The sequence below is a fragment of the Pelophylax lessonae genome (assembly GCF_965119305.1).
Source record: "Pelophylax lessonae genome assembly, chromosome: 2".
NCBI classification, from domain to species: Eukaryota; Metazoa; Chordata; class Amphibia; order Anura; family Ranidae; genus Pelophylax; species Pelophylax lessonae.
In genome coordinates, this window is record NC_138769.1 from 436,932,637 (window position 1) to 437,149,643 (window position 217,007).

General features: G+C 44.5%; 1 protein-coding gene across 3 annotated transcripts; it reads left to right on the forward strand.

Annotated features, from left to right (window-relative positions):
- The first annotated feature begins 57,546 nt into the window (after positions 1–57,546).
- On the forward strand, positions 57,547–175,429 carry TAB3 (TGF-beta activated kinase 1 (MAP3K7) binding protein 3). Of its 3 annotated transcripts, XM_082246735.1 has the most exons (8): positions 57,548–57,863; positions 99,441–99,630; positions 119,574–120,972; positions 136,006–136,166; positions 153,415–153,505; positions 161,903–161,983; positions 167,803–167,907; positions 174,428–175,429. In XM_082246735.1, exons 2-8 carry the CDS (start codon positions 99,529–99,531, stop codon positions 174,565–174,567), a joined length of 2,079 nt encoding a protein of 692 aa, XP_082102861.1. In that variant the 5' UTR covers positions 57,548–57,863; positions 99,441–99,528; the 3' UTR covers positions 174,568–175,429. The 3 variants fall into 3 exon arrangements, with proteins under 3 accessions (XP_082102860.1, XP_082102861.1, XP_082102859.1); XM_082246734.1 differs by lacking the exon at positions 174,428–175,429 and having other exon boundaries at positions 57,547–57,863; positions 99,441–99,561; positions 161,903–161,987; positions 167,803–167,863; XM_082246733.1 differs by lacking the exon at positions 174,428–175,429 and having other exon boundaries at positions 161,903–161,987; positions 167,803–167,860.
- The last annotated feature ends 41,578 nt before the right edge of the window (positions 175,430–217,007 follow it).

The following is a 217,007-nucleotide window of genomic DNA, read 5'->3' on the forward strand; positions in this document are numbered from 1 at the left end:
AATTTGCAATTTACTCTTTCTATAATTTAACACTCGCTAAGTGGTCTTTATGATCACTTGTAGCCAATGCTACGTCCAGTATTTGGGAAGGACTACAAGGCACCTTCGGGATCATTTTTATCAACATTTTTATAGCATGGAGAAGAACCAATTAACTAATGTAGCACAGCACATGCCATGTTAGGTACAAGTCAGCGATGCAGGTTCAGGTGATAGACTAGATACATGTGCCTAAAAGGGGTGGTGATGCTTTCCAGTTGCTATGCAGGAGGGAGGTGTTCTGGATATTCCAACTCCAGACCCAGATTCCCAACGGGCTCATGGTGGCGAGCATTAATGAGTGGAGATCATTGAACTGTGTGAACCTCAGCTGGAGCAGTGTTCCTCTTCTGCTATTGATACAGCCTGATCTCACCAAGCATCCAAATCACACACTCCTAGGGAGAAGGTTCCCTATCTCTTTGCTTCTCTGAGTTCTCACCAAACTGTGGTCAGCTATGGCAGGGATTCGATCATCTAGCAGCTCTCTCTTTCCCACACATCTCTTGATTCCAAGACCATCCCCTCTTGTGTAGCATTGCACAGAACATTCTGGCAGCAGCAGTCACTGATAATCCCTCTTCTCCTGGGAGCACAGCATTAGATAACTCCAGCAAACTCTGGCCACACATCATTGTTCCCCCTTTACTGTTACTGCTCACTGATACAAATTACAGAGGCAGCAGCAAGGAATCTTACTCATTGCTTTGGGGGACAGGCACGTACATAGTATAGAAAAGTGTGCTTTGTTTATATTTCATGTCTGAGGTTCACGGACACTTTAATATGTGCTTTGGGCCGTCATTCAAAATGAATGGCAACAAATATATACTATGGGCATTGTGTTAATGTGGGTTTTAATGCACATTCCCTGTGAACTAACTGCAGGTAAGGGAAAAACCTCCAAGTGGGACCTTCTATATGATACAAGCCTGTTTATCAGAGGAAACTGCATTCTGTTGCATCCAAAAAATGTATAATAATGTTGGAAATATGAACTTAAATGCATTCAAAACAAGGACAAAACGTTTTAGAAGAAAAAATGCATAAGAAACAAAAACAAAATGCATCTAAAAAGCTCTGCAACTGATGCTTTAAAAACACCCTTAAACACATTACAACACAAATAAATCTTATTGAATGTGCTGTTTCATTTATACAAAAAACCTGGAGAAAATGCAAAGAAGGATAAATATATTATTGAAGAGATAAAGAATCTCAGGCACATGGAAAGACCTAACTTATCATTGAGAAGAGGCAATTAGGGGGAAATATGAGCACATTATATAAATAAATAAATGATTCATGTTGGAAATTCGGTGTAAGGATAAGGAATATGCATTATGGGTTTACATAGCAAATGCGATCACTAAACCTATCTAGTATATTGCACACTGATATACAATGCATATAGTGCAGTGGACATCCCAATAATGCTGATTTTGTGCCTTTGGTTCTAATAGGATGCACTGAGGAATGCACATGTCAACCTTGGAAAAAAAAAACTGTGACTAGCTTGCTAAGCACTAAAATGTGTATTTTTTATTTTATTTCAGGAAATTATATAGCGCTGTCAATTTACGCAGTGCTTTGTATGTGCCAAGCAAAGCCGTGAAACTATACACCATGCAGGCAGCAAGAATTTATCATTGGATTGTCCATTCTAAGCTACAAACCCTATCCATGATCACATCTGCGCATGCACTCTGCAAATCCCCCAGCAAAGCATTAGTATTTTTTATTTTTATTGGTTTTTTTTTTACAGTCACTTTTAAAGATATAATGTTCTTCATGTGATTGTGTTAATATATAAGATTCCCAAGTAGAATCAGCAGTAGAGAAAGCTAAACGGAGAAAATCGCATTCTTCTTTAGCTGTTCTAAGTTTACTTTTTGTAAGGATGCTGGCGGGTACACTTCATAGCAAACCACACGCTGCCACCCCTGCCCTTTTTTAAGGTGGTCCAGCTCAGATCACTCCCACTTTGCGCATGGCCCTGCCTCTAATTATGTAGGAAATGCCAACTCGTAGTCACAATCCCCTCAATTGGTATACTTTTTAGAGTTACTGCACATGCTAATTAACTCAAATAAGGGGGATGCTGTGATTTTGGGATGCAGCATTGTCCGGTCAGAGCATAAGGATGCAGGGCTAAAGTTAAACAAAAAGCCAGCCACTCGATGCTTCTTCCCTATTAAACTTTACTCAAGCACAAAAGCAATAACAGATTCCATATGTGCTAGCGAGCACATATGGAATCTGTTATTGCTGTTGTGCTTCAATAAAGCCTAATAAGGAAGAACCATCGTGTGTCCGGCTTTTTGTTTGACTTTAAACCTGCAGCTGACGTTTGCAGCACTGACACTCTGCTCACACATGGGAGATAAGGCAGTAGAGCTTGGGTGGTTGTTTCTTATAGGTGCAGGACTGTTATAGGAAATCTGGGACAGTTGGAAACTATGGTATCTACAAGACGTGAGAAAAAAATGTTAGTCATCTTTATACTACTGATGTGTTGGTATCCAACCATAAGCCAATCAAAAGGCTACCCATAAGGGCCTCATTTGATCTGCAGATTCATTTTGAGGTAGTGACTAAATCAGAGGGTTAGTATAACAGCCAGTCAGGTAGTATTTTAAGATAGAAGTCAGCAATGGGAGCCTCATATTTTCTCATGACTGGTCTACATCAATGGTGTTTCAGAACACACAAAGGCAGCACTTTAGTTTGGAAAGCAAGAGCTACATAGGAATGTACTTACCCTGGTTGCACCCATTCATGGTGGTGACGAACCCGAAGAGTAGTAACATGATGTTGATGTTGACCTGGTATGATTATAGGATTCTGTTCTTTGCTGCATAAGTCAGATTTCTCTGTACGGCCACCAATTATCAGCAGCTGATTGGCATCAGCTACAGAGTTTATATCGGGGGTCAGTAACCTATAGATCGGGGGTGTCACACTGCAGCCCTCCAGATGTTATAGAACTATAAGTCCCATCATGCCTCTGGGAGTCATGCTTGTAACTGGCAGCCGTGCAATGCCTCATGGGACTTGTAGTTTGGAAACAGCTGGAGGGCCACAGTTTGACACCTGTGCTGTAGATCATACATATGATCTGATTCTGGTGTGGAAAAAAAGGGTCCCTGACAAGCTTGCTGATGCATTTCTTACCTAATGGTTTAGACCAGAAGAATAATATCTTAACAGCAACCCATTTTCTTTTGGGTCTGGTGCTGGGTTCAAATTTTAATTGTGCCATGGCCTGGAAGATAGGACAGAAAAAACAGGCCCAATAAAAATAACACATCAGCCCCAAGGCCCCAGCTAAGCATCCCAGCACTTGCACCCCTGGAAAACAGCTAAGGGTAACATGCAGCAAAACAAGAATCTTACCGCTGAGGGACTGATGCAAATTTCCACAGATTCAGCTGTGTCTTTTCTGTCCTCGGATAAAAGAACTGCCTTGGAGAGAAGGCAGCCCTGTATACATTCCTTGATTTAGGAGTTTACTGCCTAATTATTCACTATTGGGTACATTCCAGGCACTGGAAGGCTAACTACTTCCATATTTGATCCTAGAATCCTTCTTGACAACAGAAATTATGCTAGATCTCACCTTGCATCGCTTCTAGGTCCAGTATCCTACATGCTGTATGTGGACCGGCTGTCATTAAGGAGAGGGATACCTAAGAACCTTCTGAGAACCATAGGGAAAACAATTAAAAATAGGGAGCTACACAAATGTTTATGCAGGTGATACAGGAAACCATTCCACCCAGCTAGAGCTGCAGGGGATGGGATAATCAAGTGGTTTGTATATTTCCTGCAGATGGTCAAGACCAATCTCTCGTGACGTCCAAGAGGATGACTTGGGAAAGGTAAGTATATACTGGAAATGGAGGAAAGTGAAATAGGGGGGATGGTTGAGGGAGGCAAACTGTTTGCGAAAATATGTCCTTGAAAATGACATATTGTAAACTATACATAGATTACTGCTTTAGCATCCAAAGTAAGGTGTGGATTATGAACTTTATTCAGGATTTTTTTCATCAGATCTTGCTATCTTTTTACAAAAATACTAGGAAAAATATTCACGCTTGAACAACTGACAAATATTAAAAAGCTGCTAGCACATATGTTGGTCACAAATATAAATCGATAGAAAACCTAAGATGCAGCGCTTATCATAAAGGAAATATAATATACATTGAGTCCATTAACCTGAGAGTATCAGAAAGACACAATACAAAGTTCAAAATAAAATAGCTGAATAACACATATGGAGTCCTTCAGCTTTAGAGAAGATAATAGCTAGATAGGAAACTTAAATCCAGACTACAAACTTAGAATGTCACTGTAATGGCTTCCCCTGCATGCACCAAATTATTAAATAACATATTTAGTTTAACATATAGGAAGGACCTAAACTTTCTTCTTTCTCATAGTAATAATAATACATTTTTTTACCCCATCTGTACTAGATGAACACTGAATAAAGGTTAGAGGCTGCTCTACTTATAACAAGTGGAACGTAGAGAAAGCCCGTGGGACGCATGTTGGAACGTACACGGAGAGCAGGTACCGGCGCCGTTTTTTTTGAACTAGTAGCATACAGCATCTGCCCTCGCTGATGTCCATTTTCTCGAGCAATGATAACTACAACATTGTTAGTGTATTGGCTTTATGTACACATCCAATTAAAGGAACGCATTACACTTTTCTTGGATCCCTCTCTTTCTCTCTATGAGCCATAGCTCTGATAAGGACTCCTAGGAATTGCACCTGGTTGACTTACCAGTTACAGCCTGCTAGACCCACATAAGTCTAAGGAGTCCACGTAATCTGGTAAGTGTGCTTGCTGCTGGGGAGTGGAGTATTGTACACTGCATGGAATATTCAACATTTCATCACTTTGAATTTAAGGAATATTAAGGAATCTTGACTGGCTACATTCTTGTCACTTTATTAGGGCTCTTTCACACGGTCCGCCTCCGTAGGCAGATCCGTGCTGCTCAGCGGGGATCGATCCGCGATCCCCGCTGAGCCGGCAGATGACAGCTCCGATCTATGGGGGATCGGATGAGAGCGGACCGCCTGTCCGCTCTCATCTGATCGGATCTAATCCGATCCCTGAACGGATGGAAAAATAGGGTTTCCATCCGTCGGGATTTCACGGACAGGATCGGATACGGATGGCAGCGGGTGTCAGCGGAGGTGTCTCCGCTGACATCTGCTGCCCCATAGAGCTGCATGGAGGATCCGATCAGATCCGCCTAAAAAACTGACAGGCGGATCTGATCGGATCGCCGGTGAAAGAGCCCTTAATTTATTTTTGAGCACGCAAGCACTTTTGTTCTTTCTTTAACCAATTGAGGACTTTTCACTGGTTACTTGCTTGCTTTATTATGTTTGGACTATTAATTGCACATTGGATGTTTAAGATTTTTTATTTATGAAATCAATGCAAGGTGGATTTACCATATTTATTCGCGCACTTAGCACTTTATTTTTTGGCACATTTGGTGGATTTGTAAGCATTTTAATAAGGTTTGATTATTTAATTTGGGTTTGCGCTGTGGGTTTAAATTTAACATAATAAAAGAGAGCAACCCCAAAAATTCATACATTAAAGCGTAACTCCACTTTTGTTGAGAAAAAAAAACACGCCCCTCTAAGTGATCTCAGTACATTGCAGGAATTTTAACAAACTTTGTTGCAGATTTCTACCTTTTGTTATTCTGAATAAATCATTGTTTCTCTTACGTCCTCCGACAGTCGCCGCCCACTCATACAGTCTTCACCAATGGGTATTGACTTCATCTCCACAGGAGTAACTAGGCATAAGACTTGTTAAAAAACAAAGCATTTACATAGACACACCCATGGGGCTGTCCCACTGGTCCAATACCCCCCTGCAATCAGCCATCCCAACTCAATTTGTCTTCTGCCTAGTTAAGGAGTAGATAGGCTTCCCGGTGCTGGGGCTACAGTCTCAGCCTTCTTCTTCTATTTTATGATTTTATTTACTGCAAATGTGTTTTTTTCTTTGCATTACTAGCTGTTTATTTTGTCAGCGTTAGTTAGTCGGATCTTCGGATGAAGACGGCGTTTGCGGAGCTGGGAGTCGGACTGGTCGTCCTGGTTCTCCAGGACAGAGGGCCAGATGGAATCCCAGCCCGCCATTGAGCGTTTAGCAGGCTATGTGTTCACCCTGGCCTCGCAAACGACCCATCCCTGTCCTCAGGGGTGCAGCCTGTGAGGTGGCTACCTCGCTCGGACGTCTCCTCCATGGTTCTCCGTGTACTGTTAGCGTCCTGCGTTTTTGGCTGACGGCACCCCTGCCACCTGAGGGTGGGCGGTTTCCCGTGCAATGTGAGGCACCCCACGCCATCGAGTACAGGTAAGTACATTCTGTGTGGGGCCTCTGTCTGGGGCTGGCAGTCCTGTGTGTCTGTGTTATCCCCTCATGTCTGTGCATTTTTTGGGCTCCCTATCCCGGTCCCTGCGGGGGTTTTCTCTCACAGCTAGTGCGCTGTGTGGGTCTGGGGGTCCCTCTCCTGTGTCACTTTAGGATGCTTGTGGAGATACAGACACCTGTGGCGACCGCTGCGGGGTTAAACACCGCCGGTCCGCCATTTTAGGTGTGGGCAGCATGTCTGGCTTCACTGTGGGCGCTTATACAGCATGTATGTGGTGTGTTTTTTGGTGCCTTGCGGCGCCATCTTGTGTGTGGCAGAACATTCGTTCCGAGCACATGTCGGCGGCCATTTTACCGAAGCCTCCCATTATTTTCTATTGGCAACCATTTTTCCTTAGCCTGAAGCCTCAGTTCAGTCTCTTGCGGTGACATCACTTCCTCCTTTCTCTCAGGAGAGCTCGGCTGCGGTGGTAACACTTGTGGGCGTCTGTCTGCTGTCTTTTTTCCTTGCGCAATCCTTCTGGCTATCAGTTATCCTGCTTGGGGGTCTGTGTTTCACAGTCAGTGTAGCGGTGTGCTGCGGGGGTCCGCGGCACGATTAAAGGGCAGTACCTCAAAAAAAAAAAAAACTTTTTTTCTTTTAACATGGAATCTCAGGACAGCAAATTTCCTCCAGCCTTGGTGGGTGACTCAGGTTCCTCTGAGTCCTCTACCCTGACTACTTTGTCTGCTGCTGTGGCGACTTTGGTGTCAAAAGTGGATATTCTGATGACTGAACGAGCTGGTAAAAAAAAGGCCTAGGCTTTCCTTTTCTTCTGATTCTGAATCTGACATGGTTGCCGTGGGTGGCGTGCCCCTTGATTCCCCCCCTGGGACGCCCGAGGAACGCGCAGCTATGGATGCGTTGATTCTTGCCATTAAAGAAACACTACATTTAGAGGATGAGCCCAATCCTCCGGGCATTGTGTCCTCCTTTGGTACACACAGGACCCGCAAGGCAGCGCAGGTGTTCCCTTGCCCCGCTGAGTTCCATGCTACAGTGAATAAGCAATGGCGCAGTTTAAAACGCACCTTTGTGGTGCCCAAGAGGTTTCAACTTCTTTACCCTTTTGTGTCTCCTACGGATTCGCGCTGGTGTGTGGCTCCTCAAGTGGATGACACTGTGGCCAGGTTGAACAAGGCTACTCTGGTACCCACCGAAGATCATCCGGTGTTTAGGGATCCTACGGATAGGAGGTTGGAGTCACTTGCCCGCCATGCTTACATGGTGGCCGGTTCCATACTAAAACCTATTTTCGCCTCTGTTATGGCAGCTCAGGATGTGGCGGATTGGACGAAGATGCTTAGACGCACTCTCGTGGCTGATTCTGCTCCCCCGGCTACATTGGAGATGGTGGACCAGATTTATCAGGGGGTCATGTATTTGTGCGATGCGGCCATGAATGAGGCCCCATTAGCTGCGCGCCTGTCTGGTGTCGCGGTGCTTAACCATCGCCTGATATGGTTGAAAAGTTGGTCGGCTGACCAGACTTAGAGGAAAACGGTGGCTGACATCCCCTATGCGGGGTCTCGCCTTTTTGGTGAATCCCTGGATGAATTTGTAAAAGGGGTCACTGGGGGCAAGGGCACTCTGTTGCCCCAGAACCCTAAGGGTATGTTTTTCCGCGGTTAGCGGGGCCCTTCCTTTAAACCAAATCAGGGGTCCTTTCGTGCCTTCAAGACACAGAACAAGGGGAAACCTTTCAAGGGCCAAAGTGGCCAGAGAAAGCCCTGGTCACTCAGGACCTGTATGCGGTCCCTGGGATTGATGGTGTCGGCCTTTGAGGCGATACCATTTGCACAGTTTCACACGCGGTCTCTCCAGGCAGAGATCCTGGCCAGATGGGACAGGCTGCCTCAGTCCTTGGACCTGAGAGTGTCTCTGAGTCGCCAAACCAGATTGGATCTGTTGTGGTGGCTCCAGTCCCCGGCGGTGGCAGAGGGGAAATCCTTCCGGCCGTTGCTGTGGACAGTCATTACCACAGATGCCAGCCTTTAAGGCTGGGGTGGCGTCCTGGGCAACCTGTCTGCCCAGGGCACTTGGTAGGTGGAGGAATCTTCCCTCCCCATAAACATACTGGAATTGAGAGCGATCAGGCTGTGCCTGCTCCAATAGTCGGATCGTCTTCAGGGTCGTCCTGTGCGGGTGCAGACGGACAATGCCACTGCGGTGGCTTACATCAATCACCAAGGGGGCACCAGGAGTGCCCGGGCGGCCCAGGAAGTGACTGAAATTCTGACTTGGGCCGAGACTCACGTCCCGGCAATTTCGGCAGTTCATATTCCGGGTGTGGAGAATTGGCAGGCCGATTATCTGAGCCGCCAGACCCTGGACCAGGGGGAATGGTCCCTGCACCCGGAGGTGTTTCGAATGCTGTGTGCGAAATGGGGATCCCCAGATGTGGACCTGTTCACGTCACGACTACACAACAAGGTGGAAAGGTTCGTGGCAAGAACGCGCGATCCTCGGGCAGACGCCTCGGATGCACTAGTAGTGCCTTGGCATCAGTATCATCTGATATAAGCCTTTCCTCCGATTCAGCTGTTGTCCAGGTTCCTTCGCAGGTTGGCCTCGGAACCGAACTTCGTGATTCTGGTGGCACCGGACTGGCCACGCCGGTCCTGGTACGCGGACATCGTTCACCTAGCAGTCGGACCTCCTTGGCGGCTGCCAATGCGAGAAGATCTACTGTCTCAGGGACCGATCTTCCATCCTGCTTTACAGTTGCTGGCTTTAACGGCATGGCTGTTGAAAGCCAGGTCCTGAAGGACAGGGGTCTCTCTTCAGGGGTCATTCCTACCTTGATCAAGGCTAGAAAAGCCTCGTCTGGTAAAATTTATTACCGTACATGGAAAGCTTATTTTGCCTGGTGTGAGTCCAGGGGTTTCTCTCCTCGTTTATACTCGGTGGCGAGAGTGTTGGCTTTCCTTCAGTCTGGTGTGGACCAGCGCCTTGCATTGGCCAGGATTAAGGGCCAGGTATCTGTACTGGCTGTTCTTTTCCAGCGCCCTGTGGCGTCTAATTCCTTGATTCGCACCTTCATTCAAGGTGTGCGTCATTTGGCCCCTCCTCAGAGAGAGCCTTTACCTCCATGGGACTTGAACTTGGTTCTGTCCGTGTTACAACGTTCCCCATTTGAGAATATCAGGGAAATCTCATTAACTCTGCTGTCTAAAAAGGTTGCCTTTCTTGTGGCGATCACTTCTGCTCGCAGAGTGTCGGAGTTGGCGGCTTTGTCTTGCCGCTCCCCTTATCTGGTGGTTCATAGGGATAAGGTGGTCTTGCGACCAAACCCGTCCTTTCTCCCTAAGGTGGTTTCTGAATTTCACCCTGAGGACATTGTTTTGCCTTCGCTCTGTACGAAGCCTAAACATCCTAAGGAGGTTGCTTTGCATTCCTTGGATGTTGTCAGGGCGATCAGGGTTTACCTGTCGTCGACTGAATCCTTTTGAAAATCGGATTCTCTTTTCGTCCTTCCTGAGGGACCTCGGAAGGGTATGGCTGCGTCTGCGGCGACCATTTCAAAATGGATCAGACAGATAATTGTACAGGCCTATTCGATTAAGGAACAGGTACCGACCTTCCCTGTCAAGGCGCACTCTACCAGAGCCGTGAGTGCGTCCTGGGCCTTCTGGCATCAGGCTTCGGTGGCCCAGGTGTGCAAGGCTGCGACTTGGTCGTCAGTGCACACCTTTTCGAAATTCTACATTCTCTGTGCGGCAGTACCGTAAAGGGACCCTGGTTTTCATGCAGGTCCTTGGCTGTTGGGGTTGTTTGTCCCCTTGGTTATTTGCTTTCCTGGGTTGTTGCTCCTGTTGAGCTTTTTTTTTTGTTACCCAGAGGATCACCTTTCGGTTCTCGTAAGGTTCCTTTCTCTGTTGTGGGTACTGCGTTGCCTTTCTGACGGTTGCATTTCCCACCCCTCATGTCTACACTGCTTTGGGACATCCCCATTGGTGAAGACTGTATGAGTGGGCAGCGACTGTCAGAGGACGTAAGAGAAAACTGAATTTTTGTAAAATCTTACCGTAAAATTCCTTTCTCTGAGTCCTCCGACAGTCGCCGCCCCCGCCACTCTTTTTGGGGTTCTTATACACTTAACTGCTTGCTACCAAACTGAGTTGGGATGGCTGATTGCAGGGGGGTATTGGACCAGTGGGACAGCCCCCATGGGTGTCTCTATGTAAATGCTTTGTTTTTTAACAAGTCTTATGCCTAGTTACTCCTGTGGAGATGAAGTCAATACCCATTGGTGAAGACTGTATGAGTGGGCGGCGACTGTCGGAGGACTCAGAGAAAGGAATTTTACGGTAAGATTTTACAAAAATTCAGTTTTGTTCCTCTGTGCTGAGTGGGTCAAATAGGAGGGGTTTCATAATTATCTATCAGCTGTGGCATAAAATAATCAGAACATCACATAGTCCATAATATGTCATATTCTTATTAATATGGTGAGTGAAAAAGTCCAGTCAACTGCAGCATCCCTGGTAATGGTGTCCCACAACGAATATTCCAATGATTTGTGTAAGTTGTCATGCACCTTCACCACACCGGCATGCCCCCCAAGAAGTGCCCACGTACCTCAATGAGGGGAATAAAATGCCAAACAGGATATACACAGTAGCAGGATTTCACATTCCAGAGCAGCTCAGGAACTCCACAGAACTGGTAGGCTGGATCACTCCCACAGTTATCATATGACATGCAAATGAAATAATGCGCTCATAGCGTAATTCCATAAACACGCTGACATTTATTGTATGACAACTTACACAAATCATTTGAATATTCGTTGTGGGACACCATTACCAGGGATGCTGCAGTTGGCTGGACTTTTTCACTCATCATATTAATAAGAATATGACATATTATGGACTATGTGATGTTCTGATTATTTTATAGCGGTTAGTGTATACATGTGAATATTATTAGATGCACACACCTTTTATCATTCTTTTATTTATAACAGCAGCTGAGGTCCGATTGGTTCTTAGATTGATGGTTGGTTTTACATCTATTTTAATCGGATACCAATTTTATCGGCTATTTATTGTATGCTATTTATTATATATTGCACTGAGAACCTTAGCGCCGAGTGGGTGAGATAAACAGGCATCCCATTGTGGCGTGTATGCCAGTTTCCTTACTCTTTTTTTAGTATCATCTGTGGCAGCTGCAGGGCTCTAATAAGGAAAGCTGCTGGGCCTGCATTCCTTTAGACGTGTTCCTATTGGGGGTATCTGACAAAAAATTACATTTTTCTTGAAGGGGATGCCAGAAACCTGACTTGTATCTTATGCAGACTTCTGGGAAAATCAGTGAGCCAATCACACAAGCAGGAAATTATGTTTCTGGGGTGTGGTCAGTATACATTCTGTGTACAGAAGAGCTCCAGGTAGCCATATTGCATTGCATTTTCAGAAAATTACAACAGCAGATTTAAAAGGAAATATCCTTTTTAATAACATTCAATTACAATATGATTTGTGTGGCAATTGTATATGCTATATTTCTTTTTCTTTATTTGCTGATTTTTTTCCCCACAAAAGTGGAGTTACCCTTTAAGCACACACAAAAACTTGCAAATTATGTAAATTCCCAAAACTTACGGACTATATAGAGCAGAGATGGAAAACTTCTAAGTTCTATGGAAAAAAACTATTTAGACAACACTACCATCAGAAAACCATGCATGTAGTCTTCCTTTATTTGAGAACAGATATGGAATTCAGCAACATTTTAGAAATAACTAGCTTAAAAAGGTTTCAGAAGCATAACAAATTCAACTTCCCAACTAAAAACAGATGGTTAGATACAATAGCAATTAAACAAAAAGCATTTTTTTATAATTAGTTCTTAAGAACATTTATATTTTTAAGTGCACTTTATTTCTAAATTCTAAGGATGTTTAATATCAATTTGGTAGCACAGTTTTTTTTTTTCAGCCTAAATTAAACACAATATATATCAGTGAAATTACATATTACTTTTCTATGGTAAAAAAGGATATCAAAATGACTGTGAGCACTTCATTACAACACATTGTTTACCAACACAATAAACCAGCACATTTTCTGCTTCCCCTGCATCATCTGCACATTTGCTATTTTGGAAAGGGGAGGGGGAGAATAGGCTGTACTTCATTCAAACTCACACGAAACAAAAGGTGTGACTTTACGACTTCTGCCACATTACAAAGAAACAAGAAAACGTGGTTAGACTTACCGGTAACTCTAATTCCAGTAGTATTCCAGGACAGCCCTTGAGAGGTGTAGCTCCTCCCACCAGGACAGGAAACACAGATCTTTTAATAGGGAGTCCCTCAGGAACGTGGCCTGTCAACCCAAGAACCGAAAGAGCTGAAAAATATAAACACAATAAACACAAAAAAAAAAACAATAGACAACAATAAACATGGGAAGAGAACATGCTGTCCTGAAAGACTACTGGAAATAGAGTTACGGATAAGTCTATTTCTGGTTTTCCCCCAGTCATTTTTCAGGACAGCCCTTGGATGAACAAGTACTCTCCAGATTAGGGTGGGACCACGGCCTGGAGGACTTTCCTCCAGAATAACTGTTCCTGGCTCACCGAGAGGTCCAACTGGTAATGATGTACAAAGGGGGAAAAACTGCCAACATGGCGGCTCTGGATATCTGCTCCGGGGTGGCATCAGCTTTTTCTGCCCCTGCTGCTGAAAGCGCCCTGGTAGAGTGAGCATTTACACTGTTCAGAGGATCCATTCAAGGGGGCAGATAGTCTTTGTTAAAAGCTAACCTATCCCACCAGGCTATCGGCCTTTTGAGGCCTGCATGTCCTTCTGTTTTCCGTAAATGATGCAAACAGTGCTTCTGAAAACCTAAGACATTTAATGGCTTTGAGATAGGCCGAAAGACATCTTTTAATGCCCAGTAGATGAAATTGTTCCTCTTTACTGCTGGCTGATGGCAGAAGGTGGGTAAAATAATGTCTTAGCTTCTATGAAAAGCCCAGGCTACCTTGCGAATGAACCATGGGTCCATTCTTAAAATTACCCTATCATCTAAGATCTGTGAACAGGGTTTCTACCCTGAATCTCACTGATTCCTTGAGCAGAAGTAACTGCTACCAGCAATACAATTTTAAGTGTGATTAGTTTAAAGGAGGCCCCCGAAATTGTCTCACATGGTGTTTTAAGAAATGCTCTCAACACTTTGGAAAGGTCCCTCGATGGAACTCTGCATCTAGGAGTCGGCCTACATCTTGAGTGTCTTGATGCAGGCGTCTTGTAAAGATCTTTCCAAAAAGACACTGAGGGCTGCAATCTGTACTTCGATTGTACTGAGGGCTAAACCTTTGTCTATCCTGTCTTGCAGAAACTCCAGAATAGTGGGTGAATCCATAAGGGTCCTTTGGGATTCTATGAGACATGCATTGAACCTCTTACACACTTTACCATGAATTGCCCTAATAACTGGTTTCCGACTCTGAAGTAAGGTGTGAATAACCTTGTCAGATAGACTTTTCTCCTGTAAATGTCTTTTTCATATGTGAGGCCGCTAATTTTAAAGTGCCTATGTCTGGATATAAGAGGGGCCCCTGGGAGAGAAGTCCTGCCTGAGAGGTAGCATCATTGGGGGCTGGTCGGTCAAAGTGAATGTTAAAAACCATGGCTCTTTGGCCAATAAGGTGCCGCAAATAAAAGTTCTGTGTTCTTCAGCATAAACTTGGACAGGACTCTTGGCTTCAAGTGAAGGGGAGGAAATGCATTACAAAGGCTAAAAATCCAGAGGTTTTGTAAGGCATCGACTGCTAAGAGAAAAACCTTGGGGTCTTTGCATTCTTCCTGCTCGCCAATAAGTCGACTTTTGGAATTCCCCAGAAGGAAACTACCTCTTCGAGAACTTCCGGATGTAGAAACCACTCCTGTTGCTGTCAAAAATCTGCCAAATTGTTCTGCTTTTCTTTGAGGTGGATGGCACAGAAAAAAACTGAGATTTTGTTCTGCCCAGGAGGAAAATATTCTGGGCAACCTGCATCAATAGGGGGCTTCTGGCTCCCTCCTGCCTGTTGAGGTATGCCATTGTGGTTATATTGTCCAAACAGACTTGGAGGTGATGTCCTTTGATCTGGTCCTGGAGCACTGATATTTCTCTGCCCACTGCCATAAGTTCCTTCCAGCTGGAGGAAGTCTTTCTTTATTTCTGGAACGATGTGCCCTGAGACCATGGACCCTCCAGATGGTCTCCACAGCCCTATCCGCTGGCATCTGTCGTTAGGATGCGGGATATCGGAAGTACCCAGTGAATCCCCCCCTCAGGTTTTCTCGATTCCTCCACCATCACTCCAAATGAGTACTCTCATCAAAGGGAAATCTCCTTTTTAAATTATTTGAAATCAAGATCTTCTTGCCAGGCTCAGACCATTATTTTCAAGTATCAGTCATGACCTGATGCACCAGGAAAAACATTCAGTTTTTTCTTTTCTAAACCTCGACACATCATATCATGCCACAAGAGCTGCAAATCTTTTTCCTGTGTTTCAAGGGTATCGTAAATAGCCCCCAGCAAATACTCAACTTCCTGTAGAGACAATTTACATTTTGAGCTTCTGGCAGCTTTGACCTGGCTCTCCTCCTTATCCGATTTTAAGGAATCCAGGTCCACAGAATTTGGACTTCTCTCTCTACTACCTATAGCCTCAGAAGGAGCAGAGGCTGTTGGGGCAGGAGATAAGGGCACACACTCTGAATGTCTGTTGGTTGTGGATGATGTTTTGACATCTGAAATGAGCCTTAAAGGTGGATGCTACCTCATCTTGGTGACTCCTCCTCAGTGTCCTGGGAGGTTGCCTTCATTGCACCCCCCTATTCTCCAGCTTCTGATGCTCCTCAGCCTGTGATGAACGCTTGTTGGAAGGATATGACCTACATGGCCCTCCTCTTCCTTCCTGTGCCTGTGAGACTAGATCTGCGAGTCTCGGCATGCATGCATGTCACTTCTACCTGAAACGTGATGCCTGGCATCTCCTGGCCTAGTGGCATCCGGCCAGATCACTGTGGAACACAGTAAAAGCCGCCTCCACTGCGATCAGAGCAGAGTTATTCTGCCGCTAACCCATTACTAGGCACTGGAAGGAGGAGGGAGCAGGTCTGCACTGTGGACTGTATCTGTGGCCCAAAGAAGAATTGCAGATGACAGACAGACTGTGTGTCCCCTGGCCCAGCAACTGACCCTGCAGAAAGCGAACACCATCCTGGCAGTCCATATCTTCCTAAAGTTGGCCCTTGAGAGATGGAGCCCTCCCTTCTTAAGAGAAGGTCAACACGCTTCCTCCAGACAGAAGAAACACAAATGACTGGTCATGTTCCTGAGGGACTGCCTTTTAAAAGATTTGTGGTAATGTGTTTCCTGTCCTGGTGGGAGGATCTCCATCTCTTAAGGGCTGTCTTGGAAGAAGACAGGGGAAAAATGGGATTTTTTACATACAATAAAATCCATTTCTCTGATGTTCATTGACGGACCCAGCTCCTGATATTCATAGCCATTTGGGTTATACTGCCACCTACAGAAGTAGGGCACTAGGCAGAAAAGAATTCTCGCTACAACCAAGGGCAGTCCCAGGGGGTATACTCCCTCAGTCTGCTATAGGTAATTTTATTACAAGCAGTGTCAGGAGATTTAGAACAACCGAGGGGTGGGCGCTGTGTCTGTCAATTAACATCAGAGAAATGGATTTTACGGTAAGTCAAAAATCCCATTTTCTTTTTCGTTCATTGGCAGACACAGCTCCTGATATTCATAACCATTGGGACGTCCCAAAGCAGTGTTAAACATGAGGGGTGGGAACAACAAAAAAATTCCCAAGGCTAATCATTAGCCAACCAGGCAACAGGAGCTAAACCAAACAACTGGAGCCCACCTAAAAAAAACAACAGCCCCACAAAAAGGATCAGGTCCTCCTAAACCGCAGCCTGCAAAACCTTGCGGCCAAAAGAAGCATTCGCAGATGCTAACACAACCACTTTATAAAACTTTTTAAAGTGTGCACCAACGACCAGGTGGCTGCCTTGCTAACCTGCACCACTGATGTTTGAGGGACTGCCTTAGAAAGCCCAGGAGGCACTAAGCACCCTAGTAGAGTGTGCCTTGACAGGGAAAGGAGGAACTTGACCCCTGAAGGAACAGGTCTTGTACTGCCCCAAACAGGCCCTGAAAGCGGTCTGCGGACAGGCGCAAGTTAGAAGAAAAAAAACCTTGTCGGGGGACAAGAGCGAAACTCGATCATGTAGCAGGACCGAATTACTTTGTGGACCCACTTGTCTTGCACGCGTGAATTCCACAGGTTCGGAAACCAGCGAAAACATCCCCCCACCCCTGATACGGGTTTGGGCACACCTTCATGCAGAAGGAGCCTTATCCCCGGGTCTGGAGAAGTCTGATCTTGGCTTGCCAGACCAGGTTCGTTTGGATCCTCCTAAAGAGGTCCTGAAAGGCTTTGAGCCCTTGTCAGTCGACCCTGAGGGACGAAAAAACTTCTTATGAGCCGAGAAGGAAGGCCCATGTCTATGATGAGGTTCCTTGCCCCTAGTAGCCTGCAGAAGAAAAGTACTCTTCACCCCTGGGAGACCTTTAATGATGTCATCCAGGGTAGCTCCAAACAGGCGATCTCTTTGAAAAGGAAGATCAGTCAAGGCCTTTTTTGAAGTCTGATCTGCAGACCAGCACTTGAGCCAAAAAACACACCTAAGGACTATTGCCAAAACAGAGAGGCGAGCCATTAGGAGAGCCGCATCCAAAGAGGCATCACAGATAGACTGAAGCCCCTGGACCAACTGGTATGCCAGCTGGACAAAGGTAGGGGGGAGCTGTTCCCCTTCCAGGTAACAGTGTAAGAGCTTAACCCACTCGGTCAGAGTTTGCGACACTAGGGCAAGAGTGAATATCGGCCTCATTGCCAAAACAGCCAGAGTGTACAGCCGGGGACTCTTCAACCAATCATGGTTGCCTTGCTTAATCTGGAAACCAGTGGGGCCACTACCTGTGGCACAGTCCACTTCTTAAGAAGGGACTTCTGATAGGGGTAATGCCTAGTAAAACGCTTAGGGACCCCACGGGGACTCTTTTGCAACATTTCTGTCAAAATAGGCAGGGGAAGGAAACACCTTTGCCGCTTTGGATGGCTTGTGAGTGCCAAAGGGCACCTGCTCCTTCGTTGCAGCTTCAGCTGCGTCCTCCATCGTCAGGGTCTCACGCACAGGTTCAATCAGTGCATCCACCAACGGCTTTTCGTGCTCGGTCGTAGACGTGGAGGAATCATCCTCACTATCAGAGCATTCCAAGCGCGTGGTTGCAGACCCAGCAGGCTGACCCACGTCCGCAGCGGCCAAATCAGATTCAGGATCTGATGAGACAGATGAAGCAGGGGAAGGCAGGGGGCACTTTTTGTTAGCCTGCCGCTCACAAGCCATCTTCACCCGGGACACAAGGGACTCCAGGACCGCCGTCAGTGCATGGGTTGATGGTTGATGGCAGCCTCAGAGAAGGGACTAGGTGGGGAAATGTGCTCCAAAGACTCAATGAGTCACCAGGGGGACCCCACAAAAAGTGTAAAACACTGCTAAGGGACAACCTCCACCGCGCTGGCAGCACCACCCAGTCACAAGACACAAAGAACCAGGCGATTCTCAGCAGAGAGGGAGAGGACCCCCACGAGACTCACCACCCACAGAAACAGGCACCTACAGTCACCAGGAGAATCTGCCATACACATACGGCGATCAGGAAGTAAAACTATCCAGGAGTCAGCACCAAGGGATGAGGAGGGGCTCCCACCGGTGAAATCGCCGCCCACAGGGCTCCACTGTTATGGCCACTGCTATTTTCAATGCCAAACCACCGCAAAATGGCCACCAGACTACACAAACATGGCCACCGTGTATAGAGACACACAGGCTACAACAAAATGGAAGCCAGAAGGGAGACCAGGCCTTAAGGACAGATCGGAGCAGGACAGGGGGCCCTGGCAGGAGTCCCCACCAGGTTCAAAACCCCCCCTCTTCCGCACAATCGATCGGCTGGATGCCGGTGGCACACCCCCCATCGCCAGTTAGCGCCCTTCCCAGGAAAGTGGCCAGACCACCTAAATAGCCCCAGCGTGGAGGGGGGCAGGATGAGGGACTTGGCAAGGGGGGATGCCTGCGGGAAGGAGGGGAACCTGGGGCACTGACCCATATCCACCCATGTCCATGAGGGGCCCATGTCCACCCCAAAATTTTGCAGGGGGAGAGGGGGGACAGCTACTCACCATACCAGGAATCAGGCGGGCACTGCTCCAGACAGAACCCCTCTCCATCAAAATGAGGGGGCTGTCGGCCAGGAGGAATTCTGCGACTCGGGCCAAGACCCAGTCGTATGCGACTTCGCAAGGCGTATAACTCACAAGCCAGCCCCTGTCCAGTGGGGCTATGTCGTGGCCGACCTATCCCGGAGCTGAGGTCTGTGCACGCTCGCTGGCTAGACTGGGGTGACCACTGGATCTAGATTATCCAGCCTGTTGCCCAGTCTGGCAGTTGATTGTAGCTCTCTCAGGAAAAAATCCAGGAGAAAAAAAATGTTGCCTTGACCAAAGATCCCAGCAAGGAAATAGGTCCTTACTCCAAACTAGGCAGAAAAAACTGAGTGGCTATAGCAGAGAGGGGAAGTATACCCCCTTGAACTGCCCATGGGTGTAGCCAGAATTCTTTTCTGCCTAGTGTTCTACTCCTGAAGGGGGCAGTATAACCCAATGGTTATAAATATTAGGAGCAGTGTCCGTCAATGAACGAAAGAGAAAATGGGATTTTTGACTTACCGTAAAATCCATTTCTCTGAATAACAACAAAACATTTTTCAGAATTTAGGGTTTTTAAGGTGCCATTAGGAACAAAATATCAAACAATTTTTAAAAATTATTCAAATTTTTATTAGACAAATAATATTTTTTTTGTTTAAAAAGACAGTTGTCAATTACATATGACAGTATCCCAAACATTCCTTGACATGTTTCGCTACGCAAATATAGCTTCTTCAGGAGTTTAGTCTGGATAATGTTCACAAAAACTATTGAAATATATAATACATCATTAATCATCACATACATTTTGCTAAATATTTGTTTGTAGAAAATATCTACAATATATTATACAAAATAAACAAACATATGTGCTTACAGTTACTGGGTCCATAGGAGGAACATACAGTGGTGATCGAAAGTTTGGGCACCCCAGGTAAAAATTTGTATTAATGTGCATAAAGAAGCTAAGTCAAGATGGAAAAATCTCCAAAAGGCATCAACTTACAGATTAGACATTCTTATGTCAACAAAAGTTAGATTTTATTTCCATCATTGACACTTTCAAAATTACATAAAACAAAAAAATGGCGTCTGCAAAAGTTTGGGCACCCTGCAGAATTTATAGCATGCACAGCCCCCTTTGCAAGGCTGAGACCTGCCAGTGTCATGGATTGTTCTCAATCATCATCTGGGAAGACCAGGTGATGTCAATCTCAAAGGTTTTAAATGCCCAGACTCATCTGACCTTGCCCTAACAATCAGCACCATGGGATCTTCTAAGCAGTTGTCTGGAAAACTGAAACTGAAAATAGTTGACGCTCAGAAAGCTGGAGAAGGCTATAAGAACATAGCAAAGCGTTTTCAGATGTCAATATCCTCTGTTCGGAATGTAATTAAGAAATGGCAGTCATCAGGAACAGTGGAAGTTAAAGCAAGATCTGGAAGCCCAAGAAAAATATCAGACAGAACAGCTCGCAGGATTGTGAGAAAAACAATTCAAAACCCAAGTTTGACTGCATGATCCCTCCAGAAAGATCTGGCAGACACTGGAGTTGTGGTACACTATTCCACTATAAAGAGATAGTTGTACAAATATGGTCTTCATGGAAGAGTCATCAGAAGAAAACCTCTTCAACGTCCTCACCACAAAAATCAGCGTTTGAACTTTGCAAATTAACATATAGACAAGCCTAATGCATTTTGGAAACAAGTTCTGTGGACCGATGAGGTTAACATTGAACTTTTTGGCCGAAATGAGCAAAGGTACGTTTGGAGAAGAAGGGGCACAGAATTTAATGAAAAGAACCTCTGTCCAACTGTTAAGCATGGGGGTGGATCAATCATGCTTTGAGGTTGTATTGCAGCCAGTGGCACAGGGAACATCTCATGAGTAGAAGGAAAACTGGATTCAATAAAATTTCAGCAAATTTTGGATGGTAACTTGATGCCATCTGTCAAAAAGCTGAAGTTAAAGAGAGGATGGCTTCTACAAATGGATAATGATCCTAAACACACCTCGAAATCCACGGGGGATTACATCAAGATGCATAAACTGAAGGTTTTGCCATGGCCTTCACAATCTCCTGACCTCAACATAATTGAAAATCTATGGATAGACATTAAAAGAGCAGTGCGTGACAGACAGCCCAGAAATCTCAAAGAACTGGAAGACTTTTGTAAGGAAGAATGGGCAAAGATACCTCAAACAAGAATTGAAAGACTCTTGGCTGGCTACAAAAAGTGTTTACAAGCTGTGATACTTGCCAAAGGGGGCAGTACAAGATATTAACTCTGCAGGGTGCCCAAACTTTTGCAGGTGCCATTTTTTTGTTTTGTGTTATTTTGAAAGTGTAAATGATGGAAATAAAATCTAACTTTTGTTGACATATTATAAGAATGTCTAATCTGTAATTTGATGCCTTTTGGAGATTTTTCCATCTTTACTTGGCTTCTTTATGCACATTAATACAAATTTTTACCTGGGATGCCCAAACTTTTGATCACCACTGTAGCACCCCATTTAGGTAGTATACATCCCGGAACCTTCAAAAAGTTCTTTCAATAAAAATGTGAACCAGATGAAGGACGCTTAGGATTTTATCTAATAAATGCTTTTAAAATGGATATCAGTGTACCATAAGGAGCAGTGGAACTCAAGATTAAAGCACCTATAGGGAAGATATAAAAAATTATAAAAATAACCATTGGAATTTTTTGTTCATTCATAAATAATTGTATGCCGTTATCTCAATTTATTCAGTGCAAATCAAGGTAATTACCTATGGTCACCTATATATTGCAAAGCCAAAACAACAAGACTCAAAAGAAACACCATAGACATATTGCTAAGCGTTTTCCCTCTTGAAAAATAGCAGAGCATAGGAACTCTCAGCACACCTAGAAGAGGAAAGGGCCATGTAAACTAGGAAATTCTTTCCCCATATTGCATTGGCAAAAATTACCCTAAATTCAAAAAAGTTTCAAAGTTACCTAAGCTGTCCTTACTTCCTTCATTGGTCCCCCAGGGGTGCTGCAGGGCTGAAGAGCCCTGCAGTCTGAGCTCCTTTTATCTGCCCCTCCCCTCCGACATCCATTAGGAAGCTCACGGAGGCGTGAACACCATTTTCTAGCCACTGCGCATGCGCAGGATGGCGCCGAGCAATGACGTCACACAAACGCCGTGATTCACCCAGCGCCATCTTTAACTCTCCCACCGTCACCTGTGGCAGACCGAGGCCGCCAGCAGATGACAGGAGGGGATCTGCATAGATTTTAGGCGCCAAGTGACCATAAATGGGGCAGTCCCTACTCCATCCAGATGGCCAGGCATCTCACCACCTAAGATGGAGCATAACCTGCCCCCCGTGCATCCGTACAGTCACCAGTCTATTCCACAGCATACATCATTAATTAACCACTATCATGCCATCTAGTGGTCAAAAAATAAATCCAACAGCATTGCTCCTAGAACGGGACCCATTTAGATTGAAATAGCACACAGTTCAATTAGAATACATAATACCTTATGCCACAATACAAACAGTTGCAGCAATATTACACCCTTGTGCAAAATTGAACCATTTGATAAACCAAGAAAACCTCCAATACTGGAGGACTGTATAGCGGGTTGAAGGATCCAGGTATTTGAATACAGAAAAAAACAAAAACAAAAAACAAAAAAAGGAAAAAAAGAATAAACAACCACAACAATATAATAATAAGATTAAAATGGCAAACTTCTTCTTTCAGAAAGAGTTTAAAGCTCATGGACTCATTTAACCCAGGAAATCTAGTGGCTGAGAGGGTATAAATCTATTTAGATTCCCGTTTGCAATACCACCTGGTCTATATCTCCTCCCCTCTCATGTATAGGGACATGAGCTAGAGCAAAAAATTTCATTTTAGAAGAATCAAAATTGTGATAAAGTCCAATGTGTCTACTAATAGGAGTTTCCATTCTTTTCTTAGAAATCAGAGACACATGGTCTCTTATTCTTTTTGTTTTGCCAATATAAATAACCTGACACTCACAAACCCTATAAAAGACTACCCCAATTGTTTGGCAATTATCTTGAAAGTTGGGCCTATATGTCTGTCCATTGGGCAAAACTACCTCCTGGGCATTCATGACCAAGTGGAAAAAATTGCGTCTGCCACATGGTTTCGTACCTTTAATTATTGGATTGGAAATCCCAATTTTGTTTTGAAAGTGGCTCTTAACTAAATGATCCTTTAGAGAGGAAGAATGTCTAAAGGTAATCTAGGGCTGATCACTTGCATACTTAAAGACAATGTTGTCAGCCACCAACAAGTGCATATTTATTCTTTATGTGATGTACATGGTTGTGATTGCCTGAATATCTATATTGAGCCTAACCTTATTTTCCGAAACCGGTTTGGATCTAGTAGAGTGTATCAACCTAACTCTATCCTGATTATTTGCCCTATGGTACGCCTTTTTGAGGCATGACCGGCTGTAGCCCCTAGCTAGTAGTCTAGTTTGTAAGGCTTTAGCTTCAAATACAAAGTCAGACTGGTTGCTACAATTCCGTTTTAGTCTTAAATACTGACTATAAGGTTGTAACGCTCCTGCGTTTTATGGATGATGTGGATTTTCAGCTGCAGAAATATTCCACTTCAGTAGTCATGTAGAGAAACGCTGAGACACCATTCCCAACTCTCAATGACTCATCATGTGTGGAGGATCTCAATTCAGCAAGTAAATACACACACTCAATAAGATGTTTCCTAGAGTGGCTTATGTATATAGTAACACAGTGATGATAGGCTGAAGAGACAGGTTGGGTAGAGATGGTAGATGACAGACACTTGAAAGGAAATGTTCTTGAAAGTAAGATAGTAGCAGATGAGATGCAGATAGGTTTAGCAATCATGTATGGTAGCAGATGACAGAGTAGCAGGTGGACATACAAGAGAGATCAACCCAGTGCAAGAACAGGTGGTAGTAGGCTCAAGAGCTAGCAATCTTAGATAATGCAGATGTAGTAATAGTCCTTAGTATGCAGAGCTAGATAGTGTAAGCTTTAGTATGAAAGTTATAGAGGTTTCCCCTACGGGGTACTTATCACTAATAGCAATGTAGCAGAGGAGAGGTTCGGCAAGAGCGGATGATCCGGTAGCGGGATACAGGGATCAGCGCAGCGTGGTTCCGACAGCGAGGTAAGCTTGCAAGCATGAGAGCTTCAAGACAGGTTAACATCAAGGCACAAAGCAGTTTGAACGAACACATGTGAGTGAGAGCCGGCGATCTAAATAGCCATCAGTCCGGCGCTCAGTGATGACAGCATCAGTCTTAAAGGTGTATGCGCACCTTACCAAAAGAGAATGGTGGGGCGCATACACTTATGAAAGAGTAATTAGGGTACCCAAAGGTACCAGAACATTACAGTACCCCCCCTTTAAGGCCGGCTCCTGAAGGCCTCTGGAGCTGGTTTGTCTGGGTACTTCGCATGAAAATTGCGGATTAATCTAGAGGCATGTATGTCAGAGGTGTTTAGCCAGGTGTCGTCTTGGGGCCCATAGTTCTTCCATCGAACCAAGTACTGAAGTCTTCCTCTGTGGATACGAGAATCCAGAATCTCTTTTATCTCATATTCTTCTCCACCTTCAACTTGTACAGGAGGAGGAGGTGGGATAGTAGGCCTTATTCCTTGGTCAGGAACATGGGGCTTCAGTAGCGACACATGGAAAATGGGATGTATTTTGAGGTCTATTGGCAATGTAAGCTGTACTGCAGCTTTTCCAATAAGTTTCTTGATTGGGAAAGGTCCCAAGAACAGAGGTCCAAGCTTTTTGCTAGGGATTTTCAGTCTTAAATTTTTTGTTGAGAGCCAAACGAGGTCCCCGATAGCGTACTGAGGAGAAGGTCTTCTGCGAAGATCATAGTATTTCTTTTGTTGACTATGAGCGTGTGCAATGGTAGTATTAAGCAAACCCAGAGAGTCCTTTATTTGGGTAAGATAGTCTGAAGCTACTGGGTTATTTGAAGGAAGGATGCGTGGTGGAAGAATAGAGGGATGAAACCCATAGTTAAAGTAGAACGGACTCTGCTTGGTCGTACTGTGGGTTGCGTTGTTGTAGGCAAATTCTGCCAGAGGGAGAAGATCCACCCAATCATCCTGTTGGTAAGAAGTGTAACAACGTAAATATTGCTTGATGCATTGGTTGACTCTTTCAGTCTGTCCGTTGGTCTGCGGATGGTAAGGAGAAGTGAGCTTCCGCTCGATCCGTAGTATGTGACATAGTTCTTGCCAGAACTTGGAAATAAATTGTGATCCACGGTCAGACAGAAGAGTTTTTGGGATACCATGTAACTTAAAGACATGTTTCATCAGGAGTTCTGCCGTTTGTTTGGACGAAGGTAGTCTGCGAATAGCAATGAAATGTGCCATTTTTGTCAGATGGTCCACTGACACTAAGATGGTATTAAATCCTTTGGAAGGAGGCAATTCCACTATAAAGTCCAAGGACACAACTTCCCATGGAGTTTGGGGTATTGGTAGACTGCATAGTAGACCGGATGGTCTCGTAGTGTCAATTTTGGACCTGGTACAGACATTGCATGAAGAGACGAATTTTTGTATAGATGTTTTCATGTCAGGCCACCAGAATTGCCTGGCAATCAGATTAATAGTCTTTGTCATACCCATATGTCCTGCCATTGGCACATCATGCGATTATTCCAAGATCTTGGTGCGTATGGTAGGTGGTATGTAAAGTTTGTCGTTGTAGTAGAGGAAGCCTTCTGCATCAGTATTTAGTTGTGGTGGGGGTGAATCCAAACTTATACCATGCAAAACCTCTTCCTTCAAGGAACGGACAACTCCAATAATGCGTTTGTGAGGTATTATAGGAACGGAAGGGATTTCAAAGTAGTTTTCTTCAGTTAGTCGTGATAGTGCATCCGCCTTTTTGTTCTTATCTGCAGGTGTGCAATCCTGAATGCAGGATATCTTACTCATGTCCATCTCGATTCCTGTTTTGGATATGATGTAGCCTAGAAACAGTACCTCTTCTTTATGAAACAAGCATTTTTTCAGTTTCACATAAAGGTTGTGTGCAAGCAATCTCGATAATACTAGTCTTACATGTCTTATGTGTTCAGACAGGGATCGTGAATATATAAGTATATCGTCCAGATATACCACAACACAGACATCTAGTAAGTCTCTGAAAATATCGTTTATAAATCGTTGAAAAACTGCAGGGGCGTTGCACAGCCCGAATGGCATTACAAGATATTCGAACAATCCGTATCTGGTTCTGAATGCAGTCTTCCACTCGTGTCCATCACGGATTCGAATGAGATTGTATGCTCCTTTCAGGTCCAATTTTGAAAAATAGGTAGCTCCACGCACCTGCTCAATGAGCTCAGGGATAAGCGGTAGAGGATAGCGATCTTTTATTGTAATAGCATTCAATTTCCTATAGTCGATGATAGGCCTGAGACTTGAGTCCTTATTGCGGACAAAAAAGAGTCCTGCTGCTGTGAAAGAAGTGGAAGGTCTAATAAAACCTTTTTCCAAATTCTCATCCAAATAGTCTTTGAGATGGGAAAGTTCATCCTGTGAAAGAGGATAAACATGACCGAACGGCAATTTGCTATTTGGGAGTAGATCAATGCTACAATCATAGTCTCGATGGGGAGGTAGTGCTTGAGCATTTTTCTCAAGAAAAACCTCAGAGAGATCCTGATAACATAGTGGTGCAATCTCATCTGTCACCACAGACAGGATCTTCCCGAAAGACGGGAGGTTACACGTACCCTCGCAATAGCAAGAGAGGAAGGTCAGGGTCCGTTCCTTCCAATCTATGGTTGGTTGATGTGTGTGCAACCAGGGAAGTCCCAAAACAATGGGAAAGTGGGGTGAAGATATTAGATCGAAGGTAGTGGTCTGCATATGAGACCCGTTAGTAGTGACTAGGAGTGCCTGTGTCTGATCAGTGATCGGACCAGAGGGTAAAGGAACACTGTTAATAAGACTCACTGAGACAGGTTTAAGTTTAGAAATAATAGGAACTTTATTTAAAGCAGCAAAACGTATGTCAATATAATTTCCACAAGATCCTGTGTCAATCATGGCCTTCGTAGTAATCCTGTTCTGGTCCCACTGTAATGTCAAGCAAACAGAAAGGTAAGGGTTAGTGATTGAAGTTGTCAATCCCCCTAGGAGGACATGTGAACACTCACCCTTCTTTTTGTAGACTAGGGGACAGACGTTTATCTTGTGATCCGGGGATGCACAGTACAAGCAGAGATTACCAGATCGTCTTCTGGCTCTTTCCATAGTTGATAGAGGTGGGCGTATGGTTCCTATCTCCATAGGAACGGGGTCAACAGCCGAAATCCGAGAAGAACTGGATAATGGCATTCCCATTTTCTCAGCCTTTCTTTCTCGTAGTCTTCTATCTATGGTGATACTGAGTTGTATCAATGCATCCAGGGTTTTTGGCAGATCCGCTCGGGCGAGCTCGTCTTTAACGGCCTCTGATAGGCCAAGCCTAAATTGGGTTTTCAGAGATGCATCATTCCATTCTGAATCAAGGGTCCATCTCTTGAATTCTGCGACAAAGTCTTCTACAGGTCTCCTACCCTGTTTCAAGGATCTTAATTGAAGATCGGCAGTACTCTGCCTATTGGGATCATCATATAGGCTAGTGAGTTCTGCTAGGAACAAGGCATAGGAGTTGAAAAGCTGATCGCTTTTCTCAAAAAGAGAGTCTGCCCAGGCCCGAGGATCGCCTGTTAGGTAAGAAATAATAGTACAAACCTTAATGTGATCAGTAAGGTAGGTACGGGGTTTTAGCAAGAAAAGTAACTCACATGCGTTTTTAAATTCGCGAAATTTTTTGCGATCGCCTGTAAATACCAAAGGAGGATTTATTTTGGGTTCAGGGGACTGAGCAGTGGTAAGTTGTGTCAGTCTAATTACCTGCTGCGACAGAGCCTGATTGTCTTCTTTTAATTCAGCAAATGCGTGTATTAACGCAGTTACTTGCTGTTTTAATTGTGTCATCGGAGTGGTTATTTCTGCTGAATCCATTTGTGGTTCGTTCAATCTGTAACGCTCCTGCGTTTTATGTATGATGTGGATTTTCAGCTGCAGAAATATTCCACTTCAGTAGTCATGTAGAGAAACGCTGAGACACCATTCCCAACTCTCAATGACTCATCATGTCTGGAGGATCTCAATTCAGCAAGTAAATACACACACTCAATAAGATGTTTCCTAGAGTGGCTTATGTATATAGTAACACAGTGATGATAGGCTGAAGAGACAGGTTGGGTAGAGATGGTAGATGACAGACACTTGAAAGGAAATGTTCTTGAAAGTAAGATAGTAGCAGATGAGATGCAGATAGGTTTAGCAATCATGTATGGTAGCAGATGACAGAGTAGCAGGTGGACATACAAGAGAGATCAACCCAGTGCAAGAACAGGTGGTAGTAGGCTCAAGAGCTAGCAATCTTAGATAATGCAGATGTAGTAATAGTCCTTAGTATGCAGAGCTAGATAGTGTAAGCTTTAGTATGAAAGTTATAGAGGTTTCCCCTACGGGGTACTTATCACTAATAGCAATGTAGCAGAGGAGAGGTTCGGCAAGAGCGGATGATCCGGTAGCGGGATACAGGGATCAGCGCAGCGTGGTTCCGACAGCGAGGTAAGCTTGCAAGCATGAGAGCTTCAAGACAGGTTAGCATCAAGGCACAAAGCAGTTTGAACGAACACATGTGAGTGAGAGCCGGCGATCTAAATAGCCATCAGTCCGGCGCTCAGTGATGACAGCATCAGTCTTAAAGGTGTATGCGCACCTTACCAAAAGAGAATGGTGGGGCGCATACACTTATGAAAGAGTAATTAGGGTACCCAAAGGTACCAGAACATTACAGTACCCCCCCTTTAAGGCCGGCTCCTGAAGGCCTCTGGAGCTGGTTTGTCTGGGTACTTCGCATGAAAATTGCGGATTAATCTAGAGGCATGTATGTCAGAGGTGTTTAGCCAGGTGTCGTCTTGGGGCCCATAGTTCTTCCATCGAACCAAGTACTGAAGTCTTCCTCTGTGGATACCAGAACATTACAAAGGTATGCTTCGGATTAGTGGAGAAGGATGCGAACTACTCGCATGGAGAATGGTGTTGCCCACAGAGGGCCTTCTGTATAGTGAGGAGCCCAAACTACGATCTGGGTTCAAAAAGAACCCGTCCAGACAATAAACACGTTGTTTATGAATCGTCGCCAGATCAATATTTTGCTTGTAAAGTCAAGTAGATCGTCATTTGAAAATAAATCACGCTCCCACCCCCCCCCTCAGGTACAGGTTTGCATACGAGGGGGCACATTTGGTCCCCATAGCAACCCCCTGCACCTGAAGGTAGTGGGAGCGGCCAAACATAAAAGCAATGTTTGACAAAACAAATTCTAACAATTCAAGGACAAAACCATTACAGTATATTGACTGGCGGCCAAACCGCGCTCAGATAGGAAGCCCTCCACAATCCGGATCCCCAAGGAATGGGGGATGAAGTTGTATAGGGCCTCCACATCGATGGCAGCCAGCCAATCCCCCTCTGGAATACAAATTCCATCAAGGGCCCGTAACAAATCCAAAGTATCTTGAATATAAGAGCTAAGTGATCTAACATGGGGACGAAGATAGTCATCAATTAATTGACTTGCGGGTTTCGTTAAACATCCATTTCCTGAAACTATTGGTCGTCCATATTTTTATGTATTTTAGGGAGTGCATATATAGTAGGTGTTTTTGGAGTTTTAACAGTCAAAAATTTGACAGTTGTTTGATCAATTATACCATTGTTAAAAGCTTTAACAACCAGTTTCTTATATTTAATAACCGTCCAGTCAATATAATCACTGGAAATGCTCCTATACCATTGTTTGTTATTAACCACTTTCCGACCGGCCGTTGTAAAAATACGGCGGCAAAGTGGTTGTATAGTTCTGAGACGCCGTTCCTGAACGGCGTCTCAGAATCACGCTCCCGCGCGCCCCCTGGGGCGCGCACACGGGAGTGTCCGTGCTCGCCGGGTCCCGGGTCATGGTAAAGGGCCAATGAGAGCGGTCCTTTACCACGTGATCACTCCATCCAATGACGGAGCGATCACGTCACAACAAACCGGCGCATGTCCGGTTCATTTCTCTCCTCTCCTCGGACGCTGTACACAGCAATCGGTACAGAGTGCGAGGAGAGGAGAGAAACTGCAGCTGCACGCCTCCTCTGCCTCAACTGTGCCCCATCAGTGCCCTATCAGTGCCTCAGCCGTGCCCCATCCATGCATCATCCGTGCCTCATCCATGCATTATCCGTGCCTCATCCGTGTCACATCCGTGCCCACCCATGCCACCTCAGTGCTCATCAATGCCACATCCATGCCCACCCATGCCACCTCAGTGCTCATCCGTGCCACATCCGTGCTCATCCATGCCTCATCCGTGCTCATCCATGCCTCATCCGTGCTCATCCATGCGACATCTGTGCCTGCCCATGCTGTCTCAGTGCTCATCCATGCCACATCCATGCTCATCCATCCCACATCTGTGCCCGCTCATGCCACCTCAGTGCTCATCCATGCCACATCCGTGCTCATCCATGCCACATCCATGCCCCATCTGTGCTCATCCATGCCACATCTGTGCTCATCCATGCCACATCCATGCCACCTCAGTGCTCATCCGTGCCACGTCAGTGGTCATCCGTGCCACTTCAATGCCACGTCAGTGCTCATCCATGCCATGTCAGTGCTCATCCATGCCACATCAGTGCACATCCGTGCCACATCAAAACCACGTCAGTGCTCATCTGTGCCACATCCATGCCACGTCAGTGCTCATCCATGCCACATCCATGCCACTTCAGTGCTCATCCGTGTCACGTCAGTGCTCATCCATGCCATGTCAGTGCTCATCCATGCCACTGTAATGGGAAGTCAGGAAATGACGGTGCTCCCTGCATGTTGGGCCTCTGTATGTGGTCAGGCTGTGGAAAAGTGTCACATATGTGGTATCGTCATACTCAGGAGGAGTGGCAGAATGTATTTTGGGGTGTCATTTTTGCTATGTACATGCTATGTGTTAGAAATGTCGAATAAATTGACAACTTTGTGTAAAAAAAAAAATGCGTTTCGGTTTTCTTTCCACATTTTCCAAAAACTTGTGGAAAAAAATGATGTGTTCAAAAGACTCATTATGCCTCCTAGATCATGTGTTGGGGTGTTTTCTTTCCAAAATGGGGTCATTTTGTGGGTAATTCCATTGTCCTGGTTCTCCAGGACTTTCAAAAGTTTGATAGGTCGTCAGAAAATGATATGAGCAATTTTTGCTTCTAGAACACCTGACGGTGCTTCTTGGATTTTGGGCCTCTGTATGTGGTCAGGCTGTGGAAAAGTGTCACACATGTGGTATCGCCATACTCAGGAGGAGTAGCAGAATGTATTTTGGGGTGTAGTTGCAAGTATGCCTGTACAGTGTGTAAGAAATAACTTCGTAATATGACCATTTTGTGAAAAATAATTAAAAAAAAAAAATCTTCATTTTGCAAAGAATTGTGGGAAAAAATTACAATTTCAAAAAACTCACCATGCCTCTTACTAAATACCTTGGAATGTCTACTTTCCAGAAAGGGGTAATTTGGGGGGTATTTGTACTGTCCTGAATTGTTAGGGTCTCAAGAAATGAGATAGGCCGTCAGTACTTTAGGTGTGATCAATTTTCAATGATTGGCACCTTAGCTTGTAGACTCTGTAACCTTCACAAAGACCAAAAAATGTATACTTATTTGGGTTATTTTTACTAAAGATATGTAGCAGTATAAATTTTAGTCAAAATTTATGAAGAAAAATGACTAAATTTGCAAAATTTAAAACCAAAACGAAAAAAAATGCATTTTTTTTACAAAATTTTCGGTCTTTTTTCATTTATAGCGCAAAAAATAAAAAACCCAATTATGATTAAATACCACCAAAAGAAAGCTCTGTTTGTGTAAAAAAAAGGATGAAAATTTCATATGGGGACAGTGCTGCATAACTGAGTAATTGTCATTCAAAATGTGAGAGCACTGAAAGCTGAAAATTGGTCTGGTTAGGAAGGGGGTTTAAGTGCCCAGTGGGTAAGTGGTTAAAGAGGAAGTAAACCCTCCTCTGCAACTTTTACCTATAGGTAAGCCTATGATAAGGCTTACCTATAGGTACTGTAAATATCTCCTAAACATGTACCGTTTAGGAGATATTTACCTTAAATGCAGCCAGTGACATCACTGGCGCATATGCTCTGAAGGAACGGCCGCTGGTGCCGATCCTTCAGAGACCCGTGCCGTGACCCCGGAAGACGGGCGACTGAACATGTCGCCCGTCATACAGGTAAGCGGGCGGCATGGGGGGCTCGTTCTAAGGTAAGTATTTCATAATGAGCTAGTATGCGATGCATACTAGCTCATTATGTGTTTCTCTTTCAGGTTGGAAAAAAAATGTTTTAATGAGTTCACAACCTCTTTAAGGATCTCCATAACCATAGTTTTGTATTGTACTTTGTCCATTACCACTAAATTTCCATCAGATTGTTTTATAATGATCTCATCATTGTTCCTTAAAGAAGATAAAGCATTTTCAGAGCAGGAGTCAAATTTGATACAGGACTTGAATACCATTTAGTATTTTCGATCTCTTTGGTAACTTGTTGAGTGAAAGACCAGATATTAGGTTAGCTTGAAGAATAGGAAAAGCTCTAGATTTGGGTCTGTATAAATGTGGGGTAGGAAATGCTGTAGCACCAAGGGTCTCATCAAAAGGGAAAGATTGAAAAGGGTCTTCATTAGGGGACACCAACATTTCAGATGGTTCTCCATCATCCCATAAGTCCATCAAGTCCTTAAGAGTCCCTAAGTCATTTAAATTAAAATCACTCCAAGGTTCAGGACTTAAGAACTGTCAACTCATAGGCTGATTATCTTTATGGTATAAAACCTTATACATTAATCGCCTAGCAAATAAATGCACATACTGTAGTTTATAAGCTCAAAACTGTCGACACCTTGAGTCGGACAGAAGGTCAGCCCCAAACAAAGTAGTTGGAGCTGATCCTCTGATAGCTGAAAAGAGAACAAATTAATTATTTGGAAGTTGGTGTGCTCACATTTTTTTGATGACTGGTCTCGCCATTGGTGATCTTTTTGGAGTCCACCGTGTGGGGTAAACGAAAAATTGTGAAGTGAAAAAGAAGAACTAGTTGATAGGGTAGGCAAGTTTGTAACCTCATCTCCCCATGTGATTGAAGTGCCTGATTTAGGTAAATTAAACCTAGGTGAGTGTGATGAATGCCGCCTAGAATCTACATGTCCTGTGCGCTTGGGTGCTTTTGCGTTTGAAGGGATAACGTTTATCCCCCTCATATTGATCAGAGGTACCTTGTACAAATGACACTGAAGATATTGATGAGCCATCAGAATCCACAGGATCATTGGTGGCTATATTCCGTGTATTCCCCTTAACCTGCTTACGTTTTCCTATTAGTTTCATGTGTCCATTTGTAGGCCACATTTGAATCATAAGCTATTTTATAACGATAGCATTTTTTATCTTTGGTTGTTAGAATGGACATAACATAGGTTTCTACATATTTGTTGAGGGACTCTTCTCTACTAGAGAAGGTGGGATCTAGCATCGATTGCCGATTCTCTGAATACATTCTCTCAATGTCTAAATCAATAGCATCCAGATCTTTCTGATATTGAAAGCAAAGTAATTCCATCATCTTGATGGAGCAAGATTGCAAATTATCTTCCCATTCATTGGGAAGGTCCACCTCAACTTTTTTCAGGTTGGGGAAAATTTGTACCCTCAGCCCCCATGGGACAATCTTATCCGCCATATATTTTAGAAAATAATTTTTGTTCAAAAATATCCTAGACTTTCTTTCCAATAATCTTTTTAAACCCTGGAAAAAAAACAATCAATTGTAACCCCACCAAATGAGGCACCCTGGGACTTAATCTCCTGAAGAAGCTATGTTTTCATAGCGAAACATGTCGAGGAATGTTTGGGAAACTGTCATATGTAATTGACAACTGTCTTTTTAAACAAAGATTTTAATATTTATCTAAAAAAATTTGAATAATTTTTAAAAATTGTTTTGATATTTTGTTCCTAATGGCACCTTAAAAACCCTAAATTCTGAAAAATGTTTTGTTAATCTTTCCAGGGTGTGGTGTAATTGATGCTTGGTACACTCATCTATATACTTTCCATTTCTCTGATGTTAATTGACGGACATAGCTCCTGATCTTCTTAACCATTGGGTTATACTGCCCCCTACAGGAGTAGGACACTAGGCAGAAAAAAAGTCTGGCTACGCCCATGGGCAGTCCCAGGGGGTATACTCCCTCTCTCTGCTATAGGTACTCGGTTTTGTTTCAGGCAGTGTCAGAAGAATTACAACTCCACAGAGGGGTGGGTGCTGTGTCCGTCAATGAACATCAGAGAAATGCATTTTACGGTAAGTCAAAAATCCCATTTTCTCTTTCGTTTAATGACAGAAACAGCTCCTGATCTTCTTAACCATTGGGACGTCCCAAAGCAGTCTTAAAGATGAGGGGTGGGAACAGCGAAAAAAATTAATCCCAAGGCTAAACTATAGCCAACCAGGTAAACAGGAGCTCAACCAAAACAACTGGAGCCTACCTGAAAAAAACAGTACATCCTTAAAGAGGATCAGGTCCTCTAAACAGCAGCCTGCAAAACCATGTGGCCAAGAGAAGCATCCGCAGGTGCCAACACAGCCATAGAACTTTGTGAAAGTGTGCACCGACCGCCAGGTGGCCACCTTGCAAACCTGCGTCACTGACACCTGATGACCAAAAGCCCAGGAGGCACTGAGCGCCCGAGTAGAGTGCACCTTGACAGGGAAAGGAGGAATCTGACCCTTGATGGAATAGGCCTGAATCACCGTCTGTCTGATCCATCTGCAAATGGTCGCAGAGGAAGCAGACAACCCTTTCAGAGGCCCATCCACGAGCACAAATAGTGAGTCTGACTTAGTAAAAAACTCTGTAGCTGCCAGGTACACCCTAATTGCCTGGACCACATCCAAGGCATGCAAAGCAATTTCCTTTGGATGTTTTGGCCTGGGGCACAGGGAAGGCAACACAATGTCTTCATTCAAATGAAAATTAGAAACAACCTTTGGAAGGAATAACAGACAGGGGCGAAGAACCACCTTATCTCTGTGAAGCACCAAGTAAGGTGAATGAAAGGATAATGCAGCCAGTTCAGACACCCTGCATGCAGAAGTGATAGCCAAGAAGGCCACCCTCTGACACAGCGAAAGCAGGGGAATCTCCCGAAGATTCTTAAAAGGAGGCTTCTGGAGGACTGAGAGCAACAAATTGAGATCGCAAGGTGGCAACGGAGACCGCACTGGAGGAACTAAGTGCCAAACTCCCTGAAGAAAAGTATGCACCAGGGAGTGTGTGGCCAAGGGCCATTGAAAAAAAGATCATCAAGGCCAACACCTGGCCCTTGATAGTACTCAAGACCAGTTTCTGCTCAACCCCCCCTGTTGAAGAAATGTGAAGAACCGAGCCACCGAAAAGGAGCGAGGATGAACCCCAAGAGACTCACACCACTCAATGTACGTCTTCCACGTACGATGTTAGCTCTTCCTAAAAGTAGATTTCCTAGCTTTAACAGCGTTGGAATCACTGACTCAGACAAACCTCTATCCTTCAGCACCTGGCGTTCAACAGCCAAGCCGTCAAAGCCAGCAACTGTAAAGCAGGATGGAAGATTGGCCCTTGGGACAGCAGATCCTCCCTGAGAGGAAGCGTCTAAGGAACGTTGGCGACCAGTCACAACAGATCGGCGTGGCAAGGGCAGTCTGTGGCCACCAAGATGACCGGAATCACTTCTGCCTTGATCCTGCGTAGAAGTCTTGGCAGAAGCTTGAGAGGAGGGAAAGCGTAAATCAGACGATACTGACCCCAGGGGGCCACCAACGTGTCTGTGGCGTCCACCAGAGGACCCTGTGACTGTTCCACAAACCTCTGCACCTTTCTGTTGAGCCAAGATGCCAACAGATCCACCTCGGGGATGCCACACCGGAGACACAGCTGATGAAACACCTCCAGGTGAAGGGACCACTCACCTTGGTCCAGCGCTTGCCGAGAGAGGTAATCCTCCTGCCAGTTTTCAACCCCCCGGAATGTGCACAGAGGAGAGGGCCAGAATGAACCATTGTTCCCACCTTAGAATGCAGGCTACCTCCAGTGCCGCCAGGACACTTCTTTTGCCCCCCTGGTGATTGACATAATACACGGCCATTGCATTGTCTGATTGAATGCGCACTTGACATCCCTGAAATTGATCCGTCCAATGTTCTAAGCACATGGCTCGGAGTTCCAGGACCTTGTTCTATAGTCTGGGCTCTTCCAGTGTCCAGACCCCCTTAGCAGAATTTTTGCCGAGGACACCTCTCCAGTCGGACAGGCTGGAATTCGTGGTGACCTCAATCAAATACAAGGGGAGGAAGGATTTGCCCAGTTGAAGCGCTGGAGAATGAAGCCACTATATCAGGGACTCTTTCATTCCCTGGCTCAGCTGGGATCTGATTGTCCAGAGACTTCAGAGTCTTGTCCCATTTGCCCAGAATCTCCCTTTGCAGGGACCTCGTATGGAACTCTGTAAACGGAACTGCCTCGAAGGTAGACACCATCAGGCCCAGCACCCGCATGCAACTTCAGAGAAATGACCATCTGCTGGACAGCAGGAGATGAATTGCAGCCTGCAGTTTCTGGGGTTTGTCCAGAGGAATGAGCACTCTGGCTAAGGCCGAGTACAAAGTCAGACCCAGATAGTCCAGCTTTAAGAATGGAACCAGAGCAGACTTCTAAAAATTCAGAATCCAGCCGAACTTCCTCAGAATCCGTATGGTGATCTCCATGGTTTCCACCAGAGCAGTAGGAGACTCTGCTTGCAGAAGGAGGTCATCCAAGTAGTCCAGTACCGAGATCCCCCCACTGACATAACAATGCTAGCACTGGGGCCAACACTTTCGTGAAGACCCAAGGAGCGGAGGCGAGACCAAAGGGAAACGCCACAAACTGATAATGCTCCTCTCCCACGGCAAAGCGGAGGAAGCGCTGGTGACTAACACATATTTGAATGTAAAGATAAGCGTCCTTGATGTCAATAGAAGCCAGAAAATCCCCTTGACGCAGGGATGCCACCACCGCGCAACTGGACTCCATTTTAAACTTCTGCGCCCGCACAAGGCGGTTCAGCTCCTTGAGGTCCAGAATTGGATGCACTTTGCCTTCCTTCTTGGTCACTTTAAACAGGTTTGAGTAAAACCCCTGAAAACGTTCCGATGTTGGAACCTCTTGAAGTAACAGGTCTTGCATCGCCCCAAAAAGACCCTGTAAGTGGTCCAGGGACAGGCGCAAGTTGGAAGGAAGGAACCTTTTCGGAGTGTAAGAACGAAACTCAATCTTGTAGCCGGACCAAATGAATTAGTGGACCCACTTGTCTTGTACCAGGGAAGTCCATGGGTCCCAAAACCAGCGAAGACGTCCCCCCACCCTAGATACGGGTGAGGGCGCACCCTCATGCTGAAGGAGCTTTGTCCTCGGGTCTGGAAAATCCCGCTCTCGACTTGCCAGACTGAGTTTGCTTGGATCCACCAGAGGAGGCCCTGAAAGGTTTTGATCCCTTTTCAGTCGCCCCTTCTTATCAGCCGAGAAAGATGGCCCACATCTATGACGAGGGTCCTTGCCCTTACTAGCCTGCGGAAGAAAGGTACTCTTCCCCCCCTGTGAGACCCCTAATGATGTCATCCAGGGTAGCTCCAAACAGGCGGTCTCTTTGAAAAGGCAGATCAGTCAAGGCCCCTTTTTAGAAGTCTGGTCCGCAGACCAGCATTTGAGCCAAAAAAATACGCCAAAGGACCATTGCCGAAACAGAGAACCTAGCAACTAGGGGAGCCAAAGAGGCATTACAGATAAACTGCAGCCCCTCCAGGTCACGGGGTAAAAGCTTAGCCCACTCGGTCAGAGTTTGTGACACCAGGGCAATGGTGAATACCAGCCTCAGTGCCGAACCAGCCACAGTCTACATATTGCGGGCCACAGCCTGCGCCTTCCTGTCAGCCGGGTCACTAAAGCCCGGAGACTCTGCAACCAGAATCATGGTTGCTTTGTTCAATCTGGAAACTGGAGGGTCCATCACCGTTGGAACAGTCCACTTTTTAAGAAGGGAAGAAGGGACTCCTCATAGGGGTACCACAAAGCAAATTGCTTAGGGACCACAAGGGGACGTTTTGGTAGTTCCCACTCTTTAGCAACAATTTTGTCAAAATAAGAGGGGAAATGAAGCACCTTTGCCGCACTGGATGGCTTGTAAATGCCAAAAGGAACTGCCGCCAGCTTTGCAGCTGCATCCTCTATCTTTAATGTCTCACGCACACAGATACAATTAGTGCGTTCACCAGCGCCTTTTCGTGCGTAGCTACAGGAGTGGAGGAATCATCCTCACTATCTGAGAACTCAGGGCGTGTGGTCGCAGACCTAGCAGAGTGACCCACGTCCGCTTTTTGCTAGACAGTCGCCCAAAAACCACCTCCACCCGGGACACAGGACCGCTGTCAGTGCATCAATGGATGATTGGGCCCCGCAGCCTCTGAGAGGGGATCAGGTGGGGAAATGTGCTCCAAAGACTCCATGAGTCAATAGGGGGACCCCACAAAAAAAGGTGTAAAAACACTGCTAAGGGGCACCCCCAACTCTCCGGGAGCACCACCTGTTCGCCAGTAACAGAGCATCAATCGATCCTCAGCAGAGAGGAACAGGACCCCACCAGACGCACCACCCGGCAGAAACAGGCACCTGCAGCCACCAGGATAATCTGAACTCCATGTGCAGCAATCAGGAAATGAAATGATCCAGGAGTCAGCACCAGGGGATGAGGAGGGACTCCCACCACTGAAATAGCCGCCCAGAGGGATCCACTGTCATGGTCGCTGCTATTTTCAATCGCAAACCACTGCAAAATGGCCGCTGGACTACACCAACATGGCCACCGTGCATTAAGCACACAGGCTACAACAAAATGGCGACCCCTAGGTCTCAGAAAATGGCACAGGCAGGAAGGGGGGCCATGGCAGGAACCCCCACCAGGTACAGCCCCCCCCACAGACGATCAACATTGGCGCCCCCCGCCAGCACAGCACCCTGCCCCCACCCCAGGAGGTAGACCAGACCACGCCACAGTCCTAGCATAAGTGAAGAAGTGGGGACGAGACGGCCCACAGGGACCACCAGATCGATGAGGAAAGTGCTTAAAGGGAAGGAGGGGAACCCGGGGGTCTGACTGTCCCATGGAAGGGCCAATGTCCACCCCAAAACCCTCCAGGGGGAGGGGGGGACAGTTACTTACGATACCAGAAACCAGGCAGTCATCGCTAAAGACAGAACCTCCTCTCCATTGAAATGGGGGGGGGCTGTCGGCCAGGAAGAACGCTCCTGAAGCATTTAACCAGCCCACAGGCCAGCCCCTGCCTGGTGGGGCTATGTCGCGACCGACCGATCGCGGAGCTGAGGTCTCCACGCGTTCGCTGGCTAGACTGGGATGACCACTGGATCTAGATTATCCAGTCAGTCACCCAGTCCGGTAGTTGATTGTTGATCTCACTGGAAAAAAAGCAGGAGAAAAAAATCTATCTAAAAAGAAAAAATTGCCAGGACCAGAGGTCCCAGCAAGGAACTTGATCCTTACTCCTGACTAGGCAGAAGAAAAATCTAAGTACCTAGCAGAGGGAGTATACCCCCTGGGACTGCCCATAGGCATAGCCAGACTTTTTTTCTGCCTAGTGTCCTACTCCTGTAGGGAGCAGTATAATCCAATGGTTAAGAAGATTAGGAGCTACGTATGTCCATCAATAAACGAAAGAGAAAAGGCTTTCACACAATATAAGCTATACCTTTCATACACATTCAGAGAATTAGTATAAAAAAAAAATTCTCCACTATCAAGCAAAAAAGGGTCAAATTGTCACACCATCACCGATCAGGGCCTAGACGGACTTGGTGAGAAGAGATTATTAAGGTGAAAAGCTTCCATTCTGCATGCCTTATTTCCCTCCTGTTTTCCAAAGCTTGATTTTGGTTTGGCCAGGAGGTGATGACGAATGCCCTCTTCTCCCATGATCCTTTTTGGATTCATCTGGAGAAGAGAGCACATCTAACTGTAAGTACTGCACCAAACACAGTCACACACAGCTAGATAGGCACATTTACCCCCCGATTGCCCCCCCCCCGATTAACCCCTACAGCCCCTGACACAACATACACTATATACAGCATATAGCATTTACCTATATACCTGTATAAGTGTGATTTGTGGTCAGGTGTAGCGCTTGCGACCCCCCCCTTTTCCACTTGAATTACCCGCCACCCCCCCTAATAAAGATTTAACCCTCTGATCCCCCCTGACCCCCCCCTGATCACCGCCAGTTAACCCCTACACCCTCTGTCACATCAGCACTAATACAAACGTAATATACAGTGTTTTTGTATTTTTGTATTAGTGTGATTGTGATCAGAATTAGCGCAGGCGACTAAGTTTCTGTCCCAAGAAGGTTTAGGGTCCCCGCCACCCGCCCAATAAAGATTTAACCCCCTGACCCCCCCCCCCCTGATCACCCCTACACCCCCTGCCATAACACACACCGTATACAGTATATAGCATTTTGCTATATACCCGTATAAGTGTGATTTGTGGTCAGGTGTAGCGCTTGCGACCCCCCCTTTTCCACTTGAATTACCCGCCACCCCCCTAATAAAGATTTAACCCTCTGATCCCCCCTGATCACCGCCAGTTAACCCCTACACCCTCTGTCACATCAGCACTAATACAAACGTAATATACAGTGTTTTTGTATTAGTGTGATTGTGATCAGAATTAGCGCAGGCGACTAAGTTTCTGTCCCAAGGAGGTTTAGGGTCCCCACCCACCCAATAAAGATTTAACCCCCTGACCCCCCCCTGATCACCCCTACACCCCCTGCCACAACACACACTGTATACAGTATATAGCATTTTCTATATTCCCGTATAAGTGTGACTTTTGACCAGGTTTAGCGCTTGCCACCGTTCCTTTTATCCTTAGGATACCCGCCAGCCCCTTCCAATAAAGATTTAACCCCCTGATCCCCCCCCCTGATCACATCCAGTTAACCCCTTCCCCCCTGTCACATTGCACACTAATACACACAATATAGCGTTTTTACTGTATTTTGTATTAGTGTGATTGTGACTTGAGGTTGCGCTAGCGAGTTCGTTTCTTTCCCAAAGGAGGTTTAGGGTCCCCGCCACCCCCCCCCCCCCCAGATCCCCGGCGCATAGTTAGAAATACCTCTTGATTACCACACACACACACGCACGCACATACACTTCCATTACTAGTATAGTGTTTGAACAGATCAATATCTGATCTGATCAGAACTATACTAGCGCCCCCATAGTTTAGGGTTCCCAAAACGCGGTGTTTGCACGATCAGCACCAATTCCGGCCAGCACCTGCGTTTAACCCTTTCACCCAGGTAAGTGTAGTAATCAATATATTACTGTCACTTACAAAAAAACACAACACACAAAACCTCTGTGTTAGCAGAGTCAGGTCTGATCCCTGCTAGCATTAGCAGTTTTTTTGGTAGCGCTTGAAATAGTCCTTGACAACCAGGTGCTTTTATTACCTGTGAGTCAACACCACTGTACAGGTAAATTTAGTTACCAAAATGTCTAAACGTTTGTACAGTGGTGAAGAGGCTTATAGTATGCTGGCCGTGTCATCTGATAGCGATGGGGAAGCTACAGTGACCGAATTACTGTCAGTATACGAACCAGATGACAGCAGCGGCTCCCTGACAGATAAGAGGGCTCCGACGACAGATGGGTCCCTGTTAGACCCAGGCGTACCCGACCCCATTCTGGAGTTGTTGAGATGCAGGAATCGCAGGGTGCTCATATGGAGCAGAGTGTGGTTACTAGTGCCGCTCATTTTTCTGGCGACCTGGCAAGCGCCAGCGGCCTAGTACACCCTGGACCTAGTACAACCAGCACTGCAGTATCACCTGGTGACATGGCGAGTCCCCTAATTGCAGTTGAAGCTGGTACGGTGGCTAGCACAAGTAGTGGCCCGCGTATTCGTAGACAGGCCCGTAGAGCCCATAGTGCCCTCCCTGATGCGCTGGCATATCCCAAACCCACTGATTCTACAGCGCCAGTACTTCCCCCATTCACCGCCCAACCTGGAATCCACGTGGAGACAGCTGGTTTTACGCCCCTGAACTTTTATGAGCTGTTCTTCACGGAAGATCTTTACAGATCTATTGTGGATCAATCAAATTTATATGCACAACAGTTCATCGCCGCCAACCCAAATTCGCCCCTTGCCAGACAATTCGGCTGGAAGCCTATAACGGTTTCCGAATTTAAAATCTTTCTGGGCCTTTCCCTCCACATGGGCATAACTAAACAGAATGAATTGCGGCTATATTGGTCCACTAGCCCAGTTCACCATATGCGCATGTACTCTGCCTCCATGTCCAGGGGGAGATACGAGCAAATTTTGCGATTTATGCATTTCAGCGACAATGAAATCTGTCGTCCTCGGGGAGACCCTGAATACGATCGGCTCCACAAAATTCGGCCCCTCATAGACCACTTCAATCAGCGGTTTGCAGCCTTGTTTACCCCCGAACAAGTTGTCTGCGTTGACGAGTCCCTGATTAAATTTACTGGCCGCCTTGCTATGAAACAGTACCTCCTCAGCAAGCGTGCCAAGTACGGGGTCAAGCTGTATAAATTGTGTGACAGGGCCACAGGTTATACAGTTAGTTTCCGGGTCTATGAGGGAAAATATAGCTGCGTGGAGCCCCTGAACTGCCCAGACTACATAGGGAGCAGCGGTAAGATTGTTTGGGACTTGGTGTCACCCTTATCCGGAAAGGGGTACCATTTGTACGTGGACAACTTTTATACAAGCGTGCCACTATTTAGTCACCTTCTCGATTTACAAATTGGCGCATGTGGCACCGTGCGACCTAATCGCCGGGGCTTCCCCCAACGGCTTGTAAATTCCCGTCTTAGTCGGGGGGCGAGACCCTGCTTGAAAACGGAAAAATTGCTTGCGGTGAAGTGGAAGGATACACGGGATGTTTATGTTCTGTCCTCCCTTCACGCAGACACGACGATCCAAATCACTACGGCAACTGGCGTTGTGGAGAAACCCCTCTGTGTCCACGAATATAACCTTAACATGGGAGGGGTGGACCTTAACGACCAGCTTTTGGCGCCGTATTTAGTTGCCCGTAAAGCCAGACGCTGGTGCAAAAAAGTGTCTGTTTACCTTTACCAATTGGCTATGCTGAACGCCTTTGTCCTATACAGGGCGTCAGGACGAACTGGATCTTTCCAGGAATTCCAGGAAGAGATCATTCTTGCCTACCTGTACCCAGGAGGCATGCCTGCCCAACTTCCCCTTCCAGATGCAGTGACCCGGCTGCAAGAGAGGCATTTTTCTTATGTCCTCCCGAGTACCCCTACCCAAAGATACCCCCAAAAAAGATGTCAAGTCTGTAGCAGGCGCGGATGTAGGCGTGACACCCGTTATTATTGTCCCAAATGTCCTGACCAACCTGGTCTCTGCATCGGGGAATGTTTTGAGCGCTACCATACACTAGTGGAGTATTATAAAATATTCCATGGACTCACCATGCCTCTCAGCAAATAGATTGGAGAGTCTACTTTGCAAAATGGGGTCATTTGGGGGGGGGGGGGGGTTTGTGCCATCTTGGCTTTTTATGGACTTCAAAAGTGTGATAGGTAGTAAGGAGTGAGATCAACAATTTACGCCCTTAGAAAGCCAAAAGGTGCGCATTGGTTTTCCGGGTCCTGTACGCGGCTAGACTGGCAAAAAGTCTCACACATGGGGTATCATTGTACTCAGGAGAAGCAGCAGAATGTATTTTGGGGTGTCATTTCACATATACCCATGGCATCTGTGAGCAATATATAATTTACTGACAACTTTTGTAAAAAATATATATATATATATATATATATTTCCCGGAACTTGTGGCAAAATATAAAATATTCCATGGATTCACCATGCCTCTCAGCAAATAGCTTGGGGTGTCTACTTTCCAAAATGGGGTCATTTGGGGGGGTTTTGTGCTATCTAGGAATTTTAGGGCCTCCGAAACTGTGACAGGTAGTGCAGAGGTGACATGAACAATTTACGCCATTAGAAAACCTGAGAGTGTTGATTGGTTTTGCGGTCCTGTACACAGCTAGGCTCCCAAAAAGTCTCACACATGGGGTATCCCCATACTCAGGAGAAGCGGCAGAATGTATTTTGGGGTGTCATTCCACATATACCCATGTCATGTGTGAGAAATTTATCTTTTAGTGACAACGTTGTGTAAAAAAAAAAAAATAAAAAAAAATTGTAATTTTGCCAAAACTTGTGGCAAAATATAAAATATTCCATGGACTCACCATGCCTCTCAGCAAACAGCTTGGGGTGTCTACTTTCCAAAATGGGGTCATTTGGGGGGGTTTTGTGGTATCTTGACATTTCAGGGCCTCCTAAACCGTTATAGGTAGTGAGAAAATGCAATGAAAAATGTACGCCCTTTGAAATTCTGATGGTGGTGATTTGTTTTCGGGGTCCCGTACACAGCTAGGCTCCCAAAAAGTCCCACGTATGTGGTATCCCTGTACTCAGGAGAAGCAGCAGAATATATTTTGGGGTGTAATTACACATATACCCATGGCATGTGTGAGCAATATATCATTTCAATGACAACTTTGTGTAAAACAAAAAAAAAAAATTTTTTTTAATCATTTTTCAAACACCTGTGACAAAAAAATGAAATATTCAATGAGCTCAACATGCCTGTCAGGACATTTCTTAGGATGTCTACTTTCCAAAAAGTGGTAGTTTGGGGGGGGGGGGGTTGTTCTGCCCCGCCATTTTAGCACTTCATGAAATGAGATAGGCAGTCAGAAATTAAAGCTGCGTAAATTTCACTATTTACACCATAGTTTGTAGACGCTATAACTTTTGCGCAAACCAATAAAAATACACTCATTGATTTTTTTTTGTCAAAGACATGTAGCTAAATATATTTTGGCCAAAAAAAATGACATAAATTGAGTATATTGGATATTTTTTAAAAGACAAATCAGTTATCAGTTAAAGTTACGAAGTGCCAAGTTGAAAAAAGGGGTCTGGTCTTTAAGCTGCAAAATCCTCCGGTGGTAAAGTGGTTACATGTGAACTTGCCCCCTTCAACATAAATCACAACCCCCTCATTCTGTAGCCAGCCACACTACTCAGTAACACACAGCATAAGTATGTTACAGCCATATAAATGCAAAGCATGTTTCAAATTTATCACATCTGGGATGTCTACTAGAGTCTTGTTTTGGTCAGGTTTAAGTCAGTAATTACTAAGAATTGTAGGCCTATAATACATAACGCCAAATTTCCATGCAAAAAATTGTACCGCTTTTGGTACAGACTTCCTGACATAATCATACCGCCAGGGAGGTTAATTCAGTCTCATCAGTGCCCATAAGTGCAAACTCATCAGTGCCACCTATCCGTGCAGCCTCAGCAGTGCCCATAAGTGAAGCAGGGATCGTTAGAAAACCTGGCCGGATGACACAGAGCAGGGATTTCCCACTGTGACAGATCTTGTAGGTGAAACGCTGGTCCCCATAAAGTCCCGCCTCCTGTACTGGCATTGGACCGTGCAAAGGTTACAGAAACCAGGACTTTTTCAGCAACCTCGCTCTGTGTCATCCCGCAGGTTCTTCTAATGATCCCCGTTCAGCAGTGACAGATGACTAATGGGTGGGCAACAGCGAGTGCTAGCAAGAAGCAGACCACCTCCAATGAGCAGTACAGACCGGAGGTCTGTGAGCCCCCTCTGCCCACTACAGCAAACAGGGATGGAAGTACAAGTCCCTGCTTACTGTAGATAGAACTACAAATGGGCTGTCCGGGGGGGGGGGGGGCGTGGCTGATTTCCGGTATGTGAGCAGCTTTTTCAGAGCTCCGTTCTGCCTGACCGAATCCTCCTCTGATCCTGCCGACCCCGCCGCTGCTCTCCTCATTCCCTTGCAACCTCCCGGCAGCAGTGGAGATGGTGAAGATAGGTCACGCTGGCGCGGCCACGCCATGCTTTAAAACTTCCGACACAGGGGAACAAGATGGCGCCGACTTGCCTCGTGGTGTGAGGACTGTAAGACTCCCTTCCTCTGGGGATACACGAGCCACATCATTGCTGGGTGAGTCCCTGGCTGTTCCACCACCAGAACTGGCTAAGTTACTATTATACTTACCTACAGAGGATAATGCACCAGTATCCCCCAACATTACAGCACCTACAGAAGCCCCATCAGAACCATCATTATCACAGATCATGGAAGCCATTCAGCATTGTTAGGCCCCTTTGACTACACAAATCGATTCGGTCCTGATGGACTTATCATTTTTGAAACAAGATGTTCACAATCTCAGGCATAGAGTCAATAATGCTGAACAGCGCATAAGTGATTTGGAAGATGACACACGTCCATTACACGCCTCCAAGACGGCCATGCATAAAAGTCATGATGCTACTATTGATAAAATAACTGATTTGGAGGACCGTCTGAGACGTAATAACTTTTGTTTTCTGGGGTTTCCAGAGGGCTCAAAGGGTAAAAATCCTGAATCATTTATGGAACGTTGGCTAACAACTACATTTGGGGCATCCATATTCTCTCCATTGTTCGCCATAGAGAGGCCTCATAGAGTACCATTACGACCTCTACCATCAGGTGCACCCCCTCGTCCTATACTTATTAAGTTATTACATTTCCGGGATAAGGAAGTAATCCTGAGAGCTGCCAGAGAAAAGAACTGTGTCTCCTTTAATGGTAACAATATCACCATATTTCCTGATTTTTCTGCGGCTACACAGAAGCAAAGGGCAACTTTCTTATCCATCGAGAGGAGATTACGTGGCCTACAATAACCCTATAGTATGCTATATCCTGCACAACTACGTGTGATAAATCAGGGAAAGGCTAATTTCTTTACACATCCGAAAGATGCAGGTCACTTAGTGGACACCTTGGGAGCGCAAGAAAAAGCTTGTAACAACCGCTGCTCTCCACCTCGCTGAACATGTCTTTCTGTCGTGAAGTTTCGTGAGTATGGTGTTACAGGAAGAACATCTCATTCACGGTTGTCTTGATACGCAGTTGCGGACGGGTACAGGAACAGTTATTACTACCCCTTTATTGTTGGGACCTACCATTTGGGTTCCAAACAATCCAAAATCTACAGTGGGTACATTTAAACATTTGGCATGAGGTACATTACACTTTTGAATAGATCTGGGTGATATCCTATGCACATTTGTACCCGAGGGAGATTGACTGCTTCTTGGTGCATCTTTTCTATAAGAGCAGATATGCTTATTTTGAGGTTGGCACGTTAATCCCTGGAATACCCACAGCCACCGATGGGACTGTTAGGCCATAGTTTTTCAGTCTTCGGACTCCAGTTTTCTCCACCTCCCACCCATTCTTTGTTGAGTTTTTCTTCACAGACAGTGTGGGGGGAGACTACGCCACGTCCCCTCTACTTTTTCTTCGTTTTGGGAACAAATCTTCCAAGGGTTTGGGCTGGGGGCCGGGAGGGTTAGGGTATTTTTTTTTGGGGGGGTTTTTTATTGTTGTTTTTCTCTATCAGGTACTATTTTTATCAGTGTCCATTTGTCAGATTTATTGCTATGCTACCTTTATTGGTAACTGAGATACAGGTAATGGTTAACGTTATGTACACTTTGTCTAGGTTACAGCTTCTCTTGCAGTGGTTGGTTGATATCCAGATTTGGTGTAATCCTTTAAAGTAAATGTATACTGTTTATCCATGTCTACAATCTGCTTGATTTTGTGGAATGTCAGGGGGCTCAATTCCAAGGTGAAACTCTCCCTGGTATTCGACGATCTGACCCAACATAATCCACATGTGATTCTTTTCTAGGAAACACTTCTCCAAGGCTCTAGAGTTATGGCACTAAAACGTGCCAGAGTAGCTTATGCTATCCATTCCACCTACTCCATGTATGCTCGTGGTACCTCTGTGTTGATATCTAAATCTGCCCCGATAACTTTAAAACATATTAAAACTGATCCTGGAGGTTGCTTTTTTATACTTGTCCTTGAAATTCTAGGTAGGCAGACAACCTTACCCAGAGGTTTTTGGCTTGAGGCTATACTAAATCGTGCCTTAGAAAGACCTTCAATAAGGTCAAGAACCTAGAGAGAAAGAATCTCATTTTCAGACCCCATAACCAGAAAGGAGAGGACAAGGTGAGAATGATCACTCGCTATTAGAAGGAGCACAAAAAAAATACACAAGGTTCTTGAAAAATATTGGGGTACCCTCACAGGTGATCAAGTTGTATCCAAATTTATTATGGAGAGGTCGACGGTTGTCTTTAGGAGAGCAGGCTCAATTGGGGAGATGCTTGTTCACAGTGAATTTAAGGGGGATTCCAGTGGTGATCCCTGCAAAACTTGGGGCACCTACCCCTGTGGAGCATGCTCCCTATGCCCCTTTGTCCAGAAGAGAGTAAAATTCACCCTCCCCAATGGGAAAGACTTTAAATTAAGACACTTTGCCAACTGTAGAACCAGGGGAGTGGTTTACTTGGTGGAATATGAATGCGGTTCCTTCTACGTGGGGAAGACCAAGCAGGAGTTCCAAGCTCGTGCCAACAAACATCTGACCAGCATGAGGATTCGCAACCTCTATCTGCTCTTGGGCAGACATGTTGCCTGGGACCACCACTACCACATGCCTCAGGTCAATGGACCGCATTCACATTCCACCAAGAGGGGGTGATTGGAACAAGCTATTGCTCCAGAGGGAGGCTCGCTGGATCTGAACTCTCAATGCGACTGTTCGGCCAGGCCTCAATGAGATGGAAAGCTTCAGGCCATTCCTACAGGGTTTCAGTTCTGGCAAAACGGGCTGATCCCCTCCTCTGCATTTCCCTCTCCTTGGTCCCCCTTTTTCTTCTTCTTTTTTTTTTTTTATGTATTTGTTTGTCTGTCTCAAAAGTCAAAGTCAAATCTACTTTATTGTCAATTCTTCCACATGTACAATACATACATACAGAGAATCGAAATTACGTTACTCTTAGACCCCCGGTGCATACAGATAACACTAACAATATAGCCTAAAAATCTAAAAACACAAAAAATAAATAAAAATAAAAGTTAAATCTGTCTGTCACTTGACCCCCCGTGACCCTTTCAGTATGATCGTTTACAGGGTTTGGTTATTTACGAATCACGATACATTGTTTATCAATTCCCTTTACTATATAAAAGTTCCAAAAAAATTTTGGGCTACCCGCTCTCTATTGGGACTGGATATCCCAGATACATTAGACATTTATTTTCTGTCTCTATATCATGTACATTTATTCAATCCTTTTTCTTGATGATCACAGCCTCATTTATTGTAATGGATCTCCCACAACAAACATACACGGTTTAAGTGCCAACACTGTTTTCCCTTTCCATAGCACTATTATCATCACATATTATGCATATCATATATATTATTTATTATTGTTTAAATTATTCATTTTTTCTTTCTGCCAATGTTTTCAGGGATTGCATTTTTCCACACCCCGGTCCGGCACAGGCAAGCCTACCCACTGATTGTGGGAGGCAGCATTTTGTGATGATCTATGCCATGGGAACAGGGGGTCTCCCTGTCCCTGTGGCATTGGTTGTCCAATCTGTGTCGGCGGCTATTGGTCCCCGTGGTTTCCCCATCTACGGCCGTCATTGTGGAAGGATCTGCGTCATTGTGGCGCCAATTTCACTGACTTCCGGTCAGGTCTTCCCAGGTGGCCGCATATCGATAAAGACTGCCGGTCGTCATCATCATCATAGGGGGAGGTGCTCGTGCGGCATATATGGGGACGCCGAGGTCGGCTATCGGCACCATTTTCTCTCGTTCCTCACGGGAAGAGGAAGCAATTTCCTCCTCTTCCGTGGGGCCTGTCATTATACCGCTAACTATTGCGGTTATCATTAGATTCCCTTTGAGAACCTTTGTAGGAGCTGCACTTCAGGTTGGGATACCTCTGCATATCCACCACACTGTAAGTACATATATTTGGAGTTTTGAATGACTCCCTTTGTTTCCCCCCTACAATTTATCACTCTAAATGTAGTTTTCTTTTTGGAAACTGATACATATATATATATATATACACTTTTTTGTCTTCCTTATAAGGGTACCAGTTGTCATTGGGTGAAAAGCCTTCCACCTTGCGGTCCTACTGGGATGTGGTGTTATTTTCCTGGGGGGCTGAGTCCCTCCTCTATCCCTCAACTTGGCAGAAATATATATATTTTTTGAAAAAAAAAATTTTTTTTTGAATATGCGATCATACTTTGGTCCTGATCTATGGACATCTCCATTGTATGGTTAGTGGCAACTTAAATGTGTGTTTGTGTTCCTTTTTGGGGGGACCCACAGATGAGGCTGTATATGATGAAAATAAATGTTGTATTTCTTATTACAGAAATGGGACAACAATATTTCTCTGAAGAAGAATTGAACTACAAACCCAATTCCAAAAAAGTTGGAACACTGTACAAATTGTGCGTAAAAAAGGAATGGACTAATTTACTAATCTCATAAACTTATATTTTAGTCACAATATAATATAGATAACATATCAAATGTTGAAAGTGAGACATTTTGAAATGTCATGCCAAATATTGGCACATTTTGGATTTCATGAGAGCTACACATTCCAAAAAAGTTGGGACGGGTAGCAATAAGAGGCCGGAAAAGTTAAATGCACATATATGGAACAGCTGGAGGACCAATTTGCAACTTATTAGGTCAATTGGCAACATGATTGGGTATAAAAAGAGCCTCTCAGAGTGGCAGTGTCTCTCAGAAGTCAAGATGGGCAGAGGATCACCAATTCCCCAATGCTACGGCGAAAAATAGTGGAGCAATATCAGAAAGGACTTTCTCAGAGAAAAATTGCAAAGAGTTTGAAGTTATCATCATCTACAGTGCATAATATCATCCAAAGATTCAGAGAATCTGGAACAATCTCTGTGCGTAAGGGTCAAGGCCAGAAAACCATATTGGATGGCAGTGATCTTTGGGCCCTTAGACGGCACTGCATCACATACATGAATGCTACTGTAATGGAAATCACAACATGGGCTCAGGAATACTTCCAGAAAACATTTTCGGTGAACACGGTCCACCGTGCCATTCACCGTTGCCTGCTAAAATGCTATAGGCCAAAAAAGAAGCCATAAATAAATATGATCCAGAAGCGTAGGCGTTTTTTTCTGGGCCAAGGCTCATTTAAAATGGACTGTGGCAAAGTGGAAAACTGTTCTGTGGTGAGACGAATCAAAATTTGAAGTTCTTTTTGGAAAACTGGGACGCCATGTCATCCGGACTAAAGAGGACAAGGACAACCCAAGTTGTTATCAGCGCTCAGTTCAGAAGCCTGCATCTCTGATGGTATGGGGTTGCATGAGTGCGTGTGGCATGGACAGCTTACACATCTGGAAAAGCACCATCAATGCGGAAAGGTATATCCAAATTCTAGAACAACATATGCTTCCATCCAGACGTTGTCTCTTTCAGGGAAGACCTTGCATTTTCCAACATGACAATGCCAGACCACATACTGCATCAATTACAACATCATGGCTGCGTAGAAGAAGGATCCGGGTACTGAAATGGCCAGCCTGCAGTCCAGATCTTTCACCCATAGAAAACATTTGGCGCATCATAAAGAGGAAGATGCGACAAAGACGACCTAAGACAGTTGAGCAACTAGAAGCCTGTATTAGACAAGAATGGGACAACATTCCTATTCCTAAACTTGAACAACTTGTCTCCTCAGTCCCCAGACGTTTGCAGACTGTTATAAAAAGAAGAGAGGATGCCACACAGTGGTAAACATGGCCTTGTCCCAACTTTTTTGAGATGTGTTGATGCCATGAAATTTAAAATCAACTTATTTTTCCCTTAAAATTTTACATTTTCTCAGTTTAAACATTTGATATGTCATCTATGTTGTATTCTGAATAAAATATTGAAATTTGAAACTTCCACATCATTACATTCTGTTTTTATTCACAATTTGTACAGTGTCCCAGCTTTTTTGGAATCGGGTTTGTACAAGTTCACTTAAATATTCGAAACATGTTGGACACTCCCTCCTCATGGAGGTGTATTGGGTCCCCTTCAACCTTTTGGTTCAAGCATCTGTTATGCCTTGTGTTTACATTTCAAAATCGGTGTTGTAGCACCGTGTTTTTTGTCCTTTTTGTATTTTTGTGTAATTCAGGTAACCTTTTATGAATAATCTCAATAAATGTTTAATCTTTTACATTTTTTTTGTAATAATTGCTCTTAAAATCCCAAATTGAGAGGAGAAAACCTTTTGTATTTGTAACTGAAATTCTAGGTAAACCTTACACCTTGATCAACCTTTATGTCCCACCGCCATTTACAAACATTTTCTTTGATCGATTTATAAAAATAGTATTGGAACTTGCGAAGGCCCTTTGATAATGGCCGGGGATTTCAACACAGTTCTTAACAATTCCCTTGATAGGTTTGGAGGGTCTACCTCCCCTTCTAATCCCTTAAGATCATATTTAGACAAGTTTGACTTGGTAAATGCCTGGAGATGGAAACATGCGGTGGAGCGGGAATGTTGGTGCTATTCTGACACTTATGGTACATTTTCATGTATTGACTTGTGTTTGCTATCTTGGGAGATGCTTAATATGGTTTCCACTGTTAGATACCTCCATAGGGCGTTATCTGACCACTCCACTTTGTTAGTGGACTTCGCCCTGGGAGTGTCTAATTCATTTAGGACCTTGAGACTAAGCTCCTTATGGTTAGCCAACTCGGCAGTGTCAGATCAGAGATTGGCTGATATGAATTCTTATTGGGCAATTAATAAGGACACTGCCTCCGTACAGTTGACTTGGAACTACATATTGCAGAGGCTCAGAACAAGAACTACATATTGCAGAGGCTCATCATTCTACCAACCCTTCTCCTGATACTTTTGCTACCTGGTGACATAAAGCAAGAACACTAGATTTATTACTTCTAGAACGTACCCAAAAAAAACTGCTTTATCAAAACCAAAGTATCTTTGAATTTGGAGAGAAGAACAGTCGTCTTCTGGCATATCTAGCTAGGCCTGATTTTCAATCTTGTACAATTCCTAGAATTAAAAATTCTGGAGGGATAGCGGTAGAACAAACTATAGATATTATGGAGGCTTTTGTCCATTTTTTTTTCTACCCTATATACTACTAGAGCCCACTATACTATAGTAGAATTAGACAACTTCTTGTTTGATATCCAACTGCCTAAATTGTCGAGTGACCAAGCTTCGCTATTAGATGCTCCTCTAATGTTTGAAGAAATTTGGGAAGCCATACAATCTTTTGCACATAATAAAACAACTGGTCTGGACGGGGTTCCCCATAGAGTGATATACACACTATAGCGAAATCCAAATTCTGCATTTACTTCGAGCTTATATTTATGCACTGGAAATTAGTCAGTTGCCGCCCTCTATGTCGGAGGCGTGGATTGTACTTATTCCAAAACCCCATATGGACCACCTGTACTGTGAATCGTTTCAGCCCACCTCCCTCATTAATTCAATTGTCAAGATCCTAGCTAAAGTTCTGACCCGCATACTGAATGTTATCATCCCTACCATTGTTAGCTCGGATCAAACTGGTTTTATCCCTGGCCGCTCCACCTCCATCAATTTACGTAGGCTTTTTACTTATATGCAGGCACTTCACGATAATATCCGATCCAGGGCTGTTCTGGCTCTGGATACACATAAAGCCTTAGATTCCGTTAAATGGCCATATCTGCAAGAAGTAATGGCAAAGTTTTGCTTTGGCAATATCTTCCTAAATTGGATTCATCTATTATATAACAAACCTAGGGCCAGGATCAGGATAAATAATTATGTTCCTGAATCTTTTCCCATATCAAGGGGTACCAGGCAGAGATGTCCTCTGTCACCGCTACTATTTGCATTGGCGATAGAACCTCTGGCTGAGTTGATAAGATCAAGCTCCTCTGTTACAGACTACTGACTAGGGACATGGAGGAAAAGGTATCCCTTTATGGGGATGATATGCCTATATATATTGCTGACCCTCAATAGTTTACTGACTATCATCCAGGATTTCGGTCACTACTCAGAATTCCGAGTAAATTTGAAAAAATCAATCCTTTTCCAAATAGATCAGGAGGCCTCGATTTCTCTCCCACCATTATGCCGTTACAGGTTGTTACACCTTTCCGATATTTGGGGGTAGTGGTCCAGCAACCTATATCTTAAAAACTATTTAGATCCGCTAGTTAACTGACTTGAAATACTTCAAAAACATGGTCCACTCTGCCTACACTACTGGGCAGGATAAATATCTTTAAAATATTTTTTTTGCCATGCTTCTTATATGTAATGAGTAACTCTCCAGTATATATCCCTAAACGTAGATTTCTGGAAGTTGATTCTATCCTTGCTTCTTTCATTTGGGGAGGTAAAGCTGTCAGAATCACTTAAGATACATAACAACTACCTATTACGGAGGGGGGTCTGGCACTCCCTAACCTGCAAACTTATTACATAGCTTCACAATTGGCTCACGCCCATTGGTGTTTTTATCCAGAAGCGAACAATGCTGCCACAGCCTTAGAAGCTGCTATTCTTACCTCTTACAAGTCCCTCCAGAACCTGATCCATCGCCAATCTACGAGGGGTAGGGATGGCATGAAGATCTTAACAATGATGCTGCAGATCTTAAAATGATCCAAATTGCTCCCGACAAGGGGGGATGCGGTGTTTTCCCCTAATGCTTCTTTATGGAACAATCCATGTCTACAAGAATTTTATAAAAGGACAGACGGAGCATTCTGGTTCAAGAAAGGTGTCACAATTATTTCCCATGTTTATTGAACAGGCTTTTCGCTCGTTAGCAGAATTTCATAGATATTCCGGTTTCCCTTCCACAGCTTACTTTAGGTATCTACAACTGCGGCACACCGCTGCGGCACACCGCTGAGGCACAATTTGGTCTTCGTGACATCCCTATCCAACCGACTCCCTTGGAGAAACTGTTGATTGACCTCTCTCATTTCAAGCTAATATCTACCTATTTTAATCTGTTGCATTCCTTCACTGATAGGCTAACCTGCACAAAACTTAAGTGGTGCTCGGATAGCTCAGATTTAACAGAGGATGTCTGGCAGGAAATTCTCCCGACACAAATCCAGAAAGTCATTTCAGATAGAGATTAGGTTATACAGACTAAATTTTTATATAGATTACATTACACACCAGGCCTTCTTTTTCAGCTGCATAGATTGTCAACTCCGGTGTGCTCAAAGGGCTCACTGGAGGAGGCCACGTTTTTACATATGATATGGGAGTGTCAACCCATAAGAGCGTTATGGTCGGGGATCACCACCTTTGTTAGCTCCGTGGTCCAGATAACCATTATTTGTAACTCTTTACGTTGTCTCTTTGGCTTTATTGGTGATGAATCTCTTCCCAAAAACACACAGCTACTTATACACTTGGTATTGTTCTATGCTAAGAAATCCATTATCATACACTGGAAGTCCACGGCTCCCCCTACTGTAGCCTTTTGGCCTACTCTTGTCAATCAGGCCATCCCATTATATAAATTAACATATGAGGCTAGAGGATGCCCCCGTAGGTTCCACAAAGATTGGAATATATTGGTGAGCTTGAAAAACACCATACTGACTAGCAATTAAGTTAATAATCAAGTTTGTGGATTTTTCATAACTCTCCTATCTTAATCTGGTGCAGGAAGGTTGGATATAATAGTGCTCCTAAACATCTTGTATTGAATTGTTTGATTTCTGCCTGTGATCAAATGTTGGATATACTTCTTTTTTATATTCAATTATTTTCTTGTATATTATAAATTGATGCTTTATATATTGACTAATGTGATGTTTGAGCATTGTTGGCTCTTCATTTTTCTTTGTTTGTCGTTCAGACCATTTTGTACATTATTTTTTTATGTGCAATAAAGTTACCTTTAAAAAAACAAATAGGCTGTCCAAAGACCGGTGGCTGGGGGTGCAGATGGAAAAAAAAATCACCAGGCTATTACAGAGGAACTACTGAGCTAATAAGAAGATGGATGGCATAGTCTGTGAAGGTAGATCAGCAATATGGACATGGAAAAAAGTTTTTGCCAGTTCTCCTTTGCTGTGAGATCCAAACATGTGGAAAAATTGCACCATGTTTGGTGTGCCATTTAGGTGCTGGTCACACCTAAAGGCAGAGCTTTTTTTTCAGCAGGAACGCTGGGGAACTCTGTTCTGGCACCTCAAGTACTGAATGTATGCAAAGGGTGCTGGGGTGTGCTGAAGGGTCTACTGATGCTGGCTGCTGGGGGGGGGGTCTATTGTAGCTGGAGGGGATCCATTTTTGCACAGGGGGGATCTACCATTGCTTTGGAAGTCTATTGTTATTGGTGGAGGATCTATTATTGGTGGGGTGGGTCTTATGTTGCTGGGGTGTCATTTGTCCTGAGAGAGTTCTATTTGAGGGAGGGGTCTGTTGATGCTGGGTGTGGGGAGATTTGTTCTTGTTGGGGGATCTATAGTTACTGGGGGGGGTCCATTGTTGCTGTGGGTGCATTTTTTTTGGGGGGGGGGGGGGTATTATTGATGTAGGGTCTATTATTGTTGCTGGCTGCAGGGGATCTATTTTACTGCTTTTCTTGTTCTCATTAACAGATTACTTGCCACAATAAAAGTTATACTTGGTTCTGTATTCTCCATAAAGGGCAGTACTGGGAGATGGCAAGGTGGAACCAAGGAACATTCCTCGGAGGTGGGTAGGGGCGGAGAAAAGGGTTGACTCAGAAAGGGAGAGTTCCTGCACCTATTCTTTGAGAAAAAAAGCCCTGCCTAAAGGCATTGGAATCACGGGTAGATGTGCAGCAAAACACTGAGTGCCATTATTATCCAATGGCACCCCAAACACGGTGTGATTTTGCTGTGATTGTCATGCGACAAAACGCACAAAAATCGTAGCCAAACGCACCTGGCTCAGTGCCAGAATTTGGTAAATGAGCTTTTATGGAGTTTTTCTGAAGTGGAAGAAAGCCCATTAAAAATGAATAGCGCTGCTCGAAAAACACGCAACACAGCAGGGTCTCTCAAGTGCGAATGCGGTCTTAGAATTAATGGCACCCCAACGCAAGTCGCATTTTTCGCTCCGAGTCGAGCCAAGCTGATGGGTCTTCTCCTCAGGTTCAGGTTATAAGTACACTCCAGTCTTCTGTGGCACTATACACCTGCAAAGTACGCCATAACTATTGAGGAGCACCCTCCTTGTCTGATAGACTTTAGACCCGTAATATCTTTCACGGGATATACACGAACTATATTAACGTCCCCATCACATGCCGCCTACGCTACACAATGTGTTCTCAGCGCCCCTCTCGTCACTTCTCGCGATAACCAGTCAGAGCCGTTCACCGTCCTGCCCTTTCCAGCTCTGGCTTGGCGACGTCACGCGACCACGGGACCGGATGTAGGAAGTGAGTGTGGGCTCTGTGCTGGAGAGGCTCAGTACATCATCATCATCCCAGCGATTTGTGACATCTCCAGCACCCGCTGTGCGGCGTACCGGCCTGGTGACGTCACACGGCGTTCAGCGGGCCCGGGATCCGCCTGTGTGCTGGCCTGACATGGAGCACTGACAGTCTGCTGCTATACGGTGTCACCAAGCCGGGCTTCCTGACACTGGGGCACCGACATGGGAAAGCAGTGAGCACAGCAGCCGAGCTTCTTCCCCGTACAGGTAGGGTGTGGGGGAAGGGGGAATATAACCCAGAGACAGGGACCAAACAGGGCACAGTGTGAATGCTACATCATTACATAGGAATCTTTTATTTCAACTTTACCTTTTTCTTCAATATTTTTATGTGGGTTAAAAAATAAGTCCTAATATATGAATATGCATACAGTTTTAGAAAAACAATTTAAACTTCTGGAATGTTACCCCCTACTGAAATAGCAAGGGCCATCTGTTATGTGTGTGTGTGTGTGTGTGTGTGTGTATATATATATATATATATATATATATATATATATATATATTTTTTTTTTTTCATGTGCATCTTGGTGACGCTGGTTCCTTATGACCTCTTTGCAGCCACTTCCTGCCCATGCACTACAGTAGTGGTAGCACTGCAGGTGTTGTGGACGTCCCATGAGGCTTTGACAGCCACAGGTATGCCGGGATTTGTAGTTTCACTCTAGTGTGCTGATGTTGCCTCCCCCCTGCACTAGAAGAACAGCTGATCATCATTACTAGGGACGGTCTGGCGGCACGGCAGTAGAACTGTTTGTGGTCCCCATTGGTAGAGTGTGTGACAGGGTGACATCCCAGGAAAACAGGTGGTAGACAGGGACAGCACATTGTCACTCTATGGCATGGGTCTCAAAGTGGTGGCCCTCCAGCTGTTGCAGAACTACAGTTCTCCATGAGGCATTGCAAGGCTGACAGTTATAAGCATTAGGCAGAGGCATGATGGGGCTTGTAGCTGGAGGGCCGTCAGTTTAAGAGCCGGTTCACACTGAGGCGACACGACTCCTTACTACTTCGGGGGCGACTTGTGCATTACATTGCACCACGACTTCGGAGCGACTTGCAGGAACTTCCCATAATGGAAGTCTATGCAAGTCGCTCCGAGGTCGCCCCGAAATAGTACAGGACCCTTTTTCTAAGTTGGAGCGACTTGTGTCGCTCCTATTAGAACGGGTCCTGTAGCGGTCAATGGACCGCGACCGAGCGCGACTTGTCAGGCTGACAAGTCGCGCTAATGTGAACCGGCTGTGAGACCCCCTTCTCTATGGCCTCTTGCACACGGTACTGATGTTTGAGCTTCTGCTTTCTTTGGCCGTAATTTTAGGACCTTGTTTGACCTGAATTTGCGCGCTGTGCCTGTATGTGCATTTGCACACACAATATCTTTCTAGGGAAAATCCATTCATATTTCTGCTCATGTGTGCGTATTTGTGCACACCGGCACAAAATACTGTCTGAGAACGCAGATTTTCCTATTTTTTTTTTTTTTAAAGTGAGGAATAATGGGCATTTGTTTACGCCCCTCTGTTTACAGGCACATTGTCAAAAATGGGCTATGTTTTAACTCCGTTAAAAAAAAAAAAAAACGCACTAAGATTTTTCCAGCTGCAGTGTGCAAGAGGCCTAGAACAGGGAGGTGCCGGTGTAAGAACCTTTATGGCATGAACACTAATGGGCCATACACACTATACGATTTTCTGAAGACTTTTTCCTTTAGGCTCCATTCACACCTGGGCGTTTTCAGCTCCAAAAACGCTCAAAAGAAACACTTCCAAAACGCCCAACAAGTAAAACCCCATTCATTTAAATGGCTCCTGTTCACATCTGAGCGTTTTGCAAAACGCCTATAGCTGAAAAAAGTACATGAGCTTCTTTTTGGGCTGATTACCAGCGTTTTTGATAGATGTCAATGAAAAACGCCTGAAAAAATCGCGGTAAAATCGCGGTTAAAATCGCGGTAAAAAACGCTACGCTCAAGTGTGAATGCAGCCTTAGATTTACCAAAACCAGATAATATGAGGTCAATCCTAAACACTTTCAATTTGTATGCAATCTGGCAGGCCCTTGCACTACATAGAAAAGGTAAATCTGAAGGAAAAAGTTTTCAGAAAATCTCATAGTGTGTATGGCCCTTTAGTGTTCTCTTTTAACCACTTAAGGACCACAAGGTTGTATCCCCATAATGACCAGGCCATTTTTTGCGATATGGCACTGCGTTATTTTAACTGATAATTGCGCGGTCATGCGACGCTGTACCCAAATAAAATTGATGTCCTTTTTTTCTCCCACAAATAGAGCTTTCTTTTGGTGGTATTTGATCACCTCTGCAATTTTAATATTTTGTGCTATAAACAAAAAAGAGCGACAATTCTGAAAAGAACAATATTTTTTTTTTTTTTTTTTTTTTTTAAACCAAATGTTTTCATCACTTTAGGCCAGTATGTATTCTGCTACATATTTTTGGTAAAAAAATCCCAATAAGCATATTTTGATTGGTTTGCACAAAAGTTATCATGTCTACAAACTAGGGGAAAGATTTATGTCATATTTATTTTTTTTTACTATTAATGGCGGCGATCAGCGATTTTTTTTTTTTTTTTTTTTTTTTTTGCGTAACTGTGACATTGTGGCGATCAGATTGGACACCTAACTGATATTTTTGACAGTTTTGGGGGAGACCAGTGACATTACTACCAGGGGCGATCAAAGGGTTAAGTGTGTCCCTAAGGAGTGCTTTCTAACTGTGTGGGGGATGGGTTTGCTGGACGAATGCAGAGACCTGTGTTCCTAAATAGGAGTAACACAGGGTTCCTGTGTTCATTACTGACAGAACAGCGGTCTGCCATGTTTACATCAGCAGACCGCCGTTCTGTCTCTACGGGGAGCGATCGCGGGTGCTAAAAAAGTCAGGAGCCAGTTTTTTTTTTTTTAACTTGCAAAGATCACTGTCCTGTGTACAGAGCCCTGTGTGTTTCGTAACACAGGACCCTGTGCTGTGATTGGCTACAGCCAATTAGCAGGTCTCGGCCAAAAATCTTTGGCTGGGACCTGCTGACAAATTTGCGCTTTAGCCAATGTCAGCGCGAAACAGCAGGGAGCGCCCACATGTGTTCCCCTAACTTGGAACAGGCTGGATAATGTACATGTAGCTGCCTGCTCATGCCACCCACCCGCAGGAAATGTATTGTGGGCGAGCAGGCAGCAGTTAGTATGATTATAGAAGGGAAGTTGTGCTGCATTTTGAAAATTTCATTTTTGAGGTTGGGAACACACCTTGTATAAGCAAGCCTTCCCCCCCTTAGAGACCGACCGTTTAGTGTCCTAAATCAATACTTGAACTCCATTCTCCTCCTCCCCTAGAGAGCTGCTTCCAGAGACACACTGCTGCTGCCTGCTCTGACCCAGGATTCAGCAAGTAAATGACAGCCTGACCCTTCCATTCCACAACCTCCTCCTCTAGCCTGGGAGGGACCAGCTACAGGCCAGGCTGCCAGAAAGGACATATACACACAGGGGAGTCCTCAGGAACTACAATAACATAGAGGGGGATGGAGAGGAGCTCTGACCGCTGCCTGGAACAGACGTCTCTCCTCACCCTGACAACATTGAGGAGCCTGCGGGAGGAGGGGGTCATTAAGTGAAGGGATCAATGAATGGAGCTGACACTAAGCTACACTGGGCACACCTCTTCTTGGGATGGCGCCTCTTGCACAGCGCCATGTAATCAGCCCGGCAAGACAAACGCCGCCACCAATGGCAATTACTGAGGTCAGCCACAGACAGGGCTCCGAGCCGCTGTGGCCACCTGGACCAGCAACAGCCTTCCAAGCCATAAGCAAGAGATGCGGGTAGCCCAGCCACTTAACTCCCTACATGATTGACAGCCGCTGAGGCCAATCACAGGCAAGAAGTCCGCAGCCTATCCAACTAGCACTCAAAATACATAAGCGGGCCTTGCCTGTGAGAGAGAGAGAGAGGGGAAAAAAAAGACCACAAGGAGACGGCCAATAGGGTAGAAGGAGGAGGGACTTGAATGGAGATTCCTGGTGATTAGCGTGCGTCGCAGCCAATCGTTTGTCGACTCCTGCGTTATAGCAATCTATGCTCACGCCTGATATGCTAGTGCCAACAGTGAATGGGCTGACTAAAGTCCAGGCACCAGGATGCAATTTCTAGTCGCAATTTTGACCTGGCGTCTGGGATTTGTCGAGCCCTGGCATACTGTGTCTGTGACAGCATGGCTTAGAAGTAGAAGAGTCAGGTTGCTCAACTGGCCTTCCTCCAGTCCGGACCTTCCACCAACTGAAAACATTTGGTGCATCCTGAAATAAATAATGCAACAAAGAAGACCCAGAACTGTTGAGCGGTTAGAATCCTATATCGGATGACAATGGGACAGTATTCCTCTCCCAAAACTCCAGTAGCTGGTTCTCCTCCATTCCCAGATGTTTACATGTTAACCATTTGCCTACCAGGTACTTTCACCCCCTTCCTGCCCAGGCCAATTTTCAGCTTTCAGGCTCCGTTCACATGTCAGCGTTTGGATCGCGGGCAGAACCACCGCGGTTCCGCCCGCGATCCGGAGATTTATTGCAAATCGCGGGACGCCTAGCGTTGCCCGTTGATTTGCAATAGCCCCCCAAACGCCGAGCGATGTTGCCACGATTTCCGCCTGCCGAATCGTGACAAAACCGCGGGACGCAATACGCTCCAAAGAAGCTCTTGTACTTCTTTGGAGCATATTGCGTCCCGCGATTTTGTTTGCGCGATGTTGCAGCGATTCGGGAAGCGGAAATCGCGGCAACATCGTTCGGCATTTGGGGGGCTATTGCAAATCAACGGGCAACGCTAGGCGTCCCGCGATTTGCAATAATCTCCGGATCGCGGGCGGAACCGCGGCGGTTCTGCCCGGGATCCAAATGCTGACATGTGAATGCAGCCTCAGCGCTGTCGCACTCTGAATGAGAATTGCGTGGGCACCCATATGAAATGTTTATTTTTTTTTATTTATTTATTTTTTAAACCAAGCTTTTTTAGTGATATTTAGTCCCCGTTCACACTGGGGCGACCTGTCAGGCGACCTGGTCGCCTGACAGGTCGCCGTAGGTCGCTCGCCATAGAGAAGCTATGGACCCGTTCTAATAGGAGCGACACAAGTCGCTCCGACTTAGAAAAAGGGTCCGGAGCTTCTTTGGGGCGACCCGGAGCGACCTGCATAGACTTCAATGTTATGAAGTCCGTGCCGGCCGCTCCGAGGTCGCTGTGCGAGCTGCGTGCCGCGACCTATGAGGTCGCCCCGGCAAGTCGGATCGCCCCAGTGTGAACGGGGCCTTAATCACCACAGTTTTTTTTTTTAAGCAAAAAACAAAAAGGCCAAACATTTTGTTATAAAGTTTTGTAAAAGTAAGTGAGTGGGGGCTTCCCTATTCCGTGGTAAGCTGAGGCTCATCACGCCTGAAGGAGGAGATCATGCTCCGCAACGTGTCACCGTACGTCCACAGCCCAGCATCAAGGAAGTGCCCCCGGATGGATGAGCCACAGCTTACCACGGAACAGGAAAAAGCCTCCAGTCAGCACCCATGCGACCCCCCCCCCACTCCTAGGACAAAGCTGTGACTGTACTGAGAGGGACCCCCATGATACTAAAGCAAAGGACCACCCTTTGAAATGGTTTACTGCTACACTTCGAATGGCGCTCGTGGTTTACTCACTGTACTTGTAATCAGGATTATCGATGTGGATTGCCGCTTACTGGCTCTTCTCTCAGCGCAAGGAAAGGACTGCTGATAACCAGAAAATCCTATTTACGTTGTGATTGGACACAGCTGATCACATGGTAAAGAGCTGCTGTGATTGGCTCTTTACTCCGATCTGTTATCAGCTGTGCCCTAAGGACAAAGCGATTACAGTGCGCCCCTGATCTGCACCGGGGAGGCAGGGTTCTGGTAGATTGTCAATACACAACCCTCCCGGAAATGTGCAACCGCGCTGAACCCATCATTCAGGTAAGGAGATGCTACACCGTGGTAAAGACATAATGCTGCCATCAATTTCAAAACGACCTTATTTTGTTTCTTAAAAGGTATATTTTCTGAGCTTAAAGTGGTTGTAAACCCCATGTTCAGCAATTATAAAAGACATGCATCATTTGATAGTTTGTGCAATAAACATGAAAAGCGCATACCGTGTACCCCATTGTTTTCTTGTCGCATTCCTTTGAAAAATCTGGATCTGAGGGTGTGTCTACGGCCCACGGCTAAGGAGGTAGAGTTGTGATGTCACTGAACTCCCCTCCCCTGCTTTACACGTCAAATGAAGTATATTCACAGCGGTTACCTTCCCAGACTCGGCTCAGGAGAAGGTCTTATCGGGACAGCTGTCAAGAGTCCATGAATGTGTCTGGAACTTTGGGAATGTTGGCAACTATGATGGTCATGGTCCAGAGGAGCTAAGCGGGCAGAAAGTGACATTATAGACACTTCCAGCCCTGAACTCTCAGGCTAAGGCCTTGGGGGCCATGCTCCCTTCACTCATGCTTGTACATGAGTCTCCTCTGCATGCCTATCAATCAAAGGAGAGGGGGCGACACTTTATTGGTCTAAGAGATTTGCAAATATTTGCATTCTGTTTTTATGTAGGTTTTCTCCCAACTTTTTTGGAATCAGGGTTGTATATTAAAATTATTTTTACCTTTTTTGAATGAGGTTTAAGTTTTTGGTTTTACATTTACTTTAATCACTTGACCCCCTGGAAGGTTTTACCCCCTTCATGACCAAAGCTTTTTTTTGCTATTCAGCACTGTGCTACTTTAACTAATTGCGCAATCATGCAACACTGTATGCAAAAAAAAAAAAAATGTATATAATTTTTTTTTCTCACAAATAGAGCTTTCTTTTGGTGGTATTTGTTTGACACTGGATTTTTTATTTATTTTTTTGCTAAATGAAAGACTGAATATTTTGAAAGGAAAAAAAAAACTGTTTTAGGCTCCCCCGCCCCCCCCCCCAAAAAAAATTAGAGGGCCCCCCCCACATATATGCGCGTACAAACGTAAATGCATGCGGCAGAGCACCTACGACTCAAAACGTCGATCAGGGTTTTTTCTTTTTTCAATTTTTATACACTGTTATTGCTTATACAATGATCACTGTATAAGCAATAATTGTAGCGGTCATTAATAGGTCAACTATTCTTGAACAGCTTGCTTATTGTTGTGATCTGTGATTGCTTAGGCTAATCACATGGTACAGGTAGCCAGGTACCATGTGATTGCTTTGGGCCAATTACAGATCACATCAGTAAGCAAACTATTTATGAATGGAAAGCCATTCATGACAGGTTGTTTACATTGTTATCATGTGATCACTATGACCAATCATAGCGATCACGTTACCCGGTTACCAAATATCCATAACCAGTAATCCACTGTGCCGATGCCACCCCGCCACAGTAAATGTACTTTGGCGGGACCGCAAATAATTGGAAACCATATGACAATATGTACATATTTCCAATTTAGAGTGGAAGCATATCTTTTCCAATGTCGGCTGTATTATCATTTATTATTATTATTCAGGAGTTATATTCCCCCAACAGTTTGTGCAGAGCTTTAAAAAAATATAGGGAGATAGTACAGTTTGCACTAGAAGTCAATACAAGAGCTCTGCTCATGTAAGCTTACAATCTAGAGGGTGGCTGTGGGGTTTATCCATCACACAGCAAGCTGGCATTTGAACATGATTAGTGATACTAAATTGGCTGGCATATTGATGTTCTACATCTGAACATGCTTGGATGTATTGATGGGATTAAAACACAGATGTGATCCTGCAGTATAAGGCCCCTTTCACACATAGGGTCCGTTCAGTTCATCAGTTCAGTCACGTCAAAATGTATCAATTTTTCATCTGTTTTTCATCCATTTTTCATCAGTTGTCATCCGTTTTTCATCAGTTGTTATCTGTTTTTCATCCGTTTTTCGTCAGTTATCCGTTTTTCATCCGTTTTTCGTCAGTTATATGTTTTTCATCGGTTGTAATCCGTTTTTCATCCGTTGTCATCCGTTTTTCATCCGATCCGTTTTTTTTGATGGATGAAAAATAGGGCATTCATACGTTCAAAAAAACGGACATTGACGGAAGCGGATGAAAATGGATGTTAACTGATGATCATCCATTGTCATCCGTTTTTACATAGAGATACATTGATGTCCGTTTTTCATCCGTCAATGGATGGATGAAAAACGGACAAACGGACAGCATGTGTGAAAGGGGCCTAAGGCTCCCCATCCAGTAAACTAATTATTAGAATTGAGCTCAGGCACATTCAGATCCTAGTCTGAACTCACCTGAATGAGCCTTCAAGGAGACTGAGGCACTCTGCCGTGCAGCGTCATTTAAACATACCCATTGTTTGTGTGAATGTGGGGTGGGGAATGCAGTTGATTTGCCCAGTACAGGTGACTGCTTCCTAGGGGGCTTGCTCACATAGGTTCTGTTCAGGATCTGTAAAGGTGAACTTACCCTTTTATTTCAGGGACTTATATAGCGCTGTCAACTACGCAGCGCTTTACATATACATTACACATTTACATCAGTCCCTGTCCTCAAGGAGCGTACAATCTAAGGTCCCTAACTCACATTCATACATACATATTAGGGCCAATTTTATATAGGATCCAATTAACCTACCAGCATGTCTTTTGGAGTGTAGGAGGAAACCGGAGTACCCAGAGGAAACCCACGCAGGCACAGGGAGAACATGCAAACTCCAGGCAGGTAGTGTAGTGGTTGGGATTCGAACCAGCGACCCTCTTGCTGATAGGTGAATGTGCTAACCACTACACCACTGTGCCTTCCCAAACCCACAACAGTAAAATCAGTGTGTATACGTAGTAAAGCATGCTTGTTATATTCACTGTGGAGCTCAATCCTGCGCATTGTATAAAAAGGCTGTTTAAACTTGTCTTCTCTGATCCTCCCCTTCTTTTACTGTTTTCAATTTGTCTCCTGATAGTACAGAGCCCCAGGAAACACTCTACTCATGCTCAGTTTTGTGTGTATTGCTAAAGAGGTGTGCGTGTGTGTATATTGTTTTTTTTTTTCTTTGTTTTAGGAGGGTGCATGTGATCAGCACAGGGCTAATTAGCACTGTCCAGACAGAGGGTCAGGGGTCATGCAGCCTCATAGGACAGTCAGAGGAGAATGAAAACTCCTCCTACCAGTTTTAACAAGGGCTTGATCGAAGTCACAAGACTGCTATATACTGATAATGAGAAAAGGTATTTAGCCGTTTATATTTACTAAAATAGTTACATTTCTGTGTACTGTGGGAGACCAGATATAGTAAATGCAGGGCCCTGGGTTTAGTAACACTAATCATGCCTCATTTCCACTGAGTGGTACGGCTCAGTTCAGTACCGTACGGTTCGGAACGGTACACGTTGCGTTTCCACTGCCAATAGTACCCTTTCATGATAGGCGTGGTGTAGCAGAAAAGCTGTGATAGACGATTCTCTGTCAACCAATCAAAGTTCTGCAGAGTGTAGCTCCACCCTGTTGGTACGGTACTAATGTGCTTGGTTCCCCAACGAAAGGGTACCAAAAAAAGTGGTACGGTTTGGAATTAGGGTACCATTCATAATGGAAACGGCATAAATAGCGTACCGTACCGAACCGTACCAGAAAGCTTAGTGGAAACAAGCCATAATGGCCTATTTTCACTGATCTGTTGTGTTAATACATGGAAAAATAAACAAAATACAACTACAACTTTGCAACTGTTACCACAATGCATGATGGTACTGTGGTGCCATTCCTTGCAAGTGCACCATAATATTCTTTGTGACCGGTGCAAACAGTTTTTGCTTTCTGGTACATTGTGTTTGGGGAAAAAAAAAAATTGTATATTTTAAAATGGATGGGCTGCCTTAATGCAGCATGACCTAATGCTCGATAATGTCTTGCATTAATGTAGCGCATAGTCTTACTGGGTCCTTACTGTCCATAAAAAGCTTGAGAAAAGAAAACAAGCAAAAGTGAATTGCCCAAAATGACTGAATCGTGTTTTTTAGCTTTTTATACTTTAGGAAAGAGGTCTCCAAACTTTGTAAACAAAGGGCTGGTATACTGTCCTTTTAGAGCTGGTTCACATTAGCGCGACTTGTCAGGCGACTTGTCAGCCTGACAAGTCGCGGTCCATTGACCGCTACAGGACCCATTCTAATAGGAGCGACACAAGTCGCTACGACTTAGAAAAAGGGTCCTGTACTTTTTCGGGGCGACCTCGGAGCGACTTGCATAGACTTCCATTATGTGAAGTCCCTGCAAGTCGCTCCGAAGTCGAGGTGCATGGTAATGCACAAGTCGCCCCCGAAGTAGTAAGGAGTCGTGTCGCGCTAATGTGAACCGGCTCTTAGACTTCAGGGGGCCTGGACTGTGGCAAGTTGGAGTAGAAAATCTCTCAAATTTGGCGGTCCATGAGTAAAAAAAAATGACCTTACAATTACATTGCAGCTGTAGGTAATGGGAGGAATAATGCCCCATCATTGGTATCAGACAAATAATGCCCCATTGTTCTATTAAATTATAAACTCTTATGAGCAGGGCCTGCTTAACCCTTTTGTATTGTAGTGTTACTGTAGGGTCTCCTTTTAGATTGAAAAGTGCTGTGCAAACTGTTGGCGCTGTATAAATCTTTCATTATATTAATGATAATTGTTGGTGTCAGTGGGAGGAAGGGTGCCCAAGTGTTGATGTCAGCAGAATGAATGGTACCCCGAGGGCTAGATAAAGGCAAGAAAAGGGTCGCATCCAGTCCACGGGCCACCGTTTGGAGACCACTGCACTAGGAAAATGGAACCAAGATCTAATTGGTTAGTGAGAGCAACAACCTTTTAATGGGGTCATGTCTGTAAGCTGTATAAGATATAAATTCTCACATTCACATGAATTTTGAGTACATCTATCTCTCTGGCCATTTAAATGTGTGTATGTACTGTATGTACATTGATCAATAGGGTAACATGCACATAGTAAATTTCAATTGATCTGTGTTCTAAAAAACTCTAGAGCATTTTTTTCTCAATCTTTTTTTCAGTCAAGGCCTCTTTAAAATTCTGCACAATCTCGAGACACTCCATTGTAAAATGTAGAAAACGAAACTAATACTTTTACCACCTGCCGAGTGCCGACCCCCTCACAGTAAATATACTGCAAGCAGGCCTCAGGTACAGGTTCGGCAATGTGCCGAACCGGTACGGTTCCATGCAGTGGAAAAGCGCCATATGTTGCTAGGTTTCTTTCTGGTGACCCGTGCTGTGATTGGACAAAGCAGGAGTTTTGCAGCAGATTTCAGCCAATGATATCCAGTCACAGCAGAGTTCTGTGTTTACAAACACACAGAACAGCAATCTGGCAGTTTCTTCTCCCCGAAAAGCAGGGAGTAAAAACAACCAGATCAATAAAAGTAAAAGCAGTACTTGTTAGGCACACAGTTAACACCTTGATTTCCCCTTGATGTTAACCTCTTCCCAGCCAGTGTCATTAGCACAGTGTATAGTATTATGACTGATCACTGTATTAGTGTCACTAGCAACATCCGTGTCAGTCAATTATGGCACTTTTCCACTGCAAGTACCGGCTCGGCTCTACTCGGCCCTGCTTTGCCCTGCTTGGCCCTGTTTGGTTTTCCACTGCATGGTACCGCATTGTACGGTGTTGGAACAGTTCGGTACGGTTTGGTATGGTTTGCTTTTCCACTAAAGTAGTACTAAAGTAAGTGGGTGGGATAAAAACGATTCTCTGACCAATCAGTGGCTAGTAGTGACTGCATGCAAAGGATTGTGGGGTATGGTACCTCTTGGAACCACAATCGAGGTGGTACTGTTTTAGAGAGCCGTACCGTTCAGTTCCATGTAGTGGAAAAGCACCGCTGTACCGTACCGTTCCTACACCATACCATGCGGTACCAGCAGTGGAAAAGCACAAAAGCGAGCTGAACCGTTCGGTTCCATGCAGTGGAAAAGCCAGTATGTTAGTGCCTATCTATGCTGTGCAGATTTCCAACTTCCTTCTTATCAACTGATTTAAAGTGGTTGTAAATTCAGGTTTGCAGTATGCATTAAGATAAAAAATCCTTCGGTGTGCAGCAACCCCGCTGTGCCATTGGCTCCTGCTGCTGTCAATCAAAGTCAGTGAGCCAATTAGGAGAGAAAGGGGGCAAGGACAAGCTGCGGCTCTGTGTCTGAATGAACACTCGGAGCTGCGGCTCGGCTTGGGTACCCCCATAACACATAGCAGGCTTCTTGCTGTGGGGGCAATTGATAGGAGGGAGGGGCCAGGAACACCAAAAAGGACCTGAGAAGAAGAGGATCCGGGCTGCTCTGTGCAAAACCACTGCACAGAGCAGGTAGTATAACATGTTTATTTTTAACAAAAAAAAAAAAAAACACAAGACTTTAGTATCACTTTTAGTCAGGGGTCTTCAAACTATGGCCCTCCAGTTGTTCAGGAACTACAATTCCCATCATGCCTAGTCATGTCTGTGAATGTCAGAGTTTTACAATGCCTCATGGGATGTGTAGTTCCGCAACAGCTGGAGGGCCGAAGTTTGAGGATCCCTGCTTTAAGTCATTGATTGTCAGGACGCCCACGCCTGAAAGGTTTTAATGGAGCACAATGAAAACCTGTGGCTTTGTGTAACCTTAAGGCCCCTTTCACATAGGCAGACTGTTCAGATCCGCCTGTCAGTTTTTTTGGTGGATCTGAACGGTCACCCCATGCATCTCTATGGGGCCACGGATGTCAGCGGAGACATGTCCGCTGACATCCGATCCGTCAAATCTGGATGGATGGAAACCCTATTTCCCATCCGTCCAGTGGATCAGATGGGATTGGATGAGAACGGCAGACGGTCCGTTCCCATTCGATTCCCCCATAGAGATGCATGGGGACCTGACAGCTGTGTCTCCGCACACAGCGCGGAGAACAGCTGTCATCCTCCTGCTCAGCGGCGGATCGATCCCCAACTGAGAAAAACGGATTCCGTCCGACGGACTCCATGTGTGAAAGGTGCCTTGAGCAGGCTTCATCCACTTTCTGACTTGTACACTATTGTTGGACAATTTCTAGGCATTTGACAAAGGCATTCCTGAAGAAACCTAAAGGCACCCTGGTTCAATAAGGCTGCTCTAGTGAATTGAAAATTTAAAAATTTTCAGTGGTAAAAATACACGTCACCAAATGCATCATGTTTTTATGAATTGACCCTGATATCTGCTTTGTCCAAAGCTTTTTGCATGGTTTATTATGCTTTACTTAGTAAATGTGTGTGATGTCCTCTCTAGAAGAAAAAATTACAGTCAGGTGAAATGAAAGAATTAATGTCTTTCATTTCATTTTCATTCGGCAGTACATGTCTTGAAATGTGAAATGCCGGTGTGATGATGTTCTCCAGGCTCTGCAAATATTAGAGAATTGATAGCACATGTTGAATTCATGGTCTGTCTGAAGTTTTCTAGGAGTGTGTTTTGAGAATGATAGTTGTCACTTTCCAGTATGGATATTAAATTTCTGATATCCTTACTGTTATCCTTACAGTATGTCGGGTTTGTCTTCTGCTATAATTTAGTACTTTCATGCTTTATTGAATCCACCTAAATTTGCTAGAAATCCTATAGCACACATCATTTTTTTTTTTTTTTTTTTTAAATTGTTTAACGATTTGCAGGTATGTGTAAGTGCAGAAACCACTACCTAGTCTAAGTATTCCTGCCACTTCTAAATATACAAATAAATACTACTTTTTCCCTGAAAATGTCAGTTTATGACACCTTTTATTCTCATTGACTAAGCCTGTAATGGGCACCTACCCATAAGCAAGGGGTCATCACAGAGGTGACAGCCTCTGATGAATTGCTGTTATTTTAAGGATATGTAAATGTGTGCCTTCTTGGTATTTTGGGTACTCCGGTGCCTGCTGCATTTGCCAAATGGTATGTAGAGAGCGAGGTGAATCCAGGAAGGGCTATTGTTATTTGCTGTTCTTGCATGATTTATTCTAGACATTTAAATGCTGGGGTCAGTTTCACACAACTGTGCAAATGTAGATTTATTAGTCTGACTCATTTCTAATTATATTGCTCCTCTCCAAACATTTGGGAGACTTAAAAATTGTCATGTTACCCTTTGCTGTTTGCCATATTAGCATAAAACTGATAACATTTACACATGATTTTGTGTTTTCACTTATGATCTAGATATATATATGCATACACATCAAGTGTGTGTGTGTGTGTGTGTGTGTGTGTATATATGTGTGTGTGTGTATACACAACTGCAAGAATAAGTATGTGAATGATATGGATTTCTGCACAAATTGGTCATAAAATGTGATCTGATCATCATCTAAGTCACAACAATAGACAATCACAGTCTGCTTAACACACAAATAATGAAATGCTGCCATGTTTTTATTGAACACACCATGTAAATATTCACAGTGCAGGTGGAAAGTATGTGAACCCTTGGATTTAATAACTGGTTGAACCTCCTTTTGGCAGCAATAACTTCAACCAAACGTTTCCTGTAGTTGCAGATCAGACGTGCACAACGGTCAGGAGTAATTCTGGACCATTCGTCTTTACAGAACTGTTTCAGTTCAGCAATATTCTTGGGATGTCTGGTGTGAATCGCTTTCTTGAGGTCATGCCACAGCATCTCAATCGGGTTGAGGTCAGGACTCTGACTGGGCCACTTCAGAAGGTGTATTTTCTTCTGTTTAAGCCATTCTGTTGTTGACTGACTTCTATGCTTTGGGTCATTGTCCTGTTGCAACACCCATCTTATGTTGAGCTTCAGCTAGTAGACAGATGGCCTTAAGTTCTCCTGCAAAATGTCTTGATAAACTTGGGAATTCATTTTTCCTTCGATGATTGCAATCCGTCTAGGCCCTGACGCAGCAAAGCAGCCCCAAACCATGATGCCCCCACCACCATACTTTACAGTTGGGATGAGGTTTTTATGTTGGTGTGCTGTGCCTCTTTTTGTTGTGTGTTTTTTTCCAAACAACTCAAATTTGGTTTCATCTGTCCACAGAATATTTTGCCAGCACTGCTGTGGAACATCCAGGTTCTCTTGTGCAAACTGTAAACGTACAGCAATGTTTTCTTTGGACAGCAGTGGCTTCCTCTGTGGTATGCTCCCATGAAATCCATTCTTGTTTAGTGTTTTTCGTATTGTAGATTCGCTAACAGGGATGTTAGCATTTGCCAGTGACTTTTGTAAGTCTTTAGCTGACACTCTAGGATTCTTCTTCACCTCATTGAGCAGTCTGCGCTGTGCTCTTGCAGTCATCTTTACAGGACGGCCACTCCTAGGGAGAGTAGCAGCAGTGCTGAACTTTCTCCATTTATAGACAATTTGTCTTGCCATGGACTGATGAACAGCAAGGATTTTGGGGATACTTTTATAACCCTTTCCAGCTTTTTTGCAAGTCAACAATTCTTAATCGTAGGTCTTCTGAGAGATCTTTTGTGCGAGGCATCATTCACATCAGGCAATGCTTCTTGTGAAAAGCAAACCCACAACTGGTGTGTGCTTTTTATAGAGCAGGGCAGCTGTAACCAACACCTCCAATCTCATCTCATGATTGGACTCCAGTTTGCTGACATCTCACTCCAATTAGCTCTTGGAGATGTCATTAGTCTAGGGGTTCACATACTTTTTCCACCTGCACTGTGAATGTTTACATGGTGTGTTCAATAAAAACATGGGAACATTTCATTCTTTGTGTGTTATTAGTTTAAGCAGACTGTGATTGTCTATTGTTGTGACTTAAAATTTGATCCGATCATCATCTATGACCAATTTGTGCAGAAATCCATATCATTCCAAAGGGTTCACATACTTTTTCTTGCAGCTGTGTGTGTGTATGTGTATATATATATATATATATATATATATATATATATATATATATATGTATATATATATGTATATATATGTGTGTGTGTATATATATATATATATATATATATATATATATATATATATATATATATATAATTGTATTAAAACATTGATCCTGCTGCTGTGAACATTTTGTATTTGCTTTTGAGAATAGCAGAAATAAAATTGGATTGTGTTCAGCAGCAAAAGAAAAAAAAAAAAAACTTTCATTTTTTTTTTAAATTGTTTTGTGCAGGTATGTTGTTATGCATTTGACATGCACTGCTATTCCTAGCGATGGGTCATTTAAAGCGTAACTCCACATTTGTTGAGAAAAAACATTCCCCTCTGGGTGATCTCTATAAATTACAAGGATTATAACAAACTTTGTTGTAGATTTCTACCTTTTGTTATTTTGAAGAAATCATTGTTCCTCTGTGCTGAGCGAGTAAAATGGGAGTGATTTCATAATTATCGATCAACTGTGGCAGCTGCAGGACTCTAATGAGGAAAGCTGCTGGGCCTGCATCCCTTTAGACATGTTCCCATTGGGAATATCTTGCCAACAATGACATTTTTGTTGCAGGAGATGCCAGAAATATGACTTTTATCTTAGGCAGACTTCTGGGAAAATTAGTGAGCCAATCACACAAGCAGGAAATGTTTCTGGGGTGTGGTCAGTACACATTCTGTGTACAGAACAGCTCCAGGTAGCCATGATGCATTGCATTTTCAGAAAATTACAACAGCTGCGGATTATAGTTCAAAGTTAATTTTTCATAACATTCAATTATAATATGATTTGTGTCGCAATTGTGTATGCAATATTGTTTTTTTTTTTTTTCTCAAAAGTGGAGTTACCTTTTTAAAGTGCCAAACCCTTTGGTCAAAAGATCCTCTGACAAACTCTAAAGACTCGCTTGTGGCCCCATGGAGTCAGTATCCTCTGATTTACGCCTTCCCTCCTCTCAAGCTTCTGCCAAGACTTGTACGCAGTATCGAAGCGGAAGGGATTCTGTTCATCTTAGTGGCTCTGGACTGGCCTCAGTGGGCTTGGTACGCCAATCTGGTGCAACTGGTTCCTTGGAAGCTTCCTCTCGAGGAGGATCTGCTGTCCCAAGGACCGATCTTCCATCCTGCTTTGATGGCTTGGCTGTTGTATGCCAGGTGCTGAAGGATAGGGGTTTATCTGAATCATTGATTCCTAGTACCCTGTTGAAAGCTAGGAAATCTGCTTCTAGGAAGATGTAGATTGCGTAGTGTGAGTCTCTTGGGGTTCATCCTTTCTCCTTCTCGGTGGCTTGGATCTTAACCTTCCTTCAACGGGGGATTGAACAGAAATTGTCGGCTTTGATGGTCTTATTCCAACGCGACCTTTGGCCGCACACTCCCTTGTGTGTACCTTTCTTCAGGGTGTCCGACATGTGGTCCCTCCAGTGCAGGCTCAGTTGCTGCCTTGGGATCTCAATTTGGTGCATTCAGCTCTACAGAATCCTCCTTTTGAAATTATTTGGGAGATTCCCCTGCTTACGCTGTCCCAGAAGGTGGCCTTTTTTGGTGGCTATCACCTTTGCACACAGGGTATCGAAACTGGCGGCGTTATCCTGTCATTCACCTTACCTGATGATTCACAGGGATAAGGATGTTCTTCGCCCCTGTCTGTCGTTCCTTCCAAAGGTTGTGTCTGATTTTCATTTGAATTAAGACATTGTGTTGCCTTCCCTGTGTCCCAGGCCTAAACATCCGAAGAAAATTGCCTTGCATGCCTTGGATGTGGTCTGGGCAATTAGGATGTAGCTGGCAGCTACAGAGTCTTTTAGGAAGTCAGGCTCTCTTTGTGCTTACGGATGGACCTTGAACAGGGTTGTCGCTTCCTCTGCGACCATTTGAAGATGGATCAGACTGACAGTGATTCAGGCGTTATCCATTAGGGGTCAGGTTTCTCCTTTCCCTGTCAAGGCCCACTCTACTAGGACGCTTAGTGCCTCTTGGGCTTTCTGTCATCAGGCATCAGTGACTCACGTTTGCAAGGCGGCCACCTGCTCGTCGGTGCACACTTTTACAAAGTGGATGTGTTGGCATCTGCGGATGTTTCTTTTGGCCGCAAGGTTTTGCAGGCTGCGGTTTAGAGGACCTAAACATCTTTGAGGGTGTGTGTTTTTTTTTTTTTTTTTTTTTTTCTTCCAGGTTGGCTCCAGTTGTTTGAGCTCCTGTTGCCTGGTTGGCTAATTTTAGCCTTGGGGGATTTTTCGGTTCCCACCCCTCCATGTTTAACACTGCTTTGGGACGTCCCAATGGTTATGAATACCACGAGCTGTGTCCGTCAATGGAACAAAAGCGAAAAATTGGATTTTTGACTTTACCATAAAATCCATTTCTCTGATGTTCATTTATGGACACAGCACCCACCCCTCTGGAGTTAATATTTTCCTGACACTGCTTATAACAAAACTGAGTGGCTGTAGCAGAGAGAGGGAGTATACCTCCTAGGATTGCCCATGTGTGTAGTCAGAATTTATTTTCTGCCTAGTGTCCTACTCCTGTAGGGGGGCAGTAACACCCATTGGTTATGAATACCAGGAGCTGTATCCATCAATGAACATCAGAGAAATGGATTTTACAGTAAGTCAAAAATGCAATTTTTTTTTTTTATTTATTATTTTACTTTCTGGTATAAAACCTTCCAAAAAAAAAAAATTAAACAATTTTTGTTCATCAATTTAGGCCAATCTGTATTCTACTACATATTTTTGGTGAAAAAAAAAATCCCAATAAGTGTATATTGATTGGTATCGCGTCTACAAACTAGGGGATAGATTTGTCCTTTTTTTTTTTTTTTATTTTTTTTTTTATTTACTAGTAATGGCGGCGATCAGTGATTTTTAATGGGACTGCAACATTGAAGAGACTGCGGACAGATCAGACACTTAACTGACACTTTTGACACTTTTGGGGGGACCAGTGACATTACTACAATAATCAGTGCTAAAAATATGCACTGTTACTGTACTGACACTGGCAGGGAAGGGGTTAACACCAGGGGCGATCAGTGTTAAATGTGTGCCTAGGGGATATTTTCTAACTGTGCGGGGGCTGTAATCACTGGATGAAGACAGAGACCTGTGTTCCTAAATAGGAGAAACACAGGATCCCTGTGTTCATCACTGACAGAACAGCTCTCTGCCGTGTTAACATAGGCAGACCATACATCGCGTCCGCCAGACTCACTGATTGGCTCCCCCTCCAGCCAATCGGTGCGCGTGCGTGCACCCCAATATCTGCTATACGAAGCGACGTGCAGTTACGTTGTTTCGTGTAACAGAGCCGACCTGCTGCAGTGTAACTACGGCGGCTGGTCGGCAAGTGGTTAAAGTAGCGCAGTGCTGAATAGAAAAAAATGGCCTGGTCATAAAGGGAGTAAAACCTTCCAGAGGTCAAGTAGTTAAAAAAAAAATGCAAATTGGATGAGAAAAGAAAAATGCAAGTAGGATGAGACTGATCTTTTCAAATTTAGTTTCGCAATCATGTTAAGACAACTGCTGTTGTACTTAGATAATGCTGCATCTAGCTCTGTACATCCACCCTATTCATTTATGACATGTTTGCATCATCCCACTGAAAGCTGCAGATAGGCAAGACTCAAACATGCAGAACTTGTTCTTGGAAATCTAACATTATTTTACATTTTTACATTTTAAATTAAAAACAATTTTTAGCTGACAGATTTTAACCTGAAAAAAAGTTTAAAAAAAGGTAAGAATACATTGGTGGGGGGCGTTGGAGTTTACCTTTTTAAAGAGTTCCTCCTGGGGAAAAACAAAGTCAGCAACTACAAATATTGTCTGCTTACTTTTAATATATAGATACTTACCTGTCCATGGAGCCTGCAATGTTGGCACCCCAGCAGATTTTTTGGTTGGCTGTCGAGGGGTGCCGCCGCCGCCATTTATGATAAGGGAAACTGGTAGTGAAGCCTGTCGGCTTCACAGCCGGGACCCTGCTGCGCATGAGTTCTAATTGGGAGGAAGGAAGAGGAGGACCGAACTTCTGAGAGATGTCAGACCTCTCCCGGAAGTTGGGAAGGGTACAAGTCTAAAACAGGTACCCATCCCCCCCCAAAAGGTGTCAAATGTGTCCAAATCAGATGGGGGGGGGGGGTGAAGTAGATCAGCAGAGGTTCCACTTTTGGGTGGAACCCCGCTTTAATGTTTATTGTTCAGTTTCGACTGTAGTGCAGTGTTAATTTCGTCGACTAAAACGTTTTCGTCGACTAACATAATTCAGATGACTAAAATACGACTAAAACTAAAATGGCATTTTAGTCAAAAGACTATTAACTAGTACTAAATGGAAATTTGCTGCCAAAATTAACACTGGTGCATGCTCAAAGCTTAGAACCATAAATAACATATTAGATTTTTCACTCCAGGACCAGCAGTAGTATATAATGAGTTTGGGAATTGTAGAGAAATGCTTAAATAATGCATTACAAATTACAATTGAACTACACCCATTTGATTATAGATGACTAAAATGAGTTTTAGTCGACTAAAATGTAGGGCATTTAGTCGACTAAAATATACTGGAGTTTTAGTCGACTAAATACGACTAAAACACTTGCAGAAGACTAAAATGGGACTAAAACTAAAATGCCATTTTAGTCCTAAGACTAAGACTAAAAACTAAATTGAAATTTGCTGCCAAAATTAACACTGCTGTAGTGTACTTATCAACTCTATATCATGTGATCCTGCTATATAGGATCGCGTGTCTCTCTATGATCATTTCAAAAGCCCAACCCCCCCACAGTTAGAATCACTCCCCTAAAAGTGTCAAACATGTCAGTCAGGGGTCCGATCTGTCCGGCACAATGTCGCAGTCCTGCAAAAAATTGCAGATTGCCACCATTACTACTAAAAAAAAAAAAATTACAGAAATCTTTCCCGTAGTTAGTAGATGCAATAACTTTTGCGCAAACCAATCAAAATATGCTTATTGTGATTTTTTTTTTTTTTTTTACCAAAAATATGTAGCAGAAAACAAATTGGCCTAAAATGTTAAAGTTTTGATTTTTACATTTTTTTTTTTTTTGGGAATGTCATATAAAAGAATGTGAAAAATATTGTTATCAAATGCCACCAAAAGAAAGCTCCATTTGTGGGGAAAAAAAGGACGCCAATTTTTTTTGGGTACAGCATCGCCCAAAAAGCATGTCCGTTAAAGTAACGCAGTGCCGAATTGCAAAATAGCGCCTGGTCATTAAGAAGGAATATCTTCCAGTCCAGAAGTGGTTAAGTAAATATCTCCTAAACATGCACTGTTTAGGAGATATTTACTTGTGAAGCCGCCCGTGACTCCACCAGCGCATGTTCTCTAAAGTAACAACATACCCTCGCTGTTCCTTTGGAGCCCTGTGCCGTGAACAGTGGCTCCCAAGCGCATGGGTGGGAGTGAGGTCATCGTGGCTCGTCCAATCAAAGGACCTGCTAACCTGGAAGAAAGCCTGGGTGAAGATGGAAGCCCTGTCAACGGTGACAGCATGCTGCTGGAGGGCTTCGTTTTAAGATAGGTTTCACATAATGTACAAGTTTACGATGCATACTAGCTCATTATAACTTTTGCCTTTCAGATTTTTATTTTTTTCATCTTAAAGTCAGTGGTTAGATGGTAGGAATGTTTCTTCTCTAGGCAGACTTTGTCATGGTTCATGCCAGCCGGGTCACACCCTCTCAGTGGTTATGCTGCAGGCTATGGAAAGACGTGATACTTTGTGGCCCAGTTGTTTGTTTTGCAGCCCAGCAGCCTGTGTCCTTGCTACCAATGGTGCTGTGCAACCTAGTTACCTGTCTCCTAACAACCAATGACGAATTGCAATGCGATCACCTCTTGCAGAAGTGCCTGGTGCCCAAGGCGAACACTGTTAATCATAGCTAGTGCTCAGGGCACGGTCAGACAACAGTAGAGGGTAAGGGATCCACTGTCCGACCATGCAATTTCAGCAGGGAGGCAAGATAGAAGAATGGGACAAAGTGCATGCACTTTATTGCCTGGGAGACTGGGGCAGCAAAGAAAATGTGTAGTGAGACTTCATTAAGAAATCCCTTTCAGCCCATTCTAGTCTGCTAAGGTCCTCTTCAGATCATTCTGAAATATCAAAGAACAGGTACAGCAGAGCAGGTCAAACCAAAATCTGAATTGATTAAAAAATATTATCCCAAGAACTCTTTATTTTTTTCTATCAATGACCTTCATTGTTTAATCCATGTGTTCAGTAAAGATATTGCAAAGTAAAATGTCACTAGGATATAAAGTGAGGGGGGGTGGGGGGATCTCCCTCAACAGGCAGACAATGACAGTGAATTTATTTTGTTTGTTTCTAGGTCTGCTGTAGGATTTCCATTAGGGATTTTCCCTAGTTTCTAGCTACAGTGATAATGTCAGCAGGACAGGAAGTGAAGGGAAATCTCCCTAATGGGACATAGAGCATTCTGCATCCAAAACTGAAAAGAAAATTGGCTAGAGCTGCATTCTAAATATAACGTTTTCATAGCTGTGTTTTATTGCCACAAGTGAGGGAGACTGCAGAAAATACATTGCAGTCTGTGGAGAGAAGGGGTTAAAAAGAGGATGGCAGTGCTAAATTCTAAAATTAGATTATATACAGTAGGTGTGGTTTTTTAGCTTTTTTGATACATTTTAGAAATGATTAACAGAATGTTTAAAAATAATTTTCAGAAATTTTAATTTGTTGTTCATGACAGGGCTTTTACATATTGGTACTCCCTTTTTTGTTCTTAGCCTATGTTGGCATTTTTTGGGGTTCTGCATGCCAAGTTTGTGCAGGCGCAGCAGCTCCTTTATTTGAATAGGCGGCTGTACCTTTTGTTTCTTGTGGGTCCCTGAAACTTTTTAAAAGGGAGGCAGCACAAAGCATCATGCTTTTCCACGTGTGGGAATCCGCATCACATTTTATAGTCTGTGGAATGAATGGCACCCCTGATCAATTTCTTAAAAGCAGCACGTTTGTTGTCCAGCTGCATGCTGCGGGTGTGGTGACGTGTGCGATTTACATACACTCCAGTAGGGCTGAACGATATTCGATGTAACATCGAATATCGTGCTGTGGGCGATAGTCACATCGCCGGATCATGCGATATTGGGGACTTACAGTGAAGGTAGAAGAATACAGCCCGACATCCGTCCCACATGTTAACTCCGGCGCCCTGCAGCTCTCCTGACTGAGCGGTGAGCAGCGGCACAGGGAACCAATCACGCGTGCCTGCACACCTGATTGGTTCGCTGTGCCGCTACTCACGACGTGATTGGTTCGCTGTGCTGTGGGGCGGAAGTGTATTGTGGGGGACTGGGAGTGTGCTTCCGGTGCGAAGAAGCTGCCTGGTGGAGAGGACTACAACTCCCAGCGTTAACCCCACTTCCTGCGTTTTGTCTGCCCCCAGCCAGAGAGATTCCCTCTCCCTCCGGGAGAACCGACTTCACATCCCGATCATGAGGGACAAGCAGATGAGGCGGAGGGAGCGCACGTGGGCCGAGGCTGCCAAGAAGGTACCAAATACGTAGGGGAGGCGACTGTACCATGTACACCAGGAAGAGGCGGGTATAAATATCGCAATATATATTGTTGGGGAAAAGAGATCGCAATGTGACTTTTTTTTTTTTCCCCCCCAATATCGTGCAGCCCTACACTCCAGCACCTGATGTGAACTTAGCCTTAAATTTGATCTGAAAATCTGTGTTGAGTTTGTTATTAGTTATTACAAAAGAATAGCGCACACATGCAAAAGAAATGACTATCAAATATGGGAATCCATAAATAAAAATGGGGATTTAGTCCCACCATATGGCCATATCGTGCTCAAGCCCACTACTGCGTCAAAGTACCCCATTATCAGTGGGTCCTACACTATCCATAAAAAAGGGGTGAATCCAGCCTCTCTTACCCTTGGAGACAACACTCCTTGCTGGGAAAGATGTGCTAATGCACTACAGGGGACTCCTCCTTTTATCTACTTGATAGTGGACACCAATAGAGTACAGGTGTGTGGGGGATGGGATGCTCAACCTCAGAAGTCTGGTCAGACTGAATACATAATAAACAAGCAAAAAATTTGGGGAAGCAAACCCTGAACATGTATATCTAAAGCCAGTGCAGCTATGGACCAAGCAACATGTATATTAAAAAAGAATAGCGCACACATGCAAAATGGTGTACTTTGACGCAGTGGTGGGCTTGAGCACGATATGGCCATATGGTGGAACTAAATCCCCATTTTTATTTATGGATGGTCTTCATATTTGATAGTCATTTCTTTTGCATGGTTGCGCTATTCTTTTTTAATATACATGTTGCTTGGTCCATAGCTGCACCAGCTTTAGATATACATGTTCAGGGTTTGCTCCCCCAATTTTTTGCTTGTTTATTATTGGTTATTGCTTTGATATTTGACAGTATAACTAAGCCTCGGTTTCCACTAGTGCGGCTACGAAGTCGTGCTACTTCTAGCACGACTTTGTAGCAAAAGTAAACCGCGGCTTCAGTTAGACTTGTCCCTCATATATAGAGGGAAGTCGCGCTCAAAAGTAGTACATGATTTACTTTTGAGATCGCGGCAACTGAAGCCGCGGCAGTGGAAACGGGCCCCATTGAAAACAATGTGTTTTGACTTGACATGTGTCAAGTCGCACCGCAAGTCGCACTAGTGGAAACCGAGCCCAATAAATCTACACCGTAGCTTTGCATACGTGCTAAAGATTATAGTCCTGAACCTGCACTATAGCATGTGCCTTTTTCAGGCTGTTGGACAAATCTAGTGTAAGGGAATACTTCCTGGTTGTACTTGTTTGTAAAACAATGGTGGGAAGGGTGTGTTATTAAGATAACTACAGGCTTTAGAACTAATGTGCAGCTTTTTGTTCCCATGTGCTTTATCTTTCTTGTAGAAAGAAGGATTTCAATATTTAATATGGTTATTTGTGAATGCTTTCATTGTCATAAAATTTTCATGTTTCTTGGGGTAACATAGGAAATTATGAATGTAAAAGATTTGCAATATGTAGAAATGGTTAGAAGCTTGTACACTATTACTGTACATTGCTTTCAGTAAGAAATATTAGAACATTAAACTGTTAAACGTACTTGTCAGTTTGGATCACCCAGCAATACTGTCATGGCAACTAAGCAACTTTAGACTTTATTGTACTACAGTTGCTATTTTTGCACTGTCCTAAAATTGTCTATATAATTAGAAACTCGTTTAACCACTTCTGGACTGGAAGAATTTGCCTCCTTAATGACCAGGCCATTTTTTTTTGTGGTTTGGCACTGCGTTACTTTAACAGGCAATTGCGCGGTCGTGCGGCGCTGTATCTAAATAAAATTGATGTCGGTCTTTTTTTTTCCCCCCACAAATACAGCTTCCTTTTGGTGCTATTTGATCATCTGTACGATTTTTTTTTTTTTTTTTTTTTTTTTTGCACTATAAACAAAAAAAAGCAATATTTTTTGCTTTCTGCTATGTAACATTCCCAAAAAAAAGTTTTAAATCAATTTTTTTCATCTTTTTAGGCTAATTTGTATTCTGCTACATATTTTTGGTAAAATAATATCCCAATAAGTGTATATTGATTGGTTTGCGCAAAAGTTATCGCATCTACAAACTAGGGGAAAGATTTGTCATTTTCATTTTATTTCTTTTTTACTAGTAATGGTGGCTATCTGCAATTTTTAGTGGGACTGCGATATTGCACCGGACAGAACGGACCCCTAACTGACATTTTTGAAACTTTTGGGGGGACCAGTGACATTACTACAGTAATCAGTGCTAAAAATATGCACTGTTACTATAATAATGACACTGGCAGGGAAGGGGGTTAACCCAGGGGGATCAAAGGGTTAAGTGTGAGACTAGGTCAGTGTTTTCTACCTGCATGGGGAGAGACTTGTGAAATGAACACAAAGACCTGTGATCCTATATAGGCGGATCACAGGCGCTCTGCATTCATTTTCTGAGAGAACGGCCTGCTGTGTTTACAAAAGCTGACTGTTATTCTCTCTCAGCAGGAAGCGATCACGGGTGCCTGGCGGCGATCACGGCCGCTGGCCCCGCGGATCAGCATCCCTGCTGCCTAGTGTGGGCACGTGGGCGCCCTTGCACCCTGGGGCACTCCCACCAACCGCTGTACAGGTACGACAATTCACGCAGTCGAGCCAGCCTGCTGCAGTATATATGCGGCAGGCGGTCAGCAAGTGGTTAAAGAAAAAAAGTTACAAAACACTACTAGAGTGGCTGAAATTGACATACACAGTTGTCTTCAAATAAGCATGTGTCCAGAGGCATTGCATCAGAAGGAAGAGCTGAAGAAGGTGCTTGGCTTCCATTACAAACAATACTAAGCCCACCCCTCCGTTCTTCATTCATATTATTTATTCTGGTAGTTTCAAGTATACAATTTCTGGACAATGCCATAAACCGTTTTGGACAATGCTATGGCTGTGGCTAACATCAGCTATCAAAGTTAGCAGAGATCGCTCAAAGAGCAGGTAGATTGACTCTTGCTCGAGCAGAACATCATGCTCCAGCTTTGTCCATTGTGCATTTCTCACATTTCTGCACTCCTCTTTAGCCGGATCTGTGCCTTTCCCTTTCTGAGGTTTCTTTTTTTGCTTCCACCACAAGGCAGGGCATTCTTGTTACCCGCAACGTATTGAATTGGCCCAGGAAGCTGGGCTGTTCCGACATGTACAAACTCCTGGCAGACTCTCCGTTAGCCCTGGATCATCTGAACTTTTTTTTTTACAGGGACTGGTCTTTCACCCTCCTTCTCATTCCTTGGCTTTACCAGCTGGACTGTTGAGGACCGGATCCTAGGAGATTTTTACTTATCGGATTTGGTCATCTGAATGACGGTTGTAGAGTACTTAAAGGGTGGTCCCACCTCTTCCAGTAGTCATAAAGCCCAGTGTTTTGTCACATCCGACATTGGAACCAGATGTAAAAAAAAAAAAAAAGTTAACTACCGTATTTGCCGGCGTATAAGACGACCCCCAACTTTTCCAGTTAAAATATAGAGTATGCATAAAACAGTGCAAGTGGATTAAACTTTTACAAATTCACTCTAAAGCTGAAAGGAAGTATAAAACAATAAATCCATGGGAGCTGCCATGCTCTACAACCCCCCTCCTTGCATCCCAGTCCCATCCACAGTACCCCTCCTTGTTTCCCAATCCCCTCCACAGTCACCCTCCTTGTATCCCAGTCTCTTCTACAGTTGTCCCCCCCTTACTTGCACATTACTCCCTTTCACAGTGCCCTTTACAGCCCCCCCCCTTACCTTACACAGCAGATAGAGGATGCAGCATGTCCGAGCATAAGGCAGGAAGTGTCCAACTTTCCATTTAACAGGCAGATTGGTTGCTAGGACCGCCCCTAGCAACAACAAATCACAGGCTTTGTAACTTAGACAGCGGCAGAGGTAGGGGCGGGGGAGCCTGGATGGGAGTTCTGTTAGCTTAGGCAGTCTGTGTGGCAGCATAGCTGAAGTGCTCTCACTCCCCCACCGCATATTCTCCAGTTCGGCTCCAGCATCCGCCGTATAAGACGATACCCGGCGTATAAGACGACCCCGACTTTTGAGAAGATTTTCCTGGGTTAAAAAGTCATCTTATACGCCGGAAAATACGGTATTTGAAATGCTTCCTTGATGTGTTTTCCCTTTTCTTTACTCTTTTACTGCTATGTGCCCTTTGCTGTACTTGATATAAAAATATGACTGCTTCAGGAGAGTGGATTGCTTTGAACAGCCCCCTCTCTCTTTGCAAATCATTGCTGTCTCCTCTTCTGGGAGTGTAAAATGACTCTGTGCTGTGCTCCCCCCCCCCCCCCCCCCTTCCTTGACATACCTCCATAAGGCCCCTTACAGGGCAGGCTCTGTTGGAGTCCCCCTGCTCAGTGGGGAATCTGTCTGCCTATCCCCGCTGATGTGATCAACCAGAGAGATGGGGAACGGATCCCAATCTGTCTGCTTTTAGTGCATAGGACCAGATGTCGGTAGGTGTCAGCAGACATATATGTTTGACACCCGCTGCTCCATAGATGAGACTGGAGGGTCCAAAAGAACTGACAGGCGAACCCAGTCGGTCTGCCTGTTTGAATAGGCCCGAACTTTTTTTGTTGTAGTCAGGGAGGAGTTTTAGTTGAGTGACAATTTAGGGTCCTGATCAGGGATGAGCTTGGGCGTGTTCGAGTTTGTACGTGCCCAATCCCACCAGGAAGCCGACACTGCACTCCATTAATCACAGGCAGTGAAACCTTTCCTGATCCGCAGCTGCATAGACCGGGAAATGTCTCACTGCCTGTGTTTAGTGGAGTGCAGTGTCGGCTTCCTTGCGGGATCGGGCACGTACGAACTCGAACACGCCCAAGCTCATCTCTAGTCCTAATGTCATAAAGACCAGAGCAGGGTCCAAAACTCCTGCCTGTGAAGACATAAAGGGGCAGTCCACTCTTCAATCGTGGTGGAGCACTGCCTGCTGTGGGAAGAGGAGGATCAGGTAAGTAAAACTTTTTCTCCTCTCCCCTTAGACAAAACAAGAAGATAACCCTTGCAGTGTGGGCACAGCATGGAATAATTTATCTCCCCAGAGTTTGGCTTTAAACACACTTTTTTATAATCTTATGTTAAGATTTTTGTTGGAATCGTTTGACAACAGGGTCTCTTTAAATATATACAAATTACTTCAGTTTAAAAGTATAGAAACTTGATTAAAAAAAGAACCTAAACCAAACCATTATATTTTCAATTTAAAATATACTACTATATCTAGTAATATCAAATATGGTCTGTTATGGCTATTGCTGAATATTCTTTATCACTTTTCTTCTCCCTTCATTTCTTTATTTAAAGTGGTGCCAATCGCTATTTGTAGATAAAGGAATGTGTTACTTGAGATTTCTTAGTCCTAGAGAGGACACATTCCATCACACTGTAAAAAGCCTTGTGACATAGAAGATGCTCATAGAGGAAATACTGAGCTTAAAAGTACACAGTGATGTCAATATAGTAACAAACTGGCATATTTTTCTTGAATGGTTTAACAATTGCTTTTGTTGTTTCTTTTTTATGTGTGCATAGAGATGGAGAACTGCCAAATATGCGGACCTTGTATTTTAGTGCAAATGCTCCTTTAATAATTTTAGTGTGATGCATAAATGAAAACAGGAAAGTGGCAGGTGTATTATTTTGTTACCTTAAAGAGGAAGTAAACCCTCCTCTGACACTTTTACCTCTAGGTAAGCCTATGATAAGGCTTACCTATAGGTACTGTAAATATCTCCTAAACATGTACCATTTAGGAGATCTTTACCTTACATGCAGCCAGTGACGTCACTGGCGCTGCGCTCTGAAGGAACTCTGGTGCCATTTCTTCAAAGCCCCGTGCCGTGACTGTCGGCTCCCGCGCGCGCGGGAGTGACGTCACCGCGGCTCCAGACAATTAGATGGCCGGATGCCGCGATCCCGGAAGACGGGCAACTGGACATGTCGCCCGTCATACAGGTGAGCGGGCGGCACGGCGGGGGCTCGTTCTAAGGTAAGTATTTCATAATGAGCTAGTATGCGATGCATACTAGCTCATTATGTGTTTCTCTTACAGGTTTAAAAAAAAAAAGTTGTATGAGTTTACAACCTCTTTAATTTGATGATCACTGTTGATGAAGGGACATTTTTAATTGGTAATCTGAACACGGAGTATTAAGTGTTTAAATTGTTTTCATGTTTTTTGCTCATTTAGGCATACTTGCCCTTAAAATGCATACAAAAAGTATGTTTACTTAGGCCGACTATAGACCGAGCAAATTTCTTTGATGCAACTGCAAAAGAAATTGTCTCGATTTCCCCCATCAACACTGACTGCATTGATAAGGAAATCGAGAGAATTTCTTTTGTGGTTGGAGTAAAGATTCCTTCCAGCGGAGCCATTGTAAAGCCATCCCTGCCCCCGGCAGGTGAACACTGTGATTATTGCTGGCGGCTATAACAGCCGCTTGCAATAATTGCATGTAAATTCTGACAGGCTGGTTGTACCCAAGTTGATCGATTGATCAACTTGGGTACGTTCAACCTGTCCATACATGGTTTGAGTCTCAGCCGGTTCCTGCGGAACTGGCCAGGATTCAAGCAGCCTATGGCCAGCTTTAGGCACCTTACTCCCTTTTGTTAAGGTGATTGTAGCCGTTTTATTGCACTTGCAACAAAAACAATTGAGTACTGTCTAAGTTAATTTTTTGGACATGCTTTCAGGGTGTACCCCCCCTCCTTCAAGGTCCAAGGGGTTTGTCCTGTAATTTTGGAGGTTAGTGCACATAAAAAGTTTCATAGACCGTACTCAATTGTTTTTGTCGCCCTTGTTGGCAATCTGTTGATCCATCAACTCCGGTTATTGATGCAGGCGGCTCCTTGCTCGCTTATAGGACACTTGTACATATAAGGACTTAGAAGTGGCTTACGGTCACCTGTCAGATTCAAACCGGCATTTTTAAAATTTAATTTTAATATTCGTTCATTATGGGACAAGGGATGAGTATTCGGGTACATTGGACTATGCTTCTGCCTTTATGGAGATTGAAAAAACAAGCAAGACACGGTGTTGCTCAAGGACAAAAACCTCCGTTCAAAGTTCAGCCTCAGAGAGGAAATTCAGGTGCATGCCCTGGTTGCAACAGAAGCATATGGAAGAAATGGACTGGAGGGCAGCACTCCAAAAAACTAGTCATTTATTGAAGAAAACAAAAATGCAGAAATACATGAAGGATGATCATACCACAGTGGAGATGACACTGGCAGCTAACGCGTTTCGCACCCAAGCTGGTGCTTAGTCATAGCTCATGCGGTGGTATGATCATCCTTCATGTATTTCTGCATTTTGTTTTCTTCAATAAAGGACTACTTTTTTTGGAGTGCTGCCATCCAGTCCATTTCTTCTTTATTGAGATTGAACAAAGGCAAAATAATGCTATGAGGACAGCCCATTGTAACCCCTCCAACTCCCAGCATGCTTTTTTTTGTTTTGCTAGTGTTCTAGAAGAATTATGTCTTCTATCCAGAGATAAGAAAACACATTTTCTTAGTTTTTACCACAACAGTAGAACTATAGGCAAAACATATTTTTCTTTTTGGCTACAGTAATGGGGGGATATAACCCCTGTAGGGTTTATTTTTGCTGTCTTTGTCCTATTGGGGAGATTTACTCTTCCTGTCCCATTGCCATAACAGGAAGCAAGAGAAAATCCCTGCAAATTAAGGGAATCTCTTGGGGACCCCTAGGTCACCAGAACTGGTGTCCCCTTTGGAAGAACCCAACATTTGGGATTTTCTAGTACTTTCACTTTCAATAACAGTAAACCAAACAAATAAGAAGGGGGAATCTCCCCAACGTAGACAGAACGCAATAAAAACTGACATGTGCCCTCTATCCAAACTAGAAAAAAAAAAGTTTTGCCTTTTAGTTGTACTTTAAGAAACGATAAGCCGTAAAAAATACAATTTTTATACGGGTTTAAGTACACTTTGTATTTAAAGGGAAAAAATGCATAGCTTGTTTGCTCATTGAAAGTGCATGTAAATTTGTTCTGTGCAGTTGGGGCAAAATTAGATATTTTAAAGCTGTATTCTCTGCCAATCATGATAAAAATGCAGCAAACGGGCTCATGGATTTGACAAAGGAGCCAGGAGCTTTGAAACGCCTTATCTGATTAGAGAGCGACCCCCCCCCCCGCCCCGCCCCCAGTTCTTCCCCTTCCTCTAACACGGTTCACCACCACGTTCTCTCCCCTGCCTTGCTGCATTGTCTCCATCTTGTAAGTGGCCATGTTCTTGGTTGGCTCCAGCTTTACTACACACCATACTGATGTGTGCCTTTCTTGCAGGACACCAGCAGCTAATCCTAGTGAGCCTTCCGGCTGGTATTTAAACATTGATCCTGTTTCACTGAAACACTTTCACTGAATAACACTGAAGATACAACCCTCAAAATTTCCAATAGTCTGCTCACATTTGGCGAGGAAAAAGACGGAGAGCGAGTGTGGGGCTGCCTTGGGGGGGGGGGGGGGGGCGGTCGAGCGCCGCCTGCAGGGTTAAATGGGTGCTGTTCTCCCAGAGATTGGCCAGGGGAAGAGAGTGCAGGAAATGGAGAGCCAGCCAGGTCATCACACAGAGCGGGGATTGCCCACTGTGACAGCTTTGATTTGAATCGCTGGGTGTTCCAGGTGCTCGCAGTCACACAAAGTCCTGCCTCCTGGATCAGCTGCTATTATAGACAGAGCACTGGTCCAATGCTGGGGACGTGTGACTTCTATCATAGTAATCAATCCAAGAGACGTGACTTTGTGTGATTGTGAGTGCCAGGAACGTTGGGCAATTCACAGCGGGCGATTCCCGCTCTGTGTGGTGATCCGGCAGGCTCTCCTCTAACTGCCCTCTCGCTTCCCCTTCACTGGTGAGGCTGCTCTGATTTGGGCACTGGTTAAGCTGAGCTGATGGGCCCTGGTGAGCCCTGATAAAGTTGAGATATATATATATATATATATATATATATATATATATATATATATATATATATATATATATATATATATATATATATATATATATATATATATATATATATATATTTTTTTTTTTTTTTTTTACTTAGTGATTGTAAAGTCTCGTTTTTAAGAAAAGAAAACAAACATGTTATACTTACCTCCTCTGTGCAGATGGTTTTGCACAGGGCAGCCTTGATCCTCCTCTTCTCAGGTCCCTCTTTGCTGCTCTTGGCCCCTCCCTTCATTTAAGTGCCCCCAAAGCAAGCAGCTTGCTATGGGTGCATCCGAGCCGAGCTACAGCTCCTTGTGTCCATTCAGACACAGAGCTGCCGTTGGGCCCCACCCCCTCTCTCTCCTTATGGGCTGACTGACTTTGACAGCCACAGGAGCCAATGGCGCCACTGCTGTGTCTCAGCCAATCAGGAGGAAGATTCCCGAACGACCCGGGGACTTGTGGACATCGCTAGACAGAGATTGGGTTCAGGTAAGTAATATGGGGTGCTGAAAAGGCTGCTACACCCAGAAGGCTTTTATCTTAATGCATAGAATGCATTAAGATAAACCTTCTGCCTTTACAACTACTTTAATTCTGCATAAAACATTTAACGGTCTCATTTCATGAGATCATTTATGAGGGTGTATTTAGGGTTGGGGTTGGGTGGGGCAACTGGTGGCGAGTAACCCTTAAGGCCTGGCTAGTAGCTCAGGACTTGAGATTTTGAGTCCTTCTTTAAATAATATTTTTTTTTTTATTTAGTTATTTTATTTTTAACGTACTTCTGTTCTGATGACATTTTTGTTTGTTCCTGATGTGCTTTCTCTGATTTCTGAATTGGAAAGTCAGGGTTCATTGTATATTGATGCTTTCTCAGGATAGTAAAAAAAAAAAAAAAAGCTGCATGTTTGCATCCCCTTACAAGTTGATGAGTAATAGAGCAACAGTCACTAACTAGTGGTCCATGGACCACTGATGGTCCACGAGAAAATTATGGTGGTCCCCAAGGGGTTTCTGCCGCAAATCAACATTGTGGCAGATGTATACCGCCCAATGTAGTTTCCAGTGTTGTTCTCAATGCGTGCTGACAGTCAATACTGTCAGCGTGCATTCATACCCGCTGCCTCCTTTGTAGTTCCAGCTCCTGTGAAGAATCAGGCATCGGGAGTAGTGCAGAGAGCGGGAGGTGAAGAATGAGGGGACTTCCAATGGCAGCACTGGTCACAGACTGTGGGAGGGAGCACAGAGCCCGAGTACATGGCTGGATAAGGAGGTGAGATCCAATAGTGAGTCTGTGTAAGGCAGCAGTGTGATGCAGAGGGCTGGAGCATTGTGTGTATATGGCATGTCAAATTTATGTTGTTGGTCGGTGGGATTCAAAATTGTGGTCCATGAAGTCCAAAAGGTTGGCGACCACTGCATTAGAAAGTGTGTCGCCTAAATAAAGTTTTAAAACTGGAAAGGAAATCCCAAAAAGGGACAAAAAGTTGGGGGAGGGACATTGCGATAACAGAGGGATGTAGAGGCAACTACAAATATGAAAATATATATACAGTGGGTACGGAAAGTATTCAGACCCCCTTAAATTTTTCACTCTTTGTTATATTGCAGCCATTTGCTAAAATCATTTAGGTTCATTCTTCTTCCTCATGAATGTACACATAGCTCCCCATACTGACAGAAAAACACAGAATTGTTGACATTGTTGCAGATTTATTAAAAAAGAAAAACTGAAATATCACATGGTCCTAAGTATTCAGACCCTTTGCTGTGACACTCATATATTTAACTCAGGTGCTTTCCATTTCTTCTGATCATCCTTGAGATGGTTCTACACCTTCATTTGAGTCCAGCTGTGTTTGATTATACTGATTGGACTTGATTAGGAAAGCCACACACCTGTCTATATAAGACCTTCCAGATCATAATGCATGTCAGAGCAAATGAGAATCATGAGGTGAAAGGAACTGCCTGAAGAGCTCAGAGACAGAATTGTGGCAAGGCACAGATCTGGCCAAGGTTACAAAAAGATTTCTGCTGCACTTAAGGTTCCTAAGAGCACAGTGGCCTCCATAATCCTCAAATGGAAGACGTTTGGGACGACCAGAACCCTTCCTAGAGCTGGCCGTCCGGCCAAACTGAGCTATCGGGGGAGAAGAGCCTTGGTGAGAGAGGTAAAGAAGAACCCAAAGATCACTGTGGCTGAGCTCCAGAGATGCAGTCAGGAGATGGGAGAAAGTTGTAGAAAGTCAACCATCACTGCAGCCCTCCACCAGTCAGGGCTTTATGGCAGAGTGGCCCGACGGAAGCCTCTCCTCAGTGTAAGACACATGAAAGCCCGCATGGAGTTTGCTAAAAAACACCTGAAGGACTCCAAGATGGTGAGAAATAAGATTCTCTGGTCTGATGAGACCAAAATAGAACTTTTTGGCCTTAATTCTAAGCGGTATGTGTGGAGAAAACCAGGCACTGCTCATCACCTGTCCAATACAGTCCCAACAGTGAAGCATGGTGGTGGCAGCATCATGCTGTGGGGGTGTTTTTCAGCTGCTGGGACAGGACAACTGGTAGCAATCGAGGGAAAGATGAATGCGGCCAAGTACAGGGATATCCTGGACAAAAACCTTCTCCAGAGTGCTCTGGACCTCAGACTGGGCCGAAGGTTTACCTTCCAACAAGACAATGACCCTAAGCACACAGCTAAAATAACGAAGGAGTGGCTTCACAACAACTCCGTGACTGTTCTTGAATGGCCCAGCCAGAGCCCTGACTTAAACCCAATTGAGCATCTCTGGAGAGACCTAAAAATGGCTGTCCACCAACATTTACAATCCAACCTGACAGAACTGGAGAGGATCTGCAAGGAGGAATGGCAGAGGATCCCCAAATCCAGGTGTGAAAGACTTGTTGCATCTTTTCCAAAAAGACTCCTGGCTGTATTAGATCAAAAGGGGGCTTCTACTAAATACTGAGCAAAGGGTCTGAATACTTAGGACCATGTGATATTTCAGTTTTTCTTTTTTAATAAATCTGCAACAATGTCAACAATTCTGTGTTTTTCTGTCAGTATGGGGTGCTATGTGTACATTCATGAGGAAGAAGAATGAACTTAAATGATTTTAGCAAATGGCTGCAATATAACAAAGAGTGAAAAATTTAAGGGGGTCTGAATACTTTCCGTACCCACTGTAAAAAGTATTACATTTTATTAATACAAATGTAAAATCTATCTGCTGCACAGCATGATAAAGTCAACAGACAAATACAAAGGAAAATACTAATACAAATGCAAAAAAGGTCACATATAGTTTGAACAATCGTGAATATACAACAAAAAATATGGACTTTGAAACCGCTATGCGTTTCAACCGAAGTCTTCTTCTGGGGATATTTGTCCATGGATTTAACCATTTTTGTATGTGTGTGTGTGTATATATGTGTGTGTGTGTGTGTATGTGTGTATATGTGTGTGTGTGTGTGTATGTGTGTATATGTGTATATGTGTATATATATATATATATATATATATATATATATATATATATTCCTAAAGCAAAAAAAAAGAAAAAAACAATAATACATAGAAATGTATAACTTTATACAAAAAATAATAATCCTCTGCATATAATCAATATTTCCAAAAAATACCAATAACCTTTATTTTAATTGGAAAGATTCAAAACTTACATTATCAAAAAATGTGAACAGGAAAAAAGAAAGATAAAAGATTTTCTAAAAAGGCTGATGCGGCTTACACTCAATGGCCCATGGGGAGACAACCGGATGCCAAGACCCAAGTGGAGCACACTAAGGGACTAAGGCGAGGATAAATGGTAAATTCTAATGTAACAGAATAAAATGCCACAGTAAATAATAAATATTTCCAAAGAAAAACCAAAAAAAAAATACTTTTTTTTAAAATTAATTATTGGACTTTATCTAGATAAAGCCTCATCCAAGGAATACATATCCAAGCTTTTAGGAGAACTTTCAGTTTAGAATCCCAAAGAAAGGGAAGGAAAAAGACTTCAAGATGTCAAAGAAACAGGCAAACCTGCTGCTTAAAAATGAACAAAAAATAATTTAGAGTCAAAAGAAGGGTTTCACCGTAATTGCTTGCTGTTCACATCCAAAGTAAAGACTTAGTACCTATGTTTCAACCAGCCGTGTATATTCGTTCCTTGCCAATGAAGGAATGAAAGTGCCTGTGCAGTTTTAAAACTAAAAGAAGGCAAGGAAGGAGATACTGTACTTGTTGTTGTGACTCATCAGGGTTGACAAACAACTTTTTTTTTTTTTTTTTTTTACATAATAGAATTTATTGTATGACAAACAAAATACATATGGATTGAAGGTAATAACAAACATTCAGTACATAGGATAAGAGGGATAACAAAGCGAGAAAGGTTAACCCAATATACATAATCTATGTAACCTGAAGATAGCTGGAAGAAACAATGTTTGTCCGATTCATATTGTTGGGGGGGGGGGGGGGGGAAGGGAGCGAGATGAGAACTGGATGGATCGGTGAAAATGTTAAGGGGGATGGAATGGGAAAGGAGAGTGGGGAGTGGCATTGGAGAGGGGGAAAGAGGGAGGGGTAGTAGCATAAGTAGTGGTGGGGGGGATGAGAGAGGGGTAACCAGTGCAAAAGCTGACTTGGCTAGTTGGCCTAAGGAAGAATAATAGTCTTAATTAAATTTATAGTACCAAAATGAAACGTGGGTGAGCGATCCTTAGATGCAACAACTGAGGATAGTACCAAAAGAAATTAAGAAAAAGAAACCCTTTTTGATGAAATATTTTTTGGGTATGTTTATTGTATCTGATGTTATGCTTTTCGATTTACTGTATATTCTTTCTCTTTCGTTCATTGATGGACACAGCGTTCCATAGTCAGAACCGTAGGGTTATATCGCTCCCTAAAGGAATAGGACACTAGGTAGAAAACAACTTGGCTACACCTATGGGCAGTCCTAGCTGTGTTACAAGTTACAACCTCCTCTTCTATAGGTCCTCAGTTTTCTTTCTGCCTAGTCAGGAGTAAGGACCGAGATCTTTGGTTCTGGCAATTTTTTCTCCTTACATGGCATCTTTTTCTCCTATATTTTTCCTGTGAAATCTACAATCGGGCTGTATGACGTGCTGTAAAGCTAGATCCAGTGGTCCACCCAGTCTGGCCATTGAGCACGTGCAGACCAGAGCTCCATGCTACGTCAGCCGCGACATAACCCTACTGGACGGGTTCTGGCCTGCAAGTTAAACGCCTCGGGATGTCTCATACGACCAGCTTCTGGCCCGAGTCACAGCATTCCTTCTGACCGACAACCCCCATTTCGGTGGTGAGGGGTTCTGTCTGGAGTCGGGCCTGCCTGGTTCCATGGTATGGTGAGTAAGATGTCCCCCCCCCCCCCCCATGGTCGGACCTGTGGGTTCTCCTCCTTCCCCCAAGGCCCCCCCCTCTGTTATCGTGACCCCTGTGGGTCACCCGTTGCGAACCTCCCGACCCGGGTAGCAAGGTGGGGGACATGGGCTGGTGTATGCAGCATAAAACCGGTGGCTGGGCGGGCAGACATGGCGCTAGCCAGGCAGATTTCCTTGATGGGATGGGTGCTACCAGTGTAGTGGTTGTACGGCCCAGGTCCCCCTCCTGCCGCAGAGTTGTGGCCTAGGCTCTAGGGCATGGTTACTGGGAGCCTGGTGGGCACCATGTGTGTCTCCCATTTTTGGGGTCTGTGTGTGTTTTTTCTCCCGGTGGCCATTTTTGGTTGGTCCAGCATGCACAAGAGTGGCAGCCTTGACAGTGGAGCCTCTAGGGCGGCGAATATCGCTGTGGGGGCACCTCCCTTTCCCCTGGTGTTGACTCCTGGGTTTCCCTTTCCTCTGTACCCCACATGTGGATCTCTGACTATCTCTGGTGCAGACCTGTGCTCCTCCAGTGTACCGGAGGAGGTGTCCTTCCCTCTCTCTGCTGCAGGTTGCTGGGGCTTGTCTCTGGGTGCCCCTGCGGTAGTGTGGGTGTGGTGCCCCAGGTTGGGTGAGTCCCCTGGCAGTGCGAGAAACGTTTTGCTGGCGGGTTCTTCCTTTTCACTCATGGATTCTAAGGAGCATGTTTTCCCACCTGACCCTTTCAGAGGCAGCAGGTTCCTCAGGGTCCCAGCCTTCCATTTCTGCACTGACAGTGGTCCTGGAGTACTTTGTTTCCCGGGTGCAGGTGGCCTTTGGGCGGTGGGCGAGCATAAAGTGCCCCCCACCCTCCCCTGCCTCATCTGATCCTGAATCTAGCTCTGTCGCCACAGACATGGCCCGCTCTAGGGGGGCTTGTAGCCACACTCCCTGATCTGTCAGATAGATGATTCCTCCCACTGTTGGACGCTGGGAGAATCCAGAATACTGATCAATGTCTTGAAACTTCAGGCGATAAGCCTGTGCCTGAGTCACTGGACGGATCGGCTCTCGGGGCTCCCGGTATGGATCCAGTCAGTGTCATGGCAGTGGCTTATGTCAGTTACCAGGGAGGAACAAAAAGTGTGTTAGCGGCTCTGGAGGTAGCCAGCATTTTCCTGTGGGCAGAACGCTTCCTTCCAGCCCTCTCTGCCATGCACATTCCAGGTGTAGAAAAATGGCTGGCGGACTATCTCAGTCGGCAGGCGTTGGACCAAGTGGAGTGGTCCCTTCATTCGAACATGTTTAATCTGATATGTCTGTGGTGGGGCATTCCCGAGGTGGGCCTGTTGGCATCTCAGCTCAACAGAAAAGTACCAAGGTTTGTGGCAAGATCTCCAGATCCTCTGGCGCTAATGTGGGGCCAGTAGCATTTGATTTATGCCTTTCCTCCCCTCAAGCTTCTTTAGTGGCTTCTGCGCAGAATTGAGGCCGAAGGGATTCCGGTAGCCTCGCACTGGCCTCGCCAGTCTTGGTACGCCGACCTAGTCCGATTGGTCACTGAGGTCCCTTGGAGGCTGCCTCTCAGGGAGGACCTGCTAACCCAATGGCTGATCTTCCATCCTACATTACAATCCCTGGCTTTGACGGCCTGGCTGTTAAAAGCCAGGTGCTGAGGGATAGAGGTTTGCCTGGGTGGGTGATCCTGACTATGCTGAAGGCTAGGAAGTCTACCTCCTAGAAAGATTTACCATCGTACGTGGAAAGCGTACATTTCGTGGTGTGAGTTGATCAGTGTTCATCCTCGTTCCTTTTTGGCTGCTCGAATTTTTACCTTCCTTCAACAAGGTGTTGAGCAGAAAATAGCCTTATTTTGTCAGCGACCCTTGTCCTCGCATTCTTTGGTGCATTCTTTTATACAAGGGGTTCAACACCTGACTCCATTGGTGCAGTCTCCTCTACTGCGGTGGGATTTGAACTTAAAGTGCTCAGTTCCTCAGAAGCCTCTCTTTGAAAATATTCGGGAGATTACCTTGCTTAGGCGGTCTCAGAAGGTGGCTTTTTTGGTGGCTATCACCTCTGGTTGTATGGTGTCGGAACTGGTGGGGTTATCTTGTCATACCCCCTACTTGGTGGTTCACAAAGATAAGGTGATTGTTCGTCCCCGCCCGCCATTCCTACCTAATGTTTTCTCTGACTTCAATTTAAATGAGGACTTTGTATTGCCTTCTTTGTGTCCCAGGCCCGCTCATCCCAAGGAACTTGCGTTGCATGCCCTGGATGTGATTCGGGTGAGTCTTTTCGGAGGTCAGACTCACTGTTTGTGGTACAGGACTGTCCGCTTCTCCTGCAACCATATCCAGATTGATCAGACAGATGGTGACTCAGGCCTATTCTATCAAGGGTGGGGTTTCTCCTTTACCTGTAACGGCGCACTCTTCTCGGGCGCTTAGTGCTGCTTTGGCCTTCCGTCTTCAGGTATCAGTGGCACAGGTTAGCAAGGCGGCCACCCGGTCGACTGTGCACCCTTTCACTAAATTGTACAAAGTGGATGTTTCAGCATCTGTGGATGCTTCTTTTGGCCTCAAGGTTTTGCAGGCTGCTATCTAGGGGGTCTGTTCCCTTCTTTTGGGGTTGTATTGTTCAGGTTGGGCTCCAGTTGTGTGTTTTTTTTTTTTTTTGTTTTTTTTTTTTTAAGCTCTTGTTATCTAGTTGGCTTTTTTGTTTTGCCTTTTTTTTTTTTTTTTGTCCCACCCCTCATGTTTTTGGCACTGCTTGGGGACATCCCTGTGGTTCTGAATACGGAACGCTGTGTCCGTCCATGAACAAAAGAGAAAATAGGATTTTTGTACTTAATGAAAATCCATTTCTCAGAGTTCATTGACTGACACATCACCCACCCCTCTATGATGTTTTGATACTTCTGACACTGCTTGTTGCTAAACTTAAGTCCTATAGCGGAGAGGGGGATGTGTACCAGCTAGGAATGCCCATAGGCATAGCCAAGTTGTTTTTCTGCCTAGTGTCCTACTCCAGGTAGGGGGCGAAATAACCCTATGGTTCTAAATATGGAGCGTTATGTACGTCCATGAACTCAGAGAAATGGATTTTATGGAAGTACAAAAATCCAATTTTTTTGTACACAGCTTTTGGCTGAGTGAAGTAATTGATCCCCCTTGCCGTCATTTTCGTTTAGGTTTCCTTAAAGGGTAACTCCACTTTCATGGGGGAAAAAAATTAGCAAATGGAGAAAAAACAATATAGCGTATACAATTGCGACACAATCCTATTGTAATTGAATGTTAATAAAAATTACTTTTCCTTTTCAATCTGCAGCTGTTGTAATTTTCTGAAAATGCAATATGGCTACCTGGAGCTTTTCTGTACACAGAATGTGTACTGACCACACCCCAGAAATATAATTTCTTGCTTGTGTGATTGGCTCACCAATTTTCCCAGAAGTCTGCCTAAGATACAAGTCCGATTTCTGGAATCCCCTGCAAAACAATGTCATTTTTGGTGAGATACTTACAATAGGAACATGTCTAAAGGGATGCAGGCCCAGCAGATTTCCTCATTAGAGCCATGCAGCTGCCACAGCTGATAGATAATTATGAAACCACTCCCATTTGACCCACTCAGCACAGAATAACAAACCTTGATTTCTTCAGAATAACAAAAGGTAGGAATCTGCAACAAAGTATGTTAAAATCCCTGCAATGTACAGAGATCACCCAGAGGGTCATTTAATCTTTTTTTTTTTCTCAACAAAAGGGGAGTTGCGCTTTAATATATGAATAAATGTATGAATAGAAATGTCTTACTTTGGCCAATGAAAGTTTGATGTGTTTTTATGCAGAAAATGCAGGAAGGATCCGAAGATCACAACCACTGGAGGGCGTTGTGAGTCCCCTCCTATTACAGCGTAGTCCTGCATCCATGTGGAGATGGCGCAAAGCAGTCAACAGCTTGACATCCAGGTATTAAATGATCTTCAACAACGCTTCCCTGAGATTCCACTGGAAGTGGTATCTCAGTGCATGATGCAGGTATGTGCTAGCTTGACAAACTAATTGTGTGCTGTTTGCTTTACCTATCTAACCATAGCTCCTTGTACCTTTTAAAAGCCTAATAAACTTTAGCCCCTTTTCCTACTTGCTAGCTAATCAAAAAAATATCTGCTTCAAAAAACAGTCATTTATGGCATTATTGTCGAGTCAGTGGTTGAAAATGAGATAGCCGCATGTGTGGAATTATATACTCATATGCAATATTAGAATAATGCTAGATCTACTAATATATAATTCACACAAATTAATCCTCAATTAAGCTTGAAATGTGTTTCTCTGTGCATTAAATTTTCTTGTTTTTCTTGAATTCTATGAATACAGATTCCCCAGCTTTGGTAATTTTCTTTTTTAAGGTCAGCTATGTGTGTTAATTATTTATTTATTTTCTCTCAAAGAAAAAAGCATTCTGAAACTTTGTAGACCAGGACACACGTTTGTTTTCTCAATCTCTACCTACTTAGGGTAACATTATTTTTATGAGAATGCCATAGCTACAAAGCTATGAAGGATGTGATGCGGTCAATAGAATATTCTATAAAATTATAGTGTCGCCTTTCCTGCTTCCTGTATTTAGAGCTGTAATGATTTATGTTCAATAATTTTAATAGTAGTTTTTTAATTTTTTGATAGCTTGATGTTTTTTTTTATAGAGATATATATTGCAATCAAAAAACCTATATTTCATGGTAGCGCACTAAAGTATATCAACACGTAAGAATACTTAAAAAAGTCTCCATAGTGTCCATAAGGCTGCAAGATATTGATTCACATATTTTTCATGGACATTGTTTATGGACACGTTATTTTTTTGAGTACTCACATGTTGATGTACTTTAGTGCGCTACTGTAAAATATGTTTGATAAATTGCAATGTATATTTTCATTTTTTTTTAAATACTTGATGTAAGTAGCGGCACAATAATTTAAATACACAGTCTAGAGCACAGTGCGCACTTATGTAATGTTTTATATATATTTTACATAACCTTTTAATTTTACAGATAAACCTATTTGAAGTATTAAATATTACAGAGCATGCTGGACATTCTGATAAAGTCCAGCACTGCTTTTTTCTTATTTAAAATGAAACCCCCTTTTTTTTGACTCTTTCAGCTGTGTGAGTTGGGAATAGATTTCAATAGGAAGAAATAAAAGTATACTGTATATGAAGGCAAAAGGGATTAAAACCCTTGCCTGTGTATTTGTGTTGTCTCTGACCCAGAGATGTAATAGGAAGTGAAAGATAGGTTCTACCAAATGCATGAAATTTCCCTCTGACTATTGTCACCAGAACTGGTGTCCCCTTTGGGAGATTTCCCCTCACCGCCTGTTCTTATGACCACTCAAAATTTGGGAATTCCCATAATTTTCTGCACCAGTGATGTTCAGTAGGACCAGTAGTAAGGTTAAATCTTCCCAGTGCAAACACAGATAGCAGCAGATAACCCTTCCCCACATTATCCGAAACGAAAAAAAAAAAAAATTGGCTTTACAAACCTACCCAGGCTGTTTAGGCAATTTAACGCCTAGAAGAAATTTAGCTGACTGCAAATGTAAAATATTAGTTTTATTAGATATGATTTTGTATTCAGCTGACTAAAAATCATTTTTGTTAACACTGAGAATTCAAAATATATGTACACATTAATTTAAATTACGTTGTTAATTGTCCCATTTTTTTTTGCGTTTTTTTTTTTTTTTTTTTACCCTGACCAATCATATTTAAGATATGTATATCGACTACAACTAATTTTGTAATGAAATGCACTCCATTTTGCTCTTTTAGTTCCAATGTCTTGTGCAAACGAAAGGACGACCTCATGGCATTATTAAGCATCTCAGTTCTCCAACATCTTAAAAGTCATCTGTACAAAGGGTTCTTTTATTTGAACTGTTGCTGTGGGCATTAAAGCGGAACTTCACCCAAAAGCAGAAGTTTGGCTATTTTCCTCCTCCTCTCCTCTATCCGATTTGGATTTTTTTTTGGGGGGTGCGGGGTTACTAGTTTTGACAGGTACCTGCTCCCTACTTCTCGCTCCAACCGTCTAGGCAATTGGAATAAAAGTTCTCTCCCCCCGTCCACAACCTCTTGGGACACATCACAAGTCCCAGGAGGCTGTGAGACCAGCATGCGTCGATAGAAACTGGCTGTGAAGCCTAAAGGCAGTGGTCCTCAACCCTGGTCCTCGGGGCCCACTAACAGGCCAGATTTTAAGTTTTACCTTGGGGAGATGCAGACTAGAATACTGCAATCACTGAGCAGCAAATGAGATCACCTAGGATGTAATTTAGTTATCTTGCAAACCTGGCCTGTTAGTGGGCCCAGAGGACCGGAGTTGAGGACCACTGCCTTAAGGAACATGCCCAGGGACCCGAAGCCCAGTGAAGAGCAGGCCTGGAGGACAGTACTGAATCCCTTGTACAGGTAAGTGTCCTTTTTATTAAAAGTCAGCAGCTACAGAATTTGTTGCTTCTGACTTTTATGTTTTTTTTTTTTTTTTTTTAATTGACTGAAGATTTTCTTTACGTCTGTCATGTTTGTTAAGGTTTTTGTAAAGGCTGAAGGTTTCTTAATGCATTCTCCTAATACTTTAGCCCCATCTTGATCCAATGATGTGCCCAAGAGCAGCCCTGGTCTCTCCATCCTCATTGGTTGAGACATCGCACTGCTGTCAATCAAAGGCAGTGAGGAGGGGGCGGGGCTGAGCCACGCTCTGTGTGTTTCATGGACACAGAGGTGGCTCGGGAGCAAGCACGAGTGCCCCCATAGCAAGTGGCTTGCTATGGGGGCACTGGGCATATAGGAGAGGCCAAGAGCGCCAGTAGGGGACCCAAGAACCACCGCACAGAGCAGGTAAGTAAAACATGTTTATTATTTTTAAAAAAGTGAGATTTTAATATCCCTTTAAAGGAAAGTGTCTGTGTTGCCTATAGAAAATGTAAGATTTTACTATCGTAAGCTGTACTTGTAAAATGACCGTTGGAAACTGTTGAAGGCAGGCACACAGTTTCCTCTTAGACACTTATGATACATGAGGCTCCCTCCTTTAGTTGCAGGTATGTATTGATTCATTGCCAAGTGCTGTGTTTGCTGTTCAGGATTTTTATATACGAATATGGAGAAAACATCAGTCAGTGTAATATCACACTTGTTCTGCTGTGCAGCATACTAGTGTCATTCCACTTAAGAGTCTAATTCAGGGTGATGCTACATAGTAAAACATTTATGTCATGGTTCTATTCCAATCTGGCATAAAGTGAATCTTGTGCCACTAATTACTATTCCTACAGTACATGTTATCAGTTCCAATATTAAAGAATACTTAAAGTGGTTTTAAAGGCAGAAGTTTTTTTTTTTTTTTTTACCTTTTAATACTTTTTCTGCATTAGGGTAAAAAACCTTCTGTGTGCAGCTTCCCCTCCCTAGCATCCCCCCCTCCACCCCCCCTTATGCTTACCTGATCTCCATTCATTGCCTTACACGAGAGCAGTGGCTCTTTCCTCTCTCTCCCTCTTCATAGGCTTAAAAACAGCAGTAGAAGCCATTGGATCCTGCTGCTGTCAGCCACAGGCAAAGAACAGGGTGGAGGGGCTGAGCCATGCTGTGTGTGTCAATAGACCTTCAGAGCGGGGCTTGAAATCAAGCCTGCATGAGTGCCTCCATAGCTGCTGGGCTTACTGTGGGGGCACTCAGCAGGTTGGAGGAGCCAGGAGTTTTTTTCCCAGGGCTGCTCTGTGCAAAACCACTGTACAGAGCAGGTAAGTATTACATGTTTTTGTTAAAAAAAAAAATAATGAAAATTCAAACCTTTAGTGCCGGTTCACACTTCCGCGTGTGCGGCGATCACATTTAATATCGGAGCGCACTGCTCCTTCATTACATGCGATCGGATGTGCAGTGCGAATTCAGCCATACACTTTGTATGGCTAAATTCGCACTGCACCCGCACAAGTCGCCCTTTTTTTTAAGCCGCATCAGGATCGGATTGCACAGTGGTTCACACTTGTGCGGTCCGATCCTGTGCGAACTGTCAGATCGCACTGCGATATGCGATCAAACTGGGGGTGTCGTTAACATTTAATTGACACCCCCTGCGTATCGCATATGGCAGTGTGAACTGCCAGATGTGCGTTTGCGATGCGGGAACAGGCTGCGAATTCGCAGCCTTCCCGCATCGCACAAGTGTGACCCGGCACTTACAATTGCTTTAACCACTTGCCTACTTTGCACTTAAACCCCCTTCCCATCCAGACCAATTTTTAGCTTTCAGTGCTCTCACACTTTGAATGACAATTGCGCGGTCATGCAACACTCAACCCATATAAATTTTTCGTCCTTTTTTTCATAGAAATAGAGCTTTCTTTTGATGGTATTTATTCACCGCTGGGCTTTTTATTTTGTGCGCTATAAATGAAAAAAGACCGCAAATTAAAAAAAAAAAACGTTTTTTTTTTAGCTTCTGTTATAAAATTTTGCAAATTAGTAATTTTTCTTCATAAATTTTGGCCAAAATGTATACTTCTACATATCTTTGGTAAAAATAACCCAAATAAGTGTACATTATTTGGTCTGCGTGAAAGTTAGAGAGTCTACAAGTTATGGTGCTAATCATTGAAAATTGATCACACCTAATGTACTGACAGCCTATCTCACTTCTTGAGACCCTAACAAGCCAGGAAAAGTACAAATGACCCCTTTTTGGAAAGTAGACATTCCAAGGTATTTAATAAGAGGCATGGTGAGTTTTTTGAAGTTGTCATTTTTTCCCACAATTCTTTGCAAAAATAATTTTTTTTTTTTTTTTTACAAAATTGTCATATTCAACAGGTTATTTCTCTCACATGGCATATGCATACTTACAACTACACCCCAAAACACATTCTGCTACTCCTCCTGAGTATGGCGATACCACATGTGTGAGACTTTTTTACAGCCTGGCCACATACAGAGGTCCAACATTGAAGTAGCACCTCCAGGCGTTCTCGGAGAATAAAATACACTTTTCATTTCTCAGCCACCTATTACACTTTTGAAGGCCCTGGAGCACCAGCACAATGAAAAAGCCCACTAAATGACCCCATTTTGGAAAGCAAACACCCCAACGTATAATCTATGAGGCATAATGAGTCTTTTGAACATGTCATTTTTTTCCAGAATCTTTCGGAAAATGTGGAAAAAAAATGAAAACGCATTTTTTTTACACAAAGTTGTCCATTTATAAGATATTTCCAACACCTAGCATGTACATAGCAAAAATGACACCCCAAAATACATTCTGCTACTCCTCCTGAGTATGGCGATACCACATGTGTAAGACTTTTTTACAGCCAGGCCACATACAGAAGTCCAACATTGAAGTAGCACCTCCAGGCGTTCTCGGAGCATAAAATACACTTTTCATTTCTCAACCACCTATTACACTTTTGAAGGCCCTGGAGCACCAGCACAATGAAAAAGCCCACTAAATGACCCCATTTTGGAAAGCAAACACCCCAACGTATAATCTATGAGGCATAATGAGTCTTTTGAACATGTCATTTTTTTCCAGAATCTTTCGGAAAATGTGGAAAAAAAATGAAAACGCATTTTTTTTACACAAAGTTGTCAATTTATAAGATATTTCCAACACATAGCATGTACATAGCAAAAATGACACCCCAAAATACATTCTGCTACTCCTCCTGAGTATGGCGATACCACATGTGTGAGACTTTTACGCAGTCAGGTCACATACAGAGGCCCAACATGCAAAGACACATAGCATGCACATACCATGAATTACCATGAATTACACCCCACAATACATTCTGCTGAGCAAAGGGTAAACAAAAGCTTACCTGTAGTTTTAAAAGCGCAGTTGTCCACAGGAGTTGAGTCCAGGCAGCAGGCAGGGACTTGGTCAGCAACAGTGCATGCAATTCTCCAGGCAAGGATACCAGTCCAGTGTCAGTGCATGCGGCAGGCAGAGGCATGATGGCAGTAAGTCCTGCAGGCAGAAGTAGGGCCTCTGTCGGGATAGAATGGGGACAGGGGTAGAGGCTTCTCCCACCCAAATCGCTTTGAAGCCTCCGGGATCCAGACCCTAATCTGAGAAGAAGAAAAACAAAAAAAATTGTTTTCTTCATCCAGAAAAACATTTCTGGTCCCCTCACATATGCGAGACCCCTGTGGTATGAATCCCACTACTTCCAGAGGCAGGCAAAAATCGTGGTCAAACAGTCCAGGGTCAGTTCCAGAGCAGGCAGAGGTATGAACAGAATCAGCAGGCAGAAGCATGGTCAAAAAACAGGCCAGGGTCAGTTCCGGAGCAGGCAGACATAGGTACAAAATCAGCAGGCAAAGGCGTCGTTGTATAACAGTCCAGGGTCATTTCAGGAGCATACAGTGGCATAAGGGGTGAAAGCTGAGGACTACGTTTACCATACTAATAATTTAGACAAGTATGGTAACGGCGGAAACAGTCGTCTACACAGAGGCCTGGTTGGGAAGGACACTGGGGACAATAATAGCGGGTGTCTTTTCGAATTCCTGCCTTGGTACACACCCTACATTTTTTCTGCCGTTTTTGGTCTCTTTGTGTGGGAGGGATTTTACTTGGAAAATGGCGTTCAGACAGTCTGCTTATTACGTCAGATCTAATGTTTTCTGGTGGGCCGTTTGGAAATATGAGGGTTGTGAAGATTTCCTCCAGGTAAAAAAGGAAGGGTTGGGGGCTTTCGGTGGATTTGCGGTATAAAATGTAGGAATTGTATATGGCCAAATGAAAAATATAAATTGCTACTTTTTTGTACCAATGATAGGTACGTCTTGTGGGTAGATAGGGTTCCATCATTTGGTCGTTGAAATCCACTCCCCCCATGAATAAGTTGTACTCATGTACACATGTTGGCTTTCGGACTGGGCCATTCCTTCGTCGGGATTCCACATAGTTGTCATTGTGGATCGAAGACAACATGTACACGTCTCTTCTGTCCCTCCACTTCACAGCCAGAACTTCCTCATTTCTCAGACTCGCCGTCTCCCCTCTTCTCAGCTTGGTGTTTACTAGCCTTTGAGGAAAGCCTTTCCGGTTTTTTCGGACCGTGCCACATGCAGGAGTCTTCTTTCTGTGAAGGTTTCGGAACAGGGGCAAACTGGTGTAGAAATTGTCTACGTACAGGTGGTAGCCTTTTTCAAGGAGGGGGTAAATGAGGTCCCAAACGACTTTCCCGCTTGATCCCATGTAGTCCGGACATTCAGGGGGATGCAGCTGGGTGTCCTTCCCTTCGTACACCCTGAAGGCATAGGTGTACCCTGTGGCTCGGTCACATAGTTTGTAAAGCTTCACCCCATAGCGGGCCCGTTTGCTGGGAATGAATTGTTTGATGCCCAGCCTGCCGGTAAATTTAACAAGGGACTCATCCACACATATATTTTTGGTCTGGGGTAAATAATTGAGGGAATATTTCTGAAAAATAATTTAGAAGTGGCCGAATTTTGAACAGCTTGTCAAATGCTGGGGAATTTCGGGGAGGGCACTGGGTATTGTCGTTGAAATGGAGGAACCTCATGATCATCAGATACCTGGCCCTGGGCATTACTGCAGAGTAGATGGGCATATGGTAGATTGGTTTGGTTGACCAATATGCTTGCAGTTCGTTTTTTTTATTGAGTCCCATGTTGAGGGTGAGGCCTAAAAATATCTTGAACTCCTCCACCGTTAGGTCTCTCCACTCAAAGGGACGGGAATAAAAAGATGTGGGGTTACTCTGGATAAATTGATGTGCATACAGGTTGCACTGGGCCACAATGGACGTCAGCAGGTCCTCCGTAAAAATTAAACGGAAGTAGTCAATTGGGGCAAAGTTCTCAGTGTTGACCTGGACTCCTGGCTGGGCAGTGAAAGGGGGGATGATGGCTTCTCCTGAGTTGGGAGGAAGCCACAGGGGGTTCAGAAGGGCATAGGGAAGGCTGGCGTTGGTCCTAACCCTTTGGGGGCGAGGTGACACCCCACTTGAGCTTGGCCTTTCTTGCCGAGGCACTGCGGAGCTGGTGGATGGCACTGCGGAGCTGGTGGATGGCACTGCGAAGCTGGTGGATGGCACTGCGAAGCTGGTGGATGGCACCGCAGAGCTGGTGGATGGCACTGCCTCCTCCTCACCAGAACGCCTTCGTTTGGCAGGCGGGCAGTATTCCTCCTCGTCGGAGTCGGTCTGCGTCCCGCTGCTAATGACCGGCTCGTAATTTACTTCGGAGTCAGACTCTGACTCCGAAGATTCCGAAGCAGAAAGCTCCCTGTCCATGTCCTCACTGAATATATTGAAGGCCTCCTCGGCTGAGAAAAATTTTTTTGCCATCGTTGGTGACACTGATGGGCACGGTGACACTGATGGGCACGGTTAAACTGGCTCACTGATGGGCACTGTGATGGGCACACTGATGGGCTCTGTGGGCACACTGATGAGCACACTTATGAGCACTGATGAGCGCTGTGGGCACACTGAGCACTGGGCGGCACTGATGAGCACTGGGCGGCACTGATGAGCACTGGGCGGCACTGATGAGCACTGGGCGGGCACTGATGAGCACTGGGCGGGCACTGATGGGCACACTGGTGGGCACTGGGCGGCACTGATGAGCACTGGGCGGCACTGATGGGCACACTGGGCACTGATGGGCACACTGGGCACTGGTGGGCACTGGGCGGCACTTATGAGCACTGGGCGGCACTGATGAGCACTGGGCGGCACTGATGAGCACTGGGCGGCACTGATGAGCACTGGGCGGCACTGATGAGCACTGGGCGGCACTGATGAGCACACTGGTGGGCACTGGTGGGCACTGGGCACACTTATGAGCACTGGGCGGCACTGATGAGCACTGGGCGGCACTGATGAGCACTGGGCGGCACTGATGAGCACTGGGCGGGCACTGATGAGCACTGGGCGGGCACTGATGAGCACTGGGCGGGCACTGATGAGCACTGGGCGGGCACTGATGGGCACACTGGTGGGCACTGGGCGGCAGTGATGATCACTGGGCGGCAGTGATGAGCACTGGGCGGCAGTGATGATCACTGGGCGGCAGTGATGATCACTGGGCGGCAGTGATGATCACTGGGCGGCAGTGATGAGCACTGGGCGGCAGTGATGAGCACTGGGCAGGCACTGATGGGCACAGGTGGGCGCACTGGTGGGCACACTGGTGGGCACTGATGAGACTGGGCACACTGGTGGCACACTGATGGCACACTGGGCACACTGATGGCACACTGGGCACTGGTGATCACTGGTGGGCAATGGTGGGCACTTTTTTTGCACTTACGATCTCTCCTCTCCTCACACTGCAGTCTGTGTGTGAGGAGGGAGAGCTGGCAATGAGTGATGATCTCAAATGTTTACATTTGAGATCATCTCTCATTGGATGCCTCGATCGTGACGAATGGCCGCTGTGATTGGCCATTCGTCACGATCTGTGATTGGCTGTGTCCAAGGGACACGGCCAACACAGATTATCCCTGGTGCGCGCTCGCGGGAGCGAGCGGGGAGTCTGTTACTACCGATTCAATGACAGATGATCTCATATGTTTACATATGAGATCATCTCTCATTGGATGCCTCGATCGTGACGAATGGCCGCTGTGATTGGCCATTCGTCTCGATCTGTGATTGGCTGTGTCCAAGGGACACGGCCAACACAGCTTCTGCCCGATGCGCGCTCGCGGGAGCGTGCGGCGGGCGTGTTTATGGGAGGCCGTTTAAAAACGGCCTCCCGAAAATTCAAGTCCTATATACGGCTGCAGCGCGGATGTGAGAAGGTTAAAGTGGAACTTCACTCTCTATCACCACTGATTATTTATTTATTTTTATTCCTTATGCTTCTAGCACATTTAAATAGATAGAAAGGTATAATTTGATTACTTGTTAAACATACATCCCAGGAGTCTTCAGGAGGGTTGGAGGATTTTCCCAGCTAAGCACTCCCTCCTGCCTGCATGCCTTAGCTAAGGGCAGATAGATTCCAAAAAGTAAGTGCTACATGAATCATCTGCCCTTACTGTTTTTTTTTTTTCTTCTGTTTTAATATATTTATTGAATTTTCAGAGTAAACATAAGCTCACGGTTTGGCTACACAGTGTTATTTAAGAACAAGTACAAACAGGCAATGTATAATAATAAATCAGCAAAGGACTAGCCAAAACTAAGAAGGACCAGTAGGAAAGTCAAAGCAAACATTGCCATTATTGCCAAGCTGTCCTCTAAGGGCTGACAACCCCCATTGACAAGTCTTATCTGGTAAAAGAAAGGAAGAACAATGAATAAGAAAGGAAGAGAGAGGAAAGCAAGAAAGAAGAGCAAGGGGGGGGGGGGGGGAAGGGTATCACCGACTCGGGTCCAGTACGGACAACACCTACTGAATCTTTAGGAATACTGGACATCTGTTCATTGACCCAGCAGTCAACTGGGTTTTCACACCTTGGAAGGCAACCTTAGGAGTCCTCCAGGCCTAAGTTATGGTATGTTTGGCAGAGATTAAAAGGCAAAAAGCCAATTTCTTTGTTTTAGCAGACATTAAAATGCAGAAAGCCAATTTCTGCTGAGGTGCGAAAAGGCCCAGTATATCACAATGTAGGAGAGCCAACCTGGTGTCCTTGCGTACTGTCGCGTGAAACAAAGTCTGCCGCAGGCCAAAAACCCTCAGTCATGGTCACGACCGCCAGATATGCAGAATGTCCCCACGTTGACTGCAAATCCTAAAGCATCTTTCGCTACTACCAGAATAGGCATGAGCAATCTGACCTGGGACATAGTACCACTGCAGGAGAACTTTATAGGGGGCTTCAAGAGTTGTGGCATTGAAGAAACATTTCACCACCATCTTCCAGGCCTTGCTCCAATCCTCCCCCCTCATTAGAGAACCCAAGATCTCGCTCCCAATGGGTCACATAAGAAAGGGATGTTAAGGATGTCCTACTGTTAAGAGAGGCATAGTGTCGAGATGAGGCCAGGAGAATGTGCTCGAAGGAAGTCTTGCGATACGAGTATGTGGAAGTATGATGAAGAGTTGAGATCCAATGTTGCAATTGCAAATAATGGTAAGGTTCCCGCAGTGAGATTTCATGTGTCCCCTGGAGGGCTTCCCAGAATGGAAGCGAACGGGTGGTTAGGAAATGATGCACCCTCATGAAACTGTGGGTGGTCCAATAGGATGGTCTAAACCCTGGGGCAAAAGAGGGATAATTAACTAGTTCCGCACCGCCCGCCGCAAATTTATGTTGGTACTTTGACGTTAAATACCGGGGTTATGGAAGCCGGCAGCGGGCAAAATTATCCGGTCTGCGCTCCTCATAGGCGGGAAGTCGAGTGAGGGCAAGATGGCCCCCCACTCGACTCTATGGTCTTGGAGGACCGGAGCAACGTCAAACGTCGTCTCCTAGCAACGCATTTAAAGAGGCCATTTTTTTCATCATGAAAAAAAATGACTTTTTTTTTTTTCTTTGTTTTTTTAGTGTAGATGTGAGATCTGAGGTCTTTTCGACCCCAGATCTCACAATAAAGAGGTCCTGTCATGCTTATTTCTATTTACAAGGGATCAAAACATTTTTTTTTTTTTTTAAACTTGTGTAAAAATAATGGATAAAATAAATAGAAGAAAAAAAAATGAAAGCGCCTTGTCCCCGTTAGCTCGCGCGCAGAAGCGAAGGCATACGCGAGTCCTGCCCACATATGTAAAACGGTGTTCAAACCACACATGTGAAGTACCACCGCGATTGTTGGAGGGAGAGCAATCATTTGCGCCCTAGACCTCCTCTGTAACTGTAAGCTGGTAACCTGTAGAAATTTTTAAAATGTCGCCTATGGGGATGTTTAAGTACCAATGTTTGTCGCCATTCCACGAGCATGCGCAATTTTGAAGCATAACATTATCTTTCACATTACAGAAAAAAAAATTGGGCTAACTTTACTGTATTCTTATTTTTTATTCATTAAAGTGAATTTTTTTTCCAAAAAATTGCGTTTGGAAGACCGCTGTGCAAATACGGTGTGATAAAAAATATTGCAATGATCTCCATTTTATTCTCTAGGGTCTTTGCTAAAAAATATATATATAATGTTTGGGGGTTCTAAGTAATTTTCTGGCAAAAAATTCACAGATTTTACCTTGTAAACAACAAGTGTCAGAAAAAGGTCCGGTCTTTAAGTGGGTAATATTCATCGGAAGGGGCAAAATAGGGGACATCAGGTTACTTGAATTCCGAACGAACGAAAATTCTCGTATGACAAAGACTTTTTTTTTGTTTGTTTGTTTCTGATCGTGTGCAGTCTTTTTTTCTTCTGATTTTTCTTGTACGAAAATCTTACGAAAATGGTACACATTAAAAGAAAATTGTTCATTCTGTTCCTGTGCGAGAAACATTTTGGAGTTTGTCCCTTTGGGAGTTTTCGTGCAAAAAGTCAGGATCGGCTATCGAAAGAAAAATCGTACGAAAATTCTTTGGACAAAAATCTTCGCCCGATTTTTTTCTTATAGTCTGTACAAGCCTTTTAAGGCTTGCCAGGAGGTTGGAGCACAATTGGGCAGTTCTTCTAGGCATACTAATAGTGGGATATCAGACCTAGCATGGAGCAAGGACAGTTGGGAAATTTGGGCCGCTAAATAATAATTAAAAAAATTAGGGACTCCCAGTCCGCCTTGTAGTTTGTGGGTATAGAGGGTAGATCTGAAATTATAGGGCGTTTTTGAGCCCATATGAGATGGTGGATCCTGTTCTGTAAGAGAAGAAGGAAAAGCGGAGGGACTTGTACTTACATATTTAATATTTAAGGCAAACTCACTCATCCATCCATGTCTCGATGCTTTTTTTTTTTGCCAAGAAATCACTTTTGAAAAACATCCCTCTAGCATTTCTGCCTGCAACCATCCCAGTGAAGGCAAAGGTTTGCCACTTCATGTGATAACCTCCAGAAAGAAAAGTGAGAAGCACATTAGCAATTTTACCAAATTTTGCTCATTTTTACCAAATTTTGCTGGCCATACACTGATGAAAATTCTGCTGGTCCAGCAGGGACCTGCCAAATTTTAATGTGTGTGGGCTCCCCTTCCCTTTTGCTGTCAGGCCCAGCACTCCATTTTTAAACCCATACCTATGCGCTGTAATAATGGCCAATGTGCAGCGCTATGTGTGTGCTGTGTTACTGTGCTTTGCAATAAAATATTACAGGCATGCATCTTTTGGTGACGCAGCACTTTGCAGTTACAATGTCTGGCAATGTGCTCCCTTGCATAGAGTTTATGGATTGCTTGTCATTTTGAAAAAGTAAAACAAGCACTGTGTTGTAACCGCACACTTCAATGCGTGTGAACACACATAAAATGCATGCCCAATGGTGTAAATGGACTCACAACGCATGACATACATTACCTCAGTGTGGGAGTGGGGGGTGTATTTCTGTTTGTTTCTTTTGTTCTTTATCTTTAATATACATTATTTTTTTATAGTTATTTATTTTTTGTTCAGTACTGGGGACTTTGTGTAAATATCAGAGGTCTAAACACATCCTGTATGTTTTATTTTTGATTTAGAGCAGGGATCCTAAGAGCCCATTCAGACAGGGGCGACACGACTTGCTGGGGCCACCTGTGAAGTCGCGGTGCACAGCGTGCACTGTGACCTCGGCGCGACATGCACGGACTTCATATATTTGAAGTCAATGCAAGTCGCCTCCAGGTCGCCCCAAAGTAGTACAGGACCCTTTTTCTCTTACGTCCTCCGACAGTCGCCGCCTCTTCATATTCGTCACATATGGGGTTATTAGACTTTGCTCCAAAGGAGTAGCTAGGCAACAGAATATGTTAACATTAAAGCTTTTAACATATCCCACCCTCAAGGGGTGGTCCCCTCAGTCAATACCCTCCTACTTCCTGCAACCATATCTCAGTTTCAATGTCTAGCTTGTCAGGAGTGGCTGGCTCTCTCTGTGCTGGGGCTTTGTGCCCCAGACTCTTTCTTCTTTTTTGATTTTTTGTTTGAGTTTTCTCTCTACCTTTACTTAGCTGTTCTTTTTGTCAGCATTAGTTAGTTCTTCGGATGAAGAGGATCATGCGGGCTGGGTCTCGGGCTGATCCCCCTGGTCGCAGGTCGTGGGTCAGTGGCTTCCCAGCCTGCCATCGAGCGTTCAGCCAGGTAACGCTCCTGGCACAGTGAACGACCCATCCCTGTTCGGTGCAGGGATGATTGGTGAGGTGGCTACCTCACTGGACGCTGTGCGGTTTCTTAACCCCCATTCTGTGCGTCTTGTATGTGACTCTCCCTGCCTCATGTGCAGCGGCTTGTTCGCCTGTGCGGGTCCCCCACGCCATTGTGAGGTAAGTGTATCTATGTGGGGACCTGTCTGTCTGGGGGGTGTCAGTCTGGGACTGTGTAACCTGCCTCTGTTCTCACTGTTTGTCTCCCTATCACTCGGCTGCATGCTGTGGGCTGCAAGGGGGGGGGGGAGCTGTGTGACACTCCTCCCTGGATCTAGTGGGGTCCGAGGTGGAGGCTGAAGTTGAAGGGGTTGATAATTCTCCCCCTGGCTCGCCTGAAGAGCTTGCAATCATGGATGAATTGATTGCTTCCATAAAACAAACGCTGCGTTTGCAGGATGAAGTGTGTCCCCCCGCTGCCTTGGCGGCTTATGGGACGCAGAGAAAACGCAGGACGCCGCAGGTTTTTCCCTGCAATGATGATTTTCAGCGCGCAGTTAAGGAACAATGGCGCAATCTACGCAAACCTTTTGCTGTACCAAGTAGGTTCAAGCTGCGTTATTCTTTCTCGCCTTCCACTGATGAAAGGTGGTGTGTGCCACCCCCAGTGGATCACGCAATTGGGGTTTTAAACAAATCCACTGCGATTCCTGCAGAGGATACCCCTGTGTTCCGTGATGCCACGGATAGGAGATTGGAGTCTCTTGCCCGTCATACTTATTCTGTTACGGGTTCTATGCTTAAGGCTCTGTTTGCCTCTCTCATGGCGGCCCAGGCTGTCGCAAGTTGGACGCAGATGCTTAGGCGCGTCCTAGTGGCCGATTCGGCCTCGCCGGCGACCCTGGATATGGTGGATCAAATCCACCAGGGTGTCATGTATCTGTGTGATGCGGACTTGGACCTAGTCCCGTTGGCTGCACGTGTGCACAGCGTGGCGGTGTTGTCTCGCCGCCTGGTTTGGTTGAAATGTTGGTCGGTGGACCAATCTTCACGTAAGACCTTAGCCAATCTGCCTTATGATGGGTCTTGCCTTTTTGGGGAGTCCTTGGATGTGTTGATTAAGGGGATCACCGGAGGTAAGAGCACTCTCTTGCCCCATTTCCCCAAGGCTAAGGGGGCTTCTGGGAAGAAGCATGCTAATTTTCGGCCCCCTCAGGGGTCCTTTCGTGCCTTTCGGTCGCACTACAAGGGCAAACCGTTCAAAGGTCAAGGCTCTCAGAAGAAGCCCTGGTCTGGAAAACAGAAGTCCGGTCAATCCGGATCCGCAGCCCATAACAGTGCGGCCTGAAGGGGCGCCCTCACCCAGTTTTGGGGTGGGGGGATGCTTGCTCGGTTTTCTTCAACCCTGGTTGGCCCGCGTGCGGGACAGATGGGTTCAGGAGATCGTTCGATCTGGTTACAAGATCGAGTTTCTCTCTCGGCCGGAGAGCAGATTTTTTCCCTCAAATCTTCAACTGTCTCCAGAGCGTTTACGGGACCTGCACCTGGCGGTGCGGGACCTGAGGGCTCAGGGAGTGGTGGTTCCGGTGCCTCATCGGGACAGATTTCGGGGGTTTTATTCCAATCTGTTCACCGTGCCCAGAAAGGAGGGCAAGGTTCGTCCAATTCTGGACTTGAAGGCTCTGAACCGCTCTGTGCGGGTTCGCAAGTTCCGCATGGAATCCCTGCGGTCGGTGGTGGCTGCCCTGGTTCCGGGGGAATTCATGGCCTCCATCGATTTGAAGGATATCTTCGCATCCCCATTTTCGAGGGTCACCAGAGGTACCTTCGATTCGCCATTGCGGAGGATCACTACCAGTTCGTGGCGTTGCCTTTTGGTCTCGCCTCGGCTCCGCGGGTCTTCACCAAGGTGCTTGCACCGGTTCTGGCATTATTGAGGGCCCAGGGCATTTCTGTCCTGGGGTATCTGGACGACATTCTGGTTCGGTCTGCGACCAGCCAGGGTCTGGAGAAGGACCTGTCTGTCACGATGCAAACTCTGCAGGAGTTTGGTTGGATGCTAAATTTTCCAAAGTCGACACTGAGTCCGTCGGTTCGTATTCCCTACCTGGGAATGATTCTGGACTCGGTGCAGGCGAAGGTCTTCCTGCCGGAAGACAAACTCAGAACTCTTCAGGAGGAAGTCGGGTCCCTCAGGGACGTTCCGCACTCGTCTCTGCGGACGTGCATGAGATGTCTGGGATTGATGGTCTCGGCCTTCGAGGCGATTCCCTTCGCCCAGTTTCACACACGGGATCTCCAAGCGGAGATCCTGTCCATGTGGGACGGGCGACCTCAATCTCTGGATCTTCAAATCTCGTTGAGTCATCGCACCAGAGGAGACCTTCTGTGGTGGCTCCAGTCCCCGATGGTGTCTGGGGGCAAGTCGTTTCGTCCTATCTCGTGGACGGTAATCACCACGGATGCCAGCCTGTCGGGCTGGGGTGGTGTTCTGGGCGTTCTGTCCGCCCAGGGGACTTGGTTGGAGGGGGAGTCCTCCCTTCCGATCAACATTCTGGAATTGTGTGCGATAAATCTCTGTCTTCATCGCTGGACGGACCGGCTGCAGGGCTGCCCGGTTCGTGTGCAGACGGACAATGCCACGGCGGTGGCCTACATCAACCACCAAGGGGGCACCAGGAGTGCCCGAGCGGCTCGAGAAGTGGCCGACATTCTGTCTTGGGCCGAGACTCATGTCCCGGCGATAACGGCGGTTCACATTCCAGGGGTGGAGAACTGGCAGGCGGACTATCTGAGTCGCCAGACCCTGGATCAGGGGGAATGGTCTCTCCACCCGGCTGTCTTCCAGATGTTGTGCGCGAAGTGGGGTCTTCCAGATGTGGACCTGTTCGCGTCTCGTCTCAACAAGGTGAGAAGGTTCGTGGCAAGGACGCGCGACCCTCGGGCAGACGCGTCGGACGCGTTAGTGGCCCCGTGGCATCAGTACAAGCTGATGTACGCGTTTCCACCGATTCAGTTGCTGTCCAGGTTCCTTCGCAGGTTACACTCGGAACGCAGCACGGTGATTCTTGTGGCACTGGACTGGCCTCGCCGGTCCTGGTACGCAGACCTCATGAATCTGGCGGTCGACGCCCCGTGGCGTCTGCCTCTTCGAGACGATCTCCTGTCTCAAGGGCCGATATACCATCCTGCTTTACAGTCGCTGGCTTTGACGGCCTGGCTGTTGAGACCGAGGTCCTGAAGGAGAAGGGTCTCTCCCCAGAGGTCGTTCATACCTTGATCAACGCGAGGAAGTCTTCCTCGGGGAAGGTTTATTACCGTACTTGGAAGGCCTATTTTGCCTGGTGTGAGTCCAGGGGGTTTTCACCCCGCACGTACTCGGTTTCCCGAGTGCTGTCCTTCCTTCAAACGGGTGTCGATCAGCGTTTGGCGCTGGCTACGATAAAGGGTCAGGTGTCTGCGCTGGCCGTTCTGTTTCAACGTCCCGTGGCTTCCAACTCCTTGGTTGGCACTTTTGTTCAGGGAGTGCGGCATCTGGTTCCTCCTAGGAGGGATCCTCTGCCCCCTTGGGACTTGAATCTCGTTCTATCTGTGTTACAACGTGCTCCTTTTGAACAGATCAGGGAGATCTCGTTGTCTATGTTGTCCAAAAAGGTCGCCTTTTTGGTTGCGATCACTTCGGCTCGCAGAGTGTCGGAGCTGGCGGCTTTGTCCTGCAAGTCTCCGTATCTGGTTGTTCATTTGGATAAGGTGGTCTTGCGACCTAATCCTTCTTTTCTTCCGAAGCGAGTTTCGGAATTCCATCTTAATGAGGATATTGTCTTGCCTTCGCTGTGCGCGAAGCCTAAACATCCAAAGGAGGTGAGATTACATTCTTTAGATGTTGTTCGGGCGATAAGGGTCTACCTTAAATCGACTGAGTCTTTTCGAAAGACGGACTCCTTGTTTGTTCTTCCAGAGGGTCCTCGGAAGGGCATGGCGGCGTCGGCCTCTACCATCGCCAAATGGATCAGGCAGACCATTGAACAGGCCTATGCTTTGCAGGGGAAGGTTCCCCCTGTGCCTGTGAAGGCGCACTCTACTAGATCTCTGAGTACGTCTTGGGCCTGTCGTCATGGGGCTTCTGTAGCCCAGGTGTGTAAGGCGGCGACCTGGTCGACCGTGCACACTTTCACAAAATTCTACAAAGTAGATGTTCAGGCATCGGCGGATGCTTCCTTTGGCCGCAAGGTTCTTAGTGCGGCAATTCCCTAGGGTCCCTTGTTGGGGACCTCTGGCTGTTGGGATAAGTTTTTTATCCCCTGGTTATTTGTCTTTTCCTGGGTTGTTGCTCCTGTTGAGCACTTGTTTTTCCTGTAGCCCAGCTGGTTTCCTTCCTTTGGTAAGGTTCCTTTCTTTGATGCGGAGACTGCGTTGCCTTTCGGCGCGGATGCGTTTCTTACCCCTCATGTTTGCACTGCTTTGGGACGTCCCCATATGTGACGAATATGAAGAGGCGGCGACTGTCGGAGGACAAAAGAGAAAACAGAATTTTTGTAAAATCTTACCTGTAAAATTCCTTTCTCTGAGTACTCCGACAGTCGCCGCCCCCGCCCCTCTTTTGGGGTTTGGTTATATACTCTACTGCTATTCCACTGAAACTGAGATATGGTTGCAGGAAGTAGGAGGGTATTGACTGAGGGGACCACCCCTTGAGGGTGGGATATGTTAAAAGCTTTAATGTTAACATATTCTGTTGCCTAGCTACTCCTTCGGACCAAAGTCTAATACCCCATATGTGACGAATATGAAGAGGCGGCGACTGTCGGAGGACTCAGAGAAAGGAATTTTACAGGTAAGATTTTACAAAAATTCAGTTTTTCTAAGTCGGAGCGACTTGTGTCGCTCCTTTTAGAACGGGTCCTGTGCTAATCAATGGCAGGCGACCGACCGCGACTTGTCAGTCGACTAGTGTGAATGGACCCCTAAACTACGGCCCTCCAGCTGTTACAGAACTACAGATCCCATGTGGCATTGTAAGCTCTGACATTCACAGACATAACTAGGCATGATGGGAACTGTAGTTCCTGAACAACTGGAGGGCCATAGTTTGAAGACCCCTGATTTTAGAGGAAGAGATTGAGTATCTACTTCTCCACTGCACTGTAATGAACACAGGCGTGCTCTATGCAGAGCACTCTGTGTTCATTCGCAAAACAGGAAGACATAGTAAACCTCTTACTGATGTTTACTATAGTGCTTTATACAGAGCTTTTCCTGTGTTATTCAAGGTGCCAGTAAACCTTGCTCGTTATCCTCACTACCTGATTCTCTCTTGTGCCCACAGCTGCTGACAGGAGGCGGGGGTGGGGGGAGGGGTGTTGACTAAGTCAGGGAGGGAATGGTAAGACACAGGGTGGATGGAGAAGGTGACTGATAGCAGCAGAGGGAAGGGGACATAAACTGCAGCTGGAATATGTTTAATGATCAGCCGCTGTCAGTATACTATGTCTTGGTGGGGGATTATTTGTTTGTATGCATGGATGCAGCATGGAACAATCGTGTAGATTAGATGTTATGACTTCTGCTTCAGAAAGTATTGAAGCCGAACACTGCCAGGCAACTAGCATTTTAGAAGGTTGGTAATGGCAGCTTTTTTTACTCAGTGCAGGTATCCTTTAATTAGCATAAAATGCACATATACTTGCTTAAAATATGCTTTTTTATTTAAGTTTTTTCTAATTCCAATTTTATTTATTTTTTTTTTTAAATGAAGAATAACTGCAACATTGATGCCTGCTGCCAAGTCCTGAGACAAGAGAGCTGTAAATACCTCTATATGGAGGGGCATAATCCAGAAGACACTAGAACAAACAATCTTTTGCACATCAATCTTGGCATTCACCCAGGCACCAATTTCCTTGGTGAAGTAACACAAATGAATGGTCGTCCACTGGTTCATAGCTCAAGTGATGGGCACATTGATCCTCAGCACGCTTCTGGCAAGCTTATATGTTTGGTTCAAGAGCCTCATTCTGCCCCAGCAATTGTGCCACAGAATTACAATCCATTTTTCTTGAATGACCGAAACTCGCCAACCCCTCCCCCGCAGCCCATTCAGCAGCAAAGTGTCAATACGTCAGCTATGCAAGCTTCCCTGCCAAATTATATGCACATACCTCGCTACAGTACAAATCCTATAACTGTAACAGTATCACAGAATATACCCTCTGCACACAACGTGCCCAGAGCTTTACAGATTCTTCCTCAAGTGCAGAGCAATCCTTATGGGTCTCCAAGTTCTATTTACATTAGACAGTCTTCCCAAAATTCCCCAGGAAGACAAACCCCACAAAACACACCATGGCCCCAGTCTTCTCCAGTTCCTCACCCAAACTACAGTCCTTGCCCTCTTCCAGTGTTTCCTCAGAGTTACCAACCTACACAGTATTCACCTAAACAGCCTCAAATTCCTCAGTCTGCTTTTCGTTCCCCTCCTACATCACAGTGTACGTCTCCTTATAGCTCCCCACAGCATCAAGTGCAGCCTAATCAGCTAAGTCACCAGACTTCACATGTGTTTATGCCCCCAAGTCCCTCAACAGTTTCTCCTCATGCTTATTCACAAGCTCCACCTCCCTATCCAAAGCAAAGTAGTCATTCTGTATCTTATCTTCCTTATGGTTCCGGCATGAACAAGGCTCCTGGGATGAACAAAATAGAAATTACAGTTGAATCACAACAAAGACCAGGAACTGCAATGAATAGAAGTCCTTCACCAATAAGTAATCAACCCTCCCAGCGGAGTCCACATTCTGCATATGCCTCAAGTACACGATCAGGTTCACCTTCAAGGGCAATACAAGGCCAGCCAAAGACTCCATACGGTGGTAATCCCTTATATATAACTTATTCACAACCACAGACCACCTCTGGCTCCCCCACTCCTTCTCCTCGTGTACTGATGTCTCCATCTAACCCAACTGTTTTCAAAATTACTGTTGCACGGGCTCCTACTGAAAATCTTCTAAATATTGTGGACCAAGAGCAGCATCCAGGTGCTCCAGAACCTATACAACCAATTTCACTGATGCCATCATCAGGAGTTGAAAAGGGAGTTCACAAATACCATCGAAGTTCTAGTTCTGGATCAGATGACTACGCATATACCCAAGGTACTGCCTTTTTTTTTTTTTATTTTACTCCTTAGAGGCCTAGAGGGACACTTCTGTTTTCCTTCTCCTATCTCTGCATGATTTCTCTGGTAGGGCTGTGTTATTGATTTCATCTTCAGGCCGCCTTATTGTTTAGTTCTTTTACTTGTCTTTAACGTAAAACCAAATTATGGTAACTGCCAGTGTTGGGGGTAACTAGTTACAAAGTAACTGATTACAGTAACTACATTACTTTTTTTGGTAACGAAGTAATGTAACTAGTTACAATACTAATATTGGTAACTACACTACTTAACTAGACTATAGGAGGTAACTACACTACTTTACTAGGCTATAGGAACGCGCTTTCCTGCGTTACCCAAGCCGTGCGATACAATCGTTATTTCGAAGAATAGAGAGGGATGAAGTTTATGACTTTTTGTTGCACTTTATGTTTTATTCTGTTTTTTCAGGTTTTGTTCTCATGTTTCCCAAAGCCTGTGTTTATACAATAATCTCTATGCAGAAAGAGTGTCATGTATCTTCTTCTACACAGTCAATTAAGAAAGAGGAAAGTGAAGTAATAAGTAGTGAAGTTACTTTTCAAATGCAGTAACTAGTAAAGTAATCTCATTACAATTTACAGAAGTAACTAGTTACATTTTTTGAGTAACTACCCCAACACTGGTAACTGCCTACAAGGACTCTGCATTGTCCATGACAACTAGCCATATTTCCATTTTCCAATTTGACATAGCAATATGAATGGCAAAACTGACTATTAGTAATAAAGTCTTATTTTATAGGCACTATCCATTTATAAAACCACTGTAACCAGTAGATAGGTTAAGACGGTAGAAGCATGGAAAACAGTTAATTATGCTTATTTCACCAATGTCACTTTACATGTAATCCTCAAATGTGCTAGAATGTACATTGCTGTGCCACTGGAGAACATCTCTACAATCTATTTCAGTTCTGAAAATGTCATACACATTGATCTAGGAGTTCAGATTCTTATTGACTCAACAAGCAGCTCTACTTGTTATGTTTCTATAGTGCTTGTGTGGTGTGTCTGCACTGTGTAATGTTTCTAGTGAGTCAGAAGTATGTGCTTTCCTTAATCCATAATCCATGTGGGATTATGCTACTAATACATTATCATGTATGCACAATCAAAATAAATATGAATGACATTTGTGCTAAAGAGATTCCGGTGGCTATAACAGGTATGCATTTTGGTTGTATTGCTAAAAACATGGATACATTTGTGTTGTGATGAATTTTGGACAGCAGCTCTGATTCTTGAAGAGATATATGTCGGAGTTCGTGTGGGTTTCAAACAAGAGCTTCTCTCAAGATGCTGAAATAGTTTTAATCAGATTGTCGGAGACTTGCAGATATCTATGTAGTATTACTTTGATGGCAGTCAATGCAGCTGAAAGCTAAACACTGTTTATAAAAGGAAAGCAAGCTGTTTTTTTTTTATGCCTTTCTCTTTGAGACTATTTTGTAAAGGGAAAAATGTAGTTATTTCATTAGGAATCTATTCTTCCTTCTGTGTTTATAATCTATTGTTTTCAATTGTGTTGGTTTTTTGATTGCATCTAAATGAAAAAAAAAAAGAGACTTAGTGATTCTAAGGCTTCATGTACACCCTACCTACATTTACCGTGGCTGTGAGAAAACGCAAAAGGAGACAAAATAGTGTCACATTTTGCATTTTCCCACGCTCAGTGGTCAAAAGGTTCCTATCCTGAATGCGATATTTCTGTGTTCAGGAGAGGGAGGTTGACGCTTGCCTAACTGCGGCAACTCCTAAACCCAGCTAAAAGCCTAGGTATATGTTGACACATAGGGGTCAATTCACTAAGAGTTTAATAATGGGTAAAAGAATGCTAGCGGTAAATCCTTTGTGAAAGTGCAATTCACTAAGAATTTTGTGTTAAATGCCAATTGCGGTATTTGTTCGATTGAGGAGTAATTTTTGCATTAATGCAGTTACCGCATTGAGCTAGTTGCTAAGGAGCGGGACGGGAAGCCGGCCGCCCTATCCTTAACCATGGATGACTCCTCGGCTGTAAGCGGGTTCAAGGGCCTCACCCCCACAACCCTTGCCCGGTGGTTGTGAGTGTCAGCGGGCAGGTGTCTTATCAAAATCTGCAAGCCCCCTTTAATAAGGGGGCCCCTAAATCCCACTTTAAAAGTGTCAAAAAGTAATAACAGACAGCTTTTGACCATTCCTTTATTAAAAAAAATCATGACGCCTGCGTACCACTGGAACCTGAAAAAAAGAGCTCTACTCACAAGGACAGCTGGCCGCCAAATGCCCACTCCTCCTCCGTTTGACCATTCTTGTATAGGTAAGGGCAGTGCCACCTGGCATCGTCACTTGATGGCACCGCCCCCTCGTGACCTCACAGACCTAACATGCACCAGTCTGATGTCACAAGGGGGCGGTGCCACCAGGTGACATCACCAGTTGGCCCTGCCCTTACCTACATCAGAATTGTCAAATGCCAGAGGAGGCATTCGGCAGTTCATGCGAGCGGAGCTCTCTTTTTAAATTTTGTATTCGCAGGCGTCTTGATTGAAGATGGATTTCCTGGCCCACTCCGTAGCAACCGGTGATTTTAAAAAAAAAACAGGGTGGGGTCCCCTTACCCCAAAGCTGTTTTTTGACAAGTACCACATTTGAGACCGCTGGCAAAACCCTGGTGGTAAATATCACGTCTCTTTACCCTGGTCTGTTTTGTGAATTGGACTTCAGAGCTTTTTAACCCCTTTTGAACCACCTACTGTATACATATGGTAAATACCGTGGCTATGGCAGCAGCTTTCACATAAAAGTGATCCCAGCTTACTGGACAGTTTTTGGTTAGCCCGGAGCCAATCCGATGCTCTCCGTGGCTGGGCAGGAAGCCAAATTAGGGCAAGATAGCCCCCACTCGGCTCTATGGCCATGGAGGAACGGAGCGACCTCCCATGTCACTTCCACATTCTGGGCTTGAAGTGCAACATTTGACACATTTTAGTGGGGAGGGGGGAACAGGTACCTGTTTTTGACAGGTACTCTTCCCCCACCTCCGGCAGACAGCGGTGCGGCGCTGTCCCTCGAAAGTTCGGCATGCGCAGTAGGTGTTCCCTACAACGAATGGCGGCAGCACCCAGCAGCTGAACCAAAAATCGGCTGGGGTGCCAACATCCCGGGCTCCCTGGACAGGTTAGTGTCTACATAGTAAAAGTCAGCAGCTACAGTATTTGTAGCTGCTGACTTTTTTTATTTTTTTTCCCCCAGCTGGAACTCCGCTTTAAAGCAAAATTACTTTTTTGTTTTTCGCTTTTAAGTCTATCAGTAGTCTGTCATGCTTATTTCTACTACAAGGGATGTTTACATTCCTTGTAATAGAAATAAAAGTGATTAAAAAAAAAATTAATAATTAACCGCTTGCCGACCGCCGCACGACTATATACTGCGGCGGTCAGCCCCTCACAGGCAGAGTGACGTAGCGGTACGTCACTAGCCTGGGAGGGTCTGGGGAGCGAGCGCGCGCCGCCGGCGGCGCGCTTCCGCTCCCGCGCGGTCACGGACCCCCTCTGCGATCGGCGGGGGAGAGGGAGAAAGTCAGGCAGCTTGTGTAAACAAGCTGCCTGTCATACTCCTCAGTGTAAAGACACTGATCACACGGATCTAGTATGTAGATCCGTTGATCAGTGTCCTTACAGCTCAAGCCACAGCCAATCACAGTAGAAAGCACGCCCCTAGGGACACACACAGCCCCTCCCTCCCAAATAAAGTTAACCCCTTCACTACCAGTGTATTTTTACAGTAACAGTGCATATGTATAGCACTGATTACTGTAGAAATGTCACTGGTAACCCCAAAAGTGTCAAAAATGTCAGTCAAGGGTCCGATCTGTCCGCCCCAATGTCGCAGTACCGCAAAAAAAATCGCAGATCGCCGCCATTACGCGTTAAAAAAAAAACAACAAAAATGACAAAAATCTTTCCCTTTGTTAGTAAACGCGATAACTTTTGCGCAAACCAATAAAAATACGCTTTTTGCGATTTTTTTTTTTTTTTACCAAACATAGGTAGCATAAAACAAATTGGCCGAAAATGTTAAAAAATTTTGATTTTTACATTTTTTTTTGGGGGAATTTCATATAAAAAAATGTGAAAAATATTGTTATTTTTGCAAAATTGACGCTCTTTTTTTGTTTATAGCGCGTGATCAAAAAATCTCACAGGTGATCAAATACCACCAAAAGAAAGCTCTGTTTGTGGGAAAAAAAGGACGTCAAATTCGTTTAGGTACAGCGTCGCACGACCGCGCAATTGTCCGTTAAAGTCACACAGTGCCTAATCGCAAAATACCCCCTGGTCGTTTAGCAGCCAAATCCTCCGGGGCTTAAGTGGTTAAAAGGGACAGTGTAAAAAAAAAAAAAAGTAAAATGATAAAAAAAAAAGATGTAAAGTGCCCCATCCCTTCGAGCTCGTACGCAGAAGTAAGTCGCGCCCACATATGTAAACTGCGTTCCAACCACACGTGAGGTATCACGCGATCGTTTGAGCGAGAACAATAATATTAGACCTCCTGTAACTCTAAATAGGTAACCTGTAACATTTTTTAAAGTATTGCCTATGGAGATTTTTAAGTACTGTAGTTTTTCGCTATTCTAAGAGCGTGTGCAATTTTAAAGCAGGACGTGTTCGGTATCTATCTACTCAGCGTAACATCATCTTTCACATTATACAAACAAAAAATTGGGCTAACTTTATGGTTTTCTTTCTTTTTATTTCAAAGTTTATTTTTTCCCCAAAAAAATGTGTATGCAAGACTGCTGTGCCATTATCATTATAATTTTTTTTATTTTTTTTTAATTGGACTTAATTTACTGCATGCGATAAATTATGCAAATGAGTCAGTGACTGCGTTATCACATGCGGTAAACGTTAGTAAATTGATCCCATAGACTTTATGAAGTTGAATTTAGGAGTTTTGGCAAAAAAAAAAATGGCAAAAGCTCCTAAACTCAAGTTTAGGAGCTACCAGTGTACATGAAGCCTTAAGGTTATCGTCTGTTATAAAAAGGAAAAAAAATAAATAAATGTTTCCTGCTCTATGCAATGGTTTTGCACAGAGCAAGCCAGATACTCTTTATGGGTCCCCCACCAGCAGTCCTGGCTCCTCCCCCTTGCTGAGTGCTGCCAATAGCAATTCTCTTGCTGTGGAGGCACTTGAGCAGGCTTGATCCTAAGCCGCGCACTTGTAAATGGGCATTGTCCATTCACACACACAGCGTGGCTTTGCATAGAATGCATTAAAGTGATCGTTAAGTCTTGTTTGTAATTTTTAACAAAAAAAAAAAAAGTTCTACTTTCTTCCTTGCTATGGGGGCACCCTAGCCACTTTAAGGCCCCTTTCACAATTATGCGACTTGTCCTGCGACTTGTGACTTCAAAGTCACATGACAAGTCGTACTCCATGATTTCCAATGAGTACCATTCATATCTGTGCGACTTCAAGTCGCATAGACTTCCTTGCACTACTTTGGTCCGACTTTGATGCATTTTGAGGTCCGTAGACCTCAAGAATTACACAGGCATTGCTTCAAGCACAGGCAAAATCGTGCAACTTTTAGGTCGCAAAAGTGTGAAAGGAGCCTAAAATGGTTTTAAAGTCAGAAGGTTTTTTATCTTCATGCATGCTTCATGCAGCAGCCCCCCTAATACTTACCTGAGCCCATCTTTAACCAGCGATTTTTGCATGAGTGTCTCGGCTGCCTGAGACTCTCGCTCTTCATTGGCTTAGATAGCAGTGCGGCGCCATTGGCTCACCCTGCTGTTAATCAAATTCAGTGAGCCAAGAAGGAGAAAAAAAGGGGAGGCCAGGCGCAGCTCCCTGTCTAAATGGACACACGGAGCCACAGCTCAGCTTAGATGCCCCCATAGCAAGCTGCTTGCTGTGTGGGCACTCAGCAGGAGGGAGGGGCCAGGAGAGCCAAAGAGGGACCCGATAAGAGGAAGATCTGAGCTGCTCTGTGCAAAACCAACTGCACAGAGCAGGTCAGTATGAAACTTTACAATCACTTTAAGGTTAGAAGCACTTAACTTTTAGATTTTAACCTCTCCCAGACTTTATTAGAAGTGACATTGGTACTCGTAGTAACCGGATCAACTTAAAGTATAACTAAAGGCAAAACTTTTTTTTTCAGTTTGGAACAGAGTGCTGAAGGATTTGTTTTTATTGCTGTCTGTGCCCCCCCGCTAAGGAGATTCACCCTCTCTGTTTGTCCTGTTTACAATTATCGTTGAATGTAAAAGAAAATCCCAACTTTTGGGTTGTCCCAGAAAAGTAAGAGGGGGGAAAGCTTCCAACAGACACTAGTTCTGATGACCTGGGAGGGCGCCCACAGAGGCAGAAAAAAGAAAATCGGACGGGTTCTAAACCTCCCTTACTTTATCCAAAATGGCAAAAAGAAAGTTTTTCCTATAGTTCTACTTGAATTGGTTACTTTAATCAACACCTTTTTTCCACTTTTTTTTCCCCTTCAGATTCAGTAAACCAAACTCTGTCAAATACAGTGAAAAGTTTCTGCAGCTGACTTTTATAGAGGCCAGCCAAACTTTTCATGCATCAGGCTGAGATGAGTGCAGTTAGATCGGCACCCCACCTGCTGCTCAGAATACTTTGCAAATCTTTTGAGCCAGGGTCCTACTGTGAGCATGTACTGTGAGCATGTAGAGTTGGCTGAAGTCATCTCAGAAGGAACATTTCCTATTGAAGTCTCTAGTATTGCTCCTGGCAAAAAAGCCAGGCAGCCATATACAGTGCTTTGCGAAAGTATTCGGCCCCCTTGAACTTTTCCACCTTTTGCCACATTTCAGGCTTCAAACGTAAAGATCTAAAACTGTAATTTTTTGTGAAGAATCAACAACAAGTGGGACACAATCGTGAAGTGGAACGAAATTTATTGGATATTTCAAACTTTTTTTAACAAATAAAAAACTGAAAAATTGGGCATGCAAAATTATTCAGCCCCCTTAAGTTAATACTTTGTAGAGCCACCTTTTGCTGCGATTACAGCTGTAAGTCGCTTGGGGTATGTCTCTATCAGTTTTGCACATCGAGAGACTGAAATTTTTGCCCAGAATGGTTCTGTATTTGGCTCCATCCATCTTCCCATCAATTTTAACCATCTTCCCTGTCCCTGCTGAAGAAAAGCAGGCCCAAACCATGATGTTGCCACCACCATGTTTGACAGTGGGGATGGTGTGTTCAGGGGGATGAGCTGTGTTGCTTTTACGCCAAACATAACGTTTTGCATTGTTGCCAAAAAGTTCGATTTTGGTTTCATCTGACCAGAGCACCTTCTTCCACATGTTTGGTGTGGCTTGTGGCAAACATTAAACGACACTTTTTATGGATATCTTTAAGAAATGGCTTTCTTCTTGCCACTCTTCCATAAAGGCCAAATTTGTGCAGTATTCGATTGATTGTTGTCCTATGGACAGAGTCTCCCACCTCAGCTGTAGATCTCTGTAGTTCATCCAGTGATCATGGGCCTCTTGGCTGCATCTCTGATCAGTCTTCTTGTATGAGCTGAAAGTTTAGAGGGACGGCCAGGTCTTCGTAGATTTTCAGTGGTCTGATACTCCTTCCATTTCAATATTATCGCTTGCACAGTGCTCCTTGGGATGTTTAAAGCTTGGGAAATCTTTTTGTATCCAAATCCGGCTTTAAACTTCTCCACAACAGTATCTTGGACCTGCCTGGTGTGTTCCTTGTTCTTTATGATTCTCTCTGCGCTTTAAACGGACCTCTGAGGCTCCGTTTCCACTACCGCGGCTACGAAGTCATGCTACTTCTAGCGCGACTTCGTAGTGAAAGTTGTTTGCGGTTTTCAGTGCGACTTGTCCCTCATTATAGAGGGAAGTTGCACTGAAGTCGGCCCAAAAGTAGTGCACAAACTACTTTTGAAGTCGCCGCAACTCAAGTCGCGGCTGTGATGGTGTTCACCATCACTGAAATTTAAGGACAGATGGGTGATAGGTTGAATTGCTTCATATTTGTCAGCAAGGTCAATTGTTCCCTTTATCATGAGGTCTCTGAGCAGGAAGTGCATTCTTAATATGGTCATCCCAGGAAGTTCTGAGGAGACAGACTGTCTAAGGTGGCTCCCCATTCACCTATTGTCAGGTGTGATAATGACCTCACCTGTTGTCTGCGAAGGGAGATATTGACACTCAGAGTAATGTTAATTGAGGGCTCGTTAGGGAACCATTGTTCTGTGTCTGACTATTGTGTACATTGATTGCCCCCTGGGGCTTCTGTCTCCTTGCATTGGTCAAAGCTATCTGACCAATCCCTGTTGACTAATTTTCAAGTCCTCATTTACATTTCCTGGTCAAGCTATCTGACCAATCACTACTGACTCATTTTCAAGTCCTCATTTGCATTTCCTGGTCAAGCTATCTGACCAATCACTACTGACTCATTTTCGAGCCCTCATTTGCATGTCTGGAGAGGACCTGAATGGGAACTGCAGGTACTTTACAATTGACCAATAGGAAAGCGGTTGTTGGGGGCAGGATGTTCCAAATTCTGTATAAAAGTGTGCTGTGTTCTTCCAATAAATTGTCTTCCTGTTTGAACTTACATACAGCTTGCTTTGTGTTTGTTCTAATGGATTCCGGACGGCACATAGCTGTAGTTCGGATCCCAGATCCTTGGTTGACCGAACCATCAGACGTTGTGATCTGCAAGCTGACTTACTAGAAACAGAGGAGTGTCGGGAGAGCGGACAGAGCGAGCAAGGGTCTCGTCACATTGGTTGGCAGCGGTGGGATTTGCTCTCCAGTTACCGGGACACTCCAAACCACCACAGTAAATGACCAGCTATGCAGCATGCAGGAAAGCCACGCTGAAAGACTTACTTGAGAGCCGCGGAGGGATTGGTGGGACAAAGAACAAGGCCACCCTGATCAGTGAGCTATCCGAGATGGATAAGAGGGATGGTGATGCAGGACCCCGGTCAGTTGAAGACTTGTTTCAGCAACGAGTTCGAGAGCGGTTGGCATTATATGGTGCTAACCCATCAGAGACCACCATACAGAATGCCATTAGAGACATCCAGCTGCAGGATGAGCGACAAGAGAAAGAACGAGAGCGGCAACATGAGCAGAAAATGGCAGAAATACGTCAATCGGAGAAAACGCCTAAAGATGCAGCGACTGTCCGTAAGTTGCCCTTTCGGGCGTTCAAACTATTTAAGGAAGGAGAGGAGGAAATTGACGCATTCCTGCAGGACTTTGAGAGACTATGCCAGATACATGAAGTACTGTCCCAAGATTGGGTCGCCTTACTGGCGAGTAATTTAACTGGCAGAGCGGCGGATGCATATCGGGCCCTGGAGGATGAAGACGCTAAAGACTACGACCAGGTAAAAGAAGCTTTGCTAGCCCGATTTGCCATTACACCCGAAGCCAGCCGGATTAAGTTTCGAGAATCCCGGAAACAAACCAACACAACATACGTGGAGTGGGCACATCGTATGCAGCGGAACCTTAAGAGCTGGTTACAGGGAAGCCACGCTCATACCATAGAGGACATCACCCAGCTAGTACTATTAGAACAGTTTTTTAACCACACCCCTCCGGTATTACGGGATTGGGTGCGAGATAAACAACCACAGACGGTACAGCAAGCGGCTACTCTGGCCGATGAATATCTGGACTCTCGAAGGTCAGGCGAAAACGAGCGCTATCCACTATCTCAACCCAGTTTACCAGCCTTTAAGCTGACTTCAGTACCTCCGTGGTCTGCCTCGAGACCCCCAGCCCGACCCAACCCTCCTACCGGACCTAAGTGCTATACCTGTAACCAAACTAGTCACCTGCAAGGTATCGAGAGACTAATCGTCCATCCAGACCAGCGGCTCATTGCTACCAGAATGAGCCCAACCATCGAGATGTTCAGGAAGAGTGCGGCAAACTTTTCGAAGCGGATCCTGTCCAAGCTGCTGCCGGAGATAATCGGCAGCACCATCGCCAGGCAGTATGGGTTAATGGGCAACCGGCCCAGGGACTCCGCGATTCCGGGGCTGCGATTACCCTTATCCAGCCTCACATGATTCCCCAGTCAGCCCGGACCGGCCAGACTGTTGCAGTCAGGGTAGCAGGGGGCCAGGTGCTACGTTTATCCACCGCCCAAGTCCTCTTGGATTGGGGCTCAGGGGAGCGATATGTGCGAGTGGGATTACTACGCGAGTTACCCGCAAAAGTACTTTTGGGGAACGATTTGGGCCATTTAACTTCCTCTTATGCCCCAGAGGCTACCATGGCCGGGACCACCAGACGTCACAGCCACAGTCGCTCTCTCCCATGTCAAATCGAAGGCGGCATATAGGAAGTAGAGTACGTCCGGTAAATCCTGATCCTAACTGCTGTTTGGGCGTGTTTGGCCTAAGTCTTTACACAACCGAGCGAGATCTAAGAGAAGTATTTTCAACATATGGTCCAATGGCTGATGTATCCATTGTGTATGATCGGCAGTCTCGACGTTCCAGGGGTTTTGCGTTTGTCTGCTTTGAAAATGTTGAAGACTCAAAGGAGGCAAAAGAACATGCAAATGGAATGGAACTTGATGGAAGACACATACGTGTAGATTTCTCAATTACACAAAGGCCCCACACCCCTACACCAGGAATATACATGGGAATGCGGAGGGGTTACCCCGACAGACAGACCTAGAACCTTAAGACTACTTTTCCAACATCCTCGAGTTGACCCGTTCGGGGTCCCACTGTGGCTGTTGGACTGTTTCCCCGGGGGAAGATATGTGATGGTGTTTACCATCACTGGAATTTAAGGACAGATGGGTGATAGGTTGAATTGCTTCATATTTGTCAGCAAGGTCAATTGTTCCCTTTCTCATGAGGTCTCTGAGCAGGAAGTGCATTCCTAATATGGTCATCCCAGGAAGTTCTGAGGAGACAGACTGTCTAAGGTGGCTCCCCATTCACCTATTGTCAGGTGTGCTAATGACCTCACCTGTTGTCTGCGAAGGGAGATATTGACACTCGTTAGGGAACCATTGTTCTGTGTCTGACTATTGTGTACATTGATTGCCCCCTGGGGCTTCTGTCTCCTTGCATTGGTCAAAGCTATCTGACCAATCCCTGTTGACTCATTTTCAAGTCCTCATTTGCATTTCCTGGTCAAGCTATCTGACCAGTCACTATTGACTCATTTTCAAGTCCTCATTTGCATTTCCTGGTCAAGCTATCTGACCAATCACTACTGACTCATTTTCGAGCCCTCATTTGCATGTCTGGAGAGGACCTGAATGGGAACTGCAGGTACTTTACAATTGACCAATAGGAAAGCGGTTGTTGGGGGCAGGATGTTCCAAATTCTGTATAAAAGTGTGCTGTGTTCTTCCAGTAAATTGTCTTCCTGTTTGAACATACATACAGCTTGCTTGGTGTTTGTTCTAATGGATTCCGGACGGCACATAGCTGTAGTTGGGATCCCGGATCCTTGGTTGACCGAACCATCAGACATTGTGATCTGCAAGCTGACTTACTAGAAACAGAGGAGTGTTGGGAGAGCGGACAGAGCGAGCAAGGGTCTCGTCACAGCGGCAGTGAAAACGGGCCGAATTGAAATGAATGGCTTTTGACTTGCTGTGCGACTTGACATGTGTCAAGTCGCACAGCAAGTCGCAATAGTGGAAACTAAGCCTGAGACTATCACAGTGTAGGTGCATTTATATGGAGACTTGATTACACACAGGTGGATTCCATTTATCATCATTAGTCATTTAGGTCAACATTGGATCATTCAGAGATCCTCTCTGAACTTCTGGAGAGAGTTTGCTGCACTGAAAGTAAAGGGGCTGAATAATTTTGCACGCCCAATTTTTCAGTTTTTTATTTGTTAACAAAGTTTGAAATATCCAATAAATTTTGTTCCACTTCATGATTGTGTCCCACTTGTGGATTCTTCACAAAAAATTACAGTTTTATATCTACGTTTGAAGCCTGAAATGTGGCAAAAGGTCGCAAAGGTCAAGGGGGCCTAATACTTTCGCAAGGCACTGTATATATTTCAGGTTTTTTATTTTCATAGATTAAATTTTTATAATGTTTAAACATCTGTTAGGGTTCATTGACCCTTTTAAACAGCAATTGGTTTGGAAGTGTGGGGGGAGATGGGGGTGGAGATTAGATAGAATACTGGAATTGCATTCCCTCTGCTATCTGCAATTCCAAAAGATCAGGCAGCTTCGGTCATAAGATGTTGTCACACTTACCTTCACATTTTTCCCTCTGGGCCTGCCTGCTTGTTCACTCTTTTTCTGGTTTCTTCACTTTTTTTTTTTTGATGGTGGGAAAAAAATGCATGCCTCCATACTTCCGTCCAACAATGCATGCCCGACACGTAAGCAACATTTTAGCAGGCCCTGGCATTGTAATGAGGGGTGTTGAGGGACAACCACATCACAGAGCCTTGTGGGTGGTGCATAAACAAAATGCCCTGAGAGGTGCCAAAAAAAAAAATATATATATATATATATATATATAATTTTTTTTTATTACAGAAGGCTAATAAAAAGATTGAAGTACTTATATTCGCTGTAAGACTCCATTCACACTTGAGGGACTTGTCATGCGACTTTGAAGATCAAAAAAGGTGCCTACACAACTTTGATGCGTCTTTTGATGTGACTTTGATCAAAATTGTAAAGTCGGAACAACGTCACGCTCCAAAGTTTCATTGGAAATTGTACAACTTTGGAGCCATGCTAATGTGAATGGAGCCTAACGTATTAGTATTGTGATAGTTAGTTATTTTTTCTCGGTTTCAAAGTTTTAATATCACAGTATATATTGGTACAAATGTTGTCAGTATACAGTTGTACTCATAAGTTTACATACCCTGGCAGAATTGAGGGTTTCTTGGCCATTTTGCCAAGAATATATATAACACAATCTTTTCTTTCACTCATGGTTAGTGTTTGGCTGAAGCCGTTTATTATCAATCGACTGTGTTTACTCTTTTTAAATCAAGGACAACAGAAATCAAAAGTTTACATACCCTGGTGATTATGACCTGATAACATGCACACAAGTTGACACAAAGGGGTTTGAATGGCTATTAAAGGTAACCATCCTCACCTGTGATCTGTTTGCTTGTAATTCATGTGTGTGTATAAAAGGTCAGTGAGTTTCTGGACTCCTGACAGACCCTTGCATCTTTTATCCAGTGCTGCACAGAGGTTTCTGGATTCTGAGTCATGGGGAAAGCAAAATAATTATCAAAGGATCTGTGGGAAAAGGTAGTTGAACTGTATAAAAACAGGAAAGGGATATAAAAAGATATCCAGGGAATTGAGAATGCCAATCAGCAGTGTTCAAACTCTAATCAAGAAGTGTAAAATGAATGGTGCTGTTGAAAGCAAACCCTGGTCAGGTAGACCAACTAAAATTTCAGCCACAACTGCCAGGACAATTTGTTTGGGATGCAAAGAAAAACCTACACATAACTTCAGGTGAAATACAGGACTTTCTGAAAAGTAGGCACTTGAAGAAAGATGGGCTGCATGGTCTAATAGCCAGAAGAAAGCCATTACAATGCAAATGCCACAAAGAATTCTGCTTGCAATAGGCCAAACAGCACAGAGACAACCCTCAAACCTTCTGGCACAAAGTCATTTAGAGTAATGGGACCTAAAGTGAGCTTTTTGGCCACAACCATAAACACTACATTAGAAGAGGAGTCAACAAGACCTATGGAAAGGTACACCATTCCTACTATAAAACACGGAGTTGGATCGCTGATGTTTTGGGGATGTGTGAGTTACAAAGGCACAGGAAATTTGATCAGAATTGAAGGCAAGATGAATGCAGTATGTTATCAAAAAATACTGGAGGAAAATTTGCATTCATCAGCCCAGAAGCTGCACATAGGACGTACTTGAACATTCCAACATGACAATGAACACAAGGCCAAGTCGACCTGTCATTGGCTACAGCAGAATAAAGTGAAGGTTCTGGAGTAGCCATCTCAGTCTCCTGACCTCATTATCATTGAGCCACTCTGGGGAGATCTCAAACGTGCAGTTCATGCAAGACAGCCCAAGAATTTACAGGAACTGGATGCTTTTTGCCAGGAAGAATAGGCCGCTTTACCATCTGAGAAGATAAAGAGCCTTATCCACAAATACCACAAAATACTTCAAGTTGTCATTGATGTTAAAGGGGGCAATACACAGTATAAAGAACTGGGGTATGTAAACTTTTGATCAGGGTCATTTGGGTAGTTTCTGTTGTCCTTATGATTTAAAAAGAGTAAACACAGTTGACTGATAATAAATGGCTTCAGCCAAACACTAACCATGAGTGAAAGAAGAAACGTTTTTGTGTTATTCTCATTCTTGGAAAAATGGACCAGAAATCATAAATTCTGCCAGGGTATGTAAACTTATGAGCACAACTGTATCTCCCCTCCTCCACACAGTGCACACATAATACAAGAACTTTGGAAGTTATACATCACAAGGTTTGTCCTGGGGTTATTTGACTGCAGGTTTTAAATAGGAACAGAAGCTGCTTATACATTGGTTTATGGGCATGAATCAAATTTTGGTTTAAATGAAGATCTGTGTAGTTGCATTAAAGCATACCACCTACTACGAGCAGGGTCTGCAAATGGTGGATTTCTCTTTCAGGTTAATACTGTGTGGCAGAGCTGTGTGAATTACAACACTTGTTAAACAGAATACAAATCCTTTGGCAGGTAGTGCAGTACACAACTGTAGTTTTTGCCTTGAGATTGTATTTTAGTATAGTATTTCCAAGAAGAGGCTTTTACATTCTGCTTTATTTGTCTTTAGGTAGTAGCATGGAAACCAATTCTGGAGTGAGATGCAGGATACTGGTTTTCATATAAGTTGTTGAAATCTCCTAAATTTAATTACAATTTTGAACAAAATCATGAAGCTATGGTCTACCATGCTAGCTTTTAATAAACATATGTTGTTCAAAGCCTTATTGTTGCACCAGCGGGCAAGGATGGAAAGACTTGCAAAAGAGCTGAAACTTGAAAAAGAAGAGCTAGAGTTGCTGAAGGCTGAAGTGAATGGAATGGAACACGATCTGATGCAAAGACGCCTCAGAAGAGTGAGCTGCACCACAGCAATTCCAACTGTAAGTCAAACTAGAATAATGTACTATTTGGAGGCATACAAAAGCTGATTGTTTCCATGGCTAAATTGCATCTCTTTCATCAGCCCGTACTTTATTATTCCAGGTCAGTATTCCTTTTTTAGTTGAGTGAAGCCTTCAAGCAGAATAAAACATTTAGTGGTTTAGTAAAATATTACTTGCTTTATTTTGAGTGTTTGACCTCTACAATTTATAATTAGGGTACTTGCATTTCCAATACTGTAACACATTATAACAAAGCATATATAAAAGGGCAGAAGAGATGACCAAAATAAGTTATAAACAACCCCTGGTGTCCCTAAGGGTAATTCATATATTCTAAAACTGACAACCATTTAATACACTGAACTGGTAAAAGTGCAAAAACACCAGAAATCTTTTAATTCCTAGATATTTAGGCTTGAGCAGTGCTTTTCTTGCCTGTGACATGTAGGCCCAAAACAGTTGCGTCTGCTTTCAAGTTGTATCATAAGGCAAACAGGATTTAATACCTTTTCCATCAAGTCAAGTTCCCGGCATCCTGACAGTCTCTCCCCGCTCTGTGCACGGCCGATTGCCGACACTTGCCTTCCGGTTCCCTCCCTGCGAGCGTTGCGACGCAGGAGGGTGGGACCGGCGGCAAATTCAAAAGTGTAAATACACTAAATGACATGATACAAAGCTGTGATCCGAACAGATTACACTGTTAATGCCATTTCACCACAGAATTGCACCTGGATACTTTTCCAGTTCTTAGTGCCTGGAAAACTTTGAACGACCATGCCGTCCAAAAAGCCTTTTTTTTTTTTTGCGCAAAAGCCCTTTTAGACGAACTGGAAAACAGCGACAGCGAAACGGAGTTACTTGAAGAACTGAGCGCTAGCGATTAGTGGGAAAATTCGTCATCAGGTACGTGACGTAAGTGACGACATCGACAATTCTGATGTCTTTCTGGCACATAGCTTATGGAATTTGGTAAGTATATCAAATAATTCTTCAGAATTGCCAACAGAGCTATGTGCCAGAAAGAGACATCGGAATCGTCAATGTCGTCACTTTCTGTACCTGATGAGGAATTTTCCCACTAATCGATATCGCCCAGTTTTTCAAGTAACTCCGTTTTGCTGTCGCTGTTTTCCAGTTCGTCTAAAATCACTTTTGCGCGAAAAGAACGCTTTTTGGACACCATGGTCGTTCTCAATTTTCCAGGCACAAAGAACTGGAAAAGCACAGGCAGGGCACTGGAAAATTCACCAGGTGAAATCCTGTGGTGCAATGGCATGATACAGTGTAATCCGTTAGGATCACAGCTTTGTATCATGTCATTTAGTGTACTTACATTTTTTAAATTGCTGCTGGTTTCACCCCCCTGCGTCGCAACACTCGCAGGGAAGGGAACCGGAAGACAGGTGCCAGCATAGGCCGAGCACACAGTAGGAGGACGGCGGGGGATCCCAGGGGATGGTGAGTTTTTTTTAAATGTAAAACAACAGATTTCCATGCAAAACAATGTACCGCTTTTAGCACCGAAATCTGGACATAATCAGACCGCCAGGGAGGTTAATGTGTTTTTTATTTTTTTTAACAAATTGCTGCACATATAAACTATTACAATTTTTATAGGAATACAATACAAGACCCACAGATAAACATACAACAAGCATGCACATATACTACTTATCTATACAATAAGAATACACTAAAAAGTTTCTTAGCTCAGGTTATAGTGCTTCACCATTTCTATAGGCAACCAGGACACAGCACTACTGTGTCTTGGCACTACATGTCTTGTTCAAGTCTTCTTTTCCCCTACCCTGCTTCCTGTAGTATTTCCTGTCCTAAGCTCATAGGGGGAGCCTTAGCTTCTAAACAATACATAGTCCTAAAAATGTTACTTGATATTTTTGCTATAAAATTTACTAAAATAGCAATAGCAACAAAACTCTGGAGCTCAATGTTTTCTAAGAGTGTGGCCAGTTTTAAAGAATTGATACCAGACTTTTAGGAAAAAATAAAGCAAGTAATGTTCCTGTTTATTTTCTTAAAATACTTGTGCAGTATTTGGCCTCTTTTTTAGAAGCTGCAAAACCCACTAAAGGTGTACTTTAGGCTAAAGAGTATTTCAATGCAAAATCAATAAATATATACAGTACCTTGCAAAAGTATTCACCCCCTTGGCATTTTTCTTGTTTTGCCTCACAACCTGGAATTAAAATAGATTGTTTAAAGATTTGCATCATTTAACTTACAGAACATGTCCACAACTTATGTAACATAGTAGTTACATAGTTAGTGAGGTTGAAAAAAGACATCAGTCCATCCAGTTCAACCTATGATGCGTGTGTTTGCTGTTAACCGTACATTGTATACCCCTGTATGTTGTGGTCTTTAACGTGCCCATCTAATAGTTTTTTGAAACTATCGATGCTCCCTGCTGATACGACTGTTTGCGGAAGAGAATTCCACATCCTTACTGATCTTACAGTGAAGAACTCCCTGCATATTTTAAGGTTGAAACGCCTTTCCTCGAGTTTTATTGAGTGTCCACATGTCTTATTGTATTCCCTTTCTCTGAATAGGTTTTTCCATATGCTAGGGTTGCCAGTACAGTATTTGTACATTGATCTAATATCCCCAGGGTTCGTACGGTCCTTGAAAACCTGGAAAAGTTTTGAAATTTGGAGATGACACTTTCCAGGCCTGGAAAGGTCATGGAAAATTAGGATTCCACAAAGGTTTTGGAAAAGTCATGGAAATGTAACTGGGGAGGAGCGGGGAGCGGCAGGGGGAGCGGATGCTTAATTTAAGACTTTAGTGTAATTTTATTTTATTCAGTAATGTGTTTGTGCCACATACGATTTGTCTTCCGGGTCCGCGGTATGCCCGTGCGCACAGCAGCCGAGGAGGTGAATGTGCACCAATCGCTGGCAGCGGGGAGGGCCGGCCGCGGTTTGCCTGGATGTGACTGGCCAGCAGCAGCAAACCAATCACAGGCAAGTGTCACTGGAGGGCGGGCCGGGCGCATGAACGTGATGATGACGCGGAAGGGGGCGGTAACCGTTCCGGGGGCGGAGTCTACAATGTCATTACTTCATTTCCGGCACCCGGAGCCAGAGCCATGGAACGCGGAAGCTTCCCGGCAAACATCAACACTGATCGCGGACAGCCTACATCTCTACCTGTGAGTCACTACACGCATTTGTTTTACACACATGTAGGATATGATACCAGGGGGTTTCCATCTCTGCATTTTTCTTTGAGGTCTATACGATCTACCAAAGAATTGGAAGGAGCGGAGGAGCACCTAAGCAGTATCCCCCAGCAAAAAAAGCCATAACAGGTTGTATATAGGGTGCGACACCTAGCGGTCACGCAGGTGTCTGCAACCCGAAGCCTTTTCATTCATTTTAATCTTTTACAACTGAAAAGCTTTTGGATTTAATTCCTCACCTTGCTCACGGCAGCACATATTTATTTTTTCTGTATACTGTATAATCACTTCTAATCTGTTTTGAGATCGGATGTATATTTCACTTGGTATATTTAATTTTAAATAAAAGTCACTACCCCTTGCCATTTTTGTGACTTTTTTAGCACTAGCACTTTGCACTGCATCTTTGCACTATTTAAAGGTACAGGATACTTTCACTACAACCGGTCTCTAAAAAATTGTGAATCACACGTGCACCTCATAATTTATATTTATTTCATTTTAAAAGGCACATATAGCACTTTATTATCCATTTATTTTAATACCACTGTTCACGGTATTTAATTGTTCACTAAGTGCACCTAAACCTTTTAAACGGTAGCGCCGTTCACAACCCCACTTGCACATATTCCACCTCATGACTGTGGCCTGGGCCTAAAAAGATTAAGTGCTGCATTTTGTGCCATCCATACCAGTCCGTTCACAGTGTTACAGCAATGCCAGGGAAATGCAGCTTTAAAAATGGCTTCATGATGAAAAGTATGAGAGGTGGCTGGAGAAAGATCAGGACCTGGGACGTGCTAAATGTACAGTGTGTCGTAAAACGTTTGACATTTCGAACATGGGAGAGGCAGCGATGTCTAGCCACGCTAAAGGTGCAAAGCACCAGTCTGCAGCTGCCTGCTCGACAGCTTCCAATCCGATCGCTGGCTTTTTCACCCGTGCGCCTGAAGTGACACCGGCTCACAGCTGCGGCAGCGGTGCTTCCACCTCATCTACTGTAAAACAAGGGACCATTTTGAGTCACGCTGTATCCAGAAACTAAACTCTAACAGCAGAGGTACTGTGGGCTCTTATGGCGCTTTTCCACTGCATGGAACCGTACCGGTTCGGCCCGCATTTGTGCTTTTCCACTGCTGGTACCGCATGGTATAGGGTCGGAACGGTACGGTACGGTATAGGTTGGCTTTTCCACTGCATGGAACCGAACGGTACGGTACGGTACGGCTCTGAAAAAACAGTACCTACTCGATTGTGGTTCCAACAGGTACCAAACTGGTACCATATCCCACAATCCTTTGCATGCAGTCACTACTAGCCACTGATTGGTCAGAGAATCCCACCCACCCCGTTGTTATCCCACCCACTTAACTTTAGTACTACTTTAGTGGAAAAGCAAACCTATACCGTACCGAACCGTTCCGACACTATACCATGCGGTACCAGCAGTGGAAAAGCAAACTGGGCCAAGTAGAGCCGAGCCGGTACTTGCAGTGGAAAAGTGCCATAAAGGTGGCTAATTCACATAGATTTTCTTCGTATTTAACACGTATACATAGACATTTCATGAAACATTTAGGTCATGAATATTTACGTGAAGTCATGGAAAAGTCATGGAAAAGTCATGGAATTTCATTGGTGAAAATGTGTATGAACCCTGTATCCCCCCTCAATAGTCTCTTCTCCAGAGAGAATAAGTTCAGTGCTTGTAGTCTTTCCTCATAGCTGATGTCCTCCATTCCCCTAATTATTTTTGTTGCCCTTCTCTGGACTTTCTCCAGTTCCAGCACATCCTTCCTGAGGACCGGTGCCCAGAACTGGACAGCATACTCCAGATGTGGCCGGACCAGAGTCTTGTATAGTGGGAGAATAATCTCTTTATTTCTGGAGTGAATCCCCTTTTTATACATCCCAGTATTCTGTTGGCTTTGCTTGCCACTGCCAAGCCTGTTGTCTACCAGTACCCCCAGGTCCTTTTCCATCCTAGACTCACCCAGAGGTTCCCCCCCTAGTGAGTAGCTTTCTTTCTGGTTTCTGGCACCCATTACATTTTTCAACATTAAACCTCATCTATTATGTAGTTGCCCACCCCATTATTTTGTTCAGGTCCGCTTGTAAGGTTTTCACATCCTGCATAGAAGATATTGGCATGCTTAGTTTAGTATCATCCGCAAATACTGAGATTTTACTCGATATCCCTTCCTCTAGATCATTTATGAATAAATTAAACAGGATTGGCCCCAGGACAGAACCTTGGGGGACCCCGCTTTCCATACCGGCCCAATCTGAGTACTCCCCATTAATCACCACCCTTTGCATCCTCCCCTGGAGTCCGTTCTCTATCCAGGTACTCACCTTATGGTCCATACCTACCTTCCTTATTTTGAACAGTCAGCGTTTGCGGGGAACGGTGTCAAAGGCCTTTGCAAAGTCCAAGTACACCACATCCACAGGCTTACCTTTTATCTAGGTGGCAGCTCACTTCATCATAGAAGGTTAATAGATTGGTTTGGCAAGAACGATTTTTCATGAACCCATGCTGATTACTACTAATAATACCATTTTAATTACTAAAGTCTTGTATGTGCTCCCTTAACATCCCCTCCAAAATCTTGCAGACTACTGATGTTAGGCTGACCGGCCTATAGTTACCCGGGATATATCTCTGCCCCTTTTTAAATATTGGTACCACGTTGGCTTTTTTTCCAATCAGCTGGCACCATACCCGTCTGTAAACTATCCTTAAAGATCAAGAATAATGGTCTGGCAATCACCTGGCTGAGCTCTTTAAGAACCCTCGGATGCAAACCATCCGGTCCCGGTGATTTATTTATGTTAAGAAATTATTTAACACTACCACCTTTTCCCGGTCCTCTGTGGCCAAAACTCCCTTATCGTCTTTTATGGGGCCAATGTGTTCTGGCCTCGCTTTCTTACTGTTTATATACTTAAAGAATTTCTTGCTGTTCTTTTTACTCTCTTCCGCTATATGTCTCTCGTGTTCTATTTTAGCCGCCCTGATTTCGTCTTTACATTTCTTATTACACTCTTTCAGTCTTGTATTTTTTGAAGGCCTTTCCTTTAGCATTAATATGCATTTTTATGTTGAAGTTTAGCCACCCAGGGTTTAGTTTTGCTCTTTTAAATGTATTTCCCTTTGGAATGCACTGGTCAATCCCTTGTTAAGTATGCTTTTGAAGCACTCCCATTTTTCCTCTGTGTTCTTTGTTCCCAGGGTTCTATCCCATTTGATATTTTCTAGCAGAGTGCAGTTTTGGGAAATTGGGTCTTTTGAAATTCAGTGTCCTTATATTGCCCTTGTGTTTCCTATTACTATAATTAATACTGAAACTAATTGACCTATGATCACTGTTTCCTAAGTTGCCCCGTATTTCTATATACGTGAGCAGGTCTGTATTGTTGGTAATCAGTAGGTCAAGTACCGCATTGTTTCTTGTCTGTGCATTCACCATCTGACCCATGAAATTGTCCTGCAAAACATTTAGGAACTGCCGAGCCTTGGCTGAATGCGCGGTTCCTTCTGCCCAGTCTATATCTGGATAATTAAAGTCCCCCATTATAATGACATTTCCCATCCTTGCTGCCAATCCTATCTGTAAAAGGAGGTCTGCCTCCCCCTCCTCCCTCTGGTTGGGGGGCCTATAGCATACGCCCAATATTACCTTCCCCACAGTGCCTCCCCTTTCAAGTTGTACCCATAGGGATTCTGCCTCGTCCATAGCTCCATTATTAATATCATCCCTCATATTTACCTGTACACTGTTCTTAATATACAGACATACCCCTCCCCCTTTTTTACCTTCTCTATCTCTGCGATAAAGGGAATACCCCTAAATGGTCGCCATCCAGTCATGAGAGCTGTCAAACCAAGTCTCGGTTATACCCATGAGAGCTGTCAAACCAAGTCTCCGTTATCCCCACAAAATCTAAGTCCTCCTCAAGCATCAGCAGCTCCAGCTCTCCCATCTTGTTAGCCAGGCTTCTGGCATTGGTATACAAGCCTCGTAATTTTGACCGTTTACGTATATCCTCATTTTATGTTATAGGCTGCTCTCGTGATATTTACCCATACCCACCCTGGGTTTAGGAGCTCCGAACACCCTACCACTAATGTCCCTATTTCTGCCCTCTGAATCTTGCTTTCCACTGGCTAATTCTGCATCTGTACCCTCCCCCCCCCCCCCCCCATCACCTAGTTTAAAAGCCCCTCTAACTTTATGGCCATCCTCTCACCCAGTACGGTTGCACCCTCCCCATTTAGGTGCAATCTGTCCCTACCAAAGAGCCGGTGGCCGACTGAGAAGTCGGCCCAGTTCTCCAGGAACCCGAAACCCTCCCTTCTACACCAGCTCCTCAGCAACTTGTTAGCTTTCCTAATCTCCCGCTGCCTCTCTGGTGTGGCTTGAGGTACAGGTAGTATTTCTGAAAATACTACCTTGGAGGTCCTAGTCCTCAACTTAGCTCCTAAGTCCCTGAAATCGTTTAGGACTCTCCATCTTCCTCTGCCTATGTCATTGGTACCCACGTGTACCATGACAGCTGGGTCTTCCCCAGCCCCACCCAATAAACTTTGAAGATGTTTTTTATTGTGAAGCAAACAACAAATAGGACAACCTAACAGAAAAAGTCAATGTGCATAATTATTCACCCCCCTAAGTAAATACTTTGTAGAGCCACCTTTTGCGGTAATCACAGCTCCAAGTCGCTTTGGATAAGTCTCTATGAGCTTGCCACATCTTACCACTGGTATTTTTGCCCATTCCTCCTTGCCAAACTGCCCCAGCTCCTTCAAGTTGGATGGTTTGCGCTTGTGAACAACAATCTTTAAGTCTGACCACAGATTTTCTATTGGATTGAGGTCTGGGCTTTGACTAGGCCATTCCAACACATTTACATGTTTCCCTTTAAACCACTCAAGTGTTGCTTTAGCAGTGTGTTTGGGGTCATTATCCTGCTGGAAGGTGAACCTCCGTCCTAGCCTCAAATCACGCACAAAGTGATACAGGTTTTGCTCAAGAATATCCCTGTATTTAGCACCATCCATCCTTCCCTCAACTCTGACCAGTTTTCCAGTCCCGACTGCTGAAAAACATCCCTACAGCATGATGCTGCCACCACCATGTTTCACTGTGGGGATGGTTTTGCTTTAGTGATGTGATGTGTTGGGTTTGCGGCAGACATAGCGTTTTCTTTGGTGGCCGAAAAGTTAAATTTTAGTCTCATCAGACCAGAGCACCTTCCCCCATACATTTTGGGAGTCTCCCATGTGCCTTTTCGCGAACTCAAAACGTGCCAATTTTGTTTTTTGCTGAAAGTAATGGCTTTCGTCTGGACACTCTGCCAAAAAGCCAAACTCTATGGAGCGTACGGCTTATTGTCGTCCTATGTACAGATACTCCAGTCTCTGCTGTGGAAATCTGCAGCTCCTTCAGGGTTACCTTTAGGCCTCTCTGATTAATGCCCTCCTTGCCCGGTCCATGAGTTTTGGTGGGCGGCCGTTCTTTTGGCAAGTTTGCTGTTGTGCCATGTTCTTTCCATTTGGTTTTGATAGATTTGATGGTGCTCCTGGGGATCATTAAAGATTTGGATATTTTTTTTTTTTATAACCTAACTCTGACTTGTACTTCTCAACAACATTGTCCCTTACTTGTTTGGAGAGTTCCTTAGTCTTCATGGCAGTGTTTTGGTTAGTGGTGCCTCTTGCCTAGGTGTTGCAGCCTCTGGGGCCTTTCGAAAAAAGGTGTGTATATGTAATGACCGATCATGTGACACTTAGATTGCACACAAGTCAAGTGGACATCTTTTCAATAATTATGTGACCTCTGAAGGTTATTGGTTGCACCAGAGCTTTTTATGGGCTTCATAACAAAGGGAGTGAATACATACATGTGGAAAGTGGGGTCCCCCAAGGTTCTGTCCTGGGACCAATCCTGTTTAAATTTATTCATAAACGACCTAGAGGAGGGGATATCTAGCACAATCTTGGTATTTGCGGATGATACTAAACTAAGCATGCCAATATCTTCGATGCAGGATGTGGAAACCTTACAAGCGGACCTGAACAAAATAATGGGATGTGCAACTACATGGCAGATGAGGTTTAATGTTAAAAAATGTAAAGTAATGCACTTGGGCGTCAAAAACACGAAAGCAATCTACTCACTAGGGGGGGGAACCTCTGGGTGAATCTAAGATAGAAAAGGACCTGGGGGTCCTAGTGGACAACAGGCAGTGGCATGCAATGCCAAGCTGCTGCAAGCAAAGCCAACAAAATACTGGCATGTATAAAAAAGGGGAGTCACTCCAGAAATAAAGAGATTATTCTCCCACTCTACAAGACCCTGGTCCGGCCACACCTGGAGTATGCCGTCCAGTTCTGGGCACCGGTCCTCAGGAAGGATGTGCTGGAGCTGGACAGAGTCGAGAGAAGGGCAACAAAAATTAGGGGAATGGAGGACATCCGCTATGAGGAAAGACTACAAGCACTGAACTTATTCTCTCTAGAGAAGAGACTCTTGAGGGGGGATATATCATCATGTACAAATACTGTACTGGAGATGACCCTAGCATAAGGAACAAACTTTTCAGAGAAAGGGAATACAATAAAACACGTGGCCACTCAATAAACTATAGGAAAAGGGTTTAACCTTAAAATACGTAAGGGGTTCTTTACTGTCAGAGCAATAAGGATGTGGAATTCCTTCCACAAGCAGTAATATCAACAGGGAGCATCGATGGCTTCAGAAAACTATTAGATGGGCACCTTAAAGACCACAACATAAAGGGGTATACAATGTACGGTTAACATCAAACACACAAACACTCATCATAGGTTGAACTGGATGGACTGATGTCTTTTTTTCAACTTCACTAACTATGTAAAATACGCACATGCCAATTTTCTGTTTTCTATTTCTAAAAAATAGTTTTATGTTTATTTTTCTCATTTCACTTCACCAACTTAGATGATTGTGCTCTGATCCATCACATAATTCAGATTAACAAAACATTGAACTTAAGGCTGTAATGTAACAAAATAGGTAAAAAGTCAAGGGGGTGAATACTTTTGCAAGGTACTGTATAGTCATGGCCAAAAATATTGGCACCCTTGCATTTCTGTCAGACTACACTACTTCACCCAGAAAATTGTTGCAATTACACATTTTTATGCTTTCTCATGTTTATTTCTTTTGTTTCTATTGGTATGACACAAAAAAAGTGGAGAAACAAAGAGCCAAATCTGACACATTCCATGCAAAACTCCGAGAATGGACTGGACAAAATTATTGGCACCCTTCTCAAAAGTGTAAGAAGTAAATGCATTCCAAGTTTGTGATGCTCCTGTTTGTAATTAAACTCACCTGTATCCATTAACAGGTGCTGACAATATAGAAATCACACTGGCAACCAGTTAAAACGGTGAGAAATTGACTCAACCTTTCTATTATTTCTGTGTGCCACACGAAGCCTGGAGAAGAGAAAGAGTAGCAAAGAATCGTTTGAGAACACAAATTGTGAAAAAAAAAAAAAGACAATCTCAAGGCTACAAGTCTATCTCCAGAGATCTTAATGTTTCTGTGTCCACTGTGCGCAACATAGTCAAGAAGAGTACAGCCCATGGCACTGTAACTAACCTCCCTGGATGTAGAGGAAAGCAAAAAATTGATCAAAGAATTGGCCAAAACTTACATGAGGAAGCCAAAATCCTTTTGAGAGAATGTGCTGTGGACAGACTAAACAAAATTGCAGCCTATCATTCTACTGTTCAGAAAAAGAAATGAGGCCAAAAAAGACTACAGTCTTTACAGTCAAACATAGAGGTTCACTAATGTTTTGGGGTTGCTTTGCTGCTTCAGGCACTGGATGTTGTGACCATGTGCATGGCATTATCAAGTCTGAAAACTACAAAAGAATTCTGGGGTGCAATAAAGGGCCCAGTTTGGTTATAGTTCCACGCTGTTGTATGGCCAACAAAATCTGCTACCTACCTCCTATATCCCACGAAGTGGGGTATGGAAATGAATAGGAGAAAGAGGTATAGGGGGCACTGCCTATACAATATCTCACAAAAGTGAGTACACCCCTCACATTTTTGTAAATATTTTACTATAGCTTTTCATGTGGCAACACTGAAGAAATGACACTTTGCTACAATGTAAAGTAGTGAGTGTACAGCTTGTATAACAGTGTAAATTTGCTGTCCCCTCAAAATAACTCAGCACACAGCCATTAATGTCTAAACTGCTGACAAGGAAGTGAGTACACCCTAAGTGAAAATGTCCAAATTGGGCCCAAAGTTTCGATATTTTGTGTGGCCACCATTATTTTTCAGCACTGCCTTAACCCTCTTGGGCATGAAGTTCACCATAGCTTCAGTTTTCCACTGGAGTCCTCTTCAACTCCATGACGACATCACGGAGCTGATGGATGTTTGAGACCTTGCGCTCCTCCACCTTTCGTTCGAGGATGCCCCATAGATGCTCAATAGGGTTTAGGTCTGGAGACATGTTTGGCCAGTCTATCACCTTTTACCCTCAGCTTCTTTAGCAAGGCAGTGGTCATCTTGACGTGTATTTGGGGTCCTTATGTTGGAATACTGCCCTGCGGCCCAGTCTCTGAAGGGAGGGGATCATGCTCTGTTTCAGTATGTCACAGAACATGTTGGCATTCATGGCTCCTTAAATGAAGTGTAGTTCCCCAGTGCCAGCAGCACTTATGCATCCCCAGACCATGACACTCCCACCACCATGCTTGACTGTAGGCAAGACACACTTGTCCTTGTACTCCTCATCTGGTTGCAGCCTCACGCTTGACACCCTCTGAACCAAATACGTTTATCTTGGTCTCATCAGATCACATGACATGGTTCCAGTAATCAATGTCCTTAGTCTGCTTGTCTTCAGCAAACTGTTTACAGACTTTCTTGTGCATCATCTTTTAGAAGAGGCTTCCTTCTGGGACGACAGCCATGCAGACCAATTAGATGCAGTGTGCGGCCTATGGTCTGAGCACTGACAGGCTTATCCCCCACCTCTTCAACCTCTGCAGCAATGCTGGCAGCAATCATACGTCTATTTCCTAAACCCAACCTCTGGATATGATGCTGATCACATGCACTCAACTCCTTTGGTCGACCATGGCGAGGCCTGTTCTGAGTGGAACCTGTCCTGTAAAACCTCTGTATGGTCTTGGCCACGGTCTTGCAGCTCAGTTTCAGGGTCTTGACAACCCTCTTATAGCCTAGGCCATCTTTATGTAGAGCAACAATTCTTTTTTTTTCCGATCCTTAGAGAGTTCTTTGCCACGAGGTGCTTCCAGTGACCAGTATGAGAGAGTGAGAGCGATAACACCTAATTTAACACACCTGCTTTCTATTCACACCTGAGACCTTGTAACACTAACAAGTCACATGACATGGGGGGGGGGGGCTAACTAGGCCCAATTTGGACATTTGCACTTAGGGGTGTACTCACTTTTGTTGCCAGCGGTTTAGACATTAATGACTGTTATTTTGAGGGTACAGCAAATTTACACTGTTATACAAGCTGTACTCTCCCTACTTTACATTGTAGCAAAGTGTAATTTCTTCAGTGTTGTCACATGAAAAGATATAATAAAATATTTACAAAAATGTGAGGGGTGGACTTTTGTGTGATACTATATATTTGTAATCCTCGTAAAACTCAAAACAGGTGAAACAATTAAATAGGAAGTCATAAACTATATGTATATAATGCTATTGCACAAACCCCATATAATACTAATATACTATATAGCAGTGTTCAAAACTTCTAAATGGCTATGCACATACTATCACAGTAAATCCAGTGCAAATGAAAGTGCTTATCTGTGCAACGAGTGCAATAATTAAATAAGTCCTTAAACGATCTGATGCTTTAAAAAGTCCTTATAAAGGTAATGTGGCAAAGTGCTAAAAAATCGCCAAAGTGTAACATCAGTCTCTTGTTGATCGTAATGAATCCACTCATGCTCTCCCTTCAGCTCTTCATTTACCAGAAGACCCTGCATGGGTCAGAGGCACCAACAGATAGTGAAATGCATGATCCTATAGCCCCTCCTCAGTCTCCAAGGGTCTGATTAGTAGGTATTCTCATAGGGTATGTGAATAAGAGCGGCAACTCCTAGTGTGAATTTGTAGCAAATTGTTTATTAATAAAACCGAAAACGCACTTACACTGCTAAATGGTATTCAAGACCTTAAAGTGGAGTTCCGGCCTATTTTGCAACTTTAGTGATTCCTGGAGTGCTCGCTATGCTGATCAACAATTGGGCATTTTCAATTTTGTTCGGGGGTCCCTTACCTTATTTTCAGGGCATTTTTGATTGTACTTCCTCCTTCTCCCCCCTCTGTGGCCGCGGCCACCAACATCACTTCCGCCTTTGCATTGCATCCTGGGAGCTGTTTGTCATCACTCCCAGGAGGCTGGAATCAGGAAGAACTCCCAGAGCACTCCCTGAAATCAGGAAGAAGGACACAGCAGATTACACTGCGGCTTCAGATGCCCACGTCTAAGATGGCCGTGCCCAGACAGCGTTTTTAAAAGTAAGATTTTGACTAAAATCCAATACTGTACACCTTGTAAGTATGAGAATAGCGGTTCTGTAAAGGGCGATGGATTAGTATTATAGGGGTATTTTTAGTTAAAAAAGGTATTTGAGGCCGGAACTCCGCTTTAAGAGATGTGTTGTTTCTGGAATGACATGTGTTTCACAGACCGGGAGTTCGAAACTGGAAGGGACGCGATGACGCTCTAGTCTCCGCCCTATGTGTTTCATCAGAATGCCATCAATGGCTGCTCCTGATGACGTGTCAGAAAGTTCTGTCTCCATCAGAGGTCATGGGTCTTACATCAGGACAATGACCATGTCAAAAAGCACCCATAAATGGTTTCAGACAAAGCGCTGGAGACTACTGAACTGGCCAGCAATGAGTCAAGATCTAATTCCCATAAAGCACCTGTGGAGAGATCTCAAAATGGCAGTTGGGAAAAGGCACCCTTCCAATCTGAGAGACCTGGAGTAGTTGGCAAAAAAGAGTGGTCCAAAATTCCATTAGAGAGGTGTAAGAAACTCATTGATAGTTACAGGAAGCAATTGATTTTAGTTATTTTTTTCCAAGGGGTGCGCTACCAAATATTAAACTGAGGGTGCCAATATATTTGTCTAGTCCTTTTTTTGGAGTTTTGCATGAAATGTGTCAGATTTGGCTTTTTGTTTTTTTTTTAATATTTTTGTGTCATACCAATACAAACAAAAGAAATAAACTTGAGTAAGCCTAAGCATTTGTAATTGCAACAATTTTTTGGGTGAAGTTGTGCATTGTCTGACAGAAATGCATTGATGCTAATATTTTTGGCCATGTCTGTATTTCCGGATTGTACAGGACAGATGACTTTAAATAATTATGGTTGGGATATATGCAGCTACCTTCAGATGACTGCTCACTGGCAAAATAGAAAGGCTGCAAGACTACCTAAATAACGTCTCTCATTTCAGCTAGCCATGGTGTTTCTGCTATTGTCCTTAGGTGATGAACCTCTTATCTCTACTACGGCAAGACTACCTTCTTTTAAGGAAGTGTTTTTTTTTTTTTTCTCTTACTGGATTATTTCTCCCCAGATGATTCCCTTATCACTCAGTTGCACCATTGTCACTGTGGCTTTTTATACAGCTTGTGGACTGGTGGACTCCTCAGCAGAGCATTGCGGGACCGCACCTGGACCCCATGTGCTCGAAAACGCGGGGCTGACCTGTAATGCTGCATTTTACTCGATCCTGCTGTGAGTACTCCCCTTGACACGCGTAATGTAACATATGGAGTCATCTGCAGGGTGCTTTGCAGGTCCAGCGCCGTTTTCTGGTCAGTCTCTGAAAACCCCTACAGGGGTATGGCCACAGTGGAAATCAAAGCAAGGTTGGGTTTAAATCACTTTTATTACCACATACACTGTTAGAAATTAGTTTGTTCTAGAAACATTTTTCATCCTGCTCCTTAGAATTTTCTTGTCACTGCAGTCAAAGTCAAACATCGATTTAACCCACTAAAGATTAGAACAACAAACAAACTTTACTAGAACCTTAATTTTTTTAAATGTTTAAAATTTTACCAATCTATGACCAGCTTTAGACCTCATGTCAAAGACCCTCTGAACACCAGAACTCTGGGGGAGGAAAATGCTGCTTAATAAAACATGCTAGTAGCTTTGTTTTGCACACACGCTTAGGCGCTTCTAGTATTTGAGCGATTATGCAATTTGTTGGGCAGAGTATTATTATTCTGACCATTGGAATGCATGAATGCCTGAAGAATAAATGCACCTTTAGTTGATTAAGAGAGTCCTTTTCTCTGCACCACTTTACATGAATAAAATAAGGAGTCTGTATAGAGACTCCTTATCCATTCATAAAGTGATAGTCTGATATAGTAAACCCCATAGTAAATCAGCTTCAGTGGACATAGGAGCCATCGGTAACGATGGCTGCCTAGGTCCATTGTACTACAGTGAGGGGGCTGGCAGCTCGCTGACAGAGTGCAGGTCAGCAGCTGTAGGCGGCGGGAGGGATGCCACCAGAGCAGGAATGGATCAGGGGTGCAGGGGCTGGTACAGGGGGGGGGGTAGTCGGACAGGCAGGGGGGGGGGGGCGACGACATGCTGAGATTCCCTCCAAGCCCCTGCAGCACCTGAAGCTGGCGGGAGTGGCAGAGGAGGGAAGCCGACTTCTAAAGGTTGCTGCAGGGGATTGGGTTTGCGGGGGTGGGTTTGAATCTGGTGTGGGGGGAGGTAATTAGTGCTGAGGGTGAAGAAGGGGCTTGAATGGGAAAGGAAAGAGGTAGGAGTAGTTTTGGTTGACAGGGAGTGAGCAGGAGGTCGAGAGGCTGAAGACAGGGAAGCCGCAGCATGGGGGGGGGGGGGCAGTCTATTTAAGGGTAATAACTCTGATCAGCGGTTTGTAATCCGCTGATCAGAGTTAATAGAATTGTTCAGCAGAGTCTGCTGAACAATTCTTTTATAAGTTCATGGTCATTAAAGTGACCAAGTGCTTATAGGAGGAGAAATTAGGTCTGTACAGTGTATAGACTTGGCCAGCTGCAGGCAGTGCTATATGGCCGTTCAGACCTGGCAGTAAAAGGGTTAAAGCATTTACTGTGGTGAATTTTGGCTACCATAGTTTTTTTCGCTATTCCGCAGGCAAGTGCATTTTAAGACTGGACATGTTTGGTATCTATTTAATGCAACATCAACTTTTATATTTTACCAAAAATAGGGTTTATTGTGTTTGCACTAAAATTCATTTTCATGTGTTTTTTTTTTTTTCTCTTGAAAATGTTATTAGTACAGGTACTTACTGTACTTTACGCTCTCCATTTAAGCAGCACTTTACATATATTATACATTCACATCAGTCCCTGCCCTCAAAGAGTTTACAATCTAAGGTCTTTAACTCAGATTCATACATACTAGGGCCAGTTTAGACAGGAGCCAATTAACCTACCAGCATGTCTTTGAAATGTGGGAGGAGACTGCAGTACCTGAAGGAAATTCACGCAGGCACAGGAAGGAGATGCAAATTTAAGGCAGGTAGTGCAAATGTTTGGATTTGAACCGACGTCCTTAGTACTTACTGCTAGGCAAAAGTTCTAACCACTCAGCCACTGAAAATATGTGTTAAATAACTGCCCACATATCATGTGACATAAACTGCAGTTACCACCATTTTATTCTCCAGGGTCTCTGCTTTCTGAAAATATTAAGGGGGGGGGGTACGGTAATTTTTAGCTAAAAATGCAGATTTTAACATGCAAAAAATGAAAAAATTGGCCCGGCAGACAAGTGGTTAATTTAGGTTTACTGACACTTAATAGGAGCAGAGAAAACAGAGTGCCTGTGTATATAAATGCTATTCAGATGACTTTGTGTTAACATTTAACTTTTAAATTAGTTTTCTTTTATTTCCTATTAACCTCATGTTATCTTGTTTTTGTTTTTATGTTTTCAGCCAGAAGAGATGACCAGACTGAGGAGCCTGAATAGGCAACTGCAAATAAATATAGATTGTACACTGAAAGAAGTTGATCTGCAGTCTAGGGGTAAATAGCAAAGCGCTAATAAGTGTAACACAGAAACAATGGCTGTCTTTTATCAGAGTGTTTGTTTTTTTTTTTTTTTTTTTAAAGGAAGTCCATTATGGGGGTGATACATACTAGGTTACAGTATTTTTAAATCCAAAATCCAAAATGTAAGTGTGGTTTAACAGTCCTTGGATTTGGTGGCTGCGTTAGTTTTTATTTTATTAGTCTAACAACATTTTCAGCAAGTATAGAAAGTACTGTATTTATCTGCGTATAACCCACACTTTTTCCCCCCTGAAAATAGGTGACAAATTGTTTGTGTGTGTTATACGCCGATATCATTAACAAAAAGGCAGGGTACATACCCCAGTATCAGGCGAGTGGACGCTATCCGAGATTACCCGGGGGACCTGCAAGTCCCGGGCCCCCCAGACCCCGTATTGCAGGCCTCGGGCTGCCGTCCTCCTATCTGTGTATGTTACACAGTTTAACTCTCGTAGCTGTCATAGTGTAACCACGGTAACACTCTGCACAGCTCGCAAGAGTTTAGCCTGAGCTGAGAGGAGCAGAGAACTGCCGAGCTTGTTCCTGCCAGGTACAAGTAGTTAAAAACCTGTGGGATAACATAAGTCTCGGAGTGGTGGAACACACAGTAATCACTGCCTGACGGGGGGGGGGGGGGGGGGAGCTAAAAGACACATACTGGCTGACAGGCCCCCCTCCCTGCAGAGCAGAGTGTGGGTCTCTTTGACCTCCCATGTAAGGCAGCAGTTTTCACTGGTGTTAAAGGGGCCAGAGTGACAAAAGGAGTCTGCCGGGGGGTTCAAAGAAAAACCCAGCCTGACAGGGAGGTGAGGAGCTAAGAGACACACACTAGCTCCTCCATTCCTGCAAACAGGGTGTGTGTCTATTTGCCCCTTTCCCCCTGCCAGGCACTGTAGAGATGTCCAGAACTTGTACCCTTTTAGGTACCAATGTTTCAAAGCGGTGAAGGGGGACAAAGTTCTGAGCTACCCTTATTTTTCTTCAAAGTTGTTTTTTTTCTTTAAATAATTTTTTTTTTCCAGAATTATCCCTCTTAAAATTAGGTGCGTTTTATAAGCCGATAAATACGGTACCTTTTGATCTTGCCAGAAATGGTGTCCTCATCCCTTCATGTGAGTTGAAATAAGCACAAATGTCCTTGTCTTGTTGTAAATACCCAATTCCCAACTCCCATGTAATGAAGTGGAAGATATGTTTGAATCCTGGAGCAGGATTCCCTCCATAAATGCAGTAAAGGCGTAAACATAACTATTAGGTATTCTCAGGATTGGCAAGAGGAAATAAATAATGTTATTATATAGGATTTGCATAGAGCCAACAGTTTTCCCAATGCTTTACAAAAATTGAGGTAAACAATACAATTCAATACATGAGGGATCGCAAGATCCTGCTCCTTGGAGCTTACCATCTTAAAGGAAGTGTCAAGGATAGAAAAGGTGATGATGAGGAAAGTAAAAGTACAGCTTAATAGTTAGAAGCAGGGTAGGCTTTCCTAAAGAGAAGGGTTTTTAAGGGATCGCCTAAAGAGACCAAGTAGGAGCTAGTCAAGCATATTGGGGTAGGGAGCTCTAGAGGATGGGAGAGGCTTGGGAGAAGTCTTGCAATTGAGAATGGGAGGATGTGACAAGGGAGCTAGAAAAGAGGAGGCCTTTGAGGGGGAGGAGCAAGGAAAACTGTTTTGTTGGTATTTTGAAACAAGGTTGGTGATGTAGCTCAGAGCAGAGCTGTAGATGACTTTGTGGGTCGTTGTTAGTATTTGAATTTTATTTGTGGTGTGGGCAAAAGCCAATATACACTTTTATTATAGTATTAGCAGTAAGCTCATGTCGGGGTAATCATTTTGATGCACACAGTGCATGTTTGCCTTTCATCTCAAAGTATGGTAAAAGAAGAATCCACAGATAATAAATAATATAATTGCAGCAAGTCAACATTTTGGTCTAAAAAGACACCTTTCACAACATTGCTATACTTACTACACTTAAAATAAGCCTTTAGTCCCGGTTCACACTGGGGCAACTTGCGCTCCATTCAGTGCAATGGAACCATTCTAATCGGAGCAACTCAGGTTGCTCCAACTTAGAAAAAGGTTCCTGCGCTATGGGGGCGACTTGCATTGACTTCTGTTAGAGAAGTCGTATGCAAGCCCTGCTGAAGTCGCGCTGCACGGGGCGGCTTCAGAGTCGGCGACTTTGAAGCCACCCCAGTGTGAACTTAAAGTGATTGTAAACCATCACCTTATAAAACAACCCTTTCAGTTTAAAATAGAAATTAAATGAAAACATTTGTGTATACATATATAAAATCATTAATGCTAAGTCTGATCATTGTATGGGAGCAGGCTGAGTTCCCAGCATAGCTGGAGAACTGACCACACTGTACTCTCCTGTCTAGTGTGGTAAGTTTTTAATAAGAAAGCAGAGGAACTGGCAGAAAACACCAGGAATTTCACACAAAGGAAGCAATACAAAGCAAACAGGATACTTTTTCATACAAGTGCATGGACTGCAAGCAGGCACATAACAAAAATATGAAATGTTGGGTTTACATATTCTTTAATTATGTAAATGAGTAAATAAATTGTGTTTATACATTAATAAGTTTAGGTACAGGTGATTGTACCTGATGATTCTCAGTAATAGAATAAAAAAAAACAGCTTTATAGTGTGAAGCTATATTAACTAGTCCAATCTGAATGTCTGATCGCCATTTAAGATTGTTATCTTCAGTAATACAGCATTCTATTGATTTATAAAAAAAAAAAAAAATTGCTTGCAAATACAGAAATATCAACAGATCTGCATTTTCTTAGAATTTCAAATGTTTTGGTGATGTCATTATTAAATTATTGTGTCCGATGTAGTCATACATAAAAACTAACTAAATTGTGCTGTAGCCCATAGCAGCTAGTATCCAGCAGTCTTTTTTCCAACCTAATTTAAATATAAATATTAACACCAGTGGTGTTGGACTTTTTACAGTCTGCATATTTATCTTTAACACTCAAATGTTTTTCTTTTAAAAACAAAATTTTCTGTATCTTGTTTTAGCTTGCAGCCTTTCAAACTACAAAGCAAATGTATTTTCATTATTTAATGAATCCGATGTTTGCCATCTCTTTGCACTTGGCTTTAGCATTGCATTAATCTGTGTCTGCATTTCTGACACATCTGAACAGTCCTGGTGTATAGAAATGTAATCTGAATTACTCGAAATTGTGCACAGCTTAGTGAATGATTACAAAACTGTTTTTTATTAACTTGAGTCAGAGGAAATTAATTTGCAAGTGAACTGCAAAATCCTAATCTTAAGTATTCATTAAGATTAACTGGCTTCGCGTTAAATCTTTTAACATCCTACATTAAACACTCAGTCTGTATTTGGTGCACAGCAGGTAATGGTCTCAAAAGCCCTTCAGTGAAAAGTCTGCAATTCATGTGATAATAAATTGTCCACTTGCTTGCATTTTCTTGGCTGGGTGATGAATGCTTTCACTTAATGCTGGATTTTAAAATGTGAAACATGCACAAGCGGAGACTGTTCTTTAAAAAGCTGTCATTGCAGCGGGACATGTTGTCTTAAAGGCATATCGTTTAACGTAGCAATATGACCCATAGGCCTACTGTCACCAGCTGGCAGTAAGTGTTTTCAATGTCAATAAAGGGTAACTTGGGAAGAAGGATATTTTTATGCTGAAAGTTATTTACAATTAAACCTTGCATCACCTTAGTTTTATGCAGTGTCCAGGCAGTCTTTTGATTTCAGTCAGGCTTGGCATTAGAATACCCTTTTACCCTAAACTCTTATGTAAGTTCATGCAAGGGGACTAGTGGCACTAACATTTTAAAGAATGTTATAATAGCCTGTACTAAATAAAGTCAAATAAGTGCAATAAGAGACATTGATGTAAGGAAGAACTCCGTGGAGCACTGTTTACACACACACACACACACATACATACATACATACATACATACATAAATACACACACACACACACACACAACCCCTTACGTTACCGATATTGCCGATATTTCAGGAAAGTGCATGTACCAGAGTGATGCCTGCAGCTAGAGGCATCACCCCGGTACGGGCGTCCATAGCCGACAGTCAGCTGTCTTGTAATGACAACCAATGCGGCTGAGAAGCCGCTGGGCTGTCATTACAAGGATCCCCCTCTGCCTTCCGTGGCTCGCCCTGGTCTCCCGTCCCACCGGGAGACCTGGGCAACCATCCTGCACGGCCGGCGAAGAGGAGACCCGATCAAAGCCACATTCGGCTCTGATCGGGCCCCCATGTAAAAACCCAGAAGTGATGTCATGACATCACTTCCGGGTACTCGGCGCCAAATTCAAATAAATTACAGCATTTAAAACAGCCAAACTTGGCGTTTTGAATGCTTTTAAGTGCAGAGGAGGGGTTTGGGGTCTTTTAGACCCCCTAGATCCCTCCACAAGAGTACCTGTAAAAAAGAAAAAATCATATACATACATACAGGTCCCTCTCAAAAAATTTGCATATTGTGATAAAGTTCATTATTTTCTGTAATGTACTGATAAACATTAGACTTTCATATATTTTAGATTCATTACACACAACTGAAGTAGTGCAAGCCTTTTATTGTTTTTAATATTGATGATTTTGGCATACAGCTCATGAAAACCCAAAATTCCTATCTCAAAAAATTAGCATATCATGAAAAGGTTCTCTAAACGAGCTATTAACCTAATCATCTGAATCAACTAATTAACTCTAAACACCTGCAAAAGATTCCTGAGGCTTTTAAAAACTCCCAGCCTGGTTCATTACTCAAAACCGCAATCATGGGTAAGACTGCCGACCTGACTGCTGTCCAGAAGGCCATCATTGACACCCTCAAGCAAGCGGGTAAGACGCAGAAAGAAATTTCTGAAGGAATAGGCTGTTCCCAGAGTGCTGTATCAAGGCACCTCAGTGGGAAGTCTGTGGGAAGGAAAATGTGTGGCAGAAAACGCTGCACAACGAGAAGAGGTCACCGGACCCTGAGCAAGATTGTGGAGAAGGACCGATTCCAGACCTTGGGGGACCTGCGGAAGCAGTGGACTGAGTCTGGAGGAAGACTGGGGAGAGGGAAATGCCAAAATGCCTGAAGTCCAGTGTCAAGTACCCACAGTCAGTGATGGTCTGGGGTGCCATGTCAGCTGCTGGTGTTGGTCCACTGTGTTTTATCAAGGGCAGGGTCAATGCAGCTAGCTATCAGGAGATTTTGGAGCACTTCATGCTTCCATCTGCTGAAAAGCTTTATGGAGATGAAGATTTCATTTTTCAGCACGACCTGGCACCTGCTCACAGTGCCAAAACCACTGGTAAATGGTTTACTTACCATGGTATTACTGTGCTCAATTGGCCTGCCAACTCTCCTGACCTGAACCCCATAGAGAATCTGTGGGATGTTGTGAAGAGAAAGTTGAGAGACGCAAGACCCAACACTCTGCATGAGCTCAAGGCCGCTATCGAAGCATCCTGGGCCTCCATAACACCTCAGCAGTGCCACAGGCTGATTGCCTCCATGCCACGCCGCATTGAAGCAGTCATTTCTGCAAAAGGATTCCCGACCAAGTATTGAGTGCATAACTGAACATAATTATTTGAAGGTTGACTTTTTTTGTATTAAAAACACTTCTTTTATTGGTCGGATGAAATATGCTAATTTTTTGATATAGGAATTTTGGGTTTTCATGAGCTGTATGCCAAAATCATCAATATTAAAACAATAAAAAGGCTTGCACTACTTCAGTTGTTTGTAATGAATCTAAAATATATGAAAGTCTAATGTTTATCAGTACATTACAGAAAATAATGAACTTTATCACAATATGCTAATTTTTTGAGAGGGACCTGTGTGTGTGTATGTATGTGCGTGTATATATGTGTGTATGTGTATGTATGTATATGTATATATATATACACACACACAGTGCCTTGAAAAAGTATTCACACCCTTTGAAATTTTTCACATTTTGTCATGTTACAACCAAAAACGTAAATGTATTTTATTGGGATTTTATGTGATAGACCAACACAAAGTAGCACAAAAATGTGAAGTGAAAAGGAAATGATAAATGGTTTTCAAAATTCTTTACAAATAAATATGTGAAAAGTGTGGCATGCATTTGTATTCAGCCCCCCTGAGTCAATACTTTGTAGCACTACCTTTTGCCACAATTACGGCTGCAAGTCTTTTTGGGTATGTCTCTACCAGCTTTGCACATCTAGACAGTGACGTTTTTGCCCATTCTTTGCAAAATAGCTCAAGCTCTGTCAGATTGGATGGAGAGTGTCTGTGAACAGCACTTTTCAAGTCTTGCCACAGATTCTCAATTGGATTTAGATATGGACTTGACTGGGTCATTCTAACACATGAATATGCTTTGGTCTTTACCATTCCATTGTAGCAATGGCTGTATGATTAGGGCCGTTGTACTGCTGGAAGGTGAACCTCCACCCCAGTCAAGTCTTGCACTGTATTTGGCTCCGTCCATCTTCCCATCAACTTTGACTAGCTTCCCTGTCCCTGCTGAAGCAAAGCTTTCCCACAACATGATGCTGCCACCACCATGTTTCACAATAGGGATGTTGTGTTCAGGGTGATGTGCAGTGTTCTTTTTCTGTGATGTGCAGTGTTTTGCTTTTAGGCCAAAAAGTTCAATTTTGGTCTCATCTGACCAGAGCACCTTTTTCCACATGTTTTCTGTGTCCCCCATATGGCTTCTCGCAAACTGCAAATGGGACTTCCTATGGCTTTCTTTCAACAATGACTTTCTTCTTGCCACTCTTCCATAAAGGACAGATTTGTGGAGTGTACGACTAATAGTTTTCTTCTGGACACATGCTCTCACCTGAGCTGTGGATCTCTGCAGCTCCTCTGGAGTTACCATTGGCCTCTTTGTTGCTTCTCTAAATAATGCTCTCCTGGCCGGCCTGCCCGTTTAGGTGGATGGCCATGTCTTGGTAGGTTTGCAGTTGTGCCATACTCTTTCCATTTTCGGATGATGGATTGAACAGTGCTCTGTGAGATGTTCAAAGCTTGGCATATTTTTTTTATATCCCAACCCTGCTTTAAACCTCTCCACAACTTTATCCCTGACCTGTCTGGTGTGTTCATTGGCCTTTTTGATGCTGTTTGTTCACTAAGGTTCTCTAACAAACCTCTGAGAGCTTCACAGAACAGCTGTATTTATAGTAAGTGGTGAGAATAAATTACACACAGGTGTACTCTATTTACTAATTAGGTGATTTCTGAAGACAATTGGTTCCACTAGAGTTTGGTTAGTGGTATCAAAATAATGGGGGCTGAATGCAAATGCATGCCGCACTCTTCCGATATTTAATTCTCAAAAACTTTGCAAACCATCTATCATTTTCCTTCCACTTCACAATTATGTGCTACTTTGTGTTGGTCTGTCACCTAAAAGTCCAACAAAATACATTTTCATGTTTTTGGTTGTAACCTGACAAAATGTGGAACATTTCAAGGGGTATGAATACTTTTTCAAGGCACTGTGTGTGTGTGTGTGTGTGTGTGTGTATATGTATATATACCGTACCCCAGTTTTCCTCCACATTTCAGTTTTTCCAAGATAGGTTAGAATGACCAATGACAAGCCAGTTTCTCCAGTTGGTGGGTTTTGCACTAGACACAAACATATACTGTGAGCTGTAGATTAGAAAATTATTTTAGTGGGTCAGTGTTTCAACAAGACTTGCATTTCTTCAGAATCAAACTGATGTTGCTACTTTTTTTTAAAGTGGTTGTAAACCTCTGGAAATGAAAAATTAACAAATCATGTCCTCCTATACTAGCGTGTCCTTGCCTTGATCCAAGGCACCCACTGTGATTTCTGTCTCCTTTTTCACTCCTCTGCTATCTGCAAGAGTCCCTTCTGAGTTTTGGACACCAAGCAATCGGGAGACAGCCTGAACCCATACAAGTGATTGACAGCCTCAGCTATTCATATTTCCCTATGAGACTTCGTAGAGTGGGGTGTGTCAGTTCCCTCCAATTCAAGTCTCAGATCTATGCTGTGCTGTGACATCAGATCCCCGCCCCCTGCCTTCTGCAGCTCAGAAATGCTGTGTAAAATGTGTGCTTTAAGAGTTTATAGAGGACAGAGGGGCAGATAAACAGGTACAACTTATATGAGAGGATTTGCTTCATCTCTGTGTATCACCGGAGGCTGGTTACTTCAGTGGGTGTATTTAAGAATTTACATTTAAGCATAGAAAACAAGAGTAATTTATAATAGGGATTTTTTTGTTTCGGCTTTCTATTTTGGATCTTGTGCTAAATGTACCACATTCAGACTTTGCAGTTAACAGATTTGTTTTATAGGAGTGGGAAAGCTTGATTTGAGCAACTTCTATGATAACATAGCACCAGGTCCTGCTGTACCCCCCAACACTTGTAAAAAAGGTAAGTTGCCTGCTGCTTTATTTCTACTGTTTTTTTTTTTTTGCCTTCATAAGAATGAACTACAGTAAAACCTTGGATTGCAAGCATAATTTGTTCCAAAAATGTGCTTGTATATCAAAGAAAATTTTCCCATAAGAAATAATGGAAACTCAGATGATTTGTTCCACAACCATTTATTTATAAGTCCTTCAGTCTATAGTCCATATTAAAAGATCATGGCAATGTGACTTCAAGGCAACTTCAGGGAATGCCTGGGTAATCTTCCTTTAATGTCAGATCCAAATCACATCAGTTAGGATGAGGATCCAACTTAGACCTCATGCACACTGCAGCTCAAAAAAAGCTGCTTTTACAGGCATTTGAGCTTTTATTTCAGCTTGAAAAAGCTTGTGCTTTTTGTCGTCTTGTTTTATTGAGCTTCTTTGAGCTTTTTTTTTTTTTTCACAAGCCTTCCTTAAAGTTTATGAGCACTAGTCGGATAGTAGTTGCCTTGAAGAGTAGTACAGGAAGCTTTTCTAAAGTCAGAGCGACTTCAGTAGTGCTATTTAAGACAGCTTTCTGACTAAAAATGGGGTGTGACCCTACTCATATTGCAAGACCTCGGTCGTTTATCAAGTTAAAATTTGTAAAAAAAAAATTTGCTGGTCTTGAAAAACACTCGCAGACCAAGTTACTCGCAGTCCAAGGTTTTACTGTAAATGTGTTAAATTCTGTGATAGTTCAATATTGGCATATCTATAAACTCTGTGGTTAATTATTGTTTTTTTTATACATGGACATTTTTTTAGGGTGCTATATATTGAGATTGTAGGTAAAGTATATCTAAAGGCAATTCTTTTTGTTATATATAGAGTAATGATTGGTTAAAACTAGAGATGCACCGATACCAGTTTTTTACCGGCAAGTGCGAGTACCGATACTTTTGGTCAAGTACTCGCCAATACCAAGTACCAATACCTTTGCGGTGTGATTTGAGGCCATACAAATAGAATGGGCTCAAATCACACTGCAAAGAATCGTATATGTTTTCAACAGGAATGCGGTGAAACTCCTATCCCAATTGTATACAGTTACCCCCACCGCTCCTGTGTTGACCCAGTATAAAAAGACAGGGAAGTGCCATCTAAGTGCAGCAATGGGCAAACAGCTGGCAAAGTGGAGTGTAAAAAGTCTGACATGAAGCAAGGGGATGGGGCAGGCTGACATGCAACAGAGGAGGTTGAGTCTTGAATACACAGGAAGGGAGATCACCAGGGCTCAAAGTTGGCAGCCCAGAAAATGGCACCTCTGCTCGCTCACGTGCTCCCTTCTCTACTCACCAACTTCAGTACTACTTGTGTTACCCCTCCCCTCCTCACTCTCTCCCCCTCCCCACTCTCTCCCCCCCCTCCCCACTCTCTCCCCCCCTCCCCACTCTCTCCCCCCCCTCCCCACACTCTCTCCCCCCCCCTCCCCACACTCTCCCCCCCCTCCCCACGCTCTTTCCCCCACGCTCTCTTCCCCCACGCTCTTTCCCCCCACGCTCTCTTTCCCCCCACGCTCTCTTTCCCCCCACGCTCTCTTTCCCCCCACGCTCTCTTTCCCCCCCACGCTCTCTTTCCCCCCCACGCTCTCTTTCCCCCCTCCACGCTCTCTTTCCCCCCCACGCTCTCTTTCCCCCCCACGCTCTCTTTCCCCCCCACGCTCTCTTTCCCCCCCACGCTCTCTTTCCCCCCCACGCTCTCTTTCCCCCCCACGCTCTCTTTCCCCCCACGCTCTCTTTCCCCCCCACGCTCTCTTTCCCCCCCACGCTCTCTTTCCCCCCCACGCTCTCTTTCCCCCCACGCTCTCTTTCCCCCCACGCTCTCTTTCCCCCCACGCTCTCTTTCCCCCCACGCTCTCTTTCCCCCCACGCTCTCTTTCCCCCCACGCTCTCTTTCCCCCCACGCTCTCTTTCCCCCCACGCTCTCTTTCCCCCCACGCTCTCTTTCCCCCCACGCTCTCTTTCCCCCCACGCTCTCTTTCCCCCCACGCTCTCTTTCCCCCCACGCTCTCTTTCCCCCCACGCTCTCCCCCTTTCTCCCCTCCTCCCCCTTTCTCCCCTCCTTCCCCCTTTCTCCCCTCCTTCCCCCTTTCTCCCCTCCTTCCCCCTTCTCCTCCCCCCTTTCTCCCCTCCTCCCCCCTCTCTCCCCTCCTCCCCCCTCTCCCCCTCCTCCCCCTCTCTCCCCTCCTCCCCACTCTCTCCCCTCCTCCCCCACTCTCTCCCCTCCTCCCCACTCTCTCTCCTCCCCCTCTCTCTCCTCCCCCCCTATCTCTCCTCCCCCCCTCACTCTCCTCCCCCCTTCCTCGCTCTCTCTCTCTCTCTCTCTCTCTCTCTCTCTCCCCCCTTCACTCTCTCTCTCTCTCTCTCCCCCCCCTTCACTCTCTCTCTCTCTCTCTCCCCCCTTCACTCTCTCTCTCTCTCTCTCCCCCCCTTCACTCTCTCTCTCTCTCCCCCCCTTCACTCTCTCTCTCTCTCTCCCCCCCCCTTCACTCTCTCTCTCTCTCTCTCCCCCCCTTCACTCTCTCTCTCTCTCTCTCCCCCCTTCACTCTCTCTCTCTCTCTCTCCCCCCCTTCACTCTCTATATCTCTCTCCCCCCCCCCCTTCACTCTCTCTCTCTCTCTCTCTCTCTCTCTCTCTCTCTCTCTCTCCCCCCCTTCACTCTCTCTCTCTCTCCCCCCTTCACTCTCTCTCTCTCTCCCCCCCCTTCACTCTCTCCCCCCCCCCTTCACTCTCTCCCCCCCCTTCACTTCTCTCTCTCTCTCTCTCTCTCTCTCTCTCTCTCTCTCTCTCTCTCTCCCCCCCTTCACTCTCTCTCTCTCTCCCCCCCCCCCTTCACTCTCTCTCTCTCTCTCTCTCTCTCTCTCTCTCTCCCCCCCTCTTCATTTGCGTACAGCAGATAACACTCCCTTCCGCCAGATCCCCACCCAGGAGGGTGCACATACCGTGTGGCGCTAATTTGTATAGTTGCTTGCTTTTGCTGGGTGATCAGGGGAGAATGCAGTGTCGGGTGGCACACTGTGATTATGTGCCACTTTTTGTGTTGGCCTATCACATAAAACCCCAATAAAATAAATTTAGGTTTTTGGTTGTAACATGACAAAATCTGGAAAATTTTTAAGAGGGTAAATTCCAAGCACGTTTCACTGCTAAAAGACACCTTTTTTTGTTTTGTGTACTTTATCCACTTAAGCCCCGGAAGATTTTACCCCCATTCCGACCAGGGGGTATTTTGCGATTCGGCACTGCGTGACTTTAACGGAGAATTGCGCGGTCGTGCGACGCTGTACCTAAACGAATTTGGCGTCCTTTTTTTTCCCACAAACAGAGCTTTCTTTTGGCGGTATTTGATCACCTGTGCGATTTTTTGATCACGCGCTATAAACAAAAAAAGAGCGTCCATTTTGCAAAAATAGCAATATTTTTCCCTTTTTTTATATGAAATTCCCCCCAAAAAAAATGTAAAAATCAAAATTTTTTAAAATTTTCGGCCAATTTGTTTTATGCTACCTATGTTTGGTAAAAAAATCGCAAAAAGCGTATTTTGATTGGTTTGCGCAAAAGTTATTGTGTTTACTAACTAAGGGAAAGATTTTTGTTAACCCCTTCACTACCAGTGACATTTCTACAGTAATCAGTGCTATATATATGCACTGTTACTGTAAAAATACACTGGTAGTGAAGGGGTTAACTTTATTTGAGAGGGAGGGGCTGTGTGTGTCCCTAGGGGCGTGATTCTAACTGTGATTGGCTGGGGCTTCAGCTGTATGCAGACTGATCAACGGATCTACATAGTAGATCCAGATGATCAGCTCTCATACACCGGGGAGAATGACAGGTGGCTTGTTTACACAAGCTGCCTGACATTCTCCCTCTCCCCCGCCGATCGCAGAGTGGCCGGCGGACATCGGGTCCGCCGGTCACACGCGCGGGGGGGTCCGTGACCACTCGGGAGCGGGAGCGCGCCTCCGGGGGCGCGCGCGCTCGCTCCCTAGACCCTCACAAGCTAGTGACGTAGCCCTACGTCACTTTGCCTGTGAGGGGCTGACCGCCGACGTAGATAGTCGTGCGGCGGTCGGCAAGTGGTTAAAACAGTGGTCCTCAACCCTGGCCTACAGGGCCCACTAACAGGCCAGGTTTGCAAGATAACTGAAATACATCCCAGGTGATATAATTTGCTGCTCAGTGATTGCAGTACTCTAGTCAGCATCTCCCCAAGGTAATACTTAAAATCTGGCCTGTTAGTGGGCCCTGAGGACTGGAGTTGAGGATCACTGCTTTATAAGACAAAAAAAAATGCAGAAAAGATGATGGGAAAGAAACTAATGTGCTCATAGTCTTAATTAAATATTTAGACTATTGTGAATGTTGGGTTTTAAAGTAGAACTGAAGGCAAATTTTATTGTTTCCATCTATGTCCTATTGGGGAAATCTCCCTTCACTTTTATAGCAACAATAGAAAGTGAGATAAAATCTCCCCAGATTGAGGGAAATCCCTGGTAGTCACCAGAACTGGTGTCCCCACTTGAAGATTTATACCTTTTTGTCCTGGTTACCAAATTTGGGGATTTTCAGTGAGGTTAATCACCAGGACAAAGCGGAAATGAATTTCCCTATCTGGGATGCAGACAGCTATTTACTCTTCATTTTATCCAAAACACACAAAAAAATGTAACATAAATTGCCTTTTATTGTTACTTTAACCACTTGACCACCGGAGGATTTTGCTGTCTTCCGTCCAGGCCACTTTTTGCGATTCGGCGCTGTGCAACTTTAACTGACAATTGCGCGGTCGTGCGACGCCGTACTTAAACAAAATTTACGTCCTTTTTTTCCCACAAACAGAGCTTTCTTTTGGTGCTCTTTGATCACCTGTGCGATTTTTACTTTTTGCGCTATAAACAAAAAAAGAGCGTTTATTTTGAAAAAATAACAATATTTTTAACATTTTTTTTATATGAAATTCCCCCCCAAAAAATGTAAAAATCAATTTTTTTTTAAATTTTTGGCCAATTTGTTTTCTGCTACCTATGTTTGGTAAAAAAAATCGCAATAAGCGTATTTTGATTGGTTTGCGCAAAAGTTATTGCGTTTACTAACTAAGGGAAAGATTTCTGTCATTTTTGGTGTTTTTTTTTTTTTAACGCGTAATGGCGGCGATCTGCGATTTTTTTTTTTTTTTTTTTTTGCGGGACTGCGACATTGCGGCGGACAGATCGGACCCTTGACTGACATTTTTGACACTTTTGGGGGTACCAGTGACATTACTGCAGTAATCAGTGCTATATATATGCACTGTTACTGTAAAAATGACACTGGCAGTGAAGGGGTTAATTTTATTGGAGAGGGAGGGGTTAATGTATGCCTGGTGCTTACTGACGTGTGGGGGGGGAGGTGACTGAGTGACAGAAGGACCGATCGGATGTCCAGCTATGCTGAACACTCCGATCTGTCAGTCCCTGTCACTATGAAGATCCACCCGCTCTGTTTACACAGGCGGGCGGATCTCCAAACTAGATTCCCCGACGATCGGGGCAGAGCAGCGGCGATCGCCGCTGCTCCTCCCCTGGCCCGACTCCCGCTGTGAATGAAAACAGCAGGAGCGCCGCCTACAGGGGGAGGAGTCACTTTGCCGCAGTACGCTCCATGTGAGCGGTCGGCAAGTGGTTAAACTTCCAATTCTAGAAACAAGTCAGAAAATAGTGGTATCTTGGTTTTTTGAAAAAAAAAAAAAACTATAAAAATATTATTGTTGCATTGTGTTTAGTGTAACGTATCTTTTTGTATGTTTTTGTTCAGATTCATCTGAATCATCAGTTGAAAGAAAAGCAAGAAGAATCAGTGTGACCTCAAATAAAAAACCTGAGCCCCCTGATATTCCAAATCCTGGTGCTGGGGATATTGGTATGTATCCTGCTGCTTTTTACTCTCACCTAGGATTTATTAAAGTGGAATTTTAGGCCGAAAATGATGTCCTGCTAGATTACTTCAGGTTGGCTATTTTGCAGGTATAGCTATGTAAAACATAAAAAATAGGTGCCTATACTGTTTATAATCCAGTAATACACGGTCTCTCAGTTGCTCTCTATTTTTAGGCACTGGGCAGAATTTGTAGAGGCTGATCTGCTGGAAGCCTAAAGACTTACTGCTGTTCATTGGGCTCTGGCCTTCAGCAAAATTGTAGCCTCACTCAAAAGTAACAGTACCAACGCTGGAGGCAATTTACAGCATGCCTTAATTTTGGTTATTGGCATAATTATTCATGTGGAATGTATGTTCTTTGATAAAGAACATTATTTTTATTAACTTATGTGTAAAGTTTCACTTTAAGTAAAAGGGGAAAACTAAATTTGTTTCAGTACACACCAGCCCAACAGGGCAAATGAGAGTAGTGAAATGATTATGTATGAAGTATAATGAAGAGCTCTTACTGCTGACAATATGTTCTGCCTTCATCAGCTATAAACATTCAGATACATTTTGGCCCATGCTAACCTGATACAGTTGTAGGCCAAGGCTACTGTGATACCTTACCCTGAAGTTCCTTTGCCAGCCTTACCTTTTTACAGAAATCCTCATGTTTTCCTCATCGTGAGGGTTTCTGCCAACTTCTGCCTCTATCACAGAAGAAGTTGAGATGTCACACAAAGCAGGGTTTTTCCAGTCTTCTAGATTTTGTAATCCTGTTCCCACTTAAGGCTCATTTTTAATTCTTAGGTGATAGAATTGGAACCATTTTTTATGTACTGCTACAATAGCACATCTCTTTAGGCCTGGTTCACACTGGTGCGACACAAAAATCGCACAACTGTTCGACTTTACCCTGCGGTTTTGGTCTGACATCGATCCGCCTTCCATACAACTTTAATCACTTCAGCTCTGGAAGGTTTCCCCCCCTGCTAAGCGGCACTGCATTACTTTAACTGACAATTGCGCGGTTGTGCGATGCTGTACCCAAATAAAATTGTCCTTTTTTTTAAAAAATGTCCTTTTTTTTTTTTTTTCCCCCCACAAATAGAGCTTTATTTTCACCTCTGCAGTTTTTATTTTTTACAATAATAACACAGCCAATAAAGAAAAACAACATTTTTCAATAATTTTGGCCAATATGTGTTCTGCCAAATATTTTTGGTAAAAAAAAAAGCGTATACAAAGATCCAATATTTTAATGGAATTTTTATTTATTTTTCTACTAGTAATGGCAGCAATCAGCGATTTTTGGCGGGACTGCGACATTGGGGCGTACAAATCGGACATCTACCTGACACTTTTTGGGGACCAGTGACGATATTACAGTGATCAATGCTAAAAAAAGAAAAAAAATACACTGTCACTGCACTAATGACACTGGCAGGGAAGGGGTTAACATCAGGGGTGATCAAAGGGTTCGGTGTGTCCCTAGAGGGTGCTTAGTAACTGTGGGGGGGGGTTGCACTGATTGGGAGAAGACCGAGATCCTGGTTCCTGCTTAGCAGGAACACAAGAGCTCCATCTTGTCCCCTTGCAGAACAGCGATCTTCCTTGTTTACTTAGTCTGTTGGGATATGTCTCTGCTAATCTACTTACCCATCTAGACCTTGCAATATTTGCCCACTCTTCTTTGCAGAATTGCTCTAGTTCAGTTAAATTTGATGGTGACCGTTTGTGGACTGAAGTCTTCAGGTCATTCCACAGATTTTCAATAGGATTTAAGTCTGGGCTCTTACTAGGCCATGCAATGACACGGTGTGGTAATTTCTTGCTTTGTGCTTTGGGTCATTGTCATGTTGGAAGGTAAACCTTCTTCCCATTGACAACTTTCTGGCCGAGGGCAGCAGATTTTCCTCAAGAATTTGATAGTTTTTTTCCTCCATTTTTCCTTCTATCCTGACAATCGCTCCAGTCCCTGCTGCAGAGAAAAACCTCATTAACAGGATATTACCACCTAGGCCAAAAAATTTAATTTTAGTCTCATCTGATCACCTTCAAGGTGTGTTTAAGATTATGAGACCACATGGAGAAGACTAAAATTGAATTATTTTGCCTCCCCCCACCGGCATTATTTGGCTCCTCCTGCCTTTAGAGTGCACCTATAGCAAGCTGCAAACTATAGTATAGAGTGCCCCTATAGCAAGGTTAAAAAACGTCTGCCTTTTAGAACCACTCACTTCCTACTCCTGCCCAGCACTACATGTCCCACAGGGCTTTGCTCCTCACACACTCACATTCTCAAGTTCTCTGACACTTATTGACATCTATGGATGATACACTGAGATATGTCTGCTGCACTGTAATTTTTGATATGTAAACCAAAAAATGCATTCTGTATGCATACCAACTTATCGAATATGAAAATAGTTGACAACTATTTTCATAATAGATAATGTTGTTTGGTTGTTTCAGCCCTAACACTAACCTGGGTAAGCCTACCTATTGTACTATATTGGTCTTGATGTTTTTTTGCTTTTTGTATGTCTGCGGACAAATATGTCTGTTTTTCCACTTTTTCAATAAAATGTATTGTTTAAAAAAAGAAAACTACAGGGGGGTGGATACAAAACCATTTACACTGCACAGATAGAGCAGTAGTGACCGGTCTGTATTGCAAGATGCTCCTGCACAGAGGCAAAGTACAAGAGTTGTTTCATGCTGGATTACTGCACAGATCTGGAAAAAATACACAAAGGACACCCAGATTCAAGCATGAAAACACATGGCTCTTGTAGACATTTGTATTTAGCCCAGATTTCAGCTCTAGTGGAACATATCACAAAAAAAATGATTCATCACAGTGCCAAGTTAATTAAATGGTTAGCATTTCAGCTAAATCCACATTAATTCCAGGTTGTAAAACTGAAAAACTCATATCCGCATGTTGGCATGATAGACAGATTTGATAGACTTGCCACATATTAAATATGTAACCCTGCAAATAATGTTCAGCATTACATAACTTTGTTATAGTAGGAGTCCAGACACATTTCTGCTCCTGCTTCTTGTTCCCAAGACAAAATCTTAACTGGTCAAGTGTTAGGGATAGGCCGACATCGTTCTTTCAGGCCGATCGGTGCCGATATTCTGTACATTTTAAAGTTTTGAAAAATCAACACAATTTCTACACAAATCCTAGTATAAACTGAACATCTTTATTAAAATTTTAAACCATGAAAGTAAACAACTGAGAAAAATAAAGTGCTTGAAAAATAACTTCTTAAATGGCTTCCCAAAACATAGAAAAATGCCATAAATATCTAAAAAACTGCACACTTTGTTCCTTCTAGCTCTGGGTTATCCAACCTTTGGATAACCTAGATTAAATCAGATATCGGGGGGGGGGGGGGTTGCCCTTTAAAATAAAAAAAAAAATAACCATAAAGCTCCCACTGCAAACACAGCATAGTGTCCTCTGGCCCCCTTCACATCACCCCCATTGTAGTGTCTTTTGCCCCTCTGCCCCCCATAACAGTGTCCTCTGTGCCCCTTTACATCACCCCCCTATTGTAGTGTCTTTTGCGCCCCTTTACAAACCCCCTCATGTAGTGTCCTCTGCCCCCTTCCCCCCCCCATTATAGTTTCCTCTGCCCCTCCCCTTATAGAAGTGTCCTGTGCCCCCAAAACAGTGTCTTCTGTCGACCCTTCCCCATTAGTACTGTCCTCTGTACCCCCATAGCAGTATGGATGACTGGTACAGTGCGCAGTCTCCTGCAGATATTTTTTCTTCAGCTCTGGTCTGTACCAAGGTTTGGACTTTCAGTTACTGAGCTGGAGGTACTGTAATTACTGCACTTGTGTTTTGTTGATCGCTAAAAGTCTTGGCAGACAGTTCATTCAGTCACAGATCTCTAAATGAATGACATGGCTGTGCTGTATTTTCTTTTTACTGCAGCTCACCACAACCTATATTGTGTGTACTGTACCACAGTTACATTGTGTAAATGTGTTAGAGTGCCAATCAAAATAAATGGCAATGTGCACACTCATCATGTTGGAGTGCACTACAGTACCATAGCACACAAAGCATAAATGGGCTTTCAGGAGAGCATACCTGGATAGAAGTATAGGAGCCAAGTTTCTCTTTGCTCAAACCCCAAGGAAGTAATTTTTTTTGGCTAATTTTCAATAGCAGAACTGAACAAGTGTGCAGTGTTTCCAGTCAGAAAAGTCCTAAATTCCATTTCCATTTCCAAAAAATCCCCCTCCCCCCCCCCCACAAATACGTAAGGTATGTGTTCCATTCACGTTGCATACCTAAAAATTATTTCTCTTTCGTCCATCGACGGACACAGTGCTCTATAAATCATATCTTCTAGGTTATATTGCCTCCTCCAGTAGGACTAGGCAGAACAAAAAATGCCTGACTACGCCCATGGGCCGTCTTAAGCTTGGTATATAACCCCCCTCTCTGCTCTAGGTAATCAGTTCTATTCTTACTAGTCAGGAGTAAGGACCAATGCTCCCGGCTGGGATCTCTGGTCCTAGCAGTTTTTTCTCCTTCCTTACATCTTTTTTGTTTTTTTCCTCCCAGGAGATCTACAATCAACTGCTGGGCTGGGCGGTGGGCTGGATAATCTAGATCCAGTGGTTCCCCCCCAGCCCAGCCAGCGAGCACGTGCAGACCACCGCTCACACGCTAGGTCAACCGTGACAGCGCCTTTACGGACAGAGGCTGCAAGAGTTAAATGTCTTGCAGGGTCGCATACAACCGGGCTTGGGTTAGAGTCGCAGCAGTCTCTTGACTGATAGCACCCCTATAGTGTTTACTAACTGTGGGGGGAGGGCTTGTCAAATGACCATAGAGACCTGTGATCCTATATAGAAGGATCACAGGCGCTCTGATCATTTCAAAGAGAAGAACGGTCAGCTGTGTTACAACAGCTGACCATTCTTCTCTCTCAGCGGGGAACGATCGCGTGTGCCCGTGGGCTATCGCAGCCACTGGCCCCATGCATCGTCATCCCCGCTGCCTAGTGAGGGCGGGAGCGCGCCGTCGGCAGTGCGTGCTCACCCCCCAGCACCAAGCGCGCGACCGACTTTGGGCAATGCTGGTTCCCGCAGGAGGGCCAGCCTGCCACAGTAAATGTGCGGCGGGCAGTCTGGAAGCAGTTAACATTAATGACTTTAGCCCCGGAGGATTTGGCTGCTCAATGACCAGGCCCTATTTTGCGATTCGGCAATGCGTGATTTTAACGGACAATTGCGCAGTCGTGCGACGCTGTACCCAAATTAAATTGACGTCCTTTTTTTCCCATAAACAGAGCTTTATTTTGGTGGTATTTGATCACCTGTGCAATTTTTATTTTTTGTGCTATAAACAAAAAAAGAGCGATAATTTTGAAAAAATAACAATATTTTTCACATTTTTTTTATATAAAATTCTCAAAAAAAATTTAAAAATCTAAATTTTTTTAACATTTTTGGCCAATTTGTTTTCTGCTACATATTTTTGGTAAAAAAAAATCGTAATTTGATTGGTTTGGGCAAAAGTTATTGCGTTTACTAACTACGGGAACGATTTATGTCCTTTTTATTATTTTTTTATTTTTTTTTTAACTAGTAATGGCGGCGATCTGCGTTTTTTTTTTTTTTTTTTTTTTTTTTTTTTTTTTGCGGGACTGCGACATGGTGGTGGACAGATTGGACCCCTGACTGACATTTTTGACACTTTTGGGGGTACCACTGACATTACTACAGTAATCAGTGCTATAAATATGCACTGTTACTGTAAAAATGGCACGGAAGGGGTTAACTTTATTGGTGATCAAGGGGTTAAATGTGTCCCTAGGGGCGTGATATATAGCAGGATCGCATAGCCTCTGTGCTTACTTCAGGGAGAATGACAGAGGGCTGTGTTTACATCAGCTGTCTGTCTTCTCCCTCTCCTGCGGGAGATCGTGAGTGGCCGGCAGCCATCGGAGCCGCCGGGCACACGCGCTGGCTCCCCAGGGAACGAGCGGGGGCAGGAGCGTGCCGCTGGCGGGAGTGCGCCGGCGGCGCGCGCTTGCCCCCTACAGTCTCGGGGGCGAGCGACGTAGGTCTATGTCGCTTTGCCTGTAAGCGGCAGAGTGCCGCAGTAAATCTATCTGAGGCGGGGCTAAAGTGGTTAAATAGGATAGGTACACCTTAGGCAGTTAAATAAGTAAGCAGCAATTGCTAATTATTTTTTAGTTATGCTATGTGATTAAGAAGATGTAACAAATAAGTAGGTTTTATGCCAGTTTGGCTGCAAAAGTAAAAATACATATTAACTCCCACCCCACAAGCTTGCTCCAGGCTGCGAACACTAGGTAGAGAAGCTAGAAGAGGGTAAGTGGCCTTTAAAGAAAATAAGCCACTGATTGGAGCTGCAAATTCTGATCTTTCCTTTGAAAGTTGTTTTACAATATTGAGACATTTCCGTGAATCTTGAATTCATTGAGAGCTAATTGAAAATGTGTCTATTTTCCAGCTCATCGGCACAGACCCAACCACAGAAAAGCAAGAGATGAAGATTTTGAAGGGTCTCCATGGAATTGCAATAGCTGTACTTTTCTCAATCACCCAGCACTAAACCGTTGCGAGCAGTGCGAGATGCCTCGGTTCACCTGAATCTGCTGCCAGCTGCTTCACTTTGCTTGAGGTTTTATACAGATACTATCTAGCATGCAAGGGAAAGTAGGACCTTACTTCAGTGTATCAGCAAGCTGAGCCCAACTCCAGTGCCGCAGTTGGAAATGCTTTGTTCGCAAGCAAGACTCATAATTTGCAGGACAGCCCCCCTGTTCGTGATCTACCAGATCGCCTCTCTGCATGCGTAAATGATGGAGGTTTCAAAATGCTGGTCATTTGGTTTCTTCTCCAGAAGACATCTAGCAGAGGGGCAAATGGTTGTCACCGTTTTGCAGACCAATTGTTTGGATTTATGAAGAGGAAGACAGATAAGATGAACAGAAATGGTCTTTTTTTGCTTCCCAGAAGTATCCTACTGAATGAAGACTTTGGTGGGGAGATGGTGTTGTAGTATATAATATCTTATGAAGCATATTCAGAGAGAAGTAATTGCTGCTTTCTTCAGGGTAATTAAGTCCATATGAAATGAAAACAATATGCTGTTATTCAATGTTGCTGTGAGAAATCAAGGTTTTAGCCTTACCTTTTTAGAGCACATTATCCCATGTATTAATGCAGTCCCCTTCTGTTTGTGTTGTGTCAAGAAAGCTATATTGTCAGACTACTGGTTATGTTCACACATTTAATATATAACAAGCTGAAGATGGAAATTCTACTGCATGTATTCAGTCTGTATTCCTGTTGAAGTGATTCCCAAAAGTTTTTTGGCACATTCAATGTGACCATTATGTATGATTACTCCCTAAAGTGTCTGCAACACCTATGCCAAAACGCTCATTTTACTTTAGCGTGTTCATTGAAATGTATACACTAATATATACTTACCAGACAAGAGTGGGAAAAGAAAATAGGGCAGCATTATTATTTTTAATTGGTTCACTTAGTTGTGATAATTCACTGATAAGTGGACTTGTCCAGTCCTGTGTGTGTGCGTGCGTGCGTGTGCGTGTTTGTATGTATGTATGTATGTATGTATGTATGTCTGTGTGTTTATACATCCACATATACACAGGCATGCACATTTTCTGTGTATTTTTTTTTCTTCCTCCCTGTTTGTTCCCTATTGTCAGTATCCCCCAGTCTCTTCCTCCCAACCTGCTGTTGAGCTTCCCATTTTGTGAAAATTGCTCGATGTTTACAGCACAGAAGGTACTTTGTGCCCTCAATGGACCCACTTGACTTCAATTAAAATGAAAATGCCAGAGTCTAAATAGCTGTGTTATTTGCACATTGTTAATGAACCTGCTTATAAAAGGGAAGGCAGATTTAGAAATGTTGTGCAATGCATTTTTTAAGGTAATATTTTTAACTTTTTTTTTTTTTTTTTCTTTTTGTTAGAACAAAATACATAAAACTGAAGAGAATGTATGGTTTAAAAATATCATGCTGGTACTTTAATGCATCTAAATTCCTGTATTGTAAAGGTGATTGGTTTGCATCCTGCAAGTGGCTGAAATAATAAAGCACCCAATTGTTTTGTGAATCACAATATTCGCATTTTAGTAAATGTCTTGTTTACGTTATATTATGTAAGATACAATAGGTGCGATATGGATAAAGATTCATACATTTGGTATTCTCAGTTTAATTCCCCAAGGCATAAATGGCTGCAAAAAATGATTACGGCTGCCCACAGTTATCTAAGATATCATTAAATCTCAAGCACTTGCCAAAAAACCTGGCCAGCTATGAATGCAAGACCGGAAAGTCTTTATTGTGGAAACTTCTATCTGCTTAAAAATTACTGCTTAAAAATAACAAACGTGTCATACTTACCTGCTCTGTGTAGTGGTTTTGCATAGAGCAGGCCAGATCCTCCTTTTCTCGGGTTCCTCCCACCTGACGAGTCTCCCCCCCCCAAACAGCCTGCTATGGGGGCACCTGAGCCAAGCTGCAACTCCGTGTGTCAGAAGCCAATGGTGCTCTGCTGCTGTCTCAGCCAATGAGGAGGAGAGTCCCAGGCAATATCACTGGATATAGATGGGCTCAGGTAAGTATGAGGAGGGCTGCTACACACAGGAGGCGTTTTATCCTAATGCATAGAATGCATTAAGATAAAAAAAAAAAAACTTCCTTTACAATCACTCTAAAGCTGGACTCCAGGCATATAGCTAAATACACACACAGTATCTCACAAAAGTGAGTACACCTCTCAAATGTTTGTAAATATTTTATTATATCTTTTCATGTGACAACGCTGAACTGACACTTTGCTACAATGTAAAGTTGTAAAGCCACCGTGCTGCAGCTCGGTTTCAGGGTCTTGGCAATCTTCTTATAGCCTAGGTCATCTTTATGTAGAGCAGCAATTCTTTTTTTTTTTTTTTTTTCAGTTCCACAGAGAGTTCTTTGCCATGAGGTGCCATGTTGAACTTCCAGTGACCAGTGTGAGAGAGTTAGAGCGATAGCATCCAATTTAACACACCTGCTCCCCATTCACACCTGAGAGCTTGTAACACAAGTCACATGACACCGGGGAGGGAAAATGGCTAATTGGGCCCAATTTGGACATTGTCACTTAGGGGTGTACTTACTTTTTGTTTGCCAGCGGTTTAGACATTAATGACTGTGTGTTGAGTTATTTTGAGGTGAGAACAAATTTACACTGTTATACAAGCTGTACACTCACTACTTTACATTGTAGCAAAGTGTCATTTCTTCAGTGTTGTCACATGAAAAGATATAACATATTTACAAAAATCTGAGGGATTTACTTACTTCTGTGAGATACTAAATTAAGTAAATTTAGAGCTGTTTTACCTGCTGAAGCATCTATATTTCTGTCCAATATAGTCCTGGGATTTACACCACTCTACCACGTGGCACTGACCTGTCTGGCATGGCAGGAAACCTGATTTTTTTATTTTTTTTTGTCTACTGCAGTTAAGTAAAATCTATAGGTCTCCCGCACCCAGCATGTGAGTGAACAAGGGAAAGAGAAGCAGCAGACTGATCACACTTCCACTTTTCCCTTTTCTCCTATGGACATGGGCACTGCAGCACAATTCATTGGCTCCTTGTGATGCTCAAACTACGAAAGTCCTTGTTAATGTATTATGTATGTCCTTGTTATGTATGTATATTTAGGCCAAAATGTATTTAGCTACATGTCTTTGACAAAAAAATTCTTAATGAGCGTATTTTTAACCGCTTTAAGACCGGAAGATTTTACCCCATTCCTGACCAGGCCATATTTTGCAATTCAGCACTGCGTTACTTTAAGGGACAATTGCCCGGTCGTGCGACGCTGTACCCAAATTAAATTGATGTCCTTTTTTTCCCCACAAATAGAGCTTTCTTTTGGTGGTATTTGATCACCTGTGCGATTTTTACTTTTTGCGCTATAAACAAAAAAAGAGCGACAATTTTGAAAAAATAACAATTTTTTTCACATTTTTTTTTTTTATATGAAATTCCCCCCAAAAAATGTAAAAATTTTAATTTTTTTAACATTTTAGGGCAATTTGTTTTCTGCTACATATTTTTGGTAAAGAAAATCGCAATAAGCGTATTTTGATTGGTTTGGGCAAAAGTTATCGCAGCTACTAACTACGGTAAATTTATGTAATTTTTAGTTTTTTTTTTTTTTTTTAACTAGTAATGGCGGCGATCTGCGATTTTTGCGGGACTGCGACATTGCGGCGTGCACTTTGGACCCCTAACTAACATTTTTGACACTTTTGGGGGTACCAGTGACATTACTACAGTAATCAGTGCTATAAATATGCACTGTTACTGTAATAATGACACTGGCAGGGAAGGGGTTAACTTTATTGGTGATCAAGGGGTTAAATATATGCCTGGTGCTTACTGACGTGTGTGGGGGGAGGGGACTGTGTGACACAGGGACAGATCGCAGGTTCAGCTATACTGAATCCTGTACTCTGTCCCTGCCTGTCACTAGATCGCCGACGATCGGGGAAGAACGGCAGTGATCACCGCCTCTCCTCCCCTGGCCCGACTCCCGCTGTGCCTGCAGTAGTGATTGCAGTATTCTAGTCTTCATCTCCCCAAGGTAATACTTAAAATCTGGCCTGTTAGTGGGTCCTGGGGACCGGATTTGAGAACCACTGCCCTAGAGAATAAAATGGAGATCGTTGCAATACTTTGTCACACCTTATTTGCACAGAGGTCTTACAATTGTTGGAAAAAATACACTTTTTGAATTAAAAAAGAAAACCGTAAAGTTTGCCCAATTTTTTTTAAATTAATGTGAAAGAGAATGTTACGCTGAGTAAATTGATAACGAACATGTCATGCCTAAAAATTGCGAACGCTCGTGGAATGGGAACAAACTTTGGTACTTAAAAATCTCAATAGGCGACGCTTTCAAAATTTCTACAGGCTACAAGTTTAGAGTTACAGAGGAGGTCTAGGGCTAATATTGCTCTCGCTCGATACCTCACGTGTGGTTTGAACACGGTTTACATGTGTGGGTGCGACTTACGTTCGGATTCTGCGCACAAGCTCGGAGAGACGTGGCGCTTTAATTTTTTTTTTTTCTTATTTATTTTACCTTTTTATTTTTATACTGTCCCTTTTTAAAAAAAAGTTGTAATAGAAATAAGCAGGACAGGTCCTCTTTAATGTGAGATCTGGGGTCAAGACCCCAGATCCTCATAGCTATACTTAAAAACAAAAAAAAATGTATTTTTTTTTTTTTTCTGCAAGAAAAGTAATGAATGTAATGAATGTACAGCTTGTATAACGGTGTAAATTTGCTGTCGCCTCAAAATAACTCAACACACAGCCATTGATGTCTAAACCGCTGGCAACAAACGAGAGTACACCCCTAAGTGAAAATGTCTAAATTGGGCCTAAAGTGTCAATATTTTGTGTGACCACCATTATTTTCCATTACTACCTTCACTCTCTTGGGAGTAAACCAGAGCTTCACAGGTTGCCACTGGAGTCCTCTTCCACTCCTCCATGACTACATCATGAAGCTTGTGGATGTTAGAGACCTTGCGCTCTTCTGCCTTCCATTTGAGGATGCCTCACAGATGCTCTATAGGGTTTAGGTCTGGAGACATACTTGGCCAGTCCATCACCTTTACCCTCAGCTTCTTTAGCAAGGCAGTGGTTGTCTTGGAGGTTTGTCTGGGGTCGTTATGTTGGAATACTGCCCTGTGCTCCAGGGAGGGAGAGACTCATGCTCTGCTTCAGTATGTCACAGTACATGTTGGCGTTCATGGTTCCCACAATAAACTGTAGCTCCCCAGTGCCAGCAGCACTCAGACCATGACACTCCCACCACCATGCTTGACTGTAGACAAGACACTTGTCTTTGTACTCCTCACCTGGTTGCCGCTTGACACCATCTGAACACCATCTTATCGGGGTCTCATCAGGCCACAGGACATGGTTCCAGTAATCCATGTCCTTAGTCTGCTTGTCTTCAGCAAACTTTGTGGGCTTTCTTGTGCATCATCTTTAGAAGAGGCTTCCTTCAGGGACGACAGCCATGCAGACCAATTTGATGCAGTGTGCGGCATATGGTCTGAGCACTGACAGGCTGACCCCCCACCTTTTCAACCTCTGCAGCAATGCTGGCAGCACTCGTATGTCTTTCCCAAAGGCAACCTCTGGATAAGACGCTGAGCATGTGCACTCAACTCCTTTGGTCGACCATGATGAGGCCTATTCTGAGTGGAACCTGTCCTGTTAAACGGTCTTGCATGGTCTTGGCCTCCGTGCTGAAGCTCTGTTTTAGGGTTTTGGCCAGCTTCTTATAGCCTAGGCCATGGGTGTCCAACCTTTTGGCTTCTCTGGGCCATATTGAGTGTAGAGAAATTTTCTCGGGCCGCATATAAAATATACACTATAGTTAAGGTATACAAGTAATAAAAAACTGCCGCCCCCCCCCCCCCCCTGCACTAATTTAACACAACTAGAGGATGATGAAATGGAATCCGTATACAGAGGTTTACTTCTTCTGAGAGATATTAAAGATACACTAACCACCATGACCACTTCAGTGATTTGATGATTGTTGAGATGGTTAGAGGTTGTGGACATGGTACAGGAGGTGGGGTCAGACTGCGGCCATGGTGCAGGAGCTGGTTAGAGAATGCGGTCATGGTGCAGCAGCTGGTCAGAGAATGCGGTCATGGTGCAGGAGCTGGTCAGAGACTGCAGTCATGGTACAGGAGCTGGTCAGAGGCTGCGCAGACATGTGTATTAAAAAAGAATAGCGCACACATGCAAAATAAATTATTACCAAATTTTCAAGACAATCCATAAATAAAAATGGGGATTTGGTCCCACCATATGGCCATATAGTGCTCAAGCCCACCACTGCGTCAAAGTACCCCATTATCAGTGGGTCCTACACTATCCATGAAAAAGAGATGCGCAGACATGGTTGTTTCCTCCTCTGTCCCCCTTACCTCTAGACATCAGTGTCGTCCTGTGCTGTGCCCCTTTCACCCCTCCACAGGCACATCAGTGTGTCCTCCGACCTCTGCCCCCTTTATGGCTGCAATAATGTCCCCCTCACTCAGATGAGTGTCTGTCGCCCTCGCTTTGAGCCAGTCCTCCTCTGCTGTGGCAGTGAGGCGCCACCAAGAACATTTGCTTGCCTTTCGTTTAAAAATGGCGCCAGGCGGCACCATTACGCAACTGCGCATGCACCCGCCCGGCAGGCATCCACCGTTACGATGTGGGCCCACAACCATCTTTTTTTAAATTAACGGGCGGATGGCAACACTGCGTGAGACTGTCTGGAGTTCCGTGGCGGGTGGGCCGCATTGCCTGCAGTTCCGGGCCGCAGGTTGGACATGCGTGGCCTAGGCCATCTTTATGTAGAGCAACAATTCTTTTTTTTTTTCAGATACTCAGAGAGTTCTTTGCCATGAGGTGCCATGTTGAATTTCCAGTGACCAGTATTAGAGAGTGAGCGATAACACCAAATTTAACACGCCTGCCCCCGGTTCATACCTGAGACCTTGTAACACTTACGAGTCCCATGACACTGGGGAGGGAAAATGGCTAAATGGGCCCAATATGGACATTTTTGCTTAGGTTGCCAGCGGTTTAGACATTAATAGCTGTGTGTTGAGTTATTTTGAGGGTACAGCAAATATATATACATATACAGTGCATTGCGAAAGTATTCGGCTCCCTTGAACTTTTCGACCTTTTGCCACATTTTTGGCTTCAAACAGAAAGATATAAAACTGTAATTTTTTTTTGAAGAATCAACAAGTGGGACACAATCATGAAGTGGAACGAAATTTATTGGATATTTCAAACTTTTAACAAAAAAAACTGAAAAATTGGGCGTGCAAAATTATTCAGCCCCCTTAAGTTAATACTTTGTAGTGCCACCTTTTGCTGCGATTACAGCTGTAAGTCGCTTGGGGTATGTCTCTATCAGTTTTGCACATCGAGAGACTGAAATTTTTGCCCATTCCTCCTTGCAAAACAGCTTGAGCTCAGTGAGGTTGGATGGAGAGCGTTTGTGAACAGCAGTTTTCAGTTCTTTTCACAGATTCTCGATTGGATTCAGGTCTGGACTTTGACTTGGCCATTCTAACACCTGGATATGTTTATTTGTGAACCATTCCATTGTAGATTTTGCTTTGTTTTGGATCATTGTCTTGTTGGAAGAGAAATCTCCGTCCCAGTCTCAGGTCTTTTGCAGACTCCATCAGGTTTTCTTCCAAAATGGTCCTGTATTTGGCTCCATCCATCTTCCCATCAATTTTAACCATCTTCCCTGTCCCTGCAGAAGAAAAGCAGGCCCAAACCATGATGCTGCCACCACCATGTTTGACAGTGGGGTTGGTGTGTTCAGGGTGATGAGCTGTGTTGCTTTTACGCCAAACATAACGTTTTGCATTGTTGCCAAAAAGTTTGATTTTGGTTTCATCTGACCAGAGCACCTTCTTCCACATGTTTGGTGTGTCTCCCAGGTGGCTTGTGGCAAACTTTAAACGACACTTTTTATGGATATCTTTAAGAAATGGCTTTCTTCTTGCCACTCTTCCAAAAAGGCCAGATTTGTGCAGTATACGACTGATTGTTGTCCTATGGACAGTCACCCACCTCAGCTGTAGATCTCTGCAGTTCATCCAGAGTGATCATGGGCCTCTTGGCTGCATCTCTGATCAGTCTTCTCCTTGTATGAGCTGAAAGTTTAGAGGGGCGGCCAGGTCTTCGTAGATTTGCAGTGGTCTGATACTCCCATTTCAATATTATCGCTTGCACAGTGCTTCTTGGAATGTTTAAAGCTTGGGAAATCTTTTTGTATCCAAATCCGGCTTTAAACTTCTCCACAACAGTATCTCGGACCTGCCTGGTGTGTTCCTTGTTCTTCGTGATGCTCTCTGCGCTTTAACCACTTGCCGACCGCCGCAAGTACATATACTGTGGCGGTCAGCCCCTCACAGGCAAAGTAACGTATATATACGTCACTAGCCTGTGAGGCTCTGGGGAGCGAGCGCGGTCACGGATCCCCCCCCCCCCCGCGTGTGACCGGCGGACCCGATGTCCGCCGGTCACTCGGCGATCGTCGGTGGAGAGGGAGAAATGCAGGCGGCTAGTGTAAACAAGCCGCCTGTCACTCTCCCCTGTGTAGAAACAATGATCATACGGTTCTACTATGTAGGACCGTTGATCATTGTTCCTACAGCTCAAGCCACAGCCAATCAGTTAGAATCACGCCCCTAGGAACACACACAGCCCCTCCCTCTCAAAGTTAACCCCTTCACTGCCAGTGTAATTTTACAGTAACAGTGCATATGTATAGCACTGATTACTGTAGAAATGTCACTGGTAACCCCAAAAGTGTCAAAAATGTCAGTCAAGGGTCCGATCTGTCCGCCGCAATGTCGCAGTACCGCAAAAAAAATCGCAGATCGCCGCCATTACGCGTTAAATAAAAAAACAACAAAAATGACAAAAATCTTTCCCTTTGTTAGTAAATGCAATTTTTTTTACCAAACATATGTAGCATAAAACAAATTGGCCGAAAATGTTAAAAATTTTTGATTTTTACATTTTTTTGGGGGGAATTTCTTATAAAAAAAATGTGAAAAATATTGTTATTTTTGCAAAATTGACGCTCTTTTTTTGTTTTTTAGCGCATGATCAAAAAAATCGCACAGGTGATCAAATACCACCAAAAGAAAGCTCTGTTTGTGGGAAAAAAGGACGTCAAATTCGTTTAGGTACAGCGTCGCATGACCGCGCAATTGTCTGTTAAAGTCACGCAGTGCCGAATCGCAAAATACCCCCTGGTCAGGAAGGGGGAAAAATCTTCCGGGGCTTAAGTGGTTAAACGGACCTCTGAGACTATCACAGTACAGGTGCATTTATACGGAGGCTTGATTACACACAGGTGGATTCTATTTATCATCCTTAGTCATTTAGGTCAACATTGGATCATTCAGAGATCCTCACTGAACTTCTGGAGAGAGTTTGCTGCACTGCAAGTAAATGGGCTGAATAATTTTGCACGCCCAATTTTTCAGTTTTTTATTTGTTAACAAAGTTTGAAATATCCAATAAATTTAGTTCCTCTTCATGATTGTGTCCCACTTGTTGTTAATTCTTCAAAAAAAATTACATTTTTATATCTTTATGTTTGAAGCCTGAAATGTGGCAAAAGGTCGAAAAGTTCAAGGGGGCCGAATACTTTCGCAATGCACTGTATACAAGCTGTACACTCACTACTTTACATTGTAGCAAAGTGTAATTTCTTCAGTGTTGTCACATGAAAGGATATAATAAAATATTTACAAATATGTGAGGGGTGTACTTACTTTTGTGAGTTACTGTAGGTGACCAAATGTGATTTACCTATTTGAATGCAAATTGCTATGACCTGTCTTCTTTATGAGATATTAGGGGCCTGTTAGACCCCTGATGTCTCATCTGCCTTCTACTAAAGCTAATAGACCGCAGATCCACAACCTAAAAGTGATGTAATGCTTGTCGCTTCCCGTTCATTCTAGCTAGGGGAGATCCATTCTCTAGTCTCACTACCTTCTACCCAGTGACACCCACCATGGGTCAAGGGCCCAGAGATGGGGCAGCAGACCTATTTACTAATTAGGTGACTTCTGGAGGCAATTGGTTTCCTAGATTTTAGTTAGGGGTATCAGAGTAAAAGGGGCTGAATATAAATGCACGCCACACTTTTCAGATATTTATTTGTAAAAATTTTGAAAACTATTTAACATTTTCCTTCCACTTCACAATTTGCCACTTTGTGTTGGTCTATCACATAAAATACATTTACGTTTTTGGTTGTAACATGACAAAATGTGGAAAATTTCAAGGAGTTAGAATACTTTTCAAGGCACTGTATGTAATGTTTGGGGGGGGGGGGGGGGGGACTTGGGATTACTATAATTAACCACTTTACCACCGGAGGATTTTGCTGTCTTACGTCCAGGCCACTTTTTGCGATTCGGCGCTCTGCGACTTTAACTGACAATTGCGCGGTCGTGCGACGCCGTACCCAAACAAAATTTACGTCCTTTTTTTCCCACAAACAGAGCTTTCTTTTGGTGGTATTTGATCACCTGTGCGATTTTTTGATCATGCGCTATAAACAAAAAAAGAGCGTTTTATTTTGAAAAAATACAATTTTTTAAATTTTTTTTATATGAAATTCCCCCCCAAAAAAATGTAAAAATCAAATTTTTTTTTTAAATTTATGGCCAATTTGTTTTCTGCTACCTATGTTTGGTAAAAAAAAATCACGATAAGCGTATTTTGATTGGTTCGCGCAAAAGTTATTGCATTTACTAAGGGAAAGATTTCTGTCATTTTTTTTTTTTTAACGCGTAATGGCGGCGATCTGCGTTTTTCTTTTTTTTTTTGCGGGACTGCGACATTGTGGCGGACAGATCTGACCCTTGACTGACATTTTTGACACTTTTGGGGGTACCAGTGACATTACTACAGTAATCAGTGCTATATATATGCACTGTTACTGTAAAAATGACACTGGCAGGGAAGGGGTTAATGTATGCCTGGTGCTTACTAACGTGTGGGGGGGGGGAGGTGACTGTGTGACCCAAGGACTGATCGGATGTTCACCTATTCTGAACACTCTGCTCTGTCCTTGCCTGTCACTTAGGAGATCCGCCCGCTCTGTTTACACAAGCGGACGGATCTCCTCACTCGATTCCCCTACGATCGGGGAAGAGCGGCGGCAATCGCCGCCGCTCCTCCCCTGGCCCGACGCCCGTAGTGACTGAAAACAGCGGGAGCGCGCCTCCAGGGGGAGGAGTCCAGCGACGTAGGTCTACGTCGCTGGACGATAACGAGCCACATTGCTTTAGTAGCAGCAATGTGAGCAGTGGTTAAAGTGGTTTTAAAGCCCCAGGCTGGGTTCACACACATGCGGCCGTGGGTTTGTGGCTGGGGTCAGGTGCGTCCCTGTTCAGGTGCGAATCGGGTCTCTCCACTCTCTTTCCTTACAGGGCAGATTAATCAATCAAGATCTGTGACGAGGCAGGGCAGAGCTGCACTGTCTGTGTCTATAGAGGCAGACAGGGTGGCTTGGAATCAAGCCTGGAAAAGTGTCCCCATACAAAGTGGCTTTCTATGGGGGCACTCCCCAAAATGGAGGAGCCAGAAGCTCCAGTGGGAGACCCCAGAAGAGGATCGGGGCTGCACAGAGCAGGTAAGTATGACATGTTTTATTTTTAATAATTTGTACTGTTCTAGCAGATCTTATTAGTTGTAAAGTAGCTGTGTACACTGCCCGTCTTACCAGGGTTAAAGATATCAAGGTTTGGTTAGTGCATTGCATGTTTTGTGCTTTTAAACAAATGGTCCCCGTGTTGTCCCTAGTTGCGCATTGAAAGCTTTTTTTCATGCTGCCTATAAACTTCTGTGTATAGTTCTCCAGAGAAACAACTGGAAAGTTAAGAAACCTATTTTCTCTTTCGTTCATTGACAGACACAGCTCCCGATTCTTCTTAACCATTGGGTTATACTGCCCCTACAGGAGTAGGACACTAGGCAGGAAAAGCTTGACTCTGCCTATGGGCAGTCCCAGGAGGTATACACCTACTCTCAGCTATAGGCACTCAGTTTTTTTTTTTTTCTGCCTAGTCAGGAGTAAGGACCTAGTTCCTTGCTGGGATCTCTGGTCCTGGCAATTTTTTTTATTTTAAATTTAATTTTTTTTCATCTTTTATTATTTTGTTCCTGTGAGAACTACAATCAAGTCTTGGACTGCACGACGAACTGGATAATATAGTCCGGCCAGTGAGCGCGTGCAGACGCTATGCTAGGTCGACCGCGACATAGCCCTACTGGATGGGGGCTGGCCTGCGAGTTAAAAGTCTTGCGAGGGAGCATACGAACTAGCTTCAGCCTGAGTCGCAGCGTTTCCTTCTGGCCGACAGCACCCACATTACGATAGAATGGTGCCCACCCTGTTTCGGGTGTGGTAAGTTGCGGTCCCCACACTCCCCTTGGAGGGTTTTGGGGTGGACATGGGTCCCTCCCTGGCATGGTCGGACCCCTGGGTTCCCCTCCCTTCCTCCCAGCCCCTTTAAAATATGAGTCACTGTGGTTCTTTCTCAGGATCTGAAGATTAGGGATCAAAAGTCAGGGCCTCCTCCAGAGATTCTAAGAGGACCTGATCTGGCAAGCCACGAGCGGGCTCTTCCAGACCGGCAGACAAGGCTGCCTCTGCATGAAGGGGCGCCTTCACTCGTATCTAGGGTGGGGGGACATCTTTGCTGGTTTCCGGATCCATGGACCTCCCTGCTACAGGTCAAGAGGGTCCACAAAGTTTTTTCGGTCAGGCTACGATATCAAGTTCGGTCTTGACCTCCGGAAAGGTTTTTTCCCTTCCAACCTGCACTTGTCCCCAGATCACTTATGGGGTCTCTTTGGGGCAGTGCAAGACTTGTTTCAAGGGGTAAAGGTTCCAACTTCGGAACATTTTCAAGGGTTTTTTTACTCAAACCTCTTTAAAGTCCCCAGGAAGGAAGGCAAGGTACGTCCAATTCTGGACCTCAAGGCGCTAAGCTGCTTTGTGCGAGTACAGAAGTTCCGCAAGGAGTCTATTCACATGGTAGTGATGTCCCTACATCAAGGGTATTTCTTCTCATTTCTTTCGCTATCAAGGACACCTACCTGCACATTCTAATATGTGCTGGTCGCCATTGCTTCCTCCGTTTTGCCGTGGACGAGGAGCATTATCAGTTTGTGGCGCTGACCTTTGGTCTCACCTCCACACCTCGGTTCTTCACAGGAGTGCTGGCCCCGGTGCTGGCATTTTTTTTTAGTCAGCGGGGGATCGCGGTACTGGAGTACCTGGATGATCTTCTGCGAGTGGAGTCTCAAACTGCTCTGATGGACTACTGGAGATTGCTCTGCGAACTCTGAGGGAGTTCGGTGGGATCCTAAACATTCAGAAGTCTGCTTTGTTTCTGTCCACAAAAAATTGCCTATCTGGATCTGACTCTGGACTTTCTCTGGAAAAACTCCAGACATTGCAGGAGGCAATTCAGCTTCTGTTGTTCACTAGATGGTCATCCCTCCGGGCTTGCATGCACGTGCTGGGCCTGATGGTGTCCACACTCGAGGCGGTCTGTTTGCACAGTTCCACACAAGATCTCTGCTAAAGAGATTCTGATGAAATAGGTCGAGGATCCACGGTCTCTAGAGGTGGTTTTGCTCTCTGGCACTTAGACTGGGAAAATTCTTCTCCTCCTATACTGGACGGTTGTCTCCACGGATGACCGCCTATCCAGGTGGCGAGGCGTCCTCAGCACAAACATGCTTAGGGTCTGGACTCTGGCAGAGCCCAGACTGCCGATTAGTGTACTGGAACTCCGAGCGATCAGACTGTGTGGCTCATTGGACAATCGTCTTCAGGGGTGTCCAGTACAAATTCATTCAGACAATGCCACGGCCGTGGTCTATGTCCATCACCAAGGGGGCACAAGAAGTGTCCTGGTGGCTCAGTAAGTAGCTGGCATTCTAAGGTGGGCTGACTGATTAGTTCCAGCCCTCTGGATTCCGGTCATTCTAGTGGCTCCAGAATGATTTTGCCAGTCTTGGAATGCCGATCTGGTATGGCTGGTCACCCATGCTCCTTGCGGACTTCCTCTCAGGGAGGATCTGCTGTCCCAAGGACCAATCTTCCATCCTGCTTTACAGTCACTGGCTTTAACAGCTTGGCTGTTGAACATCAGGTGCTTAAGGGTGGAGGCTTGTTTGAATCAGTGATTCCTACACTGTCAAGCTTGGAAATCTGCCTCTAGAAAGATCTACCCCCGTACGTGGAAAACGTACATTGCGTGTTGTGAGTCTCTTCTGGTTTATCCTTGCTCCTTCTCACTGGATCGGATCTTAACCTTCCTTCAATGGGTAGTTGCACAAAAATTGGCTTTTAGAACCATCAAGAGCCAGGTATCAGGTTTGTTCTGTCTTTTTTTCCAGTGACCTTTGGCCACACACTCCCTGGTGCGTATCTTCTTCAGGGTGTCCGACATTTGGTTCCTTCAGTGCGGGCTCTGTTGCCGCCCTGGAATCTTAATGTGGTGCTTTCAGCTCTACTGAAGCTTCTCTTTGAAAATATTTGGGAGGTTTCCCTGCTTACACTACCCCACAAAGATAAGGTGCTTTATCTTTTCCGTCATTCCTTCCTAAGGTGGCTCTGACTGTCATTTGAATGAAGACATCGTGTTGCCTTCCCTGTGTCCTAGGCCTAAACAGCTTTAAAAAAATTGATTTGCATGTCTTGGAAGTGGTCCGGGCAATTAGGGTGTACCTGGCAGCTACAGAGTCTTTTAGGAAGTCAGACTCTCTATTTGCACTCACGGACGGACCTTACTAAGGGTGTTTGCTTTTTCTGCGATCATTTCCAGATGGATCAGACAGTGGTTTAGGCCTATTGCATCAGGGGTCAGGTTCCTTCTTTCCCTGTTTAGTCGCACTCTACTAGGGCACTTAATGTCTCCTGGGCTTTCCATTTTCATAGTCAGTGACCCAGGTTTTGCAAGGCGGCCACCTGGTAGTCCGTGCACACTTTTACAGAGTTTTTTGTAAAATGGTTGCTTCTTTTGGCCACAAGGTTTTGCTGTCTGCTGTTTAGAGGACCTGGTCCTCTTTCAGGGTGGATTGTTTTTCAGGTGAGCTCCAGTTGTTTATGGTTGAGCTGTATGTTACCTGGTTGGCTGTGGATAGTCAGAAATTCCATTTTTTATCTTTTTTAGATATGCTGTGTAATTAGAACATATAGCAAACATATAGTGGGAGTTTCTCCAATTTGACAGCAGCAGTGAAAATTCGCATTAACCACTTTACACCCAGCCGCCACAGATGTACTGCGGCAGGCTGGCTCTCCCAGGCAAAGTCCCGTACATGTACAGCTCTGGCCTGGGAGGAGCTAGTGGGCGAGTGCACGCCGCAGGCGGCGCGTTCTGCCCCCGCTCGTCAGCAGGGAAGCTGGCGCAAATGTCAGGTGGCTCCGATGGCCGCCGGCCACTCGCAAACTCTCCCCGCTGACAGAGAAGGACGGACGGCTGATGTAAACAGTCCGTCCTTCTCCCTGAGATGATCACAGAGACCATGCAATCCTGCTATATAGGATCGCATGTCTCTATAGTCATCTCACAAGCCCAACCCCCCCCCACAGTTAGAATCACTCCCCTAGGCTTACATTAACCCCTTGATCACCCACAGGGTAAACCTTTTCCCTGCCAGTGTCATTATTACAGTAACGGTGCATATTTTTAGCACTGATTACTGTAGTAATGTCACTGGTCCCCCTAAAAGGGTCAAAAATATCAGTTAGTGGTCCGATCTGTCCGCCGCAATGTCGCAGTCCGGCAAAAAATCGCAGATCACTGGCATTACTAGTAAAAAAAAAACAATAAAAATGACAAATCTTTCCCGTAGTTAGAAAATGCAATAACTTTTGCGCAAACCGATCGCTTATTGCGATTTTTTTTTTTTTTTTTTTTTTTTACCAAAAATATGAGGCAGAAAACAAATTGGCCTAAAATGTTAAATAATTTTAGATTTTTCCATTTTTTTTTTATTTGGGGATTTTTTTTTTTTTTTTTTTCAAAATTGTCGCTCTTTTTTTGTTTATAGCGCAAAAAAATAAAAATCCCAGAGGTGATCAAATACCACCAAAATAAAGCTCTATTTGTGGGAAAAAAAGGATATCAATATCCTTTGGGTACAGCGTCTCACGACCGCGCAATTGTCCGTTAAATTCACACAATGCCCAAACACAAAATAGGGCCTGGTCATTAAGCAGCAAAATCTTCCGGTCTGGTTAAAGCTGAATTTGTGTACATGTTTTCTTAGTGCAGCAGCCACTCCCAACCAGATATTTGATTAGCAATTTGTCATTTTATTTTCTACAAGGGAAAGATTGTAACCAACATTCCTGGCAAATGTTGTATTTTGATTGGTTTAATTGTTTATTGATTTATATATTTTTATCCATAATGTTTTTTTTATGGTAAAAAAATAAAAATTGACATATATGTTCAATAGATGTATTTTCAAACAAAATGAATAATAAAACAAGTAGCCTGGCAGAAAGTGTCTATTAAAATTAAGCACATTTTAATATTTCAACATTCGCTAACTACAAGGCTTAAATTTAGCTATATTAAGCTCAATCTAAAAAAGTTTCTAAAATATTCTTTTGCACAATTGCTTTGTGTCATATAGGTACCACATCTCTGGTTGTAACCTATCATCACTATGTCATACAAAATATGGGACTTGAACAAAATACATACGTAGAGACTTTTATTTCTATTCACACATTGCAGAGATGCATGTTTCTCGTTTCACATGCATTTATATCTTAAAAGCCTTACTCCATTAAACCTGAAAATCGTTTATTGCAAGGGTTAACTGCTCGTTTATTCTAGGGGAGAGTAATGCCTCGTTTCCACTGAGCGGATCGGTTCGGGTCAGTTCGGTACGGTACGCTAATTTGAGTGTTTCCATTATGAAAGTGGCCCATACAACCGAACCAAACCGCACCATTCCTGGTCCTGCTTCAGATGTAGGGCCATAGGAAATGGTACGGTACGGTTAGGGCGGAGCTACTGGCGTCACACGATAGATTCCACTGATTGGCAGACAGGAAAACTTCAATGCTCACGTCAAATGAAAGAGCAAAACAAACACCTCAATTGGTGTAAACCCCGCATGGTCCCTGGTGGCCCGACTTGCAGTGGAAACGCTCACCTGAATAGACCGGACCATTCTAACCCTTCCAAACTGTACCAACCCGAACCGTTCCGCTCAGTGGAAACGAGGCATAAAAGCACTTTTATTTACCAAACATCCTCTTCCGTGACATACCATGCTCCTGTATGTTCCAGAAGTAAACTGTCCTTTGGTGTCATCCTGTCCAGTACAGGGATATGGACCCATGAGTCTTGATGATTTCAGGACCCTAGGCTGCTGGAGCATATCAGAGAACACAGGGTGGGGACTGGTCAAACAGAGTGGCAGAAGTCTTTTCTATGCTCCCTAGACCTAAATGAGCAGTTAGTGTTATTAAACCCAGAACCCTGCATTCATTCTATCTGGTCTCCCACAGTACACAGAACATGGGAATGCAATTTTCTCTTTCGTTCATTGACCGACACAGCACTCCATAAATCATAACTACTGTATTATATTGCCTCCTCCAGGAGTAGGACTAGGCAGGACAAAAAACACCTGGCCACGCCCAGGAGCCATCCTCAGCTGGTATATAACCCCACTCTGCTCTAGGTAATCCATTTTAATCTGTCTAGTCAGGAGTAAGGACCTAGGCTTCCGGCTGGGATCTCTGGTCCTAGCAATTTTTTCCTTCCTTCATCTTTTTTGTTTTCTCTCGGGAGCCGGTCTGGATAATCTAGATCCAGTGGTCCCCCAGCTCAGCCAGTGAGCGCGTGCAGACCGCAGCTATGCACTAGGTCGGCCATGAAATGGCTTCAAGGACATAGGCTGGCCCACGTGTTAAACGTCACGCAGGGTCACATATGATCGGGCTTGGGTCTGAGTTGCAGCAGTCCCTTGGCCGACAGCTCCCCTACTTCAGTGGCTGTCTGGAGTGTTATCCGCACCATGAAAGGGTAAGTACAGTCCTCCCTCCCCCCTTTTGGTGGTTTTCTTTGGAGTGGACATGGGTAACCTCCAGGGACGGTCGGACCTGCCTGCAGGTTCCCTCCACCCATCCTTGAAACCCTCACTGAGCTGGGCTTCCCCAACTCCCATTTCCCCTCTCTGGACCTAGAGTCTGGTATGGGTTCCAGAGCAGAGAATGCAGGAGAGACCTCTGGGGTCTCCCCCGCTATCCCCACTCTGTAAGGGTCCTGGGATAGTGTGTGTCCCATCCTTGTAGTCTGGAGGGGTCCCAGTGTAGGGGACCCCTAGGTGCCTGCCCTGCTGTTTGCAGTGTGGGTATAGTGCAGGGGGGTCCCAGTGCAGAGTGCACAGCAGTGTCTCCCCTAAATGTGTGTCTTACCTTCAGGGGGGATGCAGCATTGCAGAGGGTGCAGGAAAGATCCTGGCAGCATGTTTGTAGCTGTTGGTGGCCATTTTCCCTTAGTCTGGCTGGTGTCCGGTTGGCAGTCATGTTTGTGTAGTCGGATGATGTCACGGGGGGGCATTTTCCCTTAGTCTAGCTGGTCTCTGGTTGGTGGCCATGTTTGTGTAGCAGGATGATGTCGCAGGGGCCATTTTCCCTTAGTCTGGGAGATGCTGGAGACAACTGAAGCCACGTGGGGATGCCGAAGCTCCTCCTCTTCCTCCTTAGTTTCCTCTTCCTGTGCCCGGGACATATGAACAGGAATAGCGTCCATGATGATTCTGAGTTTGAATTCTCAGCATTCCTCCGTTCGGTAGGGTGAGTCTTTGGGGGGGGGGGGGCCCTGTTATCTCTCTCTTTCTCTGCTGATAGATACCCTGAGCCTTGAGGGGATCCTTTAGTGGTGCCAAAAGATTGTTTTTTGTACTGCAAGGTCTTCCTTTTCTTATGGAGGGTCACATCTCCCCAACTGACCCCCTCATGGAGGTGTCGGGTTCCTTGGAACCCCAGCTTCCCATGGTTGCACTGACGGCAGTCCTGCATTTCTTAGTTTTCCAGGTGGAAGTGGCGTGGGGGCTGTCTCCTCTGATTCTGATGCTGACGCAGACAGTCTAGGGGTATTTAATATCACACCCTGATCCATCCAGTAGTGAAGATGGATTCCTCCATGGTCGCAGCAGCGAATGAAAAAGCAATGGTAGATGCACTTATCACTGCAGTGCGTGAGACTTTAAAAATGGAAGATGTGGCTAATATAGCCACGGATGTGGCTGTGTCATTTGGTACGCACAAATCCCATCATACTCCAAAGTGCTTCCTTATGTGCTTTATTTGTGCCTTATTTTGACAGGTTTTCCTGTAAGGAATGGGATCCACCAAAACTACCCTTGTTGGTCCGCAAACCTTGCTGGTGTACGTTACCCTTTTGAGGAGTCTCTTTTTCAAAAAAGTGGGCTAGTCCACCAGGGGTGGACCCTCCTGTTTCCAGGTTGAATAAAGAAACCATGATCCCAGTAGAGGAATCCCCATCCTTTAAGGGCCCGGCTGACAAAGCGGAGGCTGTGGTACGCAGCATGTTTACTATGGCTGGTTCAGCATTGCGGCCAGTCATTGCCTCAGCCCTGGTGTCTCAGACCCTAACTGAATGGGCCAAGCTTTTGCGCCAGGGCCTCGTCTTTGAGCAGGTCCCCGCTGCTTATGTTGTTTTAGCGGACCAGTTAGTCCATGGGCTGCAATTTATTTGTGATGCAGCTTTGGATACAGCTTCTGTGCTGTCCAAACTTTGTTTCAGCGGTGGTGGTTAGGTGCATGCTGTGGCTTAGGAATTGGTCCGCAGACCAAGCTCTCATTGGCCTCCCCTTTTAAGGCGATTGCTTGTTTGGGGCTACCCTGGATGACATCATTTAGGGTATCACGGGATGGAAGAGTACCTTCCTGCCACAGTCAAGGAAAGGGAAAGAGGCTCTCCACAGATAGGGGCCCTCCTTCTCAGCCCAAAGAAAATTATTTTCTCTTATGTCCTCTGACAGTCGACGCCCACTCATTCAGTCTTCACCAATGGGTATTGACCTCTTATCCATAGGAGCAAGCTAGGCATAAGACTTGTTAAAAACAAAGTAATTTACATAGACACACCTAAAGGGGCTGTCCCACTGGTCCAATACCCCCCCTGCTATCAGCATTCCCAACCCAGTTTGTCTTCTGCCTAGTTAGGAGTAAGATAGGCTATCCCTGTGCTGGGGCTACGGTCTCAGCCTTTCTTATGTTTTATTACTGTTTTATTAAGTGTTTTCTTGCACTACTAGCTTTTTATTTGTTTCTGCGCTTAGTTAGTCGGATCTACGGAAGACTACAGTGTTTGCAGAGCTGGGATTCGGACTGGTCGTCCTGGTGTCCCAGGACAGAGGGCCTTATGGAATCCCAGCCCGCCATCGAGCGTTTAGCAGGCTATGCGTATGCCCTGGCCTCTCAAACGACCTGTCCCTGTCCTCAGGGATGAAAGGCCGCGAGGTAGCCACCTCGCTTGGACGTCTCAACCGCGGTTCCGTGCATTGCTAGAGTCCTGTTTGGCTGACGGCACCCCACCACCTGGGGTGGGAGGCTTCCCGTCGCAGAGAGGCACCCACGCCATCGTGGTACAGTGAGTACATTCTGTGTGGGTCCTCTGGGGATGGCAGTCTGTTAGGTCTGTGTTATCCCCTCATGTCTGTGTGTCTGGGGCTCTCACTACTCCCGGTCCCTGCGGGACCTCTAACGCGTCCAGGACGCTCTGTGGGGGGTTATTGGGGTCCCTAACCTCGGTGGCACTATTGTGACAATGCTGGGTTCAGACATTCGTAGTTGACCCGCAGCGGTGAAAAACCACAGGACCGCCATTTTGGGTGTGGGCGGCTGCTTTGGCTTCACTGTGGGAGCTTAAGCAGCCATTTTCCTTGCAGTGTATTGCGCCCAGAGTGTTCGGCGGCCATTTTCCCAGAGAGAAGGATCGTCAGCAGCGTGGTAACACTTCTGGGGGTCCGCCCTTGCTGTTTTTGGGGGAATATCTCTTGGCTATCAGTTCTATTCCTGCCTGAGGGGGTTTTCAGTCTGGTCCCTGTTTGCAGTGCATTGCGGTGGGATCGCCGCTATTGCGATTTAAAGGGCCAGCGCCATAAGGTTTTTATGGAGTCCCAGGACAGCAAATTCCCCCAGCTTTGGTGGATGATTCAGGTACGTCTGAATCATCTGCGATTACTGCTGCACTTGCGACTTTAGCGTCCAACCAAAGTGGATCTTTTGATGTCTGAACGGGTTTCTAGGAAAAGGCCTGGGTTTTCTCACTCCTCTGATTCAGAGTCTGACATGGTTGCCATAGACAGTGTGCCTCTTGAAAGGTCTCAATCCTCCCAGTCTGAAGGGGAGGCGGAGGACGAGGAGGGGGATGATTCCCCCCCTGGGACGGCCAGAAAACGCGCTGCTATGGCGGCGCTTATTACCGCTGTAAAGGATACACTACATTTGGAGGATGAGCCCAACCCTCCGGGTAAGCGGTCCTCATTTGGGACCCGCAGAACCGAGAAGGCGGCACAGGTGTTTCCCTGTCCCGCTGTGTTTCACAAAACGGTGAACGCAATTTGAAGCGCAATTTTGTGGTACCAAAACGGTTTCAACTCCGTTATCCCTTTGCGTCTCCTACGGATTCATGCTGGTCCGTGGTCCCTAAGGTGGATCACACGGTGTCCAGATTGAATAGGGCCACTCTTGTACCTACGGAGGATTTTGTTGGTGTTTGTGGTGTGGTGTTCAGGGACCCCACGGATAGGCGGATGGAATCTCTAGCTCGTCACTCCTGTATGGTGGCGGGTTCCTTGTTGAAACCTATTTTCGCCTCCGTCATGGTGTCTCAGGCTGTGGCAGATTGGGCCAAGGGGCTCAGACGCACTCTCGTGGCTGATTCCGCCCCTCCTACTACTTTGGAGATGGTGGACCAGATTATTCAGGCTGTCCTGTGTCTGTGTGACGCGGCCTTGGATGAGGCCCCTTTAACCACTGTGTCTGGTGTCGCGGTGCTTACCCGTCGCTTGGTATGGCTTAAAAGCTGGTTGGCCGACCAGACTTCCAGGAAGACGGTGTCTGACATCCCTTATGCGGGGACTCGCCTTTTTGGAGACTCCCTGGAGGAATTGGTTAAAGGGGTCACTGGGGGCAAGAGCACTCTGCTGCCTCAGAATCCCAAGGGTAAGTTTTTCCGTGGTAAGCGGGGCCCTTCCTTTAAACCAAATCAGGGGTCCTTTCATGCCTTCAAAGCACAGGACAAGGGGAAACCTTTCAAAGGCCATGGTGGCCAGAGGAAGCCTTGGGTGGGCAAGTCAAAAGCCGGCCAAGCTGGCGCGGCGGCCCATTCCGCCTCGACCTGAAGGGACGCCCTCACCTTTTCCAGGGGTGGGGGGACGTCTGCGTGGTTTTCTCGAACCTTGGCTGCTCCGGATTCCGGACATGTGGGTTCAGGAAATCATGCGATCGGGTTACAAGATCGAATTCCTTTCGCGGCCAGAGGACAGGTTCTTTCCCTCAAATCTTCATTTGACCCCAGATCGTTTACAAGATCTTTATCGGGCGGTTCAGGATCTCTTTGCCCAGGGGGTGATTTTCCCGGTGCCACATCGGGACAGATTTCGGGGGTTTTACTCCAATCTGTTCACTGTGCCCAGAAAGGAGGGCAAGGTACGTCCAATTCTGGACTTGAAAGCTCTGAACCGCTTTGTGCGGGTTCAAAAATTCTGCATGGAATCCCTCCATTCGGTGGTACCCTCCCCTGAGTCCGGGAGATTTCCTGGCCTCCATCGACCTCAAGGATGCGTATTTACACATCCCCATATTCGAGGGTCATCAGAGGTACCTCCGCTTCGCAATCGGGGAGGAACACTATCAGTTTGTGGCGTTATCTTTCGGTCTCGCTTCAGCTCCAAGGGTGTTTACCAAAGTGCTGGCTCCTGTTCTAGCCCTGTTGCAGGCGCAGGGTCTTGCGATCTTGGGATATCTGGACGATCTCCTGTTAAGGTTGAGTGCCAGTCAGAGCCTACTGCGCGATCTGTCCACTACGGTTCAGACTCTCCAGGAGTTCGGGTGGACCATCAACGTTCAGAAGTCGACTTTGTCTCCTTCAGTTTGTCTCCCCTGCTTGGTGATGGTCCTGGACTCCGCCCAAGCCAAAGTGTTTCTGCCGGAGGACAAGCTCCGGACTCTGCAGACCGAGGTCAGGTCCCTCATGGAGAGCGAATCCTCGTCACTCAGGACCTGCATGCGGTCCCTGGGATTGATGGTGTCAGCCTTCCAGGCGATACCATTTTGCACAGTTCCACACACGATTTCTTCAAGCGGAGATCTTGGCCAGGTGGGACAGGCATCCTCAATCCTTGGAAAGGAGGATATCTTTGAGTCGCCAAACCAGAGAGGATCTTCTGTGGTGGCTCCAGTCTCCGCCATGACGGAAAAGAAGTCTTTCCGGCCGTTGTTGTGGACGGGGATCACCACGGACGCCAGCCTATCGGGCTGGGGTGGCGTTCTGGGCACTCTGTCTGCCCAGGGCATTTGGTCGGAGGAGGAATGCTCCCTGCCGATAAATGTCTTGGAACTGCAAGCGATCAGACTGTGCTTGCTCCGTTGGTCAGATCATCTTCGGGGCCGTCCTGTGCGGGTGCAGACGGACAATGCCACTGCGGTGGCTTACATCAATCACCAAGGAGGCACCAGGAGTGCCCGGGCGGCCCAGGAAGTGACCAAGATTCTTTTTTTGGGCCGAGACACAAGTCCCGGCGATTTCGAGATTTCACATTCCGGGTGTGGAGAATTGGCAGCCCGATTATCTGAGCCGCCAGACCCTGGACCAGGGGGAATGGTCCCTACACCCGGAGGTGTTTCAGATGCTGTGTGCGCGATGGGGATCCCCGGATGTGGATCTGTTCGCATCACGGGTAAACAACAAGGTAGGAAGGTTCGTGGCAAGAACGTGCGATCCTCTGGCAGATGCCTCGGATGCGCTTGTGGTGCCTTGGAATCAGTATTGCCTGATTTATGCCTTCCCTCCGATTCAGTTGTTGTCCAGGTTCCTTCGCAGGTTGGCCTCCGAACCGAAGTTGGTGATTTTGGTTTTTTTACCTTTCTGCTCAGATAAGGTTCCTTTCTCTGACCTGGGTGCTGAATTTCCTTTGTGACTGTTGCGCTTCCCACCCCTCATGTCTACACTGCTTTGGGACATCCCATTGGTGAAGACTGAATCAGTGGATGACGACTGTCAGAGGACGTAAGAGAAAACTGAATTTTTGTAAAATCTTACCGTAAAATTATTTTCTCTGAGTCCTCTGACAGTCACCGCCCCCGCCCCTCTAGTGGGGTTCTCTTGGACTTTAACTGCTTGCTACCAAACTGAGTTGGGAATGCTGATAGCAGGGGGTATTGGACCAGTGGGACAACCCCTTATAGGTGTGTCTATGTAAATTACTTTGTTTTTAACAAGTCTTATGCCTAGCTTGCTCCTATGGATAAGAGGTCAATATTCATTGGTGAAGACTGAATGAGTGGGCGGCGACTGTCAGAGGACTCAGAGAAAGGAATTTTACGGTAAGATTTTACAAAAATTACGTTTTGTGCTTCTGGGACAGAGAATAAGGGAAATAGATCTTTTAAATCCTCCCCGGGAGGATCCAAGCAACCTTGGTTCTGGTAAGTCTAGAGCTAGCTTCCCCGGACCAGCAGACAAGACTCCTTAAGCATGAGGGTCTGCCCTCACCCATTATTGGGGTGGGGGCACATCTTTGCTGGTTTTCAGCCCCGTGGACTTATTTTGTGAGCGTCGAGGAGATTCCCAAAATGTCTATTTTGGGGGTACCCAGAAAGGGGGGGACAAAGTTTGTTCTTTCAGGTTTTTTAGGTCCTTAAGCTGGATACACACTATCCAACTTTTGTGGTTAGATTTCCTTCAGCTTTACCTTTTCTATGTAGTGCAAGGGCCTGCCAGATTGCATACAATTTGAAAGTGTTTAGGTTTGACCTCATATTATATGGTTTTGGTAAGTCTGAAGGAAAAAGTCTTCAGAAAATCTTAGTGTGTATGGCCCATTAGTCTCCTTGTGCCGGTTTATGTCCTGCAAAGGTTCAGGTGGTGTCTGAACTACCTAAGGTCCCCCCTATCCCTGTCCAGGGAATTGATTTACCTAGGTCTGATTCTATTTCTGACCAGGGTGGTCCTTCATCTGCATAAACTTCAGGGACCACAGGCCTTGATTCATCAGCTTCTGTCACACAGATTGTTTTCTCTCCCATTTTTCATACAGGTTCAGAGTCTGGTGGTATCCACCTTCAAGACAGTTCTGTTTGCATAGTCTTACAAGTAGCTCCTTTTAGCAGGTTCAGTTCCACAGAAGGATACCAAAGTTTGTGACAAGGTCACGGGGTCCTCTGACAGACGCGCAGTTGTCCAAGGGCCACGGTAAGCCCAGTATCATTGTCGGCTAAGGTTTCTTCCACAGTTTTTGCGAGGATTCGAGAGTGATGATCTTCCAATCATCCTGGTGGCTGCAAACGTCCCTTGGGGGCTTCCTCTGAGACCAATTGTCCCAAGGGCTGACCTACCATCCTACTTTACAGTAGCTGGTTTTTAATGGCTTAGCTATTAAAAGCCAGGTACTGAGGGATAGAGGTCTGTCTGGATCAGTGATCCCTACAATGGTGAAGGCGAGGAAGTTGCCTTCCTGCAAGATCTACCTTCGTACGTGGAAAGTCTACATTTCCTGGTGTGAGTCGATTGGCGCTCATCCTCTATCCTTTTCTGTGGCTCGGATCTTAACCTTTCTTCAACAGGGCGTTGATCAGAAGTTTGCCTTTAGTACCATCAAGGACCAGGTGTCTGCCCTGGCAATCTTCTTTCAGCGACCCCTAGCCACACACTCTTTAGTTCGTACCTTCATTCAGGGGGTTCGGAATGTGGCTCCACCTGTACGGTCTCTTTTGCGGCCATGGTATTTAAATTTAGTACTTTTGGTTCTCCAGAAACCTACATTTAAGAATATTGAGGAGTTTCCCTTGCCTATGTTATCCCAGATGGTAACATTCTTACTATTACCTTGGCCCACAGGGTATTGGAATTGGGGGCATTATCCTGTCGCAGTCCCTATTCAGAAGTCCATAGGGATAAAATGGTTCTTCGTCCCTGTCCACCATTCCTGCCCAAAGTTGTCTCTGACTTCCATTTGAATGAAGACATTGTGTTGCATTCCTTGTGTTCCAAGCCGGCTCATCCCAAGGAATTTGCCTTGCATATCTTGGATGTGGTTTGTTTGATTTGTGTGTGTCTGGCAGCTACTGAGTCTTTTCGGAGGTTAGACTTGCTTTTTGTGGTTACGGACAGACCAAGAAAAGGGCTGGCCACTTTATCGGTTACCATCTACAGATAGATCAGACAGATGGTGACTTAGGCCTATTCCATTAAAGGTCAGGTCCACCTTTCCCTGTCACGGCGCATTCTACTCAAGCGCTGAGTGCTTCTTGGGCCTTCTGTCATAAGGCAGCCACTTGGTCGTCCGTGGATACCTTTATAAAATTCTATAAGGTAGATACTTTGGCACCTGCGGATGCTTCTTTTGGCCGCAAAGTTTTGTAGGCTGCTGTTTAAGAGGGGCCGTTACCTCTTGAGGGGTGGTTTTCTTTAAACTTTTGTTTTTCAGACGGGGCTCCTGTGACCCGGTTTAGGCTCCTGTGTCCTGGTTAAGAACTCTTATGTTTAGCCTTGGGTTATTTTCCCCACCCACATACCTTTTTTGGCACTGCTTTTGGACGTCCCAGTAGTTATGAATTTTGGAGCGCTGTGTCCGTCGATGAACGTAAGAGAAAATGGGATTTTTGTACTTACCGGAAAATCAATTTCTCTGAGTTCATCAACAGACACAGCACCCACCCTTCTTTGGAGTTCTAATACTGCTTGCTACTAAACTAAATACTGCTTGATACTATGTCCTACTTTGGTTATCTTGTATGGATATTGTTGTATCACGGGCACTCCAGGGGGTTTATTGGGGGGGGGGGTGGACCCTCCTGGCCATATTGAGAGACCGGGGGGGGGGGGTAATACCCCTCTGTCTACCTGTTGTTGGGCCCCTGTGATTAAGATTATGTTCTATGCATTAAACTGATGATAACTTGTAATTGGTGTTGTAAATCCCAGTTGTGCTTATTTTGATGTTTTTGTAATGTAAGATTATACTTTGCTCTTTAAAAACGAATAAAAATTATTGGAAACTAAACTGATTACCTAGCAAGAGGGGGATTATATACCATCTGAGGACGGCCCATGGGCATAGCCAGGTGTTTTTTGTTTCGCCTAGTCCTACTCCTGGACGAGGCAATATAACCCAGTAGTTATGATTTATGGAGCGTTGTGTCCACAGAGAACTGGATTTTACAGCACAAAAATCCCATTATTTTTGTAAATTAAAACTGCTAAATACTTTTTCTCTTCAGCAGTATATAGCAGTTGTGAGACTTCATCTATCAGTGTCCAGCTTAGCACTGGTTAAAGCTTGTAGGAGGAGTTTTCATTCTCCTCTGACTGTCCTAAAAGGCTGCAGAACCCCTGACTTTCTGTATGGACAGCGCTGATTGGCCCTGCGCCGATCACATGCACCATCCCAAAAAAAAAAACTCTAACAATTCACAACAAACTAAGCATGTGCAGAGTGCCTCCAAGGCTCTGTTCTGTCGGGGGATGGATCAGGGACTGTGGAAGAAGGGAAGGATCAGAGAAGACCAGATCAAAGAGCCTTTTTACACAATGCAAAAGATTAACCCCTTAGGTTCCACTGAGAGTATAACAAACATGCTTTACTGCCAGGGTGCCCACGTTGTAGAGGTGCACATGTTATCATTGTACACCATTACAACCTTCTAGCTGCTGGTATCCTAATGACCTCATCAGTTTTTTTGGGGGTTGTCAGTCACCTGCACGGTATCCTTGTATCCCCCTCTCCCTATCAGTGTTGGGGGTCACCTTAGCTGAGTGATAGAGAAAAACTGAGGGAGAAGAGAAACATTGGTGTACTAGTCAGTACCAATTTGCAAAAGTGTATTTTGTTTGGAAGAATGAATCCCCTCTAATGCTGGGGGTTCTATTTGTGTGGATGTTGCTGCATTATGTAGAACTATTAGAATCATTTTTTTTTTTGAGTGGGGTGCCTCGAGATTGTCCATAAGGGTGCCTTGACTAAAAAAAAAAAAAAAACGTTGAGAAACACTGTTTTTACCCTTGCAGAGGAGAATTATCAAGTTTCCCAGTGACTCAGTTGCAGTGCCTTGCGAAAGTATTCGCCCCCCTTGAACTTTGCGACCTTTTGCCACATTTCAGGCTTCAAACATAAAGATATAAAACTGTAATTTTTTGTGAAGAATCAACAAGTGGGACACAATCATGAAGTGGAACTAAATTTATTGGATATTTCAAACTTTGTTAACAAATAAATAACTGAAAAATTGGGCGTGCAAAATTATTCAGCCCCTTTACTTTCAGTGCAGCAAACTCTCTCCAGAAGTTCAGTGAGGATCTCTGAATGATCCAATGTTGACCTAAATGACTAATGATGATAAAATAAATCCACCTGTGTGTAATCAAGTCTCCGTATAAATGCACCTGCACTGTGATAGTCTCAGAGGTCCGTTTAAAGCGCAGAGAGCATCATGAAGAACAAGGAACACACCAGGCAGGTCCGAGATACTGTTGTGGAGAAGTTTAAACCCGGATTTGGATACTGTGGGGATTAGCTCGGTGGCGGGTATGGGTGACCCCTTGGGGGGTGCGTTTACACAGGGAGATAGCCGAGAAGTGGTTGCAAACAATAGTTTGGTTTATTCTTGCAATTTACTTCACACAAGTGCAAGCCTCAAAAACATCAAAATAAAAATAAAACACAAAATAAATCCTTGCCACTGTGGGCGGCTACCTTCTCACATACAGGAACCTACCTACGGAGTCTGTCTCCAACCTACTGTTGGGCAAACTTTGCTGATCCTACAGCAGACACTCAATAGTCCATGTTTTTCTTCACACAACAAATGTCCATTGAACATGTCCCTTTTCCTCTTCACATTGAACATGTCCCTTTGCTTTTCTCTTCACATAGAACACATTCCTTTGTTTGTCTCTTCACATAGCAACCATTCCTTTGCTTGTCTCTTCACATAGCAAACAGTTCATTTATTTATTCCACATAGAAACAATCCCAGACCTCACCTTGAGTAGTCTTCACACTTTTTACCCTCCTCAGCGCACATCACTTCAGGAGGTCTTCTCCCATGCTCCCACAGCGTCGGGAGGCACACATTTGACTGTCCTCCTCTCCCCAGCTTCACACAGCGTCAGGAGGCAGCAATCCTTCTCCCAGGCTTCACACAGCGTCGGGAGGCACACATCTGACTGTCCTCCTCTCCCCAGCTCACACAGCGTCAGGAGGCAGCAATCAATAGACTTCCTTTGGACAAATTATAGAGGCCTTAACTTCCTCATTCCGAACAGCTGAAGGCCTTTCAACTTCCTTAAGCCGTCCTCGCTACCTTTTCAGCCGACACCCTATAGTAATTGGTGAATTGTCTAAACCCAGCATAAGTGTATCTCCTGTCTGTGACAACATCCACAGATTTACCTGACTTCCTGTCACATACCCCCCCCTCTTGTTTCAACCCTAGGGTTGGGACACAGTTTTCCAGGCATGCATGTGTCATGCACTTCTCTTGACTCTCACTGATAAGCCTCCTAGTATCTTCAAGCTTCAGGATGAAACTGTTTCTGTCATCTTCATTGACAGATTTCTCATAAATGTCAGACAACTTGTCCCTCATCTCATATACACATTCTTCAACTGCATTTTTGGCATCATTTCACTCCTTCTCAGGTTTGTCCTGCATAACCATCTGTCCTATCCACCATGGATGACCGTGATCCATAGGCAACTCAATTGTGCTAGTCTTAATGTCTTCAACATTCTTGAGCCGCCTCTCTCTGCAATCAATAAATGATTTCCACAAAACTTTGAGAACCTCTGCTTCACTTGGCTTTGTTCCAAGAAATGCCTGTACTTTATCAACTTTCCTTCCACCATCATATGGGTCAAAGGCAACAACACAGTCTATTACAGGTTTCTTCAATGTACTTTCAGCTATTGCACTACTTTTTCCTTGTAGCTCCTTTTAGTATTTCCTTGATTTGGATGAATTGCATATCTGCTGAACTATTTGACCGCTCAAGGTCACCTAGTTCCTTTTCTCTATCTGAACTCCACATGGAATGCATCTCAAGATCACGATCAAACTTCTGCCACCTGTCTTTCACCAGTTCCATTTTGGAAATATTCCCTGAAAGGCACTTATTCATTTGCTTCACGTTTTCACCAACAGCCTTAGTTTTCTCCACTAGGTGGTGTTTGCTTTTTTCTCCAAGCTTTATATCACTTGCTTTAGTTTTCTCCACTAGGTTTTCAGCCTGAACTGAGAAATCATCACATTTCTTACACAGCTCCTTTGTTTGCTGAAGTTCTAATGATACATTTTCCAGTGCTTGAAGTTTTTGAAGGAAATGTTTATTCCAGAGGGGTGATTCAAGCAACATGTCATCAAATTTCTGATGCTCACTCAGGACAGACCCCAAAACACTGATCCTTTTATAAACTGCATCAGGCACACTATCCCCTCTTTGGGACAGATCCTCTGTTGCCTGTGATTCCTCTTCAAGTTCTTCCAACTGCTGTTCTAAGGCTCGCTTAGACTTTTCTAGCTCCTGAACGCTTTTCCCAACATCATCCTTGGAGCTGACCAAATCTTCCATTTCTGTACACAGATGTTTAACTCTTTCTAGTTCAGCCTTACACTCTAGAGCTTCCTCCAAGGAGCGAGCCAAGAACAGGGCTTTGCTCTCTTTATCACGGGCCTCCGCTTCTGCACGGTCGCGTTCTTCTGCATATTTTGCAGACAGTCTTCTCCTCACCAAGCATCTGATCAAACTTCTTTTTCACACCTTCAACATTCTCTAATGAACCAACGCTTTCTTCCATGCGTTTTTTCATATCCACTATCTGAGCTTGCAGTGTTGCGACTTGCTCTGATAGGTTTTTCTTTGCTTCCTCCTCCTCTTTTAGTTGTTCCAAGAAGCCATTTTTCTCATCTTCCATTTGTTTGAGCTTTGTGCTGAAACTCAGCCTTTGACACCTCTCTCGGTAAGAGTTCCTGAGTTTCTTGCAGCTGCGATTCCAAGATAGAGAAATCGTTGGCAATTTCTCTAGATTTGCTGTCTGCTTGAGAAAGCTGATTTGTAACATTGTCCAACTCAACCTGCAGTCGGTTTGCCTTCTCTGACAGCTTAGCACACAATCGGTCACCTTCTGACACCTTGACTTGCGATTCCTGCAGCTGTGCCTCTACTTTTTTCACAATCTCCTTTTCCCTGCATAAGAGCCTTCACCTCATTGGCTAGTTTCTGGGAATGAGAATGTAATTCTGCCACACAGGCTTCTTTCTGCTTTAGCTGCTGCTGGACACGTTGGGCTTCATCTTTCCAACTTTCACAGTCCGTACGTAATTCATCTACCACATTGCTCAAAGTGGTGAGCTCATACACAGTACTCAGTAATTTAGCCTCTCTCTCACTTTTCTCCTTGTAGCTGAGAGACAATGTCGTTTTCAGAGCGACATTCTGTTCCTGCGCCTCCTGCAGGTCTACTTTTGTAGCTTCCAAAGACTGAAGACTTTTTTCCAGCTGATTACGCAACTCCAACATTTCACCCATACTTTGCTTCTGCAAAGTCTGAATTTCAATTTCCTTTTCCATGAGGATGGTATCTTTCTCCATTATAGTCTCTCTACGTTTTTGTAACTCGGAAAAAAGAAGAGCAGTGGATTCTTCCCACTGTAACACCTGAGCCTGCAAGTTTCTATGCTCCATCCTAAGCAACTCCAGGGCTTGTTCCTTTTCTTCCATTTTCCATTGCAAGGCATCCAGCTCAGCCCTGCACACATACTCGGTTTCCTCCAAACCGATGGCCTCCATTTGCTGCTGGCGTCTCTGTTTCCAGCCTGCCATGCTCTCTTGGTGAGCCTTTTGTTGAGCTGCAAAGCTCCGCTGAAAATCCGCATTTGCCCCAGTGTTTCTAGGGACAACAACCTCTCTTCTTAGCAGATTCCGTTCAGGCATGGATGGGGCTCGTTCAGGCGGTAACATCCCCTCCATCCATAGAATCCGGTCTCTCATTTCAGCTATCCTTGCATCTTTCAGGCATTTTGACCGCCCCATCTTCAATAACTCCACAATAAATTTTCACAGTCCAGCAAGAAATTTTTGAGACCACTGTCTCTTTAAAGCCAGTAGCTTTTCTCTCTTGCAGGATCTCCTTTCATGCACACACAGTTTTTGCAGTCTCATGCACCAGACAAAGTTCATCAAAAATTTTGAGACCACTATCTCTTTAAAACAAGTAGTTTTTCCTCTCTTTCAGGATCTTCTCTCCTGCGCACACAGATTGTGCAATCTCATGCACCAGACAAAGTTCATAGAACATATGCACTTCTTTACAGGCATCTCTGCTTCTGCCCAATGCATACCTCCACCATATGTGAGGGGACTGATTAGCTCGGTGGCGGGTATGGATGACCCCTTGGGGGGTGCGTTTACACAGGGAGATAGCCGAGAAGTGGTTGCAAACAATAGTTTGGTTTATTCTTGCAATTTACTTCACACAAGTGCAAGCCTCAAAAACATCAAAATAAAACACAAAATAAATCCTTGCCACTGTGGGCGGCTACCTTCTCACATACAGGAACCTACCTACGGAGTCTGTCTCCAGTGCAACAAAAGTTGGGTATACTGGCGCTCCCAGACACAATGACAAAATCAATTTATGCTGCTCAGGATCTTGAAGCAATAAAACACATTTATTAAAAGGGGTTAAAAAGTACTACTCAACAGACAAATGCCAGCAGATTTCCCATGGTACAGCAGTCAGATGATACCTCAAATCGGGGAGGACCCAGGAGCGAGAGGACAACTTCTATCCCACTGGAGAGCCTTTATGGTACCAGCACTTGGGGGTGGGATGGCCGCATCGATCCATCAGGGGAGCCTTGTTGGTGTTGAACCTCCAGACCGTGAGAGGACCGAGATGTGAGGAGGGGGGGTGGATACTTCAACCCCCGCAGACCGCACCGGTCCCGAATGGCACACAGTCAGAGCGGCAGCGTCCGCTACTGCTCTGTCACAGCTGCAGCGGCGCCGGATGATGACGTCACCGGGCGCCTGTGGCTGACTCACAGGGACGTGCACACTGGAGTCTGCCCGCCTCGCGGATGCTGATCAGCGGCTACTTGAATGGTCCAGGGACAGCACACTGGCGTGTGGACTGTCTGCTGGCAAAGCTAACATGGATGGCCACGAATAAAGGGGTTTGGGTAGGCTGCAGCCCGGACATGAACTTTTAGCTGATGGTGGATTTCTTTGGGCATCATTTGTCCTTACCATCCCATCCTTGAACTCTGGTCACCTGCACCACAGCGCCAGGATTTTTGTACAATTTTATGGAGTCTGTCTCCAACCTACTGTTGGGCAAACTTTGCTGATCCTACAGCAGACACTCAATAGTCCATGTTTTTCTTCACACAACAAATGTCCATTGAACATGTCCCTTTTCCTCTTCACATTGAACATGTCCCTTTGCTTTTCTCTTCACATAGAACACATTCCTTTGTTTGTCTCTTCACATAGCAACCATTCCTTTGCTTGTCTCTTCACATAGCAAACAGTTCATTTATTTATTCCACATAGAAACAATCCCAGACCTCACCTTGAGTAGTCTTCACACTTTTTACCCTCCTCAGCGCACATCACTTCAGGAGGTCTTCTCCCATGCTCACACAGCGTCGGGAGGCACACATTTGACTGTCCTCCTCTCCCCAGCTTCACACAGCGTCAGGAGGCAGCAATCCTTCTCCCAGGCTTCACACAGCGTCGGGAAGCACACATCTGACTGTCCTCCTCTCCCCAGCTCACACAGCGTCAGGAGGCAGCAATCAATAGACTTCCTTTGGACAAATTATAGAGGCCTTAACTTCCTCATTCCGAACAGCTGAAGGCCTTTCAACTTCCTTAAGCCGTCCTGGCTACCTTTTCAGCCGACACCCTATAGTAATTGGTGAATTGTCTAAACCCAGCATAAGTGTATCTCCTGTCTGTGACAACATCCACAGATTTACCTGACTTCCTGTCACAATACAAAAAGATTTCCTAAGCTTTAAACATCCCAAGGAGCACTGTGCAAGCGATAATATTGAAATGGAAGGAGTATCGGACCACTGCAAATCTACGAAGACCTGGCCGTCCCTCTAAACTTTCAGCTCATACAAGGAGAAGACTGATTAGAGATGCAGCCAAGAGGCCCATGATCACTCTGGAGCAACTGCAGAGATCTACAGCTGAGGTGGGAGACTCTGTCCATAGGACAACAATCAGTCATATACTGCACAAATCTGGCCTTTATGAAAGAGTGGCAAGAAGAAAGCCATTTCTTAAAGATATCCATAAAAAGTGTCGTTTAAAGTTTGCCACAAGCCGCCTGGGAGACACACCAAACATGTGGAAGAAGGTGCTCTGGTCAGATGAAACCAAAATCGAACTTTTTGGCAACAATGCAAAACGTTATGTTTGGCGTAAAAGCAACACAGCTCATCACCCTGAACACACCATCCCCACTGTCAAACATGGTGGTGGCAGCATCATGGTTCGGGCCTGCTTTTCTTCAGCAGGGACAGGGAAGATGGTTAAAATTGATGGGAAGATGGATGGAGCCAAATACAGGACCATTCTGAGACTGGGACGGAGATTTCTCTTCCAACAAGTCAATGATCCAAAACCTAAAGAAAATCTACAATGGAATGGTTCACAAATAAACATATCCAGGTGTTAGAATGGCCAAGTCAAAGTCCAGACCTGAATCCAATCGAGAATCTGTGGAAAGAACTGAAAACTGCTGTTCACAAACGCTCTCCATCCAACCTCACTGAGCTTGAGCTGTTTTGCAAGGAGAAATGGGCAAAAATTTCAGTCTCTCGATGTGCAAAACTGATAGAGACATACCCCAAGCGACTTACAGCTGTAATCGCAGCAAAAGGTGGCGCTACAAAGTATTAACTTAAGGGGGCTGAATAATTTTGCACGCCCAATTTTTCAGTTTTTTATTTGTTAAGAAAGTTTGAAATATCCAATAAATTTCGTTCCACTTCGTGATTGTGTCCCACTTGTTGTTGATTCTTCACATAAAATTACAGTTTTATATCTTTATGTTTGAAGCCTGAAATGTGGCAAAAGGTCGCAAAGTTCAAGGGGGCCAAATACTTTCGCAAGGCACTGTATATCTGATTGTTGGTATTGCACAAGCAATTGTCTTTCAGTTTTCCAGACAATAGCTATGGAGGGAGGAGACCACATCTCAACCAGGTGGCAGGTTTGTAAGTGGGAATATAGACCTAAATTATTAACACATTTATGCCATACAGATTGTTAATATGGTTTTGCAAATCTCCTAGAAGCAGATTTTCATATCTAGTAAACTTTAAGTAATCGTCTCTTCCCTCTGCAAGTGTCAGCTGAAAAACTGAATGACTATTGCTTGTGTGATATCCATAATGAGTGTTTTGAAGGTACACTCTAATCCCATTTTTTTTATTTGGTATTTTTGGTTCAGGAATTGCTTGAATACTTCTGGCCAACTCCTGTGTGTAATGTCTTGCTTACTTTGACCTAGTGAGTGTTTTGCACGTTCTCAAGAATAATATTGTATCTAAAGTTTTCCAAAATCAGGAGAGTATACACAAGTACAGTGCAGAGTGTGGGTAAACGCTGTATATCAAATCCAGAATAATCTCTCTCACTTGCTAGTAGCTAACAATGTAAAGTTTAAAGCTTTCTTTTACTCAATGTTTGTAAATTATAATGATGCTTAATTTAGAATTTCTGGTTCTCCTAAGGGCTCATCCACACGTGCAATGAAAAACAATCTTTGTTGGTATGTAGCACCCTTGTCTTAAACAGGTTTGCTAATAAATTTAGCTGTCCTAGGTGGTAGCTAGCCTGGCTAATTTGTAATCTCTGTGATCATTGAATTATCCTCCTAAGCCTGGTTTAGCTGTGGTTTGTCCCTTTTGTCAATAGGTGGCACTGTTACCTTTGGCATTAGTGTGATGAATTACAGCGAGTCTAGGGTATAATGTGTATACTTTTCTCAGCCAATCACACTGGTCGCTGTGCATGCTGGGAGAAGGTATTTATTTGGAGGAAGTCAGGTGATCCTTGTCCTTTCTGGCTATTTGAACAGCAGCTGCTGCCGGGTAGGCCTGAAGCCTAAGGCCCAGCCATGTGCTCAAGGCTTGGTAAAGGAGAGCCTGCTCACTACCTGGAAGCATGAAGGAAAGGTTGGAGACCTGAGATGAAGTACCAGAGGTTACTCTGCCATGAATCGGGGAACCATGGAGAGCCTGGAAAAGCATCAAAATGAAATCATCCAGAGAGTTCCTGCACTTTCCGTGAGTTGAATATTGCTGCTACAGGAGACAGTTCATGCTACAAAGAAAAGATTGCTGGTTCCAGCATAAAGTCTCTTTTTTTGTACTGCTGTCTAGCTTTTCTATATTTTTGTCTAAGGAGTCTACCAATCTGCTGTATTTGACTAAGGGTGTCCTGTGCCCTACCCCCCTCTCCCACATTTTTCCTTTAGTGAGAAATAAGCTCCTCTTTGTTCAAGAATAAAAGTGACTGGTGCCCATCTTTCTACCTTCTACACCACCCACCATGCCTAGTAATGTGCACCCTGAGGAGAAATTTCAGCCCTCCCTGTCTCTAGGGGTCACCATCAGGCCTCTGAAGGTTGGGGGGGGGACGATACAGGTAAACTGGACAACTAGAGAGGGTGAATCTCCATAATAACGTCCCAAACAATAACTGACAAGTAATCTAATCCCTCTTTGCTCTATCTAACAGTAGTTCTAATTTAAGGCACTAAGTTTTATGCTTAGTGTAGAGCAAAGGTCTTCAAACTATGGCCCTCCAGCTGTTCAGGAACTACAATTACTATCACGCTTAGTAATGTCTGTGAATGTCAGAGTTTTACAATGCCTCATGGGATGTGTAGTTCTGCAACAGCTGGAGGGCCGTAGTTTGAGGATTCCTGGTATAGAGGCTTCATTTAGGGTGAGGGTTATGTAATAGTGGGTGCTTTTGTGTTGGGGACACTTTGAAACATTTGAACCGTTATGGAAGCCACATAGATAACAAGCCTATAGCGGGGGTTTCTTAAATTTGACTTGAAATACGCTTGAAGGAAAATCTCCCTAGCAGGACACAGCAAAAAATATACATACACTTTAACGCTGGCTATTCATACTTTTATCTATCCCACAGTCCTACCTGTCTAGACAGTGGACATTAAAATATTTACAAATTTCCTAACTAGTAAAGTAGTTGTAAACAAGCCCTCACTGATGTCTGTAACTAAATGTATTGTGAAATAATTAATACTCAAATATCGCAAAAAAGACTAAGGTTAGTTTCAGTGGTTGTCTGATGCGTTGTTCACATGGGTGTACTTAAGCCTACACCTGTGTGAGGGCCATGTTTTGCCTGCTTAGAATGAACAGATGTTTCGTGCATCCATGTGCGGGCCATTCCATTCATGTAATTTGGGATGCAGCAGCTGCACAGGCACAGCTGCGTGTGCCTCCGTTAGGAGGATTCCCCCCTTTATTTGTCCTGTGTACCATTATTACTGAGAGGGAAAGTTAATGAACACTCCAAATTATGGGTTGTTACCAGGACAGAAATAAAGTGGAAATCTTCCAATGGTAAAACTGGTCTGGTGACAACCAGGGATTTTCTTACTTTACTTTTCTCACTTCCTGATTTGTCTATAAGACGGGAAGTGAAGTGAAATCTCCCCAATCGGACAAAAAAAAAAAAAAACTGACAGGGTTTATGACCCTCCCTTTCTCTATCAAAAATGACAGAAACAATCGGTTAGTTCTGCTTTAAATACATTTGTGTGAACAAGGTCTAAAGTTTAGAAACCTCTGTTGAGCATTTACATTAGAGGGCTGCTAGGCTGAAATGATTCTACTGCAATAGAAAGTAGAAGGAAAAGACCTAAGCATTCAATCCTTCTGTTATGAATGTTGAAGATAATTTTTCTACAATGCATAAAGCTACAGAGGTGAATGGGGGGCTTCTTTTAAAGGATCCATCCCCTGCCTTTGCGGAGCTGGTGGATCAGTTGGTCCAGGGGCTACAGTTTATCTGTGATGTCTCTTTGGATGCAGCTCTTTTGATTCTAGGCTGTCTGTATCAGCAGTGGTCCTTCAGCGTATTATCTGGCTGAACTGCTGGTCTGCGGACCAGACTTCTAAGAACGCCTTATCTGATTCCCCTTGTAGGGGATCGCCTGTTTGAAGCTTCCTTGGATGACATCATTAAGGGTCTTACAGGGGGAATAGTGCTCTTCTTCCACAGGCTACCAAGACAAGGAGCCCCGTCGTAGACGTGGGCCCTTGTTCTCAGCTTATACCAGGCCTTTTTTTTTATCTCTCAGGGTCTCAAGACAAGGGATCAAAGCCCTTCAGGGCCTTCACCAGAAACTCCAAAAGGACCTGGTCTGACAAGCCACGAGCAGGCTCTTCTAGACCTGCGGACAAGGCTTCCTCTGCATGAAGAGGCAACCTCTCCTGTATCTGGGGTGGGGGGACTTCTTTGCTGGGTTCGGGATCCGTGGACCTCCCTGGTACAGGACAAGTGGTTCCACTAAGTCATTCGGTCCGACTACAAGATGGAGTTTCGGTCTTATCCTCCGGAAAGGTTCTTCCCTTCCAACCTACACTTGTCCCCAGATCGCTTATGGGGTCTTTTTGGGGCAGCGCAAGACTTGTTACTTCAAGGGGTGATTGTTCCAGTTCTGACTGAGGTTTTACTCAAATCTCTTCACAGTTCCCAGGAAGGAAGGCAAGGTATGCCCAATTCTTGACCTCAAGGCACTAAAATGCTTTGTGCGGATACAGAAGTTACGACATCAAGGATGCCTAATATGTGCCAGTCTCCAGCGCTTCCTTCCGCATTGCCATTGGCGAGGATAATTATCAGTTTGTGGTGTTTACCCTTTGGTTTTGCCTTCGTTCCTCGGGTCTTCACTAAAGTGTTGGCCCCCGTGCTAGCATTGTTGCGTGAGCGGGGGATCATGGTACTGGGGTACCCAGATGTTATTCTGAGTGCGGAGCCTCTGACTGCTCTGATGGACAACTTGGAGATTACTCAGCGAACTCTGAGAGAGTTTGGTTGGATTCTGAACCTTCAGAAATCTGCTCTGGTTCCGTTCACAAAACTGGACTATCTGGGTCTGACTCTAGACTCAACCTCAGCCAGTGTGTTTCTTCCTCTGGAAAATTTCAAGACATTGCAGGAGGGAATTCAGCTTCTGTTGTCCAGCAGATGGTCATCCCTCTGGGCTTGCATGCGGGTGCTGGGCCTGATGGTGTCTATCTTCAAAGGGGTTCCATTTTTGCACAGTTCCACACGAGATCTCTGGAAAAAGAGATTCTGGTGAAATGGAACAAGAATCCACTGTCTCTAGAGGTGGCTCCATTCTCCAGCACTCCGACATGGAACATCATTCCCCCCCCCCCCTGTACTGGACGGTTGTCACCACGGATGCCAGCCTGTCTGGGTGGGGAGGCGTCCTCAGCACAGATTGTGCTTCCAGAGTCCAGACTGGAACGATCATACTTTGTCTGGATCTTTGGACAATTTGTCTTCAGGGGTGTCTGGTATGAATTCAATTGGATAATGCCTCAGCCGTGGTCTATGTCAGTCACCAAGGAGGCACAAGACGTGTCCTGGCAGCTCGGGAAGTAGCCGGAAAGGTGGGCAGGCCGATTCGTTCCAGCCCTTTCTGCTGTACACATTCCAAAGAAGGTACAGAGGTTTTTGAAACGGTCTCGGGATCCCCTGGCTAATGCCACAGACTCTTTCTAATTGCTCCAGACTGGCCTCGCCGGTCTTGGTACGCCGATCTGGTATGGCTGGTCGCTGATGCTCCTTGAAGACATCCTCTCAGGAAAGGTCTGCTGTCCTAAGGGTCAATCTTCCATCCTGCTTTACAGTTACTGGCTTTAACGGCTTGGCTGTTAAAAGCCAGGTGCTGGAGGATAGAGGTTTGTCTGAATCAGTGATTCCTACACTGTTAAAGGCTAGAAAATCTACCACTAGGAAGATCTACTATCGTACTTGGAAGAAGTACATTGCATGGTGTGAGTCTCTTAGGGTTCCAAGGGAGTTTGACACTTGGCTCCTCCAGTGCGGTCTCCATTGCTGCCGTGGAATCTCAAATTGGTTGTCAGTTCTCCAGAAACCACCTGTCACCTACCTGATCCGGGGCCAAAATGCAGAGAGGGCTCCCCTCGTGGCTGAGTGTGATACACCCCTGAGGATGGAACTGGAGGTTTAGCACCCAAAGAAGCACTGCTTGCCAACAGGGTCAGTGGAGTAGAACGGTGGTCACCTGAAGGATACTGGGCAGAAGACTTCTAGGAGTCTTGAGATGAACTCGACAACTAGTGCAGCCATGAAATGGGTGTAGGAACAAGCTGACGGTCAAACACTGTTAATCAGTCTGAGGGCACAGGCAGGTACCGATAACAGGAACTTTAGCCAAGGTCCCAACAGGAAGGCAGGTAGAAGGCAATGGCAGAGTCTGTGAAACAAACCAAGGTCATATACTGAAGAGCATGCAGATAGGTAACAAGTCCGTAGGCCAAGCTGAGGTCATATGAGAACCAAGAGATATAAGAGGGGAAAGACCCTCTCAGAAGGGTTGCATAAACCGGGCTCACAGGGTATGAAGTGCAAAAAATACTTTGAGTGGTGCAGTACAAAGACAAAAAAATACAAAAAATATTAAAACTACACATACTGTGTGTGACATACACTGTAGAGCCAAACTGGAGCGAGGTAGGTAAGAAAAGCCAGAGGGTCAGTCCCGGAAGAGGAGAGCAGACAAGTCAGGAACAAGCCGAGTCACAACAGGAAATTCAAGGTAGTTTAGCAGATGCTCAGGACACAGGAAGACTGACGACAATCAAGCAACTTGATGGGCTAAGAAGAGGTCATATATAGGCCAGCAAATGGTGGCATCTATGATGTCATGCATGCGCCATTGCGCATGCAGGTTTGCAAACACGCCACGAACATGTGTACGCCCATTCACCAATCTTCTGCCAGTGCACATGCGTGCGGGAATGCGCCTGATGCACCCATCACGAGTACTGGCGGAAATGCCAGTCTCCCCATGGCCATTTCTCTCACACCTCCCTTGAAAAATATTCGAGAGGTTCCCCTGCTTGCGTTTTCCCAGAAGGTGGCATTTTTGGTGGCTATTACTGCTGCGCGCAGGGTGTCGGAGATGGCGGAGTTGGCTTGTCGTTCACCTTACCTGGTGGTTTACTGAGATAAGATGGTTCTTCGTCCCTGTTCGTCCTTCCTTCCAAAGGTCATCTCTGATTTCCATTTGAATGAAGACATTGTCTTACCTTTATTATGTCCCAGGGCTAAACATCCTAAGGAAATTGCCTTGCATTCCCTGGATGTAGTTTGTGTACCTGGCAGCTACGGAGTCTTTTAGGAAGTCAGACTCACTATTTGTACTTACCAATGGACCTCAGAAAGGGTTGCCCGCTTCTGCTGCGGCCATTTTCAGATGGATCAGACAGACAGTGATTCGGGCCTATTCAATTAGGGGTCAGGTTCCTCCTTTAGCTGTTTAGGCACACTCAACTCTGGTGCTTAGTGCCTGCTGGGCCTTCTGTCATCAGGCATCGGTGTTGCAGGTTTGCAGGGTGACCACCTGGTCGTCTATGCACACTTCCACATAGTTTTATATGGTTTTGGCATCTACAGATGCTTCTTTTGGGTGCAAGTTTTTGCAGGCTGCTGTTTAGAGGACCTGGTCCTCTTTGAGGGTGTATAATTTTTTTCAGGTGATCGCCAGTTGTTTATGGTTGAGTTCCATGTTACCTGGTTAGCTAAGGTTTAGCCTTGGGAATTTTTTTCTTGCTGTTCCCACCCCTCATGGTTGTCACTGCTTTGGGACATCCCAATGGTCAAGAAGATAAAGAGCTGTGTCCGTCAAGGAGCGAAAGAGAAAATGGGATTTTTGACTTACCGTAAAATCTCTTCTTCTGATGTTCATTGACGGACACAGCACCCATCCCTCTGTGGAGTTGGCTTTCTTCTGACACTGCTTGTAACAAAACTGAGTGCCTCTAGCTGAGAGTGGGAGTATACCCCCTGGGACTG

Excerpts from the sequence above, each read along its gene's own strand:
- TAB3 (XM_082246735.1), top strand. The coding sequence starts at position 99,529 with ATGGCGCAAAGCAGTCAACAGCTTGACATCCAGGTATTAAATGATCTT. Across the intron at positions 136,167-153,414 it reads GCACCACAGCAATTCCAACT|CCAGAAGAGATGACCAGACT; the intron begins GTAAGTCAAACT and ends TTATGTTTTCAG. Across the intron at positions 153,506-161,902 it reads AGTTGATCTGCAGTCTAGGG|GAGTGGGAAAGCTTGATTTG; the intron begins GTAAATAGCAAA and ends TTTGTTTTATAG.